Source organism: Cololabis saira, chromosome 15 (genome assembly GCF_033807715.1).
Source record: "Cololabis saira isolate AMF1-May2022 chromosome 15, fColSai1.1, whole genome shotgun sequence".
Taxonomy (NCBI): Eukaryota; Metazoa; Chordata; class Actinopteri; order Beloniformes; family Belonidae; genus Cololabis; species Cololabis saira.
The window spans coordinates 18778177-19023216 of NC_084601.1; the positions used below are offsets into that span (position 1 = coordinate 18778177).

At 41.1% G+C, this 245040-nt stretch overlaps 7 protein-coding genes across 16 annotated transcripts in view; 4 read left to right on the forward strand and 3 right to left on the reverse strand.

Annotated features, from left to right (window-relative positions):
- The window catches only part of LOC133460464 (sodium-dependent neutral amino acid transporter B(0)AT1-like), a 13563-nt gene extending 10307 nt beyond the window's left edge, over positions 1-3256 (reverse strand). Inside the window, exons 1-3 of the mRNA XM_061741017.1 lie at positions 2882-3256; positions 1008-1148; positions 276-413 (exon numbers count right to left, since the gene is read on the reverse strand). Coding sequence (XP_061597001.1) covers positions 276-413; positions 1008-1148; positions 2882-3080 — 478 coding nt within the window. The 5' untranslated portion in view covers positions 3081-3256. The remainder of the gene's footprint in view (positions 1-275; positions 414-1007; positions 1149-2881) is intronic.
- Positions 3257-11902: 8646 nt separating this feature from the next.
- Positions 11903-21323, reverse strand: LOC133460465 (sodium-dependent neutral amino acid transporter B(0)AT1-like). The gene is made up of 12 exons (XM_061741019.1): positions 20934-21323; positions 19072-19212; positions 18391-18528; positions 16320-16501; positions 16094-16204; positions 15468-15580; positions 15250-15378; positions 14974-15130; positions 14632-14836; positions 14384-14543; positions 13489-13651; positions 11903-13369 (listed from the first exon to the last, which is right to left on the reverse strand). The coding sequence occupies exons 1-12, from the start codon at positions 21130-21132 to the stop codon at positions 13160-13162; spliced, it is 1908 nt and encodes a 635-aa protein (XP_061597003.1). The 5' UTR covers positions 21133-21323; the 3' UTR covers positions 11903-13159.
- A 15074-nt stretch (positions 21324-36397) lies between these two features.
- fhod3a (formin homology 2 domain containing 3a) lies at positions 36398-107554 on the forward strand. 9 transcript variants are annotated; one of them, XM_061741020.1, is made up of 30 exons: positions 36398-36884; positions 43506-43615; positions 48174-48241; positions 71675-71742; positions 73471-73576; positions 75607-75701; positions 76386-76497; positions 76684-76778; positions 77098-77241; positions 78167-78402; positions 79379-79405; positions 81063-81173; positions 81785-82204; positions 85235-85294; positions 85788-85922; positions 88037-88087; positions 92096-92292; positions 94395-94772; positions 94953-95635; positions 95858-95998; positions 99287-99445; positions 100148-100330; positions 101228-101347; positions 102272-102433; positions 103537-103727; positions 103873-104077; positions 104225-104248; positions 104488-104701; positions 104786-104950; positions 106220-107554. In XM_061741020.1, exons 1-30 carry the CDS (start codon positions 36720-36722, stop codon positions 106294-106296), a joined length of 4902 nt encoding a protein of 1633 aa, XP_061597004.1. In that variant the 5' UTR covers positions 36398-36719; the 3' UTR covers positions 106297-107554. The 9 variants fall into 9 exon arrangements, with proteins under 9 accessions (XP_061597004.1, XP_061597005.1, XP_061597006.1 ...); XM_061741021.1 differs by having other exon boundaries at positions 104491-104701; XM_061741022.1 differs by lacking the exon at positions 104225-104248.
- Positions 107555-107666: 112 nt separating this feature from the next.
- Positions 107667-111782, forward strand: LOC133460467 (glutathione S-transferase A-like). The gene is made up of 6 exons (XM_061741030.1): positions 107667-107910; positions 109049-109114; positions 109199-109304; positions 110147-110265; positions 110354-110439; positions 110518-111782. Exons 1-6 carry the CDS (start codon positions 107743-107745, stop codon positions 110648-110650), a joined length of 678 nt encoding a protein of 225 aa, XP_061597014.1. The 5' UTR covers positions 107667-107742; the 3' UTR covers positions 110651-111782.
- Positions 111783-118329: 6547 nt separating this feature from the next.
- Positions 118330-131596, reverse strand: mfsd2ab (MFSD2 lysolipid transporter A, lysophospholipid b). The gene is made up of 14 exons (XM_061741031.1): positions 131356-131596; positions 128555-128680; positions 127517-127641; positions 124084-124207; positions 123336-123414; positions 123065-123237; positions 122854-122944; positions 122151-122266; positions 121821-121904; positions 120060-120143; positions 119777-119889; positions 119536-119679; positions 119205-119381; positions 118330-119120 (listed from the first exon to the last, which is right to left on the reverse strand). The coding sequence occupies exons 1-14, from the start codon at positions 131443-131445 to the stop codon at positions 119066-119068; spliced, it is 1581 nt and encodes a 526-aa protein (XP_061597015.1). The 5' UTR covers positions 131446-131596; the 3' UTR covers positions 118330-119065.
- Positions 131597-170927: 39331 nt separating this feature from the next.
- On the forward strand, positions 170928-177267 carry myclb (MYCL proto-oncogene, bHLH transcription factor b). The gene is made up of 3 exons (XM_061741032.1): positions 170928-171173; positions 171874-172575; positions 174129-177267. Exons 2-3 carry the CDS (start codon positions 171936-171938, stop codon positions 174902-174904), a joined length of 1416 nt encoding a protein of 471 aa, XP_061597016.1. The 5' UTR covers positions 170928-171173; positions 171874-171935; the 3' UTR covers positions 174905-177267.
- Positions 177268-177914: 647 nt separating this feature from the next.
- trit1 (tRNA isopentenyltransferase 1) lies at positions 177915-227812 on the forward strand. 2 transcript variants are annotated; one of them, XM_061741937.1, is made up of 11 exons: positions 177915-178081; positions 198800-198940; positions 204807-204905; positions 205266-205486; positions 208238-208380; positions 208451-208562; positions 213000-213112; positions 213215-213292; positions 226610-226719; positions 226968-227085; positions 227271-227812. In XM_061741937.1, the coding sequence occupies exons 1-11, from the start codon at positions 177923-177925 to the stop codon at positions 227489-227491; spliced, it is 1515 nt and encodes a 504-aa protein (XP_061597921.1). In that variant the 5' UTR covers positions 177915-177922; the 3' UTR covers positions 227492-227812. The 2 variants fall into 2 exon arrangements, with proteins under 2 accessions (XP_061597921.1, XP_061597922.1); XM_061741938.1 differs by having other exon boundaries at positions 205269-205486.
- The last annotated feature ends 17228 nt before the right edge of the window (positions 227813-245040 follow it).

A 245040-nucleotide genomic window follows, 5' to 3' on the forward strand; every position in this document is an offset into this window, starting at 1 on the left:
CTCCGGCACTTTTTATTAGTGGATTCGGGAAAGACGTATGATTTAAAATGTGAATGTATTTTCCTGTATTAGTTACAACTGAACGATATTCCGAGTTATTGTGAATGAGTTGAAAAAAGTTCAACTCACCTGAATGTTTTGTTAGCTTTATATAGGTTTTATCATGCGCCTTATAACCCTGTGCACCTTATGATCCGTAAAATGATCAGCTAACTTTACCACAACCTGTACTGTATTTGAAGCTTTTCGGTGACATGTTGGAGATGGTGCTGTACCTGTGCCGTTAGCGTTGAGAGGACATTGGCTCCAGGGCAGGGGATCTTGAAAGGAGTTAAAAAGGTACCACATGATCCAGGCCATGATCGTGTTGTAGTACATACCCACCAAACCGGAGACAAGCATGGATGCAATACCTACAAAAAGAAAGAAAAACTGACTGTATCCACAATTCTTTATGCAGTTTTGTATCCTTTCCAACTCTTTTGTTTAGGATGTTCGGTGACATTTGTTTAGTGTTTAGAAAACATTTATTTAGTGATTTAGGGCATTAAAAGATATATATGTATGAATATAAGAGTTTATATATAAAAAATCCATGTCAAGACTCTTTATTTTTCATTAAACCAACGTCCCGGTACAACTAAATACATTTCACCACAGCCTGTCCAAAGAGAACAAAAAAACTAAACAAACAACACAAGACATGGGTAGACATGTGCCCGAGGCTGCAGCCATGGGTAGGCACTGCCCTCTCATTAGCTTGAAAAGGGAGGGGGAAAAAAAGAAACATGTGTCCTCACAAGGACACAGTGTGATATTTAAAAAAAACACCTTGTCAAATCAGAATCAGAATCAGAAAAGCTTTATTGCCAGGTCAGACATAAATCAGACGAGAGAACTTGACTCCGGTTTACACCGATGGCACCAATAATACGGACGCAATACGGACGTCTTATCATATTCTGAGTTCATATCAACCACACGTGCATGATTGTGTAATTACACACCAACTCCGGTCAGGTGAGGATTAATCGATCTCCAAACACCCACGCTGCCCTTCCTCAGACGCTGGCCAATGGCAAACTCGATGTGCAGCAGCGGGATTCCCTCCAGAACCAGCAGAATGAGGAACGGGATCATGAAGGCGCCTGAAAGTGCATCATTCACATTTGTAATGTGTTATTAGTGGGCTATAATTCATATTGTTTAGTTCAATATAATTTCCATAAATATGGTTGTAAAAACAAGAACTCTGGAAAATATTACATAGCTGTTACAGAAGAAGGATCACATATTAATTGTTTCACAACATGCAAGTTTCAGCACAAGAAACATGATTAAACATTGCTGCTTCAGTACACAGAGGCTTGCAAGTTGATGCAAAAACATCACACTACCTCATTGTTATACAAATTTCTAAATATTTTTTAGTTTAGATCACCCAGTCTCTTGATCAAAAATATATTGCCTCAAAATCTGTAAAATTATTAATTTTCTTGGTTCCAAAATTGTTGCCTGTCAACATCTGCCATTTACAGCCATGACATGATAATGTTTTGCATTAAGAAAGTATAAAGTATATACTTCAGTTAACATACTCAAATATTGTCAAGGCTTCATTACACTTTTGATGATACTTTTTGCAGCTTTTGACATGAAACCGTTGCGCATATGTCAGTGCAGAAATATTAAGGTTCAAATGTGCTTCTACAGAGGCAGGAGAGGATGGAGCCGAGTTTCAGACCCTACATCCTACACAAGTTGGCATCACAACTTGCGAATTTTACCATCTCAATATCTGTGTCCATGCTTTTATGGCATTTTGGACATGTCTGCAAGCGCCCCTTCACATTGTTGTGTATTTGGTCTTGGCATAAATAAACGTTTCCGTCTCTGCGATTAAAGTTGTGCTGACAGTCGAACTGATACTTTGTTTGGGGTCGACTATCAGCACAATATATTTTGCTCATAAACAAAGTAGCTTTGCATTTTGCTGGAATTTCAAGTCTCTCTAAAACCACACAAGAAGACAGAGATGCACTTTAAACGGCTGGGGACCGGAATTTGCAGATTTTTTCAGCTGGACCTACCGGTTATCGTCACTTCTTTACTGATTATATTTTGGTCCGTTTTGTGCCTGCGCTATATAAGGTATACATTTAACCTGAAAGCATGACCTATACATGTAGCAGGAGCAAGATGCTAACGTGGACATTTTTAATAACCATAGACTTAAATATTATTGAGCAGAAATTTTAAGATTCTTTTTAAATCCTTAAATGTTCTCTCTGCGCTGGTCTCTCCCTGTTGGTTCCTGTGTGCCTCAGTTGATCAGCTTTTTCTTGAGATACTGAGGTCTAGGGGGAAAGTCAGAAGCTACAGAGCCTTTGCAATCACTGCTTCAAAACTTTGGAACTCTCTGCCGCTGCACATCAGAGAAACCTCATCACTGTCCATTTTTAAAACCTGTTTGAAAACCTACTTTAAGGCTCTGGCCTTCAACCCAACATAAAAACAAACATTTATTTCTTGTTTTTTACTTTTACTGTATTTTGTGTTTAAGTGTGTTTTATAATTTTGCTTTTAAACTTGTTTTATGTTTAGCCCTTTGTTTAAGCTGTAGTATATATATAGAATATATGTCAACATGTAAAAACCATGATGAAAAAAGTGGAGCTTTGAGTATTTAAAAAAATTGGATAATTAGGGTTTCTGAAAAATCAGAACCGGCAAAATCAGTATCACCTCACTGAAAAATTGGTAATCGGAATTGGAAAATTGCAATCTATGCATCTGTACAAAAAGACTTCTTCAACACCCAGATTGTCTTATTATTATTATAAAATTAAAAAAGGGAATTGTTTCTTTAAATTGAGCTTACCTCCTCCATGGCTTTGACACAGGTACGGGAACCTCCAGACGTTACCGAGTCCCACACAGAAACCCACACAGGTGAGCAGATACTGGGCTTTGTTGTCCCACTGCGGTCTGTCACCTGCCTCCTCTGTCTCCATCCTCTCCAGTTCTTTGTGAGATGGAATCCTGTCATCCAAACTCGGGTTTGGCAACTTCAGCTTCATGGTGGCTTCTTGCAATCTTCACTTATAGTGTATTTTAAATTGTAGCTGCTCAGTCTTCAAGTGGCCGTGTCTTTTCTTAAACAATCTCCTCTACAGTCGCTGTCTCTCTGTTGATTGTCTGTCTTTCACTGCTCTGCCCCTTCTTCATTCATCAGAATCTCATTCCTGCCTGTGTTGTATTATAACATGTCAGCAAGGTTAAACGAGAAAGGTCCAGCCTCCTAGATAATGGTTAATGCATCACTGGAGATGCTGTCATCTACCCTTTTCCCCAATCAGTTTGTTTTTTATGAGTCTTTGAACAATGTGATGCTGGACAATCTGACAGAAAAGGAGATTTTTTTTATTATTTATTTTGGAAGCCAAAACATGTTATCACACCACATTATTACCTTTTTAAGTACAAGAATCTATTAAAAAGCTTAAACCTTAAACCATTGAAAAAGCAAGTTTGCTTCATTTTATTTCACAGACAAACACACACAATTAAGACGCAATTGTCATAAAATGTTACATTAACCAATACAGTGAGCATAAACCTTAGTGTCCTTTTCAGATGGAATGATTAACCAGGGACAGACTGGGCTTTTACACAAACTGTGAATTGCAATGTCAGTGTAAAGCTGTCATACACAAGGCTATTTTCAGAAAGCCTATAACGCCTACAATTACATGTATATTAAATGCACCACTTCATTAGGTACACCAGGTGTGCTTGACAATCTATATTTGAGTTTAGTCTCATCTTGCAAATGGGATAGATTATTCTTTACCTCTCAGCTTTAAGTTCTTTTCTTCTCGAGTTAAACTTGAGAAGAAAAAAAGGAAGTGTTATATGACACACTTCAAATAAAGACATCCAACCAATTCATCTTCAGGTAAAGAGAGAGAGAAGAAAAAGGACCCTTTCATTCGAAGGCGCAAAATAATAAAATAAAATACTGGCACATTCTTTATTTATTTAAATCTTCAAAGTCGTTTGATAAAGGGCCAGTCTTATTCTCCTGAATGACCTTTTGCTTGAACACTGGAGCAACATAGAAAACCACAAAAGACATTTAAGATAAGCTAGATAAGATAAGATAGTCTTTATTGTCATTCCCACTTTTTTTCAAAGGTACAACGAAATTGAAGGTCCTGTTGACTCAATGAGGTATACATAAAAATGAATGTAACATTAAGAACAGTAAATAGTAAAGTAAAAATATAAACAAAGAATTGCACTGATAAATATTATTGACACACACAAAAACAAAAATGGCCCAATGGGTTAGAAAAGTCTATTCACTTTTATCGCATTTAAAGCCATGATTGCCTTTGGGTAAAAGCTGTATTTTAGGCGGTTTGTCCTGATTCTCGTAATCCTGTTTTCATTGCTTTATGGCAATAGCCGGAACTGGCAGTGACCGGGTTGTAAATGGTCCTTTAAAATGTCTATTGCCTTCTTGAGGCATCTGGAGGTGTAGATCTGTGCCAGGGTGGGGAGGGGGCATCCTATTGTTTTCTCTGTGTCACGATTAGTTAAACTGGCGGACCCAAAAGCAGAACACAACAAAGTCAATGTCCAAGGGTGTTTATTAAACAATGCAGAAAAAAGCAATCCGGAGGGCAGCGGGATTCTAGTGTGCCGGTGAGCAGGCTGAGGCTGAGTGGCAGGTAGGCAGGCAGGCAGGCAAGGCAAACGGCTGGCGGAGATTCTCTGAGGATGAGAAGGGCAGGAATCAAAAATCACGAAGAACACAAAATCTGCACTCACTAACTAAACTGGGGTTACCTTTGTAACCCAGAGTTTTCCAAAAATGCTAAACTAGGAAATATACTGGACAGGTAGGACTAGAAGCGTTACCACGCACTAGGGTTGTGAAACGATCTGGCATCGGCGCCGCAGGATCTTCAAACATTTATAGACTGGGGATGATTAGCTGACGCCAGGCAGGTGAGGAGACGAGGGAACTGGAACCAGGTGTGCCAGGCTGAGAGCTGGAGCCAAGCCTATACGCCCACAGAACACGCCCACTCACAACACACACAAACAAATAGACAAGACACAGACACTGACAGACTGTGACACTCTGCTGCCCTAAAAACCCTTTGAAGCGCCTTCTTCTCTGAGCATGTGCGGCCGCTGTACAAAACTCACCGTACTTGAGTACAATCTCTATGGAGCAGTGATAGAAGGCGATGAGCAGGTTTTTCGGGGAGATTTCGGGGAGAATCCTGAGGGATTCTCAGAAAGTATGAAAGTCTCTGCTGGGCCTTCGTCGCTCATTGGCGTTGGCGTTCCATGTGAGGTCATCCTCCAACTCCATCCTCAGAGAGCTGAACAGTCAGTGCAGTTACATGCACATCTAAATCAAGCTATTGGCAACAATCTAGCTGAGGATTAAACTGGTGTTTCAAAGAAATCTGAATATACAGTACATGCACGAGAAGACAATCGATTATTGAGTGACGTACGTTTGACTCCGCAGCGCTAAGTGGCGCCACACGCACTTTCGCTTTGGCATTCTTTGGGTACAATTAGTAAAATAGTGCAAAGGAGAACAAAAACATGTGAAAATATGGACGCTAATGATGCAACAGCTCTGTAAATTTCGTACATACCAAGCCTGATCATGTTGCAAGTAAGATGCACGCAAAGTCTTCCTCTTCTTCTTCTGTTACCATGTTGTTGTGATGCCGTGACTTTTATTCCCGCTTCCGCAGCTCGTCACTTCCTGATGGTGGAGTCCCAGGGCAGTCAGTAGCTCGGTTAAGCGTGGGTTGCATATACATGCCGAAATAACTTGGATAAGTACAGCATTATCTGGCACTAAAAACTTGATCTCAAGAGCTTCAGTTCGGTTCGACTACAGCTCGGCTAAGGTGTATACATGGCTTTTAAAAATTTTGGTCGGATTAAGGCAACAAATCGGCTTTCTGTTAGTGCATGTACTGTAAACGTACTGACTGAAACCCTCTCCACACAGGCCCCGCCGATGAAGAGTGAATTTGTTGGATGACAAATTTGTTTCTCCTGTAGTCAACAACTCGCTCCTTTGTTTTAGCAGTGTTAAGGAGCAGGTTATTGATCGTGCAACACTCTGCCAGCCGTTCCACCTTGTCCCTATATGCTAGCTCCTCTTATATCCTGATCAAAAAAGCAAGATGCTGATACCCATGTCGTATTTTGGTTCATTTTTAATGCACTAGAAGTTAGGTGTATAAATGTTTCAATGTACGTAAATGGTGTCTGCTTGCAATTTGCCACATAAATACTGGTTTGGCAAATTCATATAAAATTAAAGCTGCAAGCAGCGATGAACGGGCCCTTGCACCCTTTTGCACGTTCAGGCGTGCTGCAGTGGAAGCGCTTGTATGACTTGCATGTATATGTCTTCAGGCCTGGACATTTAGCGGATGACACCAGCCACGACGCTCTATATCAGTGGTCCTCACTCCTGGTCCTCGAGAGCAGCTGTCCTGCATGTTTTTGATGTTTCCCTGCTCCAGTAAACCCTGATACAGATGACTGTGTCACCAACAGAACTGTGCAGACCTGGAGGAAAGATTGGTGATGACCACTAATTAAAATCAGGTGTGTTGGGGCAGGGAAACAAAAAACATGCAGGACAGCGGCTCTCGAGGACCAGGAGTGAGGACCACTGCTCTATATCAAACCATTCAAAAGTTATGGCAGAAAGTAGGAACTATCAGATATGGACCAATGAGATGAAGGGGCGGGGCTAATTTGCAGCAATTAAGGTGAAGGAGTCAAAACCGACTCCGATGACACCACCCATGACTCTCTATGTCATACCATTCAAAAGTTATGGCAGAAAATAGGATCTATCAAATATCGACCAATCAGAAAAAGGGGCGGGGCTAATTTATGCCAATTAAGGTCAAGTACTTAAAACCGATTCCGATGACACCACCCACATGTCTTTATCACAACCCGTTCAAAAGTTATGGCAGAGAATAGGAACTATCAGATATTGACCAATCAGATGAAGGGGCGGGGCTAATTTGCAGTAATTATGTTCAAGGACTCAAAACCGAGTCCGATGACACCACCCACGACTCTTTATATCAAACCATTCAAAAGTTATGGCAGAAAGTATGAACTATCAAAAATGGACCAATCAGATGAAGGGGGGGCGCGCTTTTTGGTGTCTATCGTCGCCACGGTAACGCTTTTGACTGAGAAAAGTATGCGCATTGTCGCAGGATCGAGACGCACATTTTGATGTATAACACACCTGGGTGCACGTTACGGTTCGGGCCGCATTAACTGCCGAAGGAATGGCATAAATTGCGTCAAAATTACACGATTAATTCAAAATGGCCGACTTCCTGTTTGGTTGCGGCCAGGGCGCCATGAGACTTTTGTTTAAGTTTCGACATGATACAGGTGTGTACCGATTTCCGTGCATGTACGTCAAACCGTATTGTGGGGCTTGAGGCACAAAGTGTTCTAGGGGGCGCTGTTGAGCCATTAGGCCACGCCCATTAATGCAAACCATTAAATATCACATTTTTGACAGGCCTGGCTTGCGTGCAAAATTTGGTGACTTTTGGGGCACGTTTAGGGGGGCAAAACAGCCCTCATTTCGTCGGAAGGAGGAAAAAAACGAGAAAAAAATCCTACAGATACAATAGGGCCTTCGCACTGTAAGTGCTTGGGCCCTAATTAACCTGGTTTAAGCTATACAACAAACAAACAAAAAAAAACCAAACCAACTCAAATCCACATTAGGTAAATATTTTGTCATAGCCACGCTGGTGGTCAAAGTTTCAGAATATCTTTTGTCTCCACAGCCATTGGGCATTAAATTATTGTCTTTAGGCTACATTGTCTTTAGGGAAGAATTAAGTTAACTGAATGCAAACAGGACACCATCTTGTAGACAAGTTACATAACATACAAACAGGATGCATTTTATATAGACTGCAGGGTTTTTGAATTACCTCTCCAAAAACCTGGCAGCAAACTGCATTTTTTCCATTTAAGGGATGTGTTCTTTTTTTAGATATTGAATTAGGCCTTTGACATCTTTGGACCATGGAAACTCTGTTATGGTTTCTCAGTTTGGAATATGTTCCCCTCACCTGTGCCTGCTACTTTGCCTGATTCCCAGTTTTTGGATTTTTGCCTGCTCCCTTTGGTTTTGTCTGCCTGATCTACCTGTCTGCCCGTTTTTTGACTCCTGCCTACGTTTGACCTGATTAAAGCCTTTTTGGACTCTGATACTGTTTGGTGTTGTGCTTTTGGGTTCTCTGTCTTTTTGAGCCGTGACAAACTCAGTCACGACACCTTTATCATGTGCCATGTTATGATGATTTTCAAATGTCATCTTCATTTTCTTCTTGTGATGTCCTCATCGGATGAATACTTCATAAATGACATGGGCTCTTTTCACTGCTCTTCAGTTGGGGTGATCTCAAGATGAAATTCCTTTGTGTGGGTTTGAACCTCCTAGCCAAGCAGCCTGTGTTGCTTTCAGGATCATAAAAATGTTCCTTTAAATTTACAACAGGATCAATCAATTTAAGAGCAGGTTTTGTGCAACAAAGGGGAGTGCTTGTTCAGTTATAAAAGGGTTATTAATAATTGTCTAACAATAGTATAGTTGTAAATAGATTATCAAAATGAATAAATCAAAACGGGGCACCACCTGAATGTCAGGAATGAATAACTGAACAGCACAATCAGTCTCAAGATAACTATTATTGTGTGTGTGTGTGTGTGTGTGTGTGTGTGTGTGTGTGTGTGTGTGTGTGTGTGTGTGTGTGTGTGTGTGTGTGTGTGTGTGTGTGTGTGTGTGTGTGTGTGTGTGTGTGTGTGTGTGTGTGTGTGTGTGAAACAAAGTGGCTGCGAGTCCATGTGTTGTAAACAAAGAAACTGGCGGACTCGAGAAGGGGTCGAGAAGAAGAAGGGAACTTTTCTAACATTTCTAGAGCACAGAAGTTTTATTCCATTGCAAGAGTTTCCTTGTATAAAGATGGAATAAATTAATACATTAAAAAAGTAACACTATAATGGCACAGCGGTTTTTATTATTCATTAGTAAGTTAAACATAGGTGATAAATCACACTTAATAGTTACTGCTGACATAATAAGAGTGGTGCTTTAAACTCTATTATCCTCTGGACTCCTTATATCAAGTAAAATAAATAGATTAGATTATCCAATTATACAAAAGGCCTCCATCCCCTATAATGCTATGTGCAGCACCCCATAATGATGGCTCTCTTAACATGCAGCTGAGAAAATGCACATCGACCACACATTCTGTTAAAGCTTTAGTTAAATACTGCTGAACACTGAGTCTTTGTCTGTGAGTCATAAACCACACTAAAAGTTAGATATTACTTCACTCCTCCGAGTATTCTTTATACTGTATAACTTGATGGTATATTCATGAACACTCACTTGTAGCCATGAATGGATGACACATTTAACTTTTTTTACTTCACTGCAAGTACCGCCTCTGTCCCAGCTTACCTCCGCCATGACTTTGACACAAGTACAGGAATTGCCACACACCACTAACAGCAATGCAGAAGCCCACGCAAGTTAGTATGTACTGGGCATTGTTATCCCACTCGGACCGGCCCACTACAGTACGTCCTCCTTCTCCATTCTCTCCAGATCGTTATTGCCAGGGATTCGAAGTACCAGTCCTGGGTTTAGGAGTACCAGTCTGTTGGTGGTTACATGTGCAGGGAAGCACAGAGCCAGTGTCTGCTGCTGCTGAAACTGAGGTACATCTGAAAGTCCGCATAGGAGCCTTCAGCAATCTAAACACAAATGTATGATCTTTCACTACTTTGTTGCCTCCCACTGATTAAACAATGAATGCTATTAATTTGTAGGAACTCACTGTTCAAGTTATCAATTAAATAAAAAGCAACTAAGTAAAACATGGTGCATCTACTGATAAGGAGAAACTAAGAAGAAAACTCTTTCTTTCACATAGATGTAGGAAGCAGTAGTTGTTCGTGTTGTTTATTTAGTCATTAATTGTTGGTCCTTATTTTAAGGGGCTTATTATGGGCATGCCAAGTAGTGGCATGACCATATTACAATTGTTCAAAACAGCCCAAGGGGCAATGTTGCTAGCATTTTGCTAACAAGCTAAAGTTGCAAAAATCCCCCTGCACAGCCACGGGTGTACAGCACCCCGCTGTGATATGGATTTTTTTTTTCTTTTTAAATGAAACATGCCCGAAAAAACGAGGAAAAACATGAAAATGAAGGTGATATATTAGTATACAGAAAAGGTTTCCTTTTCTTATTCCGCACACTTTTTTTGTCCGTTAATGCGGCCCGAACCGCAACGTGCACCCATGCATGGCATACATCGTTAGATGCGTCTCCATCGTGCCTCAATGGGCATTACTTTTCTCAGTCAAAAGTGTTACCGTGACAACGCTAACGTCTAGCAAGCAAAAAAAAGGGCAAAAGTTCCGTACCGTTTTACTCGGCTATACTTTATCGTAAAGACATCGATCAAATTTTCAAACACTCGGCCCGATTGGCACTAAAGGACCGTACGACCTCATTATGCCAATTATTACAGTTTTTGCGATATTTAACTTTCAATTTAAAAAAATTTCCATTTGACTTTGGACACTTGTTGCTACGCAAAAGGTTATCGTAGTCCACCCGCAGCTGAACCGGCGGGTGGACGGGCGGAGCGAGACACTGCTTAGCCTCAAAGAGTTCGAGGAGGGCCGGCAGGCCGTGGAGCGGAGGCTGGAGGCTGCCAAGCACCAGATCGAGGTCCAGGAGGCTCTGGGACCCCAGGCGTGCAGCACTAAAAGCTTGGAGAGGCTGAGGAGCCAGCAGCAGAGTCTGAGGTCCCTTCAGCCTCAGGTGGTCTACCTCAGGAACCTGGGAGACCCGGTGACCAGGAACCTGGGAGACCCGGTGACCAGGAACCTGGGAGACCCGGTGACCAGGAACCTGGGAGACCCGGTGACCAGGAACCTGGGAGACCCGGTGACCAGGAACCTAGGAGACCCGGTGACCAGGAACCTGGGAGACCCGGTGACCAGGAACCTGGGAGACCCGGTGACCAGGAACCTGGGAGACCCGGTGACCAGGAACCTGGGAGACCCGGTGACCAGGAACCTGGGAGACCCGGTGACCAGCAAACTGGGAGACCCGGTGACAAGGAAACTGGGAGACCCGGTAACAAGGAACCTAGAAGACAAGGAAACTGGGAGACCCAGTCTCCGAGGTGGGGGGGAGTTGGCTAGGCCGGAGGGTCCCCGGCCCAAGTCGGGCGATGGGGGTATGTGGCAGGGTGGAGGATTGGGCGTGGTCTGCGGGGGAGCAGCGCACAGGTGGCGCGGGCTTGGATCAGCTGTTTGGGAACAGGTGTGTCCAATCAATATCTCCACCATGCCTGTGCTCTTAAGGAGTGGGCTGATTGCCCTGGGGGGGTCTGTAGAGTGTGATGACACAGAGTTGTGTGAGACTCGGACACGACGGCTGTCGTGTGTGTGCATGTATGTACATGTCTGGTGACGAATAAATGTAACCATTTCTCCGCTAAACCTCGTGTCCTCATTCCTGTCAGCTGACCCCGGTAGCACGAGTTGGCTACACTATTCAAAGATTATTTTACCCCATTATGGAGCAAAATTGTTAATGAAAATAAATTCATAAACAAAAAACTGAAAAACAACCCTGGAAAAAAATGGATAAAACCCATTGATGCTTGATTTTGTAAAAACAAAAAAATACAGTGTAAGACAAAAATTACATGTGTAAATGTCTTGAAAAGAATTAGATCTTTTATTGACGATCTTTGACAACAATATTTAAAAAAAAAAGCATTCTTTTTACATATCACACATGCATTCAGTAAAGTTTCAGTACTTAAAGATCTATTTCTTCTTTGGAAATAGGTTTCATCTCGATGAAACTCCGACTACAACTTGTGCAATCAGGTGGCAAGACTGACTCAACCTCAACCATGTTGTGATTTTTCTTAACTGGCAGTATTTATACATTAAAAACTTTTCTTTTATATCTATCAAGCTATTATTCAAGTTTTGTTATTTGGCTTTGACGGGTGATTATAAATTGGTAGCCCACATATACATGCATTTTGGGTCAGTGACAAGTCAGCCAATGTGCCAAAGGTGCAAACGAACACGGTATCAGTGTTGATAGTTTGGTAAATCTATCAGGTTTCTTTGTAAAACGCACAGATTCTTTGATTGTTGGTGTGTAATTGGTGTGTAATAAGGTAAAGTGAACTAGAACAGCATGAACTAATGTGAAAATATTTGTTTCATCTACTTGTTTGCTATGTGATAAAACTGGCCATATGTTTCTCAAAGTGGTATCTGTGTAGATTTAATTTTTTATTTTGTTCTTCAACCGAACACACATGTACTGTAGCCCTCCAACAGCTTGTGTGATATTGGTATAATTTATAACATTTGTGAGCTGCATTTGAGATGAATTTCTACCCTGAGAATGGAGTTAGCACAAAGCCTGTCACCTGTCATACTGTATCATTTACAATATTTCACAAATAAGGAATCATTGATTTTGATATGTACAATAATACAACTTTAGACATTCTGAGTCTCTTTACCACTAAAGAACAGTTCCTTCCCAGTGCTACTTATCACAGAATTTGTCACATAATTTAAATTCTATGGTAACAAAGTGGTACCAAAAAAATGGCACCAAACTCCATGATCAAACATATTAATTTCAGCTCCGTCAGCCTAGAAGTTGTCAATCTGTTGCTGTTTCAGTCTTTTGTGTGACTTTCCTATTGTGAAGCCATAATTACACAAAGACACATGATGTTAAAGATAAAAAAGATGGAAAACATGGGATATTATCATTATATCATACTGAGCATACTGCATTTTAGAATGCGTAGAATGTACACTAACACACCAAACGTCTCACAGAAGGAAACTAATAATTTCCTACTTTAAAGACTTTCATTGGAAACAACTTATTATAAAAGTCACTTCTTGTTGACGTGTACATCTATCATTACAGATAATGAGAAAAAGCAGAATAGAAAAAGTGCAGATACTTGTCATATGTCAAACCTATCTAAACCTTCGCATTTGCATTCATTTGTAATTTTGCAGAAATCGTGTCCACTGGATCTTCTTTGTAATTCTTCTGCTTGCAGCACTTCTTTTGTAGGAATTTATAGAGGGCGAAAAAGGGGATAGACAAACAGGGAATCCCAGCCAAGATGAAGATGATGATGTTGATCCAGGAGGGAAAGGAACGCTCTTGCAGGGTGGGAAATGTTTCCTAAGGAGAGTCAAGACAAATCTTTGATTTAATGCTGAACATAAAATAAAATTAAAACTGTGGTAAAACCTTTGAAGCCTTGTTTTCAAAAAAGCTATCAGGATGATGGCCACACTTACCGCCTCTGGGTCCCAGACCAAATAGGTGGGAATCTTGGTGACTTGAGTTACAAAGTAGAAAATCAAAATGAAGATCATAATGAGTGGACTAATCACTCTCCACGTCACCTGCCAGAATATATTGGGCTTGTGGCCAATCATAAACACGAGGTCCTCGTTAAACCTGTTTTGGAACAATAAGAAGGTGGAATAATGTAGCTGAGTGTGTAAAAAACATCCATAAAAGATGACTTTGTAGTCTATTAGTTACAGAACATAAAGCAGCATATGTAGCTGTTAGGGCAGGTTCAAGTGATGTTTGCCACAGTAGACTCCAGCTTACCACTTTAGTCTGAGCCAACTCTGAGTCCCAAATTATGAAATGAATAAAACACGCCATCTATTGTTTGTTTTACAGATTTGATCAGTCACATTTAACTTCTTTACTACTGTCATCAACATTATAAATGATACATATTTTCCATAGGCCTCACATAGTGTTGCTGCCAAAAATTCAATTGACATGGAGAACTCACAATTTAAGAATGTTGAAATGTAGCATTTCTTCTGTTTAGAAGGTAAAATTTTCAACCTCACTATATACACTTCCAAATGTATGTACTTATTTATTTTTCAGTGAGGTTTTTTATTTTTAAGTGAGGTTTTTTTTTTAAGTACTTCTGCATTGTTAGTATCCTGTCTGCAGTAGATCATTTTGGAGAAATGCTTCTTAATAATTGTGGAGGACATCTGGGATATCGATCCAACCCCAATTATAAAAAAAGTAATACATGGATAAATGAATAAAGCACTTAGGGTAAAATACTTTCAAGATCAGGGTTATAATTCTCTCATCATGAATAATGTTTTTTTTTATAGAGGTAATAATATTGGTAAAGGTTTGCCAGTGACTCACCTGTCTATACCGTAAACGTAGACAACTGCGAACATTTCACAGAATCCGATGACCAGAAGGGGGATTGAGCCAGCAAAGTTGTCAAAAAGAGCTAACCAATAGCTCCCTGAACCTTGTGTAAATATGAATCCAAGAAGACAAGAAACTAGACAGGTCAGACCTGAAAACACAACAAAAACAAGCTGTTAGGCTCATATTTGTAGACACCATACAGTATGTTTTAATTCAATAACGAGTAAGAACATTACCACAGAAGACCTCTTTGGGCCAAGATTTGGGCAGGATTTTAAGATCTTGCAAAGGAACCACCACCCCCTCGATGTTTCCAAACATAGTTGACAGGCCAAGACAGAAGAGCATGACGAAGAAGAGAACAGACCAGAGAGGGGAAAGAGGCATCTTGATGATGGCTTCTGTGAAGACGATGAAGGCCAGACCGGTCCCCTCAACACCCTGAAGAAATACAGCAAATATGCTTCAGGGTGATATGTCAGGATCTAATGTAACGTTATTTTTGTGAAACCTAAGTTATACAGTTTTCTCGGAAATAGAAGCAAATGAATAGACAATAACAGTATGAATCTACTGACCTCGCTAAGGAAAGTTTGCATGTCACATCTTTGTAGATCCAATCCTGAGATGATGTCTTGATTTGTCTGGTTGAGCTGGGCCAGAATCGTGTCGTAATTGTCTTGTGTGATGTGGTTTTCAGAGAAGTCAAAAGTATTCGTCAATTTCAAAAAGTTGCTGTCAGAAAACAAACGAAGAGGGGACATTGGCATGAGTTTGGTTTTACTTAACTAAACCATGCTCACTGCACTTGGGTGTTGAGTGTTTTTAGGAAAAGTAGGAAATTTGAAACTCACTTTGCGTAGCAGTCGTCATATTTTTCTGTTGCTCTAAAGCCAATTATAGAGTAGATGACTGTTGCAGAGTATACTGAGGTGCATCCATTGATGATGGAGATGAGGACTGCGTCCTGCTCACAGTTGTTGCTGCAAGAACATTTTATGAGGAAGTTGTATGAGAGAGTTGCTCAATAGTGGGCTCCTCTGTGATCATGAAACTGAGACATCGTACTCACTGAACAGAGTTGTAGCTGGAGAAGGAGATGAGACCACCAAAAGCCAAGGAAAAAGAATAGAAAACCTGAGCCCCTGCATCCAACCACGTTGAAGGATTCATTAACTCATTTACCTTAAAAAAAGAAAAAGTAATGGGTCAAAAGATGTTCCAAATAACATGCTAATTAAAATGCTAAAATAAAGTTGGCTGTTATGACAATTTTGTTCTGGGTTCACTCCATGTTATTCTTCATTATCAACTTTTTATCTGCCTTGTGATGAAGGTTCATGACGGATACGTTGATACATTTCTTATCTTTGCTCACCTGTGCTAGGTATCATGTTATTTTGCACATTTTATGATACTGGGTATAAAGATAGATTTTCTAAAGTGTTTCTAAAAACACTCCCTTTTAGCCTTTGATAAGTTAGATAGAGTTAGATAGTCATAGTCATTTGTAAAATAAATGTAATGGTGTCAGTTTTTAATGTTTTTATTTTGGTTTTCTTCCTTCATGTGAAAATATAAATAAAAATAAATATTTGCTATCCTTTAATATTTCCGTCACTGCCAGAAGCGTTTAAATTCTTGAATGACATGAAAGAAAGGAAAACATTTTTGTTAGCACATGTCAAAAGTGCTTACATCAGGTGTGAAGAGGAACTTAATTCCAGCTAAAGAGCCTTTAAGAGTGAGTCCCCGGATGAGGAAGATGGTGAGGACCACATACGGCAGAGTGGAGGTGATGTACACAGCCTGAGAAATGAAAGACAGTCATTTTATCCAGTGGTCACCGACAGAGCACTGCATCTAGCCAGACACAGGAATCCCTGCAATATCAGATTCCTCAAATACAATGTGATTTTCACACCTTGCCAGTTGTTTCGATGCCTCGAATACAGCAGACATAGAGCAGAGTCCAGGCTCCTGCCAGACATAGCACCATCCACCACTGCAGACCTCCAGATTCCTCAATAGATGTTGAGGTGTTCAAAGTCTCTCTGTACCAGAAGTAATCAACGGTGGTGCTCTGCGCACATTCAGCCAACAAACCTGCACACGACAGATACATGTACAATCATAAACTGTGAAAAGCAAAGTATACGCTTCTTAATTTAGAAGTTTTTACATCAGGGCATAAAACAAAAATCTGGTAGAAGTTGATGAACAATTCAGATGAACAACATGCAACATATTGTATGAAAACCAAACCAACTTTGGCCAACTCTTGACAACATGGCGTCAGTAAAATGGTGTTTGCAGAGTTCTCTTTACATCCCTCTGCAGCATTTGAATGACACTGATGTCTTGTCTTTTATTAGGCCATTGCAAGACCTTGATTCATTTTTATTTAGGAGGTTGGGATTGTTTTCCTGTTGCATGACGCAGCATCAGCCAAGTTTTAACTGTCGAACACATGACCTTGTGTTGCTCACATTGAAATAGAATGTATATAGTCAAGAATAAATAATGTAAGAAGTTGCATAAATAAAATATTTCATTTCATGTTCACTTAATTCATAAAAGGGGGTCAAAATAATAATGTAATGCTAATCAAACAACCTGATGGAGTTCAATACCATAATTGAAAGTTGACAACCATCCCCATCCTTGGCTTCACAGACACTAAGCTCCCCTACATCTTTCCTACAGATGCAGCACCTCGGGATTCGGTGCTGCTCTCTAAAAGGTGCAGCAGGGACAGAAGCGAGTTGTCGCTTGTGCATGTTGAAATGTAAATCCCGGTATCCAGCTCAACAATTAGAATTCCTCACCCTTAAATGGGCAGTAGCTAAAAAAATCCAGGACTATATGGGAACCCTTTCCTTGCCGTCACTGATAGCAACCCATTGACTTTTGAATTCCAGCTACAAAACAAGAGCAACAAGCAGCAAAAGCAAGACGCTGACGAGATAAGCTGTTCAGGCGTCCTCACAGCAGATTATTTGATAACATATAATCACAGAAAGAGTCAGAGGGAATACAACATTTCAATAAAAGGCACTTCTCAGAGACTGATTATCCTAATTTGAATGACAACACTATCAGTCATCTGTGAGAAGCATGTGGTTCACCAAGTGATCAGTAATCCTTCTGGTGAAACATCACCTAGCTTCACCTTGGTTGTGTCACTTGCCCAAAATCTGCCAATGAAAGCTGTACCTCTCATTAACATTGTGGCTACAAGAGCACTCGAGTTGGTGTGCATGGATTTCCTCAGTTTAGATCCAGATTCCAGTACCACTAAAATACATTCTGGTCATTACTGACCATTTTGCGAAATATGATTAAAAATATGAGTGTATTTTCCTGTATTAGTTACAACTGAATCATAGTCTGAGATATTATAAATGAGTTGAATAAAGTGTGACTTACCTGAATGTTTTGTTTTGCTTTATATATGTTTTATCATCCGCGTTATAACCCGGTGCAGTTTATGATCCGCAAAATACGGTATATCATATTTTGTAGTACATCTATAGTTGAATTTACTTGAAGACCTGACTACCAGATGATTTTTTATTGTTATGGGCATGCCAGTAGTGGAAGGTAGTGGCTAGCTCATATTGTAGGGGGTGCATGCCAAGAACCTCTTGAAAAAGAATTGCAAAAAAAAATAAAATGCCAGAAAAACAGGAGAAAAAAAACAAGATTTTACAATGCAAAATGGCCCGGAGGGCCATACAGTGGTTAATGTGGTTTATTGATCATTATTAACCACCCCAAACACAACCATATCCACCTGAGACAGAACCAGAACCACCCCAAACACAAGCAGCAGGAGGAGACAAATGGGCATTAGGCCCATTTCAAAATTTCCTGAAATTTTCTACTCTATTATTTTATCATTATTATTATTAAAAACAGAGCATCAGCTAACTTTACCACAACCTGTACTGTATTTGAAGCTTTTCGGTGACATGTTGGAGATGGTGCCGTACCTGTGCCGTTAGCATTTAGAGGACATTGGCTCCAGGGCAGAGGATCTTGAAAGGAGTTAAAAAGATACCACATGATCCAGGCCATGATCGTGTTGTAGTACATGCCCACCAAACCGGAGACACACATGGATGCAATACCTACAAAAAGAAAGGAAAACTGATTGTACTCACAGTTCTTTCATACAATTTTTTATCATTTCCAACTCTTTTGTTTAGGATGTTCGGTGACATTTGTATAGAGCAAAAAGGGTACATGACTAATGGAGAAATTAATTGGCTGGCATGTAATTGGTCTGATAAACGCTAAATGAAAACAGAAAACATTTATTTAGTGATTCAGGGCATTAAAAGATTTGAATATAAAAGTTTATATAAAAAAAATCCTTGTCAAGATTCTTCATTTATCATTAAACCAGCATCCCGGCACAACTAAATACATTTCACCACAGCCTGTCCAAAGAGAACAAAAAAACTAAACAAACAACACAAGACATGGGTAGACATGTGCTCGAGGCTGCAGCCATGGGTAGGCACTGCCCTCTCATTAGCTCGAAAAGGGAGGGGGGAAGAAAAGAAACATGTGTCCTCACAAGGACACAGTGTGATATTTAGAAAAACACCTTGTCTTATCATATCCTGAGTTCATATCAACCACATGTGCATGATTGTGTAATTACACACCAACTCCGGTCAGGTGAGGATTAATCGATCTCCAAACACCCACGCTGCCCTTCCTCAGACGCTGGCCAATGGCAAACTCGATGTGCAGCAGCGGGATTCCCTCCAGAACCAGAAGAATGAGGAACGGGATCATGAAGGCGCCTGGAAGTGCATCATTCACATTTGTAATGAGTTATTAGTGGGCTATTATTCATATAGTTTGGTTCAATATAATTGCCATAAATATGGTTAAAAAAAACAAAAGAAATATGGAAATGATTACATAGCTGTGTTACAGAAGAAGAATCAAGATCACCCAGTCTCTTGATCAAAAATATATTGCCTCAAAATCTGTAAAATTATGACCTTCTTGGTTCCAAAATTGTTGCATGCCAACGTCTGCCATTTAATGCCATGACATGATAATGTTTTGCATTAAGAAATTAATACTCAGGTCAGTTCAGTTAACATACTCAAATATTGTCAAGGCTTCAGGGATTACACTTTTGATGATACTTTTCACAGCTTTTGATGTTAAACCATCGCAAATATGTCAGTGCAGAAATATTAAAGTTAAAATGTGCTTCTACAGAGGCAGGAGAGGATGGAGCTCAGTTTCATAACCTTCACTCTGCAGAGACTTTGCAGTTTTTCTACTTGCCTGTCATTCGGGGTTGGGAATACATACATGGATGATTCACATTACACATTAAAAGTACATGGTTAGAGCTGTTAGTTAAAACACACATTTAAGCTTAAAAATGCTTAATATTTAATCTTTAATCAGGCTTTTAACTGACTCATTTAACTCTTTTAAATTTCTTATGCTCACCCTTATTTGTATTGGATCTTACTGCTCTGTTTTATATTTAGTTTATCCTTTTTTATCATATTTTATTTTTATTTAATTTCATGTTTTATCTAAATATTTTAGTCGTTATTTATGGTCTATTTTATACATTCTACTGTCTTATTCTTTTAGTTTTTAATGTCTTGCTTTCTAGACATACTTTTAGGATTTTATGTTATGTTATACTTTTTTAAACTCTTTTACTGTATTTTATCCTGCTTTCTTGTAGCTTTTAGCTCCAGTGTTTCCTCATGGGGAGCCTCCATGCTGGGAGTGACTCTGGCCTGCAGGGGGTCGTCCTGGGGGTGGTTCTGGTCTGGATGGTTGTGGAGCTCTGTACCATGGCTTCACCGCTGTGGTGTGGACTCCTCTATCCGTCCGGGCCAGGATGGTCTCTGTGGAGGAAACCCTTGTAGCTGCGAGCTATGAGACCTCCTGGCGTGGACGGCTCCCTATTACCGTTTCCTCACCTGGATCCTCTGTGCCTAGCCATGTCTGCACCGTGTGTCTGCGTGTGTGTCTGTGTGTGTAACCTAAGTCAATTGTAGTGTGCTTGTGTCTGCGGGGAGGGGGGCAGGGCATTAATAAGTTTTATGTTTATTTGTTTTATGTTAAGCACTTTGTGTTGCATTATTTGTATGAGAAGTGCTATATAAATAAAGTTTGATTTGATTTGATTTGATTAATATGTATATAACTTTTTTAAAGCGCTTTATAAATAAATAAAGTTGAGATAACTTGAGTCAAGTTGGCATCACATTGTGTATTTTACCATCTCAATATCTGTGCCTATGCTTTTATGGCATTTTGGACATGTAGCAAGCGTCCCTTCACATTGTTGTGTATTTGGATAAAATTGGATAATTAGGGTTTCTGAAAAATCTGAACGGGCAAAATCAGTATCACCTCACTGAAAAATTGGTAATCGGAATTGTAAAATTGCAATTGATGCATCTGTACAAAAAGACATCTCCAAAACCCAGATTGTCTTATTATTATTATAAAATTAAAAAAGGGAATTGTTTTAGCTTACCTCCTCCATGGCTTTGACACAGGTACGGGAACCTCCAGACGTTACCGAGTCCCACACAGAAACCCACACAGGTGAGCAGATACTGGGCTTTGTTGTCCCACTGCGGTCTGTCACCTGCCTCCTCTGTCTCCATCCTCTCCAGTTCTTTGTGAGATGGAATCCTGTCATCCAAACTCGGGTTTGGCAACTTCAGCTTCATGGTGGCTTCTTGTAATCTTCACTTTACAGTGTATTTTAAATTGTAGGTGCTCAGTCTTCAAGTGGAAGTGTCCTTTCTTAAACAATCTCCTCTGTGTTAACAGTCGCTGTCTCTCTGTTGATTGCCTGTCTTTCACTGCAAATGATTACTCTGACCTGTGGTACCTAAAAGGCATTCATCATAATCTCATTCCTGCCTCCTGCCTGTGTTGTATTATAAAATGTCACCAAGGTTAAACGGGAAAGGTCCAGCCTCCTAGATAATAGTTAATAAATCACTGGAGATGCTGTCATCTACACTTTTCCCCGATCAGAGTTTGGTTTTTATGAGTCTGTGAACAATGTGATGCTGGAGAATCTGACAGAAAAGATTTTTTTTTTTTTATTATTTATTTTGGACGCCAAAACGAAATTATCACATCACTTTCTTACATTAAACCCTTGAAAAAGCAAGTTTGGTTCATTTTGTTTCACAGACAAACACACAATTAAGATGCAATTGTCATGAAATCTTACATTAACCAATACAGTGAGCATAAACCTTAGTGTCCTCTTCAGATGGAATGATTAACCAGGGACAGACTGGTGTCGGCATTTACAGAAACTGTGAATTGCAACGTCAGTATAAAGCTGCCATACCCAAGGCTATTTTCAGAAAGCCTATAACGCCTACAATTACACGTGCAATGAGTGTTTTACCACTGCTATATATATATATATATATATATATATATATATATATATATATATATATATATATATTTATATATAAAAATCCTTTATAAATCCTTATCGACACAATGTGAAAGTGACACTCAGCATAGTGTTAAACCTTCAGTTAATTCAACTCTTCTAAGAGTTAATATTTGACACTACTCTGTACTATCAAAACACTTAAAGCTTAAAATAATGTTTAAACTTTGACAAAACAACACCCGATTCCTGCTAGAGTTGAAAGCTGTTAAATATTATACATCCAACATTAAAAACAAATAAAATGCAATTTTTGCAATCCTCTACATGAGCGTAGTTCTAACATTGCAAAAGTAAAAAACTTTTGAAGTTCTCATTAAACTTCAGAAGAGAAACATGAAGTGTTATATATAGTGCTGTCAAGCAAAAAAAAAGAGCGATTAATTAATTAAGATCAGTAATTAATTAATCTATCTAATTAATCGCTTTTTTAATCTCATCTAAAAATTGCTGATAAAAGCCCTCAACTGAGTTGTTTTCCTTTAAATTCATTACATTATTGTGGCAGATCAAAAGATTGATATATAACAAAAAAGTGGCTTTATAAAGTAATTTATTAATTTTTTTAACTGACTTGAACAGATGCAGTCCTAGCTATTTACATCTACTTGGCAAGAATATTCGCCATCCTCTCTATCGCAGACTTGCGCATGTGCATTGTTTTCCACCCCACTAAACAAACACAGATTTCATAATAAAGGCAACTCACAAACAGAAAAAGTAAAGTTAGAGATTAAAAAATAGATTCAGCGATTAAAAAACATAACGCGCTAAATATGCCTGTAATTAATTTATTGCAATTAACGCGCTAATTTGACACCCTTAGTTATACAGTATGACACATTTCAAATAAAGACAACCAACCAATCCATCTTTAGGGGGAAGAGAGAGGAAGAAGAAAAAGGACCCTTTCATTGGAAGGCACAAAAGAATAAAATAAAATACTGCCACATTCTTCATTTATTGGCTACAAAGTATCACCTATAACATCCCAGACTACCTTTTTAGCGGATTCCTATTCAGATTCAGTGTTCTCACAATGTATGTAAACATTTTCAAAAAATTAAGAATGTACCAAAAACATAGCAGCGTCCTGGCTGAGTGGATTTCAAGAAAAGTGCTTTGCCATGGTAAAAAGCATGAATCAACAATATGTGCCTTACAAGACTGTTGGCGGTAACACAACAAACAAAGAAAATAAGATATGGAGAGGTTAAATAAAATGCGAACCGTATCTTGAAATACAACCACTGTACTGATAAATTATCAGCAAACGTTTTGCCCCTGTTCTGTACATCTGTGCCTGTTAGGTCGCGTGTCAACCGCAGCAGTCTCGCCCTGATCTCTGCAACATGTGAGTTCTCCTGAACCCGGGCGGAGCAACATCGGGACGGTAGACATCTGTCTGTATGAGTGTGTACATGTGTTGGAGCATTTGATTGGCCAGTATTTGTGCCAAGCTGGTAATCGGCCAGCTGATTTTGTATTTGTGCCAAATACAAAATCAGCCTTAAAGAGTTCATCAAAAGCTCATTTCATTTCATTTCATTTTTATTTATTCTGGTCATGGAAATATGCAAAGAAAAGAAGCCCTAGTGCAATACATAGTGAGCTAGTTGACTTGCATGGAATGCAATGCTTGTCCAGAACCATGGAGAAGTATTGGATTGTGCTCCTCTTCATACCAACAGCAAGCAGATACAGTAGGGTTGAGTGCTGCTGGTGATGGCATCGAAATGTCCCTGGATGTGCGTTCCACCCTAAAGATACATTAATAAAGATGATTAATTTGTTATACCTGCAGATCTGGGAAAATTAATGCATTTTCCTTCTAACGTTGCAAACTGCCAAGCTTAATTCCCAAGCATCCCAGCTGTCTGAAAGAGTAAAAAGGGGAAGAAAAAAACCAAACCCAAAACAACTACAACTACAAAAACAAATCAGCCAAATGAAATCCGATACAACCCTTCTTGAGCACAGTAAAGTGTTTCTCAGCTTGTCTTGCAGAAACCTTGCGTGACCTTTTGTGTCCTTGGACTGTTAGAGGAATCAGGTGTATTAGGGACGAAAAATGAAATGAATATACAAATAAATAAATACACATATAAATGTATCAATGCATAGATAAATAAATATGTTTTGCTCAAGAAAATGTATTTGTCTATTTATTTACAGTATGTTTTTATTTGTTTATTTTATAATTTTTTGTGTATTTACAAATGTACTTATTTCTACATTTATTTATTTCTACATTTATATATTTATATGTGTATTTATTTATACATGTATTCATTTCTAATTTTATTTCTGTATTTCTACATTTCCACATTTATTTATCTATGCATTTCTGTCCGTGTACGTTAATGGTGTGGGTGATTCTAAAAATGTGTATGCAGCACGATTGCTTAACTGGGAGAATCTATTAATTCCGTACTGTGCCATCCTCCATTGAATTGTTCGATCAGACACCCGGAACAAATTTGCGATGTCTGCAGCGGTGTGGCCTGAATGGAGGTGCGCTACAATGACTCCTGAAGGTGAACATATAGTCCTCTGTTTGTCTTCTGTGCCACAAAAGGGGTGCTGGTTCAGTTATTAGAAAGTTATTAACAATCGTCTTACAATAGTTATTAATAATGAATAAAGAAGATTACGTATCTAAATGAATTATCAAAATGAATCAATCAAAACGGGGCACCACCTGACTTATCGGGGAAATAATAACTAAACAGCAAAATCAATCTCAAGGTAACTGTTATTCCCTATGTACCAGCCTGTTGCCAGGGGTGGCGTTACAGAACAACAGTGAAGGAAGGAGTCCGAGCACAGACCTTTGCAACCAGCAGCTGTGACAAATGTGTATAAAATAAACATCTTCTCTCATTCAAATTAATCTGAATTTATTTAAAAGATAGTGAAACAACACTTGGGATTAATTCTGATGGCTAAACTACACATAAACAACAACTAACTAACATTAAACACAAACTTCAGATCATCTATGTGTGTGTGTGGGTGTCAGCACATATGTGTGTGTGTGCGTCAGTATGCGTGTGTGTGTGTCAGAACAACGACACGTGGGCCTAAAACAAAATGGCGACCAACATCACGTCACGTAAGACCTCAAAGAGAGATAGCGGACACGCTTTTCAAAAAGCTGAAAGTATCGGAGGCCTGATGGCCGGGATACTAACTTGTCCGTGTGGGTTAGTAAGGAGGGAAGGAAACGTGATCTCTCACCACCGATACCTTTATCGTTCTGCTGTTTCTCACTCAGGAGCCAGTGTCTGGAGCTAAATCCATGACACCCGCTCTAAGCTTTTGACAGGGAAACAGGAGCACGAACAGCTTCGGTAGTGAGGGAACACGTTATATGGGTGCCCTTACACGGGCTCGTAACAATATAATACACAAACGTAAACGTAACTGTATGAGAGACAGTCGGCGCATTACACAGTAATAAGCAAACAAACAACAGCAAATACAATCAACGCTAACCGCTTTAAACTAAAGCCTGGATTATGGTTCTGCGTTACGCCAACGCAGAGCACACGCCGTTGCTGTGACGCCGTCATGAACCCTCCGGACTACTCCGACACTCCATTTCGCCGCGGTGCAATACCCACCGAGAGCGATAGGGGGGTGTGTTCTTTTCCTGAATGGTTTATCCAACTTTTCCGGTCACAGTGAATCAAAGAGATAAGGACAACTATTGTGCAAAAAACAAAAACAAAAAAAAATCACACACACACACGAAGAAAAGAGCACTGAAAGTTCACGATTGCTTCACGAACCGGAACCGGAAATGCGTTGCTGCCAAGAAAACCAATCACAGCCCTCTCGGTCCGCATTGGGTCTGCGTCGCCTCGACACGTAGTTACAATTTTTGGGAGGTCGACTCAACAAAACGTTGGAACATTTGCGGGTCACTCTGTTGTAACCCGAGTGGGCTTTCACGAGTGCAGCTGGATGGCACCTCGGCTGATGCTGGTCATTCTAATCAGAGATGAGGTGTAGTCATTACAAAACGTATGGACAGTAGACGTTTCCCTTGTGATGAAAAAGGTCGGAGAGAGTGAGATTTGGGAAGTCGCTGTTATTTAACCAGCTGGGACGCGCTTCGCATCAGCAGGGCCTGCAGACCAATTCACTGTCCTTACTGTCCACGCGTGACCTCCATCCTGCCACCTTTGACACCTTTAAGGGCAATAAACTGTACTAGGACTGTGGCCCAACAGCCACCTCCCATTCCAGAAGTGCTCTGCAGTGAGACAGGGTATCTATATCATCCCTGCAAGGTGTTGGGCCACAGTCCGATATGAACTATGGATTGTGTGATTATATTGACAGTTGAGGCCTTGGGTCAGCTTTGAGGCCCAGTTCTGGGGCCTCAGGCTGAGACCAGCCTCGAGTTTATGACACTCAACCAGGATTTGCATATGTGGCCCGTAAGTTTTAAGGGACCACACTCTGATTGGACACGAAACCCAAACTGCAGGAAGGGCCGCATCGACTTCCTGGGCGCAGTTATAAAGGGCAAGGCCCCCCCTCTCTCGCTCTCTTCTCTTTTGCTCTCTCCCCTACAGGACCTCTGCACCTCGGACCTGCCGAGAGGTTCCCTGTGAGCGACTAGCCACAACCTCCCCTCCAGGATCGTTGATGCGTCCGTTGAAGCGACTGTTTTGCAGCGCTGCACGAGTGACCCACGAGGTTCCGAGCCCCAGAAAGCCGAACCAGGGACCCTGCATGCCTCGACGTGAACGCCTTCGGACCGACCTGAAGCTGAAAGAGGCCAAGCTGCTGTGCCAAGCTGCTGTCCCCTCATCCACAGTAAGGAACAGGAGTGAGAGAGAGAGCCGCTCCTTATCAGGATCCCCTGCTGAGCGTAACCCCATTTGTTCAACAAAGAACGCCGACTGGCCAGACCAAACCACCTTTTTTTCTTCAACTTACTTAAGATTCACGTAAGAGGCTGTTCTGTGTCTGGGCAGAGAAACTTAGTTAACACAAGTTTAGTTTTACGTTGTGAGCTGGACCGCTGATCCTGCCACAACTGTGTTTATTAGCTTAAAGTGTTTTTGTTTATCTTATTGTTTGCCTACTGCTGCATCCACATTGCTGGATCTCGATGTTCTTCCACAACAGAAAACAAAGCTCTTCATCATTTCCGAGTAGAACGACCATAGAGCACCAGTGAAGTTAGTTTCACATTGGGGCGCCTCTGTGTGGGAAACATCAGAAGAACTTGGGTTTCTGGTAGTGAGAAATTATTTAAGTGTGTCTATTTACTTAACTTTTCTGCGCTCATCTCTCTTCTACTAAACCCTCTTATCTCGGTCATAAAGAGAACCCCCGAGCCATTTTGAGTCACGTGACACACACACACACACACACACACACACACACACACACACACACACACACACACACACACACACACACACACACACACACACACACACACACATAAATGTAATCTGAAGTTTTGTGTCATGTTTAGTTAGTGTGTTTTTGTGTAGTTTAGCCATCAAAATTTATACGAAGTGTTGTCTTACCATCTTCTTGACACTTGTGTAAATAAATTCTGATTAATTTGAATGAGAGAAGTTGTTTGTGCTTATTTTACACATATTTTGCTGGTATATTGCTGATTGACAAAGGCCTGTGTTCGATCTTCTTCCTTCAACTATTATTCTGTCGAATAATTTACCTTGAGACTGATTTCTGCTGTTTAGTTATCATTTTTCCTGATTACATCAGGTGGTACCCCATTTTGATTAAGTCATGTTGATAATTCAATTTGATAAATAATCTACTTTATTAATTATTAAGGACTGTCCTCCGACAGTCATTAATAACCCTTTGATAACTGAACTAGCATCTCCGGTGTGGCACAACAAAGGGGAAGGAGCCATGGTGTTCAATGTAATAAGGGAAGTTAGGTAATTCATTCATATTCATTTATTATCATTTTGCACACTTGGGATTATTTTGGTACGTGTTATTTAGGTTTGGAGGAGTTATAGTAAAGTGACTGTCAAGGACTTGCAGATATTTTCTCACACTGGACGGATGCTTTAACTCCACATGACGTTTCAAATTTGAAGTTAAAGAGGCAGACGTTTGGACTTAATGATAAGCGGAGGCATCATCTGATGGGCTCGCTGACGCTGTGTCCGCAACGTCTCTCTCTTCACTGGTCCTCGTAAAGACTGCATCAGGGCACCGTTGCCATGCGAGCTGGTGCCCGTTGTTATGCTAGTGTGCACTGCATTGTGGATAATGTAGTGTGAAGTCGTCGAAGCTGAAACTCACATAATCTGAACAGTTCAAATTCCAGTTCGTGATTTGCAGATCTGGACAAGTTCACGTTCAAGTTCTTTATTTGCAAATATGTTGCGTTCAGTTCAACGTTCTCACAGAAATGAACGTGTTCAATGAACGCCTTCATTTGAACTCGTTCATGCACCACACTGGCGAAGGTCCAGCTCAGTGAAAACAGTGGCTCCCTCCAGGAGTTTGAACGCCTAGGACAGGGATATTCAACTGGTGGCCCCTCGGGCCACTTGCGGCCCGCGAGGAGCTTTTATGTGGCCCCTGGTCATATTTCAAAAAAAGGGGGGAAAGTACTGTTGTCCCGACAATCGGCCGCCCGATCGATCGGACGTCACTTCAGGGCGGCAAGCGAAACTAACATGGTTTACATATAGCATTTTGTTAATTAATAAAAGTTTCAGATGCTTGGTAGCCTTTTCAGTTGGTTAATGATTCATTGGACAGTGTTTGTACATGTTAATCTCTGTTGGAGATGTTTTTTACTACTTCGGATTTTTTGCCAGTGTCGCACAGTGATAATGTTTGTCACATTATTTGTTATTAACTTCTATTGTATAGAGGACTTGTTTACATCATTAGGCTTCTAAGATTTAGAGATCTAACATTTAGAGATTCATTTGAATCTCTAAATGAGGACTTGGCATTTAAAATGGACTTCTAAGCGTCCTATGCGATTGTTTTGTTTTGCTGATATAATGCACTGATGTGTCATAAATAAAGGAGCTTATGGTTAATATTTTGGTTGCTTATTTAAAATATCAAACTGGCTACTATGGAGTGAAATGCTTGTGCTCAATGCTTAATATAATATTCAAATAAGAAAATCTTGGTGGAAAGTGGTGCTTTGTCATTATGGCGTGTTTTATTAAAAGTAGGTCAATATCAACTTCATTAAGTTTGCACAATGCATGGTTTCAAAATGAATTTGCATTTAAAATAATATTTCTTTATCTGAATATTATATTTAACATTCACAATTACTAAATCTGGAGACAATTAATACATAATTATTATGTAAACTAGACAGATATATTATCCTGCTCATTCCTGTGCACAAATGTATTATATATACATAAATCTTCGTCTTTGAGTGCAAAATACATTTTGAAAACCCCCAAATTTTCCGACTGCGTGCTTTGTGCGTGCACGCAGTGCGGCCCTCTTGCAGATGTGGCCCCCTGCCTAATCTAGTTGAATACCCCGGGCTTAGGAGATACCGGTTCGTTATCGTGATGTAATTGAGGCCGCGGTAGTGTATGCAGGGCCTCAAAGTCTTGTCCTTCTTCTGGACGAAGAAGAACCCGGCCCAAGCCGGGGACGAGGAGGGAGGGATGTTCCCGGCGAACAGAGAGTCATTGATATAGTTCTCCATCACTTTTCTCTCCGGTGCAGAGATAGAGTAGAGGCCGCCCCGGAGAGGACTGGTACCAGGGAGGAGGTCAATGGCGCAGTCGTACGGCCGGTGCGGTGATAGGGAGGTGGCCTTGGACTTGCTAAAGACCTCCATGATGGTACTCAGCACACACGCCCACCAGGTCAGGGGCTGAAGTGGAGCAGGGCGGAGGCTGGGGGGCGAGGGCCTGCTTCAGGCAGACTCGATGACAGGCTGTCCTCCAACCCAGGATGGACCCTGTTGCCAAGTCAATGTGCGGATTATGGCGACAAAGCCAAGGGAACCCGAGGAGGAGCTGGATGCGAGTTGAGTCCTGGATGGAATGAGATGGTCTCATGGTGGTTCCCAGAGAGCAGCATCTGGACAGGGACAGTCTGATGGGTGACCGCTCCGAGGGCATGACTGTCCAGGACATTGGTGGGCGCGGGCTGAGGCAAAGGGACCCTCCTAATCTCCAACTGCTGGGCTAACTCGCCGTTGATGATGGAAACATCTGCTTTAGAGTCGATGAACACCGCCAGGGTATGGGAACCCCCCGGCAGGAGCAGGCGGCAGTGGCAGATTGGTCTCTTGATGGGGGAAAGTTCAGAGGGGGGTTCACCAGTGCGTCCCCAGTTACTGGTGAGCCTTATACTAGGTATTTGAAGATGAAATGTCCCTCTCGCCCACAGTACAAACACTGCAACGGCGCTGGCACTCCATCCCTCTTTGGATGGTAGCTGCCCAATTAAAGTCATTTGGGTGGGCCATAAAAGAGGGCTGCTTGTTGCTCACAAGGAGTCTGGTGGGGCATAGAGAAGGGGTCTCCTTGCCTCTTTTAAAATTAATTATTGAAAACTGGAAAAATAAAGAACCAACTATATCCACTGAGCTGAAAATTGCATCTCCTTTATTTTGTTTCCTCCTGAAACTCCAAGTCCTGGGATGATCGCAGTGGAATCTCACAATACTGTATAATGTACACTGACCAAAAATATAAACACACAAAGTAATTTTGCCTCAATATTTGTATTTTCAACACCAAAATATTTGAGAATAAACACAACAAAATATCAAATGTCAACAGTGCCTTAACAGTAAGGCAGTCGATAACTTCTTTAGAAGAGTATAACATTCTTGAGCTGTCATATGACTCCGAATTCTATTCTCAGACTTCTTCTTTTTTTTACTATATTTTCTTCCGCTTGGATCAGTTCTCACAAAACATGGAATTTCATATTACTTTTATGCCGATAACAGCCAAATTTATATTCCACTGAAGAATGAAAAAGCTTACTCTGCTAAGCAATTGCGTTGAGTGCGTTGATTACTGTAAATGAAGGCATGGCTGTCATTTAATTTCTTATACTCAAATGTTGCAGAGCTGTAACTTACTATATATATATATATATATATATATATATATATATATATATATATATATATATATATATATATATATATATATATATATATAAAAGTGACTGTGTCGTTAAGAGAATTGTGCAGACCTCAATGACAAGCTGATGAAGATGATTAATTAGAATCAGGTGTGTTAAAGCAGAGAAAACTCTAAAACATGCAGGACACCGGCCCTCGAGGACCAGGATTGGTGACCCCTGATCTAATCGTTTACCCCTATTCTCAGTTGCAATATAATAATGATAATTTACAGTCCATCCATCTTCTTTACCCTCTTAATCCTGTACAGCAGGGGACTTCAATTCCTGGTCCTCGAGGGCCGGTGTATGCACAATACAAATGACTGTCATTAACAGATTTGTGCTAACCTTGATAACATGCTGATGATGACCTTTCATTTCAATCAGGTGTGTTAAAGCAGAGAAACATCTACATCCCTCGAGGACTGGAATTGAAGACCCCTGTACACCTGTACAGGGTCACTGGGGTCTGCTGGAGCCTATCCCAGATCATTACAGGGGTACACCCCAGACAGGTATCCAGTCTATCGCAGCGCCAAAGATATAAACAGACAACCACACACACTCACACACATTTCTTTTAGCAATTAAGAATAATCAGTCAATTTAACATGCATGTTTTTGGATTGTGGGATGGAAGCTGGAGCGAACACGAGCACAAGCAAAACAAGCACAAGAGGAACAGGCAAACTCCACTCCAGGCCTGGGAGTTTAACCAGGATTCTTGCTGGGACCACGCCACCTTGCTACCATGAGCAAAAATTTCACCAGCCCAGCCAAGATGAATTAGAATGTATGATTAAATAATAGCATATTTATTTCTGAAACATTAACATGGTCTCTGCATCACATAACTAGCTGAAATTAAGCTTGAAGGAGCAAGAAAGATAGCATGACTGCAGATACTGTATATCTGTTGTTGCAGATTATTTCTTCGACACACTAATAGTCTGTGGCAATACACTACATATTATTTATGCATTATGACCAGTATGCTGTTTTAAAAGGACATGTATGTCCATTTTGGGCCTTCCTGCTGTTCCGGTTGACAGATAGTGATATCTGATCCTTCATGTCCTGCATGAAGGATTAATTAATATGTATATGTGATGAAGCAAATGACACATTCATGTATCTGGAGTTTTTAATCTAAAGTCTGGATGTTAACTGAAAATAGTATCAAATAAATCTTAGCTTAAAAATGGTTACACACAGAAATTTAATGCATTGGTTGCTCTTTGTTGTAAAATTGCAATTTCAGCGTTATAAAACAACAATGTTTCCCCTCTCAGAGTTAATATTTAACATAAATTACTTTAAGTGCTCACACAAGCTTTATAGTGACACATCACAGTTTTATGGTGCTCTCTCAAGGTTAAAAACTCATCTGTTTACAGCTGCCTTTGGCTGTTTTTTTCTGAACTATTCTGAATTTAACTTTAAACAATGTTCATTTTAGTACTCAATTGTAACTGTAGTTTAAGTCTAACTTTTTTTTATTCTGGTGTCATTTACTTTTTTTCTCCTATTAACTTTTCATATATTTATTTTGTAAAGCACCTTGAATTGCCTTGTTGCTGAAATATGCTATACAAATAAACTTGCCTTGCCTTGCCTCATACATACAGCTTTTTTGACTATAAAGACTTTTTGAAATTACAAATATAATAAAATACAAATATATATATATATATATATATATATATATATATATATATATATATATATATATATATATATATATATATATATATATATATATATATATATATATATATATATATATATATATATATATATATATATATATATGTATACTACCAGGCAACAGTTTGGACACACTCTCCTATTCATTTCAATATAAGAGTGTGCCCAAACGTATGACTGGTAGTATACCGTTTGGAAATCACAGCTCTAATGACTCCGTTTACCACTATCACCACTGTTGCTTTTACCTTCCACAAATTTAGTATTTCTTTTTTCAACTCTTGGAATTGTTCCAGCTTCTCGTTTTCCATTCTCTTGATCCTGGCATTGCTTGTGGTTTCTGTGTCTATTGCAACTGCTTTCTTCTGCAGTTTATTAACCACCACAATAGTTGCTCCGGCTGGTTGGCCACCACCAGTTCATCAGTCTGGATTTTAAAAGTCGCACAGGATATTTGCTTCAATTTCATGAAACTTAAAAGTGATTCTTCCGAAAACTGTGTGTTGCAGGGCTTTTGGTGACTCTGCATTTGATCCTACTGTATCTGTCATTTTCTCTCTTGAAACTAATGTTCAAACAATCTGAATACACAGGAAAAAAGGACAACCCTTATCTGACTTACCAGAAAAGAATTTCAGAATGTTTTCATAAGTAACAAGTGCAAAGGTTGAAAAAAATGCCAACTAAAACATATGTTACAAATGGACTTTATCACTTAGTCAACTGTTTTGTCTTGCACAACCAAGGTTTCAAGGTTGAGTCACCATGAAAAATACAAATAAAAAAGATTTAAATCTTTAACCCCCTAAATATAACTAAGTATGAGCAACTTATTTTAAGATGGCTAAAAAAGAAAAAAATGTTTTTCTTTTAGTTATTTGTTAATTTTTTGATTTTTAAGTTTGAACTTGATGTAAGCAATGGAAATTGAGAAACGGAAGAATTCAATGAAATAAACAGACTACAAGAAGAATAAAGATGCAGTAGGGTTCAGCACTTTGAGAAAATTGTATGAAGGTTTCTTGAAGTGAAGTTGTGAAGTATATGGAGATGGTTAATTTCAAATAAAAACATTTTGTTTTGCACGTTTAATGTAAAAGTCCTTTGGTTGTAGATGGTTTCCTGTAATACTGCAGTCCTGAGGTGTGACACAGCATAATCATCCATATCTTTGGAAAACAATCGTGATACCTAAGCATGCTTGATAAGATAGTGGGTGTAAATAAGCTGACCTGAGGAAACCGCTGCACTTTAGGCTTTAGTTTACTTGAGCAGACCTGACACGTGTGCTCTGCAAATGCTGTGGACTGAGGAGTAAGGAATTGTATCTTTCTGCCCCCCTGTGGTATGAATGAGGTTACTAAGGTCTCCCTGGTTTATAAACGGATTCAAACCTCTGGCAAACACCTCTTAACAAGAGCTTGCTAGGCTTAAATTGTCAAAGGATTTAACTTAGAGAACTTGCAACCAAACCAGACACAGACTGTCTCTTTTAGAGGGACTGTTAACAATTAAGAACTTGCACTTTAGATTTCTGTTTTCTAGATTTGAAAAATTAAAGCTTGTGACTTGTAAAAAAATACACATGACTTTATAAACTTGCAAATTTGTGAGAGAAAACTCAAACATTTGCAACAAAACACACAAAAGAACAATTAATTTAGAGTTTGTTTTATTTTTTTAAGACCTTGTTTAACCACACAGATGGAGCAGATCTGAGCCTTGATTTAAGTGTGTCCCAGTGAACAGCTGCGTTATGTTGTTAAAAGTTTCTGGAAAGAATCCGTCAATTTAATTTAATATGCCGGTAATTGCATCTTCTGAACAACAGATGTCGCCATTTGTCAAGATTGCTCCTTGATGAGTTTGCCAACTTTAAATGCCAAATTGATCATCTGACAAAGAAGTTATCAAAATATGTTGGTCTATTCTACAATCTCAGACATTCTCTTCCATTATTTGCTTTAATTACTATGTACAAAACTCTTTTTGAACCTCATTTGAGTTACTGTAATGTCATATGGTCGAACACTTTTCCCAGTTACCTTCTAAAACTTGAGAGCCTACAAAAGAAAGTCATACGTGCCATGTCTTTGACTGCTATAGACACTCCCACTCGCCCACTTTTTTATCGCCATGGTCTTCTAAGACTTACTGAATTCAATCTCTTCCATAATGCTTGCATAATGTTTGAAGTTGTAAATGGTCTAAACCCCAGACTGATGGGCCTGCTCCCTATCTGCCACCGCCAGCACCAGCACCAAACCAGGAACAAACACCTCATAACAGGTAAACAACGGCGTTTACATTGCACTGGTATGAGTGTTGTCTGCAGGGCCTCAGATCTGGAACAGACTTGATGACGACCTGAAGACGCTGTGTTCTCTCTCCATTTTTAAAAGAAATCTAAAAGTAAATTTACTGTCTACCTATTTATAAAATACCGTTGCTACATGACGAAGATATTGGGATGACTGTATGAATGGTTGTATGTATTTGTATGTTTTATTGCCTGTATTGTAATGTCTACTGTTCTCATATTCCCAACGGTACCACATCGCACTGTAAATTTCATTTTTCTTTCATGAACATTGGGCCCCCTCCCAAAAGCTTTTAATGGCTTACTTTGGGGGACCCATTCATACATGCCAAAGGACCATTATAGATGTCTGAATGGTCTCAATTGTATACATTTATTTTTATGGCTATGTATGAATCAACTTCAAAAAAACTCAAAACTTGAATTTAATATGCCTGCAATTGCATCTTCTGACCAACAGATGTCGCCATTTGTCAAGATTGCTACTTAACAAGACAGCGCTCATCAACAAGTGATTATTTCACCGATGTAGTTTTTAATGGTCTGAACAGTCATCTAATGGCAACAATAGCAGATTCAGAGTGTTTTACCTCATTATGCCTACAAGTGCCATTACTGTCAATGGAGTGCTGGCTAATGCAATTTCTGAAATTGCAGTACACAGCAATTGTAGTTAAAGCAAATACATAGGTTAATATTAAGATGCATTTAGATCTGTTGTTTGTCTGGTTTGATATCTCCAAACTAAATCTTAACAAGAATATTTGTCTTATTTCTAGTTAAAATGTCTAATTTTTTGTAAAAAAAAATCTTATTACACTTAAAACAAGACTCATCGCTGGAAAAAACAAAAGTTTTCACCTGTTTCAAGTAGATTTTCACTTAAAATAAGTAGAAAAATCTGCCAGTGGAACAAGATTTGTTTTCTTGTAATGAGAAGATAAACTTGTCCGGGACAAGTTGTCCCATTGGCAGATTTTTCTACTTATTTAAATAAGTGAAAATTTACTTGAAACAGATGAAAATTGTCAAATAACAAGTTGTTTTTCTGGTAATGACTCTTGTTTTAAGTGTAATGAGATTTATTGACTAAAAATGAGACATTTTAGCTAGAAATAAGACAAATATTCCTGGTAAGATTTTGAGTTTTTGCAGTGCAGGCTATCTTCTGGTATTATATGGTTTCGTATTTCTCGAACCAAGTTCGACAAAAAGGATGATTGCATTTATATTTTCATACAGGAAGCCACTGGTAAGCTGGAGACAGTGATCTAACGTAGGGGGGAGGAGGGAGAGATGAGGCTGAGGGGGAAAATAGACACAGCAGCGCAGAGGGGGGAAGGATTTAGTGGGACTCAGACAGACAGCAGACCGGCTGTCCCAAGCTGCTCTGATCCTCCACTCTCAGGCTCCAAGCCCCTTTATCACTGGCCACCTGCCTCTCCGAGAATAACCCAGCGGCATCAGAAGAAAAAAAAAAAAAAAAAAAAACAACCACAGCAAGGAGGCGAGAGGAGATCGTTGTGCCATCCTGAGAGGACGCGCTGCGCTCAGGGCGCACTTGGATTTGTTTTCCATTTCCCATCAGAGGAGCGCCGATCACTGCTCCGGCCGCTCCGGGCTGCTCCCTGCCAGGAGCCACTTTGCATGGATGCAGCATGGCCACGTTTGTCTGCAGGGTTCAGTTCTTAGATGACACCGATCCGTTCAACAGCACCAACTTCCCCGAGCCGACGCGGCCGCCTGTGTACACCTTCAGGGAGGATCTCCCCCTCATCAACCAGCTAGCGGGCGTCCACAGGCTGCTCAAAGCCCCACACAAGGTAGGATTACAGCCTGAAATATGCTCCTGCGTTAAATCGACGCAGCCTTACCGCTGTAGTAAACAGCTCTGGTCTTATGTCAATACATGCCAGTGACAGCTTTATCCACGATGGACGTGAGGGGGACACCTGTTTCAAAGCGCACACGCAATGAACATATGAAGTTAGGCAGTACTCGAGTTGAGGGGGGATGAGGGGGGATGAATGGCATCCCCCCTGAAATAAAAATGGTCAAAATCATCCCCCCCTGTAAAACTGCCATCCCCCCTTTCCATCCCTTATGTCATTTCATCAATGAATGTGGTTTTACTGCTATTTCAACATTTAGAGTCGTCACCAGAAAAATAACTTATTTGACAATTTTCACCTGTTTCAAGTAAATTTTCAATTGAAATAAGTAGGAAAATCTGCCAGTGGGACAAGATTTATCTTCTCATTACAAGCAATAACATCTTGTTCCACTGGCAGATTATTCTACTTATTTCAAGTGAAAATCTACTTGAAACAGGTGAAAATTGTTGTTTTTTCCAGTGATGAGTCTTGTTTTAAGTGTAATGAGATTTTTTTACTAAAATTAGACATTTTAACTAGAAATAAGACAAATATTCTTAAGATTTGGAGTTTTGCCGTGATTCATTTTACTTATCCTGTGAAGGACAGAGTCATATTGATAAGTTCAGAAAACGGTTTTTTATTTTTGTGTTTTGATGTATTTGATGTAAGTCCAGTGGATATTTAAAGCTTACAGAATGCTGCATTTAACTGCTGCTATGTCATTCCTGCAGTATTTCTGCAGGTGTTTTGGTCACTGCTATTATTTGTAATATATTATATTATTTGTAATCAGCACAAATTATCTGTCCCCATATGATAAAATCAACCATCCCCCCTGATTTTTTTTTTTACAACTCGAGTACTGAAGTTAGGACAGAACCACATGTGATTCTTTTTTTTTTTGATTTTTCACTCAGAGCATCATGCAAATAACTTCCATAACACCATCCAGAGGCTATTTTAAGAGCACAGGCGAACAAGTGATTGGCTCTCCAGCATGAGGAATGAGAAGGGGGTTGGCTTGTGTTTTGCATTCAAAGACTTCTGCAGCATCAAACCTGCATCAAACACTGGTTTCAGTTGTGCAAGACTAAATATCCTCATTTATTTTCAGCAGTTGTAACGTATGACGTCTCCAATTGATGGGGTCTGACTTCACAACTGCAGGACGGTGAATCTCACTGCTGTATTTTTGTACTCTGCATTTCACTGCAACAGGTGGTTGCAAACACGTTAGTGAAACAAGATATTTCCAGAGTTGCCTCATTCATCTGCAAAGTGACAGCGACACTTCTCTGGAGCTAATTTCACAGCTGATCGAAATCTGTTAAAAATCAGTCAAAATAAAGATGCGTGGCAGGAAGATATACAATGTTGCAGGACATATCAGTGTTAAAACCAAGCCAGAAATTGATAAAATTACACTTCAAGGTCCACTCACATGAGCATGCCCACAGAGAGGCATTTGCTCTTCAGTAAATCCCCTTATTTATATGAGTTATGTGCAGATAAAATGTTGCACGGCTAAAGTGGAAAGTGAAGATGGGATTGATTTGAAAAGAAAAGTGAGGCACGGACTGGAAAAAGGGAGTTTCAACTACTGACGCATAGCTCTGTCAGCAAACCAGCATTGGAGTGGTTTTCCAAACCAGTGGATCTTTTGCTGCTGAATCTTTAAAAGCCTGAAAAAAAAGGAAAAATGTCCCACAGCACAGAAAAGCTTATGATTACAACCTATAGACAGACAGATGGTGCTGCCTGTATCCGTGTTTGCAATTTTGTTCTCATTAGGATGAAGGCCATGCGCAATGGCAACTGGATATTGCGCTTAGATTATAGGGATGAAATGGAACGGCTGCAGAGTTCGCCGTCAGACGGCCCAGATCTCAACTTTGTTGTTTCTCAGGCTTTGGCATTGAGGTATTGTTGGAAAATGGGAAAAAACAGCTCCGTGTTCGACAAATCCCTTCACTATTTCTTAGTGTGTCAAAGCACTCTTTCTCACGTTTTTGCTTAATCCCTCTGTGCTCTTCTCTCTTTGAAAAGCCTGCTGTATCATTATACTGTGATGGTAGAGTTGTGTGTATAGCTGGGCTGCACGTAAAGTATAGGTCACTTGTCCCAGAATTCCTGTGGCCGTGGCCTGGATCCCTGCAACACTTTGTTGTCCTCACTTTGGATGCCTTGGTTTTCCTGACCTCTTCCTCCACCTCCTCTTCCACCTCTGCACCATGCACTAGTTCATGTGCACACACACAGACACACACGCACACACACACAATTGGTTACCAGGGCTAAATCAGTGTGCATAGGATGTGTCATTTTGTCCAAACTCCAAAACAAAGATGTTTCCTTTCCATTTCTCACAGAGATCATCACTTTCCTCTTCCAAGCCTAATCAATAAAACGCTCTCCAAAGTCCATCCAGTCTAAAATGTAGAAATCAGTGAGTTCAATTAAGATAAATGATGTACTAAAAATTAAATAACACATTCAGCTTAATTCAGAGGCTTCAGTCAACAGCTTACAGTTTTGCTGTACAAACAAAAAACAATCAAGCTCAAACTTCAGAGTTCCACTTTTATTTCATTACCAAAGGGTTCCTATAAAAGCAACATTGAGGGGATTTAATGGCCCCGCCGAACCCTGCCTCCCCCGCTCTCATCAAAGAGCCCGACCCTCTGAAGCTCTGATTTTGATATATATATATATATAAAAAAGAAGTGCTCAGAGACTTGTCGTCACCGTGATCCCCGGCAGCCTCGGTGTTGTTGTAACATGGAAGTAATTACTCCCTCTGCCCCCACACCCCCTCTTCCTCCCTGCTTTGCTCTTCGGGGAGAATTTGATTAAATGAGTGTAAAGTACACTAGGCACTAAGTGTTTCCCTGGCCTCTTCCTGGAGCCTTGGGCTGTGAAGACCTTGTGGTTCCCCATTTGGAGCCGCTTCGCTTCTATTTACATGCAGCATCATGCGTTTTGTTATGTTACCGCTTCTACTACCTTAACCAAGTGTTTGAGGAAGGAGACACCCTTTGGTGGCTAAGCTGCCAATGTATTGGGTTACAAAGTGGTCTGGGCTTCACTACTTGTTGTCCAAGCAGTGTTTATATCATTCAGTAATGCATATAGATGCAACAGAGCAGAAATGGGGGGGGTTCTTCATGGTATGATTGTAAAAGACAACACAGTTCAGGTGGAGTGTTGTAAGAGGCACTGCATATTGCTGGCAGACTGGGCACAAGGAGTGCTTTTGTCATATTGCTCCGTAGAAACGGGGGCAGTGGGACAGGGCATGATTAACCCCCTGCACCCGTTTGTCTCCACCCCTTTGTGCCTCAGCCAGAGCTTTTGCCAAATCTCATCTACATAGGAAGTGAGAAAAACAAAGGCATTGAGACTGGGCGGGTTAATAGGAGGACTCCCCTTAAATCAGAACCTGCTTGGGTTTTGTTCTGTTTAACCACGCTGAGCAAAGTGATCCAGGCAGACGCCGCCGCGGGTTCTTCGACTTGTTTCTCCGGCATCAAAGAGAGGCTCTCACACTTGATGTGGTTCTGATTGAGCTTCTGAATGGGTCGCTTTGTAATACTGAACACAAATGTGTATCCCACCCACGAGTAAAGTTAATGACTTTGGTGAAACTGGTTGTTTTGATGCCCTGTGATAGACGGGTAGTCTGTAGTGCAGCTTTGACAATTCCCAGCCTGAGACTCCAAATATGGTGAAGCAGGTGTAGATAATGGATGGATAGATGGTTATTTCTCTCAATAAGAACAGTTTAAAGCAATAATAATGTTTTTTTTAGCTCAATATGGTAATGAGGTTTATCAGAGAAGCGCTTATATAAACCCTCAGTCCTCATCGATTGGGCTTTGTGTTAATCTTGATCTCTTTGTTCTAGTTTTTGCTCTTTGTATTTCCATGTTCATGTTTTGGTTTTATATTCTGTTTTAAAATCATTCCACGTTCACATAGTCGGGTGGATTTTGCTTTCCACCTTTATTTCAGTCCAGGTTTCAGACACACCTGAAGTGCATTAAGATCACTTGCTACAGTATCCTTCCAGGTTTCCTTTGCTCGGTGCCAGGTCCTAATCTTTGTTTATCATGTGTTTTATTTCCTTCTTGCCAAGTCTTGTCCTGGACCTGGCTTCTTCATCCTCGCATGTTAGATTTTTGTTTTTGGACACCGTGCCACAGCACTGTTCTTGGTCCGTTTGATGAATGCTATTTTTGTGCGAGCATTTCTTTTAAAGTCTTGCCTGTGAGCCTGCACCTGGGTTTTCTCCACTATAACAATCTGTGATATAGAAAAGGTAGAAGCGTCTGGGAAATAAAACAGAATAAAAGTAAACTAAAACAAAAGATAGTACATTAAAATAGGATTTCTGAGGGATTGTTAGGTACTGTAGCAAGTTGATTATCCCCTTCAATAGAATATAATTATCTTCACTGTTCTATGACTGCTGCTATCCTAGACTTTATCTGCTGTTTCCATCAATAGCAGTATTTGTTTTATCTCAGAGGATATGACAACGATTGGGTGAGTTAAATCAAATAGTAAGTCTGCTGTTTTCATCGTAATCTCTCTGTCAGTGTGCTGAATACACAAGCGAAGCTGAAGCTGAAACATTTCCTCTTCTGTTTTACAAAGACAAGCCATCCCGAGTAGCGACACAGGTGACACAGTTTTTCAATTTGGTACATTCCTTCCAAAATTGCCCGAATTGTGGAGTTAAAGACCATGACTGAGACGCCTGAGACATAGAAATCTGATAAGGATTACATTTTAAACCACCTTCAAATGTTGTTTGGATGGATTTTGGAAATATTATTATTTCCTGCTTTGCTGTATACAGATATACCCCAAAATAATTTTCAGTTGCCAGTAGGGCTGGGCGATTTTGGACAAAAATAAAATCCCGATTTTTTTCTCTGAAAACCCGATCTTCGATTTCGATTTCGATTTTTTGGTAAAACTACAAAAGACAATGGAATAAATTGTTTCAAATATTTTATCTTTATTTTTTAAAGAAAAATAGCAAACAAATTTCCCTTTTGGGAATGAAGTGCAATTGAAAGATACTGTAAATCCTCCTTGAGTTTAGTAAAGTGACAACATTTACAATTTTCTTGACCAAACAAAGATGACTAGACTAGCTCTGTCTGTAATGCAGCCAGCTGCAAAAAAGGAAAATCGATTTTCCGATTTTCCTTTTTTTAACATCGTCTTGATTAATAAATCCGATTTAGATTTAAAATCGATTAATCGCACAGCCCTAGCTGCCAGTCTGAACAAGGCCTCTTATTCTCCTGTGTTCACTTTGCTTTGTGCCTTGGTCGCACCCCCATCAGACTCTCAGCTCCCGTGGACACACCCACCCTTCAGCTCCTGGGTGCATTCTGCCTCAGAGCAGAGTAAATATAGCGAGGTTATATTTATGCTGTGAGTCCATCCGACAGTCCGTCTCTGTGTTTCCGACTAAAAGAGAGGGAGAGACAGAGAGCAGTGGCGAGCCTTGTGATCTGTGGTCTATCCTGGTCAGAAAGTGACATCAAGTCACTTGAATGAATGACCGGGAGGGGGGGGCGCAATTGGCTGCACATCAAAGGCCGCGCAGTGACGTTCCCAGCGATTCCACTGAGCTGCTAAATGCCAGTGTATGACTCCTCTGATATTAATCATCTTTTCCTACGCAGAGAGCTCTGAAACAGACGCAGCAAAATTCATAGCTGATTGTTGCAACTTAATGATGTAAGTTGCTTTTTGTGACTGGTCCCTGCGATGGCTGCTCACACCTGCTTGTAACTTGTGACTGTACCCATAAACATCAGCGTGCCAGTGGCGTGCAGATATATTGCTGTGCACCTGGTCTCAGACGCAGCAAGGTTTCTCGTTACGCAGCATAGTGGGTTGTTTCTGATACGAGCCACGCTACAGCATGCAGTCACAGATGGCACGGGTGCAAGATGAGAAACAGAGAACTTTAACAGCATGATATACCAAATGCTAAATGTACAGATGAAAATGATGTACAGTATATGGGAATGGCTGTGAAAGTGATCCCAACAAACACGGACGCTTTAATGTGCCGAGGTGTCATATTGCCGTCATTTCAGGCAAAATTGAACTGTCACCTTTCTCAGAGCTGGTATTTAAATGCACTAAAATATGTCCTTCATTCTATATTCCACGCTGGTTTTAGTTTCATGTCCTGCAGCTTTATTACTAGTTAATTCACTTAACAGCTCTGTAATGCCAAAAGCAGAGCCACACTGCGTCTGGTTCTTGCTTTTTCACAGACCACTGTAAACACTAGTGCTCAAACGCCTGGCCCATAAACTGGCTTTATGTTACACACTCAGAATTGCTTTTAAAAAAGGGTGTGAAACATGTGTGAACATAGTCAGTGGGCATTTAAAAAGTGAAGCTTTTCCTGGGAGTTTCATGTATGTACATTAGTCCCTAAACACATCAATTACACATGACCAGTTTAGGGTTAAATTACATTTGAAATGCATGTTAAACAAACGCTCATCATGTTTTCTTTTTCCCATTTCGTAGCTTGATGACTGTGCACTCCAGCTCTCCCACAATGGGACCTATCTGGATCTGGAGTCCTCTCTGGCTGAGCAGAGGGATGAACTGGAGGGGTTTCAACCGGATGACACAGGGTGAGACGCACGCGCCACCTACATTTATACCACTTATAACAGACTCATACACTCCCTCGTCAAATTTAAGTATATAAGAGAGAAACTGATAAGGCTCCTAGCACCCTCGCTCCTTCAAATGCACCCTTTCTGACTTCTTCATTCTTATAAAATGGGGAGAATCACGAGCTGGATGTGGATTTCTTGGAAGCACAAGTACATGGAAAGAATGAAGCGCTATGGAAAGCAGGTCAGATGTGCCCTGCTTTCCACAGCAAGAAGGCTACTCGCATTTATTTATTTATTATTGGACTACTGATCATATTTTATGACAAAGCTCTCAAATCTGCCACCTGCAGTGTTAAAGAAAAAAACAACTATAGCACTGAAACAGAAGCGATGTGAAACTTTCTCTGGCTTTCAAGTCTTCCAGCAAATGTGTGTTTCTTTTGGGCCAAAAGGGACATTTTCCTCTTGGGTTTGGGCTCTTCCCCAGAAATCTGCATGTTGGAGAAAGTTTACACAACCGACCTGACGGCAGTTGTGTAAATTCTACGTGAAATATTCTGGGAATCTTTCAAAGACTGGTGAATTTTGAGATTTTTGTCTTCCACAATGAAAATTCCTTGTTTGCAGTGGAAAGAAAGGAAAGACAAGTATCCATAACATTTATCTATCTATAACTTTATCATTCATCGATACAACTGTTTAGACAGCTTATTTAGTGGGCAACAGTGTACAACAGATTTTAAACATTTTGAACCTAGCTTTGTCTGTTTATCCAACGTTAACATTTTTGTTCTGAAAACATGTCCAAAATAGCTGATTTATGCTACATACAGTTATGTACAAAACTTCTTTAAATTGCTTTAAATTCTGTGGGTTTTTCTTTTTCTTTTTGCATGTGTGTGCTATTGTCTTTGTCTAGAATGTATTTGCCTAGAATTAGGTAAATGCAACCACAGACGGACAAGAACATACTATTTTTTCCGCTGTGCCCTTATTCATCTACCAAAAATGAAACTAAACCAAAAACAAAAACAAACAAAAAAACAACATATAAGCAATGTGAAGTACCCCATTATTGCTTAAGAGGGTAAATTGCGGCCAGATGCTGCTGATCATTAGCCCTTGATGATCTGATCATGTGCAGACCTCCATAAATGAGACGTTTTGGCAGTTTGCCATTCAGGTGTGCCTTAACACAATGCCAAGAGGGAAAATCATAAGCAATGGCCTCAAGGAAGCAATCCTGCAGTGACAAAAAGTGTTACATTAAAAATTATATTAAACATGATTACTTATATGAGCATGGCTGTAAAGTAAAAGAATCGAGACTTTGAAATGGTCCAGTGAAAGTTAAGACTTCAACTCAGTTGAGGTCTGTAGTGGAACCTTAAGAGAGCTTTTCCCAAATTGTCAATGAACTGAAGTGACGTTGGCAAACAAAAAAACTCAAATTCCACCGTAATGATGTTGAGTCATACAGAAAGCTGCTACTTCATGTAATTGCTGCTAAATGTGGATCTACAAACCATGAAAACATGGAGGTATTTTGTCCACACGATCCAGTCTCCCTTTTCTTGGCCTGGACTCAAAATCTGCTCTTGACAAAGGACTGTAATGCACTTGAGAGATTCAGCAATTACCATCCATCTTTTCTACAGCTAACTGCCTTGTCATCTCTGTTTAAGAAGCTGGTTCTGCCAAATGAAGCGAGACGAGCACTGCAAATGACCCTTTGTTGCACACACACCTCTGTGATTACGTTGCGTAGAAACCCGTGTAAATCCAGCAGATTATCAGTGAGCCTCTGGCAACTGATCAGATGTTGTAATTTTAGCTTAAAAGCTAATTGGTGTAGATAGGGTGACATTACAACCCCAGATATGAATGTTATTGTCTGAATGCCCTTTCTTTAGACAATGTTCTATCAAGTGCTGCAACGTTTACTGGTAAACTGATCTGTCTGGGACTGGGGGTGTGTTGGCAGAACCGCAGAGGCAATTTGCTGTTTGAGTCTATTTGTGTGGCCGTTTGTTTCCATGTGTCCTCTTGTTTGTGTTTGTTTATCTTGTGCCCTTGGTGAGCCATGTGATGGACAGGTGAATGATGGTTTGCAAGTGTTTCTGGAGGGTTGAGATCTTGAGGAACTGGTTTGATTGGACACGCCTGTCACTCTATCAAACTGTGTCCTGTAATGGAGTCAAACTGAAGGGGCAGTGAGGACCTGAGTGATCCTGTTGGCTTTTATCTGAGGCCATCCTCGTGAACACCGTTTACACTCTGCCAAAAATGGATAAATCCCTTTAATTGTGCCCTCCTCACACCACTTCTTTTATGTTTGGGGTGATATTTGACGGTTGCTTTAACATCTCACCAGTAGGGCTGGGCGGTATGGACTAAAAAAATGTATCACGATAATTTCTGGCATTTATCCCGATAACGATGAAAAATTACGATAAAAAAAAATACCAATTCAACTCCACCTTTTTAACTATAAATCTATCACCACATTCAGTCTTTGGAGCCAAATCACTGCTCTAAAAGAATACTAAATGCTACTAAACTACACCAATTAAATTGAATTAATAAAAACCAATTTAATGAGTAACACCTGTATTGCAAAACTGTAATGACTCATTAAAACGTCATTTATCTTTCTTTCTTTCTTTCTTTCTTTCTTTCTTTCTTTCTTTCTTTCTTTCTTTCTTTCTTTCTTTCTTTCTTTCTTTCTTTCTTTCTTTCTTTCTTTCTTTCTTTCTTTCTTTCTTTCTTTCTTTCTTTCTTTCTTTCTTTCTTTCTTTCTTTCTTTCTTTCTTTTTTTCTTTCTTTCTTTCTTTCTTTCTTCCTCATTTCTTTCTTTCTTTCTTTCTTTCTTGCTCCGTTCTTTCTTTCTTTCTTTCTTTCTTTTTTCTTTCTTTCTTTCTTGCTCATTTCTTTCTTTCTTTCTTTCTTTCTTGCTCCGTTCTTTCTTTCTTTCTTTCTTTCTTTTTTCTTTCTTTCTTTCTTCCTCATTTCTTTCTTTCTTTCTTTCTTTCTTGCTCCGTTCTTTCTTTCTTTCTTTCTTTCTTTTTTCTTTCTTTCTTTCTTGCTCATTTCTTTCTTTCTTTCTTTCTTTCTTTCTTTCTTTCTTTCTTTCTTTCTTTCTTTCTTTCTTTCTTTCTTTCTTTCTTTCTTTCTTTCTTTCTTTCTTTCTGGCTCATTTCTTTCTTTCTTTCTTGCTCATTTCTTTCTTTCTTTCTTTCTTTCTTTCTTTCTTTCTTTCTTTCTTTCTTTTCTTTCTTTCTTTCTTTCTTTCTTTCTTTCTGGCTCATTTCTTTCTTTCTTTCTTGCTCATTTCTTTCTTTCTTTCTTTCTTTCTTTCTTTCTTTCTTTCTTTCTTCCTTCCTTCCTTCCTTCCTTCCTTCCTTCCTTCCTTCCTTCCTTCCTTCCTTCCTTCCTTCCTTCCTTCCTTCCTTCCTTCCTTCCTTCCTTCCTTCCTTCCTTCACGTTGTGCGTGGATTACCATAAACCATAAATCAGCTTTACACAAAAACATCATCAATGGGAATTTATCATTTTTACCGCGAGATGACAAATTCTTACCGTGGGGAATTTTTTTGACGGTTTATCGTGAACGGTAAAATATCGCCCATTCCTACTCACCAGCATCCTCGAAAGAATCTGTATCATTATTTTTCAAATTTTTATCTTCCAGCTGGCATTGTTCTAATCTAAAGGTTTAAAACTCAAACGGAAACCAATCAGAAAATCAAAAATGTATTGAGCTTTAGGTATATTTCTAAAGTTTGAAACGCCACATACATATATGACATTACAGGTTTTTTTCCTCCTCTATTCCTCTTTTAAAACTCCTTCTGAGTCATTGCTTTGACTGTCATTCTCACACGACAGGTTATCAGAAGAAGCATGTCTTCGTCCTATCAGCATCTCTACAGATTGTGTTAACATTTTGCTCCGTTTCCCAGCAAAGCCGGCAACAACATAACATAGGAACAAGAAAGCAGCTGCTCTCTATGCTTGTTATTGCATAACGTGTGTATCGCAGCATTATGGGCTGACGGAGCAGAGCTTTCCCTACTTGTTTTTGATGCTATCAGCATGTTTGTGATTGTAATCATTGTTGATGGGAGGATAACAGGCGTATTTGAGCTGCTCTTAATATGTCATCACATTTGACCTGGATGCCGGTGGGTGCTCAGCGTGCTCCCGCTTGAAATGTGGTGTGTGTGAATTTGTGCTCGCTGGAACAACGGTATGTGGAGGTGCTTTCAAATGTTTAAATGTGTGTTATGTCTGCTGCAGTTCTGCTGTCTGTTCCTGAAGCTCAGATGTCTATCAGCATAGGGGTGCAAAATATAACACAACTCACTACTTGGCTGCATCATTTCCATCAAATGCTTTTGTCACAATTAGAAAACTACATGCAGGATGCATCTTATCACTGGTGCAGAGGAAGTCTTATTTCCAGAAATGACACAAATTAGCTTTGGCGTTAATGCAAACTAACAAGGCGCAATACGGTCACTTAAACGAGTAGTAATTATGTTCCTTTCTGTTTTTGCCACTCTCTCAGGTCCAGGGGGAAGAAACACAGTGTTATTTTAAGGACTCAGCTGACCGTCCGCGTACACGCCTGCATTGGTGAGTACTGCACGACATGTTTGCGTGTACATGTAAAGCACGTACTTCTCCCTGCAGATACACGAACACATCAAGCAGCCTGAGCTGTATATATGTCTTTTTACATTTTAGTAATAAAAAGTCACTCAGTCAGAAACATATTGACTCATCAAAGCGCTCCAACTGTAATGCAGTTATACAATCTTCTCAGTAACTGGCCGTGGACTCACTTCTGGCGTGTAAGTCTGTATTGTAAATCCCAGCGGAGCTCAGCTTTTGGGGAAATCTCTAGCGTGAGATGTCCTTGACCGTTCTAAGTTTATAGTTGTGAAGCGAAGCCGGGAGGATTGAGGCTCAATGAATGATAGAGGGTGTGAAAAACAAAGATAGCTGATCAAAGTTAAAACAATGGCTTGATAGGAATAAGAAGAAGAAACTGAGGGTATTACGTACAAGGGAGGAAGGAATGATGCAAAATGTAATTAGAAGGCTAAAAACATCAGAAACAGACTTGTTGGCCTTATATGCTCAAATCAGCCTCTGCTTATTAAAGGATTTTCCTTTTTTAAACATAAATCATTTAGATTTTCTTTCTAATACTCTAATTTTAAATGAGAGAGTCCACCATCACTCTAAATGTGCAATGTGTGCACGGTCGATGACATCATCCGAGACGCTGGACAGGTGCTGTTTCAACCTCCTTTTCTCCATATGCGTTCGTGTCTGTGTCCTTGTGTTCCTGTGAAGCCTCATCACTGCAGTCAGCATCTGGGCAAGCTCATCTCTGCAACCTCAGGCTAAAGTCTTCTTTAAACTTCAAATTTGTGGTCAGCATCGAGCCTATCTGAAGACTATCTTCGCCATTTTCTGATGTATTTCATTTTTTCTGCCCAGAGTTTGACTTTCAACACAGTTGAAATACAAAAGCATAGGATTAATTAAAAAAAAAATAGATAGTAATTGTTAACATTTTTTACCAGAGAACTCCAAGCTCCTTCTTAATTGTCAGTCTGTTGTATGTTCAGTTAAAGTGTAAATGACCTTTAGTGCCATGAAAGGCGCCTAACAAATAAAATGTATTATTAGATATTGAATATTTGTTAACCTGCTAGCTGTGCTGTGCTGAGCTGTGAGCTGAGCTGCCGTTTCAGTAGCACAAACTGTTTCTGCACAAACACCAAACTGCATCATCTGTAGCACGCTTTCCCGAGATAAAGTAAGAAATACCAACTACACAAGTCCAAACTTGGTATTTTTGGCATTGGGAATGAAAACATAAAGGGCTTCCAGACCAGGACTTTCTGGATTGTTGAAAATGTGCAGTTGTGTTTGCCACACGTCTTCTCTGATCCATTCAATACCTGCGCTGACTCCAGCGAATGAGAAGAAGCTCACGAGTGTGGCTTCTTTCAATCATGATAATACAGTAGGCTATTAACAGCTCTCTGCAATGTAACGCATCAGGATTACCATCACACATGTTTAAAGTTTATATAATATCTGTATAATATCTCTCACAAAGTCATGCAATAAGAACTGTGTGCCATATTGTCAGAAAACATTTGTTGCTTTATAGCAATTTAAAAAAGACAGCTGTGCTGTGAGTTCAGTTGGAGCTGAACTTCACGGCTCCGGTAGCGAAGCAGGTGATTCCTGAAACGGCTGACAAGGAGTTCATAGTTGACGGAAAATCTGACAGATTCACAAAACCTTCAAATGGAATTGAAGTTTCATTTTTAAGTACATTTAAAAGCAAACGCTTTCAGTGGAGTTTTGTGACGGAGTTAAGAGATTAATATGGCCTAACTAATAACTAAAAATGTTCACTTAAATGTTTCATTTAAAAATAATAAAGGGATGTGTCAAAAAAGATCAAATGTAACTTATCTGTTGATAAATGATAATAAAGTGCTTTTAAGATGATATAGCTGTTAAATCTAGTTTATAATGTTTTTAAAAAATATATTTTTTTGATTATTTTTATTTTTTGATGTGATATATGACACACAAATGCTGCACCAAAGTCTTTATAGCTGTTAGCAACTATCCCAGTCATTTTCTCTCTCTTGGCTTGAGTGCTTTTCACTGACTTCCTCCATGACTCGGCTACATAGCCGGCGTTCTTCATGCCAGTGATAGCAGCGCTAATTCTGGATCCTGGAATCAGTGTCTCCGATTGGCTGAGAACGTGATGAGGTGAAAGGTCTCTCTAAGCAGGGCTTTGGATGTCAAGCAGAGCAAATGAGCACATGCAGAAACTTCATCTGAATCAAATGTCTTTTTTTATTGTTATTCATTCATGCATTGTATTATAAATCAAATTAAACCTGTTTCAAAAATGTTTTTAAACCAGCAAGACGTTTGTTACATTTCATAACCAAAAAGAGAAGCAACTTGCAGCAAACTCAAACTCCTGATACTGCTCCACCGTTGGTAGATCACCGTCGACCTGCTGACTACTCACAAGAACGAATTCTCGGTTAAATCTGAACGTGTTTGAAACAGACACGTGCTGCTCTGAGCAGGACGAGCAGCGACCTGAGTCAGCAGCCACATGCTGCTAACATGTCATCTATGCCCAAGCAGGTGAAAGATCTTTTTTCACATCAGCTGATGTGCCTGAGTGAACAGAAGTGAAGTGGTGTGAACTTAATCCTTCTCTCATGCTGTTGCACATGTAACACACACACAGACATACACACACACACACACACACACACACACACACACACACACACACACACACGTGCTGGTTCTCTTGGACTTGGACCATGTGGACGTGTGTTTCTCTGTTTCTTCATGATATTGAACTCATTGCGTTCTTTGTAGAGAAGTAAAAAAACAACTAAAAACAAACATAAAATAAAATAAAAAACATCGCATCATCATTAACAACGTGATGCATTTGCTTTTAAATAGCTTGGGGGACTTTTTGACCAAAGTCAAGGCATGATGACAGACTTAGCTGAGTCCTTTTTACCACAATGCAGATTTAATTCAGCTTGGCACAGATGCTCCGGAGCAATCAAACCCCGACTGGAGTGGAAACTCTGAAGTTCCAGCGAGTAATTCTTCTGCGTTAAGCAAAAATGCTGTTTAATCAGACAGAGACGATCAGCGATCCATGCAAACTTAAGATCTATTGACCAGAATGTCTCTGTTGTATCGTTCAAACCATTTAAATCTTTCTTTAATGAAGTTTGCCGATTGCTCTGAGGATTACAACTCACAGTCATCGATAAGCATGTGAGGACTTTGAGTTACGCGTGTGGCTATTTATTTATTTATATCTTAAATTAAAACTCGGGGAACAGATGAGCTCCTTGCATCCTACCATCTTCACAAGCGCTTTGCTTTGGCTTGCAAAGATCCGGATGTGTTGAGCTCGGATGTCCTTTAACCTTTTTCGGTTGTCCTCTGATCTTCTTTCAAGGCCACAAGGGTGAGAAAAAAAAAGGATGCTACGATGAAAAACACAGCTCTCCTGGGCATTTCTCAGCACTCCTGACGAAAGATCAAATTACCCAGAGGCTTGCCGGTTTGGGATTAAAGAAGCTCAGTGGTTCGTGCACGTATGAACGAGGGTGTGACAATGTTTGTGCGTTAATGTGTTTTTACTGTCGTAGACGAGAAAGAGGACATGGTCAGCAAATCGGCAGCTTCGCCTGCTTGTATGAGCAACACCGTGTAAATCAGAGATCCAGGTTTTACCATCCCTTAGCCCCACTGGGAAATCTGGTTGTCCTGGCTTTTTTTTTGTGTGTGTGTATGTGTGTCAGATTGGTGTCCAATTTCCCGAGTGTCAGCTTTAGCTTCACAAGGAGTGGCCTGAAACTCATCCCGTTTCACTCTTTCTCACACAATCAGCCTTTTTTTCTCACGAGCCCCGTTGTCTGCATCTCCATCTGAACCCCGCGTTTAAGGGGTTAACTGCAACCGCCTCCGTCGCAGCAGAGTCACCGAGCAGCGTGGCTGCATGATGCAGAGAGGTGGGGTGAAGCGGAGTTGTTATCTTTAGAAAGTGTTGACAGCACAGAAGCATGCGAGGAAGGCGCAACACAGCTCTGAACCTCAACTCACTAAATGTCAGAGTTAAAAAAGAGGGATTTGGGCAGAAGAGCAGCATGGGAAATGTGCACATTCTACCTTTTGTTTACACTTTTAGCAGCGTTTTAGTCGTTCAGTCTCAGTATGTCACATAGTTGAAGTATCTGCTCCCAAATTAACCAGTTTGAAAATGAAGCATGCATGACGAGCGTTTGTGAACGTGGCTCCGCTCCTGGCAGCGCTGCATCTTCATGATGGTGACGGACAGATGATGAGCCAAATATGTTTTGAGAGGGCATTTTTGAAGTCCTTTATGTGGAGGACTTCCTGGGTGGTATTGTATATGAAAGTCTGACACTTCATCTAAAAGAGGACAGTCATCAGGTTGTGCTTACTTCTGTCAGAAGAAGACAGTTTCATCATCACAGTACAGGTTTTACACATGAACCTAAATATGATTAATATAATACTGACAGAAATATAGGGCTGACAATAAATCACCTTAGTTTAAACTTTTTTTTCAACAAGCAGATGTATTTCCTTGAATCTGAAGTACAGTATTTTGGTTAAATACACAGATATGGTACGACAGCCCAAGTTCACCTCCACTTCACCACCGTGTTCTGCAGTACGTGCCTCTTTTAGACCCGTCCTGCAGCTCTGTGCTCTTCACTCCCAGCACCATGATGTGGAGTAGAGCGACTTAAAGATGTAGAAAACTGATCATTCGTATGGTATGTTGGAGTTTCTGAGTTACTCTTCACATCAGAAACAGAAATACAGAAATATTTTTTTCTCAAGCATATTTTTTTTTTCATAATACGTCTCCATTACCTGGTTGAGAAACTATCTTTTCTCTTTTTAATATTGTAAATTAGGGCTCAAGCATTCAAGCATCTCAAGTCTTTCTAGCTCTATTTCTGTCCGCCTAGTGGCATCAAAATGCATAAAGTTTGTGCTGCTGCATTATAAAAAATGGTTTCCCTTGGGTGGAAATCCATACCACTCACTGGGAATGACGTCAAGTAGAGAATTAATCAAAGGCCTTTTAATGGTTGATGCATTTGTTCAAACAGTCATTAATGGGAAGTTGATCGATTGATTGACCCAAAAGCAAAAGTTTGGGAAATGGTCCAAAGTGGAAATGTTTTTTAGCTGTTTGTATTGTGCTTAAACTGAACGCTCGGTGACTGATGACTTTAATATTCCCAAAGGTTTCGTTTCCCACACAGCCTCATCTCACAGCCTCTGCTGAAGTGAAGGGATGGGTTGTAATCCGACCAATTAAATAAGGAGAGCTGCTTCTATCTGACGGATAAAATATCTCGTTATGAGAGATGCAGCAGGTGAAACAGAAGATTCAGAGCGCAGAACAAAAGATCTGGCATGTGTTTTGGAGCCTTTTCAATCCCCTTGGCACCGATGTCTGGAATTTAGGCCTTTTTTCAGAAAGATTGTCTTGGTCTCTTGGATTTTTTTGCTCCCCAATTATCTATCTCAAATCACCCCCTCCCACGGGATCGTAAAAAGACAGGTGGGCACCAGAGGTTGAGCTGCAGTGAAGTTTGACTTGCTTTGAATTTCTGCGGCTGGACTGTTGCATAACAAATCAGCAGCTTGCTGAAAACCTGAAGTCAAAGCTCTTGTTGCATCTGTCTGTCTATCTTCTACTCACCCTTACCTTTCTCCTTCGTCACCACACTTTCTATTCCCAAACACAACACTTGTGATTCACTCATTCAGCCCCCATTGGTATGCTCTTATCCTGCTGCTTCGAATGGATAAAAAGGTGAGAATAGGCACAACAAAGATTAAACCGACTCTACGTAAGCACTGCGTATGGATTTGATGGTGTACGCATTCTGTGCAAATACAGTTAAGACTGACTGCCAGGGTGGTCTTGGCTGTTAGAGAAGTGCTCAGTGCAGCTTTGCTGAGAGGGTTGTAGTGGTAGCGGCAGCAGACACTCCTTAAGATTCTGCAGAATGAGTTGACGGCAGTTTACTGTGCTGGTGAACCCCTGCAGAGGGAGATGAGGCCTGGTAACGACATGGTCCGACATGGAGATAAATCTTTATTGTTCAGGAAGTCTGTTGCTGTGTAGTCAGAATTTCTGCCATGTTTAGTCATCGGTTCAACATTTCTGCGTGGATGCGGTGTGCATCTGCTTTCCCTGACTCTTTGTTCTGATGTGCACCTGGGGCTGCGGCTGAAAGAGCTGTCTTGGGATGCTTCGGTTGACTCCTGAGTCAACAGGGAAATTTAGCGAGGCTCGTGAACTGTTTGCACGGTGTTTGACAGGTTTCGACGTGTCAGTCACTCTGTTTTTTTTCCCTACACACAAACTAAATTTGATGTTTATGCTTCCATGTCATTTCAACCGTCATATCATTGATCAGCAGCAGATGAATATGCTCACATATGCAGGATTTTTCATTGAGGGACAGAATAAATGGTTTACTGGTGCCAGCAGCTACGACTCTGAGGGTTACCCACATGTGTCATGCTTTGGTTGCTGCCGTGGGAGGTCGAGAGATGGGCGATGAGGTGTTAGAGTTGGAGGCAGTGCTGATAGGACTTCACAGTACCAGCAGCTGTGAAGAAACCCACTAAAACTACCGGTAACTAACTACAGGTAACAGGCAGGCTGAGGCTGCTTTACGGTTTTGTTCTTAGTTGTGTTGATTTCTGCAGAGGACACATTTTGAGCGGCTGAATTTAATAAAGGGAAATGTAAACAAAGGTGCTCCACGTCTGTGCAGAAACCTGTGTGCCTCCTGCTATTTTAGATTGTACTTGTCTTTTGTTTCTTGTAACATTTTGAAATTAGAGTTTCAGTTCAATGGCCATATGTTTTATACGCTCACCGGCCACTTTATTAGGTACACTACTTGTTAATGCTAATGTCTAATCAGCCCATCACATGGCAGCAACTCAATGGACTAAGGCATGTAGACATAGTCAAGACGATCTGCTGCAGTTCAAACCAGCATCAGAATGGGTTAGAAAGGTGATTTAATTGACTTTGAACGTGGTGTGGTTGTTGGTGCCAGACGGGCCGGTCTGAGTTTTTCAGAAACTGCTGATCTACTGGGATTTTCACGCACAACCATCTCTAGGGTTTACAGAGAACGGTCAGAAAAAGAGAAACTATCCTGTGAGCAGCAGCTCTGTGGGTGCAAATCCCTTGTTGATGTCAGAGGAGAATGGCCATACTGAGGTATGCAGAAGAACATTTCTGAACACACGTGGAACCTTGAGGTGGATGGGTACAGCAGCAAAAGACCACACCTGTCAACAATCGGTCACTCCTGTCAGCTAAGAACAGGAAACTGAGGCTACAATTCACACAGGCTCACCAGAACTGGAAATCAAGAAGAATAAGAAGGAAAAACGTTGCGTTGTAAATGAGTCTCGATTTCTGCAGCGAAAATCGATTTGGTCTGGTCAGAGTTTGGCGTCAACAACATGAAAACATGGATCCTTCCTGCCTTGTATCAATGCTTCAGGCTGGTGGTGGTGGTGTAGTGGTGGGGGGGATATTTTGCTGGCGCACTTTGGGCCAGTTAATACCAACTGAGCATCGTGTCACTCCACAGCCTAAGGAGTATCGTTGTTGACCATGTCCACCCCTTTATAACCACAGTGTACCTCTTCTGATTGCTACTTCCAGCAGGATAAGGTGTCATAAAGAATCATCTGGTTTCTTGAACATGAGGATGAGGTCATTGTACTCAAACGGCCTCCACAGTCACCAGATCTCAGTCCAATAGAGCTCCTTTGGGATGTGGTGGAACAGGAGATTCCCATCATGGATGTGCAGCCGATCAATCTGCAGCAACTGTGTGATGCTATCATGTCAATATGGACCAAACTCTCTGAGGGATGTTTCCAGTACCTTGTTGAATCTATGCCATGAAGGATTAAGGCGGTTTTGAAGGCAAAAGGGGTCCAATTCGGTACTAGCAAGGTGGCCGGATGAGTGTAGGTCAGGAGAGAGGACATTGAGACGTTGTCATTGATGGGAAAACAAATAAAAGCCTCAAAGATGTATTTCAACTTGATTGCAGGAGGATTGCAATATTTCAACAAACTGAAAAATGAGCGTTAACACGAGCGTTAACACGATGTCAAACAGAGAGAAATCTTACTCTGATGGTGACTCGATGGCGACCGATGTGCGGCCTTTTGACCAATTTGACTATGTGATTAAGAAGACTTGACTACCTCAGCTTTAAACTCTAATATTGTGACATTTTGAAAGAAGAAGAAGAAAAAAAGCTCAACTTAGCAAAAGTCTGATTCTCAAGAGAGTGAAGCAAAAGTTTGAGCCAAAAGTTTGCATGAAAAATGGTTCAAGTTTGTGTTTCCGTGTAATAATATTAAACCATATAAGCGTAACTTCCATGTGTCTGTCTCGGTTGGATACATTGACACTTTTACAAGAAGGGACAGAAGCAGAGGTTCTGTAGTGTTTGTAGGAGGATGCTGCTTATGCACCTAAAGTCTGGTGGCGAGAACTCTGTTTTGATATTTATTTGCCCCACAAAACAAATGTACCAAATACTTTCCTTGCAGTTCTGTACTCACACTGAAACATGCTCCCCAGGGACTGTCATCGTGATGCCTTTACTGATGTGGGAAAGAAAAATCTAATTTTCATCATCATTTTTGTAAAAAATAGTTTTATCACACTTTAGTCAACAAATGAAGTGAAATTATTAGTCTGAGACAACAGCCAATCAGAGCTGGTGTATTTGCGTGGAAAGGTGAAATGAGTCGTGAGTAGCTCTTGTGCACTTTGATGAAAATATAAAGCAACAAAGTGGAGTACTGTTACATAACTGCTGGAATGAAGGATGCTGTAAAAAATGAGAGAAGCAGATGTATGGATGCCTTTCACATTTGATTTCCAGCAAAACAAGATGTTTTGCAAATGTATTGATGTTTGTTAGAAATGAATCCTGAAATTCATGCAGAGGTAACTGCACTAAAGCTAAGTTTGTCGTGAGCTGCTTGTGTGTTTGCTTACCTGCGAAGTAAAGAAACATCACCATCATCATCATGTCATGACAGTGGTATTGAGTAGGGAAATGACTGACCCACCAAGGCGGGAATGAAAATACATCCCAACTTCGCTCTAGAGAAGCTCCACAAACGAGACAGCAGGTCAGAAAGTAGAAAGAAGAACTCATGTCAGTCGCATATGACACAAAGAATGCCATGTCATCTATTGTGAACGACATTGCACGTTATTCTGTGAGAGCAAGCCCCCGGTTCTTTAACTGGTTGATGAATGTTACCTTTTATTAAAGTGTAAACAAGGATTTCAGAAATTCAAGGGACATTTTTAAAAACTGCATCACAGCTTATACACTTTATGTCTTGCTTACCAGAATGCATGGCTAAATCCAGGGTAAATTTAGTTTGCCAAAGTGACTTTTGACTGAACAATGTTCAGAAGCTGCTGTAAAATCTAACGTGGCAGTGCAGTTTTCACCTGCAGTCATCTGTTGATGCAGCGGCACCGGCGCTAGGGACTCAAAGCAACTGGAACAAACTCGTTAACAAGGCTGGCTCTGTGCTGGGTGCTTCTCCCGAGCCTCTGGTCGCTGGGTCTGATAAAACCACCGTTGCATAAGTTGCACATCACAATGAACTGCTCTTTTTCTCTACACAACACAACGATTACACACTGGAATGTCTTCAGACTGCTTCAGGTTCGTTGAACTATAGCCGGTCATCCCTGAACCCACAGCCTTAAACCTTTTCCAATGACTCCGAAGTAACTATCAAACTGACTCACTTAATTAGAATTACTTTGAATTAAATTCAATATATCTTCCTGTTCATGCTGGATAATAAAGAGAGATAAAGAGATAATGAACATATAATAAAAACAACATGTGTTGCTCATCATTTGGTGTGACATTTATAGTATTATTTTATGCTGCTGCAAGTAGATATGAGAGTGAGCAGCACCTCTCTCTCCTTGCTCAGTGTCTTGATGTGTCGCTGTAGTGTGGCAGTCGCTCTGTGTGGATGTGGCAGGGTTTTCCCCGGGGCTTTAGTTATGCTGACAAGCACGAGAAACCCAACTGTTGCGTTGTGGCACAACATGCTGCTGTTTGTGGTTTGGTCTCCCAGGCCTGTGTTGGCGTAGTGGAACAAAGTAGGAAATAAACTAGAGTGTGAGCGCACGTTGCTGCGCAGGTCTTTTCGTCTGGACCCATTCCTGCGTCCACCTGACTGCACCGGGGTAAACGTCCGGTTGGTCCTGTTTTAATCATTTCAAAACTTTGCATAATGAAATAAAACATCACTATTAGCAGAGACCAAACATGCAGAACACACGCTTGGCATCTCATCAAGATGAAAGGTTGTAGTGATGATGGGTTTAAGGGATGTGCGGAAAGAGATGGGGAGCGATGGCTTCCAGGAAAATGGTAAATCAATTAGGAAAGGAACTCAGGGGAAAAAAACGAAGCACGGCGGAAATACACCTGCCAGACAGAGAAGCAGTAGAGAGCCAACGTTTCAGCTCTGAGGACTGCTGAATAACAGTTGAGGATAAACAGAAAGCAAAAAAGTAATGCCACGGTGGTGCAGTTCTGCCAAAAACACCAGCTTGACTGACATCTCTGTGCCAGACAGTTTGCTCATCCAGTGCCACTTATGTGGGATTTCTGGTGTATTATGCAGATTGATTTCAATAGTTTTTCTTCACGTTTCCACAAGTAGTTCACAAACAAAGTTAAATATGAAATGAACTGGGGATCTGTCACGAGGCTACAGATGCAAAGCCGGAGGAAATGGTCGGATCACTCGTCTTCTCTGCCTCCAAATGCATCCGACTGTACCGTGATCCCATTCACACAGTGGCTTATGGCATATATCGGTGTGCCAGCTGTTTCAGGAAGATGCACACAACATGCACACTCACAAGGGAGGAGTATAATAACAGGCCCGGTATGAGTCAGAGCAAGATTTTACTCCCTTAATCCACTCAGTGAGCAGCACATATCCTCCTGGATCCTCTCTGTTTACTCACTCGGACTCTGCTCTGGTTTCTCCCTCTGCTGCTTCTGTAGTTTCCTTTCGGATTATTTTCGTCTGCCTCCATCAGGCTTCTCTCATGTGCAAAAAAGGAAAGTACATCAACTTTCAGTTTTACGCAATAATAATAATAAAAAAAAAATCATATACCAGGTACTGAAATAAGTCAAATCTGACTTCACATGAACAATCTAACATATCATTATTTGTGCAACAAAAACTAAACCAAAATTGCCCAATACGTGTGCGAACCACCTTTAGTAGCAGTAACCAGGAAATCCTTTTTTTGTTGCGAGGGAATTTGGGCCAACTCTTTACAGCTCTTTCCTGTTTGTGTTCATGGGGGTTTACAGAGGGTAATTTATGTACAGCTGTCCTACGGATCTGCCAGAACATTTTAATCGGGTTGAAGTCTGGACTTTGGGGTCAGTAATCAATACTCTGTTGTACGATTCGGTTTCAGCCAAGTTTTAGGTTTTAGTCCGATATCCTCATAATCTGTATTTCCGCCAGCGGAGGTCCGGGTAAAACCCAGGAGGCTGGAGTTGTAACAGAGATAACCTCCTCCGCGGTCCTTTCAGCTGTTGTGTCTCCATTTACAGTAATGGAGCCCCTAAGACCCACTGACATAGCCAAATAACACTCCAAGCACCTGAAGGTGGTTGTGCACCACTTTTGCTGTTTGCCAAGAGCTAATAAATTTTAAAAAAGGCAGCAAAGAAAGTTAAAAATGAAAAAAAAAAAAAAACTGGCATTGAAGGCATGGAGATGGTTGCTGTGTTTCTGTTTGCGTACACTGCAGTGGTGGCGATGAACGAGAGAACGAGACGCGGCTCATACGCCAAGAAGGCACTGAGACTGCTGAACAATGTCGTCTCCTCTCCTCAGCATGTCCAATTAGCACCGAGTCAACACATTCTCCCCACTCAGCAGTTTTTCCAGGCCACTTGGACAACCTAAACCGAGGCACGAACATGCTTCCTTCTTGTGGAGGTTCCTGAACATTCTGGTCGTGGGGTCATTCCTCTTTTTGGTATACCTCATTTTCAAAATTCCAGATTTTATACAAACACTCACACAAACAAAATCAAACAAAAAACAAACTCAAAATATTAAAACCATCCCTTACAATCACAAAACCTCACAATAAAAAAGAAAAAATTTAAATAAAGAAAGAAATTTGCAGACCGAGTGGTATTAACAAAGTTTAGAACAGAACATACAAACAACAGACAGAACCAGAACAACAAACCATGCAAGAGACGTAACCTTTGTGGGGTCATGGGGTCATTCCTGATCACGGAGTGTCAAGAAAAGATTTTATGGCACGTGTGACCTTAATTCAAAGTAAGTGGACAGAAAATTGGTATATAGAGGGGGAAATAAACACAGGAAAGAGTGTCAGGCCAGGATTCGAACCTGTGCTGCTTGATCGATCTATCTATCTATCTATCTATCTATCTATCTATCTATCTATCTATCTATCTATCTATCTATCTATCTATCTATCTATCTATCTATCTATCTATCTATCTATCTATCTATCTATCTATCTATCTATCTATCTATCTATCTATCTATCTATCTGAAGAAACTTTAGGCCATGTTGCCAAATTTCGTTTTAAAGAGAGCAGGCTTTTTCCTTAGGAGTCATACCGGTGATGTCAGTTTCTAATTTTAATTTTATGAACTATGATATTTAAAATTCTGACTCAGGCCCATAAAGTCTGAGATGGAGCTCTTTTTTTTTCTTTTTCATTTTTTTAATTCTTTTGAGAATTGCACAGTCTGACCTCGGTTTGAGCTTGCTCTCATCTTCTCCTGGGAAAGTTGGCGACTGTTTTAAATGTTTTCCACTTGTAAATAATCTCTCACTCCAGAATGATGAACTCAAGATTTTTATGATTTTTTTTTTTTTTAGATTTCCATTTATCCCATCCCAGACTCTCTGACAGCAACCATTGCCTCATGAGGTCATTGCTGATGTCTTTCCTCTTTGGCATTGTGTTAACACAGACCTGCATGCTCCAGACCATCAAAGGGTCAAAGGATCTACTTTTATAGAAGTGATCAAACTTGTTGAATCAGGTTTGATTAACAGCACCTGGCTGCTACTGATCCTCCACAGAGGCATAAACAGTTTAATTTTTTCACTGCCTCTGATCTTTGGCTTACTTTTTATTGGATAATTAATGCCATAGCATATTACTGAATAGTAAGTTTATTTTATGATATGTTGCATTGACCAGTGGGGATTACTTTATAAATTGTAGATGATTATGGAATGAGGCCAAACTACATTTTTAAACCAAAAGGGAAAAAATACTTTTGTCATTTAAACTGCTTAAATGACTATTCAGCATCTTTAGCTTGCACCTTATCATCAAACCTTACTATGGGTGAGAGGTGATGACGATGGGAACATGTTGCTACACAATGCTCTTATTCAAGCCAATCACTTCGTTTGTCTGCCATTTTTTCCCCGTCTTATTCCCAACAAACAAACTCTTTGCACAGGCCCAGTGAATCCAATTAGTTAACAATGACATCAGCACTGAGCGTGAGAGGTGAAAAAGAAATGCGCAAGTGAGACGAAGTGACAAAGGGTGGGGGAAGCGCAAAGGGAGAACACTGGGAACTTGTTTCACACATGGGTGTTGGATGAACACCACAGTGTTTCCCACCGTCTGCATTTATATCTGGTTCCAGAGACGAAAAAAAGGGATGCACATGTGAAATTAAGGAGCAATAATGGACACTATGTCAGTTGCATGCAGGTGTTGAACGATAGAGGGTTAAAGGGAATGTTGAGTTAAAAAGTTGGGTTGAGATGTTTGAAAGATCAGTTATAGTCAGTGATATTTAGAAACACAATCAAAAAGTACAAATCAGACCTGGAAAGCACATAAATGCCTGGTATTTAATAAATTATTCGCTACTGATGTGCAAAGAGAATTTCTCCTTCCCGAATTTTAAGCATATAACAGTATAACAAATCATGTTTTTTGATTTCGTACAAAAATCTGTTTTTTTTTGTCTGATGAAAATGGGACATTTAAATAAAAATATAGAAATGTATTGACAAATGCTGTGTCATAATACTTTTGCATGCAGAATTTGTTCAATCTCTAGTTTGACTAGACTGTCTTCGTCCCAATATACTGTACGTGCATGCAAAAGGAATCAGCTCAACAACCAAATAGACATCAATTGTCTCTTTTTTCAGGTTGTTAGCAAGATGCTTTTTCGGTTGACATGTTATTCCACAGAGATAACACTGTGTATCGGTTTCTGAGATGCAAGCACAGAGCCCGTAGGCCAGTTGCAGCCCGGTTGAACGTCGACATGCAGGGAGCTTGACTTCAGTCACAATATATGGGTGCATTAGTCCGACTGAGAAGTTTGGTTCCATGTGATTTCACTCAGGCTAAGGTGTTTACATGCATTTTAAAACTACAATTTCAGTCTGACTAATGCAGGAATTCAGTTTCTTCCTAATGTCAGTGTAAATACGTTGCCTGTAGACTGCAGTGGCCTACATCTTTTACATGCCTACTCGGGTCTTCTTTGATGTAAATCCAAAAACAGATACAAATGTGGAACCAGATAAAGTCTATGTTCTCAGTCAGAAGTAGAGGAAGTTTATTAAAGCATATAGATATTATAAGAGCAGTTAGTGTCCCTGTGGGTTCAGTGTACCACTGGTCTGTTTATGTGGAGATCGACTCAAGCTTGTGGCGGCTTGAGGCGCCTGTAAGAAAACCTGGGTATGTTTGTGAGTAGCTATTTTTGAGCGATAGCCTTTGGACTAAATCCCAGGTGCCAAGGGCATGGCAGGGTCGCAGGACACATTCTGGCGTTTCGCTGCGCAGGGATGTGCTGCGTTTGTAAGCATGCATGTATTTTTATGAGTCTGCATGTGTTTATATTATCGTAGGTATCCTTCCTGTGGACATCTGCTTTAGCTGATGCCCCATGTGAGTTCAAGGATGCAGTCTGGAGATCTTTTGAAGCATTTACTGTACATGGAACTGTGTTTCTGAATGCATGCCTTTAAAGTTCAACGTTTGTAATTATCCTTTGTTGAAAGGGCATTTGCATGTAGATGTTGCTCTGTAGGTTTCTTCTATGGATTAAATACATTGCTATGCTTACTCAAACTTTAAAGGTCTTGCTTTGCACACACACACACACACACACACACACACACACACACACACACACACACACACACACACACACACACAGTGAGCTCACAGCGCCGCTATCGTCATCTGTAGCTTCAGCAGCCTCCAGCAGTCGGACTGTAAGCCAAGACCAACAGACAAAAAATAGACAGTCGCAAAATAAGCGAGTTGTCCTCAGCAGTTCTGACCTTTGCTTCCAGCCAACTTCTCCTTTTTGCTTCACTTGACAGGAGGCTGAAATCCTGCATTATTGTCCAACTATGAGCTTATGGCAGATTGATGGAGTATTTATTCCTTTATGCCATACAGATGTGTCCTTGTGCACATGAGGGAACTAGTCCAGCTCGTGCTTCTGCACATGCATATTCACACAAAGTGCTGCATAACGTGTAGAAACTTAATCCAACTTAAGTCACTGGTGCTGAAAGCTTTGTGTTTTCTTATTTAAACACGTCAACAAGTTTATTTTCAGCGTTTAAAGGAAAACCTTTACAATTTTATTGAACATGTTTTGGTCTTGTACCTTAGTTACTAACACACTCATGCACTGCATGACCTGAACGAGGATCTAACCCAGTCACTTGGGTCGTTACAGTACGCTGGATACCTAATGCTCCTATTTTTAGCAAGATGGCAGAGAGGGAAAGACTTGCAGGGATTGACTGAAGCTCTGTGGTGTGTTGATACACCTCACACGCCTCTCACTTCTTTATTTTAGATTCCACTGAAGACCGGCTTTTAAAAGCCAGCTGACTGATTTGCCCAGACAGCCGTGTGTGTGTGTGTGTGTGTGTGTGTGTGTGTGTGTGTGTGTGTGTGTGTGTGTGTGTGTGTGTGTGTGTGTGTGTGTGTGTGTGTGTGTGTGTGTGTGTGAGTGGGGGGGTGTAAGTGCAATGAAATCCTTCAGAAACTCAAGTCAGCAGTTATAACTGGGCTTAAATCAGGACTCCCAGCTGTGATCTGCCCTCGAATGCCTGACAAACAAACAGTTGTAGTAAGCTGAAAAACATTACCCTCGGTTCACCTCCATGCTTGCTTATCTGTAAATACCCCGAGACCTAATAAAGATGTGTCCCACCGAAATAACTCCCCCTGGCCAGAAGCATGACAACAGGTTTGCTGTGGGAGGAGAGGTACAAATGTCACATGATAGAGGTGTAACTGATAAAACCCAGTTACAGCTGTGTTCCCAATAGTGTTTGTTTCTGTTCATCTGGGATAAAACCCACCTTGAATTTAAAAATGTAAATGCTGTCAGCGGTGGTGACATAATTCTCATTTCATGCCTCCTAAAACACTGGAGAGGAGAGAATGTTGGCATAAATGTACATGTAACTAATGTTATGCATTAAAAAATGCATTAATGTGTACTGACCCTGTGCAGTGCTTCCTGCATACAGGAATAGTATCAACGGTCGTTTTCTGCTTCTGACTGCCAGATTAATATATAGTATTAGTGCAATACAACGCTCTCAGCTCTGTTTACCGAGGACAACATCTGGTACTTTATTTACTGTAGGCTCTATCTGCATGCTAGAGTGGTTATACGGGAGCAAGTGTAAAGTTGCAAGCTTGTATTTGTATTATCCGATCTCCACAAACTCACTTTTATACAGCTGAACTTAACAGTTCTTAATAATCCTCTTAAAATTGTGATAAACCATTAAATCCTTAGCTGTACATAATAATGGGCCAGAACTTTGGCCGTGTAGCTTCAAGGACTCACAAACAGTGCTAAAAACTAACTAACTAACTAAAAAAGCTGAGATGCTTGGATGTTGTAAAGAGCATTTTATTTTATTTATTATAAAATGAGTTAAGATAATTTTATATTGTCTTTGTTGTTGCTTTTAGGGACACTTTAAAAAGTAATTCATGATTTTAGTGAAAACCTTTGGCAGCTAACAATGCTTTGTAATCCTCCATTTTAATCTGCAGCAGAGAGTTACAGCGGAGGCCCATCTGAACATACTGATAGTTTGAAAGGTGTTCCTCAGGGACTGGTCCTTGGACCATTTCTGTTAACCTTAAACGTTCTTGAATGGAATGAGGCAAATATCGAATTCCACTTTTATGTTGATGATACCGTGACATACTTTCTGCATCTAACCCAGCTCGTGGTCAGCTACAAAAAGAGTTGAATTAGCTGCTCTTTATACCAGCAAAGCAGAATTTATTGATGAGAAACAAAACTCTTTCTCTGCTTTGCACCACTGCTTTGGGCTACTAAAGTAACAAAGTATTCAGATATTAATTAATGTAATTTAATTCATTTCCATTTGGGGAGTAATTAAGTATTTCGAATTGAATTTTAATATAATTAAAGATTGAAAATTGTTGATTCTACCTCCATGATGTTTCTCATTTAGCAACATTCATCAAAACAAAATACATATACTGTATAAATGTCAAAAAAGAGACTTGTTTCCAATAAGCCGGGGCCTGATTATGGCATTGTTCTTTACATGTGAATCTTTACAACCCTCACAGATATTTGGACATTCCTAAAGTGTTAAGTAAAGGCTAAATGAAAATTAAAAATGCAAAAAATAAATAAATGAATAAAAACCTGCCCATCGTGAAGTCAGAGGATTGGGATGAATTGGGAGAAAATAAACCCCACTGTGGCTCTTAGTAATTTCAACAGGGCTTTTTATTGTCTAAGCTGTGTTTTTTTCTGTTTGGAGGATGTGTAGATGGTGCATTAAATGTTGAGGGATTAGTCAAAGCAGAAGGGGTCACAATATTAATCTTATTATGGTAGGAAGAGATTGGGGATCTAACCGCTCCCGAACCACACTGAAGGCACTCGGAGCGTCTATGTTGCTATGCAGACGACATGTTCACAAACACACATTTTAAATGTCCTTATATTTAGACAGAAACCTAGTGAGCAGCAATACTGAAGCACACCACGCCGTCCACCGTTTAGTTCTTCATTGACCACATTGCTCATCCTAGGCTACTTCACATGTGTCTGTTAGCATGAAGTAATGCTATTGTGTGAGCTGCTGCTACTATTTATAAAACTCCCAGGGTTCAGCGTGTCATCCTCGCTGAAGCATCAGACAATATTCAAAACGCAGGTCATTGTTGTAATAGCCAACTAAAAAGACCTGACCACAGTGTAAAATAACAGGCTTCAGGCATGTACCGGTAGTTGAAATCATAAATCATAACTTAGAAAAAAACAAAACAAAGTGACATCACAATTTAGCTCGTAGAAATGTATCACCACTTGCTGTCTGGAGATAATCTCAACTAACTTTGCTTCCAAGGATCGAAGGACTGAAAATCTTTCAGAATAAACTTGGCAGCAGCTCTGGGGTTTTCCTCCTTTTTATGTTGCTGTGTGGGAGATAAGGCTCAACATTTCACTTCTGATAAAACAATTGCTACTAACGGATTTAGTCTGTAGGATGATTTCTAAGCCTGAATTTAATATTCTAATCTTTACACTTGATGAGGTCAGGATGTCAGCTGATTGATGCTGCAAAGCTCAACAGTCCCGCGGCCGAGAGGAGGATACACCACAGACTTTGTTAACCCAGTTGTAAGAGGAATATGGTGTTTGCTACATTATGTCAAATCTGGTGGCGTTTTCTCACAACTTCAGTGCGTTTTGCCATGACTGGAACAGGTGACGCTGGGAGCTGCAGCATCATTAGCGGATGGACAACATGATTTTGAGTTATTAAATACAGATAACGTTTGTCTTACTGCTTAACAGTCCTTTCATACCATCCGGTCCAGAACCGGTGTAAGTTTTATACCAGATTTGCATAAACTAATGCCAACGAAACAAACAGTATTTGCCAAATAAATGTCATCCAAGTAAAAAGTCATTATAAACATGTCTGCATGCAGCTGTAATGCCAATGATTTCCTTAATAATGAAGGCTTGTTGAACCTCACGTCTCCATGGCGATACGGTACGCTGGGAAACTGCAGCTTGACATGGCCAAGTGTAAACGTTTCAAACCTCGGCCTGCCATACTGTCATGAAAGGAGTTCAATCTAAAGAAAAGCAAATATCTTAAAGTAGCCTATGCTCTTTTCATACTTAGGATTGATTCATTTTCTGTCTTGTTTTTAATGAAGGCATGTGGGAAAAAAAAGATTTTGGCTTGATCACATTAGTTAGTAATTTTTTTCACTACATCACACAGAGGTGTATTTAAGTCATTCTGTTTGTGAACTTTCACACGACTTTGAATATAAACCACATTTTGAGATCAACGTATTGCAGCGAACGCGAGAACTGATGACAACAAGCCCTCAAAAACAAAACAAAACAGTAAAACACAGAGAGAACCTATAAATATAAGAAACATGCCTTCCTGTTGTCTCTCCCCCCTGTCTGTCTTGCACATGGCCCCGTGCACATGTTGGAGGACACAAACACATACACGCGTGCGGCACACAAGCACATCTACAGGCCACGATGACACATCCCAACCAGAGTCCAAACTTTTCTTGTGACAATAATAAAACCCAGAGCCAGGAAAAAGGAGAATGACCAGTAAAAGACACGTGGACACGCAGGCCTTCACTTTTTCCTACGTCTGATGAGCTGTCTGTTAAAGCCGTTACTGCTCCTCTGCTTTCTGTCACATTTGTTTGTTTGGTGCCAGCAGTAACTGGCCGAAGCGCAGGAGCATCAGGCATTAGCCCTGGCGGAGGCGGGGCCGTGTTGTGAAGCCGTGGCGAGCCTTCATGCCCAAGACTGACGTTGATTCCTCGGTTGAGAGTTGGTGATTTATACTTGATCCATGTCCAGCTTATTCCAGCCGTCTTAGCGCAGCTGGAGTCCTAGTGTTAATAGACAAATGGTCCATTGATTGTATGACGCTTAAAACACTATTTAGTCTACAGAGGAATGGACATTCTGTTGACAAGCCTTTGTTATCAGCCTTCAGGTCGGGACAGCCATCAAATCAATGCCTTGCAGTGTGAAGCTGTTTTTACACCTGTGAACTTTTGGGAGGGGGGATCTTTTACTAAGTAAATTCAGATTTCTCTTGGTGTGAAAGATGTGAAAGTATAAGAAAAACACACTTTACTTTGGTAGGGTCAAAGATTATATGTTTGATCCTTTATTCAGACGTTTACGTGATTTCTTTTTTAGGTTTTAATGACATGTCAGCTCAGTTTTAACTAGGGCTGGGGATCGATTCAAATGTCAAGAATCGATTCGATTCCGATTCTTAAGATTCAGAATCGATTATCAAGATTTGATTCAATTCGATTCCGATAATGATTTGGGTTAGTGTTATTAAATAACTGTTTTTTCAGTTGTTGCATGAATTATATGACTGTAGTTCTGCAAAATATTACTACTATTATTATATTGAGATTCAACAGCAAGTATTGCAGCTAATGATGCTGTAAGGACCAATCAGCTCCCGGAATGCTGATAGAACTGCTTTCAGAAACATCGTGGGTCAGAATTACCAAACAGATCCAGGGAGGAAACAGAGACGGATGAAATTGGTTTTATTTTTGCCCACATTGTTCCATTTTCGGTCTATTTTGGTTTTTCATTTTTGAGAATTTTGTTTTTTGCATTTTTTTTGCAAATGTAACCCCAAGACAGTATAGAAAGTAATGAAATATAGACAATTTATGCAATTATAACTGAACACTTTAATGTGTGTGTGTGTGTGTTACATATAAATTAGGTTTGATAAGTGTGGAAACACTGGATGTTTCAAGTGGCCTGTTACCACATACCAAACCAGACCAGCACTTTTATTCTCCAAAAATTGGTACTGATCACATGCATAGACACAGTCTCGCCCTGAGTCGTGAATTTTGATGTAAAAGTCAGCCGGCCGCTGGTAGACAAGTCTAAATCTAAATTTTGTCGGTGTAAAAGCCTCTGATTTATGGGAAACAATTTCCAATGTTTACAAGCTCGTTTTTTGGGGATTCTGGCTTCCTGTTGCGTGCTGCTGAAACAATGAGTAACAAACAAGAAGTCAATTTTTCCAATTTCCAACTGGGGAAAAAAAAAATAAAACCTTGAGGAGAATGGCACAAGGAGTTTCATAGTTGGTATATAAAACGCTAAGCAAAAATCTGGAGGAGCTTTATGAGCTAATTTCTCTCTGATGTTTAATAAATGAAGTTACTACTGTTCCAAACGCAGAAGTTTATCCTCGTTGAACAACAGACACAGAGACGGGTAACTTTCCTCTCATTTACGTCCGTCAATCTTGACCTTTGCCCCATACAAAGTGTTATAAGGGAGTTTTTGAATTGACAGTCCTTAAACACCCACATATGAACTCTCAAGCAGTACAAGTTTGTCTTTTAACTACACGCCGCGGTTAAGCCCTGTCGCTGGCGTCGGCACGGTCCTGATGGACAGCAGATTACAAGGTCACCCTGACACCCTCAATCATGGCCTTATGAGGAACACAAACGATACAAGTGCTGGTCTACATGAATCATAACACTTCAAGCACCATGAGGTGTGTTTAAGTGACCACTTGATTTCCAGGGAACGCTGAAGAAAACCAGGAAATCAGAACAAACTCCCATCTAAATATGGGAGCTATATAGTATCTGAGCCTTGTTTATGACTTATTATGGTGTATTTTTTTACTCTCTTCATGCTTTGTTTGAGTCCCCCAGCATCAACCACCACCAGCTTTAGTGCTGTAAAGCAGCAGCCACTTAGCACTGAGCACGCGGGTGGTTTAATGACCTCCCATGAGTTGATCGTCTGGACGGTGGACCATCACAGATGTACTCAGTGAATTCCTCCGCTGATCTCAAAGAAATTGTGCCACAGATGGAGAGACAGACAAGCCTGGGATTCTTTGTCTGAGTGCAGAATGATAATGATTTCGACCCTGGCATTGAGCCCTGCATAGCATAGCAACCGTTACCATGGACCTCAGATAGGCCGAGCCTGGACCCACGTCAAGGCTTGTGTATCTGTCCTTCCATACCTTCACCACGAGCCCTCTCTGTGAACCCCCACCCTCTCACACACACACACACACACACACACACACACACACACACACACACACACACACACACACACACACACACACACACACACACACACACACACACACACACACACACACACACACACACACACACACACACTGGTAACCAAAGCCCGTGCTGACCCACAGTCGAATCCACAACTGTTCATACAACCAAACTGGCAGTATGGACCCCGACAGACTATGGGCTTAATACAGAGCACTTAGGAAAATTATTTCTATCCTCTCGTGATTATAGCAAGATTATTCAAATATAAAGAGTCTCTTTTACAGAGGTATGATCAAAATGTACTACTGTAAGACCAGGAAACACTAAAAGTTATTATTTCAGTCACAAATGCACAGAAAGAGACAAAAACCTGATAAAATAAGAGTAGTTATGTCCACTTGTAAAATTAGTAATGTATCTAATTGGTTGACAATTTGACATCAAACAATAGCACCAGAAAAATGAAAATTCAGTAGGAATATGGTGACGTGATGGTGAATGTAAGAAAGTTATCTGTGCACTCCAGAGACATGCAACTGTAGGGTTTTATTTTTATGTTACTGTATGCATAAAGAATCAAATCACGTGATGCAATGCTTAACTTCATCAAGACTGTTAAGAAGTACATTAAGAATGTCTTTGTGTCCGAAGGTAGAAATAAGGTAAATATCGGTGTCATGGTTCACGAGCCTGCAGCCGTTGGTCCTGAGTGGTTTCCGAGTCATGACCTGAATACCTCCGAGTTGAAACCATGCCAGCAGCTCATTAACATTCCAGTACGGCTCTAATCGGCCCTGTACCGTGCATGTGTGCGCCTGCGTGCACGCGCGGCAGACAGATCATGCACGTGTTGGTCTGTGAGTGAGGGCAGGCTAACTTGAGTGATGAAGGTCCTGCCTCAGGTGATTTGAACCCTGCAGAGTGATCGGATCCATCAAACTGCAGCGTTTCCCTCACTCACATCTCAGACTGTTGTGACGCTTTTGCACAGCAGGAACACAGTGTATAAAACAACTTTGTATTTTGTTTTTTGATGCCCTCATTGAATGACTGAGAAGAGACTGAAGTTGTGCAGGGAGATATGCAAGACGTCAAGATTGAGTCGTCTTCACTCACATATAAATCCATATTTGCATCTTTTTCTCTGCAGAAAGACTCTACAACTCCAACGGACGTGACCTGAGGAGAGCTCTGTTCTCTTTAAAGCAAATTTTTCAGGTACCACACACACAGACCCAGACATGTTTCACATGCACTGTTTGCTGTTTGCAGAATACACATGGTGATTGTGGCCGCTGTGAGATTCTGTGATGACAGGGATCTCGTTCAACGTGGCATTTCTCTCCCCGTCTTTGTATTCGTGTGGGTCTGTGTGATGAGGTGTTTGTATCTGTGTGTGAGTGAGTGTGTGAGTCTAGTAGATTACAATGACAAGAGCTAGCCACCAAATAACAGAGGTCTTGTTTTCCCCGTGGTGCAAGCACACAAAAGCAAAATGTTTCAGTGATCATAAAGAAATTAGTTCACTTCGACAATGTTTCAACAATGTGCAGCAATAAATTCAAGAAAATTTGTACTTTTACAACGGAAAACGTATATTAGATTCAGACTTATTATCTTACTTTGCACGAAGCAAAGAGGTTCTGGTGACCTTTACACATGTTTAGCATGTTCTGTAAATTGTCGTAAATCATTTGGTGACAGGTGTCATAAAGTACAAATCCTAATCCCGCACACTACTGACACCATGTGGTGAGATTAATGACTGCAATATGAATACATAAATATGCAGTCATAAAAAAATATATAAAAATATTTTACAGATGAAATACTGACATTAAAAACTATAATAAAAATACATATCTGTCACTACGACCTCAGACGAACAATAACACAGAAGTTACTGCACCATTCCACTATTTATTCAACAAAAAGTAAGCCAAGGTGAACAAGGAGTGTGTGAGTTTACACTTCTGAGGTATTCAGGTCTACGTTTACACAATGCCAAAGAGGAAAAAGAAAAAAATGTTCCTTCCCATTTATCTGGAAAGAGTTATGAGGCCATTTCCAACAAATATGAGTCCACCATTCTAATGTGAGACAGATTGTTCACAAGCAGGCACTTTAGAAACAGTGAGAATACCCAGAAAGTCCACGCCAAGGTCCGGCTACAATGCTCAAATGAAAATAGAAACAAAAACAAAAATATTGCATGGCTTGTGTGGAAGGTTTGCCGTGACAGCGCTTCTCGGGATTGCAAAGTTGCATCTGAACAAACCACCAGACTTACGAAACAATGATGCACAGAAAAGAATAAAATAGAAATGTTTGCCACATTTGGAGAAAATCAAAGACACAAACACCTTCATGAACTGTCAACAGTGTGGGAGGGAGGGTTGACGACTCAGGCTTGTTTTGCACCAGCTGGACCCGGGAACTGTCAGTCATTGAATCAGATATGATCTCCTGTGTTTACAGAAGCTTTCAATACGGTCAAATGTGAGGCCATCTGTCTACAGCTAAATCTTACTTGAAATTGGGTCATGGAAAAGGATAATGATGACAAGCCTGCCAGCAGATCTGCTTCAGAATGGTTGAAAAAGAGAAGAATGGAGGTGTGTCAGTGGTTCAGTCAGAGCCCAGACCTCAAACTAAAAAAAGACAGTGGGACTCACAGAGAGCTCTGCATAAATTGATGCCTAAGAAACGTAATAAATACATGCATACCTCATTGCTGCAAAGAGTGGGCCAGAATTCCTCCTATACAGTGTGAAAACGATAACCTCACACAGAAAAGGTTGACATCAGGTGGCTGCAGGAGGCAGCTCTGCAGACTGTAAAAGTTATGAATCAAAACAAGAGCTACTCTTATTTTTTTGCAGTTCTGTTTGTATGTAGCTCATGCTTTTCCTTCTCTCCGTGTTAATTTTTGATTTGTTTTGTTAGGATGACAAAGACCTGGTGCACGAGTTTGTGATTGCCGAAGGTCTCGCGTGTCTCATCAAGGTGGGAGCAGAAGCCGACCAGAACTACCAGAACTACATTTTAAGAGGTATGGTGTCTTTCTTGTTTCCTCACAAACCTTATGAATATCGACATTCTTGTTATGAGGTTGAATCAAGGAAAAAAAAAGAAAAAAGGGAAGTACGAATTTAACAGCAGGATTCACGTTCCAGTGTGATATTAGTCATTTAATCGTTTGGCAGAAATGTAGTGCACTAGTCATAACTTTGCTTTCAAAAATGCAGCAGTTTGCTCTGAATGCTGCAGGACAGCAAATTTTTGTTTTCCACAGTCGCTGCGGTTTGGCTGCAGGTACGTGCAGCCTGAGCCTCTAGGTGTTACAATGCCCTAAAGAAAGGCTTTTCAAAGTTTGTCTGACTTCTTTTAAGTTTTTACAAAAAGTCTGCAACAAAAGGACAGAATTGCTGTATGTATGCACTCCTCTGTCTGTCTTATTTCATTACACCTTGCTAGTACTGGGTTGGATTCTCTTTTGCCTTCAGAACTGCCTTAATCCTTCATGGCTTAGATTCAACAAGGTACTGGAAACATTCCTCAGAGAGTTTGGTCCATATTGACATGATAGCATCACGCAGTTCTCCAGATTTGTTGGCTGCACATCCATATTGGGAATCTCCTGTTCCACCACATCCCAAAGGAGCTCTATCAGACTGAGATCTGGTGACTGTGGAGGCCATTTGAGTAGTGAACTCATTGTCATGTTCAAGAAACCAGTCTGAGATGATTCTTTATGACACCTTATCCTGCTGGAAGTAGCATCAGGAGATGGTCCACTGAGGTTATAAAGGGATGAACATGGTCAGCAACAATACTCAAGTAGGCTGTGGCGTTGACACGATGCTCAGTTGGTAGTAATGGGAGCAAAGTGCGGCAGGAAAATATCCCCCACACCATTACACCATTACCCCACCATCCGAATGTGGCAGCAGATATGGAGACTCATCAGACCAGGCAACGTTTTTCCTTCTTCTGTTGTCCAGTTTTGGTGATTCTGTGTGAATCGTAGTCTCAGTTTCCTGTTCTTAGCTGGAGTGTCTTCTGCTGCTGTACCCATACGGCTTACAGTTCCACGTGTTGTGCATTCAGAGATGCTCTTCTGCATACGTCGGTTGTAGACTTGTAGTTCTCGAGACCGGTCTTACTCTCAAGACCACTTTTCTGTGGTCTTGTTCTTGTCTCGGTCTCGCTATGCCTCGGACTCGAATAATTGAGATGCCGTTGCACACCAAGGTGACAGAATCTGGTGATCACCACTTCTTTCTCTTGCTAATGTACAGTTTTGTAAACTATTTGTATTTTGCATTTGATTTAATGTTTTGTTGCATCTGCATGTGTGTCTGTATTTAGTTACAGTTTTGTGTTTATAATGGCCTTGATTGAATAAATATATGGCATCATTGGCCTTTGAATAATATTTACATATCGTTATGATTGATTAAGCATTAAGTCTATGCCATTTCAGTGATGCTGATATACAGAGTAATCTGGCTACTATAATGGTAAATAATTTCAAGTTGGGACCAGTCGGGCCATCCTCCTCTGACCTCTGGCATCAACGAGGCATTTGCACCCACAGAACTGGCGCTCACTAGATATTTTCTCTTTTTTAGACCATTCTCTGTAAACCCTAGAGATGGTTGTGTGTGAAAATCCCAGTAGATCATCAGTTTCTGAAATACTCAGACCTGCCCGTCAGGCACCAACAACCACACCACGTTCAAAGTCACTTAAATCACCTTTCTAACCCATTCTGATGCTGGTTTGAACTGCAGCAGATGTCTTGACCACGTCTACATGCCTAAGTCCATTGAGTTGCTGCGATGTGATTGGCTGATTAGAAATGAGCGTTAACGAGCAGTTGAACAGGTGTAGCTAATAAAGTGGCCGGTGAGTGCATTCTGTACAGTGTGTCAGCTACGACACTGTCTTAAGATTGCGGATGCACTTCATTTAAAGGATCGCTACAGCCTTGTGTCATTGTAGTCTTCTTCTCTTTTCCTCTTTTTTTCCTCTGTAGTTGACATTGTTGTGTTTAACCCTCTGCATGTCCTCTGTCAGCTCTTGGACAAATCATGCTGTACGTGGACGGGATGAATGGAGTCATCGGCCACCCAGAGACGATCCAGTGGCTCTACACTCTCGTTGGCTCAAAGGTACAGCATATGTGGAGGGAGAAAAAAAGAAGAAAAAAAAAACATTGCAGGCTGTCATTTGCTCCAAGCAACAGAGCCATTGTTTAGAGGGCATTATTTTTAGCCGCCAACCATAAAAAAAACACACACAAACACATCCCCGACTGTATTCTGGGTCCTGACCCAACCGGATCGTTCATCTATTCCTACATTTCTTTGGGTTTACTAGAGTTTTAAGGTGCTTAAAGTAGCCGTGCACCGGCTACACTTCTACATCTTGTTTTAAACCTGTCAGGGACTGAGCCACCTTAATAAAAGCAAACATGACATGAGCTGCACTTCGTCCGCTGAAGCTCCAGTAAAGACTTAACCTGACCATAATCACTACTTAACCTACAGTAACTCGCACCCTGACATTAAAACTGACCCTAACTGTACCCTCACTTTAAACCGAGGCTTCACTCTTCTAGAATGTTATGATTTGGATTCTGGTCCTTTTTGTGTCGCCAACAAAAAGACAAATCTGCAGAAAGCAGATTTATGGTCACAGAAAAAATGCCTGATGCGAGTATACGTACGCAAACTAATAAACAGGCAACAAGATCAGGTCTGTCTGAATCTGGATGGAGTGTGTTTGATGTCGAGCCTGGAGTCTCAAAACCATTTTTGTTAAAGCTGGGTTGTGTTTTGTTATGATCCTGCTAGTTCCGTCTGGTGGTGAAAACCACGCTGAAGCTGCTGCTGGTGTTCGTGGAGTACTCCGAGTCCAACGCGCCGCTGCTCATAGAAGCCATCGCCTCTGTGGACACGAAGAAAGGTGACTAATCACGCCAACCAGCTGCAGGGGCCGACTCTCATGAATTATTATTACTTGTCTAATTACGTTTGATTAATCTAACGAGTTACTGTAATGGTTATGTTATAATGTCCCAGTCAAAGGTTTGGATGGACCTTGTCATTCAGAATAGATTGGCAAAGTGATAATGATTTATCTGGTGTCCAGGCTGCAAGCCGTGGTCCAATGCGATGGAGATCTTGCAGGAGAAGGATGGAGTAGACACTGAGCTGCTGGTCTTTGCCATGACCCTCATTAACAAGGTATGTATACCTGCTGCACGTACCGTCGCTGCTTCAAACCGAAAACCTGTCTACTTTATTAGAGATGCCATTCAGAGACGTATGCTGTTGATACGGCTGCAAGTAATTGCGAACACCTCTTTACTTTACGTGCTTTCCAGTCAGTTTCATGTCTGATTTGGGTTTTTTTTTCTTTTTTTGAAATGTTCCTTTTTATGATACACACTACACAAGTTTCTTATAGTTTTGCTTTCGCTGCCTTTTCCTCTCGAGCCTAATAAAATTCTGTGTGAATAGTTGGTGAGGTATTTATAACCTTAGCTTGACCTCTCCGTTGCAGACGCTTGGGGCGCTGCCTGACCAGGACTCCTTCTATGACATGGTGGATGTGCTGGAGGAACAGAGCATCGAGGCCGTCTCTCAACGACACCTGGGGCGGAAGGGCACCGACCTTGACCTGGTCGAGCAGCTCAACATCTATGAGGTTTGAAAGAGACTACTTCTTTTTTAAATATTCATTTATTTTCTGCAATAGAGCATGGCTAGGTAGCTTCTCATGCTCCATGGATCTGATGCAGTTGAGCCAGCGTTCATCATGAAGCTGCTCAACAGTTCAAATCTTTGCTGGAAGTGTTTTTCAGCCCTCCTACTTACACCCTGTCGTCACCCCCAGAGGTGTCAAAAGTATTCACATTCATTACTCAGGTAGAAGTATAGATACTAGAGTTTAAAAATACTCCTGTAGAAGTTGAAGTATCAACTCAAGTTTTTTACTCAAGTAAAAGTATAAAAGTACTGGTTTCAAAACTGCTTAAAGTATAAAAGTAAAAGTAATGTAAGGGGGAAAAAGCCATTAAGGACAAAAGCCATTGAAAATGAATGCATCTTAGTATAATGCAAATATATTAAAGAACCATATATGTGTACTATTGAGCATTAACATGTGTTTCAGAGAGCAGGAGATATGATGACTAGTTGCCTATAAGTATTGTAATGGTGCAAAAAGTCAAACTTCAGAGGCATGTTATCATTTATCCTAACCTTTATTGGAATGTACATCCAAGTTTAGTTGCAGGAATCTGAGGGAACGGATGTAAGAACAAAACTGGACAAGAACATCTGAAACAACCACAACCAAATTCACTCTATCCGGATGGAGCAATTTAACTGGATAGTTTTTGTTTAAAGGCCGAAATGAAATAGAGTAACAAGGCTGTTTTTAAAATGTAAGGAGTAAAAAGTACAGATAATTGCGTGAAAATGTAAGGAGTAAAAGTAAAAAGTTGTCTGAAAATAATTACTGCAGTGAAGTATAGATAACCAAAATTTCTACTTAAGTAAAGTAACGAGGTATTTGTACTTTGTTATTTGACACCTCTGGTCACCCCCACCCCCCACCCCACACACAGATGACCCTGCGGCACGAAGATGGTGACGATAGCAGCCAGCCTCCACCCACGGGACGCCGCGACCGCCGCCGGTCCAGCCTCGGAGGCAGCGACAAGCGCTGCGGTCTGGAGAGGAGGCGGAGCCGCCGGGCTTCTCTGGGGCGACCCGGCCACGCCTCCCCCTGCAGCCCTGCATCCCCGCAGAGAGCTGGTTTCCATCCCTTCAGTGGACAAAGAGTCGAGGACGTGAGTGAAAGGTGAGAGTGACGGGAAGACTTCGTTAAACAGCCGTAGGGTGATTACTGAGGTGTTAGAGGCAAGGCAAGTTTATTTGTAGCACAATTCAATACAAGGTAATTCAAAGTGCTTTACATCAACATTAAAAGCAGCAAGACACAATTAAAGGGGACCTATTATGGCATCTAATACCTATTTTAAACAGGCCTTGAATGTCTGAAAAACAAGCTTTTGATTGTTTTTGCTAAATAAATGAGAAATTCAGCCTCTGAGCCATGTCTTTAGCATCCCATTCACGGCTCTTCCGGGCGGCTGTACAGACACTGCAGAATTTGGTTAATTTCCTCCTTCTCTGAGTTGGCAGGCTGAGGGGAGACCACTTTATATATGTTAAAGCAAGAAAAAACCTGTTTTTCATAATAGGTCCCCTTTAAACAGTAAATAACAAATAAAATGATTAGAAAAGAGGTAAAATAATAAAAAGCACAAGTTGTTAAAAGTAAGGGCAGTAGAGTACAGCAGGTAAGTATTTAATTTAGGAGTACGCTTCAGTAAACAATAATGTTTTTATCCTGATTTAAAGGAGCTGACAGTTGGAGCAGACCTCAGGTCTACAGGAAGTTTGTTCCACCGGTGAGGAGCAGAATAACTGAACTGCCTCACCTTGCTTGGTTCTGGTTCTTGGGAACCACAACAAGCCAGATCCAGATGAACCTCAGGGGTCTGGGAGCTTCATAGGAACTAACAGATCAAGCATTTATTTTGGTCCAAGACCATTCAGTGCTTTGTAGACCAGCAGTAAGATTTTAAACTCTATCCTTTGACTCACTGGAAGCCAGTGTAGCCAGTGTAGCCAGGCAATAATGATAATAATACTAAAGTGGTTTATTCAAGGTGTAGAGAAATGCGGTGATGCCAAACTGTCCTCACTACTGAGGTGTATTGACTGAGCTAAAAAGAAACAAGATCTGACTCTTTCACTACTTTCTGCTCCAGAGCATTGTCAGGTGTCCTTCCCTCCATGTAAGTTCAAACATCCTTTGTCATCATTTTGGCTCCTGCTCCTCACACACATGCTGTAACAGCAACCTGTGTGTCCCCTCCACTCACGCCACGGGTTTTCATTCTGCAGTGAAACACCACTGAGGGCCGTCGGCCCGCTAAGAGACGTAAAACACTTGTCAGCTGCGGCTCGTGTCTTGGAGCTTTATCTGTAACTCTAATAGACACGGTTTTAAACCAGCCATCTTATTATTGCGCTGCTGTGTGCGTTTTACACGAAAACAGGGACTGTGACTCAAGCTGTTTGACAAAAGGTAAATCTTTCATCTTTATCCTCTCCTCCGCTGTAGCTCTCTCACTCCCATCTCTTCACCCTCTCTCAGTGTGTCATGTGACCGAAGCAGCTGCAGACGCTGGTAAAATGCAGACTGTGTACTTCAGGAAGTCTTTAAATTGTGTGTTTATGCATTTTTTCTTAAATTTCTATTTTCCTACCAGATGTGATGGGTGAGGCTGTCGGTTTTTTTCATATTATGTTTGTACACCTCGAAACAGTTTGTTTTACTGACCACCCGTTAGTCACACGCACGCTGGCAGCACAGAGACACCGCTGCAGCGCGGCTCATCTGCTTTTCACCTAACAAAACAGCTTGATGACGGTGATCCCACGTCACTACATCACTTCTCCGTTCAGGATTCCTTCACCGTCGTCCTGTTTGTCCCCGTGTGCACGTAAATCTGTCTCATCAGTGTCAGAAACATCCAGCAGCTTTTTCTTTGTAGCACCCTATAATGTAATAATTTCCTGAAAATGTAATAACGCCTGAAAATGTAATTAAATTTGCACTTAACTCAATCGAAAATGTAATAAAATCCAATAATGACATAACTTCACCAATAATGTAATAAAATATCCTGACTGATATTGTAATAACATTTTTACCAATAATGTAATACCTTATTACATTATTGGGAATGTATTATATTTTCAGGCGGGTCTTTAATTTCTTCTTCCAAAACCGGTAATGTAATACTTGACAAATAATTATATATATATATATATATATATATATATAAATATATATATATATATATATATGTTTATTTTCAGTCCAGAGTTCTACATTTTGTGTTTTAGGAATCTAAGAATGTTATATACACTGGATTTGAAACACCAGAATGACTATTGGGTTAAATTGCAGACTTTGAGTAGCATGTAATAAATTCCCAAATAATGTAATAAGGTATTACATTATTGGTAAAAATGTTATTACAATATCCGTCAGGATATTTTATTACATTATTGGTGAAGTTATTACATTATTGGGTTTTATTACATTTTCGATTGAGTTAAGTGCAAATTTTATTACATTTTCAGGCGTTATTACATTTTCAGGAAATGATTACATTATGGGGTGCTACATTCCTCCATCTCCATCTGATATCTGATATGTCATCTCTGCTGTGCGAGCCCCTTCGGCCACGTTCTGCAGCTGTAACCGTTACCTCCGCGCACCAGACTCCTCTAATCCTTCATCATTCCCCTTCTCTCATTTCAACACCTCCTTATCTCTGTGGACGTTTCCATTTGCATGGTGTTCTCATATGTTACTTCATCTCTCCCTCTATCCTTCCCTCAAATGTTCCTCCCATTTGTGGACCTCACCCACCTCCATAGAGAGGAGGAATGTGAGGATGGCATAGAGGAGGATGAGGAAGAGGAAGAGGACTCTGCTGTCACTGAGTCTGATTCGGATGAGCGGGAGGGGGCTAATCAGATCACCTCCAGGTATTTTAGGACTTGGTGGTGACATACAGGACTGTTTCAGAAAATTAGAATATTGTGATAAAGTTCTTTATTTTCTGTAATGCAATTTAAAAAAAAAAAAAAAAAAAAAAATGTCATACATTCTGGATTCATTACAAATCAACTGAAATATTGCAAGCCTTTTATTATTTTAATATTGCTGATTATGGCTTACAGTTTAAGATTAAGATTCCCAGAATATTCTAATTTTTTGAGATAGGATATTTGAGTTTTCTTAAGCTGTAAGCCATGATCAGCAATATTAAAATAATAAAAGGCTTGCAATATTTCAGTTGATTTGTAATGAATCCAGAATGTATGACATTTTTGTTTTTGTAATTGCATTACAGAAAATCACAATATTCTAATTTTCTGAGACAGTCCTGTAGATGTCAAATATGTCCTCGTGAGAGCTGTTACATGTGTCTTTTGTCGCTGTATGTGGTGAATATACAGTTCGTTTGATCATGTGGTGTCTATTTGTGTTAGTGCAACACTGTGGGGCCCTTATATGTGTGTTTTAAAAAATCACTTTTTCTCTTTCAGTCGTCCACTTGTGTTTTATTGTTCTCAACCCGCTCCTCTGTTTCTAGCCGGGCCAGACGGCCCGCATCCACGCTTCACAGAACCACCCTCCAGTCCATCACCATCACTTCCACAAAGGGACATAAAGCGGAGGATGAGCAGAAGAGTCGGGCAGAGCCAGCGTCGGCCTCCACGTCCCCCGTCACCCTCATCACCCCCACCTCCTCTTCTCCACAGCCCAGCCCGCTCAGCCCCCCGGCCCAGTGCTCCCTCCTGGCCACCCTGCTGGCCAGGAAAAAGTCCATGGTCACCGTCCCGGCCACCAAGGAAGTCAGCCCCCCGTTACGCGGCAGCTCTCGTCCCTCCCCCGACCGCATGCCCTACCTGCCTCATTCGCCCTTCCACCTGTTCTCCTACGACCTGGACCAGGAGGCGTCCCCCCCGCAGGCCAAGCGCGGCGAGGACTCGCCCGGAGCGACACCTCCCAGGTCAGAAGCGCAGCAGAGGGCAGTCTGCCGTGGCTTCAGGAGGCTTTTCCTTTCCTTTCTTCCTCTCCCCACCTGCACCAACTTCCACTTCTTTTCCTTGCTTTTATGTTGTCACCAGCTTGAGACTCTCTCTGCGCCACCTCTGTCGTTCAGCCCCTCCTTTGTTCACTATTTATTTTCAGTTCCTTCACTTTACAGCCTCTCACCACAATTCTGTCAGCACTTTTTGTTATCACCTATTCTTTCTTCACAAATCTGTTCTTGGCTCTCCCGCTGCCTCGATAATTCACACTCGTCTCCAGCCTCACCTTCGCACATTTGTCTTTCTTCTTCTTTCAAGAGGCAGTAAAGTAGTGCACCGTGTCCACTGATGCCTGCATCACCTTCACCTTTATACATGTGGACACATGTGTTGGTACCCTTCTGTTTAAGAAAGTAAAAAAAAAAACAATGATCACTGAAATAACTTGAAATGGTTTACAACAGACTAATAAAAGTCAGACATTGCTTTTGAATTGTGGTTCAACAGAATCATTTAAAAAACTAAACTAAGGAAACTGACCTGGATCAATTAGCTGATTCCCCTGAACTTGATGTTTTGTTTTGCACAAGCTTTTGAGTCAATCCCTGCAATCAGGTGATTTCTATAACTCAGTGAGACGTCTGCACCGGTAGACAGGTATTTTGGTCCTATATCTGCTCCAGCTGTCTGAGATTTGAAGGGTGACGTCTCCAGACTTCATGTTTCAGCTCTTTCTACGGAATAGGATTTAGTTGAGGGCTCATAGTTCAGTGTTTTTGCTCATTGTCCTGCTGGAGGAGTCGTGACCTGGACTGAGGTCAAGCTCTCTGACACTGGGCAACAAACATCGCCCTGGGTGCCTTCACAGATTCACGACACCCTGAACCACATGCAGCTGCAGTTTTAAATGTCTCCAAAACTCCAATGATATCGTCCCAGAAGCTCTGTGGTTTGTCCAAAGTTCATAGCCTTTATTGCAAAGTTAACTACACAATGAAATTGTAGGTGCCATCCTGAACCTGCATTATTGTATTACAAATATATAGAATAAAATAGAATAGAAAAATAAAACAGAATAGGGGGAGAATACAAATATAGGGATGTAGGGCTGTTCGATTTTGCCCAAAAATAAAATCTCGATTTTTTTTTCTCTCAAAATCCGATTTTCGATTACGATTACGATTATTTTGTGAATTGACAAAAGGCAAAGAAATGATTTCAAATATGCTGTTTTATTGAACATTTGCCCCATTGGGCTTTAAGTGCAAACTTTGCTCTTATTAAACCAAAAATGAATGAATAAAGTGCAAAACTCTGTAAAATAAGTTGAAAAAAAGTTTTAAAAAATAATAATAATAATAAAATATAAAGTTTTATCTCTGAAAAAAAAATCAGCAAATCAGCACTTGCAAACATACAGTAAGTTATATTTCCAATTAAATAAAACAAGACATTTTCTAATTAAACTAAACTGGGTCTTTGCATGCTAAATAATAATGCAAATAATGCAGGAGCATGGAGCAATGGGGGGAATGGGGCAGATAAGTGTAATAAATATCAGTAAAGTGATTGGTAGCAAGCCTGAGACAGTATTGTTCGTGGTAAAGTGATGGGTGACTATTTACAATTCCTAGGGTAGTATTGCAGTTTGTGGCCGGGGGGGTTATTTGTGTGCAAGGTGTGAGTTTAGTGTCCTGACGCCCCGCAGGAAGAAGCGTTTTTTTTCTCCCTGAGGGCAGCAGGCTGAGCAGGTGGGGACCTGCATGGTGCTGGTTGGTGGCGCTCACTTGTGATTGTTGCTGCTCTGCTGAGGCGGCGGGAGCTGGCTCTGGTCGTCAGGGGCAGCCGATTGTCATTTCAGCCGACTTAATCATCCTCTCCAGTCTCTTTCTGTCAGCAGCTGTGCAGCTCGTAGACCACTGTTTGTCATGCCTTGTGTGTTTTTTTTTTTGTTTTTTATTTATGATTTGCTTCCAGTTGTGAAGTCAGTCCTCCACTTTGTCTCAAACGGTGATGGATGGTAGGATCTTGTGACCACATCCAGGATGTCTGGCTACAGTCTCGTGGTCTCTAAACGTCTGAATGAAATTTGCTGTTGTCTGTTGTCACGGGAACAGGAAACTGCTTGGAGATGGTCTTCCCATCTTTACCTTTAACACGCTTGTCTATGATTTTCTTTCCGATCTCATCAAACAACTCTCTCGCAGAGTGACAACTTTTAACCCTTTAAACAGTCCGACTAACTGATGATGATCATCTTGTTTTGTCGTTAATGATTCTGTTGAACCACAATTTAAAAGCAATGTCTGATTTTTACATCTCAATTTGTAGTAAATTCTTATTTATTATGACTTTTGCCAGTTTCAGGTTATTTCAGTGATAATTGTGGGGGGGGTTTGCCTTTAATGGAAGGGTGCCGACAAACTGGTCCACGTCTAGTTTACTGCGTTAGTATCCTGCTGCTTCTCACTTCTTTTCTTCGTAGAACACAACTTGTGTTTCCTCTCTGCTGTTGTTTATTCTCCACTTTGACATTTTAGACCTTGTGATGAGTGTTAGTTTTGCTCTTGCTGAATAGGCCGTTGGGCCACCATACAACCCACACCTGATCCACGCATGCGTTGTGGTGACGATGCTAGAATGAATAGCTTTTCTCTTTTTCTTTTTTATACCGGAGGCTTAAATTACACAGCAGCAGCTGCCTGGTGCACCGGTTGAACCACTTGTCAATTAAAAGGTCTTTTCAGATTCATGAAGGACTGTATGTGAGTACAGACACCTTGTCTGGAATTCTCCAGAAATCAAACCGAGTAAACATCACAGTAGTCGGTAATTAGAAACTCTCAAGTGTTGCGCCAGCAGCCTTTCTGGTATGTGAGAAGGTGTCGCACTTGATTCGTGCCACATGACCCACGCTGGCGGTGATTGGATCAGGTGTCGTGTAACCGGGGCGACGGGTGGCTCCCCTCACTGTCCACACACTTTCTCACCAGCCTCTTCTCCTTCAGGAACGGAGGTGACACGTCCCAGTCGTCCGTCAGCAGCCCGAGTACGCCCACCAGCCCCAGGTGAGAGGACGGTGTACCGACATGTGCCTCCACACTGGAGGGGAACAGCCCTGACGTACACAGGCCCGTACCTGGAAACGGGCTCACATACAAGCACAGATTCAGATGTGTCTGCACCTCCCGCTCACACGTGGGGAGTAAATATAGACCCTGTGCTGTGCAGCACCTTGGAGCCTCCGTAAAATACTGCAGTGAACGCTGTATCGGCCCGCTGGCTTCTGAGTTACAAAGCTCATTCTGTCCTCTTCTCGCCGGATACGACCCTTAAACCAACATCTGCAGCGTGCAACGTTGTCAGAGATTAAACAAGCAGCATGTGTTTTGTTGTTGCTCTGCAGGTGTTTAGTAGAGCGATGGAGCCAAGCCAATCGAGGAAACTATTCATGACACATTAATCCTCGAGCCTCGTTAAAAAGTGTCCGTCTTTGGTAATGAAGAAAAAGACAATGGACTTGATGAAACTTTTCTCTCCTATTTTTCTCCTGTGCTTCAGGCCGGCCTTGGGAGGGCTCTTGTCCTCCTCTTACCGACAGCACCAGGAATCCCTGGCCGCTGAGCGAGAGCGCCGCCGTGTGGAGAGAGAGGAGCGACTGCAGAGGATCGAGAGAGAGGAGAGGAACAAGCACAGGTGATGATGACTCCACAACTTTACCGTTCAGTGTGCTGCCACTTTGAACCATTTAAAAATGTACCAAGGGTTATCTGGAAGTGTGATATTGTTCCTCCATACAGAGACACATTTTTAAAACTTTAAAGTGGCTACAGCCTGAGAGATGAAGCCTTCTTTTATTCTGTAGTAACACAACTTTAAGTCTTCTTCCATTAGATCCCTGCTGTCTTTCAACTTAAAAGCTTAAAAAGTGTCTTTTAACTATGAAGCTTCCCTGCAGGTCCATTAAAAACACAACATGCCTTCATTTACTGTCTGTTATGAATGAGATAAGCAAAATGGGAGGTGTTTGGTTCATATTTACCAGACATATGAAGAGTAGTAGTGATCTCTGACTCTACTATACTCCTGCACCTCCACATTACCACTAAATACAAAATAGCAAACGATGAATACAAACAGTTTCTGTTTGAATATTTAACAACTTGGTGGCTGACAGATCTCATGCTTTGCGCGTGTTATCAGCGATGTTTCAGTGAGCACAGCCACATAGTTATAATAATGTTATTTGTCCTACAAATTATGACCTGTTTGTGAAGCCTAAAGTTAGTATTTCTAAATTAAAGGGGACATATTGAATGAATTAAGTTTATTCAGTCATTGCAACACAAAACAACACCAAAAAAACATTGTACACAGCATTAACTTTTCATACAAAACCAAAAAAATGTGTTGAACAATAACTGAAAAGGCATAGGCAGAAGCAAACTGCTTATAAAAGCCTATCCTATATTACCAACTTTCTATTTTTGGCTACCAACCTCCAGAAAACCAAAAAGAGAATAGAAAAGCAAAGAAACAACAAAAGGCAAAGAAACAATAGAAAAGCAAAGAAACATTAACAGATGGTCAATTGCACTTATAAGCTTCAAAAATAGCTTTACAAACCATTTTCTTAAATACAACAAAAGAATGACATGTTTTTAAATTTATGTTGGCATCATTCCAGAATTTAACTCCAACGATGGAGACACATCTCCTTTTCATACCTTTTTTAGCCATTTGTACTGTGAAATTACAGACACCTCTAAGATTGTAACGAGTCTCCTGAATTGAAAAGAACCTCTGTATTGGGTCAGGGAGCATTTTTGATTTTGCTTTAAACATAATTTGCATGATTTTAAAATAAAACAAATCATACAATTTAATAACATGAGAATTTAGAAAAAGTGGATCTGTGTGAGCATAATAATCAGCCTTATTGATGATGATAATGGCTTGTTTTTGAAGTTTTATTATTGCATTTAAGGTGGTTTTAAAGGTGGATCCCCACAATTCCACACAGTAAGATAAATAGGGAACAATCAATGAGTGGTAGATCAAATGCAAGGCCTTGGAATTCAGTACATTTCTGGATTTATACAGGATTGCGAGTGATTTTGAAATTTTCCCTTTAATATATTCAATGTGTTGTTTCCATGTTATCTTTTGGTCGATGACAACCCCAAGGAATTTAGTCTCGTTATTGTAAAAACAAAAAGGAAAAAAAGGTGTTTCTCTCTTTAACAGCATTAATGTCGACGTCTGTAGTGGCCAACCCAACCCAGTTACTGAACTTTGGACGGTAAGAGTCCCAAAAAAGAAATCGGTCATTCTGTTCAGATTTGCAGGGGTCTGTGACATCAGAGACCCAGATCTGAGCAAAGTGATCCACCTTCCCCAACTTTATCTGCACCCAGCTTCAAAGCTGGAACGCCGTGATGGGGTATCCTTATGTCCGTTTTGACCGTAGCCGTAAGGACTTGAAGAAAACTGAGCTGCTGTTCTGTATTACCGAGTTATTCTGAATCAGGAAATTGTGAAGAAAAGAAAAGCAGCAGCAGTGTGGCTATTTTAAACCTATTTGGAAAGATGCCTAAGAGAGGTATTCATTATAGGTGCAAAAAATAACCAGGTTCGTGCTCTTCCTGAACCGACCCGGCACGGTTGAACTCTGTCGTGATGAAGACTGAATTCCTGGGTTTCAGTACCTTTGCACGTGTTTTTTTCATGCTGGCATGTCTACAGAGGCCACGGAGGTGTGGTGTCTGATTATTTTGTTTGAAAGTCCTCTGTTTGTGTGTCTCTCACAGCCGCGACTATGTGGATAAGATGGAGGAGGCCAGGCTTGCACGGGAGGAGAGGTGAGCGCGCGCACCGAATCAAAACAACACAGAACAGCTGAACCCACTGGGAACTCGTTTGAGCCGGCGGTTTGGGAAGCTCAGTAATAGTGTAATTGTTTTCAGGTTAAACGGTGCTCTCTGCTGCCAGGAGTTTTAGGGGGGGGGATGCTGAGCTGATTTTCTTCACCCAGTTTGCCTGTTTTCTCCTTTCTTAAGGAGCTGGACCTTAACTGTTTCACTATGTCAGAGATCTGATTGTTTTGGCAGCGAGCCATGAGAAAAAAAATCAAGATCCCTGGATCTGCTGAGCTTTTCACCACTAAATACGCTTGTAAATGAGACATGTGCCCTCACGTTCAAGAGGATTTTCATGAGGCTCACAGCTCTGTGCATGTGTGGTGATGTGGATCACAGGAGGAAAGAGATGTATGTAAGTTATACGAGCCCCTTCTCACTTTAGGGCTGGTCTTACTCGATGCAGCTGTGTATTAGCAGGAGCTGGTACTGTAACAGCCATTTAAAAGCCAAAATTCTTAAATTATTACAAAATTTGTTAAGTCACTCCTTACTCTTCATCTTCTTCTCCTTATTTAGAGATGAGGGCTGTTTTTTTTTTCCTTTTCACTCTCAGTTTAAGACAAGCTTGATCCAGTACACGATGTGAAAGAAACAAAAAACTAAACAGAGTGAAAGGAAAACAAAGATGTCATTTAAAACAGCGGCAGCATGGCATTGATTACACTGATCACATTTAGGGTGTAATTGGTTTTCTCCTGTTTCATATCTCTCCAGTATCAATCTGTCCAACAAAAAAAATCTCTTTTCCCAAATATTACATTTTTAAACATTTCTTTCCCAATGAAAACAATCTCTGTATCCCTTAAAAGGGCATTGAATGCAACGATGCATTTCCCCGCTGATTCGTATTCTTGGATTTGTAAATATGCCTATTAACCTTCTTTCTCACTTCTGAGGCTTTCTGCCAGCGACCAGGGTGCCCTCTGCCACCAACTCTGCACAGTGAAATGAAGGGGGGGGTGCAGAAATGACTTTTTGGGCAGCTCTTATTTGCAGAAATGTAACGAGAGCCCCGACTTGTCAGCTTCTGCCTCCTCTCCCTGCTGTGCTTGTGTCTGCTTTGATTTACCCAGCAGCGTTTGTTTTTCCTCACACAGCCTCGCCGTTGCAGCTCTGCTCCGTGGAGAGTCGGAGCGGACAAAAGATAGACAAAAATGGTCCACAAGATTGAACGGGGGGGTGCAAGGAATTTGTGTGCGTGAGACTGATGCTGGGACCGCGCTGGGATGGAGAGTGACTCGCATGCCATTGAAAAAGTCATCGTTTTTTAGGAATGAAAGCGATGGAGGAGGCGTTCAAAACCTCCCAAACTGGCAGGATACAGCAATTCTTCTAAAAAGGCAGATTTTCAAATCTGTAAACTATAAATCAGTTCAAATTGAAAAGCCGCAAGTTATGCCGGATTTTAAATGTTAAATTATCCTCCACTTAGAGAGTGCCTCTTTTAGCATCATCAAAACACACTCATACTGCAGAGTTTTTCTCTTGGATGTCCTTTTTCTTCATAAATCGTGTTACCCTTCAATTCAATTCCATTTTATTTATATAGCGTCTATTCCAACAGAAGTTGTCTCTGGGATCTTTCCAGAGACCCAGAACATGACCCCCGAGCAATTATTACATAAACATAACACAACACATAAACCGTGTCTGTTGAATTTCTGATTAGTCACTTGAACCACAGATTGTATGATATTTTAGTTTTAAGTTTTATCCCTGCTACTCTAGGTAGCTACTCTGTGACATCTGATCTTGTGCGTTGTTCACTATTTCCGCTCATTATTACATTTTTTTGGCCGGCTTTTGTCCGCTTAGGTGCTTTTTACTGCTGCTGACATCTTTGAGGACATATTTTGAGTGGGGACCTCTAAAGCTTATAGGTACAGAGATATCACATTAACAAGTGGACCTGACAGAAGGGAGACAAACGGCTGCAGAGAAAAGGTAGAAAAGGTGCGGATAATAAAATCCTTCACTTCAACTTCAGATGAGCATTGATCCAGTTACCAGCGCTGGGAGCTGAGACCCATCACTGTTCTAGGTAACGCAAGACAAAGTTAACGTGTTAGAGTACTTAAATGATCATTTTCCTCAAATGTCAGTGTCTTGTAGTCTTAACACAGACAAAAAAAGGTGGTCACAGCCGGTCCAGCTCAGCTGCACTCAGCTAACAGAGGACGAGTTCTCGCATCATTTGTGATTTATCTGAGGAGAGGACAAGAACATCATCCCAGTGAAATAGTTCCTGGGTGAAATCAAGCATCTTTGAGCAGTGAACAACTGTATGTCAAGTATGAAGAGGGAAACACCTGCAGGCTCAGGTGCTTCTTCTTATAATCCACTCTTTCACTTTCAAAACTTCAGAGAAATGCATGAACATGTTGCTGGTTTTATGATGTATAAGATATTACCTGTCAACTCTGAAGGCGCTATCTGTGCATAAGCTCATCAACAAAATCACCGACAGTGGAGGCGGTCTGACTAGGTTGGACTTTTAAACGTATTCAGATCACAGATCAGGTTAGGATTTGGGCTCGGGAACTGTAGGGGTCACATCAGCTGTAGGACCATTTTTCTTTTCTCAGTATTTGTGGCAAGTAAAGAAAAGAAATCGTTGCTTAAATGCATTCAAACTGCTGTCTGTCTACCATCATGTCTGTATTTTACCTGCTTCACCATTGTTTTGTTAAACTCACAGTAACACACTTACTAGATTAATGGGATGGAGTTTTATGGCAAAATTGTATGTTTTTATAACAATCTGTAACTTTGTCAACTTTGTCTTTGAAGACACGTATTTGATATTATTTTAATCTTCTTGTCCCGATCCCAATCCTGAAGGCTTTTTTTAAGTTTCATTTTGGTCCTGCTCTTTGAGCTCCGTGCTCAGTAAACTTGAATTGAGTACCTGATAATGCATATTTGTTTTGGCTGCCAATAACTTTGGGAACACACGTCTGGCCCATGTTTTCAAAGAGTGATTAATGCACACAATCAGTGCTCAGAGGAGACGGGCGTGTTGGCCTGTATCTCCGATTTTTCACTCCACACCTTTCATTTCTGAGTGTGTTGAAGCCCCCAATACACACTTGGCTCACAACCTCCATTTCAATGTTAATCTATGCAGATAGACAACAACACACACACGCACACACATATATTTGTGTGTGTGTGCGTGTGTGTGTGTGTGTATTAGTGTCTGGTTTCTTCAGACCTCTGAAGTGGCCTGATGCTAATGAATTCTGAACAGAAGCTCCACACATTCATAGTACGGTGGGAAAGAGGAGGGATTAGAGAAAAACAGAGACGGAGAGACGGAGAGCGAGTCAGTGCCCCAAATCTCTGTGCTGGCCAGCAGGTTGAATGATGAAGTTTGGTAGAAGGAGAAAGAGGGTGAGAGGGAAGAGGGAGGAAATCAAAAAGGAGACATGGATTAGGAAACACAACTGATGGTGAGAGTCTGCTTCTTACTATTTTCAGTCATTCTGTAACCAAACTTCTTCCGATCTCTTACGTGTGTCTCAACTGCTGTTCCCCCTTTTCCCTCTACCATCCTCCCTAACATTGTCTTCCTTGCTTTTAAGTCCTTTCTTATTGAATATATGGATTGCTTGTAAGAGCTGAGGCAGCGTCAGAGAGGAGAGCGAGGTGGTGACCTCTTCTCCTGCAGGAAATGAGTGATGAATGCACCGACTGCATTATGGGCAATTAATGGGGCGAGGTAGAGGAGGGATTTTAATGTGCAAAAAAAGGGGGTGAAGGGGCATGACTGCTGTAGAGGAGGAAATGAGGAGGGTTTAAAAGGTAAATATTGCAGGCTGGTAACTTTTAATTAGTTTGGCAGATTGGGGAATTGTGGTTTAGCAGTTTAAGAGGCAACAGAGAAAATGAGTCGTCTTACATGCTTTTTTCCAGCGTTCATTCTCTGGCTTTCTTCCTTTCCTTCAGGTATAAGAACGTGGAGCGACTGGCGGCAGAGGAGTATGAGAGGGACCGCGTCCGGACGTCAAGGACTCGCCCCGACTTCAACCCGGCCTTTGAACCCTCGGAGGCCTGGCCCTCGTCGTCGCGCAGCAGCACCCCGTCCTCCTTCGATGACCTAGAATCCGAGACGCCGGCCACTGAGAACACGCCCTCTGAGACAGGTAGGGGGTTCGGGGGACTCCTTTCACATTTAGGGCCCGATTTACTAAGATCCTAAATAAAGAGTACTAAATTGCGTGTGCACTGAAAAAGTTTGCGCGTGCTGTTGTTGTGTGTTTTGCGGGTGATCAACTAAGATTGCGTGCGCAATTGCAGGTGCAAACCGCAGTATTTATATGAGGTGTTGCGTGTCTTACGGTTTGCGAGCGCAAAATGAAATTTGACATTTACCCGATTTTTGTTATCTGTGACTGTGATTGTGGGAAAGTATGACTATTGTGGAATCCATGAGCGCATTTAAACATGAATCATTAACACAAAACTGGACGCTAAACAGAACGTGACACAGAATGAGAATATCATTTTTGTCCGACGAGGGGGTGCTTTTCACGGCAGGTGTGCTGAATACGGCACAACACCGGGGTATGACAACTGCAGAACAAGTATAGGCGCACAATAAGAAACACTTTTTTCTCCATGAAAACACGTGATTTATTTATTATCACAAATAAAAAAATGAATGTGCCTCCTGTGGCAACATTTTGCTGATAATACTCGATTTAACATTCAAATGAAATATTTCTCCTTTTGCATGTGGAGAATCCTCACCACAAGTTGATCCCCACCCCAGTCCTCAAATCAGGCACCAACAAGCATCCCTGCGTAATGCTGGGCAGATTAGCACCTTCCCTTCGAACGTATTAAATACAGACGCAATCACAATCCCCGCAAAAACTTTCAGGCTTGGTAAATCTCATTGCGTGTGGTAAATGGAGATATTTGCATTTTCCCCTCCCAGTATTTAGCGATTTCTGGTGGGTACGCCCCATATTGATTATTCATCAGGGCAAAAGTACTAAATGAACAGCGTGTGCTATTTTGCTCATTTGAGAGACGCAGTCCTCTTTGCACGCTGTTAGTAGATCAGCTCGCACATTGGTTTGCGGGTGATGTCAAGTTTGCACACGTTTTTACGCACGCAAACCTTTAGTAAATCGGGCCCTTAGTGTCTTATTAACCAGCACCAATGGCCGTATATCATCAGCACATACTGTAGATTAGCAAATCAGTTTGTCTTATTAAAGCAATTCCCTCTCAAAACTGCGACTGAAAGGAAATAATTACACAAATAAGCAACAGAGCGAGCTGCAAAGATCACTGTGTCAACAGCTTTCAGGAGCCGGACCGACGATACATTTGCTGGATTTCCTGTGACCTCGTCTCAAAAAATACAAAAAGAGAAAAAAAGGGGAAAGAATAACAACAGAAAAGAAGTGAGGTTTGACTTGATGGAGATCTCCAGATTTTATATTATGTCTCCTGTGGGGACGTTTATGAATGAAGTCTGCTGGTTAATATGTTGTGGAGTCGTAATGAAAGCCAGCGGGTCATCAGCTGAATTCCCAACCGTGCGTCCTGAAGCAATCGCTCTTAACCTGAAATGATTTCACTTTGCAGCTCGCCGTTTGAATTAGCATGCAGCTTTGAGCAGAAGGAGAAGAAAGGAGAGAGACTGTGGAAAGAGCAGTGAGGGGAAGAAGAGGACACTATTATGGGGTGAAGGGTGGAGGAAAGCAGGGTGGAAACCAGAGAGGATATGGGGGCAAGGGGTCAAAAGGGTTTGAAAGAGCTTTTTTGAAAGAGCAATGCCCATATATCACTCTTTTGTGGGGTGCATGTGCAGCCATGAGCGCCGGCGCTGTGTTTTCTGAGGCCTCGCCGTGGTCTGTTTTCTCAAGCTCCCCTGCATCACTGCAGGGACTGTGCTGCCGGGTTACGTATGTGTACAGTGAACGCGGAGTGTTTTGATGTAAACAGGGTAGTAATTCTTCATTTCCTGCTCATATCCTGGTTCTGCGACAAACTAGCTTTCTGTTCTGGCTATTCTGTATACATCAGAGCGCAGATGTGTGTGTGTGTGTGTGTGTGTGTGCGCATTAACACAGGGGTGTTTTATGTGGGGCTCCAACAGAGATGGCTGTAAATCAAAGACGTGTTTCCATCAGTGTTTCGTTGCAGATAGTCCAGAAATGTCACAGTTGGTTAAAGGTTACCTGAATCAAGGTGCGATTGACCGAAAATAACATCCACTTTCTTGTGACAGGAGAAGCCGATGACTCCAGCGCCAGTGTAGAAGCTGAGGAGAAGGAGGCAGAAGCCGCAGAGGAGGAGGAGGAGGAGGAGGCACAACAGAAGGAGGAAGAAGTAGAAGAGGTGCCAGAGGAGGTTGCAGTGGAAAAAGAGGAGGAAGTTGAGGAGGCCGAGCAGGAGGCCGAGCAGGAACCCGAGCAGGAACCCGAGCAGGAACCCGAGCAGGAGCCCGAGAAGCAGCGAGACGAGGAGGTGGAGGAGGACAGCGGCATCCTTAGTGACAAGGAGCGACAGAATGAAGAAGTGAACGAGAAGGACAACTGCTCCGCTTCGAGCATCTCCTCTGCCAGCAGCACTCTGGAGAGAGAAGAGAGAGGAAGCAGTGATAATGGTGGGTGGTTTTTGATGCTGAATAGCCAAATCAAAGCCAGCCTTGTTTTACTTTTCAGGACCCTGAGATAAAACATTTGCAAACCGGATTCTTGAGTGTCCCACATGTACTTCATCGCATGTTGCTTCGGTGTAAAGCTACAATCCAATGTAACGTACATCTTTTCCCTTCCTTTTTCAGCCTTAAAGGAGGCAGAAGTGAACGAAGACTGCAACAAACTCCTCAACAGCAAACTCTTCATGCTGGACATGCTGTATTCCCAAAACAAGAAGCCCACCGACGACGATGAGGAGGAGGAAGAGGAGGATGTGGAGAAGGAGAAGGAGAAGCAAGAGGGGGAGGGCAAAGAGACGAGCCAGGACGCTGACGGGAAGCTGGACGCCGACCAGCAGGACAAGTCGGAGCCCCCCAAGGGCATCCGTCCTTTCGCCGAGCGGTTCGGGGACTTGATCAAGGGCTTTGGCTCGGCTCACCTGGACGGCCCGGCCAACGAGCCGCCGCCCCCGCCGCCCAAGAAGGAGTCGGACACCATCTGGGACCAGCTGCTGGCCAGCCCTCGCGAGCTGCGCATCGGGGACATCAACTTCACCGACCTGACGGAGGAGGACGATAAGGACACCCTGGACGCCGTGTTGATGGGAGGATGTGGCGATCTCCCGCCCCCGCCGCCTCCTCCCCCCTGCCTCCCGCGTTTCCCCCCACCCCCACCCATGCCAGGCAGCTGTCCGCCCCCCCCTCCCCTAATCGGCATCATGAGGCCTCCACCCCCTCCCTCGTTTAGCTCTATGATCCCCATGCCCCCTCCCCAGGAGCAGCCTCTCTTCAACAAAAAGAAGAAGACAATTAGACTCTTCTGGAGTGAGGTGAGTAAAAAAAAAACTATGTTTACACCTAAAATAGTAAGAGCTCTTTCCACCGGCCGGCACAGATTAACGTGACATCAACAACGCTCACTCAGCAGGCTCCCGGTGCTGCTATATATTTGTGGCTCTTTGTATCCTCTCATTCGCCCCTGTTATTTAGGAAATGGGAGTGGACACACATGTCTCTGCGTAATGCAGTCGTTATGTTTCATCTGTCCTCAGCTGCGTCCAACAGACTGTCAGTACAGGGACTACAAACGGACCGGAGACTCATTCTGGTCCAAAATGGAGCCGGTGAAGCTGGACACGTCCAAGATGGAACATCTGTTTGAGTCAAAGTCTAAGGAAATATCAGTCACAAAGGTAATCACCAAGTTCAAGTGGTTGGGGGCACTAGCTCACGGTTACCATGACTTCAACAACCACACTGGTGTTTCAAAGTGCTGTATTATCCCTCTGAGCTATGTGGCTGCTCTTTCACCACAACTAACTTTACTAGTTGGGGAGTCCATATCTTCTGTCCATAGGTTTTAAAGTCAGTGCTTTAAGGGTAAGAGGAGGTCTGTTGGCAGAGCCGTCTGGGAGATTTACGAGGCCCTGTGCGAAATGGCTGGGGGGGACCCTCGCGCGTGAGAGTAGTGAGCGCGCGCGAAATTTTTGGGTTTTTCGAAAAACCCAAAAACCCAAAAAGTTTTGGGTTTTTCGGGTCGGATCGGGTGTCTATATGCGCAATTTTAACTCTGCAATTAGCAAAATACTGGATACCTTCCCCTGCTTCATCATCATCTCTTGCCTCGAAGCAGGGCCCCACGGCTGCTTGAGACCCGGTCGGATCGGTGATTTTTCTAACAAATTTATCAAACGAGCCTTTCAGAGAGGCATTAAACTCTTCCATTTTCTTTAGTTTTTTTCTTTTTTCATCCCCTGATGGAAATGTCCTGATTCTGTCTCGTTCTCTGGACATTGTGTGACAGTTTGTTCCAACTCCACCCGTCTGGATCAGAGCAGCTTGTGTCTGCGCTTGGTCTGATCAGTTGTATTGAACAGACACGCGCATCATTGCACATATATTTATTGATATGTACAGACTAGTACACATTTAGGTCTGTAATGGAACGTGACTGTTGATATTTATAAGGGAAAAAACGAAAAAAAAAATCAATTTTTTTTTTTTCAAAAATGGCCCATAGCGCAAGGCCCCTTGGGGCGCGAGGCCCCGTGCGGTCGCACGGTTCGCATACTCCTTGCGGCGGCCCTGTCTGTTGGTGTTTTGATCCTGATCAAACAAGGGAGTTTGGATTCCTCTGTAATTCTCACAAAGCAGCAGAATCTTAAAAAAAAAAAAAAAAAGGATGTTCTTCAAAGATGGGGAGCTTTTGAGCTTTTGAGCCCCCTTGAACTCAGGTCAGGTCAGGTCAGACTGCCATTTATGTTAAAGCCGTTCTAGTCAGCGGCTCAGCTCCTGGTCTCCCAACTGGTGTACTGGTGCGATGGCCGAAAGCATTTAAATTACTGAAAGAGACGAGAGAATCCAGGATTTTTTAGTCCACCTATGATGCTATCAGAGATCGACTAAAATCTATTTTTACAATTTTTTCTGCTCATTTCTTTTGCGCCAACGTTTTTTGTCGCTTTCCTTTAATTTGTTGTTCAAATACTTACAATTAGACATTAGAATGCTCAAAGAGGGAGAATTGTACTGTCGTTTATGTAAATTAGTCTCCATATGGTGGGTATATTCCATGTGTAGTAACAAGGACCTTACACTTTCTCTGGTGCACTTGTATGTGGGTCAATGACGTGACGCCTATATTTTCTGAAAAACAGATTTTTTTTCAATTCAAAAAAGGTTTAAATGGATAAGAAAATACCAAATATATGACCTACCTGTCCCACATATGGACTCACTTGAATTTTACAAAAAATACTAGTTATTTGGGATTTTGTTGTTGTTTTTAAGCGTCAAAATGTCATGTGGTGCGACCGTCCGACCATGACTCTTGTTTTGAAAACTTTTTTTAAATCACTCTAAATGTATTTAAATCAATCTTCTGGCATGATTTCCGAAATGTCTTGTAGTGTGTAAGATTGCAACACATTTGTATTTATATTTCCATCATAATATACAAACAAAGTTTGACTGATGATGTCCATTTTATGAAATATCGTGTGGCGCGACCATTAAAAAAAACAACCATTTTTGTATAATACGGAAAATTTGTAAAAGAAAGATGTCAAGATAGTAAGGAAATTCATTTATTTTAATATGAAACATGGTTGCATCACATGACCTTTTTCAAGGCTAGTGCCAATTCATCTTGACAAAAAACTCAAAAAAATTGACCTGTTGAAAATCCTTATTCTTTATTGACCCATGTGGTGATGAATTATAACCTCCTTGAAGAGCTTTTAATGGCCCCAGTGCTGCTGAAGTCATCTGTAGACGTACAGCACAGTAAACATACGTAGACTTAAACTGTGCATCTGATGGCATTTCTGTCATGTGGTCCTGAGGAGATCTCCAGGAGGCAGAAGATGCAAACAGAACAAGTATTATTAAATAAAACGCTCTGCTCAGGCAGGAATCCAGAATCCAGTACCAAAAACCTTTAACAGAAAAACAGTGGAAAGCCAAAAGACGACCGAAACAAATGCAAAGAGCAAACAGACAGGAGTGAAAGACGAAGGTTGGAAAAACAGACGGAGCAGCAGGGAGGAAGAGAGAGACAGGACAGCAGATACCAACAGGTGCTACCAGTCAGGGAGGTAAGGACAAGGACACAAGCAGAAAACCAGACAAAGACGGACGTGAAGTTGAAAGAAACAGTCCAAGTGAGAGGCGAGAAGACAAGACCCAGGAACATTAAACTGAACCCAGATCTTAACAGAAAACCAAAGAACCATTGTATAAAGCAGGGGTGTCAAACTAATTTTGCTTGGCGGCCCGGATTTGACCAATTTTTTTCTTGCGGGCCGCACACTCAAAATAACAAAAACGGTGCGGAAAATTTTTTCTTTAATTCTTTTTTTTTACTATTGTTATCTAATCAGTTTAGTTCATTTTAAAGGAAATATGCACTTTGTTTACACTCTAATTATGTGAAATATATTTCTTCAGGATCTTTTCTTGAAATTTCTCGTTTTTTTTCAAATTATGTAAGATACTTTTAATATCATTTTACAAAGATAAACAGAAACAAGTATGTTTTTTTTATATTTCGCTTTTTTATAGGAAATTTAATTAAAAGCAAAATCTTTCTTATTACATCCGAGAGTGTTTCTTTGTGATTTAGAGATTTTTCCAGTACAATTAAGTGCATTTATTTAAAAAAATTCCTTTTTAGTAAATTAACATTTAGTTTTTTTTGCGTTGGAAACTTCTCGCGCGCCGCATGAAAACCTCTCTCGGGCCGCATGCAGCCCGCGGGCCACACATTTGATACCCCTGGTATAAAGTATAACTCCCTCAGAACCCGACCCCAACAACGCCATAACAACTTCCTGCTCTTGATACCCATATAACCTCACAGCTGCAGTCAGGACCACTCAAGTGATGATCCCTCTAATCCCCACAGCCCCATAAAGTAGACCACAGAGAGAGAGCCGCGTAGACCCCCTCTTAATTTTCTCTTCTTTTTTCTCCCACGTAAGAAAACGGCAGCTGACGGCAAACGCCAGGAGATCATAGTTTTGGACTCCAAACGAAGCAATGCCATTAACATCGGCCTGACGGTGCTGCCTCCGCCCCGCACCATCAAGACAGCCATCCTCAACTTTGACGAGTACGCGCTCAACAAGGAGGGAATAGAGGTAAGAGATCCAGGCCAGGGCGACACGTAGGGCTGGGCGATATGGACCAAAAGTCATATCTCGATATTTTCTAGCTGAATGGCGATACTCGATATGTATCGATATTTTTTCTGTGCCATAATCGGGGTTTCCCCCAAAGCATTATAGCATAGCATCTCTGTTAGCTTCATTTTTTTCTGAGGCAAACCCTTAAAAAAACAGTCAGTTTTAATACAAAGCCTCGTGCCAAATGTCACACAGGTATCTTTATTAACAGAGGTCTGCACAATATCAAAAGGTATAAAACAAATGAAATAAAAATAAACTGCCTGCATATATAGAATAAAAATGCTTCTTGAATAAAATAAAACAAATATCCCTTTCCTGCATAACAATTAAATTAAAATACACTGTACAATTAATACAATGTAGACAGTAACAGGCAGACTTTTCCACTGAGGTTGACAGTTGTGCAAATAACAAAACATTTGTGCAAATCTCAAATAAAACATTCAAGTCAATTTGTCACAAAATAAGCTATATCAAAATCATAAAAAAAAAAAAAAAAAAAATTTAAATCGATATAAACAATATTGTCTCGTACCATATCGCGTTTGAAAATATATCGATATATATCAAAATCTCGATATATCGCCCAGCCCTAGCGACACGTAGGAAATGCGTCCTCACACCTATCAAAACATTTGCCGCCTCCCTCCTCAGAAACTGCTGACGATGATCCCGACTGAGGAGGAGAAGCAGAAGATCCAGGAGGCCCAGCTGGCCAACCCCGACGTCCCGCTGGGCTCGGCCGAGCAGTTCCTCCTCACGCTGTCCTCCATCAGCGAGCTCTCTGCCAGACTCCAGCTCTGGGCCTTCAAGATGGACTACGAAGCAACGGAGAAGGTCAGCTTGAATATGAGACCCGCTTCTAAAGAAGTCCAAACTCCTAGAAACAGAACGAGAAGTAAATTGAAAAAGAATGTTTGGCACTATTTACAGGAACCTAGATGGAAAAGATCAAACCAAAGGTTGCTTTAGTAAAAAAAAAGGAGAAAAAGATCCAGCAGGTGAAAGTGGTTTTCTGAAAGCAGGAACAGAACACTGGAGAAGTTCGGGGCGAAGCTGCACAGCATGTGTGCTTTCGTGCGTACGTGTGTTATACTGGTGGCAGGAAGCATCAACATCCCTCTAGTACAAACAACATCCGCAAAACATCAACGCCGTTACATCATAACAAAATATGCACGCTTATTAGCAGCGCCTTGTCCTCCTCCTCTCCTGGCACACCATGAGCACTCGAGCAAAGAATGTGTCCAGGACGGGGAGTTCAAAGTCAGAGCCTGGAGAATGAGAAACACGCTGTTCCTCTGCCGTTCCATAAATTTTACGGCTTTCGGCAGGATGCGGTCGTCTTTTATCTCCGCCATCAAAGGCGCGGTGTGCAAGCGCATGTTTGGCGGGGGGGCGCTCCTGACTTGACCCCGTGGGACTCTGGGTTTGGCGGAAGGTTTAATGCGGGGCAGCACAGCGAGCAGGGAAACAACCACGGGGGAGAACATGCCCAGAAACTAATCGTTCACATAATCCGAAGCAAGTTTAACAGCGAAAAAAAGGAGCCGTCCTTAAATAACCTCTCACGACCTTAAGCGAGAGCAGATGATCGGTGGCGGGAGACGGAGGGTACACCTGTTCGCTGCTTGTATAACTGCAGACTAATGAAGCACGAGGTTTTTCAAAGCCTTGACCGGCCCGGCTAATGTTCCATTTGCACCGTGTCCGTATGTGCCTACGTCATCCTAGGAGGTTGCAGAGCCGCTGCAGGATCTGAAGGAGGGCATGGAGCAGTTGGAGAAGAACAAAACTCTACGCTACATCCTCTCTACACTTCTCGCCATTGGAAATTTCCTCAATGTCAGCAATGTGAGTCAAAACATGACAGGTCCGCTTCACCCTACTCAGACATTGTGAGAAGCTTCCTTTTCTGTCGTGGTGGTTTTCACTAGTAGTAGAAAACGGTTCTGTTGTTATCTCCTATGAACAGTACTCGAGTTGTAAAAAAGAAATCAGGGGGGATGATGGATTTTATCATATGGGGACAGATCATTTCTGCTGATTACAAATAATATAATATATTACAAATAATAGCAGTGACCAAAACACCTGCAGAAATACTGCAGGAATGACATAGCAGCAGTTAAATGCAGCCTTCTGTAAGCTTTAAATATCCATGGGCTTACATCAAATACATCAAAACACAACAATAAAAAACAGTTTTCTGAACTTATCAATATGACTCTGTCCTTCACAGGATAAGTAAAATGGATCACTGCAAAAACTCAAAATCTTAACAAGATTGTCTTATTTCTAGTTAAAATGTCTCATTTTAGTAAAAAAAATCTCATTACACTTAAAACAAGACTCATCACTGGAAAAAAAAAAACAATTTTCACCTGTTTCAAGTAGATTTTCACTTGAAATAAGTAGAAAAATCTGCCAGTGGAACAAGATTTTTTGCTTGTAATAAGAAGATAAGATCTACTTATTTCAAGTGAAAATTTACTTGAAACAGGTGAAAATTAAAAAAATAAGTTATTTTTCTGGTGTTATTTTTTTCTGGTGATGACTCTAAATGTTGAAATAGCAGTAAAACCACATCCCCCCTCAACTCCAGTACTGCCTATGAACAGAACTGTTGCACAGCATTTCTGTGGTATTTTGAGAAACAAAAAAATAAAAACATGACACTTGCTGACCTGATCATTATGACCTGAGGAAAGTCTGTCAACTCAAATGGGCATAAGACTGCAGGTTACCTTTGAATAAACGGTGTGTTGCTGTTTCCAGGCCAAAGGCTTCGAGCTGACGTACTTGGAGAAGGTCCCAGAAGTGAAGGACACGGTCCATAAGCAGTCCCTGCTCCATCACGCCTGCTCCGTGGTGGTGGAAAACTTCCCCCAGAGCACCGACCTTTACTCCGAGATAGGAGCCATCACCCGTTCTGCAAAAGTATGACAGAGTATTGTTACTGGAAACCTTGACTTCTGCACTTACTTACTTTAATTGTAAAATTGTTAAACAGGAGTCTGTGTCCGTCTCTAAGGGACTGAAGCGTCCTCTAGCTGCCATTCAGGATCAGAACCTGGACTTAGTTTGTTGTTTTATTAACAAACAACAAGCTTGAATGTTTCTGGAGAATCGAGAAATAACAAACTAATAATGAAACATTTTTAACATAAAGATATCACAATAAAACTTTCCATGTACCGTATTTTCTGGACTATAAGCCGCACCTACATATAAGCCGCATCCACTCTATTCAAAAAAAAAAAGAAGATATTTCAGCCGCAGATATTTCTGTTGTTAGATTAGATATTTACTACATGTACAGAAGGATTTTGAACCGTAAATGATGTACATGTTTGTACCTAAATAGATCCTTTCCTAACAGTGTCTTTTAACACGGCAGCAACTTTGCTGATTAAAACGGACCAAGAGAATATAACCGCTATTTATTTATCTGTTTGAAATCTGCTTCTACCTACTCCTATCTGCTAAAGAAGAAGTAGCGTATTCTTATTTGCATTCATTTTGTCTTAGTTTTGATTCTAATTCCGGTTAGAGCGCCCCGAGCGGTGGAAGAAAAATCCACAGAATAGTTATCTTTGTATAAGCTGCACGGTTGAAAACCTATGAAAAAAGTAGCGGCTTATAGTCCAGAAAATACGGTACTTTAATTCATTTAAGATAATAATTTTTTTGCATTACAAGTGTTTTGAAATTGTATGTAAAAAAAAAAAACATCTATTTGAAGCTGCATCAGTGAGATAAGTGCATTTATAAGCTTGATCATTTTGATTTTAAATTAACCTGTTGCTTTTAATCAAATATAAGGTGCAGCTGTGAAAACACAAGTCGGAGCTCTGAAATCCTTATTATTGTTGTATAAACTGAATCTCTGAAAATGTGAACCCGCTGAACTGAACAGTTTGAAATTTCCTGAAAGAGACAAGACAGCAACTAAAAGGACTTCCTGTGTTTGGGATGAAGGTTCTCAGAGGACCTCTGTCTTCTCCGAGCTCATCTGTCTTCATGAACATCTTTGGTCTCAGGTGGACTTCGAACAGCTGCAGGAGAACTTGTGTCAGATGGAGCGGCGGTGCAAAGCCTCATGGGACCATCTGAAGGTGATCGCCAAACACGAGATGAAGCCCCAGCTGAAGCAGAAGATGTCGGACTTCCTCAAAGACTGTGCTGAAAGGATCATCATCCTCAAGATTGTTCACCGCAGGATACTCAACAGGTAAATGTACCTCCTAAACTTACATCGGAAGAAATAGTGAAATAAAGCAAGTAAAATGAAGATTCATATCTTTTTAAATCCTCCTTGCTGAAAAGAAAACATAATGGGAGCATCGTCGTTCTCCATCCTCTGCTTCTCCTCCCAGGTTCCACTCATTCCTCTTGTACGTGGGTCACCCGGCCTACAGCGTGAGAGATATCAGCATCAACAGGTTCAGTAAAATCCTGAGTGAGTTTGCGCTGGAGTACCGAACCACCCGCGAGCGCGTGCTGCAGCAGAAGCAGAAACGAGCCGACCACCGAGAACGCAACAAGACTCGGGGAAAGATGATCATTGACGTGAACGCTCCCGTGAGTGTAGCACTCAGAGAATCACAGACACGCTTGAACACTCTCAACTCTGTTTCCTCCTTTCCACCTTTTTCCAAATCTAGTCTTTCATGTCGCACCTCTTTCCTTCGATCTTTTTCTGACCTTAACTCTTCCTTTCTCCTGTAGTCTGATGAGGAAGAAGAGCGTGAGGTATCAATATGTGTGGCAGCCGTCTGCATGCGTGTTTGTGTGTGCATGGATACACTAACATGATAAATTTTCCTTCAAGTTTCCACCAAACATCTGAGTGAACCGAACAATAAAATACAGTTGGCAGTTTCAGCCTCGTGTTTTGAAAGATTTGCATTACTCATCTTTGGTGGGTTTTAAAGTACAAAACACTGACCGGCAGCCAGATTCTGATCTTTTCTCCATCTGTTTCCTCTCAGCAGGGTGGTCTTCAAGGCTCAGGCAGCAGAAACCACAGCGCCCCTAGTGGCAGCCAGGAGAGCGAGCAGCCTCAGGGTCTGAGCCACGATAAGGATGTGGCAGATCACGAGCACATGAAGGCTGTGCTGAGAACCAGCCTGGGCGACACTGATAAGGAGGTCAGCGCCGTGCCGGGGCTGCGGACACGGACCAGATCACGGCCTGGACGAGGAGGTGAGCAGGCTGGGAGCACAAAAACAGTGGACTCAAAGAGGGTTTACTGGCTTATGCATAAGCTTTTCTCTGCTGCACGTGCAGGTCGGACCATGCAAGCATGGACGCCGCCTGCGGACGACACTCAGACCGGGGGAGACGATGCTGCAGATGAGATCATGGAGCGTATCGTGAGGTCGGCCACGCAAGGTCCAGGAACCAGAACACAGCCCAGAGAGAGGAGGAGGTCCAGGGCCAACCGCAAATCATGTATGACCTGATGAGCATTGTGGACAGTTTTAACCTGTTGGTGTGCTGGAGTCATGATCATCAAAATATACATTTGCCCTTTCATGCACAAATAATTTAAAAAACGGTACAGTTTTTTTTAATGCAATTTATCTACTTCTTAGAAACATGCAAAGTGATGTTCACTTTTTTTCTTTATATTACTATTTTTTGGGCATCTGTCTTTTTTATTTATTAATATTTCTTCTTTCTATATTTTCTTTATATGGGTATTTTTTTTAAGCATCTAAATCTTCCACCGATTAATTATAACAAGCTCAAAGTGTGTTGTCCAACTAAAGTGTTCTTCTCTTGACAAAAACAAGAAGGTTAATGTTTGTCCAACATTTCTTTTAACCTTTTAATTGCAAGAAAAAGACTTTATATTTTTTTTCAACACAATGCAGTGAATGGGAGGAGTCCCTAACGTCCACTGACATCACTAATCTGCAACTTACAAGAAGAAAACAACCCAGATCTATTATTAGATAGTAACGAGTGTAAACCTTTGATAGAAACCAAAATGACATGTATCAAAACAGCTTTAAATGTGACAAACTGAATAAGTTTATAAGGCAAAATATTCTTGTCACTGAGAGAAATTGAGCTCTGTAAAAAAAAAAAAAAAAATGTATTTTCTCATAAAAGAAAAGAAATGCCTTCCCAGTTTAGTGATGGTGTTAATAGGGTCACAATAAACACATCAAAGTAATTTTAACCTTGGAAATGTACAAAGAGGATGGATGTTAGTACAGGCGACTGCTTCCAGTCACTGCTAGCTGGTTAAGTCCGTACAAGTGGACGTCTCAGTCGCACATCAATAGATACATGAGGAGGGAGCTTGAAGCCCCTGCTTCCAATGCTCAACCAACTATCATTATGACGTGTTTGAGTCTCTTCAGAAGCTTAAAATAGCTGTTTATTTTTTCTTTGCACAAATGATGAAGCACGTTATTCTGTTATTATTTCATTTTCATTTAAAAATGATTTACTTCCTAACGAAGGGTTAAACTCCTTACAGCCTAATAATAGACCCAAAGTGGTTTTGACTCCAGAACATTCCTCTAACCTTTAAAACAAATGCATATAATAATAATTGCTTTTGAATAATAATCCATAATATTGACCGCTATGCATGAAACATCTGGAAAATGCTTTTTGAACTTCACATGTGTCCTCATATCATAAAGCTCGATGATCCACATCGTCTGCCATATCTGACTGGTCTTATCCTTTCTTGTCTTCTCGCAGTGAGGCGGACTCTGAAGAACGGCCTGACGCCAGAAGAAGCTCTGGCGCTGGGGTTAACTGATTCTCCAGACACATAGACGGGACGAGCCGCCTCTCACCGGTCCTCACTGCCGCAGGAACACACCTGTGGGTGCCAGCGTTGCATCTCCCGTCAGCCTTCGCCACACTTTTCGTTTTAGAGTTTTAGCCCACAAGCTTCTTCAGCTTTTCGCCAGCTGCTGCTCTCGACTGATGTTTTTGTGTGAAGATGCTGCCAATTTATAAAAAAAAAAGGAAAAAAAAAAACAACTTTTCTTCCTCAGAAATATTCAGTGAAGCTGCCTCCACACTAAACTGAACATTTTTGAATTCTCCAAACATATTTAAAATAAACCCACAGGGATAGGTTTTGATGAATTTAAGCTGTGAATTTTTGCTGTAAAGGGCTGGAAAGCAATTTTATTTATATTTTAACTGTGTCAAAGAACCCCAAGTCATGCCGTCAAATAAACAGGCGTTCGCCACTTAGAACGACTATACATGAAAAACGCTACGTTTTGCTTCTGCAGCTGCACATTTGGAAATTGTTGTGTGGTTTGTAGAAATGAGAAAGGTTTCGGTTTGATGAGTGCCTTTCATTTAAAAGAGACAATACTGTACCTTTTTACAAACTCTCTCTGTTCTCCAGGTGACTAACTGAAATGTCAATCTGTAGTTGTGTCGAGCATTAGTTTTAAAAAATAAAATAACTTTCTCAGTATTTATTTGCAACTCCGACATCTTGCACCTTAAGTGACACTTGTAGCCTCTGGCTGAAGTGAACGACTGATTGAAAGCAGAGAAAAAGAGGAAGTTTTTATCTCAGAGGAACTTTTTGTAAAGTGTAAAAAGAAAAAACGATATAGACATTTAAAAAAAAAAAAAGATGTTATTACCTATCTTGAAGGAGATGCAGAGAACTCTGCATAAGATGTTTAAATGCCCTAATCAGCTGCCAGGTACGATATCCTGTTGTCCTTCAGTGTGCATATTTAGTACAGTTGTGTATTATTTTTGTAGAAACTTGTATTATAGTCTGAGCGAAAGGATGCTTTTCAGTGTATTGTAATTAAAGAGAACGTGAATGAAAGAAATTCTGTCTTTTAAATGCTGTTCTTGCTGAGATTTGGAAGCTGCATTCGGACTTTTGCTTTGAGCTCTGTGGTCACGTACTTTGAACGACCTTTGAGCAGCTTGGATGACTGGGATCCCGACTGAAGTGCTATCCTCTCTCATGGTACAGTAAGGACTTGGAAACGGCACGTTCACTTGAAATGCTTTGTATACACACTCTGCAATAAAAGAAAAGCAAAACCATTGAAGGAGAACGTGAAGCTTCATGTCATTGTCGTTCATTTCTTTCTTGTTCACGAGTCACGTGTTCACACACGGGCGTGATTCTACTGACCAACCTTTGGATTGCCATAAACTGCACAAGCTCCTTGTGTTGCCCTTGTCCGTACTTAGCCAGGTCTGCGTGTGTGGCACCAGTTTAACTTCCGTCCATGGCCAAGTCAATGAGTCTGCTTTGGGGGGCCGGATCCCCGCCCTGCTGGCGTGTCATGATCACGCTGGAGGAAAAGAAGCTGCAGGGCTACAAACACAAACTGCTGTCCTTTGAGAAAGGGGAGCATAAATCCCAGGAAGTCTTGGAAATCAACCCAAGAGGACAGGTAGGCATGACACGCATGAGATGACCGCAGTCCACGCATGCAACCATTGTGACCGTGACTTGTATCATCCACCAGATGGCAATGAGAATGACAATGAGACTTTTTTTGTCATAACGGCTGCAGATTCTAGTTACTCCTTAAAAAAAAATGAAGCGTGCAGTTTTGTACTGCTTTATAGAGCACTCCTTCACTGGCTGAATGCAGATACAATGCAACACCTATTGTATAATGTAACATTTTTGCATTTTTCATATAAAAGTATACCATCATTCTCCATTGGGGACAGCTCAGGACTGCAGGCAGGCCACTCCAGTTCCTGCACCCTGGTCTTCCTCAGCCATCAGTTGTAACATGTACACAATGTGGTTCTGCACTGGCTTACTAAAAAAAAGTCCCAGCAGGTGCAGCAAAAGCTGCTCTAAAAACTGAGCTAAAAGGGGGCTGCAGAACTGATCACTAGTGGCCTTGTCCATACTGTAGGTCACATCTTTCTTTGCATCTTTCTTTGCTCAAATCGACTCAAATCGATTTCTACCTGGTTTTTCGGCGTGTTCCAGATGGTTATTTTTCTAATGTGGGTTTATGTTTGTAATGTCACTATATGAGAACGACACAACTCGCCCTTTCTTAGCAAACATCCATAAAGTATACTTGTATTATTTGCCCCGCTTTAGGGGCCCATAGTATGAATCCGTAAGAGACACATGCCATTCGGCCATTTCAAGCCTAGGACTACTCTGTACCTAAGTAGCCCACTTTCAGTCCAGATGGGCCCACATGAACATGCTGCTGATGCTCTGAAGTGTAACAGGTGTATGGCACTGACACAGCGTTTTGCAAAATGTTATAATACCAACAATAGTATATTATAATTTCCTCAAAAGACTATTGTTTCCTTCCATAAGCTTTCTTATATGACCTCTCAAGTAAAGAATAAATAGTTAGGACACCGAATTTGTTGAGATGTTTTCTGGCACCACAGAAGATAAACATATATGTATTTCTCAAAAGTCAGAGACCAAGCTGTGGATTGCATTACCACAACACAGGTTTGATGATCATCCACAAGTTATCATGTAAATGTGGCACAAACGTTACATGTCCACCTCCTGATCCTCACCTCGCTGTCTGTCTGCAGCTCCCTGCCTTCAAACATGGAGACAACAAAGTGAACGAGTCCACCGCAGCGTGTTTATACCTCGAGGTAAACTCATCCAGACACAGACGATGTTCATTACGACTGACTTTGAACTATGAGACATTTTCTTTCTCTCTTCTATTGTGACAGAATCAGTTTAAGTCTCAGGGATACAAGCTGATTCCTGACGGTCCTGCAGAGCAAGCTGTGATGCACCAGCGCATGATGGAGGGCCTCACCCTCACGGACAAACTCAGTAGGTTCACCAAGACCAGAGGTGTCAAGTAACAAAGTACAAATACTTCGTTACCTTACTTAAGTAGAAATTTTGGTTATCTATACTTCACTGGAGTAATTATTTTTCAGACGACTTTTTACTTTTACTTCTTACATTTTCACGCAATTATCTGTACTTTTTAGTCCTTACATTTTAAAAACAGCCTCGTTACTCTATTTCATTTCGGCCTTTAAAAGAAAACTATCCAGTTAAATTGCTCCATCCGGATAGAGTGAATGTGGTTGTGGTTGGTTCAGATGTTCTTGTCCAGTTTTGTTCTTACATCCGTTCCCTCAGATTCCTGCAACTAAACTTGGATGTACATTCCAATAAAGGTTAGGATAAATGATAACATGCCTCTGAAGTTTGACTTTTTGCGCCATTACAATACTTATAGGCAACTAGTCATCATATCTCCTGCTCTCTGAAACACATGTTAATGCTCAATAGTACACATATATGGTTCTTTAATATATTTGTATTATACTAAGATGCATTCATTTTCAATGGCTTTTGTCCTTAATGGCTTTTTCCCCCTTACATTACTTTTACTTTTATACTTTAAGTAGTTTTGAAACCAGTACTTTTATACTTTTACTTGAGTAAAAAACTTGAGTTGATACTTCAACTTTTACAGGAGCATTTTTAAACTCTAGTATCTATACTTCTACCTGAGTAATGAATGTGAATACTGAAGACACCTCTGACCAAGACCCACCTGTCCCATGACCGGTGTGAAGTGAAGACGGATAACAGGAAAAGACAGAAAGGCAACAACAAACTTGTGCAGTGTGATGTTGATACGGGATGTTGTGTTGTAGATGCCGTTATCCACTATGACTGGTTGGTCCCTGAAGAAGAGAGACACGACTCTGCTGTGAAAAGAAACAAGGAGACTTTGACCTCTGAACTGAAACTCTGGGAAAGCTACCTGCAGAATGTATGACCAGAGCACAAACAATCACATCCATGGACACTTACAAACGTTCTTGACCGCTGCGGTTGCTTCATCTGCTCTCTGCCTCCAGGTGTCTGCAGGCTCGTACCTGGCGGGGGCCTTCTCTTTGGCAGACGTGGTCCTCTTTCCCAACATCGCTTATGCATTTCGATTCGGGTGGGTAACTTAGTTCAGTTCTTGCTTGGAAGACCAGTGTGTTGTTTTACTGACATCATGACTGTGTTTTCTACGTAGGCTGTCTGTGGGACGCTACCCCAAACTGGCCAAATACTACAGCCTCCTGAAGGACAGACCCAGCATCAAAACTAGTTGGCCCCCACACTGGTTGGCCAGCTCACAGGGTTACGACGTCCTCAAGGACCTCTGAAAGACGAAAAACATTTTTTTTTTTTTTCATTTATTTTTATTTCGATCATGTGCTCAATATGGTACACTCATTCATAGCATATCGTGTAATCATTTGGATCAGAAAGGAATAGGCTGAAGCTCTGAGCTTATAAATGCCTACCCTTTAACCTTCACATTATTATTATTTACACTTTCTACAACAAATGCTTTCTAGCATTTCCACCCAAAAAAGAAGCAAACACAAAACAAAAAATATATATATGTAACAACAAAGAACCAGTAAGAAAAGAAAAAAGGAAAAATAAATAATAAATAGTCCTGATTAACACGAGGACAAAAAGATCAGTAAATATTACCTGCATAATTCCATAATTCTCTCTCTTGCATCTTATCCTTCAATCTTGTTGGTATTTACCAATCATGGTCTGTTTTAAACTATTTTTAAACTGTATGATGTTTTTACTTTGTTTAAGATTATCTGGGAAGCTATTCCACAACTTAACCCCTGTAACTGAAATACACATACTTTTAAGTGTTTTTTTAACTGTTGGTTGTTTGAGATTGTGTTCCCCCCTTAACTCATATTGCCCATCTCTATCCTTAAACAGTTTTTGTATGTTGCAGGGGAGTGAATTATTCTTTGCTTTGTATATTATCTGTGCCGTTTTAAATTCAACTAAGTCAGTCAATTTTAGTGTGTTTAATTTCCAGAACAAAACATTTGTGTGATGATAAAATCCTACATTATTTACGATTCTTATTGCTTTTTTTTGCATTACATAAATGGGTTGAAGATTGGTTTTAAAAGTATTTCCCCAAATCTCCACACAGTACGTCAGATACGGTAAAATTAATGAATTATAAAGTAATTATAATGTTTTTAGGTTTAATATGTGTCTAGTTTTTCCTTGAATGCCGATACTTTTAGCCAACTTTGATCTAATATATTTCATGTGGGGCTTCCAGTTAAGATTTGCCTTCATCAATCTATTACATGCTTACAAATGTGTCGGGTGTAAGGGTCTCGTGTGCCAGCTACATGACAGTATTTTCCCTGAACAGAACTGACACTGGTCACAGTTGATCTGATTATGTTTTACTGTACTATCTCTTTAAGACTGTGAATACACTCTGTTACTAGCAGTCCAAAAGCCGAGTGTCCTGTCTTGATTAAGTCCCAGCACAAGTACTGCATGAATGGAAGGGGGAAAAAACTACTTACTGATCTGCTGCAGCTGTGATCATTACTTGCCCCTGTTCCCAGAACCACTGTCCCACATCTCCTCCCGCAGCTGAGCAGAAACCAATAAATACAGAGATTATAAAAGCACTAACTTTGAAACCCATAAAACTGTTTGTTTCAAATTGTAGCCAAAATACAGAATTTCAACAACATGTGTCACTTTTGTTGTCACTCATTGCAACAACTGTATGCAAAGCATGATTTAATTATCTTAGCGGTGAATAAGCCCCCTCACAGGTGTCGGCCCTTTCACCCCGGGACACTTTGACAGAGAGAAAAACCCAACAATTTATTTTAACAAGCATTTCCCGACAGTGCCAGCTTGTTCACTTTGGGAAACCTACAGAGTGGGAAGTGTTGAATTGTTTCATCATAGATTTATTATAATTTAATCACCCAGCAGGAACAATGAAAAAATAAAGAATAGTAAAATTGCCTTTAAAGAAAATCCTTAATTGTCATCACCAGCTGTTAAAAGTCTGTCTCTGAAGGTTTAGTTAAGCCCGAAATTGATGTCTTCATGCTGATTTGATATACTACTAAAATGCAACTGTAAATGACCTATTCTTACCTGTGAAAGTGATTTCAAGAAATCTTGAGCAGACTTGTACTCAAAAGATTTGAGACGTGACTCGGATTCACGATTTGAGACTCGTGAACAATTTTCAATATTTTCCTCCTGAGCTCCTCTATGTGTGATGGTCTTTCTGCTGTCTGTGATTAATCTGTGATGAATCTCCCCAGGTGTAACACTGATGTGACGTCACAGGGAACAGACGCACACTACTAGCTTTGAACTAAAGTCATGTTAACTCACATAAACCATCAGACCCTTTATAAACAACGATGTCTTACTGGGTTCTGTAGAAAGATGGGTTGTTTCCTCTACATATTGGATCTAAATAAATTAAAATATTGCTTTAAAAAAAAAATTGATGGCTATAATCTTTCTAGTTTCTCAGTGCAGGCAGTTACTATACCGTTATTACCATATGTTTTTTTACCTTTACCAACAGCGCTGAATGCACTTTTGGTTTGGTAAATGAACTCATTTGATCAACTAATGTTGAATAATATGTTCCAGGGGAGCTGGATGAGTGTCTGAACATGTGGTCACTCCATATCAGGGCCACACAGTAACAAACAATACAAACGAGCAGACAACTTGCTCACACTCACTCCAAAATCACAAATCAACCAAACACTCATGTTGTGTTGCTGAACTGACTTAAGAAGCTGCTGAACCTTTTTATGTGTGAGGCAAAAGGGCTGACACCTAGTGGACATCTGAGAAAAGGATTTGACACAATTGACGATAAATTGAAGTGATGGGGCATTTAATTTGACTCAAGATATTATAGGAGTTAATCCACCACTTTTAGAAAAATGAATGCATAAGGCAGAGATGTTTTATATATGCAAAAATGCTACAGCGTTTGAGATTTAAAACGCTATCAGAAGATGACTGACCTGAGGATCACAGTGGAAGTGTTTGACCTGAATGCTCACAACGATCAAATAAAATCAAACAAACACTTCCACCTCCCACTTCCACACTTCAATCCATGATGTTTTTATTCTCCAAATTATAGAAAGGCAATGGTCAAAATATTTCGAACAGTTTTGTAGTAGCTACAGAAATTTTTAAACATTTAAAAAAAAAAGGGTGTAAGAAAGGGAATCATGTAATTTCATGCACAATAAATCCATCTATCCTTTCATTTTCTACATCTTCTTTATCTGGGGTCATGAGAGGATGAGTACAATCAGTCTGAATTATTTTTGATAATGGTTTAGTTTAGTTAAAGCATTACCTCTAAATAGTAACAATCATGGTACTAGATGAAGTTTCTGATTAATAGCGTTGAAAACTTTGGAAAAAAATATGTAACCCTGTCAACATCATGTATAGACGTATATGCCATCACTGTAAACTCTAAACACTTCTGCCAAAAATATGATTGTTTCAAAACAATACTGATATAAATATAAATATATATATATATATATATATATATATATATATATATATATATATATATATATATATATATATATATATATATATATATATATATATATATATATATATATATATATATATATTTATTTATATTAAAGGAATTAATTTTCAATTTCACTTTCACTTTGGAGATTAAAAAATTCTTATTGTACTATCAATGTTTAGTGATTTGCATATATATATATATATATATATATATATATATATATATATATATATATATATATATATATATATTAAAGGAATTAATTTTCAATTTCACTTTCACTTTGGAGATTAAAAAATTCTTATTGTACTATCAATGTTTAGTGATTTGCATATATATATATATATATATATATATATATATATATATATATATATATATATATATATATATATATGCAAATCACAAATATATATATATATATATATATATATATATATATATATATATATATATATATATATATATATATATATATATATGCAAATCACTAAACCTTGATAAGAATTTTTTAATCTCTGAAGTGAAAGTGAAATTGAAAATTAATTCCTTTAATATATATGTATCATGTTCATCTGAAGTTATATAAACAAATCTAAGACCTTTAGAACATGAATGCATGGTTGCAATGTCCAGACGGTAAAAGAAGACGATATATATATATATATATTTGTGATTTGCATATATATATATATATATATATATATATATATATATATATATATATATATATATATATATATATATATATATATATATATATATATATATATATATATATATATTAAAGGAATTAATTTTCAATTTCACTTTCACTTTGGAGATTAAAAAATTCTTATTGTACTATCAATGTTTAGTGATTTGCATATATATATATATATATATATATATATATATATATATATATATATATATATATATATATATATATATATATATATATATATATATATATATGCAAATCACAAATATATATATATATATATATATATATATATATATATATATATATATATATATATGCAAATCACTAAACCTTGATAAGAATTTTTTATTCTCTGAAATGAAAGTGAAATTGAAAATTAATTCCTTTAATATATATGTATCATGTTCATCTGAAGTTATATAAACAAATCTAAGACCTTTAGAACATGAATGCATGGTTGCAACATCCAGACGGTAAGAGAAGACGATCATAATGTAATTTTAATCACCATTATTTTTGGCAATTGATTCAGTTCAATTAAAAAATACTTTATTATTCCTGAAGAAAAATTGTATTAAAAATGTCAAAGGATTTTTCTTAAAGTCTCTAAATGAAGAAGCTGTCCAAAAAAAAGTAGCTGTACCAAAAAGCTTGCAGTCTTAACTGTATTAAACAAAGTTGATTATTGTACCAGCAGGTGGCAGCAAATCATAGGAATAACTCAATCAGGCTGTAGTGCAGCTAAATAAAACATACGGTCACCATCTGGTAACCAGAGGGTTTCCTGCTTGAAGGGTTTCAAGGAAGCAGGTGCAAAGTATTCAGAGCTGGCCAGTGAAACAAGTTCACCATCCATCCATCCATCCGTCCACCCAACCCAACGAACCTGCTGGATCATATCCCAGCTCTCTGAGGGCAAAAGGCAGAAGTACATCCTGGACAAGTTGCAAGTCCTGGAACAAGTTTACCATAAATGTAATTAAATTTTGAATCAGCACTACAGCTCCTGATTATTTAATTGGCAGTTTGTCTGCAGTTTATTAGATTAATGGTTTACTGATCTCCACGGTTGTCTGAATAATGTTGTACAATTCAAATACATTCATTAAAACGTAAATATCTTTATAATTTGAATGTTGGCATGGGTTTTGTGTATTTTCCCTACTGTTTGACTGACACTGATTGGTTTTATTTGTTTACTTTTAATAGGTATTCTTTATATAAACACTCCACCCCTCTTCATATGATCGTGCTGCATATACTTACCGCCTGCTGAGTAAATAGTGTGTGATACATTTTGTACAACCTATGAATTAACATTTATCCATCTACCTACCCTTAACTGCTGGGTTTATATTATTGCTCTTTACACCCTCCAATCCCCATCTCAGGGGGTCAAAGGTCAAATGGTACATTTGTCCTCTTCCTCAAGTGCAGAAAAACACTTTTTCTCCATAATGCCTCCTCTTAACCCTAAAAAAGAAAAGGATCCAAGCTCACAACATTCACGGTTTCCCTGTGTTTTTAGTTTGTCCACAGCACCAATGTGGTTAACAATGTCTGGGCCACAGGTTTACCTCTGGTCAGTCTCTGGTCAGGCTTGAGTCAGGCTCTGATCTGTCTCTACTCAGACTCTCGCCACAAGAGCACTGTTGGGATGAGTTTCCCAAATAATTGGATGTTGGCTCGTTTTTTTTTTTTTTAGAAAACTTGTCATTTAAAACTGTTCTCATTGCCTAGCAAATATTACAGGGATACTTGTAGTTTAAGAGATGGACTTTTAAATAAGCATGTTTGATGCAGATTTTAATAACAATCAAGATCATAATTACATGCCCCCCCATTCCAATATTTTGGTAAAGCACTCCGGTTTAACTTTGAAATATGTAATACATATTTGCAAATTGTTTTATTGTTAAACGTTTCTCGGGTATGCATTACATAATTGTTCGTAGTGTTCACAACCTCACGGCACATAATTAGAATTTATTATCAGACTGTTTTTGACATCACAGCATTTTTTTTCTTAAATAACTACATTACAGTATATATGGGTTCACTTCCAGTCACAAATAAAAATATGTACAAGTTTACATATGTACAAGAGGCGTGTATAAAAGGCTTCTGTGCGTCCCTCTGGGATCAAAGCTAACACGGTCGGCTACACCCTCAAACTCAAGAGGGGAAGTCCATGAAACATATTGACAAAATTAAATGGATGAAATTTACAAGATGTACAACATTTACAAACACCAAGTTGGCACAAACAGTATCCTCCAGTAAGGACAAGAAGAGAGGAGGGAAAATAAAGTGGATGAAAAACCTTCTTACACTGGCAACACAGTTGTCATGTCAAAGATGTAACAGTATGTATAACATAAGACACGTCATGTGCACATTTCCATATCTACAGATATGAAAGATGTCAATACTATTTTACATTTGATTGAGATAATCAAGCATCCCAGTTCCTTATTCATTAAACTTACACAAAAATACACCAAACACCACCGACGCTTCGTCATTGCCTCACAATTATGTGCTTCCCTTTTAAGATGCATATAGAATTAAGATTGTAGCCATGGCGACATGCATTCAAAGATGCAAATTCTCAATCCCAAAAAGGTACTCCTTACTACTTTGAAACCTGTAGCTGGATCAGAACCTTACAGGCGTTGAATAGGTCCAAACAGTGCAAGAAGCGCACAAATGTGATCCGCAAACACAGATCAGAAGAACTAATAAATATTTAAATAATGAGATTTCTAAATCCAACTGTAGGCATCATTTTTCTTAGAAATTAAAGCATTTTAGAAAAAAATGCCAACTTCAGTAGATGTCCTACAAATAAAATAATGTTAAAAAAAAAATGTGCTGGAGAAACTTTAATTATATGTGCTAACTAACTGTGCTTTCTAATGTAGTGGTTTTAAAAGTTTGGCAGGGATCTGAAGCCCTTCACAGTAGAACTGCTTATGTTTGGCCACTTTGCTTGGCCACTTTGCTTTAGTGTGTCAGAGTCGCTCCTGTAGTTTCTTGTGCTGGCCCCCCCTTCTCCTCCCTTTTCTCTCTTTTGTCCATGTTGCAGCATCCTTTGCCGGACACCGGAACCTGCAGGTGGTCGTGGGTGGCTTGTAGCTTGCATTACGGAGCACAAGTCTTTCCCTGACCCTGCACCCCAACCTGGGACTTGCTGATTGGGCCGGAGCTTCGGGAGCTGTGTGCTGGCCTGCGGTCCCCACCCCTGGTCATCCCGTTGCTGCCCCCCCCTTCTCCTCCCTTTTCTCTCTTTTGTCCTGCAGGTGGCCGTGGGTGGCTTGTAGCTTGCATTACGGAGCACAAGTCTTTTCCTGACCCTGCACCCCAACCTGGGACTTGCTGATTGGGCCGGAGCTTCGGGAGCTGTGTGCTGGCCTGCGGTCCCCACCCCCGGTCATCCCGTTGCTGCTTCCACCTGCCTGCTGTGCTGTTGCCGTCCCTGACCCACCAGTCTGGCCCTCGGCAGGAGGGTCCCCCCTGATGAGCCTGGTCCTGCTCAAGGTTTCTTCCCTCCTAAAGGGGAGTTTTTCCTTGCCACTGTTTGGCTTAAGGTTTTTCTCCCACTAGGGGAGTTTTTTACCTGCCATTGTTTATGTAATATCTGCTCGGGGGTCATGTTCTGGGTATGGGTCTCTGTAAAGCGTCTAGAGACAACTCTGTTGTATTAGACGCTATATAAATAAAATTGAATTGAATTGCTCCAAATTCACATTACAGCTTTCCCCAAAATACACCAAGATAAAAAACTGCCAGTGGGATGGAAATGAGGGGGAAACAGACTGGCTGACTGGTTTCTGTAAACTACGTGGAAAATAAAAACTGGAATACATTTAAACATCTTCAGAATAGATAGTAAATGACTGACAGTTGTGTCAGTTTGTCCGTTTTCAACTTTTAGACCCTAATTTTTAAATTAAGGCTTCATTAATATTCAAGTTTCTCACAATGCATAAGTGTCAGAATTACAAAGTTGCTGTCAACATAGTGCTCAGAGTTGTTACTGTTCAGGGTGGTAAAGGAATAGAAATGGCTCCCTTCCACCTAGTAGCACCAATAAAGCTGTCAAAACATGCTCACAACACTTTTCACTGTTATGTGCAATTATAACGGAAATAGAGAGTACAATTTTTCAAAAAATTATTTTCCCGCAGTACCCAAAAGGTAAATCGTTACACAAAAAGGTAAGGCTTTTTGAGAACACATACCCAAAAAATAAATAAAAAGAAAGGCATGCTAGGAAAATGTCACATATACAGAGGGCAGGACTTTTCTCTTCAAGGCCTCAGCGTGGCTCACAGTTGCACGCTCCTTAGTCGATCAGGTTCTGTACGTGGAACAGCAGCAGCGTTGGCTAGGAAAGGCAGTGTCTGTACAGTGTGACAGGCCTGTGGCGTCGGTCCTGCCCAGTGCAAAATGCCAGTCGATGATTGGTCCATACTAGATCATCACATCTGTTTCATTTGAATCAGTTTGTGAATCTGACTCGCTGTCCCTGCAAGAAAACAAGACACGTCAGCTGTAATCGCGCTTCGCGGTGAAGGAAGTCTTAATGAGGCGTTTCGGTCCTCTGCGTTACCTGTGATTTTGCAACCATTTGCGGTTTTGTTGTCGCTTCTCCTCGTCGATCGGATACGAATACAAAATTGCCAGGCCGATTATGATGAGGACCACCGGGGCTGCTGAAATCAACACTTTTAAGGTCGTGTGCACTGCTTCTGGTTGAGAGCAGCCTCTAGAGATGTAGCCTGCAAAGCTAAAGAGGAAATTAATTAATTAATAAATAAACAGAGAAAAAACTATTTTGTATAGAAAACACACTTTGAGGCCAACAAGTATAAATTGTCTAATTTTTGGTGAATCAGTCTCATTACTTTGCTTTAAAAAAAAAAAAAAAAGTGAATTCTTACTGTAAACTTAAAGTGGAAATGCCCAGGGAGATTCCAGAGGCAAACTTGGTGAAGAAGACGTAGAAAGAATAGAAGAGAGCTTCGTGGCCAGTAGAGTCTGGGTTTTGCACTTGAAAATCATCAACAACATCAGGCAACATGGACCTAGAGAAAGAGCAAAAGCAAGAAATTGGTCATGTGTGTGAACTGCTTGTGAGAAAACCTTAACTCCCCTCAAATTTAAACTTAACAGGGTTTTTACCAGGGCAACAGGAAGGCTGCAGCCACTCCAAGCCCGGCAGCCAGGGAGACGATGTAGCTGACTACCAGACTACTGTCGATACACACCACCAGGATCAGGAAAGGAATCACAGACTGTTTAAAAAAGAAAAGAAGAAAAATCAACACGGTGAAAAGTTTAGCTTCATAAAACAAGTCTCTTAAGTCTGTACAAGGTGGTTTGATTGTTTTTTTTGTGCTCCTAGAGTAACAGGTCATGCTTGTAAAATCCCACAGGTTACGCATAACATCACTTGTGACCTTACCAAGGTGCCAACATAAACTGCAGTCTTTTTTCCAAAGCGAGTCAGGAACCACTGCCAGAAGGGGATGGACAGAGTAGCCGAGAGCTGAAAGAGAAAAAAATACAAAATAAACACACAAATTACATCCACCGAGTAGTAGTTCCCATAAAATCCAACAAGAGTCCTTCAGTGCATGTTGAAGATGCAGCAGAAGCTGGCCTCGCTGCTATGTAACATGAAAGAAAGATACTCTTCTAAAACCAGTGATCTTTCATGCCTGCCAGTCACAACACCAACAATGGAAGATTATACCTCCTCTGCACCTCTTCCAAAAACATATCTGAAATCTTCTTGTTGGAGAAAACAACAGGAGTGGATTGTGCTTCTCTGCAGGGGACAGAGTTTGCTCTGAGATTATGCTGGCCTCTGATCCCTGAATGTTTGACCCGAGTGGCGATCGCACACAATCACTGTACAGCAGTATTTTTCCATGTTTTCTGGTAACTATGACTCAGTTGAAAAATAAGTCATCAATGGAACAACTGTATGCTTCATTTACTGTAAAACGATATTCTGGGGTGTGTCTCACTGAAGAAAAATGAGCATTGCCAAACTTCCTTCTCCTTTGTTTTGGTAAATCAATGCACACATTAGCTAAATGTGTGCACGCTTGACGTGATCTTGAGACTCATCAGTTAACGGTATTTCCTTAAAAGGGAATTAAGTTTTTAATGCACGAACTGTCTTCACAATGTGCTTTTTGCAAAACTGATTCAAATGTATTCCCTTCATAGCGTCTGAGGAGCACAACTCACAGCAAGAAAATGAGTTACTTTGCTGTGCAAAGTGCTGCAGACCACTGTGCTGCACAGCATGGCTACTGCAACATACCACACGGGACACTTCATTTGCTGCAATAGCTCTCTTACAACATTTTTACAGTCAGCCTTTTTCTGCTCTGATCCAGGAACAAAGAAAAGCCTGACAATGCCTTTTAGTCTGATTTGTTATAACTTATTAATCCTAATGCAATTTGAACATACAAAGTGAGTTGGATCTTTCATCACATGACAGAATGTCAGGATTACAATGTCTTAGTGCTTTTATGTGAAATTTCATGACGGGAGGTTTCACTGAAAGCTTCAACAAAAATAAATAAACAAAAAAAAGATATATATTTCACTAAATATATGTACTGCCTTGGCATCTTAATCCTTTCCATAAAGTAAAAGCTCAAGGCATGTAATCGTTTTAAACCTCAGTCACCTCTACCTTCCAAGTTCTGTTGCGTGTAAGCTTGGCACATATACGGATTAACGGGTTTGAATACCTGTCAGGATCTAAAAGCCGAGTGATTTGCTAATAAGCCGTCTTTTTTCTCTCCCCCCCCCACCACCTACACTCAGGTTTTTTATAAAAGAATGGCCAAGAAATCAAAGGAGAAGCCCACACGGCTCCATTACTCCCTGTGGGAATGCCATGGCATTCAGGGAGAGCAGTCAGAGTGGACACATATTATGAAACCAGCGAGCCAAGAGCCCCGCTTTACAATCCTGTACAGTGCAAGCCTTGTAACTGAAGACAATTTATGTGTCCGCCTGGGGAGGGAACGCTTTTGCAGACACTGTAGCTAATGGTGTAACTTATTCAATGTAAATCGGCTGCTCAGGGTTTCAGGGGAAACGCGGTGACTGTTATGGGAACAATGCAACCCTGTCCGTTTATTACAAAATGCCACCTGCGAATGTGTGTGTGGGTGGGGTATTTGTGTGAGGGGCTCACCATGATAACCAGCAGAATATTTTGGAAGTCGTTTCTGAAGCCCAATGTGGAGCTGCAGAACAGAGCGAAGTTCCCTTCCAGGAGCTGCAGGGCAAAAGCACAGAGGCACACTCAGTCCCATCATAGGAAACACATCTGGGACTAAACATGCAGCGTTGCCAAGCAAACACTAGCTGGGAGCAGGAACAGAGGAGACACTCCCAGGATTAACGATAAGAATAAAAAAAATCTGTTGAACTTGGGAGTGAAGAAATGAGCAAACTCCAAAGTCTAAAATAATGTTCCAATAAAGACTATTTTCAATATTTGTGCAAGTGACTCCATACGCACCATGAAAGCTAGTGAAGTAAAGAGGAAGACCATGACCAGTTTGGCATACGGTCCATGCCCCATCACCAGCCTAATCCCTTGGAAGAAGGACATGGACGACTTGATTCGACTCGACTCTGGAGGGACAAAGAATGAGCAAAGGATGCCAAATTATATCCACTTGAATACATTCTCAAAATCCTTTTTAAGCCCTTATCGCTGATTTCCCTCATCTTTTTCCACGAGCAACTGCCTTTCAGGGTCATCTTATACTGGACAAATATGTCTCATTAGTGGCAGTCACAAGGCCTCTGCTTCGGCTGTTCTCTCACAGCCTCCCAGCTCACAGTCATACCGCATCGTGCAGCTAAGATCAGCTCTCTGCAACAGAGACGTCACAGCAGCCCACCACATGACAGATTCAAATGCATCTGCAGCCACGCATGGTGCTCAGAATGACTAACAGAGGTCTAATAGATATGCCGAGTTCATTTACTCCACTTTTTCTCATACTGCACTACTTTTATTTTCATTCCAATGTATATACCGTTTATATTTTTTACCCTTTCGCTGCATGTGTGCGTTGAGTGTACTGCTGCTGCACAAAGACAATTTCCCCATTGAAAGAGGAATAAAGGACAATCTAATCTAATTATGAAAACACACTTAAATTAGGGGGGGGGGGTAAACGACAAGCTCTGGCTCCCAGAGACTGAAGTCTCACCTTTTCGTTCTTTGACGCCAAAGAATAAGACAATGGCACAAAGTACGTAGATTGAGCAGATCACGCCAGATGCAATCATGTAAGCTGCTTTCTGCGAACAAGCAACAGAAAAAAAAAGACATTAGCATACATTATTTGCAATCAAAGTTCACTTTAGCCAGACGCACCAGCTTTTGTATGTAATATCATAACCATTATCATGGATCTTTACCGTGTGCTGCAAGGTAATTACAGGGCCTGACTCGTTGTGGCCGGTGGATAGTGAGAAATTGCCTTGGTCTGAACCGTTAGTGGATACTCGGAGGCAGGGAGCATTGGCCATGCCCACTATCTGCCCCTGGATAGCTGTGCCCAGCACTGTCCCCAGGACCTCCACCGTCATCCCTGATCACAGGACAGATACGGAGAGGTTTAGAGAGCGGTCACAAGACCAACATCAAAGGATCTTATTAAATCGTTAACATGTTGACGTTTATACTCACTGTACGCGGTGGCAGAGTCCCTCTCTTTCTGCTCCGAGCTGATGAACATGGTGAGGGCAGAATAAGGCACATGGAAGCACTGGCGTGAAAAAGAGAGGAAAAAGAAAAGTGAGATTTTTGGTCATGCAATGGGGGGAAAAAAAGAACAAAACAAAAAAAAAAAAAAACACATGATGTAAGTGAGCCTTTGTAACAAAGTAGGGGAGAAGTTTCTCACTGCCAGACTATATTCAAAAGAAACTACGAAAAAGCTTAAAAACGTTTACTAGATAAAAGAAAGCCATCTTTGTTCAGACGGTTACTTTTTAACCTACAAAAACCCCTGAAACTCATGGATAAGAAATATGACCTTAGCTTAATGATAGCAAAAAATGTTGCTGCCAACCAAAGTAAAAAAAAACAAAGAAAAACACACATATGGCAGAACACTGTGTCCCGATTACACAAACTACTAGTTAAATTGTGAGCTTTACAAGTGCTGGTCCATGGAGCAAAGCCACGTTTCCACATGTTATTTTAGATTTCATGGACACTAATCTTCTCTTTCTCTTTTCTCAATCATAAAAATGTCATCCCTACTAAAGATTCAAGTATAAGCTTAACTCCCTGAAAACGTACGCAGACAACTCCTCACATCAATTACAAGTGCGCAGAATACAGGCGTAATCATTGTACTAGATAGGTGGCTTGTTCATTTATTGGACAAATGACAATTGACTGGGTTTGTGCTTGTAAATGTGCCACTCACAGTTTGAAGAGTCTGGAAGAAGCAGTAGAAGAATAGGTACCAGATGATTTTTCCATTCTCAAAGGGAGGAACGCACCATATGAGGAAATAAGTGAGCACAGCCAGAGGCGTGGAGAGTAGGACCCTAGAGAAAAGTGAGGGAAGAGAGGAGGAAACACAAAACAGAGACACATCAGAGACCAAAATCGCAATCAAGCATGGAGTCCATCCTGCACGTGATTATAACTGTAATTAGTATTGCATATAGATGACCATGACTAAAGATGTTGTTCTCTTGGTGTTAAATTGCAGCAATCAGGTTGTTTCAGATCTGACCTGATCTGATGGTTTAGTTATTTTGTACTGAATGCTGCTAGAAAATAGAAAAGAACAAAGAGTGTACTTATTATTGAATGATCATCATCTAATATTAAATAAGTGATGCCCTGTGACTGTATATGTGCCCAACATCCAGTAAATTGACATCACAATGACATCCTGGAAGTTGGGTTCATGTAGTCACTTCCTTCCTTGCGTTTGCCTTTCTTCCTATGGTCAGATTAAAGTCCTCCAATCAGATGAGATTGTGCTGCAGCCACACCTCTTGACGCGTGTGTGTGTGTGTGTGGTAGTTGTGGTGGGGGAGAACGCCTGCTTTGTTGAATAGGAAGTCACTGTGCTCTAATGCATTTCTACTTTTCTGCACAGTAAGAGGTGGAGCCTAATTAGATAGGAAATGTGCTCATAGACGGATCTCAGTAGCAGATTCTCTCCACTGCGTCACTGGCTAGTATCCAAAGTGCTTAGGATCACCTCAAACACGCTGCTTATTAATTTAACTCCACTTATAATGCAACACTGATGCGCAGTAGGTGCTTGAAATGTCAGGGATGAAGACAGTTAACCTGCTCCCTCACGCATGTGATCTCATTAACTGTACACTTGTGAGAAATGCTGTTGGTGGGGCGGGTGAGTTAAAGCAGATGTTCCATCTAGAGACCAATGTGAAGATTTATTGTGAATTTCCCCAGCGCTACATCAGATAAATACGCATTAGATCAAGTTTGGCCAGTCATTCAGTCTAACAATAAGAAAAAAAACAGTCCTAAGTAGAAAATGGCTTATATTGTGTTTTTAATAGTCTTTTGGCTGAATCTTTTTTGCTGAGCTAAACCAAGAGAGTCAAATTGAATCAGTCAAGAAAAAAATGCATTGACATGTTGGCTCATAAGGTCTAACCTGATGCCCATCCTAGTTATATTTATAACCATGTTGAGTAAGAAGTAACTTAACAGGTGACACCTTTCAATTTGGATTACTGCAACTGGGAACACTTGTTTTACTAGTCAAAAGCTTGACGCTTCATCACCTTTAAATAGAGATAATTGAGCAACTGTTTCAGCTTTGAAACCTTGACTTGACTTAACATGATTTTACATAAAGTTTCAGATAAAATTCTTTGAAACGGCTCAGTGGTAAGGATGATGACCCCATATTTACATCCTATAAAATTTAATTGCATAGTGGACAGGACGTCTGCCCAGGATTTGTTTTACGTTTCCGAGAAATTAAAAAAAAAAAGGTCTGTCAGTGACAGTCGCCACAGTGAAATTCATTCTGAAACGGTATCTTGAACTGCAGTAACCTCTCAGATTCCTCAGCCACTATTTAAATCCTGCAGGGCTCTCCACACCCAACAGCTGAGACGCTATTGGCTACGCAGGTGGTGTGTTCCTGGCGAGCCAATGGGAAGCCAGCGCGACTGTGGCCACCCTCCCCCCAGCACTAAAACAAGCTCCCACAACCGAGCGTCTCCCCGGCTTCCTCCCTGCAGCAACGTGCTGCTCTCCTCTGCTGTTTCTTTACAGCTGAACTGACAATGTGACGGCACATGCCAACCATTCCTGCATCACTTCCCACTCCCACACCCTATCTGCAATGACAGACAAAGGAAACACACCTCATCCTGCATGATGCTCTTCTGATATTTCATCATCTGGACTTTAGCTGGAAAGATCATCAAGATGGGATATAAAGCATCAACCTCGGGCGTATCAGACCATTGGGGTTAAAAACAGCTAAATCACTGCTTGTGAATTAAAATGAGCATATTGCACACTATATTTTACAGCTCGTGTTTAAAACTGCTCCTTAGTTGCAAAAAATAATAGTTATGATTAGTTTAACAGCCCATCAGGATGAATAATTCCTTTTGTTCTTAAATTATAATAAATGTGCTCTTGTGTTTTACAAACCTAATAAAGAACATTAAACATCTGAGGAGAGGGCCACAGACAAATTTGATGGGAGAATCCACCTCCGACTTATATAAGTGTCTCTAAACAACTTCCGATGACCAGAGTGGACTCCCAAGACATTTACTTTGCCCTGCTCAAGTGTCGCACACTGTCACCTGTTTGCCCTTTCCATCTCTACTCCATTTACATCTTCGCCACACTGTACACACTGATGGGACTTTAAAACATAGCATGTGATGACAGTTGACGTGCAATCTTTTTTTATAACCAGTCTCTCCATAGACATTAAATCCCCTCGGAGGTGAGCCAAGGATTTAAGGATGCTGCACAATTTCTAACAGTTCAGGAGCCACCGTTTAAAAGTTATGTAACAAATCTAATGTAGAAGTAAGAGGCTCAGAGATGATGAAACAGTGATGTGGGAGAGAAGATATCGAAAAGGTTCAAACAACTTTTTGTGAAAAAGGTCTCAAACATCAAAGGCATCGTGATACTAAAAGCAACTACTAGGTGTATGTTTTTATGCTTTTATTCATTTAATTGTAGGAACATCTCAAGAGTCAGTTTGAAGAAATCATAAGCTCCAAATTAACACAGGGGAGAGTTAATTATGTGATAAGGGATTTCCTCTATAAAATAAATGTGTGTGCTTCCAATGAAAAGTTGATGCTCTAGCAGGCAGAAGTAATATTTGTAAATGCCATGAAAAAACAATAAAAAAGTGATAAATGTGAAAAACTAATGCCTGCAGGACCTCCTTAATTTAATGAGGACGTTTAGTGTCATTTTCAGCCTCAGAAGTCCAATCTGGACTATCTGAAATAGGAAGAGAGAAAGAGAGTAGGGGACAGGGCAACAAGGATTGTTGCATCTGCATGCCCTAAAGTAACCTCTCTTATCGAACGATGCAGCCTTGCTAAGCCCCCCCGCCTACCCAAACATATACATGGGTTAGAAACCTTCACTGTGACTCACCAAGATATCACAGACATGCATTTCCCACATGGTATGTCAAACAAAACAAGAGACTCTGCTTTATCAGAAGGGCCAAAGAAATAACTTGGCAGATAGCAAATAAATAAATAATACTGCTATACAGCAGGAGAAACAAAAATAGCACCCAGCTGTACATTTTTTTGCCATACAAATCAGATCAAGCAGTATCAAGCAAAAAAAGTCTGGGGTGTAGGACATACCAGGGCATCATCCGCCCAATACGTGTCCATGGACTCCGGGAGACGAGGAAGCCCACTGTCGGGTCTGTAACAGCGTCCCAGGCTCGGCCAACAAACAGAATAATAGAGGCATTGAAGGGATCCAACTGAGGAAAGTACCAGATTGAAATATTCAGAAACAGTCGAATATTGAAATGTCAATGGTATTTCAAACACACATTCAGCACATAAAGGATTCTTGTAAAGTTAAACAGTAGCAGTAAAATACAGAATTACATCTTGTAATTACTTTTGCTTAGTTACAACACCATTATAAAGTCACTGGACAAAGGGCAACTTTGTAATATATTCAAGCTAATTAGTGAAGGTGGCACTTGGCACCTTGTTTGATGGTAAACCAACTTGACTGGGGGCCAGGCTCCATGAATGCTTGACTCCTGACTGTACAAATTGTGCCATGCTGTGTCATCCAAAAGACTTGTAATGTGCAGTCTTGGAAGCCGAACAAAGCTGAACCCCAAGACGCCCTTGGCTTACATACAAATCGTGGCCATAACCATCAGATTAATGTCAGAGCACATTAAACTGAGTCCCCCCTCAATGAACGGCCATTGTTCCCCATATCATCAGCCCCAACCGCCCCACCCCCCTTAAGCCTTTGGATACAGTATATCCTTATCGTCACCACGTCAACATGACAGAAAAACCATAAAACTTTATCCATGGCTTCTTTTTTTCCATGACAATCAGCACCCTTGTGAGTTTTTATATCTACAATGTTCTCTGTGCACGCTCATAATAGCACTGCTCTCAGGAAACAGGAACGATCATGTGCAACTTCTTTCCCCTTACACCTGTAAATATCGTCACCCCGCTTTAAAATCTGTCAGGGTCAGATATTGCAGAAAGGGCTATTTGTGATGTGCAGTATGTCCCTTTATCATGCAAGCTGGTCATTTCAAGACTGCATGTCAATGGTATAAGGTCACGCATAATGTATGAACAGATGTGATAGCTGTGTTTTGGGAAAAAAAAAAAAAGAAGAAGAAAAATACACACCTGAGCAACATCAAGTAGATAGATCTGCAGAAAGAAACCCAGGGCAGATCCAGTCATCTGATAGGGTGCACCACCGATGGCATAGCATATCTTGTTCCAGATCGACAACCTACTTTTGTCTTGATACTACAGAAATGGATAAAACATAGGGAAAAAAACACTGAATAAAGAAAACGAAATGGCCTGTGGATATACCGTCCTGCACATAAATTCAGCTTAAAGAGTGAGCATTTTTAAGTGTCCTGAAGAGGCTTTCCTGCTCTCCAGATCTCCTGTAATTACAGGATCATGCATTTTTATTCACAAAGCACTGGAATAGAAACTTTGAATAGAAAACCAACTCTCTAATCCACTGTCTCGCCTCCTTCTCACCAGTCTGCTTAAAACAAAACATATATTTCAAGACTTGTAAGGAATTTGGCCGATATTCTTAATCGTTTGAGTCTTAAGAGCCAGAGAGTTCCAGCTGCAAACAACCATTGTGTAGTGCTTTATGCAGAAGTCAGGGCCAGCCACTTGGAAGCAAGAAAGCTTTGGCTTTATAACAAGCACTCCCTATTCCCCATTTTCTCCACTGTCGTCAATGTAATAATTTCTTGAACAGACAGACTCTAGGCAGCTGCTCCTGTAGCAACACGAACAAGTGTCAATAAGTGCCAGGGCATGACTACACCGTGTTGTCATTCACACCAAAGGGCACCAGGATGACAGCACCCTTGGCAGCAATCTGAATTTACTTTATATCTCAAGGAATTGCTTGTACCTTGACCAGTACTTTAATGAGAGCAGGGGTTACTGCCACGTGTATAAAACCTGTAATGACAGTAATCATTAACCACAAGCACATTTTATTACTTCTACGTAGGGCTGTTCGATTTTGCCCAAAAATAAAATCGATTTTTTTTCTCTCAAAATCCGATTACGATTATTTTGTGAATTGACAAAAGGCAAAGAAATGATTTCAAATATGCTGTTTTTTTATTGAACATTTGCCCCATTGGGGTTTAAGTGCAAACTTTGCTCTTATTAAACCAAAAATGAATGAATAAAGTTCAAAACTCTGTAAAATAAGTTGAAAAAAAGTTTTAAAAAATATAATAAAATATAAAGTTTTATCTCTGAAAAAAAAAAAATCAGCAAATCAGCACTTGCAAACATACAGTAAGTTATATTTCCAATTAAATAAAACAAGACATTTTCTAATTAAACTACACTGGGTCTTTGCATGCTAAATAATAATGCAACAGCAATGCTGTGCAGACAAGGTAAAAAAAATAAAATAAAAATAAAAAAAACGTGAAAAATCGATTTTACGATTTTCACGTTTTAATATCGTTCCAATTACATAATCGCGATTACGATTTAAAATCGATTAATCGAACAGCCCTACTTCTAAGGTAAATGTGTCATTAGCACTCATGAAGAGATATTAGAGACAGGCTATCCTTACATCAATCCACAACACAAAACGCCAACAGGACTGACTAGAACTAATATGCCAACAATCAACCTATGACACACCCCATTGAGGCTTTCTAAGGTATCCAAACATTGAAGATATTATGAAACTAATTCCTGCCACTCAAGGCACACTGTCCTCCATGTGCAACATTTTCTCCTTCCTATACAAGTCTCAATGCATTTCCAAGAGATTTAAAGGGACGTTTAAAAAAAACTATCACATTGACACAGCAATATGAAGGCATGATGTATGTACAGCAGAAAATGTTCTGAAATAACATCCGCACAGTACAACTTCATGAGCTATCAGCTGTGATCTCCACACCATATGGTGCATGTTCCTCCTAAGAACTGATAAGAGATATGTTATGTGGAACTTGTCGATTTTCATGCGTAGAGAAAACAGAGGGGGTTTTGGTTCATTTCGCAGAGTCTTGAATTGTTTAGTAAAGGACAGACACAAGAACCGGACTAATTTTAGATGGGACTTCACCGGATGATTGTCGGGCTGCTCAGTTTGAATTGGACACGTTGCCTTGGAAGGTGCTTCCTGGTGCGTTCACAGCTATCGGAAATTGAGGAACCATTTACCCATGATGTGCTGAAAAAAACCCAAATCAGGGTGGGTGGGTTTCATTTCTGCCAAAGGAAACGACTCTTAATAAAGATCGTATGTGCTTTGGTCATTCATTTTTTTCTTTCGTCAGGGGTCATGTTGCAGCCCAGTGTGAGAATAAAAATACACCCACTGTGTTAAAATAGAGATGGAGGGTTCAGATGAGTCCACAAAAGCTGCAGTTCACATACATTTATACAATGATTACATTTTCATTTTCTTAATGAAACTTCATCAATATAAAATTTGTGTGCACATAATTAAAAAGGTCATTGGTAAAAAAATAAATAAATTAAATGTGGCAAAATAATGCCGGGTGCTCCTACAACCTGGACCATTATTACAAATGATTCAGCGGGTTCAATTTATTAGATTTTTAAAGCTGTGGAGACTTAAATGATATCGATTAATTTAATTATTACAAATTAGCTTGGGCTGGTCGTTTTCACTCAATGTTCAATCAATTTTCTACCGTTTTAACACATTTACATCGACATATGGGCAGTTCTCAAAAACACAGAGAACGCGAACGCAGCACGACCACCTCGCTAACGTACGAGACTCGTTTAAAATGTCACTGCCGACCTGCTCCATTCATTCCTATATCCAAGATACAGTCCCTTTAAACACGCCTTTCCCCACTCCTTTAGCTGCCAGGCGAAACAGTACAACGAAGAAAATATCACCAAATCAAAAATATTTTCGATTCATAAAAGGAACTCACCTTTCTGGCCAGCTGTTTCTCATCTGAATTGATCGATTTATTCAACAAGCTGGTGTTGGAGTATTGTTCACTACCTTCTCCTTTTGCCATCGCAGAAGAGCTTCCACCTTGGTTGAAACAGGTTATTAAAAAAAAACAACCCACAAACACCGAATAAATCACAGACACGGCGTCCTCGATACGGTTTGAGAAAAGCGGAGGTATAATACGGTGTGAGTTGGCGCTCTGTTTGAAACTGGAAGGTGGAGGCTCGTGGGTGTAGTAATCTCAGAGCCCTGTCCTGGCCACGCCCCCTAGAGCTCTCTCTTTCTTATGGCCACGCCCCCTAGATCCCTTCTGGCCACGCCCACTTTCACTTGCCATTCACCACCCCACATCACGCCCCGCCCCCTTCGCCTGGAGATCAGGCCATCAGAGATGCAGCTGATCCCATACTGGGTGATCCTCATCTTCTCCCACCAAATCTTTCCTTGAAAAACAATATCATTTTATTTGCTAACGTTTTATATTATTATATAACATTATATAACGTTTTATAACATTCCTACGTCACTTTTTGTAAAGACTCATATCCGGCACTTTTTAATCCTCATATTGTACATTTCTGTTTATTTCTGTTTATACATTTTACTTTATTCTATCTCTTATTTTATCTCCATATATTTTTTTGCTTTTATATTTTTATTTCTATTTTTACTGTATTGCACCAATCACCACAACAAATTCCTTGTGTGTGTGTTAACAAACTTGGCAATAAACCCCCTTTCTGATTCTGATTCTGATTCTGATAACATTTATATTTTATATATATATACAATATATATTCTCTCTCTCTCTCTCTCTCTCTCTATATATATATATATATATATATATATATATATATATATATATATATATATATATATATATATATATTGCATATATGTATATATGCAAATCACTAAACCTTGATAGTACAATTAAGAATGTTTTAATCTCCAAAGTGAAGGGAAATTGTTTAATTAATCAAATTGTTTATTCTAAGGTGGTCCTTCTCAGGTTTTAAAATCAGGTAAATACTCACCATCCATCATCATCCATTGTCATTATTTTACTAACAAAAACCAGATCAAAATGCAGCCATGTAGAAGATAACATTTTCCAATATTGCAAAGGAACTCCATGAGAAAATGGGAGAAAGCTGGTTTAAGCTGTTGATTAATATTTTCAGTTTTATTTCCTTTCTTACCAACATTGCCCCAACTTTGATTGATTGATTGAAATTCTTTATTCAGTCACATCACACTACAAGCATTATCAACACAAACATTATCGAAAAAATAGTGACTGAAAAGGCACAGGCAGAAGCATAGTGCTTATATTAATGCCTGTTCTACATACAAACTAACAAACAATAGCAAAACTAAACCAAAAAAGTAGGACCAATAAGGTTTACATATATAGTAGTAAAGACATTTTTATATATAAATATCAGAGAACAGCAACAAACAAAAACAAATAAACATTCATATTTGTAGCTTTCAAAGATTGCGCGACAAATCTTTTTTTTGTAAACCGAAAATGAGCTGCACATTCGTAAATCTACTGTAAAATAGCGTCATTCCATAGTTTAACTCCCACAACAGATATACATCTCCTTTTAGTGTCTTTTCTAGCTTTTTGTACAACAAATTTACAAACATCATGCAAATTATATTTTGACTCATGTATTGAGAACTTCATACATACAGTATTTAACAACATGTACTGTATACACACTAAAGAGATGTATGGCACACTCTACATTCAGATTCAAGTTTCTGTTAATAATGTACAGTCCTACCTGAAATATATTGCATGATTTGCCAAATTATGAAATCTCAGAATGTAATCCAAAGCATTTACACCCTGTATTTCCTGTAGTTTGGGCTATTGCTTTTGAAATCACGTATTTTGAAATAGTTGGGGCGTTTAAGCAACCATGAATCAGAGGATTTGTGTGGCCACATAGATGAGAACAAATTTGAGGCAAATACCACCAATGGGTATTTTAGTCTGCTCCTCTTGAGCAAACCTTCTCCAGTCTGAACCTTTCAGATCTCTCCATAGATGTCCAGCAGAATTAAAATCAGGGCTCATAGAGGGCCATTTAAGAGCAGTCTGATGTGGTTTTGTGTGTGTGTGTGGGGGGGGGGCGGGTATTATCTTGTCAGAGGACTCATGACCCGTGACTGAGGCAGAGCTCTGTGAAACTGGGCAGTATGTTCTCCCTTGATAGTCTCGGGACTCTGTTGTACAGAGTGCAACATGGAGCTGATTACATTTGTTAATGTTAATGTCCAAAGAATGTTCCCAAATAGACTTTGTGGTATGTTAAAACACACTTTGCATTTTATTATTTGTTTATCTTAACAGTTTAGTTGTACCAGTTCTTCTTCCATGGAGCCCATTGCTGCTCAGAAGATGATGGATGGTGCATCCAGAAGAGGACGTACGCTGACTGTGGAGTTCATGTTGAATGTTTTTAGGTGACTGACTCTTTTTCTGTCATTCACGGCGTGTTTCTGATCCACCTGAGACTCAGTGTCCTCTTGCAGTGCTGGGGGGTCGTCTGCAGACCCACAGGAACATGGTCTAGCAGCCTCCACCTTTACAGTTTTTCTCGATTGCTTTAACACATTTTGCACATCATGGGTCAACTTTATCTAATGCTCACACCTTCTTTGCACAGCAAGAGTCCTCTCTGGCGAATCAGTTAACTATTTCTCATTGCTTTTCTATTTCTCATTTTCTTTGACTTTTAATACAGTTTTCAAAATAGTTAACACACTTCTCACAAAGAGACACAAAACATAACTGATTTACCATGGCAACACATTGCAGACACTTTGTAGCAGCCAATTGGAACTGCTCTCTCAATTCTAAAAAAATATCAGCACCTGTGTGAACTCTCTTTGCAAAACAAAGCAAGTAGTCCTCAACCTATCAAAGAGGTCAATAGCTTGAAGTTGACACCAAGCATGGCTCGAGGAGGACGTGGACGAGGACATGTGGCCTGATCGTCAGGCCCGTGTCGACAATGCGTAATTTTCCTGTATTTTTATTTTTTTCATATTTACAGGGTTTCATTTCATTGTGTTTCATTTACAGTACTTTCTTTGAGAATTGACCTTTGTTGTACTGCATATTGAACCCTGTCATTTTGATTGCTTACAGTATGTGCATGTGACACGTACTGCAATAAATATTTTTCTGTCAGAATCTTGCCATTTTGTACACAGTAGAACAAATGTAAATCAATGGTGTTGACAGGAACTTCAGCAATACAAAAACAGATCTACAATATTTTACTGTATACACATTTTCTGATTTTACTGTAAATACTCTGTGACAGTATATTTCTAAGTTATATAACTAAGTTAGAGTGCTCAATACAAAACCCAAATTGTAGTATGTTGTCAGTTGTAAAATAGTCAATACTATGAGGGTGTTGAACAAAAGTTGATATTGATAGCTGTAGTTTCAATTTTGTTATCCATTGTTAAATAAATGAGAAAACATACATGTTCAATTGAGAAAAAAATGTAGGTTTTGATGGAAAAGTTTGGTTTTGATGGATGTGTGACAAGTTTTGAGAAAGTGGTGTCATTCTGCAAACATCATAAAGTGTTTTGGTTATTTCAGCTTCTGTTAAGGGCTTTGTGTGAGCTGTTTTGAAAAAGTAAACTGTGAATGGAAAAATGGGCCAAAACGATATGCTTCGTCCTGAGCAATTCGGGGAACTCTCCTCTTTGTTTCCTCCAGTCCATTTTGAAAGGAGACCAAACTTCACCGTGGCAAGTCTTCTCCCTCTAAAAGAGAAAATCTTTCCATTTCATATCTTGATTAATTTATGGCATCACGTACTAAGGCAATTACTTTTAAAGCAATCACATTTCAAGAGGAATTAATCATTATTTCAGTGAGAAGTAAGATAACCAAAAGACTGTATCCATATCTGTTTGTGAGCGTGCTGCCTCTGGTCAGCATGATCGGTCGCGGCCTTCACGTATGCTGGTACCCCCTCAAAGCGACCACCTTCCTCTGTGCTAGGCATCAGTGAAGAGAAAGCTTTGATATCTGTTAGCATGGTCTGGCTGCTGAACTGAAGCATACATGCGATTCTTAATATGTGGTAGAAGCCAGGTCTGGAGATCGCTTACTCATTCGCCGTGGGTTCGTTTCTGAGTCAGGGCTTTATTAGAAAAGTGCTTTCTGCTGTGTGTAAGTTCCCAGTTTAGCTGAGCTCACATTCCACCACGCCAACAGTCTACACATGTCATCCATATACGCCGCCGCTGCGTTGAATACTCACCTGTGTGCTCGGATGGGGAACCTCTTGATCACAGGAGACGTATAGACATCTGCCATGTTTGCTCTCGGCCTCACACACACATGCAGCGTTTCCACACTCAAACATGCTCTAACAGACCTCGTGCAGCACACACACACACCTGCTGACCAGCCTCTGTTCAAATATACATCTACAGTGTGGCTTTATCTCCCAGCCATATTTGTTTACCGACACACGTCCGCGAGGGGTTTTCACAACTCCCGTTTTGAAAACTCTGACAGCTGAACAGTGACCTTACCAACTTTACAGTCAAGTTCAGGTCCCTGCACACGTGTAAGTATTCTGTAACCGATGAATCAATACGTAATCACTGTAAACATACGGTAGATTAGATAAAGCCACACAAGTGAGTCAGGCTTGAGTGCGTGCTGCCTTTAATTATTCAAAGATAAAAGAAAAGAAATCCAAGCAAAGAAAGGACTGATTCTGTAATTGATAGTCAGTTTATGTGAAGTCAGCAAGAGTAAACATCAAATTGTAATGTAAACTGTTTTAAATAACCACTCTGCATCAAAGTGAGTGCCCTGACATGCCCATTAGTGCCTCACTTCTTAGTCACATCCTTGTAGTCCAGGTGTTGATATGATCATTTAAGTATCCGTGTTTCTGGTCACACATGCCCACTCTCACCGCGTCACTGCGACCTTCACCAGCAGGGTGTTCTGGTTTACGTGAAACTTTATACTGGTATCCGTCGTAGTGCTCCAAATAGCTCAACAAGGTGTTTACATATGCAACATGTCAAAGACAATAGTGCAGAGGTTTCGTCATCAGCGAGAGACTGCTTGCTTTGCAGCCAGCTCACTCCGGCCTACGTCAGCTGCCCTTTGAGATCATTTCGGCGCAATGACAAGATCTGTTACAACACGACTAAAGTAAAGAGTTGCTGGTTTACTGCACAGTGATGTGCACATGTACAAAAGCAACTGTTTCCAAAAAAAGAAAAGAAAATCTCTGTGTAAAGTTAATGTGGCGCAAAGATTTCACACATGCTGATGTGGCAAGACTGAGATACAGAGAGAAACAAGTCCTCGCTGGAGACATGTGTAAATCAATCTCACAAACACAAAATATATATTATATTAGTTATGTATTTAACTTTTATTTTGTCTTGGGAAATTACAACTCTTGACACTTAAAATTGCTTTTACTGATACATAAAAGAACAGCATCTTCCTGACACACGCATCATACTTCTTTTTATTGTAAAAAGCGCTGTTCTTTTCAGGGATTTCAGCTAAATCCCACTTGTCCTTAGCTGATTAGAAATCAAACTCCTCTTGTATTTTGTTGCAACAAGACAAAGACTCTTTCTTGAACTTGAAATCCCAAGAGATACAGCCCTATCCAAACACTGAGCTTTCCCACAGATGATGTTACCTGGCCCATTTATTTTGGCATTGCTAATGAAAAAGCACCCAGGAGCCTGAACATGATTCTGCAAACGAACTCGTGATGCTGCCTGTAACTTGGCTGAGACACCTAAACTATTAAAATGATGCAGTAAAAGTTTTAGATGTGCTTTGACCGCAAGTGGTACCTGTATGCACGTCAGAAAGGCTTGTTCACAGTCTCCAAGTTCTGGTAGCTAAGCATGGGTTTCTACATGTCTGTGTGTCTGCACTTCATTCAGCCACAGCGCTGCTGTTTGAGTCCCAGCACTTCAAACACATCAGCGGCCCTTATGATGACTCTTCTGTTCACAAGTGGATGCATTTATTGAGCATGGGTGTTGGGGATACGTGTGAGACGAAGTCCGAGGTTGCAGCGCTATGCACTGAATGCTGACGCTGCCTGGTAGGTTGTACACTGTGTGCGTCAGCTCAGCAGCATTGTATACATAGCTGCAGGTGGGATGGAAACTCGGGCAGGGGGGTGGACTCAAACGCTCAAGATCATGTAGACTGTGTGTGTGTGTGTGTGTGTGTGTGCATGGGTGGGAGACTGTCATGTGCTTCTTGTCCTGGAGTCCACCGTTTTCCCATTAAGTGAGTTTTGAGAATCATAAAGAAGGAAGCAGCCGATCCCTGTGTGGAACATTCACGCTGTAGCCAAGTGTTTAAATTTGATCTTTTTAAAACTGCACTTTTAAAAACTCATTCAAAAAGTGGTATGATTGATTATCCATTATCCATCTCGTGTCAGATACCAACTTCCATGATTATCCGGTCCCATTAACTAATGTGCCCCTGAGCTACAAAATGTGGTCGGATTTGTGTGGAGTGGAGTGAGTTAATGTTATCGCTGACTTTCGTTATCTGAGTTAATCCAGGGCCTTTAAGACCAGCCATCGGTGAATACGGGTGAGGCTTGTCCTTAATTGTGTGCGCATCCTGTCAGGACTTGCATCAAAAGCTGCTTTCCCTCTCTTGCACATTCCAACTCACAAAGTGTTTTTTGTAGGTACTTTTTACGAAACGTTGTTTAAGGGAATCATATCTACAGTAGGTCAAATAACGACTGACAGGACTAACAGATATCTAGTTCCTCTTTCACATTTATACGGTATCATGTGGTAATTGAATCCATTTCCTGTTAAAAGGGTGCGTCCCTGGATGTGGGATTTTCAGCAGAAGTTTCTCCGTAAACATCTAAAAAAAAACATTTCTGCTTCGATCATATCTTTATTTAGATTTCATTTAAAATGGGTATTTCTTAAGATACAACTATGAACCTATTAACCCAAAATTCATGTATTTGATTAGAAATAGTACAGAGAAGACATTCATAAACTGAGAATTGTTTTAGTTTTTTAACACATGCTCATGTTAGATAGCATGTGAACAGCTTTTTCAAAAATGTGTGCAGAGGAGCATCTAACGGCGTTTAGAAAGTGATTTAGGTTCATCATTCTGTGGAAAACTATGCAGTCCAAAAACAAATTGATAAATAAATACCTGAACAAAATGTTTAGTAAAATATCACACTCATCTTTGCAGCATAAAGCTCTCCACAGTAAAAGGTTCAGTGGTACAGTTGTGGGCACTCGTAAGTTTCTACAGCAATGAGAATCTGACTTTCATTAGATCTGTTTGTAAAAATGAAGAAGGTGTGGATGATCCCTATTGTCAAAATCTATGTGAACACCGCAGCCGAAGAGAGACCAGCTTCCAAAATGAAAGTGGACCCCTCCTGCGGTTTGTCCCTGCCTGACCCCATCTCTGCTGCAGACACAACAGTGTTTGTCAGCACACACAAATACGTGCTCGCATGGACGGTAATGAGGCGAATGTTTCAAAGTTCATTTCACATTTGTGATTATGTGGGTCGGACAGATAGAACACTGAACCTCCCTGTTATCAGGGCGGTGTGCTCTGGTGGCGCCATGACATCTCACCCAGTTTGATGAAGCCTTTATGTTTTTATTGGCTCACTGTCCTGCCTGGCTAGGTCCGCTTCAGACTGATGTGAGGTTTATCAGGAAAGAGCTAAAACAAGTTGGTTTTTATAGCGTTCACATTCGGATAGCCTGAAAATCCCTCCCTAGTTTAGTTCCTACACATCATCTGATCCCATGCTAATGAACTGAATTAGAGGTTTATAAAGCTTCTTAAAGGAATAATAATGGATGTGAAGCACTGGCGGAGAGGCCCTTCTCAGTGCTGGAGTCTCACACTAACACGAAATGTTGCAGATTGAAGTGCAAACTGTCCTGGGCTCCAGCGGTTCACAGACGGAGTTGGTTCAAAGTGTTAAGTGTTCAAAGCCAGTTCCATCCAAGTGTAGCATCAGGCTGTGACTGGACTGTTCGTATCTGGCTGTAAAGTATACCCTCAGAGGAGAAAGAGATGATGGAGATGTCACATTGATGCCAGTGTGATGTTGAAATATTGCCCATGGAAATGCTTTATTGAGATAACAAGTGATAAATATTTTTTTATTTCAGCAGAGCTGTTGCTAACAGATGGTGTGATGGAAAAATATGCAGAAATCTGAGGAGTGCCAGGAGCTCTTAGATATGCCCGATGGAAACTATTAGAATAGGAAATTCTTGGGAAAGCAAAGAGGCCAATATTTGCTTGCACAGAAGATACAGACGGAACAATAACAAAAACAAAAATGTGCGGCTCTTCATTCAGAAATAATAAGAGGAGACAAAAGTAACCAAACTGTGGATATTTCAGCTTTAGTCCAGTTTTCTGACAAAGTGTTTTACTGTAACATCCTACGTATTTGATCTTGTCTGACCTCAGAACAACTGCAGATTGGTCTGATGAAAGTCCATTGCAGTTGTGGCATAGTTTAGTAACTTATATAAGGAATAATTATAATAATGCATAGGTTTAGTGTTTTTCAAAAAATACTCAAAGACACTTTACAAGACAAAAGACAAGAGACAAACAACAACACGCAACTAAACAACACAAAATGGAGTGGGGCTATTGTTGTAGGCTTTAGGGAAGATGAAACAGGTGAGTTTTTAGGAGGTTTTTTTTTCTGGTGTTACGAAAGAGTCCAAGTTTCTGATATGAATGGGGAGTGAGTTCCGCCAAGGTCCGGTGCTTGGATTTTGTGATGGGTCTGAGGAGTTTGTAGTCTGCAGAGCGGAGGCGACGGCCAGGTGAGACGGTGGTGCAGGAGAAGGTTTGTGAGATATGGAGGGGCCAGGTTATGGAGGGCTTTATAGGTGATGAGCAAAACCTTGAACTGGATGCGCTGTTGTATGGGGAGCCAACAGAGCTGATGAAGAACAGGGGTGATATGGTCTCTGGAGCATGTGTGTTTGAGGAGGCGGGCAGCGGAGTTTTGAACATATTGCAGTTTCTGTAAGTCACAAAAAGGGAGTCCATAGAGGAGGCGATTGCAGTAGTCGAGTTTAGATGAGATGAAGGCATGAATCAGGGTGTCAGCAGCAAATGTGGAGTGTCACGAGTGCGGTGGATAGGACCCAAATGCAGGAGACCAGGAGGCGGGAGTTCCAAAAAATTTGTTTTTTTAACTTAAACAAAACCCAAAGCGATGCTGAGCAGGACTGCAAAAAATCCAAAATGCACAAAATCGGACCGGAAACATGGAGGGATGAAACAGTACGGACCAGCAGGGAGCAAGGGCATAGCGTTTTTCCATCTCCGTAATATTGCAAAAATTAGGAAAATCCTCTCGCAGAGTGATGCAGAAAAACTAGTTCATGTGTTTGTATCTTCTAGACTGGATTACTGTAATGTGTTGTTAGCAGGATGTCCAAGTAATTTGCTGAATAGGCTCCAGCTGATCCAGAATGCAGCAGCACAAGTGCTGACAGGAATCAGCAGGAGAGACCACGTCTCTCCAGTGTTAGCATCGCTCCATTGGCTACCTGTAAAATTCAGAATTCAATTTAAAATTGCATTACTTGCATATAAAGCCCAAAACGGCTTAGCTCCGCAGTATTTACAAGATTTGATAGTGCCTTATGTTCCTGGCAGAGCTCTCCGCTCCCAGGGTGCAGGTTTACTCGTAGTTCCTGGAGTATCTAAATGTAGATTTGGAGGGCGGGCGTTCTGCTATCCCGCTGCTGCTTCCACATGACTGTTGTGTGCTGCTGACGCCCCCCCCCCCCCTCCCACCTCTGGTCATCCCGCAATTGAGTTTGAGGAAGTTGGTGGTCATCCAGGATTTTATTGCGGAGTAGCAGTTGGAGATTGTAGAAACGGTTGCAGAGGGGATGGGTCTGGTGGTGAGGTAGATTTGAGTGTCGTCAGCATAACTGTGGAATTGAAGTGATGGTGAATAATGAGTCCAAGGGGAAGCATGTACAAGATAAACAGAAGGGGACCAAGCACCAAGGCTTGAGGGACTCCGTGAGTGACCAGTAAGGTGTGGGAGGTGCCGTTGTTGATGGATATAAAGTGCTGATATTGGAGCCAATAGTAACTAAGGCTCCAATATCAGCATGATGATGAAGATGTTGCTATAGACGCCAATGTGATGTTGAAATTTTGTACATGGAAATGCTTTACTGAGATAACGTGATAAATATTTTTTTTCAGCAGAGCTGTCGCTCTACAGATTTTATCATTGAAACATATGCAGATATCTGAGGAGCGTCAGGAGCTTTTAGATATGCCCGATGGAAACTATTAGAATAGGAAATTCTTGGGAAAGCAAAGAAGCCAATATTAGCTTGCACAGAAGATACAGACTGAGCAATAACAAAAACAAAGATGTGCCGCTCTTCGTTGCTAAATAATAGGAGGAGATTGAGACAAAAGTAACCACAGATATAGTTTAAAACTGTGGATATTTCAGCTTTAGTCCAGTTTTCTGACATAAGGTGTTTTAACGTCCTACATATTTGATCTTGTTTGACTTCAGAACAACTTCAGATTGGTCTGATGAAAGTCCATCACAGTAGTGGCATAGTTTAGAAACTTATATAAGGAATCGTAACTATGGCTCCAATATCAGCATGTATTTATTTATATATGTGTGTGTGTAACTGGAGCCAGTGGTGCTAGATTGATTGGAGGTTGGATCAAACATTGGGATTTAAATTGCTAATATTTGTAATTTATGGGCTGGTGCTCCACAATTATGATATACAGTAGTGTAATCTGTTATTTAAAAAAAGCTTAAAATACTTTGACTAAACGTGTGAAATGTCCTTAAAAGTCTTTTTTCTTTGTTTAATTGTTTCAGAAACAATCTGAGACCAAATCTTTGCTTCACAGCTTTTTAAACCGCAGCTGCATTATAGCTTGTTCTTTCTTTGGCATTTTTTTTTGCAGTAGGACTATAAGCTTCTTGGGAAGCTTAGGTCCTTCAGCAACAGTGGCCAGAAGACATCGCACATATTAATAAGGAAGGCTGGCTCTGTGCTGGAGATGACTCTGGAGGCCCTGGAGCTGAATGTGCAAGGAAACATGTTTTTAACTATAAATAACAACACTGTGCTGCAACTAATGAACACAATCCCTAAAGGCTGAATTATGCTTCTGCGTCAAAACGACGCCGTGTCTACGGCGTGTGGTTTTTGTACACGCAGAGGACACGCCGTCACATGCGCCGTCAGTGACGTGCACCTCCCGAAAATTGTAACTACGCGTCGAGGAGACGCCGACCACACGCAGACCGAGAGGGCTGTGATTGGTTCGTTTGAAAGCGAAGCATTTCCGGTTTCCGGTTTGAATCAGTAGTGAACTTCCAGGGCTTTTTTCTTCGTTTATATGTGATTTTTTTTGTTTTTGTTTTTTGCACAATAGTTGTCCTTATTTCTTTGATTTACTGTGACCGGAAAAAGTCGGATAAACCATTCAGAAAAAGATCGCTAACTAGTGGCCGCGGGGGGTACTGCACCGCGACCAAATGGAGAGACGGAGAACTCTGAACGATTCGTGACGGCGTCACGGGTGCGCCGTGTGCTCTGCGTGTGTGTGACGCAGAAGCATACCCGCACCTTTAATTACAAAGCATCTTCAATCAAGCATTTCTTCAGGTTTGATGGAATACAGACCTTCAGATAAGATCATCCCGGATTCTCCAAGCTGTAAACTTCTACAATGAGTTTGTTGTTATTGATAAGAATGGCTGCAACACTATTATTTCCCTTCATTGATGAGTAAAATTGAATTGAATTGAATTGAATTGAATTCATTTGAATTGAACTGAATTGAATTGCACGTCACCCTGATTATGCTAACTAATTACTCTAAATTACCCACAGCAGTGAGAGTGAGTGTGCGTGGTTGTCGGTCTATATGTGGCCCTGGGATGGACAGTCCAGACTTTACCACTTTCGCCTGAATAGCGCTGGAATAGGCTCCAGGACAACTAATATATTGAGCTAAATGACGTAGCTGTGGCCACTACACTTCAGTGCAAATCCAATAAAAGATAACTGCAAATCAAACTTTACATAAAGAGGTCTCTAACTATAGGAGCTTAACTCCCTGGTATAGTTTGCATATCCCCATGCTGAAACAAAAATTGCGTAAAATGGAAAGGAAGTGGTACTAAGTCTGCAGGCTCTTATCGTGCATGGAAAGATAGTCTAATAGTATATTAAAAGGCCATTTTCAAAGCTTGACAGCTTATTATTCATTTTTGATAGAGGATAATAAGCTTCTTTATCACTAAAATCCTCAAAATTAGAGAAGATATCAATCAGGCTCACCCGGAAGCTGCTGTGGGCGTTTCTTCAGCTTTAGCGACTTCATTAGGCTCTGACTTGACTCTAGTCTGCTTTGATCCTGTAGACCTCCCTGAGCTGACTTCAGCCCCTTTCACACAGAGATTCCGCAATATTGGTGTAAAGAAGTCCTGCCAATACGCCGCCTTTGTTGGTTCACACAGAACCATACAACGCCGGCATAACGCCGCTCCCGTCTGTAAATTCACACAGCATGCCGGCGTTCCGCAATCAGAGGCGTGACGACAGCGTCAGCGTCTAGTGGCATGCCGGCATGCCGGCTGTGTCATTCACACAGACCCCGTTTCGGCTCTGTGACTACCTCCGCTGCCGGCTTATTGGTGGGGCCACTTGGCCCCCCCATTCCGCCTCCGTGACTTTCACACAGAACAGCGAGGCGGCTTAAAGGCGCAACGTTCCCGCCTCGAACTGGCTGTGTGAAAGGGGCTTTCAATAGAGCTAAACTACATGTTTGTTAGACCCCATCCCGACTCGACTACTAAAAAAAAAGATTTCTCTTATTCGAAAGGCTCAACGAAAGGCTGTTGTAAAGTGCTATATAAATAAAGTACATTACATTAGGATATGTGCCACAGCTTTTCAAAGTTGCAGTAATTAAACCTTTACTTAAAAAAACCCATTGAATTGAATTGTATGTTTGCAGGAGTAGCATACATTTTAAAAATTATTTTAATGTGCTAATTTGCTGAAAGTTGGATTAAAAAGTCTGATACAACTTTAGCTTTGCTTTGTATTTGGAGTGGAGCTATGGTGAAATAACTAGCCTGGATCTACTTTTAGGACATAAGCATCTGCCGTGTTGGGCTGCAATAGAGGTGCCAGGAAATCTCTCTAAACCATAAAATCATTTGCGTTTTGTTGTGGGCTACTTAAGAAAGATTAGGAACAACCTTTGGACAGAGCCCGGGTAACTGTTTCAGTCTTGGTGGCAAGCTAAGCAAGTGGCCTGCTGGCCTTAGCTTCAAATACAAGTCTTAATTGTCCTTTAGGAAAGAAAGAAAATACATTTCTGCAAAGAACTGTTACATAAGAAATAAATTAACATACTTTATAAATACTAAACATTTGAGGTAACCGTTGATGCACGTGAATGCACAACTCTTGCAGCCATAAACCAAAGTCCAGCTGGAGGAAATCAGTGAAGAACACAGCTCATAAAAGCTCATGAAAACATAGGCTTCAGCGGTGGCTCCCTGTTATACTTGTGCATGACCTGCAGTCATAACGGATCATGTGCTCAGTGTCATGCGTGAGATGACTCTGTATTTGATTTAGCCAGACATTTCAACTGGCTGCAGAGGGTCGTCTTGACTTTTGTACACTTGTCCGCTTCAGGTCAAAATATGGGCACCAGTGTGACATCAGTCATTATCGATTTGTAGGTGACTGATCGGCTCATATGGTGTCTGGAGAGCCATTGGATGATGTGTTGAAGTGAGAAGAACGCTCTAAAATTATTCAGAAAACGCCTCATGTGAGATCCTGAGAAGCAAGCAAACAAGAGCAGCTGGCTGTCATAACAGAGATCACACAGCTCACGGTGTATGGCTACAATCTGACGATATGCACGTGGTGTATTTATGTTTAGGATGGAAACAGTGACGTACTGTATGTGCCTCTCTGAGAGGGAGCCATGGCAGAGTGTGTGTTTGTGTGTGAAGTATGCTCGCACACTGGCATGTTGTCCTCTGTCCCTCTGGGAAAAAATAGACAAGGACAATCGAGGTGAGCTCGGTGACAAGGTTTATATGAGTATATACGAGTAAAACTGTTTGTTTTATTATCATATCATCACAGACCTTTATATAGGTAGTCCAGTTGAATGTAAATAGTTATTTGAGGTATAAATCGTTAAGATATAAGCAGATTTCAAGAGAAGTCTTGAGTTCACTGATTTCTTCTTGTAAACCCTGACCTTAATTCATTAGCTATCTTTATTTAAGCGTGTTATCTTTACAAGCTCTCCAGAGATATTTGACTTCTTGCTTCCCACTGCTTCCCATTAACTCCTAATCTCCTCCCAGATAGTGGCTTGAACCATGCAGAGAGGAAGACGTTTTATTTGGTTAAAAGGGAAATTTACAGGCTAATGGACATTTACAGGTCCATTGAACTTTATAATACATTTTCAACAATTAATAAAATATGTTTTAATACATGTCTTTCCCCGTTGTTATAGGCCTGGACCAGCTCCATAAATCTGAGGTCAATTCAAAGATACTTTAGAGGCAGGAATGTCTATCTCAATGGCATGAATGTAACAGCTTCCTGCACTTAAGCAACGTTCAAAGTCACCTCGACTTTCATTATCTTAACTCTGCTTCCACCTAGTGGACATTTTGTGGAATTACAGAATTGCTTCATTGAACGTTGATGAAACCAGTGGCGGCTGGGGATAAAATGTTTTTGGGGGGGGGGGGGGGGGTGCACTGGCGAGTGGGGATTACAACACAACTATAAACTCTACTTGAACATAAATTATAAGTTATTTTTATTACATATTACTACATATACTACATATACATATACATATACTACATATACATGTAGCATATTTTACATAAACATATTTAAAAATGTTTAAGTAACAAAATAACATATTTGAACCCTTTTTCAGTTATTATATAGAGATATTGACAGATATTGTCTGAAAAATGGTTCAAATATGTTATTTTGTTATTTGAAAAATTAAAAATTTGAGAAATGAGAAAATAATCTTTCTCTAGTTTTCTTATTTTTGTGAGGGGGGATATATATTGTTTTTCGGCACTACTTTGTTCTCTATAGCTGATATAACATGAATTACTCCTATGTGGGATCAATAAAGTTCTTATTTTTGCCATCTGGGAAATTAAACATATTATATTAGGTGCCTAACTGTTTCCCAAGTATATTAGTGCATGTGTGAATGAATAAATGAGACGTAAAACGTACATTTCTTTGTAGAAAGGCGCTTTATGAAAATAAGTCAATTTACTTGTGACTCCGTTTGTAGCGAGTGACAGATGCAGTCGCGCGTCTAAACTATCAGGGGTGTGACTTTGATTGACAGCTCATGAATCAGTCAGATTGGATGAAGAATGACAGAAAACATGTTAATTGGCCACGGGCGCAGAGAGCTGCGCTCGGAGGAGAGTCTTTGAGTAGCCAATTAGAGACCAGCATGAAGTCACATGGAAGAAAAGTTTAAGAACATGCAATACACACTCATTTGGCCGGCGCCCCTCGTTATTGAAACCTATGTATTTCGGTCTGCACAAAAAACAACTCTGAATAAACCCAGTATGGGATGAGAAGGCTTGAAAAATTAAAAGTCAGACACATTTTATGAGTGCACAGATGTGATAATTACTTTTTATTACGTAATTTATGTGTACTGTGTCTATATATATATATTTTTCCCCTGTAATTTTAATGGGGACGGCACCCTAGCGCCCCCTATTGACAAGCCGCCACTGTTCAGTACTGTTTTAAAGTTTGTACGCTGCTTTGAATACTATTGTGCTTTTATTTATTTACTATTTTCAACATTCAGCTTTACTTTAACAGCTCAGCTGCCTCGTCTGACTCACTGACTGACATATTAAAAACATGATTTTCATTGCTGTGGAATCTTGGTCCAAGCTTCATTGACAAAGAGATGATACTGATGTGTATTTTGCTTTTATTTTTTAAATATAACTTTTAGTATCTAGGATGTGACATTCATTACTAAATATACTTTTTATAAGAGAACATGGTGTAAATAAATGTTTGAAACTTATTAAAAATATGTAATAGCTTTTCTTGCGCACAGGAGACATGTGTCCAGCAGGAGGCGGTAAAGCTCTGTCCTGGGGATCGTTGTCGCTAGTGATCGTTAGTGTAAAGCGGTCCTTGCAAGAAATATATCCTCCTCACACTGTTCAAGATCCAATTTATTTTTCATCAGGGATATTGGCATAATGGTCGGCAAGTAGCAGCAGTTCATCACAGTTCATAGTTTGAACTGATAACAGCAGGTGAAAGGTTACAGAAACCCCCGGGATGCTGACATTTATGGAGAAATCTAATTTATTTACTACAAACAAAGCAATTATAACACAGGGAATGGACTCTGTGTAGAAGTGAGGAATGATGCCCAATGGGATGCACGTTTCTCTCTATTCACAACTGAGATCCACATTGTTTGGTTGAGCACCACAGGGGAACCAGGTGGAAGGGGGAGGCTGGGGAGGAGTGGTCCAACATCTGTATAGATAAACTGGTGATGGCTAAACAACCACACCTCACAGTGGTCAACAAAGTCCAGATTTAAGGAGTAGTGACAGATGAAGCCATCCCAAACAACAAGAACAGGGAACACAAGAAGCTGGAAAATACAAAAAAGGTTGAGGGAAGAAATTGAAAGGATGCGGAAGGTGAAGGCAACAGCCATGCCAGTGGTGTTGAGGTAGTGGCGCTGGAAGATCCCAGGAACAACATCAGAGATCTCTGCCAATAGAGAGCAGTGCGAGGAACAGCAGTCCAGAGCCCTCCAGCGCCCAGGCCTTTGGACCCGAGCTTGCTGCAAATGCTTGTATATCATCATAATGGATAACTTAGTAAAATGCTCTCAGGTCTATAAGTTCACCCATATCCCAAATTCCTACAAGAGTACAGATGGTGTGTGTGTGCTGCCTTGAACTCTCTCCAAAGAGCGACTGTTTTGATAAAAACGCCACCTCACATCTGAACATAACAGCACGAAATGTGGATTGTTCTCTTTGATTCGCTTTTGTAACAACAACGAAAGAAACGAAATAGAATATTTAAAGGTTTTATTAACATTTGGAAAGATAAAGAGAACATATGCAAAATGCTGATAGTCCTTGGCAAATTAGCTCTTGTGCCTCTGTCAGTTAGCTCATTTCCAAGTCAAATGATATCTTGCATGGCTTTGCTACGCCCTTTTGTATCACAGTGTGAATGAAATGAAGTGTAAATACGACAACTGTGTGGACATAAATGATTTTGTATGACCTCTTCTCTTAAGTGTGTCTCCTCAATCTCCCTGGGAGAGGCATTGGATGATGTCACAGCTACCTGTCTGAGTGATGGAGTGATTAATCACAGGGAGGGGGGGGGGCAGGATAGAAATGAGTGGGGGAGGGAGGGGCACGGGACGGATCAATCTCAGTGACTGACAGACTTGATGTGAGGGCCGGCCTCCCTGGAGGACACTACATCACCCCGGTCAGACACAAGACATGAAGATATGTGCACACATTTAGACGCAAGATGCTCGCTGATGAACTACAGATGATGACACGTGCAGTCGGTGTGATTTAAAGCACAGAAATATGCACAACACTGCCAGACTAAGTACATCAAGCACATACATGGGTGTGTGTTGGCTCTCCCTCCATCTCGTCTTAAATAATGTGTCAGATTTGAAGAACAGCCAGGTTAAGATTGCTTAATAACGTCTTGAGCAGAGATGGATTTACTGCCATTAGTGGGACACAACCACACATAAATATGCGCACGTACACACTGAGTCTGTGATCATCACCATCTACTCAAGTGAGCGACACATTATCTCCGTGGCTGCTGTGTTTTGCTGGAAAGGGAGTGGAGACCAGACAGAGCAGGCAATAACAGGGCCGTGCTGACCGTAATGGCATCATGTTCACATACGTCAAGAAAAACAAAGGAGTCCTGAGTCGCAGGATATTAACATTCACAAGGTCCCTTTCTTCCCTATTTTAGCCCTTATGTCAGTGCTTCCTGCTTCACCCCCCCCCTACCTGCTCATTTACAGTACAATCTGCTGACTAGTGACATCTGTCACTATCCAGGGCTGACAAATGGGTGCCCTCCCACCTCCCCGACGCGAGGAGCTGCCCCTGGAGAGACCACGGCCCCCATCAGAGCCTCTCCCTGGTGTCGGATGACTTTTCCCCCACAGATCACATCCCTTTATTCAAACCCCACTCCATATCCAACCTCCACCTTTGGTCTTCATATCACATTTTCTCTTATTTTGACTTCTCTCACCCCCCCAATTGCTCTCCTCATTTGCGACATTGGCTGCTTCTTTGTCACTGTCTCTGTCTTTGAGGCAAGTGTTTGTGAGGAGTAATGCTTCACTGGCTGGAAGCAACATAATCATTATGACCTTAAACTATAATCCCTCATCCGTGTTGTGTAAAATGTGAACAAAAACAGAATACAATGATTTCCATTGCACTCTATTTTGAATTAGATACATTGTCATATTAAATATTAGAACAGAGACATTTTCTCTCTTTTTTTGAGAGGAAAATCATATCCGCTCATACTGAATTTTATAACAGCGAGATTACTTTATAAAGTAGTTGCATAGATAATGAATTTCAAATGAATGCTTAGTCTATATACTATGTAAAGATCCAGACAATGTCAAGAAATATCTGCAAGAGGCTAAAAAAAAGATGAAATCTGATGGTGAGTTGCTGTGATCTCTGGTCGTTCAATAACACGGCACTTCATTAACGACATATAAGATTCCTCAGAGCACAACTCAAAGCAGCACTTGTTGTTGATTACACAATAAAATAAAATTAAATTAAAAAATCCAAATGAAAAATGGTATCAGAGCATTGTGGGATGTACCAACAGCTTGAGATGTTCACCATCTCTTTGGTTCCTCAGCTCTGACGTACAGTAGTTAACAAGCTAAAAAGTATCCCCTTTTAATGTTTTTTAGTGTAGAACCTGATAAAAATCATCTGATTCATTTACCAAATATTAAGCCAAAAAGCATAAAAAGGCTGCTCTCACACCAGAATAATTGTACTGTGCAAAGCCCAGGTACGACTGAGCCTATTTCCTGATTCCCACGCCGGCCCATTACACCCATTACTCCAGTCTTAAACTGCACTTATGTTTGCCACTGGAACGTACATCATCCTGTCATTATATGACACAACTACGTGTTTAATTGGAGTTTTTCTGGTCAGATTTACTCTTCCTACATTTTTGAAGTTCTGGATCATGGCACTATCTTGTTGAATGACTGTCTTAAGTATCTGTTGCATCCAGAGGTGTGCTTGAAAAACAATGTCATACCCAAACACACCTCTTCCAACCAGACACCAGGAGCTGCACCGAGCTTGAATCAGGAGACATGCTTGGGACAGTGTGGATCGTATAGAACAAGTACACACTAAGTACCCCCTTGCTGGTCCCAGAAGATTTAAGAGGTTGAGTGTTAGTTGGGTTTTAGCTAATTATTGGATCTTGATGAAATGATCAAGGGCTAATGATTAGCAGCAATTTTACCCGAAGGTCAAACTGTAAAATGTTCAGAGTAATACAATGAAAGAAACAAAACAAACTAAGGCCCCGTTTACACGGGGCAAAAACGGAGGCGTTTTCATGCGTTTTGGCCGTTCGTTTACACGAAAACGGAGGTCAAAGCCCCCAAAAACGATCATTTCTGAAAACTCCAGCCAAAGTGGATATTTTCAAAAACTCAGTTTTCACGTTTGCGTCTAAACAGAGAAAACGGAGGAAAACGGAGATTTACGTCACATTATGCGACAGAAACGTCACCAGCAGCGTCATGAGTGCGACCTGTGTTTACAATTTGTTTGGCCACTGTCAATATTTTCTTTTATTTTACCTGTTTTAAATTCTCTCAGACTCTCGTTCCGTCTTGGAAGTAAAGCCTGATTTATGGTCCCGCGTTAAATCGACGCAGAGCCTACGGCGTAGGGTACGCGGCGATGCGCGCCGTACGGTGTGCGTCGCCGGGTACCCTACGCCGTAAGCTCTGCGTTGGTGTAACGCGGAACCATAAATAAGTCTTAACTGGAAGTTACACGTGTCATTTGTTGATGTTTTTTCCAGGATTCTGATTGGCTGGCATGACGTTACCAGCGTTTTCATGCGAGTCCGTGTAAACGAGGATATTTTTGAAAACGGAGAGGGGAAAATATCCGTTTTTGTAAATACCCGGCTACGTGTAAACGTGGCCTAACTGGCGTTCTTCTAGTTAGTTCTTTGCATAAATATACATAGTAAAGACCTTCTACTACTGTGTTGTTGATATTCTGGCTTTCGTGGCGGGGGAGTCCCGGGGCAGTCGCTAGCTCGGCTAAGCGTGGGTTGTGTTTACATGCAAGAATAACTTAGACTACGACCGCTTTATCTGGCACTAAAAGCTCAATCTCAAGAGCTTCAGTTCAGTTCGACTACAGCCCGACTAAGGTGACTTGGCTTTTAAAAATTCAATGCATGTAAACGTATTGACTGAGTCAACCATGAAATCGTTGGGTTACCAAATATTCCAGAGACAAATATGAAGCCATCTGTCCGCCAGCGAAAGCTTTGGTTGTGCAGCAGGATAACAATTCAAAATGTACAGACCTAAAAACCAACTGAAATCCTACGGTGAGACTTTAGAGAGGTGTATATAAGGGAAAGGACAAAATTGGGATGTAATTTTGCAAAAGAGAGATTGGGTCAAAATTCCTTCACAATGATGGGAGAGGCCAATGAAGTCACGCCGGAGACGACAGCATCAATATCGACTTTGACTTTGAAGTAGGACCGACAAGGTATTGAAACATGGAGATATTGAGTATTATTTTCTTTTAGGTTACTTTTGTTCAATTAACAAAGGCATGTTGAAAAAGTTTAGTTTTTGTGAATTTGCATTAAAACCCAATGTGGTCAAATTACTTTTATTATGTTTTACGTGGAAACATTGAAAAGTAAGGTACGAACTTCAGCAGGTGACTGGAAGCAGAAACGGAAACAGTTTGAAACTTTATTACTTGCAGTGGGTCATATATTTTTACTATTGAGCAAAGCAAGTCACAGCAAACTGATTTGTATCACAGACAATGCCACACACATGCACGTATATGTTTATGTAAATCCTCATGCAGCATGTGATGGATTGGGCATTAAAATGCCCGGCGGGTCTGTGTTCGATCACAAGTGCTTTACAACTAAATTAGTTTGACAGAATCGGAGAGGAGAGGATTCCTTTGGCCGGTGACCTTCTCGCTGGGATGTCAGAAGACCATATGCTCCACGTGGACAATAGGGAAAAGATCCAAACACATTCCCACACATACGGTGACTGACTCACCAAATTTTAGGAGGCGCTATTGTTAACGTGAACCATTGTGTCTTTCTCAGCAGGAATGGTGAAAGACAATTGTTGGGTGCCTCTGTGGCTGCAGAGGGGGAGCTGGTGGGGGGAATGAGCAGCAACTCTTTGTAGTGAAGTGAGGACCCGAACAGCCTCAATGAATATAAAAAGCAGTTGTTTTTTTTGTTGTGTTTTTTTTAAGGCCACTGGGCATTCAGGGTGTCATTCGGAGGACTCCCTACAATAATGAGGGGAAACTCCCACAATTCCTTCTGACGGTCCAGCTCTTTTATGCGAGGTGTGAAACAGCCACATTTTTGTATTGCTGTATTGCAACACTGTCTTCCTCTGCGCATTTTTCTCTCAGTGACTGTGGGAGAGTCATCACATCACTGTTATTTTGTCTGGGCGTGAAGAGATAAGTGTTCTTTTTCTTAAAGACAACCTGCTATTCTGCAACAAGAAAATTGGATTCCCGTCTGGTTCTTCTGGGCAAGAGATTGGATTTTTGATTTGAGGGAGGTGATCATCCTCCGGTGGATGATAACTGAAACACGATCTTCACTTCTGTCACGCCTCACTTCTACACTATATACAGGGGAAGCAACAAGAATTAAAAGCAGACAGTGTGTTTGGGACCCATTTGGACTTTTTGCCTTGATTGGTTCACACCCAGAATACACACCAGATGAGTCTACCGTCACTTTGGCTCCATCTGAGTGATGCCAGTGACGAGACAGACTTTTGCTCATTCAACACTTGCAGAAAAACTTTTTGAAAGTAGTTTCTCAGAATCTAACGAGAGAATGTCCCAAGCCCAAGTCACAGCGATGTCATCAGTAGATTCTCATTTTACCCTAAAGTCCCACCACAACTGGTAATAGCCGCTATCCATCCGATTATGCACCGATCTTACCTCCATCCTCAGGTCCCACCAGAAATGTTTCAAAAGTGGAGGGCTTGTGGCTTTAATTGCAGCCTGCTCCGTTGGACTCAAGGATGCACCTGAACATTTCAAGATCATGTGAGAATCCTACAATTTTATGCTCATTTAAAGACACATTTCATGGCTTGTGCATCCTGCAGTAACATAAAAAAGATGACTTCTGAAACCAACCTCTCCATGCATCCTCAAAAAAAGCAAAAACTATTCATACATTTTAATTAAATAACAAATTTCCATCTACAGCATTTTGATTTAATGATGTTCATGTGAAACATACAAATAAAGTTGATATAATGTTAACATGTCAATCAAACATGAATGAACTGCTTAAAAAATGTTATTGAATGTATGAATTCATTGTAAGGGTGTATTTCTAATAAATGGTCAGGACCTACCAGCAGAGGTGTTACGCCTGACGAAGCCTGTGACCATTTGTTCATTCTGGCTGGTAAAAGTACGTTTTTAACAAGACAACCCGCTGGGTTATTGCTGGCTTACTTCCCCAGTGGCACACCAGCTTACTGGAAAGTCAGAAGACGTGCTGGACGAGGACACTAGAAACCCCAAATGATCATTTGTAGCCCCAGAGGGTGGACTTTGCTGAGAGCTACGACTTACTGTCTTTAGACATGTGACAGAAGGCCTTGTGCAAACTGAAAGCAGTCAAAGCCTCACCGAGTACTGCAGCAGTTTACAAAAACTTCCTACAGTTGTAAGAACTTCAATGAGTTAACTGCTGATATAACAGTATAAATAATTATAACTCGAACGGTCCCATTGTGATTGTATCTTACCTTATGATCAGGTAGGGATCGATGGAACGTTGCACCGGACCGATCCAGACATTGCAGGACGAGAGAGTGCAAACTACTGAGGATATCATCATTAGCAGTCCTGGTGTGTTTTGGATCATACCCATGGGAGCTATAGAAATCGCTCTCCAAAAGGCAATTATCATCATCAAGAATAATTATAAAGCAAAGTGAGCTCTCCTGTTTTTTTCATTTCTTGTTTGTTTGGGTTTTTTATCTGCACTGATCTCTATTTTTGTCAAGGCAACTCTGTTGTTCTGCAGTGTTTTAGCTCGATAGCTTAACCCAAAGCTGTGCATAATTTAGATATAAGAAGCACAGATGAGCCGAGAGCTATGAGTCATAATAACAATACATTTTCTCAGTCATAACAACTTGCTCAAACCCCCCCTTTTTTTTTTTAATGCAACAGATCAACCATCTGAAAACGAACATCAGCATCTGGATTTAACTATGCAATTAGATAAGAGCCCTCCACTGGAAAAGTACCGGGGTCATTAAGAGACATCTTGCTGCTCATAATTGAAGATTATCTAAACATTTGGTGAAATCTAATTGTTAGAAATTAAAGGCAGAACTCGCTGCAATGTTTAATCATGAAAATAAGAGCATTTCCAAATCAAGATAGTAAAAACAAAACAGCTGTGTATCCTTGAGAAAGGCAGTGAAACTAATCAGCAAAAAAAACTTAATTAAGATACAGATTAGAATCAAGAGAAATGGAAACAAGCTGCGTGGTCTGCAGGAAGTGACGCACCGACCATCCAAACCTGTGGGTCAGTGTGATGATCTGGTTAGTCAGGTGGAGGTTGAGCAGCATTATGAGACGACCTGAATATCTGAATGAGCAGACTTTTCCATCAATAGATGGTTTTTTTTCTACCTTGAGCGTTTGAATTTCAGATGCTACATATTTCCCCAAACCAGTTTGGGAATTTCTGGATTCCTGTTTTTCTTGTTGTTACTGTATTAAAAGCCAGTGTTACAAATGCTGCACCTTGAGTGCATTGCTGACGAATTAGTCCGTTTTACCATCTGCATGTGCCGTTTTACTTATTTAGCGGTAAAAGGTCAGTGCACAGATCTGCCCCCCCCCTTAACTCGGCTTCCTCCACTCCCCTACACCACCCAACACAGATGCCTTTGCCTATCAGTCTTTACTGTTGACAAGCTCAGAGTCACACCCCCCATCCTTTGATCTGGGGGCCTCTAGGGGCCTTTGTATGTGTGGGAGTGCCATGTGTGCGGATATGTGCTTCTGGGTGCTCATCTGTAGGTTGCCACATATCCCTGCATGTCTCCAGGCTACAAACACAGCTCCACTCCAGCATTCAGCAGCGGTGGAACACATCAGTGCAGTCAAGCTGTCGGTGGCTCGCATTTCAAATCAGAAAATGCATCCCAATTATATCATCCTTAATTGAAAGAACAAAGCTACACATTTCCCTTAATCGGTTCAAGTGCTGCTGGATGTTGTTGCTGTTGTTTTTTTTTTGTTTTTTTTTATTGCATACATATGCTATAAATTCTCAATCTTGCCTTACTTACAAACCAATTAGTCTGTTTACATCTGCATCTGCCAATTAAGTCACAGTCTGAGATGAAGAAACTATACATATATCACAGAGACTACAAAAAAAGGAGAGGTTTTTAACCACATTCAGTAGTTCAGTATGCACAGCGGATGTACCAGTAATGTGTGTGCTAGCAGTTTGCATACCTACACATCCATTTGATGATTTTTCTTTCTTTTTTTTCCCCCTTCTTTGTAAATGTTAGTCCAATATTCACACGTCCTTCAGCTCTAATTTAGTTTGGCCTAACCCCTGAGGGAGGTATCTGGCGTCTCCACAGCTAATTGCTCCACCATATGGTTGCTGCATTTAAACACCATTTGGTGCTTTGCAGGTATGTGAACAATTTTGTTTTGTTTGTTCAAGCTTTTGCTTTCCTGGGAAAACAACAGAAAGAGGTGCTTGATTTTGGCTCCGGTTTAAGTCACACAAATTAAAAGCTACATGGAGCGTATGAACCACAGAGTCGTGATAATTCTCTGAGGGTTTGTATGAAGAAAGCCCCTTTCACGCCGCAACATTTGCCCCAATTTTATGGATCGTTTGTCACGCGGGACGAAGGATGAGCATAGATATTTTTGTTTTTTAATTGCAGTCCCAGGCATGCAGGTCAGAGAAGGCAGAGTGCCGCTGATGAGTGTTGGGGCTTCAACAAGAAATTTAGAGATTTTGAAATGCATTTATGGAGTGTGTCTCACGCTAACTTGGAGCGTTATGACCTTTTTTTCAGCCATTATCTGACAGACGGGCAGCCGTGACACTGAAAAAAAGACAAACTGAATGTTGCAAAGTTCATTTTATGTGTATAGACTTTGTCCAGACTGCTGTTTTGAAAGCTGTTCTTCATCAAAGTGCCATTATGTCGTCTGTACAAACACCAGCTGGACCCTTCTATCAGCCCGCCAAGGTTAGGTCCTGTGTGTTCAAATGTCAAGTGGAGACTTCATTTTTCAGAGGGCAGAGATCCATTCGTCTTCATTCAGGCTTTCATGGAAAATGTTATGTTTTGGTGCATTAAAAGCTGTTTACCTTCCTCCTACTAGTGTAACTGGGGGTGGCGAGCCTCTGTGTTGTGGGTGAATAATGACAGACTTAGGCAGCCGTGGGGATCAATCTTCATTTAATCCGACAAAAGCAGAATCATAATTTGGTTAACATCCCCCAGATCCTCGACCGCAGCCCTCCTGCAGAAGCCAGGAAGTAAAGAGGAGAGGCAAACAGCAAAGGACTCAAAATAAACAGGAGGACCTCAAAACAAAAACCCACAAGGACCAGAAGACAGTGTTCTGTGTCAAGTTATAACAGGATGAAGAACTTACAAAACAACAATTAACTAATTCAACACAGAGTATATGAGAATATCCCTTCTTTTCTTACAGAAAATAATAAAAACAGAAACAAAATATGCTAGGGGCTTTAAAAAGCATTACCATATAAACATAAATAACAGATTGACTGTGGGTCTCAGCAGACGTCTGCTACAAGGGTCTTGAGATGATACGCCGTGGCTCCAGGTTTCTTCAGCCGAGCAATGCCAGAGGAGCTGTGGAGAAGTCAGCAAATGTTTCCAACAGAACCTCCCTTTTCAAATATAATTTCTGTGGCAGAATCGACTGCTACATCAAGCTTCCTCCTTGGATCCGTACAGGCCAACAGGTCAGTCGCTGCAGTCACTGCAGTCAGCAGTTGCTTCTGATGGCACCAAGTGGTTAACCTCTGTTCCTCATAAATTATGAGGATCAATCTTCAGAGGTCGACAAAAGACCCAAAATACAATCAGGGATCCGTGACCCCACCAACCGTCCCCCACGCAGCATCCCCGCCCCAAAAACAGAACACAAACACCAAAAAATATGCTTCCATGTCAAGTAATAACGTAATTTTGTGTGATTTTAACAACATGAAATGGTAAAAACTTCATACAAACATATATAACTGGCTTTGTCACATTAAGACCTTCCACACTTTCGACATAACAGAAAACATAAATCAAAGATTGTGCTGTGGAATGCATGAAAAAGAGAAAAAGTAAGATGGTTTAGACAAAACAGAACTCTGTCTCCTTACATTTTCAGCATCAAGGCCGAAGCTATTCAAGCAGTCAACAATCAAACAAAAGCTTCCATCGTTAGATGCTTGACGACCGAACAACATGTTTTCATCTGCTGCAGAGAGAACTTCATGTACTGTGTAAATGCTTTGCAGGATTTTATCAAGACTGCACTTTGCTGTAACATTTACCACCTTTTCATCCGTCTTTCCAGAGAATTTAAAGTTAAAAAACAAATATGAAGAGGAGCTTGGCATTCCCTGTGAAATACTAGGCAAAGACTAATATAAATTAGGCTGTCAATATTTTTAATCACTATTAATTGAAAGATTTTAATTGTTAACTCAAGATTAATCACATATAATTTGTTTAATGTTATGTTTACCTTTAAAATATATTTCTCAAATTGCAAGAATATATTCTTACAGGTGCAGACAATTCTCCTTGCTTTACACAATTTGCAGTTGTGTTTTTAGGGCCCAAGCACTACAGTGCGAAGGCCCTATTGTATCTGTAGGATTTTTTTTTCTTGTTATTTTTATTTTTCCGACGAAATGAGGGCCTTTTTGCCCCCCTAAACTTAAAAAATGTTCATATTTAATGGTTTGCATTAATGGGCGTGGCCTAATGGCTCAACAGCGCCCCTTAGAAAACTTTGTGCCTCAAGCTCCACAATACGGTTTGACAGACATGCACGAAAATCGCTACACACCTGTATCATGTCGCAACTTAAAGACAAGTGTGTTGGCGCCATGGCCGAAACCGAACAGGAAGTCGGGCATTTTGAATTAATCGTGTAATTTTGGCGCAATTTATGCCATTTCTTCGGCCGTTTCTTTGCCCGAACCGTAACATGGTGTGTTATACATTAAAATGTGCGTCTCTATCCTGCGATGACGCGCATTACTTTTCTCATTCAAAAGCGTTACCGTGGCGGCGATACACGCCAAATATGGACCTGATTGGTCCATATTTGATAGTTCCTACTTTCTGCCATAACTTTTGAATGGTTTGTCGTGGGTGGTGTCATCGGACTCGGTTTTGAGTACTTGACCTTCATTGGTATGAAATAGCCCCGCCCCTTCTTCTGATTAGTCGATATTTGATAGATCCTATTTTCTGCCATAACTTTTGAATGGTTTGACATAAAGAGTCATGGGTGGTGTCATCGGACTTAGTTTTAAGTCCTTGACCTTTATTGGTGAAAATTGCACACGCGAGGGCACGTTCATCGCTGCTTGCAGCTTTAATTATAGTTGAAACCAGAGGTTTACATACACTGTGCAAAAAGACAACATATTTTGTCTCACTGTCTGAAGATAAATCAGAATAAACTTCTCATGTTTCAGGTCAGTCAGGATTACTAAAATTATTTAATAATGAAAGAGAGAATTTCTTAGAGAATTTTATATTACTTTCATTGCGTTAGCTTTGACATCTCTGGTATAACTATTAAGCACTTTTTTCAGAACTTCCCTGTAATTAAATGTCTGTTACAATCAACGTTGCTGCAGATAGATGGTCCGATCCTTTTAATCCATGAACCTATACCTGTTTTTGTAGGAACTGTTACTGTTTTGTCTGTTTTGTTTTGTTTTTTGTTCTCATTTTCAAAGTGTGCTTTGTCTGAGGTTGTCCAGCTTTGCAAGTGTAAAAAAGGGGGAAATTATAATCAGTAATACGTGTCTTGAACAAGCTCAGGCGATTAAAACACAGTAAGGTGAATAGGAAGCTAAAGTAATGGAACAGTCAGCTGGCAGGTAATCCTACGGTAAAAAAACATAAATCATAATTCCTCCGTTGCTTTTATCGATAAACACTGGGTTTATGGTCTGTATAAAAAACCCATGTGAAGTCACTGAAAAAGTTTCAAAACTGTAGACTGGGGCCCCCAGGTCAAGTTCACTGAAAGGGCCAAGTGCTACGTAGTTAAAGTGATGACAGCTAACTGTTACCATCATAGACTATATTGCAGCTGTCGCTCAAAAAGAAAACATTAAACAGACTACAAACTGATGGAGCGATGGAGCATCGTCAGCTTATTTCTTTCTGAACTTACATGAAGAACAAAACTGTTCATTTAAATGTGTTAATGTTAACGAGGAAGCAAAAAGTATGAGCAATGTGCAACATGATTGGAAGTGAAAGTTGGAGAAAGACAACGCTCTGGCGGCCCGGATAAATGTCCTCTTGTGTGGGCTGGTGACGCCACAGTCCTCTGTATCTCAGCAGACCCACAAATGAACTACTTTCTGAACTACAGGACCAAAAATAAAATGAACAGGGTTATGCTTTGTTGGGGTTTTTGGGGCTTTTGTAGTTCGAGACACCTAAACACATGCTGCCAAGCTGGGAAAAAGTGACTATTTTCACAATATGTTTCTTCTAGGAATACAAGTTTCTGAGTGAAATAGCAAAAAGTATAAGAAATCCACTATCTTCAATTCATAATATAATTTATGATCATTTAAGATTCAGAGAATCTGCACAAATCTCTGGGTAGAAGCAAAGCTGAAGCACAATATTGGATTATATTGATCAGACAATATTTTGTATTGGAAATATCACGCAAATAAACCAACAACATGACAACAAGATCCATAAACTGCTGCGTTTTCTCGGCAGGAGCTTGTTTAGGATGGACTGAAGTTAAATGTATCAGCACTCTCATTTCATGTGTGACAATAACATGACTTTGTAGGAAAAATAAATGAAAAGATGCTTAACTTAGGGCAGCGGTGGCTTGGTGGTTAGCACTGTTGCCTCACAGTGAGAAGGTCCCCGGTTTGACTCCCAGGCCCAGCAGGGTCTTTCTGTGTGGAGTTTGCATGTTCTCCCGTGCTTGCGTGGGTTCCCTCCAGGTAATCCGGTTTCCTCCCACAGTCCAAAAACATGCACAGTAGGTTAATTGATGATTCTGAATTGCCCGTAGGTGTGAGTGTGTCTGGTTGTTTGTCTGTATATGTGGCCCTGGGATGGACTGGTGACCTGTCCAGGGTGAACCTGCCTCTTGCCTGAAATTAGCTGGGATAGGCTCCAGCAGACCCCTGTGACCCTGCAAAGGATAAAGTGGGTATAGATAATGGATGGATGGATGCTTAACTTAATTATTCAGCAAATGATGCCTGAAACCTATAAGTTCTATATGAAGCAAAAACAATAACAAACTTATGTTTGCAGGCTGAAGCTGTTTGTTGACTAATTGGTGAGCGTGTGTGCACGTATCTGTGGATGAGTGTTTGTACTGTATGTGCTTCAAGACTGCTCAGAAATGCCACCCCGTCTGATAAATGTTGGGTAATTACGTTTATCTATTTATTTAGTTGGATATCAGTGTAACACTAAAACCTTTGTCTCCCTCTGCTTCCCTTGTTTCCTGCAATCCTTCTCCAATAAGAAGGGATGGATTTCCCATCTACTATCCATTCCTTCAACGGTGATGGACCTCTCCACCCCCTCCTTTGATTCATTATTTAGCACATGCCGTTCTCCTACAGTCTACCTTCTTCTTCTTCTTTCCTTTTCCCGAAGGCGTCCATTGTTCCCATGCACACAAACACATACATGTATACATGTCTGTGTTTTCCTCTCACATCTACTCTCCATATCCCTCACGCTCCGCCACTCTCTGGGGTACAGTCCACGCGGATGCCCCGCTCCTCCAGGATTGATCCCCCACACAGAATACATTAAACATCACCCAAGTAAGAAGAGCAGCAGCACACAATCAACTGTTCATCACTCAGCACTGATGGATGGGTGTAATTATGGGATGTCCTGTTCATCTTTCTTACACGAGAGGGAACTTTTCCTTCTCAGTATTCGGCTGCACCTTCATGAAGCTGAATGGATTTCCTGCCACCAGGATGTTTGTTTTTAACTTCTAATCATTAGCTCTGCTGCCGTTTGACTGAAATCCATTTGTACATTGGATTACGCACAGCTGCTGTTTTGTACAGATGTGGTTACGTAGGAATAGTCATGGAAACGCGACGAACGCCCACAGACACAAATAAACAGGATGTACTGTAATTTATTCTGCGAGCGAGTGAGGATGGGACGTAAACCGCATTTCATGCTTTGATTTTTCAGTTAGATGGATAACCTTCACCCACCCATTACTGGAAAACCCATAAATGCACTTTCACCCTAAGCTATAAGGCCCCAACAAATCTATCATGAGACGCAAAATCAAATAGGCAGCAAAGAACGATAACTATTATAGTATACTATTACTATACTATTGATCAGGTGGGATTTCAACCCTGTTGTCAAGATAACATGTTGGCATTGGACATTTCTATTAAAAAGTGACACAAAAATAGCCCACTCTAGGTCCAAATTTAACATATAAATGTCTGAACTTCTGTTTAGATACCATGGCTTTATGTTATAACACCCTGGATACCCTTTAGTGTATGTTTAAATGTGTTTTTAGATGTTTGTGAAAATGTCTGTGTACCGTACTCACAGAGAAGTACACAGCATGTACTGTAGACTGGTCATTGTTAGTATTTAGTAGTTTAGTTGTAAAACCGTGATGCTATCGTACAAACAGACGCTAGTCAAGTCACCAGCATCTACTGAGTGGACGCATTGCATTATGGGATGCAGAGAAGTATCTAAGGTAAACAGGTCAGTTGCACAGAGGAAATGTTATTGGAAAATAGCAAACTACCTGGGTTCCTCTCACATACTGCAGAGTGGGCGGGTGTTATACAGGATCAGCGCGCCCTGGTAGTATAACACAGGGCTTTTAAGGTCTCAGTCCACTTCTACGTTTGCTGTTTTCACTTTCACTCTATTTGGTCAGATGGAGGTTTTAAAAACAAATAGGTTTGCGTTGGTGTCAAAAAGAGCTTCTTTCAAGGTCTAAAGCATTTGACAAAGCTCCTTTCTCAGGCTTACCAGCTGATACCCCTCACTATAAAACCCAAAAACCGGCTGAAGGATTGAAAGGTGCTTTCCAATGAAAACATTCACTTGTGAATCTATAAGTGTAATTTCCACTGGAGACATTGGGGACACATTTTAAGTTGGATTATGAAGAGGCTCCTTGTAACAGTCAGTAATCATTCGAGAGGAGAGTGAACACACACCGTTTGAATTAATAACATTTGTTTGAGTCCTTGATTTATCGAGAGCATCAGTAGAAAGAAGCTGCTGTCTGTCAGCGCACCAGTTTTGTAGTTGCGGGACTTTAAAATGAAATGAAATGCAAACAACAGCAGCATCTGAGATTGATGTGTTAAATGAAAACTGGATGCGACCATTATATTTTCTACACCTGTTTACATCTGTTGATGACAGGATAAAGTTGGGAAAGCTGGCATGCTCTTTTAAATATTTATGTACAATCTATGCAACATGGAATCCGGTCCACCTCAAGCTGTAGCATCTCACATCTGCAATATATGAGAAGCAACAACTCTGGCTCCGGTTAAGCGTGAGACACAAATGGTACCATTTGATCATAATTCCATCTCATTCCTATCAGATGAAGTGCTGCATTAAAACACGGACGGTGAGACAGAAGCAGCAGAAGCTCAGATCTGCAGGTAGGTGATGTGCACCAGATTTGAATTCCTTGACGGTGAAATAAAGCCGTGCACAGAAGGGATGGACACATTCTTTTTTTTTTAAATATACCGCTGAATTAGAGATAATATAGGCGTGCGCTGACAATGTTTTGGACAGGGTTTATGGCCCAACTTTCTCATCAGCAATGATGCCTTCGTCTCTTCTTTAATGTCAGAGGACAGATGAGGTGGAGCTGCTTAACCTGTTCACTCCTAGGGATTTTCAAGGTGAAATTTTGCCTGAACAGGCCCATCCAAATTAAATCAACAATATCGCCACAATTATAAGGACAATTTGCATAGTCTTGTTCTCAATGGATAGCTAAGACCTCACAGCATACATTTCCAATGTCAGAGAAATTGTGAATATTCAAATGCCTGAGCAAATTTTGATAAACCAAAGAAAAAAAATGAAATCTTTATCCTTATGCCGCTCAGTGGAAAACACCATGATAGCAATGCATATAATTATAAAAATACCACTGGCTGGATTCTGCAACTCCTTGACTACAACTGTACCAAGTTACATGAAAATAGCTTAAAAGAAAAGAAAAGAAAAAGGAAAAAAGACAGTATAAAAGGATAGATCAAAGAAGTTTAAATATGTAGAGACATGGGATTGAAGGCAAAATGTAGAGCAATGAAAAAGTCTTTACATAAAAGTTGTTTTGAGTATCTTTTATCTTAAAACCTACCTGGAACCTTTGTTTTTTTCTGTGGTTAAAAAAAAATGCTTTTAAAACATCAAAATGTCCAAGCAATGTTATGTGACAAAGAAAACTGGAACTGAAAATCACATCATTTCAGCTTTGATTACACACAAAATTGATAAAGTGTGTGTAATTGATTCTCACATGTCCTGTGACGGACTGGGGAATTGTCCAGGTGTAGTCCTGCCTTTAGCCCAAGGGGAGCTGGGATAGACTCCAGCAGATCCCTGTGATCCTGAATAGAAACAAGTGATGACGGAGGGCTTCTCTCGAGTCTTGGTCAATGTGGGTCTTTCCATTTCATAATATAGGAAGTAATACAGGTTTTCTTATACATATTTTAGATTTATGCATCCTGGCAGAATAAATAAATATCATCAGGTTCATTTTCTGGATTTTTTTGTAATTATAATCCTTATGTATGTAGAAATGCAAGAAAAAAAATGTCACGTTTTCTTCTTTGCTAGAGGGCTCCCAGATGGCGTTTTGTGTCCCTGCCACTTTTCAAAGTAGTTACACCCTTGGTTGCATTAAGAAAAAAAAAAAAAAAAAAAAAAAAACACAGTTTATGGCCATCCAAAATTGTGATTTTTTTTTTTTATGTTTTGCATTAGTTTTAACATTTTCCATGGAACTGGGTTTTATTTCTCTGGGGATATTGAACCGATGCATTTTATGCCAAACCATGATTTTAAAAAAACAACAAAAAAAACTACAGTAATCTTAACCGACAAATCATGAGCAAGTAACAGTGAAACTAATAAGAAACAAAAACAAAGCAGTTGTCCCAGTCCCACGGTCTCATGGGAAAAACTAGATTTAATGTAAAAAAAAAAAAATATCAAGGAAATCATCAAGTCCAGTAATGAAAGTGGAACTTTCTCCAACTTCTGTTGGAAACAATTCTGCCGCTGCAATGCAAGGAACCCATAATTCAGTTTGGCAGCGCTTGATGTCATCCACTTCCTACACTTACTTGTGAGCAGGAGTAAGACTCGAGGAGGACCTGCTAACTTTTATTAGGTACACATTATAGTTCTATTCATAAAGTACTGAATACGCGTCGTTATCAAGGACACGTTATGTAAAAAAAAAGAATAATTTTTGTGTTTGCATTATATGTGGGTGTCTTAAGTAACTATTACCTCAAAAACATCAACATAACAAAACCTTATTGTTGTTTGGGTTGCCGAGTTCTGAAGATATGCCATTCAAGGAGCCATCTGGTGTCTGGGACATTACAGATCCAGATAAGAGTACAGTTATCCAGCTTCCTCATACCTGTCTCCTACCACTTTCAGATCATTCTGCTGCACTTTGGAAGAAAGCAGCACAGATCTAAATCAGTGACATCAAATTAGGTACAGCGGATAAGGTAGTGGAGATGAGTTGAGTTACCATTGTCGCCCTATACATCTATGAATAGAGCTGTGAAGACAAGACAGAAAAAAGGGGGGGGGCGACTCTATTCATGTGTTTATTATACCAATGTGTGTAGTAAAACATTTCATTAAGGCATCAAGAAATTGTACCACCTTTGGAAAAAAAGGGAGCTTATTTCATGACATGTTTGTTCTTTTTCTTTCTTTTTTTTGTATTTTAGGGTTTTTGAAGACTTGGTTTAGATGAAGGGATCAGAAGGTGGTGCTAAGTTTACCAGAGGAAAAAAGAAATGAACAATAAATGTGTGTGTGTGTGTGTGTGTGTGTGTAACTCTCCATGTAATGAGCATCTGCGCTGAAAGGCAATCCTTTCACTTACTGTCTGCTTGTCTGCAGGAGGTCAACACCATCCAGTGGGCAGCAGCTGTTGCTTTTCCTCTCTGGTCTCTCAGATGAAGTGAACCTGTGGCCACCTCGGATGCTGCAGACACGCTGGGGGGGGTGGAAGGGAAGTGGATGGGGGGGGTTCTTCAGCAGTTGTTCATTGATTAGCCTGGAGGGCCTGAGCTGAGTGGGGGAGGCTGGAGGGTTTGCAGGAGTGTGCACGAGGACGCTGGGTCGCTGTGACACTAAACTACTGGCATCATCTCTCTCTCTCTCCCGCTGCATCCCGTTTAAGGCTTTGACGGCTGTCCTTCCCTCTTTTCCTTACACAATGCAATGAGTCATGTTTCAGACGTAGAATTATGGCGTGTTACAGTTTGAAGTCTTGTCTGGAAATGCTTCAGTCAGCACATTTGGTGAAAAAACAAAAACAATTTAATCTGGAAAACATGGTGACAGGATGCCTTTCACATTAGCCATTTTAAATAAAAATGCCTCCATGTCGTTGTACATCTGTACACTGCAAAAACAGCCCATCTAGACATAAGCTGGTCCGCTTAAACTCAATAGAGTACAGCCTTTACTATGTTTCAGATGTGCAACAAATGTGACACCAACCCTGAACAGCTGCACACTTTAAAGTCAGAGCAAGCGATTCTATAAGATTTCCGTCGCTGGCATTTATACCTCTGCGTCATCGGTTGCGTCGCTCTGGAATTACACCACCAACTGGTGGGCGGTTTTCTTTTCTGCAGCCCCGTTGCTCACAGGGCCGAGTTTCCTTTTGTTCACGTCCTGTATGTAGCTCACACATATCAACAGAGCAAATTCTGTATATTTGATGCGAGTTGGAGCTGATAAATGTTGACCATCAGTCGTTTTTAAGACATTGCAGCAAACTATCACTCTGCCCGACTTGGAAATGATGAAGAAGAAATAGCAACGGAAGATTTGAAAAGGAAAAAACTGCCTGGGTTTTCTCCTTAATTGGTTAATTGATGATTCTAAATTGCCTGTAGGTGTGGGTGTGGGTGTGGCTGGATGTCTGTCTCTATATGTGGCCCTGCGATGGACTGGCGACCTGTCCAGGGTGTAACCCCTCCCTTTCGCCTATAATGAGCTGGGATAGCCTCCAGCAGACCCCCGTGACCCTGCAAAGGATAAAACGGGTATAGAAAAATGGAGGGTGGATGGATGGATGGATTTCTTGCAGTCTGTGTTGACACAATGTGTAGTCAGAAAACTTTGGGAGAAAACAAAGTTTATGTAGTCTTCCCTGTAGTACACCGACTAACCATGTATCAGTTTATGTGCATCGACGGAGAGGCTCTGTGTTGTGATACCATCGACTCAATGGAGAAGCATGAATTAGGCTCAAGATGTGGTATGGTCCCCGCCTACTTAAAAGCTGCTGAAATGTTGCAATGCTAAGTATCTTAGGTTCACATTGTGTGAACCACGTTAACCATGAAACAATGTATGCTTTGTTCCCTCTTCATTTTCCATACTGACCCATATCGTTCTGATTGGAGGCTGTAAATTGTTTGCCCCATTCTTTTAAAATAACCCAAGAGACGTTTTCCCTACAGTGTGGCAGTATAATTGGTTTAAAGCTCAAAAGCAGCTCGTATTCTTTTAAAGCTTTCACCAAAGCCATCCTTTCAATGCCAAACTGAGAAACCAAGATTGCTTTTATCCTCAGCACAAACTTTGTTTTACATTGCTGCACATCAGTACTGTGATGTTTGTTCAAATGTTAAATGCACACCAACATCATGTCTCCTAGGAGAGAATATTAAATGGGTACCACCAGGTGATAATGTGTCAAAAATCATATGAGAAAGTTTCCGGTGCATCCTATTGTATGCATCAAAGTAAGTGTATAGCTATTACAAAAAAGCAGAAAGTGCACAGAGCTACTGAGCACAGAAAATTGTGAGCCTCACCGAAACCCATCCCTGTCTAGGTTTGCATTTTCCAGAATCCTATTCACATTTACACATCAATCAAACATATTACATAACACAATTAAATGATTAGTCCATAGGGACCCCTGAAAATCCCCTATACTGTTAAAAAAGATATTTTCTTTGCACATTTAAAGGGCTGCTTCTTGCACTTACTGGCTTTTGTTGATTGATTCAAAGAAAGGTTAGAAAAAAAGGTAGAGGAGCAGAGAAGAATGAAACAAAAGCTGCAAAAGTGAGAAGGATCAGGGCTGGAACATGCTGAAGGAGACGAAGTTTTACAAATTGGATGGAAAAGGAAAAGGTGCATTATATAGGATCCAGATCTTCTTGGTCAGGAGGGACTGACGATAAACATATGAGAAGGTTGGGGGGGGGGGGGGGGGGGGAAGCAGGCAAAAGGAAAACAGAGGAGAGAAGAATAGAGAAATGGAGGTGGGCTTTTAGTCTGATGCAGACATAAGGATTTATGAGGCTGGAGGGGCTGGAGGGGCAGCTCCAGGGAGGATGTTTCCCAACCATCATCACCACCAGCAGCAGCATGGCGTGTCATGCCTCCAAAAAGGCAACAGTGAGTGAGTTTCATGTGGCAAGAACAACAACTGTCAGCAGTTGTTGATGTGTGTCTGCAGCTGTCGAAAAGACACACTCAAGATGTGCCAGACGTGGGCTTGCTTCCATATTGACCCTCCTCAGATGGGGGTAGGAGCGTGAGGAGGTTTTTCATCATAAGCTGGATATTGATTACAGGGACTCTGAGATACATGGGTGACACCAGATACCGCAGCCATATGTCCACTTAAGATTAACATGACTCCCATTTCTCCACCCCCGCACTCACATATACCGTGGAATGCCAATCTTTTGTCTCCTGTGCAAGCAGACAGCAAGACAGGTGTTCACATTCACACACACGTTTTTTTTTTCCAGACACATGTTCAGATAATATCTGCAAAATGATTGCAAAGGCATCCCACCTTCACCTTATGAAAGTGGAGTCGTGTAAAGGCTGATTTATGGTTCTGCGTTACACCAACGCAGAGCGTACGGCGTACCCTACGGCGTAATCTCTGCGTCGATTTAACGCAGAACCATAAATCAGGTTTAACCCTCTGCCCACGGTGCGTGTTTTTTTTTTGTTTTTTAGTTTGGATCCCCATTAGCGGACGCAAAACGCCAACTAGTCTTCCTGGGGTCCATGAAAATTAAAATACATTCATATAAAAGCACAATTATACATATATATACTTCCTATAGTACTTTACATTTTAAATGTATGAATACATAACTAAATACATAAGTAATTACAATTACATCACTCCATTAACCCCCCCCCCCACATCCCACCCACATCATTACACCAGCAACATCACTGTAGTGGTATCCATCACAACCTGCAACTACATTGAGCTGTATTTTCCACACAATAAATCACAAAATGTATATCAAACATACAGTGGCGTCAATTCAGTGGAAGCTAAGGTATGGCAAGGTTACTAGTCACAGAACTTAACTAGAGTATCAATCAACACGTGCAGCAAATACTCATCACAGAAGTCTGCTATGTAGCTTATCTGTGTGGTCAAGAATATTGGAACTTTTTCAAATGCAGTCTCGCTCACTGCAAAAACTAAAAATCTTACCAGGAATATTTGTCTTATTTCTAGTTAAAATGTCTCAGTTTTAGTCAAAAAATCTCATTACACTTAAAACAAGAATCATTACCAGAAAAATAACTTGTTATTTGACCATTTTCACCTGTTTCAAGTAAATTTTCACTTGAAATAAGTACAAAAATCTGCCAGTGGGACAAGATTTATCTTCTCATTACAAGCAAAACAATCTTGTTCCATTGGCAGATTTTTCTACTTATTTTAAGTGAAAATCTACTTGAAACAGGTGAAAATGGTTGTTTTTGAGTCTTGTCTTTAATGTAATGAGATTTTTTTTGACTAAAAATTTGACATTTTAACTAGAAATAAGACAAATATTCTTGTTAAGATTTTCAGTTTTTGCAGTATATAATAACTAGTGAAATCGATCATGTTCTGATTTGCATTTGTAGTTATTTTATATGTATTAAGTAATAGAATAATCAATACAAAGAGACACAGAGTAATTCCATAAATGTATTTAAAAAAACAAACATTTACATTTACCCCTTGAAGCCAAGGTGTGGCGGCTGCCATACCTTGCCATACTGAATTGACGCCCCTGCAAACATATATATTAACCATTGTTTATGTCTGTACCCAAAAATAACCTTTTTAGTTGCTTTTTGAAACTGTCTCTGCTTGTTGCTTTAGTTATGGTATATGGCAACCTGTTCCACTGTGAGATGGCCCTGTACATACAAGTTCTTTTCATTGCATTTGATCTCGGTAATGGAATAGAAATATGACCCCAGCTAACTTGTCTTGTCCTGTGCTCATGTCTGTTTTGGGTGTGTGTTTTGAGTGTACTGTCCCTTTAAACGGGGGGCGTGGCTCCGCTACTACGGCCCCGCCCCTCATGCATAACAGCCAAATTGTCCTTCCGCCGGATCATATAGTGCAGCAGTCTGCACAGAAAGTGTCCGCAGCTGCAGCCTGTGCGCGCCCACGAGCGAGCGAGCGAACTCATTAACCTCACTCAACTGTTTGCCTCCGAAAAAGAGAAAAAAAGAACACAAATATAGAAAAACAAAGCTTGTTACTTGGAGCTCACTACCCGAAAGGACTCGTTGAGGCTGCCGCTTTTTTTGGACGCTTTAACTGCAGGCGGTGGATTTATGAAGACTCACAGCGTTTTTATCACTCTCAGCACCAGGTAACATATTTAATTTACTTGTAAAAAAAAAAAAAAAAACATTTTTAAATCCCACGGTGATTAGGTGAACACACAAGCGCGGAAACTGGTGTTTGGGGCGTTGAAAGGAGCGTTTAAAAGTTTGCAGGTTTTGAGGCTGGTGGGTTTGCAGGCGTTTGCAGCTGAATGGAGCTGAGAGGACGAGGACCTGCACATGCTCCACATACGGCTCCATGGCAGGCCAAACCCGCTACCTGTCTATCCAATTGATCTATTTCCATCTAACTTAATCAGTCTATTTTCTGCTGAGCAGATATCCGACCCCCCTCCATCCTCCCTCCTCTCAGCTCTCTGTCACACTACAGGCGACTTACTACTAAAACACACTTATGTAATGTGACATGGTTGCGAAACTTGCACTTCTCAGCAAGCCACAAGACAGTTTTTAAAGCATGCATGTCAGCAAAGGGTGTTTTACTCACATGTAAGGATAGGATACTTTAGTATGCTTGGGTTTAATCCACCTCCAACCCCTCCCACCCCACCATTAATAGTCTTACTTAATCTGCTCTACATTTAGTGTTGTGGTTTCCTGAAATGCAAGAGTGTTTACCAGTGGAATCAGTAATCACCCTGGTTCCTGTGAAGTCTTCAGACAATGGTGGGACTATTTAGATGAGCTGAGCTCTGATCCAACCCTTGACTCTGCATCTCTCCGCAGATAGAGGCAACAGGGAGTGATTTGTGCCCCCCCCCCCTCCTGCCTGCCTGCCTGCAGCCCCCATGCCAGGCATTGGCTCCGCCGTCCCTCGTTATGAAAACTGGGACATGGACCACCTCGACCACTACCAGCATTATTTCTACGACGACCACGACCCCGACGAGGACTTCTTCAAGTCCACCGCGCCCAGCGAGGACATATGGAAGAAATTTGAGCTAGTGCCGACCCCGCCCATGTCCCCCATCCGGTCGGTGGAAGGGTCGGGCAAGGTCGGGCTGCTGTGCCCGTCCCTCGGGGACAAGTTGGAGTGGGTGTCCCAGTTCCTGGGGCAGGAAGATGAGCAGCTGCAGGACCTTCCGTGCAAGCTGGCGACGACCAATGACTCCTTCGGGAACCTGAGCTCCATCATCATCCAGGACTGCATGTGGAGCAGCTTTTCGGCCGGACAGCAGCTGGAGAGGGTGGTCGGGGAGCGATGCGCTCCGTGTCCTGGGATGGGGGCAGCGGCGGCCGCCAAAGTGGCGGCGTGCGCCAACGTGACGTCCCCCGGGAGGGCGCAGGGCAGCCTCTCGGAGCCGCCGGCCCTCAGCGGCTTGGCCGCGGACTGTGTGGACCCGGCCGCCGTGCTTACTTTCCCCGTCAGCGGCGGCGGATGCAAGAAACAGGTGTCCTCGGGTTCAGAGTCACAATCCGATTCATCAGGTCAGTAACGGATAAGCTCCAAGGCTTCACTGAAGCTTCTGGTTGTAGCGTTTTAGTCTCTCTGACTGGAAATGAGCTTTGAGTTTCACTCGCTTATCTTGCTAAGAGTTAATAAACGCGCCTCAAGATAACTTTCCATATTTTCCTTTTATTTTCAAAGAAAGCGAACGTTGTCATCTCCTGCTTGTTAATCTCATACATTTATATTGATCTTTCTTTTGTGAGGGTCTCGGATCTTTTCGCTCAGCTGACTGTTATTGCTCTGCTTTGATCAGTCGGTATGTGACAGTATTAGTTGGCATGGCCCACGACTGCATTGCGTTAGCTCGGCGAATGCAACACATGCTTGAAGCCCAGAGAGCGACACACCCATTGAAACATCTGCTGCCTGGCAGCGCTCCAGCAGACCAGCTGCTTCTTCTCCCGCTCCTCCAGTCTGACTTATGACAACGACGTCCTCTCCGCTTCTCTTCGCTTTTCACATTAATTCAATAGAGTGCTAGTTATTTGAACTTTTACGTAACAAAAAGAAGGGAACAGGCGCTCCTCTCTTTTTTAGCTATTGAATCTAGTCTTTAATTTTCCGGGACTCGAGACCTACTTTCCCCCCCCGATTTTCCACTCCCAGAACCCATATGATGAGGTTCGGTATGTAGGCTGCCATGTGACGCCAGTTTGGACCATGCATAATGGTGTGTGGAATGTCACAAAGAACTTGTTGCTGCATTCTTGCGCTCAACAGGCTCTGGCGCCAATTGTGTCAGTGGGTGGATTTGGTCCGCGCCAGGCTGGAGAATGAATAGAGCGGGATTAGTTATTTAGGAGGTCGGCTGGGCCGAGCTGAGCTGGAATTCCCCGACACGAGCTAGACGGAGTATCTCAAAGTATTTCTGGGCATGATATGTGATGAGAGAGGAGGAGACTGAGCGGTGGTAGGAAATGCATGTATAAAAGTGTGGTTCTGCCTGAAGAGAGCCATGTCAGGCTCGTTTTGTGTGTGTGTTGTTTTTTTTTGTGGGGGGGGGGGGTTGGATAGGTCCAAAGCTTGCTCTTAGAAACTTAGATTGTCTGTTTGAAACAAGTCTATAAGACCTTTCTTTGTGTTTCCTTAATGTACCATTTCCACTCCAATAAAAGAGCTGCCTGTGGTCTTTAAAGTATGCTGAGGAGAATATTAGCCGGCGTGTTTTAACAAGTTGAAGAATGATCTATTTTGCACTTCAGTGCGTCTTCACCTGATGCAACCTCGCTCATCCTCACTCTGCACACATGAATGCAGGAAAGGAATCTCCAGCGCTGACGGAGACTGACCTGCAGGAGGGATGATGGAGCGTCTTGTAGGCGTGTCTTCTGTAGCATGTCAAAGGTCATCAAAGCTTCATTAGGTTGTGGGAAGTTCGTTTTCACAGAACTGGCCAGTGGGCTTGCAGAGGTTACGGTCTAGACGAGTGTGTCGACAGGCTCAGTTTTGCCCATTTGCATTTTTATCAAATGTGTACAACACACTTTTTTTTTAGATTGTTGTCTTATATATTTTTTTCTCCTCCTTTCAGACGATGAAGATGACAATGACGAGGATGAAGAAGAGATCGATGTGGTGACAGTGGAGCACAAGCGGCAGCGTAAACCTCGTCGAATGGTCAACACCCGGAAGCCGGTCACCATAACGGTGCGAGCCGACCCGCACGACCCCGGCATGAAGCGCTTCCACATTTCCATCCACCAACAGCAGCACAACTACGCTGCCCCCTCCCCGGACACGCTGCCGGCGGCTCCTGAGCCGCCCCGGAAGAAGGTCCGGCAGGAGGCCTCGGCCCCCGTGAGCCAGCCCCAGCAGAACTTTAACTACCACCAGCCCCAGCCCGGCCACGCCCCCTCGAACTCGGACACCCGCAAGTGTCCCGTAACAGCCGCCGGGCTGCGCTTGGAGTCCCCCAACTTCTGCGCCGCTTCTCCTACCTCATCCACATGGCCTTCATCTCCACCTTCCTCCTCCTCCTACCACCCGCAGAGCTCGCCGTCGAAGCCCCTCTCCCACCTCTCCAGCCCGCAGTCGTCCGACTGCGAGGACACAGACAAACGCAGGGCGCACAACTTCCTGGAGCGGAAGCGGCGGAACGACCTGCGCTCGCGCTTCCTCTCGCTACGGGACGAGATCCCGGGCTTGGCGGACTGCCCCAAGACTCCCAAGGTGGCCATCCTGACGCGTGCCACGGAGTACCTGCAGCAGCTGCACGCCAGCGAGAGACAGCGGGCTCACGAGAGGAAGCAGCTGAAGGCCAAGCAGCTGCAGCTGCTGCAGAGGCTGGCGCAGCTCAAGCGCTCCTGAGCGGCAGGCGCGGGAGGATCAGCTGTCGTCTCCCACGCACGCGCTTGCAGAACTGAAAGAGACTACATGAAGGAGAAAAACACACTCTTGTTCACTTTGAGTTGCTCATACTGAAGTAGTGCAGGTGGATTTTTTTTTTTTGTATTTTTAATTTTTTCCTCATTTCCTGTTTTTGCACATTAGCCTCTGAGTGATTGACAGGCTGTCAGGACAGTAAGCTACGGACTGATGCTGAGGGGCATCTTATGGGCGTGTGTCCATGGTCACTCAACAAGTGTTAAACTGTCATATTTCCACTCTTGAAATATCGTAAGATTTCCGCTTGCTGCAGGAAGGCCTGTTGCGAACATGGCAGTGTTTATTAAATAAACGGCTACAACTGTTCTGTGTTAACTGCTGCACTGTTCAGACTTTCCCTCTATTGTAACGGGGCTTATTGTGCTTGCACAGCTGTGGTGTCTCCCCTGAAGTTTCTCCGTAGACCTCCCTATACATCTGATCTCTTTTACGACCCCTGTTCTTTACTGCTTGGCATGCAACTTCGAAATTTCAAGTCGCCTGTAACACTTCAGCTCCACGTTTGTCTCCGTTCAATTTGCCTTTTTTACGTCCCTTTCTTCTCAAACCTCCTCCCTGTTCCTTTTTTCCCCCGATCACCAGTATAGAGACTTCTTGCTTCATGCAAAACCGAAATGCGTAGCAGTACTGTAAAAGGTAGAGGGACACAATATTATTTATTCTGCATGTCTGGAAAAGATGAGGTTGAGTTTTAGCGTCTGTGCCTGCAGCTTCTAATCATTACTTCAGTATTTCACCACCGCACCACAAACGTCTCGACAGCAGCAGCAGCAGCCCATTTTTTTTTGTAGCCGTAATTTGGAGAGGGGAAAAAAAAAAAAGGTTTGCCATGCAAGCACTTTTGGAGATGAAGTGATGCAAAACACTACTAAAATACTTAATTAACTCTTTAATTTTGTGCCATTGACACCAGCCAAAAGATGGATGTTGGCTTCAGTTAATTAACTCAATTCCAGGATTGGATTAATATGATTCTGTTTCAACGACGTCAAAAATGACATCTTTCTGCTAGAGGCCAACTGAGTTACAACTGTATTTCCTTTGTCTTGCAATTTTCTTTTGTCTTTGGTGTAATGCCTCTAGAAGCCTTTCATTGTATATAGAAAATGCAGCTGGATGTTTGTGTATATGGATCATTTTCTGTACAGACCCTTCCAAAGCGAAACCAGAGCTGTCTACTCATCCTAATTTTTTGTCGGGGCCCCGTGCCCCAAACCTGGGCCAAGCTTACTGGCTTTTCAGAGATGATTCAAAGCTTCTATTTTTGTTAATAAAATTATTATAAAAAGAGACAAAATAAAACACTCTGAACATTGATCACACTAGCCACTTTGTTGCAATGTTTTGTTTTTCTTTGCAAGGCCTACTTTGTTTTCTTTCATTACTTTCCTGTCTCTGGAGTTTATTTGTACAAGTCAGACTTGATGAAAGTTTTATACTATATTTTCCTACAGACGTGTGTTTCAGTGTGAGCAAATGACTGTTTCTGTTATTGTAGCGGGCAGGGCTGTATTGGTGGTTACGTGCTGAAAATTGGCATGTGTGTCTGCTTTCTCTCCGGAGAGCTCCTGTATTCAATTTAATCACTGTAGCCATAGCGCAGTCTTACATCTGACGTGAATGCTATGTGGGAGAGGGGGGGGACTTAAGAGGATCTACCGATTAAACTTCTGGCTGTGTGTGAGGCCATTATTAACCTTAATAGTAATGCTTTTGTCTTTTTTGCAAGCCTGGAGCTCCCTGTTGTCCCATAAGCTATCAGACAGGAGACTGTAGTCCTGCATCTTGTACTGTAAATGACCAGTAGCATGCCCTGTGTTACCAGCACTCAGGGAAATCCATATACCGTAGTCTGTATTCCCTGTCACAGCACTGTAGGCTCTGCTTGAGTTAAATACTATTCCAATATGCTGTACATGTCAGAAAATCTTAAAAGCCATCACAGTAATGAGTAGACACATAATGCTCTTTTTCCTCAAGAAATGCAAATTAATTCAGCACAAACCACCAGTTGGCCTGAAAGGATTTAGTCTTTTATTTTTTTTCTCCAACTGGGTGCACCCATGTTACTGGCTTGCACTGATTTCTTTAATTTAATTCGTCTTGGTCACTGTTCTCCGCTATGGCACAGTAATGGTAGCAGTGGATATGGGTTATGTACTTTGGGAGTTCAGTTGTGGCAAATTATTATTTTGGAGCCTTGTCTCAGCACTTTTTCCCCCCTCTCTGTACCTCACAACCCTCTGTGTATGAAGAGTAAAAAAAAAAAAAAAGAATTAAATGGTTTGACATCATAAACAACTTGTCTGGTCTATATTTTATCTCTTGCCTTTTGAAGTGGATAGGAAATGTGTGTTTACACATGTTCTCCATTAAAAAAGATTTCTATCAATGAATGATCCCTCTCCCCATCCATTGTTTCTTAAAAATCTCCAAGGTAACCAGTTTGGGCATTTTTTACCATGGCAACAAGCATCTTAGCTGCAGGGCTCTGACAGTTTCCATAGAAACAGTACCAGCTTTGCTGAACATGGCCATGCAAAGAATTATATAATCACTTAGCACAATTTGTCTGTTATGGTACTTAATTGGCTGATTAACTCCGAGGTCTGAGGCTACTTCAAATGAAACCAGTTACTGAGAGATAAAAATGCAGGAGACAATCCAAGTTAAATTATTACTATTACTAATTATTACTTTCGCTTCTGTTTACAAAGATTTTCGTCAGAATAACGGTCTGATATGATTATACAATATTGAATTCAACTGATCAGACCATTTTTCCTACTAGAAATCAATAAAAAATACATTTCTTGCTGGATATCTTCGCATTCTTATCTCTATGGTAACGGCTGCCAGGTAACCGGAGAGTCGTCGTCCTCTGTTTACACGGTCTGCGCATGCGCGGAGATGTCAGCTGGGCACCGAGGAGAAAGCATCATGGCGGCTTCCACTCTCGGAGTACAGCGTGTCTTGCGGCGAGCGATGGTCCCGTCTTTAGTGGTGATTTTAGGAGCTACCGGGACCGGCAAGTCCAAGCTTGCCATCGAAATCGGAAAACGGCTTCAGGGAGAAATAATCAGCGCCGATTCAATCCAGGTAGGACCCACGTTGACCGCAGGAAATGCGCAGAAAGTCCTTGACACCGCAGCCATTATGCCCAAGATGACACCGAGATTGTTGGAGTAACACGACTGTAGAGGGATAACTAACGTGTCAGTGCGGGTCCGTGGATGTAGATCTGATTGCAAAGGAGCTGAATGCTGACTATGTTGGCGTCGATCAAGCTGAGGATTTCCAGGACGTCAGGTTTTACCGCGACAGTAAACGATAGCAAAGCGGTGCGTCAGAGCATGAAAAATACCATATGCATGAATATTATAACGTGATTTTCCTTGTGCAATCGGCAGTTAAAGATGTCATAGATCGCAACCTGCAGGAAAGTTCACCTCCGATGTGTGAAAACGACAGTTTATTATGTGTGAGCGGCATTAGTGTGGACCCTGCAGTGAAAAAGGCAATTTAAGAAAAACAACTAGAAGTTAAAAATAATTATATATCTATAAGTGCATTTACTGTATCCAAATAACTTGATAATAACAGTGAGGGTTTGACTGTAACACAGTATTTCTGGCAGCTGTGTCACCACTGACGTAATCGCAGCCAGAGATTTTCCTCTACATGTTCGAGGCCTTGGATAGATTTCACTGTAGCTTAGATTTCTACCAGAGAGACAGAGTAAAAAGGTTAACATGTTCCATTGCTACAAGTTTGCAAGCTGCTCAAGTAATATGACCAGCTACGTGCCATGCAGATGTGGTTAAAGACTGGAGAGATCTTCAGAGAGATGTCAGTGCTGGCAGGGTTTGCTCATTTCTTTTAGATCATTTAGAGAGGTGCTACATCAGGTAGATAATTCATGAACTGTAATTCACCAGCTGGGGTTGCTCAACATGATAATTCCACATGTCTATCATCAACAGGTCCGGTACTTTGCAGCAAAATATTTCCTCTTCTCTTGGTTCTACAGAACTGTCTCAGAAAATTAGAATATTGTGATTTTTCTGTAAGGCAATTACAAAAACAAAAATGTCATACATTCTGGATTCATTACAAATCAACTGAAATATTGCAAGCCTTTTATTATTTTAATATTGCTGATCATGGCTTACAGCTTAAGAAAACTCAAATATCCTATCTCAAAAAATTAGAATATTCTGGGAATCTTAATCTTAAACTGTAAGCCATAATCAGCAATATTAAAATAATAAAAGGCTTGCAATATTTCAGTTGATTTGTAATGAATTCAGAATGTATGACATTTTTGTTTTTTTTAATTGCATTACAGAAAATAAAGAACTTTATCAAAATATTCTAATTTTCTGAGACAGTCCTCTATGTGCAGAAACAAGCAGTTTCCTGAGGTTTCAGGATGATTATGATGTCTTTCCACCTTTGTTCTCTGATTATACTCTTCCATTCTTGAATGTGCATATAAGTGTAAGTGTTTCATCGGGAAAGCTGGCGTGGTGAAGCACCACAAGGTTGTTTTAACATTATTAGTATTGCTTCTAATGTGAGAAAAGTGCAGTTTCAGTAGTTCATGACATGTCCATTACCATCAAACATCTACCATCCTACAATAATTCACCGAGTAATGCACCCGTGTATAATTGCTTACTTTCTCAAAACTGAGCCTCAGATTTATAAAAAAAAAAAAAAAAAAAAGGATATGCTCATTAATGTGATACCATAAAAGTGACAATGTTAAGACAAGCTTCAAGTTGGCCGAGATGGATGATAGCATAAGCCTTTTTCAAAGATCAGGATTGTAACATTAATTGCTTCTTCAATCTGTTACAGTGAGTCGAGTGGTTCATTCACAGATCGTGGAGCAGTTTAAATGAACCCCACTAATGAGGCAGACAGAACAGAGTTTGAAGTGACCTTTGATCCCTGCTGGTTGTGGTGACACTGACAGTTAGTAAAACTACCAGGCACAAAATAGAGGGGCAGGTGTTGGCACTGATCTTCAGCTCTTTATAACCGTGGTTCTGAATGAAATGAATCCACCAGAGATCCACTTACTGTAGCTTTAGCCTTTTCAGTGAACTATATTAACTAAAAATCAATGATGTGTTACCCACGCACGGCGTGTGTTACTCCAGTAACAGTTGAAGTGCAGTTCACAGAGCATACATCTGAGTGTCTGAGCTGCTGCATAGTGCTCCAATTATAGACACTTTTCCAATTCTTTCCTCATTTTATAATTTCTCTGCATTTTTGTGACAAAGGCAAAATGATACCAGAGTAACATTACAGTGATATGGGCAGGATTGGTGTTTGCTCGCATTAAACTGTGCTGCATCGTGGAGCTCAGATAATACACCTAAAAAATTCTCAATACAAAATTGGTAATAAGCAACAACAAAAAAACCTGCAACTATTTAGTACATAGTTCTCAGCTTTTCAAATGTTTTAAGGAAATTTTGTCTACATTTTGTCTAACTATATAACACGTTTCCATACTCATCAATGAATTAATTTTTTTTTTTTGGTACATTAACAATAAGACAGGAAGTGGTTTCCTAGAGAAGAAGAACATAAGCCAGTGTCATCTAATGTGTAGTGGTGAAGAAACAATTGTGTGTGTGTGTGTGTGTGTTTGTCTGCCAAGCACTAACACTACAAAAGCTCTTACGCTTATCTCATTTGCTCTCATCTGCCTTGCCTTTTGATTCTCAGGCTCTGTTGCTACAGCAACCATAGGGGACGCACACAAAAAGAAAGGGTTGGAGACTGGAGCATATCCGACCTGAACTTGCATACATAAATGTAAATACAGTAATTCCTGTTGTAATTCCAGTCAGGCACATCTGGCAGGGATTTCTTGGAGTGCATCTCTCGCTAGCTAATCACCTTTCTCCTGCCTCAGCACCAGCTTCCACCCCCCTGCTAAGTGTATTGTCCTTGAGTGCGTCCGTCCCTGTGGGGAGTGCGTCCTCCAGCAGTAACCTGGTAGTGGGTAAACTGGGTTATGCTAATAACATTTCAGCCCAGAATATCTCCACAACCAGCAGCTCTGGTGGAAAGAAACAGTGGCCTAGTTACGACATGGCAGCTCAAACCACAATCTCCACAATCTCTTGCCTTGTCGCTGCCCTTCTATTGGTGTGTCTGTGTGTGTGTGACAGCAATAGAAAGCCGGAGAGACATGCAGACATGGAGTTAGTGAGAAAGAGACTGCTTATGTGAGAATGAGGCTGTGTATAGGCTAGAGCTGCCCTGTGTTGTCTTTGGGATAGGAAACAGTCTGGTCTTGTTTGGGAGAAAGCAGCATTGTGCTGAGCTGGTGCATATTCAGCGCCGTGCTATGCCGGCCCAGCAGCTGATAGTGAATGGGTACGCTGTGGCCACTGGGAAGTGTCTATTGTCCTGGGGAGAATTGGTTCCCACACTCCCTAACACTCCTATTGTATTATTGTCACCCCCCCCTGCCCCTGGCCCATGCCCCCAGCCCACAGTTCATTGGACATGCAAGGGGATATTATTCACTTATTAAATGAACATGCTATCTATGGCACGCACACATACACACACTCGCACACACAAGTGCATCACTGTACTGTCAGTGAATGGGGGAATGCCAAATAGTGTAAATAGGTGGTTCCCAAAGTGGGGTCCAGGAACCAGCAGGGGTTTCTTAGCAACGACACCTAAATAGAGCCCGATTTGAAGATAATGCTGTCATCTCACCTGTTCGAGGGAAAAACATCTATGTCTGCAAGTCAGAAGTCATGTTTCCCATCACCTCTAGAAATGCTCAAAACCTAAATCTTGCAAAAAAAAAGAAAAACAGCCTGTAATGGAAACACCTAGAATTTAAAAAAGAAACAAATGCCACAAAAACCTTTTTACACTTCATGAGGGTTTTCAGATATGTCAATAGTCCGGTTTAACACAAAAGTGTAATGGAAAGACTTTTTGTCCCACATTTGCACATCTCCAGCATCACTGGATGTGACGTAGTTACTCATATAACCAAACTATTTGACCTAAAAGAAAGAGAGCCAATTCTTGACCCGCTATGTGTGGACAAAGGAGGAGACGGAGAACGATCATCCACGGCCTTCGTCTTCTGTTCACTATTTTCACAACAGCAGAAGCGACAGTCGCAATAGTTTCTCCAAAATAAAATAATTTGTTCCATCTTGTTGGAAGACCCTTTTCTTCCTCTTTGTCTTGAAAAGAATCGCAGGGCGAGATTCGAAGAGAGTTAGGCTCATAAAAAGTAGTCTTCTGGGACAACATTTTATGTGCATTACGCTCATACGCAAAACTTAATTCTATGGAAACACTGGCTGCCCACTGGCCCCCAGTACCTTGCTCCACTTTCAGAATTTTTGCTTTTGTTATCTATATATATATATATATATATATATATGACATATAGACTTACATACAGTACATACACCCACACACACTTTTCTGAATAAAATGACTCTACGGCCGTGTATGGTATGGTAACGTCCAGCCTGAGTGATCAGAATATAAATACACAGCTCAAAGCAGTAACTTAATACCAGGTCTAAACATGACCTACAAGCAAAAGTCAGTAAATGATGTGACGTCCTTCAGAGCCAAGCGCAGAATTAAATCTATTTCACAAATATATTGATTAGGATTCTTTTCCGTTTTAGTTTTAAGCAAGTTGGGTTTATTCATTTTCTTTTAGTTCCACAAAGAGAATAAATATAGGTGTCATTAAAATGAGACAAAAGGTACCTAAGACTATTGCACAGTACTGTAAATTACTAATTTAACTTTCACATTAGATATGCTCATTTTTTTATATCCTTTTAACCCTTTTAAATCTTATTCGTTCTCATTCATTCTTAAGAAAATCGTAACATCTCCAACAGGCCGGGGTTTAAGAAACTTGATGAAGTCCCACTTCCACCTGAAACCCCTCTGTTAATCCTACAGCACGTCTTATCGCTGTCATTCTGCCCTCATACACATCCTGTACCAGTTAAATATACTTTTCTCCTCATGGAATACCACAATTCCTGTCTCGGCACACTGTTATTCACTCTCTCCCAATCTACAACGACACTGTCTAACTCCTTCTGACCTTCCCTGGACTTCCCCATCACCATTCTCGATGCAAACTCTACATCTGTAGTACCCTCTGTTTGCATGAAACCAATTGCTGCTCAAAAATTGTAATCACTTTTCATAACCAAGCTTCCACCACTGTTTCCCAGATCTTCTATGTGCTGCTCAATAGTTTATACCTCTGTCGTTGCTATAGCTCTGAACATTACCCTGCTCTGGCATCCTTGCTTTTAAAGATGTTGTTGAACATCGTGTGTACTACTCCACTCCCATCTATCCTAGACGGTTAACAGTTAACCATTCTACCCTTGTAAAACATGCTTATTTTTATCCAGGTAAAGTCAAGTAGAGGGGAAAAGAAATATGGAATCACAATTTGTAAAACAATCACCGGCACAAGTCTAAATTTGCTCACAAGTCTGCAGTTAAAAAAGTGCTTTTACGTTAGTGAGCTAGAGCACCTGAATGAAAATGAGTGACAGAAGGCAGTTATCAGCTGACAGTGATAAGGGCAGTAAAACAAGAAAGTAATTCAGCTGAAAATGACAAAAGTACAAAAAATGGGAACATTGTATAAGGAAAATGTAGAGGGTACAAGGAGGCCAGTGGTAAAGCAGTGCACCTTAAAAACAGAAAATGCACTTTGCCAGAACTGAAAAACAAATGAGCAGAAACTGGACTTCATTTTTATGAAGAAGCTGCAAGAAATCAATTGAAAGATGTGAAGGAATATGTAAAACATCAGTAACGCTTGAACAGAAGAGAACAGGGCCACAGCGGACTGAGGAGAATCAGAGATGGAAGTGGGATGGCTGAATGAAAGTGATAATCAGGGATGAAACGCAACTCTGTTTTGTGGAAGGATGTGCTCAATAACAAGACCAAAAAACAGTCCAGATCTCAAACTGATTCCAATTTTATTGTGGAAATTGGAGGGAAAAAGGATCCTCCCAACAAAACTGCTCATCTTTCTACTGCTTTGTGGGGAAGCTGGAACTTGTTGGTGAAAAATGTTGTTTTTCATTAGTGACTCAGCAAATTCAAGCTTTGTGACGAAGTGCAACAAAATTCTAATGATGTTTTCGTTTCCCTCTTAGTTTTGTGATTCCATATTCTTTACCACTGCATGAAAAAAGGCCTTTAATAACGACAGTTTGATGTAGTTTTTAAACTTTCCAAAGGCAGAACATCTATCTGTTCAAATAAAATATCTGCTGAATCCTGTAACACTCTCCAGGGGCTTGTAGTGTATGTACAAACCAAACTAGACAGTTCTCTCCATTTCTGCACGCTGTTCATTTGAAGAGGCATTCCCATGCTTGGATATGTCTGCTCATTTTCAGGATGTAAGATGTAAATTTCTATCCACAGTGACCCTTTTATAGTGTAGTATGCTTCTGCCTTTGGGAATGTACTTGGTGGATGTACATTGAGGGTCAGCATCAAACCATTGACTGTCACTCCTAATTTATGATTTTCCCTGCCTTTGAAAGAGTCATCTTTCTTGATTCTGGAGGAGTGTGAATCCCAAGCGTTTTTAATGCAAGTGGATGGATATTTGTGTATATTCAACAACGGACCCCAAGTTGCAGTTTACTAGCTGAAAATGCATGACTTAATTGGTTAAATCAGACACCTGATGAGCTGTAGCAGATAGATTATTTGTTAATAATCTCAGAAGAGAGAGGGAGGGAGATTTATCACAGCATTACGTTGCATACCAGCCGCAGTTATTTGTAATGAGGAGAGGTTGCTGTGGGTGCTAACAGAAAGAGGGGAGCCAAGAGATTCATGTGAGCAGAGCTCAATCTGAAACATGAGAGCAGTGGTGATATATGCTGCATGTTCACATGTACTGTATTATACCAGTGAGGCGTAGTCTGTCTCCCTCCTCATCTGTCCAGAGTGGACCATCCATGCTTGCAGGTCATCATGCACCGTGCAGCTGTAAAGCCCTTTGAAGCAACTGTCCCGGCAGGTGCGACCAGTTTAATGAATAACCGCCTTTGCATATTACCTAGTAATGATGCATTGACCTAATATCTGACAATGCTGATTAGACTTAAATGATTTGTTTATACTGTGTGACGTAGTCTTGAGATATTTTTGAGGTTTCTAGTTCTGTTTTGAATGCTGTACATTCAAAATCCCAAAAGAGACCAGCAGTGTCTTTGCATTTTTAAGCTAACTTCTGTTTATGCAATTTTTAGTCGGTCATTAATATGCGTGTTCAGATTCATTCATTAGAATTAATTTCCCTTCAGGGATTAATAAAGTGGTTTGAATTTGAATAACATGACTTGCTGTTATGTAATCAGGAGTCTTGAGGTCGTTGCCCTTTTCAAATGATCAGATTGACTGCCAGTGGAGGTTTGCGCCTCACAGTATCTGGTTGTCCGACTGGTCTCTAAAAGTACATTTTATAATCAAGACACATGTGAAAAATTAGACACAACCACACACAAAATAGTTAGCAAATGGAAAGAAATAAACATGGGCAGCGGTTCGTGCTGGGATTTGTTCAGGACTCAAATGAAAACAGAGGAAGCCCAAGTACATGGATAAAGAGGTGGGTTAGTGCACACAGGTAGCAGAGATTGAGAGAAGAATCTTTTTAATGAAAAATTGTTAGTCTGCGGTTTATGTACTATCAAGTTTCCCTGGAGCACTTGAATGCAGCTGAAAAGTGTTTTAAGTAAGCAACGGTGCTTGGCAACTTTAACTGATGACAATAGCAGTAACGGTCATCAATTTTCTGTCTCAACAAGGTTTTAGGATGTGTAGTTATGTCGCATGGGAGAAATTAATGAAAAAGAAATGTTTACCTTTTAACAAATCAATACTAGAGATTCACTTCTTTTTCAGATAGCTATTGGCTGCCTCTCAAAAGCTAATACCTTTTCTTGAATATTATAATTATTATTGTTCTTATTGGTATTATGTGTAAGGTTTCATGAGGCAGAAGTAAACCGCAGAACCTATTACAAGAGCAAAAACATATGCTTAGTTAATAATACGTTTAATTTAAATGTATTCTAAAGGTATGTATTTGAATAGATCAGATAGCAACAAATCAGTACACCATTCAATCAGCCAATTATTGACCCTTTTTCTGAAATAATGGGCATGGGTTAAGCCTTTCTGCAGGCAGCCCTGCGTTGTTGTACAACTGGCAGTCACCCCTTGTTTAATTCAATAAACTTAATTTAATATTTATATAAGAAATGTTTTAGGTGAAGCAAATTGGTGCGTCATTTTTAAATGTGTATAAACTATTGTATGGATGGAAAATAATAACATTTGGATCAACAAAAGAAGATGGAATAATAATAATGGGTAATAGTAAGCAATAAAGGGATAGATTAAATAAATCGGCCATTGGCTACATCGATTTGTAAATAATGGCACTGGCCATAGAAAAACCCTTGTTGGTATGAATTAAATAATTGAAATGGAAGTACATAAACCGCAGAAAAATACCATTCTAGATGACTGATATGAAGAAAAAAGGAATTTTAAATTGATTCTATTTATTTACTTAGTTTTGGATTGATGTGGTCATCTTGATATCTGAACACTGAATTGCGTTAGCATTGACCCCTGATACAGGCAACTGATCAGATTGTCTCATCTCTTATTTATAGGACAGCTGCAACAAAAAGCCTTGTAGAGTTATGCTCCTATTGAAAGAAAAACTCAAATCAATTCTCATTATCTTCCCTCCAAGCAGAACAGTATTGTCTTGTTTGTTAGCAACTTTCTCACGCTTGCATGTCAGATGTATTAAGTAATAATTCATTGTTACCACAAAATAGATTGTTACACTGAAGGGTGTAAAAAAAACAAAAGGGAGCCTGTGATTGTGCGAAGGAGGAGAGATAGTTGTTGCAAATGAGGGAGGTTGTATGTCCGATACTAAAGGGCGCTCAAAAGCCCTGGGGGGCCATTTACCAGGTTGTGCACATGCACGCACCATTACTTGAGTTGGTGTTGCGCCCGCAAGTGTCGGTGGCCAGTGACCTTTTGCTTTATAAACATCTGAAAGGAGATGCCACGGCTTTCTCTTCGGGACAACGTGAGCTGTGAAGAGGAGGATGATCTGTCAGGCGTACTCATTTTTCTGCCTGATGTGAAAAACAGGCTGAACAGCAGGGAAGCTGTCAAGTGTCATCTTGGTCTTTATAGTCCCATTAGAGTGGGGAGAAGGGGATTCTGGGAGCCAAACGGCAGAGGGCTGAATTTCTTTTTTGGTTGTAAATTCAGAACATGACATTCAGGTCGCTGTGATTTGACCAGCTTAAGTAGTGATTGGGTTGCTACGCACACACACACACACACACACACACACACACACACACACATGAATCAACACTAACAGCTTAATTGCGTATGGAGCACATCCTGCGCTGAATAACTGCACAGATATGTGTTGCATCCCTTCTTCCACCTCTTTTTCTCTCATTTTAAATCCACCCCGCCCCCCACACCCGCCCCCCACACCCGCCCGTCTCTGTATCTGTCTGGTGCGGCTGTGACCTGTCTGGGCTTTGACGTATTTGTTAGTATTGCGACTCAGACAGTGCTGCCTCCCACATCCAATATGTGATACATCTTTCAAAGTCTTTTTGTTTTTTTCTGTAAAGCTAAAGTAGAAGTGATGAAGAAAAAAAAAAAGAAAAACAGGAGAAGGTGGCGGCTCTTATCTTCATTGCGCGTAAGCGTCTGGATGTGTTTGAATTACAGTGTGCGGGTGTGGTGATGCGGTCAGCGCTACAGTAGAGCAACATGGGGGAGGAGGGTGGCAGGGTGGAGGGGGAGGAGGAGGAGGAGGAGGATGAGGATGACGAGGGAAAGAGGGGATGCTGAGGCTACGGCATGAATGATTTATTAGTCTGGCATTACTGGGCCATTCCCCACAGAGAAACAGCAGAGGAAGATGGAGAGATAAATAGTTGAAGCATAGGAGGTTAGTGCCTTGAGGGGAAGAATAGAAAGGGTAAGATGGAAAATGGGCATTTCTAAGTGTAACAGAAGAAGGGATTCGGACAGATGGATAAAAACAAAAAGCCGGGGATCACAACCGGGATAAATTTCAGCATTTGTAACCAGTAGCGACTCATTACATGTGGCCATTAGGTTGGACCTCGAGCATTTGTGGCATTAGATGTTTCTTTCAGTTGGATAAAAGTGTTAATTTCTCGTTTGTTTTCCTATTTTTGCAAAACAATAAGAGAAATAAAAGCATGGAAGTATGATTTAGACCAACACAAGCTCACTGAAATCCAATAGCTCGCACATATTAGGGTCAATTTAAGTTATGTACTCCTGAATAAACAGGGACACGCTGATTCATTTTAACCTCCCAGCGCAGGGCGTTGAGTGGCACCAATTTAATATGAGAGCGTTTGAATTGAATAAAAAATAGAAAAAACCACATTAGTCGTTCTCCTTTTACAGAGTTGGTCGTGTGGTCTAACATCAAGGGTCGTAAAGACGTTATCTGCAGCTTAAGCATTAAGAGGTGACACTTTACTCGTATCCGTAGACATCCCATCATATCCAGCTCGGCTGTCTGAAGGCAAGTGGAGCATTTGCGCACACACGGGAATAAAATCTGTGTCTTTCAGCTTAATTGAATCGTGGTGAAATTGGTTATTCAGTTGAGCGTTTTGTCGACTGTCAGACTCAGAACGGAGCGGCAGCATCTCAGCCGGTAAACTCTCCTCACCCGTCTACCTTTATTTCACCCTCTCTTGTCAGAGGAGGTTAGAATAATGATGACACAATTTGTAGACAGCTATGAGACCCGAGTCCATTCTCCAAGTGCACCTTTTGAATGAGCAGTATGACTCTTCTGTACCATTAGTGACATCGCTAAAGGGCTCACTGAAGCGACAGTTTGAAAGCAGTTAGCCAAGTCGTTATCTCGCGTTTCCCCTTGTGTGATCATCCTCATTATGAAATTGAACTGGAGTCAAGTGGTTCAGGGGTACAGAAAAAGGCATGACTAAACATGTACATGCCTCCGTAGCTTCTTTCAAACTTTTTCAAGGTCTTTTTCTCCAGCAAAGCCTCACCTGCCGAACAATTTAGCACCTCTGCCGTGAAAGCGCATTTTTAACTGAGCTGATACCTCAGTTTTCCAGGAAATGGATTGGAATCTAATGCCTTATTTGCATGTTTTTTTGTTTTTTTTTTCTTTTTATTTAACCTTTATTTATCCAGGAATAATCCCATTGAGATTAAAATCTCTTTTGCAAGGGGGTCCTGGCCAAGAAGGCAGCACAATAGGTCCACATCAGTTACACATTGAACAACATTGAACAACATCAACAAAAGATACATAAAAAACAGCTAAAACAGTTTGGCATTCACATCACTACAGTATAATCACTCAATGTTTGATAAAAGAACATGTGCATTCAGTAGTCAGATAGACCTTGATCCTAGCTTTAAAATCTACCAAACTTGGGAGATGATCCAATTTAAGATGACTCTGTAATTTATACCAGGACGAGGGTGCAAATGCTTTGAAGGCCCTTTCCCCAAAAACAGTCCGCGTACGAGGAATAGTGTACATTATCAATCTATCGTGCCTGAGACTACAGCTTTTGGTGTTGACTTTAAGAACCAAGAGAGAACACAAATAAGGGGGCAAGTCACACAAGATGGCTTTATAAAGAAAACAATACCAGTGTTCCCATCTACGATTGTGCAAAGAAGACCAGCCAACATTCTCGTAAAGACTACAGTGATGAGTATGAAAACCTAAATCTGTTACAAATCTTAGAGCTGCATGATACACTGAATCCAGCATTTTCAGGGAGGAGAGATTTGCATGCATGTATAAGATGTCACCGCATGGGACTAGTTTGACCTGAGGACCTGCAGCAATGTAAAAACCATGGCGATCCCGGTCTATGTTTTTCATCCGAGAGGTGAAGGCTGTTTACAGACACTAATCATGGCAGACGGATGGCTGCCAATGTTGCGTGAAATTGTTAACAAACACGTCAGCTGATAGTCTACGAGCATGACAGTAGCATCTAAGATAACACTGAATGGTGAAAAGTGTCTGATCGTATTAACATGTTACAGTTTGACAAGTGAAAACCTGAAAGAGATATCAAATATAAGCCCATCCTTCTTGTTCAAATATGGGCGCCGAAGACATCAAGGTGGGGACGTTCAAATTATGAAATCAAAGCGTCAGGATGGCAATTAAACTTAAACCAACATTATTTATTTCATTCAGTGGCTGCTACATAAGTCAACGTGTATGGAGGTCTTATAATAAATAAAGTATATCTATCTATAATTATTAGACAGTTACTCTCCTTTACATCTGATCTAGCTGCTTTAGGGAACATTTTTCTCAATTTTCACTGATGCAGCATGATCTTATCTTTATTTAGTGGGGCATAAAAGGAATAAAACACAAGGAAAATAGAGCAGAGTATTCTCCTGGGTGTTGATGAGTCATGAGACGTTACTGTATGGAGGTTCAGAGCTTCTGTGGTTGTCAGTCAGGCTTGCCTCCTGCTGATATGAGATGCTATACACGTGTTCACTGGTAATATGCAGAAGTAAATTGTCCTCCACAGCTTCACAGAGGATTTCAACCCGACTTTGAATTTCTTTTTTTCCCAACTCAATAAGACAATATGCAAATGCTTTAAGCATCACTGATAATTGCAAGTAATGTAAGTTTTCTGCTTCTAAGATTTCCTTTTGTCGATCTCTGCTAGTGTCGTAGCAAACAACACATCTTTACTAATCCAGCGTGTGTGTGTATTCTTAGGCCACGTTTACACGTAGCCGGGTATTTACAAAAACGGATATTTTCCCCTCTACGTTTTCAAAAATATCCTCGTTTACACGGACCCGCATGAAAACGCTGTTAACGTCATGCCAGCCAATCAGAATCCTGGAAAAAACATCAACAAATGACACGTGTAACTTCCAGTTAAAGCTGATTTATGGTTCCGCATTACACCAACGCAGAGCCTACGGCGTAGGGTACGTGGCGATTTAACGCGGGACCATAAATCAGGCTTTACTTCCAAGACGCTACGAGAGTCTTTCGTTTGGAGTGACAGAGAAGTGGAGTTACTTTTAAGTGTGACTTTAGAATATAAAACAGGTAAAATCCAAGAAAATATTGACGGTGGCCAAACTAATTGTAAACACAAGTCGCACACATGACGCTGGTGAGTTTCTGGTGCATAATGTGACGTTCTGAAGCCTAAATCTCCGTTTTCCTCCGTTTTCCTCCGTTTTCCTCTGTTTAGACGCAAACGTGAAAACGGAGTTTTTGAAAATCTCCACTTTGGCCGGAGTTTTCAGAAATGATCGTTTTTGGGGGCTTTGAGCTGCGTTTTCGTGTAAACGAACGGCCAAAACGCATGAAAACGCCTCCGTTTTTGCTCTGTGTAAACGGGGCCTTAATTTATTTGGAAAATAGCAACTATATTGTTTACTTGTGTGTCTGTGTCTCTCCTTTCTCTGTTCTTCATTCTCTCTGTCTGTTTTCTCTTTTCCTGCTCTGCCCAGCTGGTCTCCGGCAGGAGGTTCCCCCTTATGATCCAGGTCCTGATCCAGGTTTCTTCCCTCCTAAAGGGGAGTTTTTCTCACCACTGTTTGGTTTAAGGTTTTTCTCCCACTAGGGGAGTTTTTACCCTGCCAGTGTTTATGTTATGCTATGCCTAGAGACAACTTCTGTTTTAATAGATGCTACATAAATAAAATTGAATTGAATTGAACTTTCTCCTGTCTTGTGGCATCTTGCGAGCACATGAATGGAGTGCAGATCGTGGCCCACCATTGTGCCGGTCCTGTGAAAGCTCCGCCGCGTCTCTTCTTCTGCCCTCTCTGCCCTCTGTGGGTCCTGTTTGTACGTCTGAATGAGTGTTTGTTCTCTTTGTGTCTTTCACTCTTCCTTTCTGCCCCCTTCCCCTCTCCGACATGCCCCCGCTCTCATTCATGTGGCAGAGGAACAGCTGTCTCGTGCGAGGCGTAAGGCCGGCCCGGCCTGTGCGGGCTGCAGGCTCTGCACGGCCCCCGAACACTGAGCTCATTGTCCCGCGCACATGCACGCTCTCCATCCACTCACACCCCGGCCACATGCTCCCGTCCATTCACAAGCGTTTTACACGGGACACGGGGAGGAGAGGGCGGTAGCGCTTGAAGTTCATCAGTGGGAATTACATCTTGTGGAATCAGAACAGCTGAGACGGCGATCCTGCTCTCTCAAACACATCCTGAGGGATCGCTGAGGGAAAACACTTCCTAGAGAGTAAAGAGGGATGAATTGGTTCCCACTTCTTACCGTCCACTTCCTTAATTCATGAAGACGCTGCACATTATTTCAAAACCTGCTAAGTGGATTTTCTTGTTTGGTCTTCAGATTGAGTGAAATATGACCAGCGTTAGCTGCAACAAGATAACCCACTCAGCACCAATCAATCCTTCCCCGTCCTTTTCTAATCCTCTCGTCTGTGTTGCAGCTTTTTGCAAGACGGATGCAGTTTTCTTCACTAATTCTGTTATTTATTTAAAAGGCGTGCCCTGCTGGTATTGACTTTTACTGGCCGTTTACTAGGTTTCTTTGTCTCTTTATTAAAACTGGATTCCTCCACTTACAGTAACATCAGTAATCGTCCCGTGAAGGACGCCAGAGGCAGCAGGTTGTGTTATTTATTTGGTAGCTTTATTTTAGCTCTTCACTTTAAATACACAATGAATTTTGATAATCTATTACGGCTGCACCTGACTTGCACCTGTTTTACCCCGTAAATGCAGATGTTATGGTCTTATGTGGATGGACGAACCTGTAAATGATTACGTCGTCGCACTGATTCGTCGTGATGGGCTCTTCTGGATCACTTCGCATCCTGAGCTGAGTCACCGAGCCCGTGTCATGTCATCGTCACCGGAGGATGACACACACCGGCGTAGCGGTGTTGTCAACAACAAGATTGATTTGAAACAGAAAGCACTGCTGACTTAGTGGTTCTTGGTATCGGCGGTTTCTGCAGCCAGCATCTGTGTTTGATAATAGCGCAGCTGCTAACATGTGCAGCAGGAAAGCTGCTCTGAGCTGTATTAAGAAGAACCTGCTGCAGAGATGAGTCCCAGTGAGATTTCACGTGTGCATGACGTGGTGATGTGTTACAGTGGTGGGATGTGAATACAGATCTTCTCTGACACTAGCTTGCAACGCTGCTGCGGCTGCAGACTGGTTCTGAAACAGCGTTTGGAGTGAATATGGATTAGTCGGGATGTAACCTCAGCCTTTTGGAGCTTCTTCGTGTTCGGCACTCTCAGCAGCCTGCCAAATGATCCGGTTGCTGTTCCCTTGTATACATTGTAGGTGTTCCCTTCCCAGTGATTCCATCATTACTAAATGGAGGGTAAAAAATGTTTTTTTTTTTTTTAAAGGCCACGGTGATGCATTTATTAACCCCTCTGAAATAAAATGATGCACTGAGCAGCGAAGCAACTTTTTTCTGATTTTCCCTTTGTTAGGGGTTATTATCATGTTACACGTATTGATTTGGTATAGGTTTTACATTGGATGCCCTTTCCTGACACAACCCTCCCCGTTTACTCAGGCTCCAGACCCCTCTAGTGTCTGGGGCAGTAGGGGAATGAGGGGTCAGTGTCTTGCTCAAGGACACTTGAGCATGTGATGGGGCTGGGGATTGACCTGGTGACCTTTGGGCTGGAGGAAACTGACTCTCTCTGCGGATGATATAATACCAACCACAACCCAAACAAATCATTTAGGTTTCAATACAATATCACTATTCCATTGTGAGACCCGATTGTTGCATATCTTTTCAGTATGCCCCCCCCTCCCCAGCTCAGATCATTTCAACTATTTACTTGCTCGTTAGGATTCTTCATGTATGAAAACATATTTTCTCGGTTTCCTCCTGGAGATGTATAAACACCATTAGCTGTGTTTATTTACATCTTGAGCTTGAACATCAGTGCAATTTGTAGCTTGTTTCCTTGGCTGGAAGTCTTAATTTTATTTCTCCCCCTCCTCCTCCCACATGTTCCACTCCAGTGGCTATTTTCATTTTTCTCATTTACACACTGGGTTTTTTGTTCTGCCTGCGTTTTACTCTTGGGTCTCTTTATAACCTTTAAGGGGGAAATCATATCATTACAGTCTCATTTTCCACTCCATCTTGAAAGAACACATGAATGTAAATCAAAGTGATGTTACATAACGGGCATTAGATGGTCCTGCTCCCGTGGTGGAAAAACGATGGTTAGGAGCTGCGTGGATGGGATAGGAGACACTTGATTCATGCTTGTGAGGAGAAGAGCTGCCCGTCAAACCGTGGGAGGATCTCATCATATGCTCATCACATGATGACGAGACAGGGATTTACAGGAAAACTGAGAGCAGGACGGATGCTAATAGGAGTCCTTGTGTGTTTTAAATAGTGTCTTTTCATGGAACAAAAATGGGTTTGAGCTCAATAAGATGTGTGACATCATCCTTGCTAAGTTTTTTTTGTAATACACAGACAAACATCAGTACATCTTCCACCCTCTCTGGATTTATTCATCTCTCTAATCATCAACCTCAGTCAAACTATTATCCTTTCTTCTTTATGTAAAGAGTGTGTGTGTGTGTGTGTGTATGTGTGTTTGTGTGAGTGAGTCAGGGTGCATCCTGTTCTCTGTAGCAAGTACACAGCGCCCTTCTGTCTCTGTCTTTGTATGTTCATGCCCTTTTATCTTTCAAAAATCACTCCAAATCTTCATCCTCCTTGATTTGCTCCTGGTCCCCTTCATCCATCCGCCCCTCCTGGAACCCAACCCCCCGTTGGCTGACAGCGGTGTCGTGCAGAGGAGCCATGAATAATTTATGGACCCGGAGTCGCTCTGCCCTACCCCATTCTGCTCCCGACTTTTAGCGTGACACAGAGCCGGAGAACATTCGGTGATGCACACGCAACCCCGTCCCCCCAACACGCACCGTCAAAACGGTATAACGAAAGGCACAGATGAAGAAGACCAATTAAGATTTTCCCAAAAAGACATCCACCCATCCATCAGTCCATCCATTAGGGATGGGCGGTATGGACTAAAAAATGTATCACGATAATTTCTGGCATTTATCCCGATAACGATAAAAATGACGATTAAAAAAAATACCAATTCAACTCCACTTTTGTAACTATAAATCTATCTCGCTCTCAGATCCGCCATGTTTGTTACACAAAAACGTATCAACGGGAGTTTATCTTTCTTTCTTTCTTTCTTTCTTTCTTTCTTTCTTTCTTTCTTTCTTTCTTTCTTTCTTTCTTTCTTTCAGGCTCATCTCCTTCCTTCTTTCCTCCTGTTCTCTCCTTCCTTCTTCCCTTCCTCTTTTCTCCCTTCCGTCTCCCCTTTCCTTCCTTCCTTCCTTCCTTCCTTCCTTCCTTCCTTCCTTCCTTCCTTCCTTCCTTCCTTCCTACTTTTTTCCCTTCCTTCCTTCTTTCCTCCTGCTCTCTCCTTCCTTCTTCCCTTCCTTCCTCATTTCCTTCCTTCCTTCCTTCCTTCCTTCCTTCTTTCTTTCTTTTTTCCCTTCCTTCCTTCTTTCCTCCTCCTCTCTCCTAGCTTTTTCCCTTCTTCCTTCCTTCCTTCCTTCCTTCCTTCCTTCCTTCCTTCCTTCCTTCCTTCCTTCCTTCCTTCACGTACGTTGTGCATGGATTTACCGCAGAACCATAAATCAGTTTTACACAAAAACATCATCAACAGGAATTTATCGTTTTTACCGCCAGATGACAAATTCTTATCGTGAGGATTTTTTTTGACGGTACATCGTGAACAGTAAAATATCGCCCATTCCTACCATCCATCCATGGATCCTTCTGTCCTTCAGTTCATTGTTTGTTTTCTTCCCTCCAAATTTTCTACCTTCTGTCATTTGTTTCTTCCTTCCTTCCTTCCTTCATTTCTTTCTTTCCTTGGGTCCTCTATTCCTTATTAACTTCCCCCTGAAAAAAGGAAAAAGGACACCGCAGACAAACAAGACATCATATAAAGTGTAATCTACGTTTATGAGCAAACACGAGCAGTATTTAGTTACACACTGGTCCCTTGACACTTAACATAGTGAAACTTTTATTAACACTTGTTACCATCCCTGAAGTGTGTACACACACTCACCAGTTAATTGGTTGGCACTTCACTAAGGCCTAATAAAGTGTATATTTGCTTTAGTTGTCCTGGGAGGATAAGAAGGGGGAACTTCGTCTGATACGCTACAAGAAATGGAGAAATAGTCCTGATGTCAGTCCTGCTCGGACCCCGTCCCACCAGGAACATATGAGATGGGCCGTTCCTGCACAGCATCTGTGTGTAGGCCAACCATTCATGTTTGCAGCTCAGAAATCAAATCACTTAAGCTGTTAGGAAAACTTGACAAAACCCTCCTCGAATGAAAATGTACTTCACGTTTAATTCAGTCGGGATTGAATCTGTTTGTTTTTTTTTTAAAGAAAGGATAAAAGCTTTTGTTGTTGTGCAGTGTTTAAGTCAGGCGATTAGGTCTTTAATATGTCATTTGTTAGCCAAGTCTTCAGACTAACTCCCAAATGCTCGAGTGTTGTTTTTACAACATGAACGAACAAAGGAATGAAGTCACTCTATATTTTAACTTGTGAAGTGATGGAGGGGGGTGCACTGTGGAAAAATGATGTAAATAACACCACAAAACATCCACTGTGGAGAACAAAAGTGATTAGGTTTTTTTCCTCTTTAGATATTTAATGTTTTCTTGGGGTTCAGTCGTCTGAGATGTGACAGAGTGGAAGTTAGTGAAAAGGTAGAAGATTAAAGGTGAAAAAATATCCAGATGTAATTTATTTGTGAGGACTTTTAAATAAAAAAAAAAAAAAGTTTGCTTTATCATTATTGATTTATACTAAACTACTGTATGCCAGAGTGGATTCTGAGCATCAATTTGTAAAGGAAATAACATTGGGATCAATTTCCTGCTAAAAAAAAGTATTAAATTGCTCCACACTCGGTTCTCTTACCACACCTTATCTGCACTTTTGCTTTCAAATCAGCAGTCGAACATAGAAGGACACCTTTATGTCCAGTCCTCTCACATGACGGTGCAGCTGTCAACACACCTCACTCTTCATTCATCACGTTTTCCTCAGATATTCTCCAACTTCTTCACACCCGTGACAAAGTGCTCGAGCCGATCTCTTCTTTCTCTCCTCCACTCGGACACCGCTGATGCATGACTGTGATGTAAACTAAATGTGCAACGATGTCGGGATCCCCACCACACTAAACGTGAAGGAGAGCACATTTAACCAGATTCATGTCAGCGGACCAAGACAACCAAGTCAGGTTTGGGAAGCTTATAACAACCAGACGCGCAGAACACGGGAGCACGTAGCTCTGAGGGCCCCGAGAAAGCCCAGAGAAAACGTTCAGCATCTGCGTGTGGGAATGAAAATCGCCTCAGACTGCTGTGTGACACCCAGCTGTCACATTCCACGAGCCAACCCCCCCCAAACCCCTGGTCCCATGGTAAAAGGAGAGAAGATGTGTATCATTAATGTACAGGATGGGGCGCTCAGCGCTCCGCTCTGCTTCGCTGTAACAACTCTGCTTTCACTTTCCTATTAACAGATTTCAATCTGGTGTCCGGTTTATCCGTTGGCAGGTGATTTCACAGCATTGTCCAGTTTTATGCTTCTTTTTTTTTTCTTCTTCTCTTTGATACTCAGGAGTCCCTTTACTTTTCTCCCTCTGCATGATATTCTGTGATTCTGTTTCTGCCAAATGTTGCATATTTTACTGCTCTACCTCTATTTAACTCCCTTCATCTCCTGATCTATCCTCTGGTCTTGAGGCGTTTGGGCCCGGGTTTATGGGCTCCTCTGTAGGGGTGGGCAAAAATATCGATATGGCAATATATCGCGATACTTTTCCAGCTGATTCAATATCGATATTCAAAATTTGAATATCGATTTTTTTTCCCCCCCCCCCCATTATATCACCCAGTGCTCCTACCTAAGTGACAGTCCTGGGCATTGCCACTCTCTACCAACCCTGGGAGGGCCCTGCACTGAGCTCAGGTTTTATTTCACGTTTTATTTGTATAATTACAATTTTATAATTTATTTTTTATATAACACAATTGCCTGTCCTTAAAAAATGAAAAATAATGGACAGAGTTTTATTTATTTATGGATCTATATCTATACTGAGTGATCACTGTGCCTGTCCTTGGTTTTAGTACCCATCTTTCTTGTGTTTATTATCATTTGCCACATAATTAAAGCAACCTCATACTAAATTTAATGTTAATTTCATATGATGTAAATAATATGAAAAACATATACAAATATGTTGTAACTTTAGCTTGTATAGTTATAATAAAACATTGTTTTGACTCAGTTTGTCCCATGAATTGTCACTATAATCTGATGAACGTGCAACTCGGATTTTAAGATCCATCACTATCATCTGATGTACATATATACAACTTGGATTTTAAGATGTGTAATGCATTTTTACATTTTTCGGTGAACTATGTAGAATATAATAATCGGGATATTGCATAATCGGGATATCGCAATGTGTATCGTATCGTGGCTCAAGTATCGTGATGCGTATCGTATCGTAAGGTCCTTCCCAATACCCACCCCTACTCCTCTGTGTCCCCTGCAGGTGTACCAGGGCCTGGACATCGTCACCAACAAGGTGACAGACCAGGAGCAGGCCGAGTGCAGGCATCACATGATCGGCTTCGTGGACCCATTGGTGAGCAGCTACACGGTGGTGGACTTCAGGAACAAAGCGCTGGCGCTGATATCCTTTGGGTGCTCGAGAAATCTACAGTTAAAGCTGGCAGATTAAAACGTGCCGTCTCGGTAGGTCTATTTACCATCCGTTGTAGCTCATTAACTGCTCCAAAGTCACAAGGGGCCCGTCATATCAGTCTGCTTGTAGAGTCTCCGGGCGAGTTGAACACGTTGTAATCTAGATGGTAAACATAGATGTGTCAAACAATGTTAGCGGGATGTACCGTTTTACACGGTAACTCGTAACACCATAATCAAAAAGGACGTTGTTTATCCGATGCTGGGTTGATGCAAACGGGTGCATGACCATTAAAGGTATTGTGACATGAAAAACACATTTTTCTTGATTTTTTGTGTTTTGTAGGGTGTCTTGACATCAATTACACCCAAAAAACAACGAACTTTTAACATTCAGTGTATTGTGTGCTTTCTGGGATTTTCCGCATAACTATGCAAAAGCGGCGCACCTGGTTTGGTGGCGGGCCGTGACGTCAAGGCCCGCTAAATCACCGCCCCCTCCACCCAGCTCCCTGCCTCCTCTCCTCTCCAGCGCACCATAAAGGCTGATTTATGGTTCCGCGTTACACCGACGCAGAGCCTACGGCGTAGGGTTACGCGGCGACGCGCACCGTACGCTGAACCCTACGGCGTAGGCTCTGCGTCGATTTAACGCAGAACCATAAATCAGGCTTAACACGGAGCTGTTTAGAGCCCCCTCTGTTCTCATCACCGGAGGAAAACTGCTAAGAAGACCCGCGGCCACTGACTGGACTTAAGATAAGGCGACACTGCTGCTTGCATGCCTTTATTTTTATGATTGTTTGCTGTGGTTCGCCCTGCTGCTTTTCTGTGCATGCTTCGCCTGTCGCTCCCGGCTTAACTCTCCGACGCCGCTGTGAGCGTATGGTTGGGTTGGAGGAGGTTTGGAGGAGGAGCGGAGCAATGATGACAGGAAAGGGGGGAAAGGAAGCATTTTTCACGGCGCAAAGAAACACTGTAATAAAAAGCCAGGAATGGAGTACTAGAGTGAAGTTTTTCTTGTTACACTCTTTTAGACACATTTGAGGGATGTTGGCCAAGACTTTTAATAGTGTTAAAAGCATGTTAAAAATGATGTCACAATACCTTTAAGGATGAGGAAGTGATAACGACTCACTGTTGGCTGAGCCGACTGTCAATCAATCATATTAGAGATAAATGTAATGCTTTATATAAACTCCCCTGGCGTGGTACAAAAAAAATGTCACGGGGGGTGAAATCAAACAATTGAGACTAAAACCTTGTTTTTTTTTAACCCGGCTTTTAAATATGTTTTATTTCTGTTCTAAAGTTGAACATTTTAACAAGCAAATCAACGAAGATCGACTCACGTTTGCAGCCAGCCTCGGTCAGTCGAGGAACTCTTAACGTATCCTAGTTCTGCGTGATCGTCAATGTGGAAGTCAATGGTTGGGGCTCGGGAAGGCCTACCGATCGTTTTCAGACCCTGCGTCGTTCTAGATGTGGGTCTGATCCAACAGGCTGATCCTTTGCTTGAAACAAGATGAAGTGTTGAAAAGTGTTGTTGTTTCTCTTGGGCGATACCTTATTCCATGTGTTCCTGCTAGTGGTCGCCGCAGGGGGAGACTTAAGTGGGGTTTGGCTCTCGCTAATTGGTCCGGTGGTATTTATGTGCGTGTGTAGATCTGCTGTGTGTTTCTGCAGATGTGTGACTGAACATGAGAGGCGGGAGACCACTAGACTTGGGATTTATAGAGAAGCGTGTCTCTGGTCTGCTTTCACGCACGGACAGAAGATCTGGGGTTTTATCCCAGCACTGAAGCCCACATGGGCTCATCTTTGTATTCCTTGTGAACCGGTGAAGAAGAAACATGCTAAAGTGTTTTGTAGAACCTCAAACGGGTTTGAGAGACGCCTTATAAGTGTGGGCGGTCACACCCTCCTGCAGATACTAGCCGTCACACAGATGTGGAGAGAGGAGGCGATAACTAGAGAGTATTAATAGATCAGGGTGGCATCCGCACACAGACACACACACACACATGCATGCTCATCTCTCCTTTACACACACACACACACACACACACACCAGTGCGGCGAGGGGTTGCGGTAGCTCCAAGAATAGTCTCAGTGCAACGCGAGCCCACTGGTGGGAAGAGGGAAAGATGGGAAGAGATGAATACAGAGTAGGAGGAGAAAAAAAGGCGACGTGGAGGATTTTCACCGTAGAGCAAAAAAGACGAGTGTCTGAAAGTCAGAGAGAATGTTAAGTTGGAGAACGCAGGACCTAATGAGGCGTCGGCAGCGATCAGCCCCTCTCTCAGCACACCATTCACATAAAACCCTCCGGTGTGACTCAGCCCTCCGGTTTTCCCTTGCTTTGATTTGACTTGTCTGTGTTCATCCTCACTCCCCTGCAAAGCACAGAGACGCAGCCTCGCGTGGGCGTATGTGTAAGTGAAAGGAGGTGAGTGACGATGCCTGATGGGCCTTTATCTTGTTTGAGTGGTTATTTGATTATCCCAGAGTGGAGGAGGGAGGGGAGGGGGGGTGACTCGAGGGAGGGAGAAGGAGGAGGAGGAGGAGGAGGAGGAGGAGGAGGAGGAGGAGGAGGAGGAGGAGGAGGAGGAGGAGAAGGAGGAGGAGGGAAAGGTGCAAGATGAGAGAAGATGCGACAGAGAATGACACAGAGGAAATAAGGTGTGGCACACAAGCCGCCGTCCGTGTGACCACAAAGATCTGCTTTCCACTCTTTATTTCTTTGGTTTTTAAGTTTTAATTTTAATGCGGTATCGAACGGATTAGCAGAATTTAATCTCATCATTTATATTTCATTTTACGACGGCAAAAATGACTCCTTAGATTTAAAATCCTTTTAATGAAAGACAGACTTTCCAAAGATGGGCAGCAACTCCGTATGCAGAAGCCTACAGAGACAAACTCGGCAGTAAAATAGCCGGGAAGAGACATCAGACCTCTGAATAATTCATCATCGATCATCACAAGAAACAAAGTTAGTACACGTGTCTGCATCCAGTAAACATCATCTCAAGTAATAAGTCTCAGGAGTGAGATGGGAGCGCAGACAGACGATGGCTGCAGTAAAGTGAAAGACAGCATTCATTCAGGGCTCTGCTCTAATATATGTGGACATTACAAAGGAAGAAGAACATCTGGTCCTGACCAAGTCTTCCAACAAGATGTGCATTTAACCGCAGACAAACAACAACATGACAGATTACATAGTGTTATTAATTATTCATGAAAGGTGGACACCTCTGTAAGAGCTGCAAAAGTCAGAACTTTCAAAGGTTTGGTCTGGGGAATTGTGTGTGTGTGTGTGTCTTAACGCAATACCAAGGAGAGAAGACATCAGCACGTATCATAGAGAAGCGATGGATAGATAGATTACTCTAGAAAAGGCTATAAGACCATTTACAAATAACTTTCAAGCCATCATTCTGGACTTGGAAAGTGGACCTGGGTCAGGCTGTTTAATGTTAGAAGAAACTGCAAAAACAAGAACTACATTGTTGGGTTCTGTGCGAGGGCGTAGGTTTGCATAGGGACGGTAGGGACATAACACTACCAACTTTTCAGGAGGCTGAAATTGTCCCCACCAACCTTACTTGCATTATATAATGAGTTCAGATATAAAGGTAATTTAGATTGTCTTCCCAAATGTTGTAAGGATAGAATTGACCCTACCATTATTAAGTGAATTATTTTCATTATGTTCAGACTTATATTTACCCCTTTTCACTTGCTGAATTTGCCGGTCCATTTTTTTTTCCTCAAACGCACGTTTGATTGGCTGATGACTTGACCATTTTTTCCATAATTGCTCAACCCACTGATGCATTTTAGAGATGAAAATAAGGGAAAAGAAGGTGAAGGAGACAATCAATTAAAGCAATGTATTACTCTTGTGGTGAAGGACCATGTAGGCTAACATGTAGTTCCATATATAGGTTAAGTAGTAGTTAAGAGATTATTAATAAGTTTGTATTTATTGTGTATCTTAATATAATTTAAGTTATGTTCAAATATTGCAATTTAAATTGCTAATAAAATCTTGGAATATTCTGGAAGTTTTCAAATGTTTCTTTAGTAGTTTTTGAAAACAAAGGTTTGAATGGAACCGTGTATCAGGTGAACCAATACACATTATACACAGTATAAGTCAATGCAGATTTATTTTGCATTGATCATTTAGCCTCTCAATTAATTAGGTTCATATTCGTGACAAATGTAGCCCTGACCCCCGTTCACCCAATCTGTTTGGTCTTATTAATGTCCCGTCCCCAGTAAAAAGTGTACATGCAGGTTATGCTGTTATATTGTCCCTACCAATGTTGAGACCAAACCTACGCCCTTGGTTCTGTGGGCCCCAGTTAGCTTCATTACAAGTTCATTATAAGTTCATTACAGTCATAAAAAGACTTCAGTCATGGATCCTTTGGAAGTTTGATATAAACAATATTTCCATAACTCAGTGACAACAAAATAAATAGTGGATAGCCCTTGGCGTATGAAGATGGCTCCTGAATCTAAACAAAAAGAATAATTTAAAAAAAGAAACTAATATCACAGTCGACAACTTGTTGAGTGAAAAGACGGCTGATACTTACCTTTTGATACTATTTCTCTGAGAGTAGCAGGCATCTGCAGCAGAGTGGAGATGACAGGCCGCTTGCTTTTCTCATTGGATTTGGACTCAAGTTTAAATTTATCTTCCATTATTTCACCACTGGGAAGTAAGAGGTACAAAAGAAGTATTTTAATACAACATTTGTGGTGAGATACCGACTCTCTCCTTACGCCCTGAAACGATGTTGAGTGGGTTTGATCTTTGTGTTTCTGGTTGTGAGCTGGCTTGTGTGTGTGTGTGTGTGTGTGAGGGAGAGAGAGACGGAGAGCCTTAATCAATCTTGTACCTCTTACAATGACAGCAAGACTGCCTGAAAACAGGGTATAAAGCAGTTTAAGTTGATTTTGAACCGTTGAAAGTCAAGAAAGCAGAACCTGGGACCTTTTTAAATGCTGCTGTTAAAGTCAATTTTGTAATGTTAAACTTAGGGCTGGGCGATATGGACCAAAAGTCATATCTCGATATTTTCTAGCTGAATGGCGATACTCGATATATATCTCGATATTTTTTCTGTGCCATAATTGGGGTTTCCCCCAAAGCATTATAGCATAGCATCTCTGTTAGCTTCATTTTTTTCTGAGGCAAACCCTTAAAAAAACAGTCAATTTTATACAAAGCCTCGTGCCAAATGTCACACAGGTACATTTATTAACAGAGGTCTGCACAATATCAAAATGTATAAAACAAATGAAATAAAAATAAACTGCCTGCATATATAGAATAAAATGCTTCTTGAATAAAATAAAACAAATATCCCTTTCCTGCATAACAATTAAATTAAAATACACTGTGCAATTAATACAATGTAGACAGTAACAGGCAGACTTTTCCACTGAGGTTGACAGTTGTGCAAATAACAAAAACATTTGTGCAAATCTCAAATAAAACATTCAAGTCAATTTGTCACAAAATAAGCTATATCAAAATTTAAAAAAAAATATATATATTTTTTTTTAAATCGATATAAACGATATTGTCTCGTACCATATCGCGTTTGAAAATATATCGATATATATTAAAATCTCGATATATCGCCCAGCCCTAGTTAAACTCTTATTGCCTCTATGTTTCGCTGCTCTCGCTCTTGGTGATTTATTTCTGTGGTGGATGTCATCATGGCTTGAATGTGACTTAGTGCTGAACAGCCTGTTTTAATTATTTTACTCTCATGTAACTCTTCTACAAACAAACATGGGGGTTTGCCCACTTAACACGCTCCAACATAGACAACATGCACTGCCGAGAGACTTTACCGATCATCGTCGGAGGAACAAACTATTACATTGAGTCTCTGCTTTGGAAAGTCCTGCTGGATACAGGGGTGAGTGTTATTCACACTTTTAAAACACATCTTTCTATGGCTTTTATACCATTTTGAGGCTGTTGATATTGTTAAAATGAAGCTTCAGTTCCGGCTGCTTTCACAGCTTTAAAACAATGTAATGCGTTAATGAGTCATTTTAAACCGCGAGCATCTAAGAAGGGAATTTTAAAGGCTTTGACTTCGTGCTGCGTAATCATTTATTTTAATTCTTCTGCTTGAGGCAGGTTTTTTTTTTCTTTTGCTCTTTATTTTTATTGGCATGGCATATTAGTTCTCAGCTCAAATAAAGAGGAAACTAATGTGTAAAGGAAGTGGAAGCAGCAGTTTTTAAAGGGCTAACTAAAAGATGTGGAACAGCAGGAACACGAGGGCCTGAGGGATGGAGGACAAGGAGGAGATGGAAGAGATGGAGGAGATGGAGGAGATGGAGGAGATGGAGGAGATGGAGGAGATGGCGCTCCCAAGAGGAAAGCAGAGCTGGAGAAACTGGGAGGAGCCGAGCTCCACAAGCGACTGGCTGCGGTGGACCCCGGCATGGCCGCCCTGCTGCACCCCAACGACAAACGCAAGTTATCCAGGTGATGCAGGCGCCGACGTCCTCAGGTGGATATATTCATCCTGGACCTCTCAATTAGCTGCATTTTATCGGTGTGAATTTACAACTAGGGCTGTTCGATTTTGCCCAAAAATAAAATCTCGATTTTTTTTTTCTCTCAAAATCCGATTTTCGATTACGATTACGATTATTTTGTGAATTGACAAAAGGCAAAGAAATGGTTTCAAATATGCTGTTTTTTATTGAACATTTGCCCCATTGGGCTTTAAGTGCAAACTTTGCTCTTATTAAACCAAAAATGAATGAATAAAGTGCAAAACTCTGTAAAATAAGTTGAAAAAAAGTTTTAAAAAATATAATGTTTTATCTCTGAAAATAAAATCAGCAAATCAGCACTTGCAAACATACAGTAAGTTATATTTCCAATTAAATAAAACAAGACATTTTCTAATTAAATTAAACTGGGTCTTTGCATGCTAAATAATAATGCAACCCATGAAGGAGGTAGAGGTTTGTAATGTCAGTCATTACATTTGCTATTCACATTTGCAAGTTTTTTGCAAGGAACACGAGCCGGTCTACGGCATCTGGCTTGAGGGATGCCCGGTGGCATGTTACAACGCCCCCTCCTACACTAAAGAGCCTCTCCGATGGGGCACTTGTCGCAGGTATTGAGAGGTATTTCCATCAATCATTAATATGGTATCAATCATTAATATGTGTGCAGACAAGGTAAAAAAATAAAAAAAATAAAAAAGTGAAAGATCGATTTTACGATTTTCACGTTTTAACATCGTTCTAATTACATAATCGCGATTACGATTTAAAATCGATTAATCGAACAGCCCTATTTACAACATACATTTGATTTCTCTGTGTTATTCATGATGTGTGTAGAAAGTTCTTTTATTTTTCTAGGTAGATGGCTGATGAGTGACCTACACAGGTGGGTTTATTCAGCCTTGATAAGAAATCATGGTGCTGCGGGAACTATCAATCTCAGGATCAGCAGCTAGTTTAAACAATCATAAATGCTTTTTGAGCATCTTTTGAAAATAAGAAAAATGTTAAATAAAAACTAAAAACAACAAACGAACACACATTCTGGCTCTATATGCATTCCTATTAACGGTCAGTGTTTTGGTCCTGAAGGTTTCCCGAGACATCAGTCCATCTAAGATAAATGTGTTTTATATTACAAGTGGGCTTAGTGGTTAGCGAGAAGGTCCCATTAAAAGGTATTATATCATATGTAGTCAACTTATTCTTCATTGACTTCATGGTGAATCACAAGTACAACTTATTTCAGGAGAGAGAGGAAAAAAACTGTATCCAGCCCTTTGAATAAGTTAAAAATGTTAACTTCATCTGAACAGGATCAATCAAATGGAGCTAATGCAACAGTGATCACTGCTTTCGTTACGATATCCGATCAGTGAATTATGTCAGTAACATTCCCTGATACTGATACTGATACTGGATCAGATCGGTTGCATCTCCAGTAAAAAAAAAAGGAATAAATCTGTGTTATTCAATTTATCCAACATATAAATGTCCTGATGTGACTGAAACAGTGTATTCAAGGATCCATCTTTGCCTTCAAGATTCACTGCAGATGTTTGATGTGTCAAAATTAACATTTAATGTCTAAAAAGGAAAGATCAGTTTCAATAATTTCTGTTTTGCTGATTGAGATATTTCTTAAATCTCATTCGACCGCACTTTCATTTCATTTCATTCAATTCATTTAGTTCAAGGGGGCTTTTGAAAATGTCACTGCTTAAACAAACCTGCTGATGCGAGAGTACACTTCCCTGCCGAGATGCTGATGTGGTTACCTTCACGGGTTAAAACAAGTCTTCTCATGTCTTGTGTGAAACGATGAAGAGCTGCTGCTCCCTCAGGCTGTAGCATGTTGATGGGGAGTGTTGGTTTACACACACACACACACACACACACACACACACACACACACACACACACACACACACACACACACACACACACACACACACAGCTTGATGAGTAGCAGTACTATGCTTCGAGCGGGGTAGGTTACCCTGCTCTCTGAGTTGACGGGACACGACAGGAATCCTCTCTTTCTCATAACCTCAGTGTCCGGCTAGCCAGTCAGGACTGAGAAATGTGGTTTGCATTTAAATCTCAGTGTCCCGGACATTTGTTCAGCTTGTTTGAAAATAGGCCATAGTGTAATTTCAGACCAAAACCGCTCATTTTGCCCAATTTTTGGCTCATATTTTCTGTTTCTAGCGAGTGCGACAGCGCTCACCTATATTATATTAGAATATTTATTATACTGTACTTACTATGTTTATAGTACATTTATTCAGTTTACTGTATACTTGTTCAGTTTCAGTTTATTTTTTAATGTATTTATTCACTTTTTATTTTTCATACTTATAATTTATCTTTATTGTTTATTTAGTCTGAGTTCATGTTGTCCGACTTTGAGCTGCTGTAGCACCTGCATTTCCCTTCTGGGGATCAATAAAGGACTATCTTATCTTATCTGTCTCAATGCACGATCTCAACTTTTGTCTGGGAAAGGGAGTTGGGAGTCATTTACTTTGGATTTAGTGGATGAGAGGATGGTTAACTCGTCTAATCTCAGTTTTCCCACCGAGACTTGATATACAGGGATGTAACTGTTTATGGGAGTCACACAAGTTTGTACAGAACCTCCCAAGCGTTTAGAGTGACTGGGTTTCATTAAAGTTCTGTTTTAAAAGCGTGTCTACCTGCACGTCCACAGAAGTCTCCAGATCCACGAGGAGACGGGGATCCCTCACAGCCGCTGGCTGGAGGAGCAGAGGGGTCAGCAGGGAGGGGATCGGCTCGGGGGCCCACTGAGGTTCCCGGACCCCTGCATCTTCTGGCTACACGCAGACATGGAAGGTAACCCTAACCCAAACGTTCATAACCGTCTGGATGTGAGAGCAGCCTTTGACCCTCCTGTGTTTTCTAGCATTAGACAAGCGGCTGGACCGTCGTGTGGATGAGATGTTGTCTGCAGGACTCGTAGAGGAGCTCCGAGACTTCCACACCCGGTACAACCAGCAGAAACTCCAGGGTGACGGGTAAGCACACAAGCAGCCATAACTTTCCATCTTCCTAAAACATGAAGTCACTGTTTAATTAGGCTTGTGTTGAAAAATAAATTTTCCGATTCTAGTATTAATTCCTGAAAATAGATTTGTATGTCTAAATATCGATTTTGTTTTTTTGTTTTTTTTCCATTATTACAGTACAACTTTTGGTATTTTTTTTTTGTTTATGCCCAAAAAAGTAATGTTTGTTGGACACGAGAATAACTTGCACCATGTATGAAAACATTAAAGTTTTCAGTTATAATTGCATAAATTGTCTATATTTCCTATATTTCATTACTTTATATACTGTCATGGGGTTACGTTTGCATATAACGCTAAAAACCAAAAAAGACCGAAAATGGAAAAAATACAAACGGAATGTGGGGAAAAATAAAACCAATTTCATCCAGCCTCTGTTAGCTGCCATGGATCTGTTTGGTAATTCTGCCCCGCACGATGTTTCTGAAAGCAGTTCTATCAGCATTCTGGGAGCTGATTGGTCCTTACAGCATCATTAGCTGCAATACTTGCTGTTGAATCTCATTATAATACTAGTATTCAAATGCTGCATAACTACAGTCATATAATTCATGCAACAGCTCAAGAAACAGTTTTAATAACACTAACCCAAATCGATATCGAATCGAATCAAAGCTTGATAATTGATTCTGAATCTTAAGAATTGGAATCAAATCGATTCTTGACATTTGAATCGATCCCCAGGCCTGTGTTTAATGCATCTTTTTTTATGGTGGTCTTTTTATTGCATGGTTTTATTTATTTCCATATGATTAATGTGCATGTTTTTCTGTGATAAGGATGCATCTTCATAGGTCTGGTAAACTCTCTTGCATCCGTCTGCACGCCCCCAGGCTCTAATTTTCAAACAGCCTTCAGCCTCTCGCTGGAGCTGGTTTCACTTCAGGCACTTTATCAGAGTTAAGACACCTCCTTTTAGGGCGGCTAAAGGATTCCTCTGCCTCTCCGCCTCCGTCCCCAGGAATCCTCGACAGAAAACACTCTTTAAGATGTTTTTATGTCGCCTTCTGTTTCTGGTGCTTTTCTTTTATCCCTTTTCTTATTTCTTAATTCCAAAATATATATCTATAAAGTGTTCATGCAACAAGTTTGACATCCTGTTCTCATCATCCTCCAGTCTAAAGGAATGATGGAGAGATGGCGCCTGGACCTCTCTCCTCCCTGAAACCAGGGCGATGTGAGTGGAGTGAACTCTGCCAAGCGACAGTACAGTTATTTATTTCTCCCTCCCAGGCTGACGGCTCGCGCTGCACCGCGCTGCCGTTTCCCAACGGCTCGAGACGGATTTAGACACGGCCCACACAGCTGCGAGCTGGGTTCATACGGGGAGGAGATTTCTTTACAATGTCCAGGAATGATTAGTCATTGCACATATAGGCCCCCTGCTGTATGAGATCAGCGCTGTGGAGGGAGTCTGGTGAGCTTTACTTATTACCTAAAGGACCCAGAACAAATATTCCGTCCCTCACATGATCACCGACTTCTAACAGCTACCACATGACCGGTAGCTCTGCAGCGGCTGCACTCTTTCAGGGGGCCGCCGTCTGCCGGACTGTGGATGGCATCATGAGATGATATGGCCATGATTCAGAGGCAGGATGCGTTTTGTTCTTTTTCTTATGTTATTTCAAAGCAGCTGACAAGAAAACAGCTGACCTACCCAAGTTTGCTCCATGGCAGCCCTCTGTGATACCTCCAAGGTTGGCTCTGTTGATATTATTCCTTCGTCTTGGCCGTGTGTCAAATATGAAAGGTTACAAGACTCACTGTGATTTTATCGGGACTGTGTCATTTCTGCATGACTCATCAGATGCAGTCATGCAGGATAAGGAATAACTGTTTGCATCAGAATCACTACAGATAGTTTGGGTTTGTCTGCATACTTAGACTAAAGCTAAAAAAAGGACCTTCAGGCACGGCTGTCTGGAGTAGACGAGTCCATGTCCTTCCTCTGTGTTGGCTTCGGCTAGCGATGGATGACTTCTAGAGCTCCTTTAAACACCAACAACTGAAATGAACAGAAATGCAGAGTTCAAATTCCTCTTTCCAGGAATTTCTAGTCTGGATGTTCTTGTTTTTTAACTTTAGTTCAACGCTGGATTTAAATGTAATATTTGTTGCAACATTTGTGAAACTGTCATTTCTGCTTTAAGCAACAACATAAAAGGTGTGTGAGATTCTTATGCAGCTGAAGCAGATATTTGGACACAGATACATGTGTCTCTTTTGGTAGGAAGCGTGTGTGTGTGTGCGTGGGGTGTGTGTGTGTGCGTGTGCGTGTGCGTGTGTGTGTGTGGGTGTGGCGTGTGGCCGTGGCGGTTGGAGGAATTGGTGGAACGATGCCCAGGAATGTGCCAGTTCCCTTCCTTTGTCCCTCCTTTCCTTTCATCACCCCATCACACCTCATCAGCCAGCCTTCTCCTCCCTCTTCATCCTTTCTTTTTCTACCTCGTCCTCATTTTCTCTCCTTCTGTCTCTGACACTATTGCCCTCTCAGCAATCTGATCTTCCCTGCCCCCCATCCCCCCTCCGCCCATCCCTCGCTCGCTCTGCCTCCCTCTCCTTTACCCCCGTGCCTTCATCCCCGGCTGGCTGCTGTGGCCAGACATCAAGGTCAGATCTCTCCCTCCCTCCCTCCGTCTCTCTTTTCCTCCCTCCATTGACTCTACATTTCCTGTGCTCTGTCACCATTCTCAAATTTCTCATCTGGCCAGACTTGTTTTTATTTCCTCTTCTTGTTTCTTCTACAATTGTATGAATTAGGCACTTAAATAGGCATTATTATTGTTTGAATGTTTATTTTACAGTCTTATTAAGAGATTTTGATCAAAGAAAGTATTTTTTTCTCTTTTTTTTCCTTCAGCCTTTTAGTTAACATTTTCTTTAGTTTCTTTCTATTTGGATATCTGTATTGGTGCATCTGCTGAAATAAAGAATTAAAATTGTAGGGGTTAGGGTTTCAGTATTATCTCAAGAAAGCAGCAAAAGTATGATAGGATCTTCATCTACGAATCGTTGAAGCCGGCACCAGGTGTGACTGCAGACCGCCGATCTTTAAGGTGAATAATCGAGGGGATACTTGGCAGATTCTGCCAACTGCTGACAGCACAGAGATGTAAAGTTTCAAGCTCAATATTCAATAACTTGTCGAGCACTTTATCTATCAGGAGTCGTACTGCAGGCCAGGATAAGATCATTATACCACGGTGTATCAGAGCTTATAGAGGATAAAGGAAGTCAGAACTTGTGACTTTATAAATTCTGAAATTTTGCAAGAAAAAAAGGGGTGTTTGTTCATAGTTTGATTTATTTCTTTTCTCCACCTTACACCACCTTGCACTGTCTTTTGTCCTCAAAAGTCCCTGATATTCCGTTGTATGATTACCCGTGGTTTGTAGGTGTAGTTTTTACCTCCTGAGCCCTGCCCATGAGTTTTGCTCTTTGATGAGTTTATCCTTTTCGTTTTTTTTCGTCGTCTTTATTTTTTAAGGCTGAAGACAAACATAATATCCTTTAAACATCACCCCTTCTCGTAAAATATGTCTGGGAGCATTCAGCTTGTTCGTGTTATTTTGTTATTATTTTAATCATTTTGTTACTAGGATAGAATAGAATAGAAGACTTTATTGATCTCCCAGAGGAGAAATTCAGTCGTGCAGCAGCCAAAACACACACACGCTTTATACAAAAAATTTAAAATAGAAATAACCAATAAATAGTTAAATAATAAAAAAGAGCAATATAAAAAGTAGAAAAAGAGTATGTACAAGAGAGAAAAAAATAGTAAACACCAAAAAAACTGATAAGATTTACAAAATATTTACAAATATTTTCAAAAATACGTGAGGTTGGTCATTTTTTCATGTTGAACAGAAAAAAGAAAATTCAATTCTAAGGTATTCTGTCATAATCTCAGACCTTTTCCCAAGTTTCAGTCAAAATGTCTCTTTCTTATATAATTGATTTATTCATTTTTTTTAAATTGTAATAAACAGGTGTATGAACGAGTATTGTTTGAAGCCAGCGCAGCACGCCAAGTTCAGAGTTATTATTCGCCTCTGACGAGAAAAGTGCTCAGACCTGAGATCTGAGACACCTGATGAAAATCATCAGGTGTCTTGTGTGTCAACCAGTGGGATTCTGTCCCAAACTGGTGTCGCTCTCATCATCTCATCATCTCATCAGCGGGTCCTCGTGTCTGATCCATTCAGCTTTTGTTTTGTCCTGCTGCCCCTCAAAGGGCTTCACATCTGCTCCCACCAATATTCACCATGCAGGCAGGGAAGGAGTGATGGAGCTGGAACAAGTGAAGCCAATCCCTACTGTTGTCTATGAATGTCTCAGTTTTACTTTATTTTTTTTAGATGAAATGTCTCCTCTCCACAGACAGGACTATCAACATGGGATTTTTCAGTCGATCGGGTTTAAGGAGTTCCACGACTTCTTGACTGCCCCCGAGAGCAGCACCCGGCAGGAGAAAGATGCGCGAAGAGATAAAGGTCAGAGAAATATCTGGGACGTCTTCAGATTCATGGCTGGTGGGTCGGTCGACTGATCCTCCGCTTCATCTTTACCCTCTTCCCCCTTTCAACTCTCTGTAGGCATCGAAGCTTTGAAGATTGCGACGAGGCGTTACGCCCGCAAGCAGAATAAATGGGTCAGAAACCGCTTCCTCAAACGTGAGTGCTCTTTACGCCGCTCATGCAGTCTCTCTGTCTTTGACTGTGATAATCTTTGTCAGTGATTTATATCTATTTAACATTTATGTCAAATATCTTAACTGTTGCACAACCCATTGTGTATCAGTGAAGGGAGTCAAATTGTGGAATAACTGTAAAGATGAAATGAAATCATGCAAATCACTAAGTAAGTTTAAACAAATCTTTAAAAACACTACTCTGTATGGATACAAAATGGAAATGGACACATGAACTGACAACCAATGACCAAAGTGCCTTGCTCAGCTGAACCACTTTTTCTTTTCTTTTATGCGTTTCTTTTGAAGTTGTGTGAAATGAAGAAACGGTAAAAACAGAACATTAGAAAAGTTTTTTGAAACTTCATCCTACACCCTTTCAAACAGGAAATATTTATTTACATATTGATTTGTCTCTTTAATTTGCTTTGTTTTGCTTATGGCTTTCTTTGTTGTTCTTTGTTTTTCTTTTTGTTTTTTTTCGGTATATACATTTTATGCATTCTGATTATTTTGTTTTTGTTTTAACCTGTTTGAATAAATAAATAAATAAATGAAATGATTGAACTTTTAGTGGATTAGTTTTGGTTTGCAATTCAACTCTTAGGCAGCTACATTAAAACGGTCCCGTCTCCAACAGTAAAGTGAAGCCCAATCCGTCTAATCGCTGCTAATATAAACTTAATACGCAAACTGATTCCAGTTACCAGAAATGTCATTGTTTTTTATTTAGTTATTTTACCAGAACTCGAGCACGCCCAGCGGCATTACAGCTTAGACGTGTCTGATACACCTCAGTGGTGGGAATCAGCAGATTAAGTTATTAACCAGCGCAAAGTAGGATTTGACTTCATGCGGCATGAGTGATCTGCTGTGATGGAGTATCCCGGAGAAGCTCTCCGGACCCTCCCTGACCGCACACCTGCGGGTCGGCCTCCCGACCCCTGCAGCCCCTCGCCCCCCCCCCCGCAGATCCACACAAACGAGCCGTGCTGTTTCTCTACCTGCCGGCATGTTCGCTCCTGCTGCACAATGAACACCAAAATGTGCCCACCGCGGTCAGATTCCCCCACACGCTTTTGTTTCCCAGTGAAATGTGTTTGTAAAATGCGTAGAAAGGCCGAGAGGGTTTCTCTCGTGTAGTCTGGTAACCTGGCCTCCCCGCCCACCGGCAGCCTGGCCTGCAGTAACCCGGCCTCCTAATCCTGTTAGGCCCAAGTGGCTTAAGGCCACGCCAGGCCCTAAACCTGAATACCCCTCTTTCTGACCGCCTAGCGCTCGCTCCACGCACCATATGTCACATGTGTGTGTTTGTGTCTTTGTTACCGCTGTTTTGCATGTTTAGTAATCTGTCTGGAGTTGTCTACAACTTTGTCTGTGTTTTGGACCATGTTTCAGTCTCTCTGGACGACTCCGTCCACCCGGCAGTGTCAGACCTCCCCGGTGCAGGTGGAGGCAGATTAGCTCTCACGAGAAGTTACGTTGAAATGATCTAGATTGACTGCATATTTTTGGTTCCATGATGAGCATTTGTAGGATTGCTTCGTCTGATAATTACTTTTAGAAACGGCCTTCATGTTTCAAAATAATCTACTCGGAATGTGCACTCGCGCATATTTAAGATACCGCACGGCCTTGTGGGACCGTTCGGCGCGGAGAAAAGCTGGCTCTTTTGGAAATGCAAACCTTCTAGAAAGCTAAAGCAGAATCAGATTTTTCCAAATCTCTTGGGTTGAAACGTTGCACAGGGGTCAAGACTTGAAAGTACCATTCACAGGGAGCGAGACGGGCTCGGAGTGTCTCTTCAGGGCTTTTCATCGTCGTAGACGTTATAAACATTTGTTCCGTCCAGCGCCGGCGGGGATACCCCCCCCCCCCCCCCCACCCCCCCCCCCCCCCCCCCCCCACGCGCCCAACCTTTCATGTCCGTTTTCCTCTCGGCCCTGCCGTGACTGCTGACCTCTTTTCTGTGTCGTCTGAGCTGCGAGCGCGCTCCCACAGAGGCCGGCAGGCCTCAGCTGAGCAGGCTTATCTGTCCAGGCATTACAGAGCTGCTGGGAATTTGCCCTGACCACACAAAGTTGGGCACCCGGGTCACTGGGCTCTTTTGGGACCAACCCAAGCAAACAGAGACTAGTGGGTCAAATTGAAACATGAGCTAGGAATGACAGATGGGAGGACACGGTGACGTCGTTTAGAGAAGCCGGGAAATGACCCCGAAAGCTGAATTTTGATGTAAATAATCACAACGAGGTGGAATGAAATGCTTCGGAGGCGCAGGGTGATTTTTGGAGTTTAGCAGTGGCTGTCAGAGAGACTTAAACACTTTTTAGTGGGATAAGTTCTTCTTGTTGTACTCAACTGTGGTTTGCTGCGAGGATTTAAACACCAGGTCAGCCAGCTCAAATGAAATCAAGCTTAAGGTGACTTAACTTTAAGCTCATATGTAGGTTGACTCTTCACATTCAAGCACAAGCTGGATGTTCGGTCCACGGTTTGTGGGCGAGCGCTTAATTCCCATGAAAGAAAATAGCATTCTGAGGTCAAGTTAATTTTATTAAGTGCCGCATTTTCTGTGGCGAACATGAGCCTCCATCAGCGTGTCCATGTGCATCTCCATGGGGAGCTTGAACAAACACAACACGCCTGTTACCAGGATACACGAGTGTTAAGTAACAGTCGTGTAGCGTTCTTTTATTCAAAAGAGTAAGTGGACGAGGGGATGGATGGATGGATGGATTGGTGGGCTCGGGTACACGGAGAGAGGAGCAGCACACGGATGGAGACTGAAGGTAATCTGACCCAGCTGGGGCGACAGGTGCGAGGCAAGTTTACACCCTTGTCTTCTGGCAAGTGCGAAGCTTTTGTGAACACACTATACACTCATGAAAGCAGCTCCTTCCCCCGGGGGGGGACGGAGCCAAGCCAGAGCTGCTGTTGCCGCCACAGAGTGCTCTCTCCGACCCCCCTCCAGCATGACAGCGACGTGTTCGCCGGACTCATCAAACCCTCAACCAAGATGTTCAAATCGCACTGGTCAGACGGGGAAAGTGGGTGCAGAGAGAAAGAAAGGGCACATCTCCACTCCAGCAAAAACCTCAGCCAGCACAAAGCAAAAATAGCAGGTGTGTCATTGGGAAATGCAACAGTATCGTCCTTGGCTCAGTTCCAGATAGGGGTCTGTGCTGGACGTCACCCCCCCCTCCGTCTCCCAGTGACTCATAACAACACCACAGCGCACATGACTCAGGAGATGCAGCGTCACTCATTATAAAACACAGCTACCTTTCTGAGAAGAGGCAGTGACATGTCATGACTCATCATTTTTAATCTCTCATTTCCCCATGAATATATTGAATCTGCAAGCAGAAGATTGATGTATTTTTCTCCTTCGGTCATTTTTTAGAGGCTGAGACCTTTTATCATCTCGGTGTGACTTGTCTCTCGCAAGGTTTTAAAATGTATGTACATACAAACGACAGATGAGGTCTTGACCTGGATATCCATCCAGCAGATCTCAGTCCACCTGATGCCCCGCATTATGAACCCCTTCCCCAGAGACGTGGACACGAGACTGAAGCTGATGGCTGCCAGGTGCTGCTGTTCATAATACGTCTAGGGAATTTGAAATGCACACTGATGTGCTTTTTCAGCTTGCTTAAAAATGTTGCACCACCTGCAAAAACATCAAGTTTAGTTAGTAATCTTTCCCCAGAGTTTTTCCTAATCTAACGGGAGACTGTGTGAGAACATTAATAGTGAAGGCAAGTGATTCCCCACTTATTCAGATATGAGATCATTAACATTAATGGTTTTTCATCAATCTGTCACGCAGACATTTACACATTCATGATTAAAGATGCAATACAGAATAACTGGGAAGGTCTGAGAGTTAGGGTGTCTGAGGAGCACTGTTAGTTATTTATTTATTTATTAATTTGTTAATACAATCTGTCGGGGTGGGTAACAGCTGATTGTAAGCCAGGTTAAGACCAACTGCTGTGCACGCTGATATGTTGTTGAGACTGCAGCCCTTCACTTAGGTGCCAAGGTGAATGTGATATGTAAATACAGCCCAGCTGGACCTTGTGAGACTGCTGTCGCAAACTGTTTTCATGTTTTGAAGCACAACGTGAACCAAGAACTGATACGATGAAACCAGTTATGTCGCTGGCAGTGATTGTTGTCTGTTTTGTTTTTTTTCCCCCATTGGTGTTTTTTTTTTTAATGTTTTTTTAATTTACATTATAAATAAGTCTTATCTGGGTGTTGTCTGGGCGCAGGGTTATTCATGCTGATGACCTCTGGTGCTTTTCTCCACTCAGCAGTTTAATTTCTGATGATGGCTCCAGAACTGAGACACCAAATATAACTAATACGTTTCTCAGTTTTAGCTTCTCGCAGGACTTTTCCATCAGTGCCATATGAAAAGAAGAATGGTATTTCTTGGCCTCTAAAATGAACGTAACTGGTTGAAATCTCTTCTTAAACCCTCTGAATTGTCTATTCTCAGCCTCCAGGGGATCAGGTAGTGTTGATGTGTGAGTTTAAGCATGCTTGAGGTGATTTATTTTGAAAATACACCAGATTGTCCACTCTTGGGTCTAACTTCCTGCCTCTTAAATGTGTAAATGGGGAGTTCAGGGGGAGTGGTAGCCTAGTTGTTGTAGAGGTGGGCTTGGGCCTGGAGGACCCAGGTTCAAGTGCATGGGTTGGCAGCAGAGGTGAACCACTGGTTCCCCTTTTCCACCAAACCGGTTCCAGGGCTGGTTCTGGGCCAGAGTTTGGAACCAGGCTTTCTTTTCTCACTGACTGCGTTTACATGCATCAATAACCCTTTTAAAACCCGAATATTGGCAATAACCCGAATTTGCACGGCCATGTAAACACCAATAAACCCTTTGAATAACCGGAATTTGCTCATATTCCGGTTTTTAAAAACCCAAATATGACCCCTGGGTTACTCCTTTTAAAACCCGAATATTCGGTCATGTAAACGCCAAACGGGATATCCCGATCAAACGGAACAGGAATTTGTTTTCTGCGCATACTCTGTTCGCAAGGAATCCTGGTCTTTTGAGTCCAGGAAGTTTTTCTAAACACGGCGAAACGCAAGACCACACCACACTTTTGGAGTGAGGAGGAGACTAATCACATTATAAATGTAATGAAGGATATGAACATTTTGGCATTTGTAGATGGTAGAAAGTACCGGGATAGCAGGATTTAGAAGAAGGTGAGAGAAAAGTTGCGCAAAGGAGAATTTGTTTTGAATTTGGATACAGGAAGAAGAAGCGGAAATGACGCTAATTGCGTCATCACGTTCTCCGTGCGTCGCTGGTTCGATCGGGATATCCCAAATGATTAAAAACCATGTATACTGAGATAACCCTGTTTTCTGACGCATGTAAACGGAATATTCAGAATGTTTCAGTAACCGGAATATTAGCAATAACCCGAATTTTGACTGCATGTAAACGTAGTAAATGACAAAGAACTGGCTCTGGTTCCAAGGTAGCACCAACTCTTTGCTGGGCCAGAGGAAAGAGCCGCTTATGTAGCAGCTTATGTAGCAGAGGGGGCCGGAGTTGTTAAGACCAACGGCAATAGCAAAACTGCGAGACGGCGACATTTTCAAAGAGACAAATTGATCTGGATGCAGCAAAGCAGCAGTGGTCTGTGGAGGAGACGACCTGTCTTTTAAAGACGTGGTCACCGAGGGTGCAACGCGGACCAAGTCCGTATTAGAGCAAATACGCTGTTGTTGCTTCAACTTTCGCGCCAATGCAAACGCAGCGACGTAACTGACGTTTGCAGTGACGTAATTCTATGAAAAAACAAACCGGTTCTCAGCCGATTCCCAAGTTGAACAAGTTGTGAACCAGCACCAGCACTGGAACCAGTTTGGTGTAAAAAGGGCCGTGTGGGCCCCTGAGACAGTCCCTTAACACCAACTGCTTCCCGGATGCCAGAAAGTGTTGCTAGTGATGGGTTAGAGGCAGAGGTCTTAGGCCCCGTCCACATGAAGACAGGCTCAGCTTATCAAACCAGCGTATTTATCCATATGAAGCCGGCGCTTTGGGGGTCTGGAAACCATCATTTCTGAAACCAGATTCCGGAGTGAGAAAGATTTGAAGATGCCGTTTACGTGGCAGCCTCTCCCCAACTTCTCTGAAACGCTTGCGTCGTACACGTAACTCATAATTCCAGCCGTTTTCTCTGTTTCCAGATTTCTGCGTGATGCTTTGTCGCCTGGTTTCGCGTGTTTCCGTCATAGCATCACAACGCCACCAACAGGCCTGGCATGTATTTTACATCATTTACTGACACACCTTAGACTTTCCAAAGAACGTTTTTGAAATTGACTTGAAGACAATTTCGAAGTGTTTTGTCTTCGTGTGGATATAAACTAATTCGGTGTGTTTCGTGAGATATATACTGACAAAGATCAGTATGATTATTACTTATGGCTTCACAAATGAAAAAGATGTTTAAACCAAGACATGGAGCTTGCAGCTGTAAATCATAAACACTGGATAAACAAAGGAGTTGAGGAGTCAGAACAAAGTGGAAGAGGAACTGCAGGAAAGAGGAAGAGGCGGCTGACTGAATAGAGTCGTCTGATTCGCCCCCAGCGTGGCCGCCGGCCGTTGCAGCCCAGCTGGGCGAGGGGATGCCCAGCGAAGGCTGGTGCCGGGGCTTTTACAGCCAAGCACACGCAGGCTCTCAGCTCTCGCTGAGCAAACACAAGGACGGCACAGCAAACGACTTTTGGCCCGCTTGTTGCAACAGGTGGACTACTGTTTCAACACACAATACACACACACTCTCCACTGGCGAGCAGCTGCCCGGCGACAGATTATCCCCCCTTCTTGTTGGCAAACTGATCTCCCCTGTGTGTCTGAAAGGGAGCACTGACACACACTGTGAGTTATGCTTTGACTAAGTGTGAAGGTAATTAATGCAAGTCGGTGTCGTGTCCTCTGATGTCACATATGCTGTGTGCTTTTATTCAAGTCAACACAGCTGAACAGTGTTAAACTCGGACCAGATTTCAGTCCAGAATGATCCAGAGGAAAGAGTTTGTCGTCTCCAAGTGTCTCACTATTATGCACCACCACTCCGGTGGGAGGTTGTCGGCTGCAGGAGGGGACAGGTCGGAGGAGAGGGATGAGAAGACAAAGAAAGTAGTGGCAACAAGAGGGCACGGGGTGGTGGCAGGTGGGTATTTATCAGAGGAACCTGTTATTGTGTCTGTGGTGCAGGTATCCCAGATGACTCTCACCGCCGCACCACCACCTGCCCGCTATTGTGCTGCAGCCACAAAAGAGCTCGCAGAGAAACGGGCACACGGTACCCGTGCAAGTGAAATCTGAAGCTTTGATTAACAGTAACCGCTGTTTTGAAAGCACACACACGAAAGAACAATTTGCCTGTGTGAACACACACACACACACACGCAGAGCCTGGGAATAAGTGGCACACACGGATTAAACAGAGAATAAACTCCCGCTGTGAAGCCAGATGATGCAGGTGCAGACGGAGATATTGCTTTTTAAGGAGCCCGTGTTTGTTTTGCTCCCGCACCTTTTATCAGCTGTTGACGGAAGCTGGTCTCGATGTGAACGGGGCGAAGTGCATCACGTTGAATTGGTTGAACATAAACCCCCGGCTGGATGGCTTTCTTGTTTGCAAACATCACTGGAGACGGGAGTAAAACCGCGTGGCAGCCACAAGAGTGCCATAAACGTCCGTCGTAAATGTACGTTTGGACGTGTGTAAAGTTTTTGTTGACTCGGTAATGAACATAAGTCATTCATGAAGCGGTACGTGATAGTCCCACGACTGTGGGAGGGTTTCCCACTGATCTCGTCTGGTTTCTGACACTGGTAAATCGCTGGAGTGGTTGTAACATTAACTTTACTGGGCTCAATAGGTAAAAAAGATAAAAGGGACTATAAGGGTACTTTACAACCTTTCACATTTAACAGAAGCTAAAACGACACAAATGAGGAGTACAAGCTCAGTCGGGGAGACTTCCTGCGCTCAAAGTGTCACGGTGAATTCATTCGTCTTCGGCTGGTATATTTTACAATTTCTATCCTTTTTTTTTCTTTTTTTCCAAAGTTAACTGAGCTGTTATGATTGGGATTGTTCTCTATGAGACTCATCCTCTGACAAATCCCATGTTGGTTAATCAGCTGACCGGCCGTAGCCGGCTCTCTCTGCCCATCTCCGGACATGTCTCGGTAGAGATCCTATAGGCTGTCTGTCTTCAAATCCATGCTTTAGTCTGTGTGCAGAGGATTAAGCCATAATTGAGTAGGCAAACACTACTTCAAAGGTTAATGGGATTCATTTACATAAGAATGTGCTTAAAAGTAGAACAGATGCATCGGGGAAAAGATTGATCATATTTGAACTTGACAGGCAAACAAACGCGCCGTTTCTCCAGAAGTTTCGCCAAGTCAGCACCTCCAACCAACAGGCGATCTGGCCCGTGTAGAAACGTTTCAGCCTCGTACGGCGCGGGCGTGATGACGCCGCAGCGCAGCTTTTGACTGGCACCAAAAAGAAAACAGGGGCACATCACCCCAACTTTCCCTCACGCCCTCAGAGGTCGGCAGATCAGTCGCTGCTTGTTGTCCCGAAGACAAAGAAGAAGGAGAGAGATCGGACATTTTCATTTATTGCATTTTCATTTATCACCCCAAAACTTGGAATGTGCTCGCTCGGTACATCAGACAGGCTGGCTCAATTCCTGTTTTTAAATCCTACCACAAAACGTATCCATTTAACTCACTTTGAGGTTTTATCTGGATTTTAATTTCTGGCAGGCTGACTCACTCTTTTACGTTGTTATTATTATACAGGCTGATCTGCTCCTGTTGCCTGGTGCCATTTTATCTTTTTATACTTTTGGCTTTTAACCCACTTTTGAGATGTTGACTTTATTTCACTTTGTAGCTTATTCTTCTATTGTTTTGTTTTTAGGCATCTTAAAGGAGCTGTATGTAAGAGCAATAATAAAACGAATCATAAAATGACCCCGATATGTCAACAGACATTTAAAAATCATGTTCATTTCAAATACTTATGTCACTGACAATAGCACTCAAGCCAGGATATTCCAGTTTAAAAAGAGGAGTTGCAGCCCTCAACTGATGTTTATGTTGTCATTTTTTGTTTTGGCCTGAAGCTCCACCCTCCACCTATCTCCCAATCACCAAGTCAGTATTGTTTCTGAAGCTCCACCCTCCACCTATCTCCCAATCACCAAGTCAGTAATGTTTCAGCATCCGGGTTGCCAGCTCGGCTCTAATAATCGCAGCCATGGCAGCCTACGTTCCTGCTGCATTCTGCAGCCTACCTGGCAACCTCTGGTCGGGAGGAGGAGGGGGAGGGTACACGCCGCTCAACAATATTTTGAAAGTGACTGCAGTACCAGTTTTGGACATTTCTTACAGACGGCTCCTTTAAGTCTCTTGGTGTTCAGCTGCGTTGTTTTTCAAGTGCTTTTTTAGATAAAATTGAGTTGAACTGAAAGTGAGGGTTGTAGGTTTGTAGCTCGTGTGGAAGACACTCGTAACGTTTTCATCAGTGTCAATAATCTCCCTCTGAAAACAGACTTCTGACTGATGCAGGATCTACCCAGTGATTCCTCGTAGTTTGACCACTTCTACAAAACTTTGCTTTTATTTCATCATGTAAATATTCAAGTTTAGTTTATGTCTTTTTAAATTGTGGACTGTTTTTATTATTTGTATTCTGCACCTTGGGTCAGAGAGGACTCTAATTTAATTTGTGCTGTATGTCGAATATATAGCATATCTGACACTAAAGCTTGAAACTTGAAGTTCAACATTTCTCACTGCTGCAGAAGTTGGCGTTTGTCCTGCCGGTGGGTTTTCATGGAACACATTAGCTCGTTAGCGGATATTACATCTTGTTTATTAAATATGTGATCTAATTAGATGTTTTCATAGTGCTGTCGCAATAACCTGCATTCTGCCTGCAGCTGTCCATCATTTTAAAAGCTCTGACAGTCCAAGAAAATAAACAAAAAAACTTTCCTTTGGTTCATTCACAAATTTCTTTCTTTTTTTTCTCCTTAGACAGATTCGGTAGTTGCCAGCGTTGTATCACATATGGGCAAACAAGGCCCCTGGACCATCTAAATAAAACAATACCGACATTTATAAAGCCCATACTCTTGAAGTGAGAGATAAAGGGTCAACGCTGTATATTGCCATTCAACTTGACTGCAGCTGTATTGAGACGGGCCGGTGACGGGTCGTAAGGTCAGCGGTTCTCACGGCAGAAACCAGACCTGGAATTAAGGCTTTGAAAAAAAAAAGAACAGCTGACTCGCATTCATTCTAATCAGGTTTTGTCAGAAGTACTGATTCAGTTTCAAGTGAGTTAATCACGTTTGACTAGTAACCAGGAGTGTGGTTGGTCAGTAAACTGTTGCTGCAGTTTCTGCCCTGAAACTGACGTGCAACGGAAATACATCTATTTTTCTCTGATTTAGCAGCAAGGTCCACATAAGCCTACGTGTAAACACTTCTGTGCAGTCACTGTACAGACTAAGAAGTACATAAAGTATTTGAGATCTAACTTAGCCGAACTGCTATGGTGGAAAAGTTGGACTTATTTCCCTCAGGGCTCAGTTAACTCGGTGCTTCTGAAATCAGAGCAAACACTTCATATTAAATACGTTGTTTGATTTGAGTCTTAGCGTTGGCTAACACGAAACCACAAAAACCACCAGAAACTCCAGATTGTACCGACTAACCGTACTGAGAGCTAATACTTTAAGATTAATTATTATTATGACAAGTAATAGCACCTGTCAGTTGCTCAAAGGTACAGATGTTTTTTGTTGGGTTTTTTTCTTTTTGGTCCATTTAAAAAAACGAATTGAGTTCAGACTGACCCTGCAGACTGCTTTAAAATGAAATTGCTGGATGTTCACACTTCACTCAACACACTTGTTCCTCTCTTGACCTTCAAAAAAAGCAGTTTTTATTCTTTCCTTCTTATTATATTTTCTTTCCTTTATTTGAAATACAGATTCCTGCTTTTGTGGTGAAAGGCTGCTGAAGTGTCACTCGACTCTGTAGAGATGCGTTGCAGACAAATATGAACGAAAGAGACTCTTCACCCCTTTTTCAAAAGTTATTTTTATTGTTACTTCTTTAATGAATATTAATAACTCTAATCTATAGAGATTTTTTTCTTTTTGAATATTTTTGTTGTACTGTCCTGACTCTCTTTGGGTCCTAAGTTGTCACCCCCAAACCGAAGGTCCCCCTGGTTTTGCGTCATCTCAAATGTATTAATTTTACCTCCCAGAACCCTGTTAAAACTCTCAAATACTCAAAATAAATAGGACGACTTAAGGACCTGCACAGATCCCAGTTCCTGCAAATGTTAAAGATTTCTGAATTGTCCTTATTTTCAAGACCTGTGTTCGGTCTTATTTTAGAAGTCAAGTTCACATCAATTCACTCACTTCTGAGGAAAACCGGGCAGTATGCTGGGATTGTGAGATAAACCAATCAATCTTTATTTGTATACCACTTTTAAAACAACCAGGGTCGACCAAAGTGCTTCACAATTAAAATCACAAAAATACTAACTATTTTTTTTTTTTTTATTGTTTGCTTTGTCTCGAACACAACAAAACCCAATCAAATTAAAATCATCAAAATATAAAAAAGCAAAACAATTTAACAGTCTTATTCAAAAATAAAACACACGGCAAAACAATGTGTTCGAGAGGGAACAGGAGGAAGCAGAACGCTTATTTAGTCCTGTCCCTTCCTCACAATATCATATCATATATATAACCTATAAAAATTCAATAAAATTAAAAGAAAGAAAAGAAAAGAAAAAGAAGGAACTATAAGGACTATAAAAACAATCAAAAACATGCAGAAAAAAACTGGCGCTACTGTGTATGGTCTCCTCCTGACTGTAATGTTAACACTGATTGTCATTCATGATGGGTCATCCCTGGTGATCTACGACCGCCTGACATCGGTAAAAATGGGAGAAATACAAACTCAGCAGCACAAAAATGATGAAATTTGTGTTTGGTGGATTATTTCTTTGATGTAACCATGCTTCTTGGCAATAGCTCTTATACTGTTGAAGAACCATTTTATTTCTCCTTTAAATGGTGACACATTTGTAAGGAACATGCATGTGTGGGAGGAGCAGCAGAGCTGAGGATGTGGGTTGATGCCATGAAAAATTTGCCAAATCTTTGCAAAGATGGTACCTTTTTTTTTTTTTTTTCTATGGGGATCTTTTAATAAAAGTACACCGAATGTTAGCTACCATGCTGTAATTTACCATTTAACTCTATTAAAATAAATGTATTTAATATGCGTCGTCCTTTTATACCGTCTATACCATCACTCAGCCTAAACAAATACTGTTTTAGGGATTTTTGTCGTCATGTGGGTTTATTTTTAAAAAGAAAGTGTATCGACAAAAGGTAGGCAGTGCAAATACTGTATATCTGATACAGCACTTGGAATTGCTGTAATTTATGAGCTTCAAGTGTAGGTTTCCTTAAATACCCCTTCATTGTAACCTGTGTCCGTTAAATAGGATTTGAGCCTGTGCCTGTTAATTGCGGGCGTTTCCATTTGCAGGGCTTCAGTGTGCTCTGTGTCCGTACGGGGTGGTGGCCACTCCGATGGTCACTCGGACAGACGGACAGACGGACAGATGGGGCGACGGGGAGGACGGGGCCGGTGCTGCTGTTTAGTGCTAAAGCCTGGCCTGGAGACTGCTGACTGCTGCAGAATGAGAGCGAGGGAGGTGGAAGAGCCAGAGAGCCAGAGAGCGAGAGAGTGTGAGTGAAAGCTGAAGCGAGACTGATGGCGAGAGAAAGAGAAGCTGCGCAGGAGAGAGAAGGATGCGAGAAAGGAGGGAGAGACATTATCGAGCCAGAGTGAGTCAGCAGGTTGACGGAGCTTCAGGGTGCGGCTCCAACACATCACTGCTCCCGTATATATTTCCTGTCAGCTTCCACCGGTCCGACCGCACCAACAGGAGGCTGCGTTCAGATAGATTCAGCATCACGGAGTTTATTTAATGAGATTTCGAGGTGTGAAATTTAAAAGCATGTCCGCTGTCAGGAAGCTCAGCACTGGAACACACTGGAAAGTAACAGTGTCAGTAACACGGGGAGGTAGAAGTGGCAGAAAAGGCTGCGTGCTTTTCATCCATCCAGCAGAGATAATCACATTATGTTGCTATTGTGTGTCGTCTGTTTGAGCAGGACCGGGAGACAATGTCCCTGCAGTGTTCGGCCTGGATGTGACGGACGTGTCCCGGTGGGAGGAGACGGTGCTGAACCCTGCACTGCAGATCCTGGAAAGTCTCAGCAAGGTGGGGCCTCAACGCTCCGAAGTGGCAGTTTTCACCTCTCCCTGCCGGGTCTTTGTCTTTGTTTGACTCCCGATTATCCTCCTGCTTATTCTTCAGTAATTGTGGCTCTTCTCACTTTGTACTTCCTTGTTTACTTTTCCTTCCTTTGCCCCGACCCCCCCGACCCCCACCCTCCCCGCTTTGTTTCTTTTTGCTCTTTTATCTTGTTGCTCTGAAGTTCTTTCAACTCTTGTTGCCTCCGTTTTCAGGGCGAGGAACCGGCGATCGCCCCGATCAGAGTACAGGGAGCGGAGCAGAGGAACAAACGGAGCCGCCACACCTGCGACCTGTGTGACAAACTGATCATCGGTGACCTGGAGTGGGAAGGTGAGGCTGTTCACCCACATGAAATAACCACACCAATGCTTTTATTACACTGAAAGTTAGGAATACTCGGGGGATACCTGCTCCTAGGAACTGTAAACAATCACAAAACCTTCAGTGCTTTGGATGAGCAAAGTCTCACAGCTGTTAACCCAGAGGAGTCCTGTTTTCATCTTCTGTTCCTGCAGCTCACCTGAAATCAAAGGGGCATTACTATCATGTGAGGAAGAAGAGGAAGTGTGATCCCGGCTGTGACGAGCCCCCGGGTACCAGTTCACCTCCCAGCCGTGCAGAAGAGGCTCCCTCGGAGGACGTTGGTGCTGCCGTCGCCCCGGGCTGCGGGGAAAGCTCTCAGGACTCCTGCAGCGACGCCAGGCCCACAGACCAGGGAGTACCAGCAGCACCTTGAGGACCTGGCAGACTCTGCTTCCACCTTCTTTCAGGTTTCCACTGAGCGCTAACAGATGGAAGTTTCCCTACAGTCCTTATAGGACTACTTGTTTTTGAACTTTGAATGTCTACGACAGGAAACATGTTTGCAAATCCATCGATACCAAGGCATATTGATGCTGATGGACAAATGGGAAAGAGATTTGTTTTATATTTGTTGATTATTGACTGTTTTATACACTTTTTCCTTCATTTCAAAATTCAGAAGAGATTTACCTTTGCTGAATAAAGCTTATACGAAGCGGGTGGCGTCTTTTTATTTTTTCTTATTATTGCTATAAACAGGACAAGTGTTTGATACCTTGTTTATATGGTAACTTAACACAGGCAGCTCTGTCACTTTTTTCGGGCCAACATTGATCTAAAGAAGTCAAGTTCAATGAGCCGTTCAGCTCAGCACGTCACAACCAAGGATCAGAGTTCTCCATGTTTATCTGCATCCAGCTTCACTCACGCTGCAGTCGCTCTACCTCAGAAGTGCATAGCACAAAAACACAAAAGTGGACTTATGAACTGCATATCTGTAGTAATTTGAGCAAATGATGTCAAAATATTTCCTTAAGACCTAAGGAAGTTGTTAAGTTTTAAAAAAAAATGATAATTTCAAAGTTAAAATTCAACTAATTCTCAATAAATCAAAATATATCGAGCTTTTCTTGGCTCAGGATTTGTAGTTTGTAGTTTCTATCATTCGAGTAAAGTTATCACATAGCAGCAGTAGCTTTGAAAACTGTTGCTGATGTGTCCACACAACTCTAAGCATTGTGCTTTTTTTTTTTTTTTTTAATAAATCCTCTTATTGCCATGAAGTGCTTTTTTCTGTTTCCCTGCATGTTAACGGCTCAGATCTTCTGTCAGTGGTGCAAAGCAGCAGGCCAGGCTGCGAGGACGGAGCGTTGTCACAGCAGTGATTGTTTATCCAGCAGTGTCCTGTACCCCCTTCAAACCGAGCTGTGCCTGCTTGTTGTAAAACCACTTGCACAATATTTGGCGTCGCTCCAAGAAAATGAGCCTCTTTTGGGACTCATTTTGCATTTTTTCCTCCACTTTTCTACAATTGTTCTGCAGCCTTCACCGACACTCCATCATCTCTTTTTCACTTTTCAGTCCGGTCTCAGAGTGATAGACGCACTCTCTCACTTTACTTCTCAGGCTACTGGCGCTTGACCTCATCCACATGACTAAAAATATTTCCAGCTGTATAATAGGTGGAAGTGTCTGCGTACATGCGTCCCACATTCTCCGTTTCCAAACTGGGTCACGCTGAAGCTAACTAGGAGCTCAGCATGCAGAATGGGAGTCACAGCGATAACAAAGGTCACCGTGCAACTGGTGTCTGGCTTTTATAACCCTTTCTGTGCTCGGATGGATTGTTTTTCTTTCCCTCTAATGGAATTTTTTTTTTTTCTACATTACAACTGGTGTATTTTGTTTTTTTTTCCATCTGTTGTTATAAAAATGGAGACAATGAGAGGGGTGTTTGAGAGTGAGTCAGTAGTCTGAATCACTTCTGCGTGCCTCACATTTTCTTTGGTAAGCCGGCGTGCGGTATGTTCTTATCTCCGGCTCTTGAGCGACTGTGTCTTGGCACCTCCAGGCCATGCCGAATCCCTCCACGTTTAAAGGAGGCAGCGACATACAGACCCTTGAACTTTGCAGGCACATCCACAGAGGTAGAAAAGTAGGGCAGCTTCCAGAGTCACAAGGCTAATTAGTGACTTGCGCGCCGTGATGTAGTGGATCATCCACGGCCACATATAGCATATGCATGCGCTGGGTGATTTCATTACTCATCTACAGTGGTCCATAAGAAAGGGCAGCACACCAAACCAGTCCCCTTCCAGCCGCCGCGCCAACTCACATGTCCTTTGAAAGTGGACTTTGCTGCATTCTTGAGTGTCTGATGTGGTGTGCTGCCCTTGAAGCACGAGTAAATCTCTCAGTCAGCGAGCTGCACAATGATTTACTCAGTTTCAGCTCAGCAGTTCTGGGTCTTGGTCTCGTCCTGCTCCAGAGCTGAGCAGACGCTGTAAATGTTCCGAGCACACTCTGTCCTATACGTGAGGCCCCCGCGCAGGGGAAGAGGGCTTTGGCCGGTGAGGCTGGCTTCGTCTTACTGACTGATGTTCGCTGTGTGATCGGCTTTTTTTTTGTCCAGTGGCTCGTGAGATGATGCTCGATATGTTTTCTGATTCTGACATCACTTTATTTATTAGAGAGTGAATTTTGTATTTTTATGTCCTGTTTTCTAATGTGACATGTGTTTCTCGGTCCAGGTCCTCGGGTTCCACTGGCCTGCATGTTTTAGATGTTTCCCTGCTTCATTACATGTGTCTCTAATTAATTGATTGTTAACAAACTTGTGCAGACCTTGGTGCCGGGTTGACGAGGGGATCATTTGAATCAGGTGTGTTGCATCTGTGGTGCTGCTGCAGGATGGGATTCAGAAACTCTGCCTGAGCCTGTTTCTGCATAGATTAATTATAGAGATGGAGTCTCATAAAAGTGGGTACGAGTGCCTTTATCCTTGTCGGGCACAATTTCACTTTTAATAGTTCTCTTTTTATTCAATAAAGTTCATATGAGATGAATTTCACTTTTGTGGTGGGCTTGTGGGTAGTTCGCAGGAGTTTGCATGGTGGTGGTAGAAATTACAACCACGTATCAGCAAGGTGAGGCCGTAAGATTGTGCACGTACAACACTGCACTGTTGGCACTGCATGGGTGGGGGTGGGAATGGCAAATCAAGGAATATCCATTCATTTTTTCCCCAAAACTTAATTCAAAATAGCCTTTTCTCCAAGATAAGGAAAGATCAGCCACGAACATAAAGACGAGAGCTTTATTGGAGTCATTCTGACGCAGAAATGAGTCGCCCAAGCTGATGACCTTACTATTTTACGGTCCCTGAATCTTTCCCAGGAGGCGTTTGTGTTCAGACTACAAAGAAAATGTGGACACAAGTGTCCCAGACCACCTTCAAATGCATCCTGAGTGAGATCTGAATGCGTACCGGAAGACCTTGCATTAGTATTGATCAGTAGTGATCAGATTTCCTGGCACACATTTTAATGCAAAGTCTGAACGGGGTCATAGAATCAAGCAAGAATCGTAAATAACCTTTTTCTTCCTATTAAGTAAAGATTTGTGATTCCCTGGTCTTTTCCTCAATAAATATACTTGTAGATACCCACTGATACCAATGTCATTGTTTTAACCCTTACATACTGTTAGTCAAATTTGACCCATTTTGACATTTAACAACATTGTTTTAGTCTTCATGTATGATTTTCATTAAAGTCAGCCAAAGGTCAGAGGTCAAAGTGTGCCTTGATACAGACACAAGATCTGCAGCTGTGATGTAAAAATTGATATTTACCTTTGAATCAATTTTAATTGGATGAGTGGTGGTGATGGTGGTGGTGGTGGTGTGGTTCATGAAGTAATAAAAGTACCTGAGTTGGCATTTTACTAAATGGGATCATGGCAGCAAGATTTAATCATCGTTGACAACAATGCTAACAAAGGAGGGGTGAGCTATATACACACAGCTGCTGCAACAGAACAACTGGCCTCTCGCAATCATCCACTTTATCATCGCAATTAAGAGCAACTTTCAGTTACAATCAAATATATTCAAATTATTATGGCTTTTATTTTTTTGTCCTTAGAAATGCAGAACATGATTCTGATGATGTTTTTCTTCAAAAGCGATTGATGTAGAACCTTAAAAATAACAAACTGCCAACTTACTAAAACATTTGTTAATGATTCATTCAATCATATATTTATTATTATGAGATATTCTACTTAGTCATTAGATCTGAAGTGCAACATTTTTTTCTAACAGTCCCTATTAGTACATTTTTGGTCTTGGACAAAAATAACCCAAAACATACGACGATATAAAATATAACGTATGTAAGGGTTTGTTTACAATGGAAAATAAATATCCACGTTAAATTTTAATACCTGCATCAGATGGCATTATCCCCGATTTTTTTTCCCATTTTATCACCCAGTGCTCCTACCTAAGTGACAGTCCTGGGCATTGCCACCCTCTACCAACCCCGGGAGGGCCCTACACTGAGCTCAGGTCTCCTCCTTAACCTGAGGAGTGAGCAGGCCGCATCTTTTCACCAGACAGGGTGGGGTTTCTCTGGCCGGACGTAGCGCGTGGAAGGATCACGTTATTCCGGACAGATCCTCCCCACCCCATCTGGCGCCCCGGTTGGCCAGAGGGGGCATGTAGAGCCCAGGACTGCTGCATGTTTTTGTGAGGGTAGCTCACATTGCTACCCAAGGGAACACGGGGAGAACATGCAAACTCCACACAGAAAGATCCTTTCGCCAACCCCACCGAGGGTGTGGGCACTGAAGTCATGGGGGAACTAACACGCACTTCAGCGCCCACCGCGTCCCCGGCGGGAATAGAACCCAGGACCTTCTTGCTGTGAGACGGCTGCACTACCAGCTGCGCCGAAATGAAATTATTTTAAACAAGTTTTTATTATCTGATTTGGACTGAGCCAAGTATATCCATTTAAAAAGCTCCTCCTCCTCTCAGTCCATCTTACACGATTACACTCTCATAGTGGCCCAAAATAAACCAAACGCTGGCTGTAGAGTTGGCCCACGAAGCACCTTGCCACATCTGGAAGTACAAAGTGAAAGCAAGGCAGGATTCGTTGGGTTTCTAACTTCAGCGCTAGACATCCCCGTCTCCTACAGTAGAATTAGTACAACAGAGTGACTGGTAGACTGAAAGGAAAATTGCCTGTCAGTCAGAGTTTGTATTCCTCAGATTGCATTGCCCTTTCATGTGGACGGGTTTCCCTGCAACATTATTGCACAGGAGGTGCTTGTTCAACGTTGAAATTGTTGTATATTCTGAAGGGATCACAGCCCTGTACATGTTGGATGCATTCAGGCCAGAGAAAAGGTCCCCATGGGTCCAAAAGTCAGCAAGGTCTGTGTGGTGCTCATTTTTCGGCTCAAAAATCTGATTTCATGTAATGCTTCCAACTGTCACTCATGTTTACAGTCGGTTCAACTTCTATTAAACATGTCCGGTACTGAGGTCGACTTGTTGACAGCACCTTTATTTAATGAGCGCAGGGAAACTCACGGTGACACCACGAAGGTAACGCTGGCAGATAAGGGGAGCAGAAACGCACCACCAACATTGCAAAAAGTAAGATTGTTCAGAAACATTGTTGGCCCACATTTTCTACATGACTGCATTCGCTTTTTTTCATTGTTTCTAAGCAGTGAAAACGAGACGTTTATCACAATAATGTGACTCCGGTAATGTTTGTAAGATTGAAAACTGTCTATACATTTGAAAGGTAAATATAATATAAATATAATTTAATATAAAAATAAGGAAATATTTGTTGCCAAAATGGTCATCTATTTCTTTAAGGATTTGATTCATTAGGATAAATGTGAAGAAACTGTAATTCCGACCTTAATATTCATTGTTTTTCTTTGGGAATTTCCCTGTTGGTGTTGTAACAGAGTCTGCACTCACAGGGCCTCTTCACCCCAGAGCTCCACTGTAGTAGTGTGTCATCCAGTGACTGGGTGTTTAGGTAATTCAAAGTCCACTTAATCCTAATCTCTAATCCCATTTGACTAAACATTCTCTGCCATCTGGCCCTGGCTAGACAAAAAATAAATAAATAAATACTCACGCACCTAACTCGCACAGACAGACGTGCATGCCGCTAATCAGATAGACGAGCGACGTTGTTGACAACCGATTCACAAGAAGCGCCACTTGTGCTTCTGCGAATGCAGGGCATGTTAAGCGATAATGCAGAAGGGTGAATATTTTCTAGACACCACACAGGGCTGTTATCTCGCTATGTGGAATGTGAAGGACTTGGTGGAGGGTGTGCATCATTTTTAAGAGCCATTAAGATGGGCTGAAGGTGAAGTATCAGGCTGCCAGTCATGACTGGAGACTATTTGATGCAGTCTGAAGTGAATTCAAGGTCATTGTTTTTCTGTCACCTTTGGCTCTTGAATGACTGAGTGATAAAACAACACAGCAGGTCTCATGGGACGAGTTCATATTGTCATGTTTTCTGCCACCAGTTTGATTCCAAACACACTGCAACAGATCAGCATCACTTTGCGGAACAGGCACCCTAGAGTCGTGCTCGTACCTGAACGTATTATGGATTAAACACACACACACACTTACATATTAGCCAGTAGACATGCACAAGGAGTTATGAGTGTGCTGCTCCTAATTCAGTCAGAATCCAGCTAAGGTGTTTTGTAACGTTTCAGTGTGATGCATGCCGCCTGAGCCAGGCGCAGACCATCACTTATTCATGCAAGTGTGTGTATCTTGCAGGGACGGACGAGGTTCAGTGAGTTCATGCAGCTCATTTGGTCTGTCTGGTCCTGCAGTGCCGCTCGTACTCCAGGATGCAGCAGGAGGACGAGGAGCGATGCGCTCGGCGTTGAGAGTGTCATGGGTGCAGCCAGAGAGCGCAGGGCTGCCTAAAGTCTGTCTCTCCATCTCTGCTGCGCATGTCTTGCCTGGTTATGTAATGTGGGGGCTGCCCGATCCCCACTCTCCCCTCCCTTTTTCTGTTGCATTCCCAATCCAGAGCAGAGCATGCCTTCCTGTTTTTCCAGCAACCCGGTGAACTCTTTCCCATAGCAGCAGCTCGGAGCACTTAAGTCATAAACTCTATCATCAAGTATTGTATGTTGTGTGCTTATTTTAGAACAAGCCGCATGTGCGAGGGGCCAGCTACATAACTGTCCCAGTCCTCACACGTTTTGGCAGAAAAGATGCATCTCTCCTGTCCCTGTTACCTTCATCAGTAATAAATCACTTCCCTCATTTCTCTTCCTGTTCCCTTTTTTCTAAATTTTTTTTAACCTTCCCCAGGTAGAAAATGGGTGTGCTGCTCCCTCGTAAAAGCCAGGACTAACGGTTGTGTAACTGCCTGCTGTGTGAAAGTCTTCATGGTTACTTAAACACCGCCCAGAGAGTAATGTACACTCTCTGCAGTGCTCAGTTTGGGAGACAGAGTGTGTCTGCATGCAGCTGGGTCTGCACACACACACACACACACACACACACACACACACACACACACACACACACACACACACACACACGTACACACACGTACACACTAGTGTCGGCGACGGTGCTGGCTTTTCCCGCCAGTGCGGCGGTTGGTGGGTGGGGTTTTGGCTGAGCTTAGCAGCAACAAAGCGCCACCGCTTCCCGCCCGATATGCAAATGAGCTGGGAGTGGGCGGGGCCTGCGCCGCCCACTGCCAGCTCTTAACTGTTTCACTGCCAGAGTGGAAACGAGTCAATTACTCCTCTGCAGTGCTGGGTAGAGTAGCCAAAAATTGTACTCAAGTAAAAGTACTGTTACTTCAGAATAATATGACTCAAGTAGAAGTAAAAAGTAGTCATCCAAATAATTACTTGAGTAAAAGTAAAAAAGTACTTGGTGAAAAAACTACTCAAGTACTGAGTAACTGTTGAGTAACGTCTGATTCATTTTTTTAACACAACCATTCAAACAGACAAAAGTACAAAATAATCATCTCCAGGCAAATTAAATCAATAAAATAATAAAATTAATTAAAAATAATAAAAAATAGCTTAAATTAAAATAATCAAAAAAAGTGTAAAAAGTAAATTCAAGTACTTTAATAAATAATAAAATAAATAATATAATAGCAGAATAAAAAAATAAATTAAGCACAAGTAGCAAAAAATTTCAAGCCTTTGTACTTTTCTTTTTTAACCAGGCAGAACTAGAACAAGCCCATGAACTCATAGAAACTCTGTGTGTGTTTGAGTCTGTGTAAATGTGACAAAACATGCAAAAACAAGCATTTTTCCCAAAGAATCACTCAGTGATGTCATGAGATTGATGCGTACGCGGATAAAAGGGATAAAAGAAAAGTAACAGCTCAACGTAGCCTAATGTAGCGGAGTAAGAGTAACAGTTTCTTCTTCACAAATCTACTCAAGTAAAAAGTATAGTGATTCAAAACTACTCCTAAAAGTGCAAAATTTCCCAAAACTTACTCAAGTAAATGTAACGGAGTAAATGTAACTCGTTACTACCACCTCTGCTCCTCTGTGAAGTAAGAATACTCCTACAAGCTAAAGCTTGGGTCAAAAACTGGAATTAAGTTAGGTGATATAAATAAGCAACTCTGTTTTATCATGATAAAAGAATGTGTTATTCTTATATTATATGCACTATACTCAAGAGTTACGCAGTCTCATGTTTGATCTGCTCACTTCGCCATAAAATTAAATAAACATATATAAACTCTATTTTATACCAACTGATTAGTCTGCTATATACAAGTAAACATATGCCCAGAAGTCTCATAAAAGAATATGACATGTATCCCCAAAAAAATCTATGAATGAGTTGTTAAACAACCAGTCTGTGGGGGAAAATAACCACAAAGACAAAATAAAAAAAATGACTACAAAGTGACAGAATTAGCACAAAGAATTAAAATTAAAAATGACTTAACATTGAATTTACAGAAATAAAAGCAGAAAGACCAACCAAAAATGGATTCATGATCATGCAAAACATCTGCTGGATGGACAGCTGGAGAAGCAACACAACCACCACTGCATTTGGATCATTAACTTTGATCCTGGGTAGGATAACTGGGGTGGTGTTTTTGTAAGTATGTATGTGTCGAAGGGGCAGTTCATCCTTAGTTAATCCAGCAAGTAAATATGTCAGCTTTGGAGCTATTTACAACTATTTTCAAGTCCCGACATTTTTTTCAGTGTTTGATGTGTGAAAACAATGGACTTGTCTGCAGTTTCATTTAACTGTCACTCCAGTAAGATTACCAGTAAGGTGAGAGCAGTCAGTTCATTAATACTTGTGGACGCACCCTGTGACAGAGATCAACTTCAAAAAGATTCTCTGCACAAAATAGGCCGTTTCACTTTCTAAGAAAATATGGGCTATAAGTATATGACTATACTTTTGTTTTGACAGGTGAACATTCTGACTATGGATAATAAATCAGAAAAATGTAACTGGGATTACATCAGTGTGCAATTTGCATTTCTCAAATACCTGCTTAGGTCTGAAGACGCAAATAAGCCTGGAGTTGGAGAGAGTGCTTGCAGAACTAATGTGCTGTTGGACCTGGATAACCGGCATTGAAGAGAGCTGACAGCTGACACCACGGCAAGGGTTTTAACATGCCTTCAAGAGGACACGTCAACACAAAACATGCCTAAAGATGTTGGTTAACAGTCATGTGCGTCTAAAGAATGGAACAAGTATAAAAAAACTATGGGAATGTTTTAAAAGGGAAATCCTAAAAGGTAGAGCAAGGAAGACATGGAAATTTGGGACAGAAACTTCAATAAGACGTTCCTTTTAAAGAAACAGAGGCACAAAAAGAACCTGATTGTGCAAAGAAAACCAGCACATCTTTTGGGGAGATGGCAGTCATTAAATCTAATGTAAATGTGCAGGTATCTATTGAAACTTTGGACTCTTTCTTCATTCCATCAATTAAAAGTGCTCTGTGTGTTTGGTAACGATGCAATCATTCTTCAAATGTTGGCACTCCTTTTACAGATATTCCATACAGATGTGCCGTTACCTGTGTATGTGTGCAACAGCACGTGGCTGCCTCATGTTTAAAGCATGTTACGCAACCCACAGTAACATTAGACGGCAAATATACCGGCCGAAGCGCCTGTGGACACACGTGTGCACTCACGTACCCTCTTCAGCACATTTTACTGCCCCTCTTATATGATGGTTTAGCATTCCTAACAGACTGGTAGGTTCAGTCCGGCTACTTACGCCTCCCTCAGATGTTTTAGATACTCCCCCTGCACTTTCCATGTGTACATTTATCCAGTGAGCGCACATGCGGCTTCAAGCTGCTCGGGCCGATTCCTGGGAAACGTCGGTATGAAGCAGGTGTCCAAGCTCCCACTGACCACGAGGCCCGTTCACATGCTGGCATGCCCACCAACGAGCACACAGTACACATTACAACATCATTACCTAAGTACTCAGTACTTACTTAGATTACCCTCATCTATGTACTCACACCTGTGAAGACAGGCATGAAAGCACAATTACTGAGAAGAACCTGCTGCAGGTGCACATTTTTCCATCGTGAGAATGTGTGAAAATAAAACGAGCCTTAGCAAGCCTCAGGTATTGAAACCTGTGTAAAGAACTATTTTACAGCGGTATTTTTTTATTAATTTGATTTATTAGTTCATTTTTCTAATATTTCTTCATATTACTTGTGCATCATTTAGAGTTCAGTTTTTTTTTTTTTACACTTTTGCTTCAAGTGACTCAGTTCTGTTGTTATATGTCAAAACAATGATTCAAAGTCACGTGCAATGCAACACAAAATACCAGATCTTTTTTGTTGTTCTTATAAAGTTTTAGATAACAGGGACAATGCACATTAATAACACATTTAAACAAATGTAAAATGTGCCAGAATTAGCCAAAAAGGCTATTTTGCATCCGCTGTCCCTGGATTGGTGTAAAAATAGTCAACCTAAAAGAAAAAATTATTAAGTTTGTTTGTTTAGTTATTTTTCCTGAAGGCTGATGGGTTGTGGACATGCACATATCAAGTAGTCTTGTGTACTTTGAGGTAAATTCAGAGGAGATCAAGACATCAGGACCATTATGCAGAAACAGGGTGGAGTTAACGGTTAACATTTCCAAGTATTAATGTGTTTCTGATCTCTTGTTTTGAATCTTTAATCCTGTCATACGAGAGTGTACTCACACAAACCCACGTGTAAACACTCTGCTCTGCACATTTGGTCCGGTACAACAGTTGGTGGCTGGCCTGAATGCCACTCGGGGTGATTTACATTTGGCAAACGACTGTAACTGATATGAAGCATGTCGGGAGTGGTGCTGATTAGTTGGTTGTGTGACAGGGAGACAAAAAGCACTTGTTGTGTGTGCCAAGTCGAAGCTCTGTGAAAGGCGGCAAGGGAAGCCGGTGGCGGGAAACTGCTGAAAACATATCTCACTCTATTTGCCTGATAAAGAGTCTCCTCCGCGGAGCAGTTAACGGTTGATCGGCGTGGGCTGAGCCCGGCCTCTGTGGCGGGAAGGGGAAGGGAAGGCAGTGGACGCAAATAAATACGAGGGACATTTGCAAAACATGTCAGGTGAATTTCAGATTGATTTGTGATAACTTTTGAGTGTTTGAAGAAGAGAGCAGAACAGTTTCACATCCTTGAAGTTATTTATTGTTTCATAACTTTAGTCACACAAAAGTAATTGGCTCTTTTGTGGCAGTGTTAGATGCTGTAGTCACGTCAAAACAGTTAGAATCTTCGATGAAATTTTACTTGAACATTTTACTTGAAAGAGGTTTTTTTTTAATGATTATTATTTTCATGAAAAGACCATTTTAAGTATGAAAGAGTTGAAAAGACAAAGCCACTCCATGCACACAGCTGCAGTTCACCCCTGCACATCTTATGTAGCTGTCTGTTGTTTTGTACATCATATTATCCAAGTAACTGTCGTGTTATTGCTTCTCTGAATTTGAACGCATGCCATTAGGGAAGTAAACTGAGACACTGGTTCCTTATTTACTGCATGTCAGTTAGGGCACAACGCCAGGCCCGTGGATACTTGTCATCATCATATACGGGCAAAATAGACTTCTGTGTACAAGATGTGTCTCGTGGATTTATTTGACATCGGCCTTCAAACTTGACGCACTGGTTTTATTTAATAAGATGACAAAGAACCAGCCTGCTGCTCTCTTTTCCATATTTAACTCCTGCCAGCCCTCCTGTGTCCCCCTGCCCTACTTTACACCTTCCAGCACTTGCTCTGTATGGCACAATCCGATGGACCAATAAGGCCAAGCCCACGACATGCCTGCAGTTTATACATCAGTTAAATATACTTTTAGTCTTATAACATGCTGACATTGAAGACCTTAAACAAATGATGAAATTGTACCTTTAGAAATAAGTTAAATACTAAGCTTTACAGCTTATCTGGAGTATAAAGGGAATTATTACTTCATCATTGTTAGCACAGGTGTCTGGGTTAAATAAAACCTCATCTGACTAGATCAACAAGTAGAAGGTTATTTGAGGTTACAGATCAGTTTACTGTAATTTGTATAGATTATGCTCTCCCTCAGAATGATCCTTTGCTACCCCCTTGTGGTGAACAAGTGCTTGCTACAGTAGGAGATCGCTTTGCACAGCGGTTAGACTGATAAATAATATCTTCTATTATAAGAAAACATTTGAAAAATCTCCAGGGGAACCAGACTTGGGTAGTGTGTTCATATATTTTGACTGATAGTAACGTGATACAATAATAAATATATAGGCAGTACAAACAAGAAGAACACACGCGTCATCAATGATTTTATTTTTGACTACAGGCTTTATCAAAAAGAAACATTTTAAGCCTAATATTTAAGTTATAAAGAGTGAAAGAGTGCCTGCTTCCCAAACATTCACAAGAAGCCGTTTCCAGAAGAGAGGAGCCTGAAAACTGAAGGCTCTGATGTTACTTCACTGAAATCCTCTACGGGGATGATCTGGAGCTACATGCTCCTTAAGATAAAAGGGAGCTAGGAGCTAGGGGAAGAATTTCAAATTCTGTCCTGAATTAAACAGTAATGCCAACGGAGTGAAGCAGAGTGGAGAAGTATTGATAATTCTCATCACAACTCTTGCTGCAACATTTTGGATCAGCTGGATACATGGTTCAAAAACCATTTAAAGAGAATTCTACTAACAAGGAATTGCAGTAGTCCAAAATAAATGCATTGAATAGTATTTCTGCATCACTCTGGGATAGGATTTCCCTTATTTTTACAATTTCATGAAAAACTAGCACATTTTAGAAACCTGTTTAATATGTGATTTGAAGGACAAAACTTGGTTAATATTCATGAATAATTAAATAACTCCAAGGTCCTGACAGTAGTAGTAGGGATGCTATCTAGTCATTTAATTAGTGGACAGTCTATTTCTAAAATACCCAGGTCCAAAGACAACAACCTAAATGAAAATTAGCAGTCATCTTTGATGTATTTATGCCATTCAGATAATAGCACCTGATGGAAGCATATATAGAGTAAAAAGTAACGAGACAAGTACAGAACCCTGTGGAACACCTTGGTATATGATGAAAAGGCCCCATTCACATGGGTCCATGGTTAACCACCCTGAAGAATTACTGAAAAAGGGAAAAATTTACAATAAATTGAACCAAACGGATAATAAGGGTGGTTGCCAAGGATACCAGAACGACTTTCAAAGAAAATCAAGACAAATTCAAAAGTCAATGTTAATCAGATTGCACCATCCATCATTGTTTGAGCCAAAGTTGATTCAATGGAAAACAATTGAGGAGGACTTTTCTGATGAATGCAAATCATACAAAAGACATTGCTGGAATGTATCATCAACACACATACTCACAAGCCACAAAGTTCTGGGAGAATCTTTGATTTTTGGCAAGTCACATCAGCTCTATGTTTGCAGACGTAAAAATGAAGCATTCAACAGACAACATTGTAGCCACTGTTAAACCTGAAGGAGTTCTCAGTTATGCTCTGGGACTGTGTTTCTGCAACTGGCAAAGGGTGTTGTTGAATCTGTGCAAGATACAATGAAATCTCAAGACTATCGAGGGTTTCTGGATCAAAATGCCAGAAATATAGGTCTCAGTTGCAGGTCATGGGTCCTCCAGCTGTAAAGACCCATAACAAACAGCTTCAAACACCACATCCTGTTGAACATGTGTTAAAGCAGTGGTCCTCAACCTTTTTTCAGTGATGTACCCCCTGTGAAATATTTTTTCAGCCAAGTACCCCCTAACCAGCGCAAAACACTTTTGGTTGTAAAAAAAAAGGACCTAAAACAGAGCACTGTGCCATCAGTAACTGATTTATTAAACATAAAAATATTGCTGCTATGCTTCAACCACGACTCCATCGTTGGTCCAAGTGATTGACAGGTGAAGCCAGGTGGCATTTGACAGGTTACTGTAGGTGGAACCATCCTGGTGTGGGGGATACTCTGCAGTTTTAGGATAATAAGTTGAATAGCCTACTCCTGAAGATAAAATTCATTTTCTGAATTTAGACTTATATTTTCCTCAATTATTTATGAAATATTTATTTTTAAAGGATTTTTGCATGGATGTTACTTTTTAAATATATGTATATTTTAAAATCTCACGTACCCCCTGGAGTGCCTTCACGTGCCCCCAGGGGTACGCATACCCCCATTGGAGAACCACTGTGTTAAAGGAGCTGAAACACAGTCTGGAGAAGACGTCCTTCAAACCTGAATCAGCTGGAGGAGTTTGTTCATGAGTTGACAGAAAATACCTGGTGCAGAAGTCTCACTGAGAGTTACAGAAATAATTTTATTGCCTCAAAAGGTTGTCAAACAAAAGTGTATTAAGTTGAGGTCCTTGACCACTTTCACTCTTTATTTTCTTCTTTAAAAAAAAAAATCTGTTAAACCACAGTTTAAAAGCAACATTAGTTTTTCTTTAGTCAAGTGTTAGTAAATTATTATTATTTTTGCCAGTTGCAACTTATTTTAATGACCACTGTATAATGTTTATTCTTAAATGGAAGAGTACCAAAAAATGAGTGCATGCTTGTATGACTCAAACCAAACTAATGTGGTTTCTTTAACACCAACAACACGTTCAAGACTTAAAAAAACAAAAGAACAAAACATGTATTAAATGCAGCTTAACAGTACATGTCTTTTGTCTGAGGACATGAGGAGATCATTTGTGACCTTCACCACCACTATTTCCATACTCTGATGCAATCTGAGTCCTCATTGAAACTCATACATTTTTTATACTTACCTGCACAGGGTCACGGGGGATCTGCTGGCAAAAGGCAGGGATAGACACATCACCAGTCCATCGCAGGACTGACCACAAATATATAGACCGACTGATTGTCAATCAACCTAACAAGCATGTTATTGTACTGTGGGGGGAAACCGGAGTACCCGTAGAAAACCCACACAAGCCAGAGGAGAGTATACAGGACTGTCTCAGAAAATTAGAATATTGTGATAAAGTTCTTTATTTTCTGTATAGCAATTAAAAAAGCAAAAATGTCATACATTCTGGATTCATTACAAATCAACTGAAATATTGCAGATCTCTTAAAGAATTTTCCCTACTGAATTGAATAAAATCAGTCTGAATTCCCCCTTATAAAAGCTTTTTTCCTTACTAGTTTTATTACTTTACTAATTTAATTACGTATTTATATAAGTTCCTTTTATTTCATTATGTCTGTTTATTATTTATTTTATTCAGTCTGTTGCACTTTAGGTTAAAGCATTTTAAAATATGTCACATTAGGGTCAGTTTTATGTTCCCTTGTTACTCTTTCTGGATTTCTAATGCTGTTTTATTCGTCATGCTCAATTCACTCAGCTGTTGTAGTCTTTTCTATTAATGACGTCATTATATATACTACATTTTTTTAATTGTTGTTTATTATTACTGTTGTAATTGGACATGTACATTACTACCTGCCCTGGGAACACCTGAATGTGTTTTCACTAATTGTAACGTCTGACCTTTCAATAAAGTTTCTATAAAAAAAAAAAAAAATTAAATATTGCAAGCCTTTTATTATTTTATTATTGCTGATTATGGTTTACAGTTTAAGATTAAGATTCCCAGAATATTCTAATTTTTTGAGATAGGATATTTGAGTTTTCTTAAGCTGTAAACCATGATCAGCAATATTAAAATAATAAAAGGCTTGCAATATTTCAGTTGATTTGTAATGAATCCAGAATGTATGACATTTTTGTTTTTGTAATTGCATTACAGAAAATCACAATATTCTAATTTTCTGAGACAGTCCTGTATATTCCTGCCAGGCCTGGGACTGAGTCAATCCAGGAACCTTCTTGCTGTGAGGTAACAATTATAATCACTAATCCACAACTGAGCCATCAGGACTAGGTTTATTTTAAGTAGATGTTTGATGGCAGTGACCTTAATAATGATATAGCATGATAAAGACTGACTGATTACATCCAACAAGAAATTATAATTTCAGGGAAAAATCTGCTTGAAAACTCTGGTTGGAATGGCAATTAAGAGACTTGTTGATTGGTTCAATAACGTGATTATTCCTGACAGTTTAGAACCAAGGGTGTCAAACTCATTTTGCTTTGCGGGCCGGATTTGACCAATTTCTTTCTCGCGGGCCGCACGCTCAAAATACCAAAACGGTGCGGAAAATGTTTTCTCTAATTCTTTTTTTTTTTTACTATTGTTATGTAATCCAATATCAGTTTAGTTAATTAGCTTTTTATAGGAAATTTAATTAAAAGCAAAATCTTTCTTATTACATCCGAGAGTGTTTCTTTGTGATTTTTCCAGTACAATTAAGTGTATTCATTTTTAAAAATTGGCGCGGATATTTATGCCAGTGTCCCGAAAAAGTCAGCACTTCTTTTTTGACTGTTTTACTTTGTCACTATCCTCGTGTTCAAAACTGAAATTCTCCGAATAAATATCTTCTATCATCTTTTTTAGCAGTGATATTTTTCCTGCGAAAATATATAATAGTAGTCAGTTAATAAAAATAAACGACCGTCTACAAAAAAATAAAATCGGCAAATGCATTCTAGAAAACAAAACAAATGTCGAAAACTGCTCTATTTGTGGAATAATGATGGATTTGTAGAAGAAATATACTATCGGATATGCTGCGATTCATGGCAATTATTTATGCCTTCCTTTTTAGTAAATTAACATTTCGTTTTTTTGTGTTGGAAACCTCTCTCGGGCCACATTTGACACCCCTGGTTTAGACAGTCCAAAGCTGCTCTATTCAACAACACATCAGAGGAGCAGTAACAGGGGTGCTACGGTTTTATCTCTTATGGAAACAATCTTATTCCTGAAAAAGGTCTTGAAGTCATCACTAATGAGAGATAAAGAAATAAATAGCTCAACAGAGTCAGGCTTTTTAGTCAGCTTGGCAACAGTACTGAAACGAAACCTGGAGTTTTTCTTACTTTCTTTCTTCATTTAATGTTAACAAGCCTCTCTAGACTTGTGAAGAACTGCCGTCTACATGTTACAGTCTCTTGTAACATTTTCTATCTTAGTGGAACATCATAATCCCTCAAGCTCTCTTAAAGTCTGCGTTAAGGCATGCAGCTCTGAAGTAAATCATGGGACTAGCTTCCTCTGACTTATTACGTTTTTACCTCGGAGGACATGCATGCTACTGTCAACAACACACTACCTTAGCTGAAGTAGTCTCTGTAGCTGTCTTTTATTGAATTGGGACAGGTGGAAAACTGAAATGGAGTTGTTTCTTTAAAATGTGTCTTTTAATTTAGGCTAAAAGAAAAAGCAAATGTATTTGTTTGTTTTATGGGGTTGGTTAGCTGCCCACTTCTGCTCGGCAACAGATTACATAG

What these genes read in the sequence shown, in the direction of transcription:
- LOC133460465 (XM_061741019.1), bottom strand. Translation starts at nt 21,132, where the DNA reads ATGAAGCTGAAGTTGCCAAACCCGAGTTTGGATGACAGGATTCCATCT. An exon ending in GCCCAAAGAGGTCTTCTGTG is followed by an intron (nt 14,544 to 14,631) that starts GTAATGTTCTTA and finishes TTGTGTTTTCAG; the next exon opens with GTCTGACCTGTCTAGTTTCT. An exon ending in TACGTTTACGGTATAGACAG is followed by an intron (nt 13,652 to 14,383) that starts GTGAGTCACTGG and finishes GTTCCAAAACAG; the next exon opens with GTTTAACGAGGACCTCGTGT.
- fhod3a (XM_061741020.1), top strand. Translation starts at nt 36,720, where the DNA reads ATGGCCACGTTTGTCTGCAGGGTTCAGTTCTTAGATGACACCGATCCG. An exon ending in ACTACGAAGCAACGGAGAAG is followed by an intron (nt 100,331 to 101,227) that starts GTCAGCTTGAAT and finishes ACGTCATCCTAG; the next exon opens with GAGGTTGCAGAGCCGCTGCA. An exon ending in TCATTGACGTGAACGCTCCC is followed by an intron (nt 104,078 to 104,224) that starts GTGAGTGTAGCA and finishes TTTCTCCTGTAG; the next exon opens with TCTGATGAGGAAGAAGAGCG.
- LOC133460467 (XM_061741030.1), top strand. Translation starts at nt 107,743, where the DNA reads ATGGCCAAGTCAATGAGTCTGCTTTGGGGGGCCGGATCCCCGCCCTGC. An exon ending in CACCCTCACGGACAAACTCA is followed by an intron (nt 109,305 to 110,146) that starts GTAGGTTCACCA and finishes GTTGTGTTGTAG; the next exon opens with ATGCCGTTATCCACTATGAC. An exon ending in GGGAAAGCTACCTGCAGAAT is followed by an intron (nt 110,266 to 110,353) that starts GTATGACCAGAG and finishes CTCTGCCTCCAG; the next exon opens with GTGTCTGCAGGCTCGTACCT.
- mfsd2ab (XM_061741031.1), bottom strand. Translation starts at nt 131,445, where the DNA reads ATGGCAAAAGGAGAAGGTAGTGAACAATACTCCAACACCAGCTTGTTG. An exon ending in ATATTCTGCTGGTTATCATG is followed by an intron (nt 120,144 to 121,820) that starts GTGAGCCCCTCA and finishes TTTCTCTTTCAG; the next exon opens with CTCTCGGCTACTCTGTCCAT. An exon ending in ATTTCCACTTTAAGTTTACA is followed by an intron (nt 119,382 to 119,535) that starts GTAAGAATTCAC and finishes TTTCCTCTTTAG; the next exon opens with CTTTGCAGGCTACATCTCTA.
- myclb (XM_061741032.1), top strand. Translation starts at nt 171,936, where the DNA reads ATGCCAGGCATTGGCTCCGCCGTCCCTCGTTATGAAAACTGGGACATG. An exon ending in GTCACAATCCGATTCATCAG is followed by an intron (nt 172,576 to 174,128) that starts GTCAGTAACGGA and finishes TCCTCCTTTCAG; the next exon opens with ACGATGAAGATGACAATGAC.
- trit1 (XM_061741937.1), top strand. Translation starts at nt 177,923, where the DNA reads ATGGCGGCTTCCACTCTCGGAGTACAGCGTGTCTTGCGGCGAGCGATG. An exon ending in GACAAACGCAAGTTATCCAG is followed by an intron (nt 205,487 to 208,237) that starts GTGATGCAGGCG and finishes GCACGTCCACAG; the next exon opens with AAGTCTCCAGATCCACGAGG. An exon ending in CGGTGACCTGGAGTGGGAAG is followed by an intron (nt 227,086 to 227,270) that starts GTGAGGCTGTTC and finishes CTGTTCCTGCAG; the next exon opens with CTCACCTGAAATCAAAGGGG.